The sequence below is a fragment of the Adelges cooleyi genome, unplaced genomic scaffold, assembly GCF_023614345.1.
Source record: "Adelges cooleyi isolate 19-005CV unplaced genomic scaffold, UGA_ACOO_1.1 ACOO_flye_CR_arks_rails_tigmint_CR_PRNA_21, whole genome shotgun sequence".
In the NCBI taxonomy this organism is placed as follows: domain Eukaryota; kingdom Metazoa; phylum Arthropoda; class Insecta; order Hemiptera; family Adelgidae; genus Adelges; species Adelges cooleyi.
Genome location: NW_026095871.1, coordinates 5,890,126 through 6,115,824, shown reverse-complemented (window position 1 = coordinate 6,115,824; position 225,699 = coordinate 5,890,126). Strand labels below are relative to the sequence as shown.

Below are 225,699 nucleotides of genomic sequence, written 5' to 3'. Positions count from 1 at the left end.
CAGCACAACCGCGGCAGCGACGGCGGTTCACCTCTCGACGGGTTCTCCTTCGCCGGAGCGGCGGGATAGCCCTGCTGTATATTATTATTACGGATGGGTACAAACGCACACACACACACAATATATTAACTCTTACTGTGTATATATATATATTGTACACACATCTCTCTCTCTCTCCCTCGACTGGGTGTACCTATACTATCATTCCTTCCACTCTCTCGCCGGTTCAGAGAGCGGCGTCTCGGCGTGTGTGTGTGTGGTGGAAGAGGCGACCGACCACGGGCAAACGGCGCGGCAGTTACTCGACGCCGACCGCGGTTGTCGCACACATCATCGACGACACAGTACCGACCGTTCCGTCTCGCTCGCACCACGTCCGTTTAAAAGCGTTATATTATTTTTTTACATATATACATACATACACACTTTAATTGTACATCACGTACACACTCGTATATATAGGTATATAAATTATTTATCGGTTAACCAGCCGACGGGTTCGCCGCCGCCGCCGCCGTCATCGTTCGAGTCGCAACCGCTCACTGTTATTTTGGGGACGGCATGAGTTCCGTTGCCCGGCCGCGTCGCCAACACGTTACTCACCGCCGGCCGCTCTAACAGACAGTCGGTCCGCGCCGCCGCCGCCGTCCGAAACAACAACACCCGCACAACCCGAGACCGTTTGGGCGCCCCAAGTGCAGTTTATTATTTTTTTTTTTGTATATTCGACAGCAGCCGCGAAAAGGAAAGCAGCCGAAAAGGAAATCTAATCTAAAAAAAAAATTTTAACAAAAATCGCTGTAGATATTGAAAAAAAATTCACCCTCCCCCCTCCGCCACCGCCCTCCGAGTGCGACTGGTTTTATTTAATTTTTTTTTATAAAATTTCTATTTTTTTATTTATTTAATTCTTCGCGAAAATCGTTCAATTTAGTTTTCGTTTTTTTTTTAAATTCAACTCTTTTTTTTTAAACGTTTTTAAAAATATAATCATAAATTATTATTATAACAATAATAATAACAAAATTTGCTGTGCGAGACTATCTACACACCGATAACCGACACGGCTGGTTTTTCGGTTCGATCTTGACAACGCACTTGGGTAAATATTTTTATTTTACTACTCCCTTATTTATTTATTTTTTGATAATCGCACAGAAATATGGAAAATAAAATTGAGGTATATTTATCATCCGTTAGGCGCACCCCTGATGTAGTAATAATAATAATTGACAATTATTTAGTTGGCAATATTGTTTCTAGTAGGATGCAACAAGTGTCAAACTGTCTCCACGTTAGAGTAGTCTAAATAGGGGTAGGTCGTGTACTGGACGTTTCACCGCGCGGGCGCACTTGCCAGAGTCTTATTATTATTATTTTTTTTTTTACAAATTCTTATCGTATAACTATAATGGTGCTTTTGGCAAGCTAGTCGTCGCCGTTAAACGGTATTGGGTAAAAAAAAAGCGTATAAAAAACGACAAATATATATATACCTATATTTTTTTAATAGCCCAACCGGATCCCGAAAAAATCCGTAACGAACGCAACACGTATTAGGTCATTTTTTGTATATATATTTTTTTTTTTTACATCCGTTGAAAATCATATTTTGTCTTGTCTAGTCTGTGTGTATTATAATAAAATCCATATACATATCAGCTATGACGACAAGCAGTTTTCCCGTGACTACACGTTGACCGCGTTTACAGCACCCTTTTGTCTTTTCCACTCTCTCTATCTCTCACACACACTCCTTGGCTGTGTATAGTATGATAATTGTTGGCTTTTTGACGTTTTTTTTAAACACCTGGCTAGTTTAATGTGGCGGTTGTTAAGCAAAAACCCTAAAAAAAAAATCGTTGCGCAGTGTAGCCGTGACAGATTTTTTTTTTTTTTTAAATATTCTTTCAAATTACCCGTCGCCTCCGACCACCGAACAGTCTATTGGTTTATTATTATTATTTTATTGATCGCAATTTTTTTTTAATTTCATTATAATATATGTATATTGTAGGGTTAGAGTGAGCGATAACGCCGGTTTATCTGTGTACTCAATAATAGTAATAATACCGCCGGGACGTTATCGTCGTCTCGTGTAAAACGTTCTTATTATAATAAATAATAATATTAAAATATATATGTATAATAGTGAAACGAATAATAATTAGTGTCAAAGGAATTCGTTCGGGTGACGACGACAACGACACACACACATTAAAAAAGTAGTGAAAAAAAAAATGGTAAAATTAAAAAAAAGAGTTGATGAATTTCGGGGCCGTTCTTCTCCGCACGACGTATACACCTATTTTACACACACACACACACACACTTTATTTATGCGGTTTTTTTTCGATTATTATTATTTGCTAAACAACAAAAGAACAGCCACACACGGTTCCGATATTGTCTAAACCCACAGCCACTGCTATACGGATCAGCAGTGGGTATCCTCCGGGTTTCCTGGCAATTTTTTTCACATATTATTTCTCGCCCAGTCCATTGTAATGTACGATTTTTTTTTATTCTCTCCGTTTGACTTTGACACGATACGCTTTCACTCGGGTCGTCACTTTGAGGTTCATTATGATCACATTATTATTTTATATTGTTATAAAATAACCTGCACCGGGCGCATATTATAGCTGTTTATTATACACACACCCCGGGTCGCTGTTAATGTGCGTCATTATCATTTATTGATTTCGCCAAAAACCCAGACGATTAACAGCTCTCTGTGTACTGCTGCTGCTGCTATATCGACACACCGGTCGTTCCACTTCACTTTCTGTAATTAACAAACGCATTGTGCCGGGTTTCCACACACACAAATACCTCGTCTGGAGTAGTGGCCTACATGTATTATTTTTAGGGGGGGAAGGGTTAGATAGTTAGTACTTGGCTTTGTACTTGGACGTAAGTACCCACACGTTTAAAATATTGGAGTTTGTGGTTTGTTCGTTTGGAAGGGTCGACGATGATCGATTGTGCACCCGTCTGAGACAGTGAGAGAGAAGAGACTTGAACGCTAGCCACATCAGAAGACTGGTACGGGTAACTTGAATTTGGCGCTTTTCAAAATACCCACGTTTGTTCTATGGTGAGAGAGTTTGAACTGAAAACAAAATATGCATTTGACATTTCTGTTGGAAACCTCGTTTTTGAGCAAAAGCCGATTTCTCCACACACGGCAGCAGCTTAATGTTGGTATATTATATACCAACTATGTGTGTGACATCTGGCTACACACCGGCTGATCAATAACAGCTATAGTAATAGGTATGATTTTGTGTTTTGCACACAACGGCCTCGTCATCGTGCATATTCATTAGGGTTAGGTATGTGTGTTGTGTATAGGCTCGGAATACGTTAACAGTCGCGTCGTTTGTTTGTCCTAGACGTGTCCAAGTCAAAAGGTCGAATGCTTTAAACGTCTTAATAATATACCCGCAATAGTAGGTACACCTAACCGTGTGTGTAATTGATCTGTTTAACTTTCTATGCATTGCTCGCTGTAAAACAACAAACCGGGAAGTTTTCCATACAGAAGCAAGCACCGATTGTTTGTTGGCTCGACAAGTGTATGATTATACTGTTATATAATTGTGTTTTTAGAAACGATTTCGTCTGAGAAACAAGTTACACGGGCCCTATTTAAGTTGTGTTGTGCCAAAGTTCACTACACTGTCTTCGGTTAGAGAACTACATTGCTATGGTGTGTAATTATAGAGAAATATGTGCCACGCGCTAAACCGCTGTCGGGATAGGTTAAACCTACATATTAATATTTTTTTAATTAATCAATTTGTTTACTATGTGGGTAACGTTCTTCGTTGGTGTCTCAATGTCGGAAAACATTTACCCGATAATTAGGTAAACACTAAGGTTCGACGGGTCAAAGGTGTTTGTAATCGATTCAATTAAAAAAAAAATGCATCCCGAACGAGCTTTGCACTTTAATCTCCGTTGCACCGAGATGAAAAATATGCAAAAATTAATTTTATTCCGAAATCGGTTACTTAAGCATAGCATTGAGAGTCTGTTTACACATAAAAACAAACATTATACAAATTCATTACCGCTTTCAAAGTCTATACTGTTATCATGGCCGTATCAGGAAATATGCATAACTCATATTATATATTCCTCGGTTGTCGCCGTTTATTAGTGAAAATATTAATTCGGTAAAAATTTAATACCTCTCTGCGGTAATCTTATCTTTGCAGTGGTCGGATCATAACAGCTATTACAAATTATAATATTATGGTTTATGTACAACAACAATAACTAACGAGGACATATTTGTTAAAAAAAAAAAATAAAAACTACAATAGATATCTGCGCACGATTAGAAGAATATAATATTATTATTATTATTATCGATAAAAGCCGAGCACTCTTCGCAAACGAGACAGTAATAATTTTTCTTATGCACATATTTTTTGCACATAATAATATTGCTAATGAGTGTATGGATAGTGTGTGCCTTCGGGCCGTCGTGGGTACAAAGGCAATTATAAACACCGTAACGCCGTTTTGTTGCGGAATTCTAGTAGGTATTACCTATATTATTATTATTATTATTATTATTACTGCGGTACCGATATTGGCATTCGACCAATATGAAAGACAAAAACCATAACACGACTAGAAGAAAAGCGGTTAGTAAACGCTAATGTAAACGAACTCGTTTGGGACGTCGCGAACCTCAGTCAACGTTGGCAGACCAGAATACTATATTATATTAGCCGTATAAACGATATCCTTGGAAACGTTGGCACTGATAATATTGTCACACAAAAACGTTTTGCCCGAGAATAAGCGATCAAAAAATAATTGGACCGTTTCGTTTTTTTTAATATTACTTTTATTGTATTTTGCAGTTAAAAAAAAAAAATAAAACGCTTGCCAAGTCGGGGCGGGGTCGGCAATATTTTGTTAATATTTTGTAATTAATTCAAATAGTATAAAAAATTGTATGTGTCTCATCTTCCAATCGGTGTTCATGATTTATCATACTTGCATAATGTATACATATAGGTACTAAATTGTTTTATATTGGCAGAGCGTGTTCACCTACGGAGAGACTTGTGCCGACGTTTCACAAACGGTATGGGTCACTATACTTTCAAAAAGCAAAAACGGTTAGCCAACCCGTCGTTGCTTATCGACGATGCGCGGTTAAGTATAATAATAATAATATAATGGTGTGCCTATATGCACGGGTACGTGTCCGGCAAACCGATTAATGTCCTCATAACAAAACCAATGGGGGTCACTGGGACGGTATTGAAACAAAAAAACAATTTCACTAGTATTAAATTAAGATTTAGAGCTATCGAGCATTGGAGCCTTGTAAAACTATATCACCTCCTGGCGCGAATCTTGGACGGGGGGGAAGGAGCTATTTTTTAAAAATCAAGGGAGGTTTCAAGCCCCTACTCGCCCGCCTTTGCCCGATATAAAAAAATCTTAAAGCGTAGGACCTAGTTTGGGAAATCGGGCGCTGACAACAGCTGGGGCTGGCCGGTTCAGACACACGAGTATTTTCGTCATTAATATTCATACAATATCATGTTGTTGTATGTATATTTTTTTTCTCGAATAATAAAGATGATACGTGACGTTTGGAATTGGTCGACGGGTTACACAATATTTGGACGGAGCTCGTTGTACCCAGGATGTCCAATGTAACGCGAATTAGCCTTTTAAATGACTGCTACGTGACAGCCTCGGCAGCGCTTTGTCATAGCAACTGTGTGTGTGTTTATTCATTCTATTTTTTTAGAAGATTATTCAAACGACAGCTCACACAGCCACGGCAAAGGATCGAGTGTATCAAGTTATAATATAAGTTTGCACGATGCGGTCTGGTTGACTTTCGGAGGAGTTTTGTATAGGCAATATTTAAGGGGGAAAAAGAGTTTTTTTGATCAATTTCACTACCGTGTCAATTAATTTCCGGAAGCTTCGAAGTATTGTTTTTAATTAAAATGATTTTTTCTACGAGTAAAATCCATTTCTGTTTGTTTTAGACCATAAATCAAAACAAACCGTTTGCAAAGATAAACTGCGTTCTGCTTATTTGATATTCCCACGAATCGTACACGGTTGACCCGGTCGCCATTCAAAGATGTATACTTACTGTTTTTTTTTCTCTTTCTTTTTTTGTTTTAGACATATATTATTATTGTCTTGCCAGCAAGCACGCGAACGGTGCCGTCGTCATCAAGGTCGACCCCGACGAGTACAAGCGTCGATTGAAGGAATTACTTTATTTAAATTGTGGGAGGGGGGGGACGTTGCTCATCTCCCGGTAAAATTCGGATGTTCAATGTCAATTTAAAGTAAAATTTTTCATAATAACTTCTACCAGCCTCGCTGACTAAATAACATAGCTGTTGTCCAAACAAAACCGAGCACCGCCTCCTTTGGATGATCGAATTTCGCACTCGCATGTGTATTATAATGTGGTCATAATCGACAAAGGTGGGCAACGCCGATGTGGTGTTAATTGAACAGAAATGACGGCAACACACATTAGCACACTGTATGTATTTAATTTAGGTATACTATTTGGAATCGTATGGCGTTTTTGGTTTTGCCAAAAATAACAATCGCGTTTGGTTTCTCGCAGGAAAATTCCTCGACGGTAGGCAATTGTGTAATATACCATCTAATCGTATGCATCATCATCATCAACATCATAGTCGGTACCTATTTAGTACTTGTTGTGGAGGTACTGTTATGAGAGTGGACGGCCCTGACATTAGCCTTTGACCATACACACCGAGTGTAAATACACATATTATGCCGGTTTGTCCTCGACAAGTCGAATTTTTCGGACACCTCCCCCTCTAGGCGGCCGTCTCTTTTGATGATGAATCAACAGTTCTTGTCCTTCGTCAGCCCATCTCGACGGCGCTATTGTCTTGGAAACAATTTTTTTTTTTTTTTTGTATGACTGTGTTTGTTGTTCAAATTTCGCTTTGGTACCGGAAAATATTCATAATGATTTAACGACTTTAGTATTTTTTTTTTTTAATGTATTTTTAACTTTTTATTGTTCTTAGCGTTCTGTCGCAAGTCATATTGTGTGCATATATACATATACAACCGTAATGAATGTGTAATCGCCGAATAGTAAATATGAACGATCTGTTGAGAATTTTTTTCTCTGTGAATGTTTTATTAGTCACGCCGGAAACGCGCGCGAATACAAAAGCTGTGATTTTTTCAGCAAGTTCAGCAGGGTTCAAGTGAACAAAAAATGCCTTGGTGTTTTTTCATCGATTGATTATAATATTAATATATTATATTGTATACCATACACAGTTCTTGTACTTCCACAATACATCTTGGATGTTTTTTTTATTTGTAGAAGATCGGCTAAAAAAAAAAAAAATGAATAAACGCCGTTTGAATAATAATCAACGGCTACAGTTTAAGAGTAACTAATTTCCTTTGAACACACAAAAAAGCAAAAAAAAAAATCTATGATTATGTGGTAAACGTGAATGGACAATATTGGTTTATTAAAGAAACCAAAATAGGTTTTTTCTTTTGTTTGGATAATTTTTTTGTGCATTTGTTAAAATATTGCTACATCATTTCTAGTGAATAATTGCAGTCACATTCGTCACACCTAATATTGAATGCACTGAGATGCAACTTTATGTAACCAACACATTTGAACACATTCTGAAAAAATTAGCTGTGCATTAATTATTTGATTTGTCAGAGAACAAACTATTCGTTTAGCGCCATTATTAACATTATGCAAATTAATAATCGGCCAGAATTAGTTAAACCAAATGGGTATTATAGCATTTTATTCATATTTATTATACAACATAAATTTAAAACAGAATATACCTACATCTTTACGTGCCGTTTAGATGGAAATTTGTTTCTAAGGTATTTTGTACCTTTAAGTGCGTTAATCACCAGCCTTGGAGACCAAAATCGGTTGTAGAGCGGTTTGTATTGATCACAATAATGTACAAAACAAGTTTATACGGTCGGATACCCGATACCGGATTACGGGCCAGTATTGTATTATGTACCATATTGTTGCATTATTATCCATGTCTATATTGTATAATATAATAATATAAAATAATACCCAATAATAATAGTTAACAGTTTTTTACCCGTCGTTTCGCACAGTGGAGTTTTCTAATGAAAAATGGTTTCTATGTGAAAATATTATACTATTATATTGCCGGGCTCGTTAGCATGATGGTAATTACAAAATATAATAATTGGTTCGTTATCGCATTCAGAGTGTATAATAATAATAATAGGTAGCTGTTATCGTTGTCGTAGAAGATTGTATTTAGTATAGCTGACATTAACATTAACAATGTGTGTTTCCAATCATAGTATGGAAAAGTTGAATTTTTTTTTTATGCTCGACCAAGATTGATGTGTTCATTAACCATGTGTGACGTGCAGTGGCGTTTTACTGATGGTTTTGTTTTTCAACAACGCAACGCTTATAAAGTGGGCAGGTCCGTTTTAGTAATAATAATCATCAAAACAGATTGATTATAAAACGCCAATGAGCAGCAGCAGCAGCTACTAACGCGCACGTATACGGTTTTAATGGCTCTCTCGATTATCATCACAACTATGTATTATTTTATTTTACATACTGCAAATCTGACCTTCGGATTTTAACGGTACACAATAAAAACATATAGTAAAAAAACAGCCACCCACGCACGGCCCAGTGTCGTCTCCGATCTGAACTAGATTGCTGACTGTACATACCAATTGAGATTACTGAAGTTCATCTTTGTGGCAATTACAACCTTATCACGTGAAAATATGTTCAAATACTTCAGGCTCTAAAAAAACGTCAGGGAGCTTGTAGAGTTTTTAAAAGGTCTGAATTGCACCTCAGCACCTCCTCTAGTTGCGCCAGCGAATGTGTTTATAACAATATTATAAGTCGAGTCGATAACGCAGAATCACAGATATATTTTATACACACACGTGAGTACCACGTCGGCTTCTATTCTTATCATTAGTTAGCAATCTAGATGTACATATATTATATCTGATCGTTTCGGATAATATTTTGTTTTTTTATCACAAAATCTACACGTTATTGTTGGCTTTTCATCGTCACACTGGCCTATTGATGTAATTCAGTCCGGTCGCTATTTGTTTCCATTGTACTAATCTCACGGTTATAAAATATTTTAAATAAAATAGGTACAAACAGTGCTGTGCACGGGTCCCAACCTAGTTTTCCTTTCTAGAGTCCTTTTTTCCCCTGCTGAACAAACGGACACTGATTTGTGTTTAATTGTACGTTTGTGTGTTTTCCTTCCGTTAGTATTATTATTATTTTTGTTTTCAATTTATGTTTCATATTATAGAGGCGTACTTACTTTCGAATAAACTTCTCGCGACAAACTTGCATAATACTCATTGCAAGCGCGCCATCGATGCTTGAAAATTAAGCTAATTACTGTTATTACTTGTCAGCAACGGTGGTCTGGCGCACTTTCTTCGGTCTTCGGTTCTTCTATAGTAACGATGTGCGTTAATTCGAAAAATGTTTCAACGATAAAAATATTAAAAACAAAAAAAACATACAAATAGGTATATTGATTTTGAGACGCCCTTGGAAGTTCGATTACCAAAAGAGCTTATATTATTGTTTTCACTTAATTACACGAGAGACCATATTATAATAGTATTATGCGCGTGTGTGGGTATGTTTTATGCAGCCGGTAAAGGTTAATTATTGACTACTTAATAGTATTTGAAGATTTAGTCACGAGCAATTGGATAGCAATATTATTATTGTCGTCACGCCAAAAAAAAAAAAAAATCCCAAAGTCGTTTTGAACATGTCTAGTGTATATCTGTGTGTGTTTTGAGCTGTTATACTATACTATAAGTGGGCCAATGACACTCCGCTGCACTGACCAGAGTAATAAACATGGATGGTAAAATAGTTAAACGGCCATAAGAGATTAATGGGATTTGGGCGTGAGTGATATGTGCGGCGAATAGGCGAAGAGATTTGTGGGAAGAAAGCGTTTTTCGGTGAGGTAAAATATTAAAATAAAGTTTAAAATTCCAAATAGTTCAATCCAAGAGACGAATTTGTTTACTTCTACTTACAATGTCTCTCGTCCGAAAATGGAATAAGTAAATATGGTACGGTATATTATTATCACATGGTTAAGTTTGACTCTGTTTGTGTCCCCTTAACGCGGACCCCTACACGACCGTGTAACAGCTATGGTAGAATTAAAAATGATTTATTGCTTTACTAGACTTGATTCGTCTCGTTGGGCGAATAAAATATAATATATATAATATATATTACTTCAACGATCACTGTAAACAAATTTGTATATTTATACAGCTTTAAGGCGTGGTTAAAGCAGAGCTATAATATTTGTGGGATATTTTTTTTGTACTAGTTTGTCGATAACGGTGGTCCAAGCGATACGAAATTTGTCAATTTACAAAAACCGGATTAATCGGATTCATTTTTTGTAGAACATCCAAAAATAACACTATAACCGAGTGTGGGCGATATTGCATGGGAAATAATAGTATCGCAATGAAAAGGGCACGCGAATAATGATTGATAATAATATTATATAAACGACGGGCACTCATCACGTTTAACTGTTCAAATTAAACGCTCGGTCGACGATTATTTTTACCACGCACAACTAGATACTGTAATTTGTAATAATAATAATATAATTGCCGTCGGGTTTGGTTCTTCCGTTTCGACTACAATGATTGCACAGTGTGAATATTATAATATTATCGCGCACTATTTTTTTTTTCTTTTCAATTTCGAGTATTTGTATATTTTTGGTTTTCCCCAAATTAATTAATTTGCACGGGTCGCGCGTTAAAATCTCTTTGACTCTATGTGCGAATTTCTATTGTTTCTATTGTCTCATGAATGGTTTCAATGTTATTATTTTTTATTCGCCTAATAGCCGCACAAGACGATGTAAATCTGTGGGCAATAATTATATTGACTATTATACCGACAATTTGGCACGCCTTTGTTTGTACACCGGAGTAGTTAAATTCATATTTTGTTCATTTTCCTCTAATAAAAAAGTACAAGTAACGCGTCGTAAAAATAAAACAATAATATTATGTAAATTTAATAGTTTATTTTTTTCAATAAAAGATATCAGTTTCAAGCAAAACGAAATGGCGTCGCATTCTCGATATACGTTTACTCGAATAATAGTTATAATTAGTAATATACAATAAAAATGATGATAATAATGAGAAGAAGAAGAATAAGATTAAAAAAATAATAACAATAATGTATTTCCCAATAAAACGGTTCCGCCTGTTACAGCGTTGATGACGGCGAAGGTAAAAACGACAAATAATAATTTTAATGGACCTTGACTCAGTGATTCTTCTTCATTGTATATCTGGTGTTGTTACTTTATGGCAATACCTGCATTCTAATGTATCAGCAAACGCCATACACAATTGTCGGTATCAAAGTAAAACCATTTACCCTTAAAAAAAACCCTTATGCTTCCTAAAGTTCCATGTGTGTGTTTGTTAAATGGAATAATTTTAAACGAGCATAATATAACACAACGACAACGAACTATAATATAAAAGAGTAGATTATTTTATATAATTAGAACTAAAACATATTAAGTTGGAATTCATGTATGATCAATGTTTTTCAGGTATAACTTTTTACGGTTGAAAAAAAAACAAGTGTAATAAAAACGTATAATACAATATCCGGATTAGTGATTTTATTGTTTTTAAAATTTACAACTTCCTTAAAAAAAAGTACTAGAGTTCAAAGTCAATAATATATTGGCCGCAAAATCTATAATTATTACAATATTAATTACTTACTCAATAAAAAAAAAAAAAAAATTATATACTTCCTCTAAACCAGTGGTCTCCCTGACCTTATGAAAATTTGTTATTTCAATTACAAAAACGATACATAATAATATTATATTATAATATTTCATTCTGTTTTCACTAAAACTATTAATATCAATTAAGTATGTTTATAACAAAATCATATCGCTATAAAAAAAAAAATAAAATAATTTACACCAGTGTTATAACTAGTGTGACATATTTTATAATTGACAATTTTTTTTTTTTATACGTTTCACAAATTATTGTTCGATTACAACACTACAATTATTATAATATATATTGTAATATGGTGATGGTGTGTGTAATTATCGTTATTATTATTTGGTATGATCGCAATATCGTCATAACTGGCGGATTTACGGTGTAAACAAGTGGGTAATAATTTCACCAGAAGCTGACAAAAAAAAAATGACCATAAGTGTGTATAAATATAATATTTAAATTATGTAATTTTCACACTTAAACCTATACCGCGCGTTTCATAACCTATCGCCCGACAGACTTGCCCGTGGAGCGTTATTTAATAATAATAATTATAATAATATATTATTATTATATTATCAGACATAATAATACCCACCTACTATTGTGGTCTATACTCGGCCACCACGCAAACAATGAGGAATAAGTAACATTAAAAAAATATATAAAATAGGTATCCTGTATAACGTTAGCATTTTTTTTTTTTTGCTCTGAAATTAATATTGCAAAAACAATCGACCGTGCGCCAGTGTCTATGAATAACTATGGAGAGATACGATAACAGTATATTCTATATTGTAATAATATGTATGTAATGTTGCACACGGCTTAGAGGAGTAAAAAAAAAATTAATAATAACGATAATGATAAATTCTACGCCGCCATTGTGTCGAGCCTAAGCTGTGCAGCACTGTGGTTGTGTGCAAAAAAAAAACGTGAACTTAATGTGTCGACCTAAAAATTATTAGTTGTTTAATATATTATAGTAGCTCAAACGATACGTTTTTGTTCTGTGAAACCGTTCTGCTGTCGAATGGAACCAAAAAACGTTTGTGAATAACCATTTTTGCACTGAGTTTTTTGAACTCATCTTGAACGTCTTGTCAACGGTTTAGTTGAGAAAACAAAATAACCTTTGGCCGTCCGTGTACAGTATATTTATTATTAATTCTGAAATCCAATAAAAGGTCATATACGCGTTTGAATTGGTTTGTAATTCTACATCTTGTAAGATATATATTTTTTTATAACTACTATTGTCCAGCCTTGGTAATTTTTGTTGTGTTACAGACCGGTTTCTGTTTGAATGGGATTGAACAAAAAATATATATATTATAAATTTGTCTTGTAGACTTTATTACATATTATTATTATTATTATTACGGAATAAACGATTCGGACCAGAAGTCTTTGCGGATACTTTCACCGACCGCGGTTCATATATGCGATACAACGATAGCAATATAATAATCATAACATAACAATGTTTTGTACGAGTAATAGTATAGATACCGGGTATAAGTGCACCCACCTGTAACTCTGTCGTCGGAGCACCTGTTGAGGTCGTCAGAGGAACACGAACATTAAAATATATATTATCACTTATCAGTCATACTACCGGGCTAAGGATAAAAACACCGTGTCGTCGGGAGTGACCTCAAAACCGTTGAGCTTTTTTATTCGCTCAAGAATAGTGTAGTCTATATATATATATTTAACAATATATTATTATGTTGTCTGCGTGCACTCGCGTGGGATACATTGTGTGTTGTAAAAATTCGTTTTGAATGGAATAACAGTTAGTGTATTTTTAATCGAATCGTGTACAAAAAACAGGTACACACACACACTTAATCCGATCGGACCGAAGTCTGCGCCAACAGGGTCATATTGAAAAAAAATAAATAGAGTATGTTAGTTGTACCTTTGTATGCTCACGATCCAGTTCAATATATAACATATTATTTTATTATTACCGTGCGAGCTCTTTGTTTTTTTTTAATTACTATTCACTCTGCTTCGTTTTTTAAGCACCCTTTTTTTTTTAGTAGTAGCGTTATATTAAACTACACATAGAGAATATTATAACGGTGATCTCTACCGTGCGCGTTTCCGCTTCAGAAACAGGTTAGACCGCGTCGGTATATCATACTACTTGTACACAGGACAGGGGTATAACGTAACGCTTCCATTTACAATACTTTACCATCGCACATCGCAGCTATTATGCTCTTGATTAACTCATGTTCACTGTTATAGTGCCGGTGCGATATTAGATAATATTACAAATTGTATGTAAAACTCATATTTTAAATGTCCCTGGCCGTACGGGTTTTTTTGTCTAAGTTAAAAAAAACATTGCTAATAACATAATAATATCTAACGACTGATATTTTGCCAACACGAATTTTGTTTAGAATTTATCACGTTTTCGATCAAACTCTGATCAATTAATGATTCATAAATTATAGCAAGTTAAAAAAAAATATACATTCAAAACGGCTATTACGGTGATAATGTTTTTTTACACATTTCCAAAACTAGAATTACTAGTACTACTAGCGTTGTGTGTGCGTTAATGATAACCTATAATTATTATTATTATTTTGTACCGTCTGTGTACAGTTGCAGACACCTGATGTGTGTGTCATAGCAAAATGGGTAAAAGAAACAGCAAAAAAAAAAAACCGTATCTGTTTTCCCTAAAAACATTATGTTGTAAACCGTTAAACGATTACCTGGCGGTTGCGGGTTGCAAACAATTAGTTGCCAACACAATGCACGGCGTCTCATCGTATCGTGGCGTACATCAAACCAACGAGGTTTGAATAACGATTTAACGCAAAAAAAAATGTAATATTACTAGAAGTAGAACGTTTTTTTACCGTACAAGAAGAAAATAATAATAATTGGAATACAGAAATGCAACATATGTATACATTTGAGTTCATGCGGTGCTTTGTAGTTTTTTTTTTTTAGGAAATATTGCTATTGACTTTTTTCAAATTGGCTTTTTGACTTGGTCGTGCTTTGTTGTGTCCGGCAAACATTGTCTGAAAGGTATCCACATAGCAACGTTTACATGCAAGCCGGTCGTTTTACACTTTTGATTTGCCTTTAACGAGAATACCGAAGGTTAACGGGTGACAAGCACAAAAAAAAAAATAGTTTTAACTAGAAGAAACGACCGTGGAAAATATGTTAGACACACGGCAGTGTAATCCCTACACTCGAATAAATTCATATAACTATCTATGTGTGGAAAATAAAATTGTGGAATATTATTTATTAGAACAATCCGTTGTTGTGTACAATAATTATTGATAATGATAATTATTACACATACTGTTGTTTCGTTGGAAACCGTTTAGGTGAGATTAAATTGGGTTACTTGGGCACTTGGCCCGGTATCAGCGGCACTTGACGTTCGGTTAAGTGGCGAACACATTTTTCCTAGTAAATTCGGTCAACGAGTCGACTGATAAAAAAACCGAGAACCGTTTTTTCAATAGGTAATCCGAATATTGGGCGAAAAACAGCCACCATAAAAAAAGCTGTTGACAAGCGAAAATATTTCACAAAAACAATGCTTACTATGTTCGACGACGTCGTCGCGTAAACAAGTTGCACAATATTGTGTTTGTTATTTGCCTAAACGTTACCCCTTAAAAACGTTGAGATACCAAACGGAGAGCAGAGTTTGTTGTGAACAGAAAGAAAAAACAAAAACGCTACACGCTAATAACGAGAAGAAGGATATTATTGTCGTAGCTTTATCTGATACAGTTTATTCAGTAAAGAGCTTTTGTGTATCATAAAAAACACATTTTTCCTCTTAAATGTTCATACTGTTTTAATTAATTACCAAATAATAAGGTATATATTTTAACTAATTGCTCAAAAATTACAAATCTAGGAAGTCTGCATAGTCGACCCCGTCTTGGCTAGCGTTTTTTTTTAAACTAGACTATTTTTATAAAATTTCAAATTAAAAAATGGGGTGTTCGATAATATGATGGTTTACAGCAGGTACACTACACGTGAGTGTATATTTTTAGGTTTTTTATTTGTGTTTACATATATTTTTTTAAACCGGTCGAGTTCGGACCTACGGGGTCTGTTGTGTGGCTGACGTAACACATGCACACTGCCCGAGAAAAGTCTCATATTGTTACATAATAATGCGGTAATTATCGGTCCGGTCTGAAGGAGACCATTTGGAAGGAAGGAAGGAAGGAAGGCTGTGTGTGTGTGTTGTTTATTCGGCTAGGAACTTGCTATAAGGTGGAATAGAATATGCGCACACACACAAGACATTTACTCCGGTAGTTTTTTGACTTTGGAAACGTCTGTTTTGGTATTCACCGACCGACCTTGACGGGGAACGGCCGTCCTCTCGAAGCGATTATTAACATGAATAATATAATAATATGACTAATATCCGAGCTGTAACAATATTAACATGTATCCGACTATGTGTTATCACGTGGACCTCTAACCGCGGCACACACGTCATGGCTTTTCTTCGATTTGACATATTTTATCAGCAGTCGAATTCGGAAAAGCACTCGAATCAAGCGCACTCCAATCCAATAATAGTATTAAATAGTATTTTACCTGAGATAGCCGTTTTTAATCGCTCCGTCAGTCGTTTGTCCGGAACGCCGCTGACATAATTCGATACGTTTTAATTTTTAAGTAAAAACCCTCTAAAAACAGTTCATCGTCGACGCTCACACAACAGGTAGACCGCAACAGTTATAATATATTGCTTAGCGGCATCGTTTAATAATATTTTACTATATTTAATTGTGTAATTATTATATTGTATATTATTATGTATTCCTTGTATTCACGACCAAATTCGCCTAGGTCAGGTCAGCGAAAAAAACATAAACCTTGTGTCGCAGACAAGGTTTATAAGGACAAAAAAAAAACCCGTATTTCGGAACGATGATCTAGCTATTTCATTGAATTTTGAGATATTAAACAAATTTTATTCAGTTTACTCTATACCTACTTTACATTTATACCATTATTATTATTATTACTATTACAACACACATACACACACACAGCTACTTCCATAGTAATTTATGATAAACACCAACTACGGAGATCCCCGTAGATCGTTGAACGGTCGAAAGCAACGTCCCCGAGTCGTATTATGTAAACCTACAACTGTGTGTTGTTATTTAACCGACAAACGGGTTCCACTTTTGTATAATATACCTATTATAATATCAGTTCCTAACGACCGCCGTTTTTGTGTTTTTCAGATTAACCTTTGAGTGATGTGGAAAGACTTGAAGAAGCTAAAACTTCTACTATGGAAGAACCTTTTGATCCAGCGGAGACACCCCATCCAATCGACCATCGAAGTGCTTTTGCCGGCCATCATGGCGTGCATACTTGTCATGATCAGGTCGTGGGTGCAGCCAGTGGAATTCGACCACATTACCAAATACCCTTCGTTTCCGATAACCGTGCCGCCAATGATTGTAGGATACACGCCGGGGTGAGTTTATCGGTCGAGTATAAAGTAAAAAACACATTTTGGTTCAAAAAAGCCCAAAGTCGAGTGTCGACCTTCTTGTGGGGAGTAATAGCGTATACCGTTTTTGGCAATAGCCAAAGGACATTTGGCCGGAACGACTTATTAGCATAATATTATTATCAGTTCTGAGCGACGAATACGTTTAATATATGATATATTATTATAATAATAAAATAATATAGAAAAAGAAACCCGCAATTTGTACCTTGAACGAACGAGACAAGGTAATAGTTTGCGGCTAAAACACGGTTTTTATTTATAGTGTATGTAAAAATGATTTCAGATGGACCTTAGCGTGGAGTCCGTATCACCCGAAGTTAGATGAAATAATGAAAACTGCGTTTGCTCGACACCGAATTTGTTTCGTAAGTTCAATGTGTACATTACAAAAATATGCAACAACCTATAAATAATATTGTTTGACTATTGTGTGCGTTAACAGTTAAAAGTTTCAAACACGTTAACTTAATGGAAAAAGATTTGAACAAAGACGAGGCGATGAAGAATTACCTGGCCGGAGTCCGGTTCGATAACGTTTGGCCTAACGCTACCGAGTTGCCGAAAAAAATATCCGTAAGACAATTATTATTATTATTGAACATTTAACTGTAAGTATATAACCTCAGATACTAAACGCTGTTTGTTGTGTAAAGATGAAAATCAGGTTTCCCTGTCACTTGAGAGTAACGAAAAAGAGCATGATGAGCTTCGACACGATCGAAGCCAACTGGAGGACTTATTTGATATTTCCTCTGTACCAAACGTTCGGTCCGAGACACAAAGAAGAATTGAACGGCGGCGAACCGGGTAAGTTAAAAATATTATGATATATTTTGGTTCGTATTAGTTTTATTTTTATTTATTTTTTCTCCACTTCGATTCCAGGTTACACGTCCGAGTCGTTTTTGTACTTGCAAAGTCAGATCTCCCGGACGATCGTCAACTACTGGGCCCCGAATCGGACGATTCCCGAAATCGAGATGCAAAGGTTCCCGTACCCGAAGTACATCGAAGACCCTCTCCTTCCGGCTCTTACCTCGTTCGTTTCCACAGTGGTACTGCTCAGCTACGTGTACACGGCCATCAACACCATCAAAGTGATAGCGGCGGAAAAAGAATCCAAGATGAAGGTCAGTGTATATTATTATTTGGCAAAAAATCTACGAATAATAACAACTACAACAACAATAATAATAATGTTCATTGTCCGATTGCTGCGTTGTATATAGGAAGCAATGATGCTGATGGGATTGGATAATTGGCTGCACGCAATGGCTTGGTATTTGAAGAGTTTCGTCGTTTGGATTATACCTCTTCTCATACTGGTGTTCTTTATCACGTTCGAATGGCCTACGGGTGCGGTATTCCAGTATTCGGATCCGGTGGTGCTCATGGCCATCATGACGCTTTACGTTACCTCCGGTATATCGTATTGTTTCTTGATAGCCACGCTTTTCAAAAAAGGTCAGTGTAATTATAGGTTGCGAAAAAAACAAAAACAATAACCTATCTTTGTTTTTTTCCTTTCATTAACATATTATTATCGTCAAAGCGCACTGCGCAGACGAGCATCTTTTAAACAATAAAAAAAAAAAATAGAACCTACGATTTAAGATGATATTACGGTCGCCCAATCGCTTGTGATTAAGTGATAAAGTTGATCTTAAATCGTGTTCTCGATTGAGTTGTTTATTCTACTACTATTGTTGTTGTTTTGTGTTTAGCCAACACCGCGGCCACTGTCGGAGGAGTCCTGTGGTTCGGCACGTACGCACCGTTCATGATCTTCCAACCGAAATATTCGTCGATGACCAACAGGGAAATTTTGACCTCCACCCTGTTGCCGAACACCGCGCTGGGTTACATATTCCAGAGTCTGATCATGTTCGAAGGGATCGGCAAAGGACTGACCTGGAACAACATCACGGTGACCGTGTCGCCCGACGACAAAATGTGCATAGCCGACATCATGTACATGCTGGCTTTCGACTCGGTACTGTATCTGGTCATAGCCGTGTACCTGGAAACGGCTTTCCCGAAAAACTGCGGGTTCCGCCCACCGTGGTATTTCCCGATAATGGTAAGAACGAACAATTATTGATATTTTTTTTGAAAGTTTTTTCGCAATATCGCATGAAAAAGCTAAACGAGACCAAACAACTCGGTTGTTGCAGTCGTCGTTTTGGTTCGGACAAAAGGAAACGATGAGCAAAGAAATCACCGAAAAGTCCGGCATACAAATCCAATCGCTGACCAAGTATTTTTTCTACGACAAACCCGTGGTCAACAACCTGACGGTGGACATGTACCCGAATCAGATTACCGTGCTGTTGGGACACAACGGCGCCGGCAAGTCGACGACCATGTCCATGTTGAGCGGTTTGATAAGGCCGTCCTCGGGTTCGGCATTAATCGAAGGATACGATATCAACACACAGATGAAGACCATACGCAACTCGTTGGGACTCTGCCCGCAGTACAATATACTCATTCCTGACTTGACCGTCAAGGAACATTTGAAATTCTTCGGAGTGGTGAGTACGAGGATATTTTTATTTTATGTACATTGATATACTTACAACGATAATTACAGTTGAAAGGCTTGAGTAACGGAGCGCTAAGCGATGAGATTGAAAAGTATGTAGTGAAATTCGAATTGGAATCCATGCTAAACACAAAATCCAAGCACCTCAGCGGGGGAATGAAAAGAAAACTATCCGTGGCCATCGCTCTGATCGGCAAGTCCAAAGTAAGTTTGTTGGGGTTTGCGAGAGAGTTTTTCTTCTCCTAAGTTTAGCCTTGACGCGTAATATTTATACTCGGAGGGTAGGTGGTATTGATGGACGAACCGACTTCGGGCATGGACCCTGCAGCAAGACGAACTTTGTGGAACATTTTACAATCGGAACGCGAAGGTAGGACGATGGTAATGACCACTCACTTGATGGATGAAGCCGACTTGTTGGGCGACCGAGTGGCCATAATGAAAGCCGGCACGCTTTGTTGCGTTGGAACGCCGTTCTCGTTGAAAAAAGAATACGGTAAGACGATAGGATTGACTTAGGGTTTTATTTCGTTTAGAATTGATAAGAGTTATTAATTTTTAGGTGGCGGTTACACGTTAACGTTGGTAAAAGATACGTTAAAATTTAACGTATCCAAATCGACCAATTTCATTCGAAAATACTACCCGCATTCCGTGCCCAGCAATATAACAATAATGGAGGTCACGTACAAGCTGGACGATTCGTCTTTGTTTCCGGAACTTTTAAACTCTCTGGAACAAAACAAGGCGTCTTTGGGAATCAAGGAATACGGTATCTCGTTGACTACGTTACAGGATGTTTTCATGAAGTAAGTACAACATCTACTTGTATTTATAACGGCTGAACGCAATGTCTACGTTTTTTACTAAAATGCCATATTCCATTTGTACAGGGTCGGACAAGACGATAACAAAAAGCTGGCGGATTATCAGATAAATTCGTTGAAGCAGAAATCCATTGATTCGAAAAGTCGGTTCGAAAGTTTTTTCTTTGATTCGGGAAGTGACGTTTCGGACATGAAATCAGAAAGTGAGTAAACCCTCCATAACTGGTATTGCATAGCTGTTGTTTTGAATATTATGGCATGAAGACATTGGGTTTTTTTTTAGGAGCCACCGGGTGGAAGTTGTTTATCATACAAATTGGAGCGATCATGGAGAAGAAATGTTTGCAGTCCTATCGTTCTTTGGTTTTGCATACGCTTCAAATAGCTTTGACTATATTTTTCATATGTCTCGCGTTATTGGTCGTCAACTCCTGGCAAGGCATGAAAGATCTTCCGGCGATGGTCATGGATTTTAAGGTAAGAATCGAAACCGTCGTCTCTATCTAGTTTACTTAACTGATTGTTAACCCATGATTTCTGTCGTAGACATATTGGGACCCAATCAGTACCGTCATGTTAGCTAGCCACAACGAGCTGGCCGTGAGCGTTTATGAATCGTACAAGAACGCTTGTGCGCCCAACCCCGTTCTCGATTTGAACTTCCACAAAAACTACGATTTCTTCGAGAACTTCTTGCTGAAAGTGGTAAGTGATCGGTTGAATTTTCTTTGTGTACGATTTTTTTATTTTTAAACTACTTACTAATCGGTATTCCTCGCAGGCTTCGAAAAACATAGCGCCGTTCACGCAAAAGTACATCATCGGAGCCGTTTTCGACGACAACAAAATCACAGCGCACTTCAACAACCAACCTTACCACGGACCTCCGTTGTCGCTGAACATGGTCTACAACGCCTTACTCAGATCTTTCATGGGCGAAAGTTACGGAATAGAAGTCATCAATCATCCTCTACCGTACCAGGGGGTAGACAAGGTCCGTACACGACATCATCTAAACAAAGGAGAAACTACTTTCTTACAATATTAAAAAACAATTTTTCTTTTGTTTTGTTCAGCTGTTGAAATTGTCCGGTGGCAGCAATCTGGGTTACCAAGTGGCGTTCAACTGTGGCATTTCACAGGCATTTGTGTGCGCCGTTTACGCGCTATTTGCAGTCAAGGAACGGCAAACCGGTGCCAAACACATGCAACAAATCGCCGGGATCAAACCGTTGGCCTATTGGGGAGCGTCTTTGCTGTGGGACTGGATCAGCTACTTGACGATCATATTCTCGATCATTTCACTTCTTTTCTTCTACGGCGATCCGGGCTATTCCAGCTCGAAACAAATGGGTATGTAAATGGGATGCCAAAGACCATCTCTACGATAATCTCTAGTCGATGAGTCAATATATTTAACTCGGTTTCAGGATTATTGTTAACTCTGTTGGTGGCTTTTTCGTGGGCGACGTTGCCGCTAATGGGTTTGTTTTCGTATATGTTCACCAACCCGTCGACGAGTTTCATTCGAATGTCCGTGTTCAGCGTCATCACCGGCGCCATGGTGTTCATGTTAGTTCTCATATTGGACATGCAACCCTTGTGTCTGAAGGACCATTCCCAAGCCATCGATTCCGTGATGATTTACTTTCCGCATTACGCTCTGAGCAGCGGTCTGAAAAATATTTACTCGGCGTACGAGTACAACGAGATCTGCGACTTCCGCAAAAATGGTAAAAAGCGTTTTTTTTTTTACATGACGAACGCATCGGATATTATTATATAGTTTACAATTTTTTTGTCTCTACAGCTTCCTGTTTCGGATGGGACGGTGACAATTTATCGTGGACCAGCCCGGGCATCGGTAGGAACATCATACATCTGTTTTGGTTGGGATTCGTGTGCGTTTCGCTGCTGCTGTCATGCGAGTACTTGACGTACTACGGTAACAAAATCCACTGCACTCTGCTGAAACTCTACAGTTACATTTGGAAAAAAGCGCTCAAGGAAGAGAAATTCGACTTGAACTACTACGAGTCGGACGTGGCTCACGAGAAGCAAGTGGTCAGCAATGCTGACCCCAGGAGTTTCTGTCTGTATCTCAAGTAATGATTGCCATCTTTATACGAGCTACGTTTGTTCGTCGTAACACGTGTCTTCTAACGATCCAATTATATCGCTTTGCAGAAACGTCTGGAAAAATTACGGTAGCAAGCAAGCGGTGAAAGGAATAAATTTGGCGCTTAAACCGAACGAATGCTTTGGCTTGCTGGGAGCGAACGGAGCCGGAAAAACGACCACTTTCCGAATGCTGACCGGAGACATCAAAAACACGTCGGGAGACATTTACGTGTGCGGAGTACACGTCAACAACAACAGAGAAAAAGTATATGCACCGTAATCTTACGGCGAAATCTTAAGGCATCACAGCTCATACTTGTAAATCTGTTATTCCATGTAGATCCACGAGGTAGGAGGCTACTGTCCTCAGTTCAACGGTCTCATCGAAGAGCTGACGGGCTTCGAAACGCTCCATTTCTTCTGCAGACTCAGAGGAATGTCCAACAAAGAAGCGACCACGCTACCGTTTTACCTAGCTTCCCGATTGGCGTTCATGCCCTATTTGAACGTACAAGCTAAAAACTATAGGTAAGTAGAGTAACCTAACAGCTACCGGAATTCATTTGTCACCGGTTGTCTTAACCTAATTTCCCCCTCGACCTAGTGGCGGCAACAAGAGAAAACTCAGCACGGCCATCGCTATGATCGGAGACCCTTCGGTGCTGTTCTTGGACGAACCCACATCTGGTTTGGATCCCGCTGCCCGGAAACACTTGTGGGACACCGTAAGCGAAGAAAGAGATCGCGGAAAATGTGTTTTCATCACTTCGCACAGGTATATCAGTTATAGTCAGCGAGAGACAACAATATAAATACAGAATAAAACTAAAACAACTCTAATCCCTGTTGTGTAGTCTCGAAGAATGCGAAGCCCTGTGCACGCGTTTAGCCGTAATGGTGGACGGCCGAATTTGTTGTATAGGATCTGTGCAGCATCTTAAAAATAAATTCTCAATCGGTTACCAACTGCACATAAAATTCCATCCAGACAATCACACCAAAGCCAAAGAATTTGTAATATCATCGTTCTCGGGTAATTATTGCAAAAAGGAAAAATGTACAAAACACTACCCTTTTGATAGTAACGTTTACTAAAATCAATGGTGTTTTTTACCTCTAGGCGCAACATTACGTGAAGAATTTGAAATAACAGCGTTGTTCCACATTCCCAAAAAATATCCGTGTTCGTATGCGTTTGGTCAGATGGAACAAGCTAAAAAAGAACTATTGATTGACGACTATTCCATACAACAAACCAGTTTAGAACAGGTAAGGCCAACCCGAACGACTTCAACTCACTTTTTTCGGTGTCGGTCATCTAATTTGTACATTATTTTCTACGTACATTTTCAAATTTTATTCCGACTAACTAATGAACAACCCAATAATAATATTATCAATAATATTATTTTCGATTTGTTTTTCAGGTATTTTTAAATTTTACCAGAAATCGAAACCAAATAGCGTAGCAAAATGGAATGTTCAACAAATTTTGATATCCTAATATTTTCGTCGTTTAAATATGAACCGTAAGTGCCATGTCAATTTTTTGAACGTTATCTTCACTTTGGAAACGTTCACAACATTATAATAATGTTGTTTTTTTATTTTTTTCTTGTACGAAGGCTGACTAATGTAAATTATTATTAAAAAAATAATAGTTTTGTAATATAAAATACTATATGTGATAATTTATAATAAAATGTGTAAGATGTAAGTAATTTACTTTGTCTTTATGCCGAATAATTATATGTATTAAACAAATGGAACCAAAGCTTATTTAAGGCTTTAGGTCTTTGTAAAACTGTTTTTATTATTATTATTATTGTTTACAAGCATATTGTATGCGTTGTAATTTTGATTCGAAGCGCTCAATGTACAGGTTATATATATTTTATGATACATAATATATATATATATATTATTTTCTATTCTCACTTAGTGATTTGAAATCCTGTGTTTACTTTAGTTACTATACTCTATATTTAATCTATGTAATTACCATTTATAGAGTAGGACCTATTTAATTTATTAAGATTTATTTTTGTTCAATACGTTTAAGACAAAAAATATACCAAAATGTACAGTAACGGCATTTTAGTTGATTTTGTATTCTATTTCCGGTCAAATCCTTTCAGGCGGTGCCAATTTGCGGATTGACAATTTTGGTAAGTTTAGATACATGTATTTATAAAAACAGCATGGCCCCTGCTTGACGGTGGGTGCCTATACCTAATGGTATTACAATAAGCACAATATCAAGTTTACAATGTATCGAATAGCTTTGTTTATTTACACAAAATTCGCATAAGTTTACATTATTATTATCGTTATTTCTATTCACCACATGACGCACTTATTGCTTGGATTCATTGGACTGTTGGCCGGACACTTCCAGACGTTTGCAAAGTCATAATTGTTTTTCAACGAACCGATTACTCGTATGTTGTTTGGACTGTGATCGTCGTTCGCTTGCAACTCGCTGAACTTGGCGTTGGTCTTGTGACACCAAACCTAAACGTTTGGAAAACATTCTCATGTCTAAATTCCATTTCCACCAACTTGGTTTTATTTCATACTTACATTGGCGTACGCCAAAAAGAACAGTTGGTCGTTGGTGAACCCTTTGAGTCCGGGCAGTCGCTCTTGGTGTTCCGACTGGTATATTTTATACGCCAACCACGCCTGTTTAAGTCCGATATTGTCGGCCATGTTTTCGGCCAACGTTTGTGTGCCGTTTAGCTGAATATCGAAATAACAGCACAATTAAAATCATTGAAACTTTATAGATAAAGGAATAGGAGACTCGTAATTAAGAAATGATTGGAATAATAAAGAAATAAAATAATAAAAATATTTCAATAAACCCTTAACTATGAAAATAATACTCAAATATGATCTACTATCATATCAACACACACAACAGACTTAGCAGACGTGGTTGAGGTTTTATTTAAATATTTCATTACTTTATTTCTTTACTAGTTTTTTCTAGATCTGGCTATCTAGACTAGGCTCCGATTGCTTTTGTCCTCACCCGAATGTTTTTAGTCAACGAAAACTGATCATATTCTTTGATGAAACACTGAGCTCGTTTCACATATTCCCGAATCGTCTGCTGTCCCCACCACATGGTCTTCTTGCCGTTAACGTCGTAGTTTTTCCCTGAAAACGAAATCAGGTCCAGCACGTTTAATCTAAACATGGATATGTTATTGGGACATTCAATTAGATTAGATTGGACTATATCAGACATAAGAAATAAGATAAAGAGTACCAGGTTTGTTCTTCGCAGCCCCACCTACCTTCTATATCGAATCCGTGTGTCATTTCGTGTCCCAAAATCGATCCTATGGCTCCGTAATTGATAACACTAATACATTGAAACAGGACAAACGGTTACCAGTGTTAAGATAAATGATCTCGAGTTCAACATATTTGGACGGGAAAACTCACTCGACTCCTTTGTAGAAAAACGGCATTTGTAAGATTCCCGCCGGAATGGCTGCGTGCAATTATAATACCGTACATAGTTAAACGTCATACCCAACGACAGACGGGTACGTTATAAAAAAAAAAAACGTTATATAAAATGTTATAAGAATATTGTAGTCTTACTGATTGAGTTGTGCGTTCTACTGTAGAACGCGTTGACTTCCAACGGATCCGTCAGAGTGCTGTTTGCATGGAACGCGACAAAAGCAGACACGTCAAATTCATATTTTCAAAGATGCAGACGTACATTAGATCTAGATACATATTTTTGTATATTCTAGTAAAACGTACGATTGTGGTGTATTTTTAGCAATGGGATTTCCGATTTCTTCGATCACCCTGGCCACTTCGAACGCTTTGATGTCCAACATGCTCTGAAGGAACTGGTCTTCATTGATGTCTACCTGGGAACGTTTAGACAAATTAAGTAGGTATTGTTCAAGCACGTTAGCTAGTGGTGTTCGTTTTGATGAAAATAACTGATTGGACGACAATTTGTCTACAGCGTGGACTACTTAAAACCGACAATAATGTGCCACCGATAGCAAGTGACAAGGCCGGTATGACCGAGAGAGTGATTGATTTCTCACGTGTTGGAAAAGTTTCTCGAGCTCCGAAGGGGAATCGAATATCTTCGGGTATCCTATTTCCGCTTGGATGGCATCGACCTTTTGAGAAGTCACCAGTTTGGTCGTTCTGTCCGTCCATGGGGATGCCATGATCATAGTCTTGAACGCTTTTTGCAGTTGACCGAGCATTTCGCGAACCTATCGTTAAAAAGAGAAAAAAACAAATCGGTTGGATAGTCTAGATGTGTTTCGGCTCTATGATCGACTAGCCTTCATCGAGGTGTCGTGCAGACCGTCTCGTCGATAAAAGGCATAAGCTATTGGCATGTTGAGGAACGTTTTGGTGATTTCCGTGCATACGGACGACCTTGGAGGAGGGGAACATGAACAGTTACAAACATTAAGACATAAATCATACCCGGTATAACCGTTCAATCACCTGGTGGGTTTTTTGTCTGTTTGGTATATCGATTCGATAAACGATGATTTTAGTTTTCTCATTTTAGTCGTCGTATGAGGTATAAGTATTTCGACGATTTTCCACCAAACAAGTTGTTCTGGAAAACGACAACAGACAAATACAAAATGTAGAATCTAAACATTTTTTCTAGCCGCCATTAGTTCGATTAGCTTGCACATGCGTACCTAACGACATTGTACTTAGCCTAGACTAATATTAGCAAAACCAATCGGGTTTAATATGTTATAATGATGTATTTTATTTCTATTAAGTAAACAGAAAATTTGTCATTCATGGTTTATACTATAGTCTAGTTATGACTTTACTAATATGTTTGTCTATCTTCATTACTAGTATAGAACTAGTATACACTAGTATAGAACTAACACGGCTTATGTGCCTCAATTACACATGTCCTTTGTTAGGTTAGGATAATTATTTAAAGTCTGAGCATTTGTTCAATTGAACAATTTAAGAGGCACCCTATAGGGTTTCACTTAGTCCTACGTCTTGGCTATATTTTTCATTTAGTCTCCATTCTCCGTTACCTGTTGTCTCTCTGCTTTATTTACATTAGCTACTAAGCTAAGGGTTGTTAAATTTACTACGACTGCAATATAATACATCAAATTATTTGATAACTAATCATTTTTTTTTCTCAGTTACCTATTCTAAAAACAAAAACAAATGTGTGTTACTCACGAAATTCTTCTATAGACGTGCTTGTCATTTGAGACTGAAGACCTAAAAAGTACTCCGGATCTCGAACGTACACCACGTCGTCCATTGTTAGCGTTTTGTTTGTACCTTCGGTCAACGCTTGAATATACGAAGACCAATCGAACTTTTTATTGTGAAAACGGAACATTTCAGTCATTAAATCGGCTAACAATGTGTAAACAAATTTATTTGTAAGACTACAATACCGTGTTTTCATCTAAAACGTCCGAAGAATTTGATGTCATGAATGAGCTTAGATCTGAAAATGTAAACTTAGTTGGTGCGCCCTGGTCAGTGTGCTCTCGCTGCAATATTATTCGAACCAATTAATTTGTTGCCATAATAAGCCATGCACAATTATTTTGATTGATTGCACAACAGTGTAAGGTTTTACCGCCTCAATTTCTCTGTCTATTCTATCTATATTCCATTCCTCTTCTTCTTCGGTTTACGTCCACCTCTAAATCTCTTCATAACCCATTTTACCATTTAGTTTCTCTACTGGTCTTCGACTTGTTCAAACCATCACTCATTTGTCCTGCTATTGCTGTAACACGCCTCTTTGAACACCTTCCTGAATTTTTCAAACTATTACTCACGATATACGCCTATCAATACTTTGATTTAAGTTCCTTTCCTTTAATCTACTGATTCCTCGACTAGCAAGTCTCCCGTAGCAAGTTCTCTATTTCCATCTCTAAACTACCGTTTCTCTTTCCAACCAAATGGCTGTTTTTCATCGCTCCTCCGATACTCTAACCCATGGACGCATAATGATCTGTTAGATATTTATTACCCACTGCCTATAAAACTAACTTTCAATTTCGATTCCAAAATGAGAATTTTCAGAGCTATTACGGCCATCGAAGTGACGTTGTTGTTATCGTCTTGGGTTAGTTCGGCTATAACGGATATCATGTAGCGGACCTTAAGCAAAAGGACCGCACGAGCTGTTGTCTGATCCGCTGTGGCCATGGCGAGCCGTCGTTGTTCACCGTAGTCCACCAGTACGTCGGGCAACGGAGCACTGGTGCCGGTGGCAGGTGCAAACTGTTTGGAATGAGAAAAAAAAAATGTAAGTTAGTAAAGTGGAATCAGGACACGGTGGGGACGTAGCGGATCTACAAGAGGTATAATAAGTGTAAATGATAAAAGCACATTACGTATAGGGCGGATATCTTGTCGAAAGGATCCGGTTCTAAGGACAACTGCACTAGGATATCGGCGCTGAGGTATCGCTGGGCCAGAGCCAAAGTCCTAGCCATGTTGAATGTAGTTCCGTTCGCGTAGGTAGCGGTGGTAAAGTCCGGAAACGTCCTGGGTAGTCCCAATTTTTCCAGTATCTTATACACCGGCTCGTACCCGACCTCGTCTAGTAAATCTGTAGGCAACAAGTAAGAAGTTCATATCGTACAATTTTTGAATTAGTCATTCGAGACACAACATAAGTCACGATTTTCTCCAAATGAGGTCATGGCGGGTTTTGATCATCTGAATGGGTGACGCGAGCCACAAACCTTCTTCCCTATAAACTACAATGATTAAAATATCGTTGAAAGCTCATAGTTGCAGATCACCCACAATTTTTTTACTTATTTCCCGAACTTTTTGTGTTAATGACTTATGTCCATTCTCGAATGACTAGCTTTAACGCGATCCAATCGTTTCATTTTATATACAGCACACATTTAATTATTACCTGTATTGAGACAAGTTCTGTACAGAAGTCTGGCTTGTTTAAGGGATCTTAAATCGTTTTTATGATCCCATTCCTCCAAAATTCCTGTTAAGAAAATGTTTTTTTTTAAATGTATTATATATTTTACCTAAACCAAAATAAGGAAACCGTTCTGACCACGTACACGTGGTGTCAAAATAGTGACGTTGCTAAACATATTGTCCATATAATTAATGCAAAATTCAATTGACACTCGTCAATTTTTTTCAATTTATTACTGAAGGCAATCGCGAATCGTTTGTAGCAAGTGTACAGCATAATATTATGTCGCTGGAAATTTCTTTTCGACGTTCTTTAACCGTGCACAGGACACAAAAGTTGGCGAACGATTTTGCTATGAAAAAATTATATTTTCTAAAACGTCAAAAACCAATTATTTTGCTTTGACATCGTTAGGAGGTCAATAACGCCGTGTTATTACACCGTTCCAATGCCATGACCGTGGTACTATTATTACTCCCCTCCTCCCACCCGGCAACTAAATGTGATTTAAGTGCTATTATTTCTCTTTAGTTTTCTACCTTATATATGTATTTTATCAGTTCGCCTTACTTGTAATTACCATTGAAATGTACCGAGTCCTTTCGATAAACCACGAGTTGACTTGTCCAGATCCGGGCAGATAACGGTCTTGCCAGTTGCCACACGCGAATTCGTAAAAATCGTCGCAAGGGTCAACAGCCGCGTTCATCGATTGCATAATGGTCGTGGCTGTATACCGTGGAGTGACAGTGAAAACAAAAAAATATATACAAATTATTAATATTGGCCCGACCGCGTCACAAAATAAGTTCAAAGCGTTTATACTAATACTGCCTGTCGGTCATAACCTGATATCAAACACTCGTCACTCTGACACGTTGTCCAGTTAGAGTTCATACCTGTCAAAAACGGTATCGCCATTATTATTCACACGATCAATGGTAAACACTAACGTCAAGCAAAAGTAGAATTTCTTGTTTTAATCGACGGTAGCAATATTATGTTAGTGTAGATGTATTTACCGTTCCAAAGTACCGCAGTGATGAGTAAAAAACATAAAAATGATAGTAGCCCAAGACCGAGGATGATTTTCTTTTCAAACTTGTTATTGCCCAACAATACTTGTTGTAGTTTCCTGAAAAGCATACAAACAACCGGATCAGAGCCAACCGGTTGGAAAGAGGAAGGATAGATTAGGAATGGGAATAGAGAAAGTTCTGTGAGAGGAATCAAAATGTTGGGTCGAGCGATTTAAGTAGCGAAATGGCAGCAGTTGCTGGGAATGGGGAATTTCTATAAAATAGCAGCAATACCATCAATGATGGTAAACACTTTTTTGAATAACAAATTAAAGCAAAGAATCTGAAAAGAGAAATTAAATGGTAAAATGGGTTAGAGAGATTTAGAGGTGGAAGTAAACCAATGAAGAGAGTGAACATAAAAGTGTGTTTAACAGAGAGAAATAGTGAAGAATAAGCCTTACTCGGTTTTTTTAATTTTTTAAGTGTTTGTTAATTATAACACTAATTTTTTAGGGATTTTCTAAAGTTCCTTTTTTACAGTTTTTTTTTATTAACATTTTTACTTTAATAATTGTACGATTTTATAAAATTACTAAATATTTACCTTTTTTAAGTATCTTTTGAAACTTAAACGGGAACGCATATATTTATTTGACTTAAAAAAAAAAGAATCATATGCTGAAAATTTTGACTTGTCAATAACTATTTTTAAATAATGATTTTTAATATAATTCAAGTTTAAAATTTATGACTGGAGATGGAGTGCGGTTGAGTAATGCGTGCAGATAAGAATAATACTACAATCATCCAATCCTGCCATCCTTATATTTTAAACTTAGAAAATAATTATTCAAAACTAGTCGTTAAAATTCCTAATTTAAAAAACCAATGAAATGTATTCAATAGTCGACAGATCTCTAGAATTTACCGAAAATTATAAACATTGGAATAATGTAAACTAACATAAGCTAAAACTCAACACTAAACGTTCTCCGACCACACTAACCTGTACTTCATGGAAGCCACAGAGACGTAGCCGTCTTGTTGCTGCTGTTGATGGTTGTAAGTCGAACCGGGCGGTGCCATACGAGACTCTTTGGCGGCAAACAGGAGATCTTCGACCGTTTGCACAGCAGCCGAACGAAGACGTTTGGTCTGATGGCCAGCAGCAGCTCCTTCGTTTTCCCCTTGGCCGTATCCGCTGCTGTCATGATAACGACAAACACTATAATCGTTGGAGGCTAAAATCGTCACCGCGCTATGCCGCGATTCGGTGTCGAGCGACATGTCCAATCATCCGACACGAATAGCATACAGCACAAAATACAACACATTGCATAACGCTTTCATGTTCATATACACTTGTAAAACTACTACAGAAAAAAAAACGCCCTCTGTGCGCTGTGTGGTGACGTTCGTGTGAATCAATCGGTCAACCCCGCATAGGTAATTACCAAAAAAAAAACACACCGATTACGACCCTCGGTCAAAGATAATAATCACTATTTGCAGCAGACGAATGTAAAAAAAAACCGACCTAATATTTTCAATTTTCTGCAAATTTTATCCAACACCAGTAATTTTATATATTGCATACGGTTATAATCGGATTAAAACAAATATATACCCCTATTGTAAAATTATTGTTAGTTTTGGAATAAACCCGTTTAGGACCTTCCTTTCATCCTTAAATTTAAAATAAAATTACCCTAAAAAGAATGATTTAAACCTTGTTATGGGCCGGTTAAAACTTTAAGTAAATTATTCTTATTTTACAAAAAAAAAACAATTTTAAATGTATATGTTACCATTTAAAAATCTTAAGTTTACAAGGTCTTAACTCATAAGGGATGATGTTATATTGTTGAATACTATATCAAATTTGTATTAGCTAATGTAATAATCTAATATATTATTGTATTAATCATGTGTGTTTAATAGACCATAATCAAAAGCTAGAGTTGAGACTAGATCAAAAACAAACGATTGAATGATTTGAAAACAAAAACATTATCATTTAAAAATGTATTTACCTGTAAATGTTCTTCCCGTAATGATGTTATTTTAATTGACTGATGTGACTTGATTGGTTTAAGCCAAATTAATAGAAATGTCTATTTAAAAATACATTTTTCCCGTTACAATTATTTTCACCCCTTTCCTATCTATCGTTTTCCGTTCTCTTACAATGAATCGAACGGTTATGACATATTTAGTGAGTATCCTTGAAATCAAATATAACTTTTTTCGAAGAATAACGATGACTATTAATACCAACTTTGTGTATCGCAGTAACGACCTAAATTTTGTTTTATACTAAGTATTTTATCAATGTATTATTTTTATACCAAATTCATATTATTTAAGCGTTTGTTAAGCTTGTAATTTAAAAGAATAACGTTGTTATAAATAACTAAAACTACAATTAGTATTACCATTAATAAAATGTTGAATTATTAATTGTCTGGACTTAGAACTCTCTAAAACTATCTATGATTTATGAATTTAGACAATCAAACTAAGCGTGCAATTGGTAAGCTATCGTTTGTACAACGGTGAAAGTTAATTCCTTTTTTTTTTAATATAACGTTACATTTCTATCAAATATACAATTACTGTAATGGAACGTCGTTGAAACCAGTTAGCAACTTCAAAACTTATAAAACATTTTTTTTTAATTTAAAAAAAGATTTTGAAAGCTGATACTTTTACTTTCGAAATTATTTACTAGACATTTGATCTTGTTTTTTTTTAGAATAAACGTCTCTATACATTGGATACAACGGTTTAAAGATACACTTTAATACATTTTTAGTCATAGTTTTTATAGTCGACTGTAACAAAACTGACTAACTTCATTGTCATTGTAACCAATTAAAAAACCACAAATGTATATACATATTTTAAAGATGCAATTAATGTCATAAAAGTAATAATTTCAAACGTCCCAAAATAACCAATTACTTTTTGTAGCTATTGTTTACACGTTGACTTAACTTTGTCAAACAGTTAGAACTTGTTTCATTGATTCAGTAAGCCTGAACCGGAGGCCAAAGTCGATTGTGTAGTGTTTGGAAAATATTTACCTACCCCGCACGACCAAGTATGTTCAATATATGTATAGGTAGAACAAAAGTATGCACAAAAAGTTAAACGCAGTGAGCCACTGCTGTGAAGTAATTTTCACAAAACCAGTAAAAATGAAAGAAGTGTCGTATTAAAAATATTTTAATATGATATTCAACATGACTATTATGGTATTTTTTTCATTAGGTAAATGGGTAGGTCATTCAATAGCTTTTATATATTATTTTTTTCTATTTTGTATTTTTCAATAGTTATCGTTGAATATACTGTACACCCCATGACGTATTGCCAGTTAGTGTATATGAGTACATAATTATGAAAATGACAAACTCAATGGTATGTAATAATAATATACAATTCGCATGCACGAATGCGTAATTATATGTGTTGACATGGCGACTAACTTCACCAAATCATAATATAGTAACTATAAGCTACACATAAAAAAAACCCTAAGTTAATTTATCCTGCACCAATTACATATACACCTAAACACGGTGTGACCAATGTGTGATTAACTGAAAATAATATTCTCAAAAAAAAAAAAAAAATTTTTTATGAAAATGTTACAGTTAATAATTTACAACAATTTTTTGGACAGTAATATAAATATAGTTCTGTTGTTGTACTTCTTGTACTCACCGCTAAAATTCGATTCAGAATTACTCGGCCAACGGTAGCCGACATCCCGACGGTGGTGTACTTGCATTTCGAAAGGGTTTATGGGTTTTCCCTACCGGTTTTGAGTGTAGCACTACTTTGGCGAAAATCCTAGTCCGGAAAATGTCCAGCAGCCGGATCATGACCGAAGGAGATGTCTCGGCAACAGCTCTATGCGATGACTGGCCCGGCAGCAGCAGCACTGGTGTTCAAACTTTGTCCTTATAATATTTATTTACCCACTATTAAGACACAGTACACGACTACGTGTGAATATCGACTGCGGAACCAGGTAACGGCGTAGCTATACACACACACGAGGGTAGGACAATTATTGCATTATAAATGATGGTGAATGGGTTCGCCTTACCTTGTAACATCGCAGAAGACTTCAATCAATTTTGTTCACACAACGACGGTATCGACATAACGCATTTAATAATAAATATAATGTATGTGTGTGTGGTAAAGAATAGAATATGTCTACAGGAGGGTGGTAATAGTGTCTACGTCACAATATTTTGCGTTGTATAAAAAAAAAAATACATCAGGGTCTAATAATTATGTTACTAATGGTTTGGCTTGCTTGGGTAATCACGACTCATACTAGTTAAAATGTGTTGTTCCGTAGATCCACAAGTTGGAAGACTACTGTCCTCGATTCAACGGCCTCGTCGGAGAGCTCATGGACGCTCCATTTATTATGCAGGAGTGTCCAATAAAGAAGCGACCACGCCACACTGTTATACCGATTGGCGTTCATGCCATATTTGAATGAACAAGCTAAAACTATAGGTAATCAGTAACAGTTACGGTAATTGATTTGTCATCAATCGTCTTGACTATTTCCCCTCGGCCTCGTGACAGGAAATCACACCAACGCCAAAGTATTTTCATATACATGAAGTTGGCCCCCCTACATTATCCTATCAATTCCAAATTAGTGTCAAACTTTTGTAAATTAATTGTAAATCTGGTTTCAGAGTTCGTAAATCATTTTTCCTACACGTTTTACCAAAATACTCTTTCGGGGGAGTCAAATTCACAGAGTCCTCCGAGTTTAACGCATCGACCCCAAACTGGTGTCAAAATTTTGTAAATTAATTGTAAATGTGGTTTCAGAATTTGTAAACCATTTTTTCGGCTTTATAACCAAAATATACTTTGGGGGAGCCAAACTCACGGAGCCCCCCGAGTTTAACGGTTCAATTAGTTTAATATTAAACAAATATATATTTGTATGTTATGCAATCAAATAAAAGATGATTTTCATACATAAATATAAATTTTTTTTTTCGTTTATATTCTATTCTTGATGGGAATTATGAAAACACATTTTGTTTTTTTCATATTACATCATCAGTTAGTTAAGGTGTAAGGTATACACGCTTTAAAGTAAAATATTCGGTTATTTTTTTATGTATAAGCTATATACGATTTTACTCATATACACAACAGTTAAAACACATTGTGCTTCAAATTGTGTATCAATATATTGTGTTCAAACACATGTAGTTAGAACCGTTAACTGATTCACCAAGGCTTGAGGATAACATAACATTAATAATGTACACCCATGGGGCATGTTTATATTTAAATTGGATCGATTGACCATAAAAGTATTTTTGACAGCGATTCAAAGAAAAAATGTCATCTAAACATAGCTACGCATATTATTCACTATTATAGGCTAAATAATAATAGTAGACACATTTTTTTTACATAATTAAAACAATGAGAACTTAATCTAGGTTCTTTCGTCGGTTTGTTTTATATTATCAACACAATTGTCATAATTAATATTTTAATTAAGACATTTTTTTTAACGCCTGTATTTAAAATAGAATTTATGTTTTCTCAAAAAATCCTACAAGCGAATCTAGATAAAGTTTCTTTCTTATTAACAATATCAAAATATGTTTTCTATGAACATTTTGCTTTGAACTACACTTTTTTCCATAAACACATCTTTACGATTAATCTTCCTCTTAAGCTAAAAAAAAATCGTATATTTCCTATAATTAATAATTTTCATTTTGCAATGTGGTTAGGTTAGGTTATGTTAATTTAAAAAAAAATACTCTTTTTTTTTGTTTGTAGTTGAAAGATTTATTAATTATTTGCACGGACACAGTTTTTGATTTTATTGTATTCTAATAAAAGTGTACATTTATTGCGTGAAGCGCTATTTTTAAAAGAACTAAGATTATGCTTTATACATAATCTGCCCGTTCGGCGATTGCGCGGCTGGTGTTGCTAATACTGTTGTCTTCTTAAAAGTTCTGCAATTAAAAAAAATATATACTTAGGTTCATTCGTGCCTTACTAATAGTTCGTTCAAAAATAATATTCTTTCAAATTACTCAGTGTATGCTTTGGAAAGATTTGTATGGGTTTTTTTTTACTAAAACAATAAAAAATAACTCACTTTATAGTAGATACGAAGCTGTAAAACAAAAGGGTAGTGGTTAGTATTCGAATTATAAATGGTTATATTTTGGTGGTTAATGTTTATGAACAATTTCAAAAATTATTGTAATTAATATACACCGGATTGCTAAAATTGTTAATTCATTAACACCGCGTAACATTTGTTAATAAATGAAAGTGATCTTAAGTATGCAAATAAAGAAAATCGACTTTGTGTTACCAGACTATTGTACACTTAAGGACAAGGCATTAATATTGTTCATATTATAATCGGTTATTTATGGTTAAAAAATATGTACCTAATTGATAATTCGTTCAAAAATAATATTCTATAAAATTACTCAAATGTATGCTTTGAAAATATTTGTATGATTTTTTTAGTAAAACAAAGAAAATAACTTACGTCTTTCGCTTGCCCAAAACCGAGTTCTCGCTGAAAAACAAAAGAATTTCGTTATATTATTTAGGTGGTTAATATTTATACAAAATTCTGGAACTATGAAATTCGAGTTATATTGTACACTTGTACAATATCGGATCAAAATTATGGTTCTAGTCTTACCGACCAATTATGGTGAGACCTTGTAAACTATAATGATGAGACATAACCTGTGCATATTATAAATGCTGTAAACTTTTTTTTTGGGCTTAAAAAATGAGTATTTTATTAATAGTTTGTTCAAAAATAATATACTTTCAAATTACTCAGTGTACGATTTGGAACGAAAACAACTTACGTATTCCTTCGGGGTAGATAATCTCAAGCTCAGGTTCAGACTTATTATCAGACTTATATTTAGACTCATATTCAGACTCATATTCAGGCTCATATTCAGACTCACATTCAGGCCCATTTTCAGACTGGCACTCAGACACGGGTGCCACTGAAAAACAAAATAATTTTGTTATATTTCGGTGGTTAATATTTATACGAAATTCCAAAAATTAAATTTATTTAAACACCTGAGAGCTGTATTAGAATTGCTACGAGCAGCATTACAATGTACGAAAAACGCATTTTTGACAATATATAAAAAATGACTGTCGTTTGCCTTTGGAAGTAACTGGAATACTAGTAGTTGGTACCTACTAGTACTATTTTTCTTCTCATATTAACTGCGTAGTGTTTTGTAAATCTAAAAAATACATGTTTTGTTTAGTTGGTTTTTGGTTGTAAAAATTCCTCAGAAAATATTCATCAAACATTTGAATACATAATCGAACTAGAAGTACGTCATTCGAAACACGGATTTACAAAAAAATATAGATGGTAAATGGTAACATGTTGGAGTATTGAAAAAACAACATACTAAGAAACAGATGTCTAAAAATAATCATGGTACAAAAACAATACTGAAAAATAAAGAACTATATTTTATTTACATTTTTAAACGGAGGAAGGGTATAGGTTTTCAATTAAGACTTTTAAAAAACAAAACACAAAAGTTTATTATATTATACGAGAAGACTCAAATCTTGATTTCTTTAAAATTATATGCATTATAATAGATTTTATTTTTAATAAATTTGCAGCACACATTTTTCAGTTAATGTAATATAAAACTATTGTACGATATTGAAAACCACATTTTATGGTTCGATCTGTAAACATTGCCGACCAACTGTTGTGTAAATATGTAAAATCATGTTTTTCAAATCACATTATAACATTTATAAAACCTATGGTATTATTGTTTTATATATAAAATATTACTATGTAACAAAATTAATATAGATTTTGTCAGAAAAAACCAATTCTCCAGTTATATAACGATACTAAGAATGCTTCTATACATTCTTACTTCAGTTCTTAGGAGTTTTTAATGAACATTATTAAGGTTTTATAAAAATAAACTGGTTTTATACAATTTTAATGTAATTTTATATGCCTTGGAACGCATATTCTAGGAAGTAAGCGCCCCTCAATCAATCTTTGAATAATACTTATTATTATGTGTATGTTGAATGTTGGGTAAAATAATTATGTTTGATAATTTTTTAATTAACTATAATTTTTAATTATAGTACTAGTTAAACTATTTTGAATTTATTATTTAGTTCTAGTTTGATCGTTGTAAATACAACACATCATTTTAAATAACAGCGTAATGCTTTTTTTGGTAACACTTTTTTCGGTTAGGTGTGCCAGAGCTAATTCCCACCCCCTACCCCATTTTCACCCTATTCCAGCCCCAATCCCTCATCACCAATCTCTTACTCTTATGTATAATCTCTTATCTCTTTTCTCTCATCAGATAACAGCGTAACAAGTTTTTGGTGACAAGTTTTTCGGTTATGTGTTAACTAGCCACCTTAGATACTAGCTTAATCTATAACACAACTCTAAATTAATCGGTACTTCAACAAGACATGAAAATGCTCTTTCGAGGTTGCAGACTCGACTAAAAAACTTTTTTCTATTAATTGAATACCAAGTTTTTTCTGACATGGATATGTCTTATGTCAAGGGGTCATTCTAAAAATTTGTCCGTCACGTTTTGTGTCACAGTGCTGACATCATTATGGATTATAGAGGAGGAATATGGAGGAATTATGAAGAAGTATGGAGGGAGTATAGAGGGATTATGAAGGTGAATTATTAGAGATAGTGGACTAGAGATAAGATATTAGAGATACTATATTACTAGAGATATTAGATTGCAGGGTAATGCACCCCCCAGCCATAACACATATACATACCAATGAACTTATACATATTATAGAATTTAGTTGTATTTTTTTTTTAATTTAAATGTTATTCACAAGAAAAAAAATCACTGATTTTATCAGTATGTCCTTCAGATCAATATCCAGGTATCGTAATTTAAAATGCCATGGAACTATGTCATGTGAAAATAAAAAAGAAAGAAATTATTTTAATTTATAAGTAATAATATTTATAAGAAAAATGATTAACACTTATGTATGAAAATCATCTTTTTGTTTGATTGCATAACATAAAAATATATATTTTTTTAATAATAAACTAGTTGATCTGTTAAATTCGGGGGATCCGTGAATTTGGTCCCCCAAAAGAGTATTTTTGTTATAACACCGAAAAAATTATTTACAAATGTCGAAACTAGATTTACAATTATTTTCAATTAATTTACAAAATGTTGACACCACTTTGGAGTCGATCCGTTAAACTCGGTTAACGGCGGGTGTCTTCTTAATCTTATAACAATAAACATAATATCGAGTTTAAATTGTATGGAATAGCTTTATTTATTTATACAAAATCACAAAGGTTTATAATATTATTATTATTTCTGTTCACCACATGACGCATTTATTGCTTGGATTCATTGGACTCTTGGCCGGACACTTCCAGACGTTTGCAAAGTCATAATTGTTTTTCAACGAACCGATCACTCGTATGTTATGTTGGGGCTGTAATCGTCGTTCACTTGCAAATCGCTGAACTTGAAGTTGGTGTTATGACACAAAACCTATATAAGAGATAATAAACGATTGACACTCTTTAGATAAAAAATTATCTCGACTAATTATAAGTAGCTTTTTTATTTTTAAGCAAAAAACTCGGTTCGTCGTCCGCACGCGCTCTACAAGTGAAACTTCAAAGATAAAGGAATATGAGACTCGTAAATAAGAATCGATTGGAATAATAAATAAATAAAAAACAATAATTGATAATATACAAAATAAAACCACAGCTTATTACGTATACGGCGGATGTCTTGTCGAAAGGATCCGGTTCTAAGGACAACTGCACTAGGAAATCGGCGCTGAGGTATCGATGGACCAGAGCCAAAGTCTTAGCCATTTTGAATGTAGTTCCGTTCGTGTCTGTGACGGTGGTAAAGTCCGAAAACTTCCTTCTTGTACACCGGCTCGAGTCCGTGTTCGTCCAGTGAATCTGTAGGCAACAAGTAAGAAGTTCATATCGTACAATTTTTGAATTAGTCATTCGAGACACAACATAAGTCACGATTTCCTCCAAATGAGGTCATGGAGACCATGGCCATTAAGACCCACAGATGATAGAAATGTCGTTAAAAGCTCATAGCCGCAGATCACCCATATAATTTTTACTCATCTCCCAAACGTTTTGTATTCATGACTTATGCCCTTTCTCGAATGACTGGCTCGTTTGTGATACATTTTATACAGTACCCATCAAAATTCAATTATTAACTGTGTTTTGTCATGTTTCGTATTCTCGACGCATTCCATAAACGGACATCATTCATACCTGTCAAAAACGGAATCACCATTATTGTTTACACGACCAATGTAAACTATGGACCATGGTAAACTAACATCAAACATAAATATAATATCAACCGAAAATAAAATGTATTTTTTCAATCGACAATATGATAGTGTAGATTACTTACTGTCCCAAAGCATCACAGTGATATAAATAAAACACAGAAATGACATTAATCCAAGAAAAGACAGTAGCGCTAGACAGCAGATGAGTTTTTTTTTTAATTTACTACTGCCCAACCATGCTTGTTGTAGTTTCCTGAAAAGCATACAACAAATCGAATCAATAAACGGATTCGAGTAAGCTCTAAATGTTTGGACCTAACCGGACCTATGTGTGCAGAATAAATATAGATATGTTGACGCATAGGAGACAGCCGGTTGGTGGGAAAGATAAAGAATAGATTCGTGAAAGAAACGGAGAACTTGCTAGTGGAGGACTCAAAAAACCTAATAAATTATATCGGGTATAGGGTGTTGATTGCAGTGGAATATTGTTTAATACTGTATAATAACATAAACTAAAACGTCTCCAAACGTTTTAAAATCTCACTAACCTGTACTTATTGGAAGTAACAGATACATAGTCATCTTGTTGCTGCTGTTCATGGTTGTTAGTAAAATCGGACGGTGCCATACGACACTCTTTGGTGGCAAACAGGAGATCTTCAACCGTTTACAGAGAAGCTGAACGAAGACGGTTGGTCTGCTGGCCAGCAACTCTGCTCTGTGACCTTACTAAATGATAAAAAACGCATTTGTAAAAATATGGTATAGATGCTCATTTGATCTCCTTTGTAACAATATATATTATGTTCTATCATTGCATAGACTAATTTGTGTTGGTACTAATCCACAATCAGAACCTGGAATTGAGACTAGATCTATAACAAAATATGTTTAATGAATCAACATTATCATTTAAAAAATCGATTTACTTCAAAATGTTCGTCTCGAATGATAAAAATGTACAAACATGTAATTTATAAGTGTTAGAAGACTGAAACATACAAGTAAGATATAGTTACCTACTCCAAGTAATTTATAGAGAACATAATTCTACATTTTAATTAATTATTATCATATGATAAGTGGTATTATTTTTAATTTAAATAACTATATTGTGTTATAGAGTATAATGTGACTTAAATAATTTTACTAGATAAGTGTTGTGCTAACCATTTAGTTTTAAATCCTTAAAAAATGTTCTCAAATAATATTTCAGCATACACTTTCTGATACAAATATAACTATAAATCACTCCATTAAAGTTTGAGAAATAACCAACAGAAATGTCAATTAAAAAATACATTTTTAGTGAGTATCCTTAAAATCAAAAATAATTTTATTTTAAGAATAACAATGACTATTAATACCCACTTTGTGTATCGCATTGATGACCTATATTTTAGTATTTTACTAAGTATTTTATCATTGTATTATTTTTATACTGTATTCATATATAAGCGTTTATTTAGCTTGTAATTTAAAAGAATAACGCAGTTAACACATTCATTTTATCACAGATTTGAGTGAAGTTTATTGGTGTCTGGATAAATATGTGGGGGCAGATTAGGTGGTCAATTTGAGGTGCGGTGGTTATCAGTATTTTTTTTGATTTTGGAGAATTAGGATTTGGGGATCTTAAGCGTTTCTTATCAATTTTTTGCCATTCCTCATCATCTTCGGATATTTCTGGCAACGACGAATTTTTAGCTTGGCGGCTCATAAAAGTACTGTTTGCTGATGATAATATCGGTGAAACCGTTTTAACAATAGAGCTTTGCTATAGTAGCTATATATCTGTGGTATTGCTATTAGGCATAGCGGAGAGGAAGAGCGGCGAGACGGGTTCGAGAGGCAACCTTGACCAGTTGTCAACCGCGTTGAACGGTTTTTGTTGTGCACAATATTTTAGCTGCACTTATATGCGTAGTCAAATTTAAAATTGTTATAAATTAGCATAACATGCTCATAGAATACATAAACTCATTTTATGATTGAATAAAAAAAAAATGTTATAAAATATAAGGTTCACGGGTTCATAAAACATTTTAGGTAACTAATTTTCATTTATTTTGGCGGAAAACAGTGACGCCCGCTGTACTATTGTTACCTAACCTAGCGGCAGAGAAACAAAAAACTAAAACTACAATAATTAGTATTACCATTAATAACATTATGAATTAATTGCCTGGATTTAGAACTCTTTAAATCTGTCTATGAGTTATGAATTTAGACAGTTAAACTGAGCATACAATTTGTAAGTTATCGTTTGTACAGCGGTGATAATTTCATACTTCAACACTTTTTTTTTGTTATAATAACGTTAGGTTAGATCAAAAATACTATTATTAAAGTAATGGAACATCATACAAACCTGTAACTAAATTCAAACCTTATAAATATTTTTAAAACTTTGAAAAAGATTCTCACAGCTGACACTTTTACATATAAAATTCTGTATTAGACATTCATCATCAAGTATTTTAACGATACAAGTGTCAGCTTCCGGATTTGTTTTTTTTATATTTAAATATAATATTTATAAGTTTTGAAGTAATGAGGTTAATATAATGGGTTAATGAAAATAGATTTTTTACAGTAAATTCAACGGGGAAAATATGGCTTTATAGGAGCCAATTGTAATGCTGAAAATGTATACATTTCATCTTTCCGCCAAATAAAAAAAACAATTCATAAGGTAACAAAGACGTTTTTTTGAGACAGTAATATATACATATATATATAAATCATAATGTATGTTTTTTTTGTTCTTTTTGTACTCACCGCTTAAAATTGATTCACAATTACAGCAGCCGGATCACGAACGAAAGGGGAATCGTTTGTTTCGGCAACAGTTCTATCCGTCGACTGGCCAAGCAGCAGCACTGGTGTTGGCAAATTTTTTTTTATGTACATATGTTTTTTACCCACGTAAGGCCCACTCGTGAATATCGACTGCGGTAACGCGCAAGGTAACGTGGTATGTACACATAAAAACACACAAAAAGGGCAGGCAAAATGTACTGCATTATAAATGATATTCAATATGTTCGTCTTACTTTGTAATATCGCATAGGACTTCAATCAATTGGCACATACGCGACGACAGCGCAGGCATAACCCTTTTCATTTTTAATGCGTGTGGTTAAAAAACAGAATAATGAATGAGGGGCGGTCTTGAAGGAGGTGTAAAAAATGTATGCGTCATACTTTTTTGAGTTGTATATATATATATATATATATATATAAAAAAACTACGATAGAGTCTAACTATATCGTTACGTTTGGCGATTAGTTTAATATTAACATTTCACTTTTATAACCGTCCGAAATCAAAGACAATTTATCATCGCCATCTTGAGCTCAACGGATTTGTCCATCTTCTTCGCCTTGTCCCAAACAACTTTGGCCTTGACCAGAGAAATTGTCTTTCTACACAAATACATAATATTTGATTCACTGTTTTTTTTTTGTTGTAAAAATCATTGAAAGAAGAGGACTTGGCAATTATATGGCTTATCAAACGTTCAATGTACGTTTAATGACACACCATTTTGAACACTTAAGACGGCGTAAATAGTTAACGCGTATTACTTAAATGTTTAATAATATTTTATTTTTTATTTAAAACGTAGAAAACATCTATCCAACTACTTCAAGACGAATGGTTATCTTTTTAGTAATATATAAAGTACAATAATAGTTATTTAATAGTTACTGAAACGGTTATTTCATACCGTTTCTTATTCAAGGACAGTTTATAAAAACCGTAGTCGGTACTTAAAGCTAATTAAAATCACAGAAATATGTGCCTAAAATGCAATGCAAACACAACCGATCGCTTTGAGTTATTACCAATTATCGCGATAAAATGATTAAAATTAAAATATAATTTTTTAATTTATAGGATTTCCTTCTCGTTTTTTCAAGTACCAGCGCTGACTAATGTAGAGCAAACATTGATACACTCCACATCGCTTATCTACTACTTTGGGCAACTCGACGTGGTTCATATTTAACTTTTGTTATTTTAAAATGTTTTCGATTTTCCATTCTTACATAATGTTGCTCACTAGGTAATTTTCATTTCATTAAGCAGTAAACACAATTACTATTCGCATTAGTTTACTAGTAAATCTGTTAGTTGTACAATCAGCGTTGTACCAAACTTACTATTGACTGAATTTTTTTAATTATTTAATAACAATAAACGAACGCCTGGAGGAACATTTAAGTGGATCAATCACACAAGATCTTAGGTAAGGCACTTAACGTTTAATTCTACACACTCCAACAGTTTAATACCAAAACAATATTCTAGGCTTTTACATGAATTTACTGCTTCTCTGTTTTTTGTTTTAACTTAACTTCTTTTATTTTACTTCTGTAATAACAACTGTTAAATTATTATTAACAACTTTTTAGATCACTTAATTCAGCAATGCCAAATAATTTCAATAAGCTAAAACTTTTGTTATGGAAAAACTTGATGATCCAAAGGAGAAGGTCTTTGCAATCGGCTTTTGAAATGTTTTTACCTGCCGTTATAGCATTTGTAATGATTTTCTTAAGAACGTGGGTAAGACCAGTAGAATTTAATGAGCCTACAAGATACCCTGCATTTTCAATAACGGCGCCTCCGATAATTACAAATTATACAGACAGGTATTAACAGTTCATTCGAATGACTCTTTTATGATGTTACTGCTTACACTCCCTCATTGTTATTATTTTCAGGTGGACTATTGCATGGAGTCCATATAATCCAGCGTTAGAACTAATAATGATCGCGGCTTTTGCAAAGATCTCAATGTTGAAACGTAAGTTGACGGTTAAATATGATTAAAAGAACCTTGAAAAAAACCCGTGTTGACTTTTGTGCAGTGAGAAGTTTCAACGACTGTGCCGAAATGGAAAACAATCTAAATCGAGATAGAAAAATGAAAACTTATTTATCCGGCGTCTGCTTCGACAACGTCCTACCCAATTCGACTTCAGTGCCGAAAAATATAGTCGTAAGTCCAAACAAACATGAGTCCAAATCGACATTAAATTGAAAAAAATAACAAAATATATTTTACTTTAAGATAAAACTCAGGTATCCGTGTCAGCTAAGAGTGACCAAAAAGAGCTTAATGAGTTTTGACACCGTCGAAGCAAACTGGAAAACGTACTTGTCGTTTCCTTTGTACCAAACGTTGGGACCTCGTCACAAAGAAGAAATCAGCGGTGGCGAACCTGGCAAGTTAAAACAAACGGTTTAGAAATTAGAAGAACTAAGAAAATTCGAGATAAAATATTGCAAATAAAATATCAAAATGTATTACTGCGATTGTAAATTTCCAACTCGTGTCATCAGGTTACGTTGCCGAATCGTTTTTGTACGTTCAAAGTTTGATCTCCGAGGCCTTTGTCACGTATTGGTCTCCGGACAAGTGTATTCCGAAAATTCAAATGCAACGTTTTTCGTATCCAAACTACAAGTTCGACCCTTTACTCACGGCACTGTCTTCGTTCGTGTCGATTCTAGTGATGTTTAGCTACGTGTACACGGCTATTAGTACAATAAAAATGATTGTATCCGAAAAGGAATCAAAATTAAAGGTACACGCGGTTGATTGAATGTCGGTTCAAGACTTCATCCGCATCGATAATATTTATAACGCTTTTTCAGGAGACCATGATGCTGATGGGATTGGACAATTGGTTGATAGCCACAGCTTGGTATTTGAAGAGTTTTGTGGTGTGGATGATACCACTATTTGTAATTGTGCTGTTCGTCACGTACAATTGGCCGGCCACAGAAGGAAATCGATGTTCCGAAATGTTTATGCTCCTGATCGTCCTCACTCCATTCGTCACCTCCAGTATTTCTTACTGCTTTCTGGTTGCAGCTTGCTTTAAAAAAGGTAACCATGTGGCAAATCAATAAATTCCTTATTCCGTAGCCATGATTAAATGCCTTCAATGATACCGTGTGTTCGTTTAGCCAACACTGCAGCAGCCGTCGGTGGAGTCCTGTGGTTCGTCACATTCACTCCGTACATGATCTCCCAACCTAAATACACAGCAATCTCGTCGCGCTACATTCTATTGTCCACTGTTTTACCGAATACCGCTTTGGGGTATATATTTCAAAGTTTCATCATGCTCAAAGGTATCGGAAAAGATCTATCTTGGACGACCATCGCATCGCCCATCACCCCGGACGACAAATGCAGTATAGCTAATGTCATGACAATGCTGGTTGTGGATACGGTATTGTATTTAACGATAGCTTTATACACGGAAATTGCTTTTCCGGCACATGGTGGCTATCGACCTCCGTGGTACTATCCTATCCAGGTAAATAGATGCATACCATTTTGCTTACAGTAATTTTAATATTATTTTTTGGCGCATTTATAATATTTAGCTCTCGTATTGGTTTGGCCAAAAGCAATCGAACACCGATGTAGGCCCAGGAAAATCGGGAATTCAAATTCAATCGCTGACCAAGTACTACGGTAATTGCGACCAACCAGTGGTCGACAGTCTAACCGTGGACATGTATCCGAATCAAATCACCGTTCTATTGGGACACAACGGTGCCGGCAAGTCGACTACCATGTCGATGCTAAGCGGTTTGATAAGGCCATCATCCGGTTCGGCTTTAATAGAAGGACGTGACATTAACACTCAGATGAAAACGATTCGCAGCTCATTGGGGCTCTGTCCACAATACAATTTACTCTTTCCGGACCTAACAGTCATTGAACATTTAAAGTTTTTCGGGGTGGTGAGTACGACAGTAAACAAAATAAAATAGGTAAACGTGTTAATTGATGCAATATCAGAAATAACAATTTAAATTTCAGTTGAAAGACTTGAGTAACGAAGCGCTAAATGATGAGATACAAAAATATATAGTGAAATTCAAATTGGAGTCCATGCTCAATACCAAAGCCGAACACCTCAGCGGAGGAATGAAAAGAAAGCTATCCGTCGCCATCGCTTTGATCGGAAAGTCTAAAGTATGTTATAGCAAAAGTGATGTATTTAAAAAATAACTTTACATGTTTTGTAACAGGTAGTGTTGATGGACGAACCGACTTCGGGCATGGACCCAATAGCCAGACGAACCTTATGGAATATTTTACAGTCGGAACGTGAAGGAAGGACAATAGTGATGACTACTCATTTGATGGATGAAGCCGACTTGTTGGGTGACCGAGTAGTTATAATGAAAACTGGAAAACTTTGTTGCGTTGGAACGCCGTTCTCGTTAAAAAAGAAGTATGGTAAGAAATCATTAATTTTACCATTAATAACATGTTAAATTCTCATGTTGATTAGCAGAAGCTTATACTTTTAGGCGGTGGTTATAATCTCACATTGATAATGGACAAAGCGACATTCGATGTCAACGGAACGACAATGTTTATCCAAAATCATTTCCCTAACGTTATACCTGGCAGAATCACTCCCGTGGAAGTGACCTACAAATTGCCAGAGTCGGGTTTAATTCCAGAGCTTCTGAACACCTTGGAGAAAAATAAATCATGTTTAGGAATCAAAGAATACGGTATTACATTCATCAGGTTGGATGATGTTTATGAAAAGTTGGTGTGATTGAATCTTGTACACGCCTAATCGATGGGGTATTAAAATAAATTATGATTTTTTTTGTTAACCAGATTCAGCAACCACGATGGTCAGTTACCTTATCAAAACTCATCCCACATTAAGTTTACTTCCGACAGTTGTGTATACGAAAAAAACCGTTTACATTTAAAAGCTAATAGTGAGTACCTTTTCTCTAAACGCAATCGTCGAAATAGGAATTGACATATTATTTTAATCGCACAGGAGCTACGGGATGGAAACTATTCGCCATTCAATTGCAGGCGTTGATGGTGAAAAAATACTTACAGTCTTCTCGTGCATTAGTTTTGCACTCGCTTCAAATAGCACTGACGGTTGTGTTCATATTCGCGTCATTCGCTGTCGTATTCGCGTGGAAAAGCATAACGGACCTTCCGGCTCTGGCTGTCAGCTTAGACGTATGTTATCCCGAGTACATGTCGACCATAGTAATTTATTTTTTACAAATTCGTATCCTTTAACTAGAATTTTTGGAAGCCAGTTAGCACAATAATGTTGGCATCTCATGAAAGAGACGTCATAGACATGTATAATTCATACAAAAATGCTTGTGCGCCGTATCCTGTGCTCGAGGTGGGAGGCTATAACAAATCACTGGAATATTTCGAAAACTTTTTGCTAAAAATAGTAAGTCTTGCGCTATATTTGTTAATAAAAATAATCACCCTTCGAATGTCTTACAACAGGCAGCCAAGAACGTACCGTTGTACACGCAGACGTACATAGTCGGCGCTGTGTTCAATAGAAGCACCGCAGTGGCATACTTCAACAATAAGCCTTATCACGGTCCGCCTTTGTCTTTGAATATGGTCTACAACGCTATTCTGAAATCCCAATGCGGCGAGGATTGTGGAATTGAAATCGTCAACCATCCGCTACCGTACCAAGGGATGGACAGGGTTAGTGTATATAATTGGTGTGGCCACCGTAAAAAGGACTAACTTACCGACTTATCTACTCGAATAAACTTCAATCAACTCGTTACACTTCACACATACGCCATAATTTTTTTATTTCAGCAACTGACGTTGGTGGGTGGCAGCAATTTGGGTTTTCAAGTGGCGTTCAGCTGTGCCGTTTCCCAAGCCCTGGTATGCGCGCTGTACGTGCTCTATGCGGTCAAAGAACGGCAGAGCGGTGTTAAGCTAATGCAAAACATTGCTGGGGTTAAGCCCACAGCGTATTGGATAGCGTCTTTACTGTGGGATTGGATCAGCTATTCGTTGATCATATTCACCATCGTGGTCGCGTTGTACGTGTACGGCGATCCGGGCTATTCTGACTTGAAGCAAACGAGTAAACGAAAATCGTGTACAATGCCGGGATACACAATAATTACCGTTTTTTATTTATTTACAGACTCCATGCTCGTCCTTTTGGCCGCTTTCTCGTGGGCAGACCTGCCTTTGATGAGTCTGTTTTCGTACCTGTTCACCGAACCTTCTTCGAGTTTCTCCGGCGTAGCGATATTCAACGTTATTACCGGCGCTTTTGGTCTTATGCTCGTCATGATCCTTCAAGTGGAACCGCTGTGCCTGAAAGACCAATCTCGGTTCATTCACTCGGTGTTGATTTATTTCCCGCATTACGCGTTGAGCAACGGTTTGAAAAATATTTACGCCCACCACGAGTACAGTGAAATATGCCAGTCCTACGAAAACGGTTAGTCGAATTGTGACTGTTTCCACCATCGTGGCCACGCTTTTTTAGTAAAATATTATCGTTATTTAATCGTAGCCACGTTGTGTCCTGTGAGGGGGAAAATTAACAAAGGCGAGAACAGCTGTTTACGCGGGATCGTAAGTCCGGAGATCGACAGAAATGTTGCGCATTTGTTTTGGTTTGGTCTGGTAAACGTTTTGCTGCTATTGTCGTGTGAATATCTCATGCGTGCCACGAGCAAAACAAGAGATGTTCTTTGGAATACTTTGAAAGATTCTATTGAAAAAGCTGTCAACGCAGACACAAACGATAGTAATAATATGAGCTCTTCCGAATCGGACGTGCAGCGTGAGAAGCAAACGGTTCACGACTCCTCTTATCCGCAGAGTTTCTCTGTTTACCTCAAGTATAAAACAAACGCTAAATACATCAATGATCACGATTGATTCATTTTAGACGATTTTTTTAAATTTATATATATACAGAAACGTAGGGAAAAACTACGGTAAAAAACAAGCGGTCATGGGAATGGATTTGGCTTTAAGACCCAACGAGTGCTTTGGACTGTTGGGAACAAACGGAGCTGGCAAAACGACCACGTTCCAAATGGTTACCGGAGATATTAAAAACTCTTCGGGAGACATCTATGTGTGCGGCATACACGTTAACAACAACAGCCAAAAGGCAAGCGTGACGTTGTGCGAAATTATTTGTGAATATTTTATACTATAACTTGAAACTTGTGGGTTTTTTTAGATTCACGAAGTGGCTGGCTACTGTCCACAGTTTAACGGTATTATCGAAGAGCTCACCGGCTACGAATCGCTTTATTTCTTCTCTCGCCTAAGAGGAATGTCGAAAAAAGAGGCTACCGACGTTTCGTTCCATCTTGCCTCGAGGCTAGCGTTAATCCCTTATTTGAACGTACAAGCGAAGAACTACAGGTATCGCTATTCCTATTGCGTTGTTGATCTATAGAAGTGTCAACTGCATTAAAATGTAAAAACCACATTCGTTTACACAGCGGAGGAAACAAAAGAAAACTAAGCGCAGCCATGGCGATGATCGGCGATCCTCCTGTATTGTTTTTGGACGAACCAACGTCCGGCATGGATCCCGCCGCCCGGAAAAACTTGTGGGACTTCATTAGCGAAGAAAGAGATAAGGGAAAATGCATATTCATCACGACACACGGGTAATACGACAAAATTACAAGCGTTGTCTATTATTATTATTTTGAATAAAACCATGTTTTATCGTCCTCGCCGTGAACGTTTGCAGTCTTGAAGAATGCGAAGCCGTGTGTACCCGTTTAGCCATAATGGTGGACGGTCGAATCAGCTGTATAGGATCTATACAACATCTCAAGAACAAATACTCGGATGGCTACCAGTTGCACGTGAAATTTCACCCAAACAACCGGAAACCCGCCAAAGAGTTCATAGAAGTTTTGTTCGAAAGTAATACAACTATTTTGTCATCGAGAAAAAAAAACATAATATTATTATAGCTAATCGGTTCGCTGTAACGTGTGCAATTATTATTGTTAATTATATATGTATACATTTTTTTTCACCAGACTATTCGATAAGTGAACAATTCGAATCAATGTCGGTGTTTCATATTCCTGAAAAATATTCTTGTTCGTTTGTATTCACACAGATGGAACAAGCAAAACGAGACATGTCGATTGTAGACTATTCAATTCAACAAACCACTCTGGAACAGGTAATTACCATTGAAACACCGTTATTTTTTGATAAAAATAAAAAACCACCTTTAACTAAATTAATATTATACACTAATGTTTTTAAGGTGTTTTTGAATATCATCAAAAATAAAAATCAAGCCCTATAGCACAATTTTTGGATGTTGTATTTGTTAACGCCACGATGAAAAAATTAAGACTGTTTTCAACTATCAAAACTAGATGGATTTATGGTGTTCATATTAATTGTTTAACGTTCAAACAACGAATCAATAATTATAATTTATATTTATTATTTATTTTAATTTTTTTTTACAATAATAATTATAATTAGAAAAATAATTATAAGTATATAAGGCACTTTTAGAATAATAATAAATAAAATAAATTGGGTCTTTGGCATATAAACGTAAACTAATGTAATTATAAAAATATATAGTTATCATTATAATATTATCTAAGTATACTCAAAACAAAATAATTGATATTTAAGTCTTTCAAATAGGTACATTCTTATTATAATAACATTTATAGGATATCGACTAATATACAAACAGAAAAAAAAACAGAAAATCAAGCACATTTTAATGGGCGTGTAGTATGTAAGAAATTATTTTTTAAGAAAAAAAGGTAATTACTAACTTGTTTGCTAACGAAACACAGTAACTATCGTTGTAAATCTAATATTTTGCCGAAAAAATGATACATACTTAAGATAAAAATTGACTTTATAAAAATAAATTATTCGTTATGACCATTTATGAACACATACAAGTGACTTATTAGTATTAAACGTAATATTAACAATAGTAAATGGTAAAACACAATGTTGTAGTCCCCAGAGGGCGTAGTCAATATTCTTAACGCAATTCCAAGTGAGGTCTCTTAAAGCAACCCACTGGCAGTGCTTTTCTTATTGCGTCGATGTTGTCGACGTCGCTGGCAAGAGCCGCAATCTCTTCTTCGTAGTTCTTGATCAGCTGGGCCTGCACGATATTAAGAGTAATTTGAAAACCACCTTATTACAGTTTCTATTATGATTTACACAAACAAATTATGTAGGAGTTTAACGTACCTGAGATATCCTCGCCTCGTTGATGGCGACCAGTTTTTCGTCCAACTTGGCGTTGGTCAACTCCTGTTCGGCGGCTTCCAACCGGGAGCTCAGTTGGTTCAACTTTTCACTGTCTGATAAATAAAAATAAGAAATTCATCTTAATTTGTTAATTACATTATATGGATGACAACAAATAGTCATAACCAATCAATCCTAATCGTAGCCACCCTACTACTAGAAGTACAATTTAAAGTACATTACTGTCATTACAATGCAGTTATAATAATTTCTATGGTCCTGTGACCTCCCCCTGCCCCAATATGCTCCATACTCGCATTATGCTTCTACCCCACTTTGCTGGCTTTTAAATAATATAAAAATAACGGTTTGGTATGAACGAGTTTGTTAAACGTGCACTGACCGACATCCACTAAATCCTTGAGTTCTTTCAAAATTGCATCGACGTCTTCCCGAGCTTTGTTCACCGTCTTCTTGGCATCGGACGCCGATGTTTTCGCTTGGCCGATTTTTTTCTTCGCCTAAATTTCGTGTTGAATTTTTAAATAAAAGAAACATGTTTAAGTAACTTTCACACCAAATACTCACGTCGTTGATACTCTCTTGGTCTTGTTCGAATTGACTTTCCACTTCTCTCAACCGGCCTCCGGTGTGTCCAACGCGTTTCGATAGCCCGTCGCTCTCGTCCAACAGATTGCGCACCTCGGCGACGGTTTCCGTAGCGGATTTTTTAATTTTCTCGGCTTCCTAAAAAAAAATAGAAACAACCAATTCAATCGAGAGTCTGATAAGTCTGTCTTAAAGACAATGCCAAACCATTGACGCTTGCTCGGCGAATGTCGTTTGCGCTTGTTGCGCCAGGTTTCTCGCATTAATGGCACTATTCTCTGCCCCGGTCAGAGCCCGCTGGGCACGCGTTGTCTTGTCGTTGGCTTCTTCGATCAACTTTTTTATTTCCGGAACTTGCTCCAAAGCTTCGGTCGCGCTCGTCTTGCTATCCTGCACTTGTTTGTCAAAAGCTGAAACAAAAACACACACAGACAATTGACGATGAGCAATTGCAACAACAACAGCTGTACAAAATAAATACCCTGTAGAGTGTACAACGTTTGTTGAGCTTCCTCCAGAGTCTTGGCTCCCAACTTCACTGCTTGGGTGGCTTTCTCGTAGGACGCGTTCGCCTGTGCCAAATAGTTTTCTCTGGTCTTTTTTTGCATTTCTCCTTGTTGCAAAGTCACGTCCGACTGCTGCAGTTCTTCGGCTACCTCCATCAAAAGGTTAGAGTTGCTCTCCTGCAGCCTTTTGATTTCGTCTTTAATTTGTTGTATCTATCCAACGACAATGCGGATTGTGATAAATCAGTAATGACCCACAAGATAATGGTGATCTATTATGCTATAATTTCCAAAGGAAAAATTCGTTACCTCTAAATTCAAAGCCGAAGCGTTCTGCTTCATCGCCGTAGCGTTGATATCGGGCAAGTTGATTGCGTATATATCACTATAAATTGCCAACGAGTCGTTATTGATCATCGCGACTAAATCTTTGGTCTCGTTAGCTTGTTCTACAATAGCGTTCAATTTGTCTTTGACGAAATTCATTTCGGTGTCTAACGTCTTCAATTCATCGCTTTAAATATACAAAAACATATTATATACTTCAGACTTCAGAATGTTTACATTGTGTTAAAACGAAGTTTTTACCTTATATTTTTTTGTTGATTCACAGCATCTTTGGTGATTTCAAACGCTAATGCTGAAACGTTAATGGCCTTTTCAGCAGTATCTCTCATTTTTCTGGCTTCGTCTTCTTTCCTAAATAAATGAAACAAAATATTGTATAATGAAAATTTGTTTTGATAGGTAAAAATGTATTGGTTTTATCACGCATACAATTGCACGAATGTCCTGGCTTCTCTGGCGATTTCAGACATTTGATCGCTCTGCTGACCGAGTTCGTCGCTTTTAACTATCGCTTTAGCAAGCGCAGTGGCTCCTTCAGTCTGTATGTAGTCCATTGCTCTTTTCAACGTGTCGGTAGTTTCCTCGTTTATTCGCTCGACTTCGGTTACATTTTTTTCGGCTTCCATCGCGTTTCTTTCCGCGATAGACGTCCAATTACTAGTCTGAGCCATAAGTTCCTTGATTTCTTTGATTTGACCTTGCAAGGATTGTATCTTGTCACTGGTAGAGATGTTTCCTAAAATATTATATGTAAGTAATTAGTTGCATATATATCAATATATATTAGTAAATCATTAGATATCACTCACCGCCACCAGACGATTTGGCATTCTTTTCCAATTCGTCTACTTGTGACTGTACTTCTCTTAACTTTTGTTCGAATTCCGAATCGTTGATGACAGTCGGGCTGTTGTTGATGTCTTTCAATACTTTTTCTAATTTTTTTAAATTGTTGCGATGTTCTTCGACGGCGTCTTGCACCAAGTTATAGCACGCCGGGCAGTCTACGCAACCTCTTTGTCTGTCGTACTTGTTTTCCTTACATTGATCACAACGTCTGCCTTCTACGTTTTCCAAACACTGCCGACACACAAGAAAATTAGTTTTTTTGTACCAAAAAAAAAAAAAAACAACAAAAATTGAATAGTACTGGATTTCAATATATTCTATAAACATACCGGACACTGTCCACTAGCGTCACATTGAAGCGAAACTGAACCTATCGAGTCACAAGCACAGGGCTTACACCCTTCAGTGGAGTATCCATAGTGGAAAGGTTCACATCCGTCACACTTCTTGCCGGTTATACCCGGGCGGCAAACACATTGACCGGTGATAGCGTCACATGTGTTGTTCAGAGAACCGATTGGATCACATTCGCAAGATTGACAACCCTAAAACAACGAGGTGCATATTAGATGCGTTGTGTTCCTGATTGTTGTTCAGTGATATATTTTTAGTATTGAACTTACGTCTCCGCTAATAATGTTAAAATGACCGACTTCGCATTGGTCGCAATTCACACCTACTACGTGTGGCTTACACTGACATTGTCCGGTCAACTGATCACACGCCAAAGGTCCAAAACCAGTTTCAGTAGTTCCCAGATGGTAGCAATCACAGGGCTTACAATCTCCTTTAGTCGGAGCAAGGGCATCTCCAAAGAAACCTAAAAGCATAATAATTGTATTTAACCCCAATTTATTCATTCAGTTGTTAATATATTATGTTAATATATTTTATGGACGTACCTGGTAAACATTGGTCGCACTGCTGTCCTCCAGTGTTGTAAATACATTTCAGACATTCTCCCGTTGTCCTGTTGCAGTTTCCAATACCATTTGGATCGACGTTTGAGTTGCAATCGCATGGCTTACAAATGCTGACTAGACCATTTTTACCGGTTGGATCGCCGAAATATCCGTCGCTACAAATATCACATCTCGGGCCTAAAGGAATTATTTAACGGTTAAAAATGTTGCTTTCTATTGAAACATGAGTGTATTGTGTTTGCTACCGACCTCCGTATCCTTTTGGACATTCCAAGCAAATAACCGTATCTTCTCCAATCAGGACACAACTTCCTTGGTTAGGACACGGACACAGTTTGCAGTCGTAAGCGGTTCCTTGCAACGCATTGCCGTAGTATCCCTTTGCACATCGATCACAATTCTCACCTGCAGTGTTGTGCTGGCAAATACACCGACCTGACCACGTAAAGGTGTTAGGTAACAAATTTGTTTGTTTGCTAATAAAAATAATTATTTCACCCCTGCTGGGATGGTAATAACCAGAAAATATCAGGTACCTGTATCGGCGTCGCAAATCGAGGCATGTCCGTGGCAGTTACAAGGAACACAAGGAGAGAAAGGTCCGCCGCTCGTGGGTTCGTGTCTTGAACCCGGCGCACAAGATTCGCAGAACTGTCCAATATATCCTTCGGGACAAGTGCACATTTCCACCCAGTGAGCTGGCAATCCCGGTGCGCCTCTGCGTGCGGTTTGGAGTGAAAAATCATCCAAAAATCCAACACCTAAGACGACAGAACATATTATAGACAATGTCATTTGATCATGGGCTTTACCATATTATAATATCATACCTCTTTCTGTGAACGTTCCACGAACTTTTACTGCCGTCAAGTTGGACAAGACGTTGAAGAATTCGCGAGTCGATAATCTTGGCTGCCAACCATAGTCCGGGCTTTCGTGCAAGCGGAATTTGAACATTTTTGGCTATTGACAAATCAATAGTTATATTAGCCGATGCGTACCTTTACCACGCGTTGACGGTTAGATAATAATACAATTACCGTATCAGAAGGCAGTGGATTTCCTTGTCCGAAAATCGTTTGGGTAATGCGAATACCGGAACCTCCTTCCAAAACGACATCGTTTACCGTCGGTTCGGGACTATTTTCGCCTATGCTCAGCTTAAAAGTCAAATCGTGATTGTAACTCGATCGTTGGTCTCCGAGGAATTTATCTATTTTATACATACCATCGTGTTAATCTTCAAAATTACAATAACACCATATTAGTTAGTATACTGACCAGGAGCTAAGAAGTACACGGGTTCTCTGGACGGGGACGAAATTTCCAAAGACTGTTTGAACGGACTATGGACTGGCAGTATTGTTCTTCCATAGACATCTGATCCGTTCCAACGTTCGCTTCCCCGAGCAAACACGCTTTCGACCGACACTAAAACGGTTCGTTTGATCAAATAAAAAAGTTTTCAAATATAATTTATTGGAAAGTACCTTTCGAGTAACCCGAAGCCGACTGACACACTGACGAATGCCCGTAACAGAAGCAAGGCGTGCATCCAAATTCGTTGTCCTCGTCTAAGTTAAAGAAGCTGGGTTTGCATCTACAGAAAACAATACGAGGTTGGTGAAATAGAACTTTTCTATTATACTTCGTATCAACAGAGCTCTTTGATCCCTTTGCTAGCCCTAACTGTTGCGAGTGATACTTAACGAAAAAAAAACGTATTTACCTGTTACACTGAATGCCCTCGACGTTTTCTTTGCAAATACAGTGGCCGGTCTCGGGATTACACCGCGGTTGATTGTCTAAACTCCCGGCAACGTTACACCCACAAGCTTTGCATCCTGTTGGTCCGAAATCGAAATAATTTTCTTCGCATCTGTCGCACTTGTCACCGGTAACACCGGGACGGCACTGACATTTGCCTTCGGAGTTACACTGCAAACTCCAAGACCCTGGTAACGTCCAAAATCACTAATTATTATATTTTACTTTGGACAATTGTCATGAACAAGTCTTTTAGCTGGGGATAATGCTAAGAGACGTGCTCCTGATCCATCGTCTTCTCCAGTAGGAAGATTCAATTTTTGTTTTACTTACCAATTTCGTTACACTCGCAAGCCGTACAGTATATTTCTCCTTTTCTCTGGAAGTAGTTCTCACGGCATCTCTCGCAGTTAGACCCGTCTCGGTTGCCGGCACAATCCAGACAGTGTCCGCCGTGCCCGGTCCGGTCGTACAGGTCTTTGTCGAAGAAACATCTGTGCGAAAATCCGTTGCAGTTGCACTCTAAAACAGAGAGTCGTCGTCAATATCTCACGTTGAACGTTTCGGAGAAAAATCCAAACTAAAGCAAAATTAAAGCAACCGACCGGCATGGTCGTCGGCATTTTTACACCAGCAATAAGACAACCGTACGGAGTGAGCCGTAAATACATAAACCAGTTCTGGGTGGTAACGTCAAGCCGGGAATCGCAAAACTATTTAACCGTGTTCTGAATACCAAATCCGGCATAAAATCATACGTATATTATTGTCTTATAATATTTATGTGGGAACTACAATAAACGACTGTTTACTAATTCAGAACAACGAGATTTGTAAAAAAAAAAAAATTCCCCCTAATGGATTTTTGTTTTGTTTCCCAAACGACAACGGATATAAACGAACACACAAATGCAAAAACTAGTTTTTCGTGTTTAGTCCAGACGCTAATTGGAATTTATCATTTCCAAAATTATAAAACCTAATTAAAATTTGCACACAACCATAATGTACATATTAACGGTACCTACATAATTTAAAGGAAAACATTGTATGTATAGAATTTCTTATAACGGTTTTGTCTGTAAAGGAAAAATGACATTCCAAACACCTAATACGGAAGAAGTTTATTGCAACAGACATGTCACAATGTGCCAAAACACGATGTGGTTTTTTTGAGGGGGGTCAGAGATAATATTGGCTATTCAATCACTCTTCCCGCTTTTAGATGTACAATTTTCCCAGTCGCTTTGATAGATCAGAATATAGTTCGGGTCACGTTCGAATCCAATGGTCGAGGGTGTTCGTTCGGCGCGACAAAGTTTCATTAGCTATTGCAACTGGCACTGATAGCGCGGAGTTAAAAAATTCCAACGTGATTACCGTCGGTCTGCTGCCAATTAGTATCCTAATAGGTGTGGAAAGAACAATATTCCGTTTACTAATGGTCTAATGGAACACGTCCTTAGACCTTTCACACGGTCGGCCGTCGCGACTGTGCACTATGAATGCATACGGTCTGAAGAGCCGGAAGAAGTTCTTTTGTACGGTTCCACCGTATTATAATACAATATAAATATATATATTATGTCGTTATTACGAAAACACACAAAAAGACTACCATATAATAACAACGATAAATACAATAAAGGAGTCCTCTTTTGTTTAAACAACAGACCGCCTAGTCCAGGCTCGCGCACAATGCTACGCCATCGAAGCGGTCCGATCACGTAACACTTGAACTTGGGCGGCTCCTCGTCAGAATCCCATAGCACTGCAAGTACCGTGGACTTCATTCAAATCCAAGTACAACCGCCAAACAAAATATACCAAGTAAGCGAGCAAGGTAGAAAAACGAACGCATCAATACCTGCTTCTCAGCCAGACTTCCAAGCTAAAAGGTCAATGACGTTTTTACGTTTAAGTATTCCTAGCAGTATTCTTAACATATCTTAAATACTTGTACATGATTGTTGTGGACGTTGTTCTCAAATCAAGAGACACTGACCAAAACATAAGTAAATGATTTTGGCAAATGCCAATTGTCAATTCCTTATTGCTCTCCCAGACGGCTCTCCGGCAACACTCTATAGAGCGTGGTGACCCAGATATTTTGACATTGAAAATCCAACCGTTAATTACTTTACCAGATGCATAAATTTCCTCGTATTTTTTTTTTTCAATTTGTTTCCCCGCAAAGGCATAAGCGAACACGGTTAGACAACCTCTGTGCCCGTACAACACAAGGTACCTGACCTATCCGTATATTATCATTGTACACACACATACTGCCAATGTACTTAGCCGATAATGATTTACGACCACACGACGATCATGCGCCACTCGAACCCTTGCGCTGCCGGTATAGTCGCCGCACGCCGTCAAATACCTCATTAGCGACCCCATCGAGTACGGCTGGGTTTTACAGAAGAAGAATAAGAAGAAGACGTTGAAAAAAATAGCTGGTCCAGCGTAGCTACCGTTTTACAGACACGTTAGTCTTGCGAACCGAATGCGCGTCTGAAGATGGTAGCAAAATTGAATATCGACAAAACCGCTGAAAAGGTAAAATTCCTCTAAAGATTTCATTTCTACAACATTTCGTTTTGTTCCCAGATACCTGTTGACTGTTGATTACGCTACGCTTAGCAACTAACCTAACCTGATCTAATTAAGAAATGTAATAAGACACCACCGGTTATTTTCACCTCCAAAATATTTTCCATGCCGTTCGACCTGGGCAATTGTATTTCTGACAAAAATCAGGTGCCAATCGACATATGTGGCTATAGTGGAAATAATATACAAAGATCCCAATGACGGCGAAGGAGGTGAAGACGTTTATACATATATACCTATATTTTTTTTTTAACCCGCGGCTTAGAGTAGACATTCCTGTATTCAAACGTCATTTCCGAATAAGGAACCGACCGGCACAACGGCATATTTCTCCTATAATCGGTTAACAGCGCTGGATCACACATTTTTTTCATTTTCTCATCTTATCTAAAAACGACAGTATTGACTACCGTGCAGGCTGTACGTGGGGTGAATTCTGTTTACATAATACAATATTATTAATCTCCGTAAACTTGGACAAGTAGTACTTAAACGGTAAATTCGTTATCGTCAAACAAATATTATATCAAGCACAAAAAAATTAATTTTTCCCTCAAAGTACCGACGTTAGATAAGATTATGTCTTATGATCAGCTGATAGGTATAATTTGCCAAGTCGTATAAACTATGTCGTTTGAGAGATTTCTAGACACGTGTATTTTAAATAAATACATGTACATAATATCGTATTAGACGGACACGACAACGTTGTAAATTAAAGTGTTGATATTATCGTTAAACCAAGTGGCATAATCGTTTTGCTCATAAAACGATATTGTAATTTATGAGCCGAGCTACGTTACACTGTAGCTGCCCACCGTATATACTTAAGTGATTTTCACGACTATACATATTATTATACTTATGAAATATCGCACACACCGTCGATTCGCCCAGTATCGCTTTGGCCATCACAATGTGTTTTCTGACCCGGTCGGACTGAGAATTTTAACTCTATTTTTCACAACCACTTGTGTGTGTGCGTACTGTACAATCATTTACATGACATCAACCCGAGTGGTTATTATAGAGTATTCTTATTATTATTATTGTGGACAAAATTCCTCGAAGAAATGTTAACCTAACCGCGGACTACCTCCGGAAATCTGAAATTATTACCATAAGTCGTGGTCTAACGTTAAGAAGTTACAGCAAGTCTAAACGACGTTCAAATCAAACACACGTCTTACGCCAGGTCATAACATCGTGTTTAGGTGTAATAAAAAAAAAGTTAAAAAAAAAAAATCATAATATTACTAATGTACGTTCATAAAAATATATCATCCGAGTGTATTATCTGTGTTTGGGCAACGGCGGTGGATTCCACATACAACACACGGCGAGGTCGAGGGATAGAGAGAGGAGAGTGGTTATTATTGCCCGAACTCTATTAACACCACCGAACACGGCAAGTCGGAAACGGTTGTAATATTGTATTGCTGCTCATGTCATTTTGGGTGGTCCGAAAATAATATTTATATTCAAAACCAGATCACACCGAGAAGAAGAAACGTACACTTACTAAAGTCCAATACACTTACCATTAACCGTGTATAAAATTAAAAAAAAAAAATAGAAATAATTAGTGGTCGAGAGCCAAAAGCTGATGTGTGAAAAAAATACAATTTTTGGGGCGGTTTATCCGTTATGTGTACTTAAGCTGGTGTATAATGTATATTTCCTTTTACCAAAATATGGTGTTCAAAATCGCATAACACCATTGGGGCGTGTGGATTTGTGGGAAATGGAACAAAAAGAAAAGAGATGGTGTCGGACAACCCTAACCTAACCGCAGAAGAAGAACCGTTGTAGGTCTTTTAAACTGTCATTTAACTGTACATTTTTATATCCAAAGAGAACCCGTTCGGGTAGGTTAAGTCCGAGTTGCAGGACATTATTTACACTTTGCCCGAGGGCCAAATAATATACTCTTTGTTTACACAGTTGCCCGTAGGTACGGTAATTATTATTACCGAGGTTAATAAAAATATTAATATGTTACATTATACACGAAGATAATGTAGTGCGATGGAAGGTAATTTTTATAATATTATAACGCCACAAGCTGGACGTGCACCAAGTTATTGATAATAATAATATTATTTACATTGTTCGAAAACTACAAAAACACACACCGCGTTCGAACGCGGATAGGAAAACCATATTATGATTAATTTTAAAAATTTTTTTATTATTATTATTTAATTCCAACGTTGAGAGTCAGCGGCGTACTCGGTATAATATATTATGTGCATTATGTATAATAATATTATATTTCTATACATAATTTAATACAAAGATACCTCTATAATATTATATTAGTCGATAACTCTAGCTATATGTATGATCACGCGAGTGTATTGATTTGTTATCTCGCGTGATCTATAGAATTTACATACACATAAACATTATACGAGTACGCCGAGCAAGTTGTATGAAATGTGAATTCGAAATTAGTATTGCTCCGACATAATAATAAAGTAGGTGCTTTAAATGTATATATTATTGTGACTGTGTGTGTAGGTTATATCCATCTCGTGGTGGATCCAATAAGGGGTCGTGTGGCAACGACTACCTCGTGTTTTATTGCCTTTAAACTCCATCGCCTTACAATGAGTTTTTCAGGAAGGTATAATTCAAAATATAAAGGTACAATAGTTGTGCCCGTGTGACATGACTAATGGTCTAATAAAGAGAACATATTTTAAACTATAATGATCAAGTACAAACCCATTAAAAACGACTGATAATTATTATGTTCATCGATTAACCTTATAATGTACGATAAACACCAATTATAATAAAGCTATTAAATAAAAGATTATTTTTTTAATTTTATTTAGAAAATAAAAAGTCTTGCGACCAAAGAAGAGTTTCTGTAAAAATAATGTCAAAACATTGTAAAATGATAAAGAACATTACATTGTTTAACAATACATTTTTTAAATTTAAAGCTGAATTATGACACCTTAAAACCACTCTTCTTTTTTTATAAGTTACAACCAGCTGAAACTGATAACTAAATAACTTGCTAAAAAAAATATATCAAAAAATATCAAAAGAAGTATATTCAAATTTCATTATTTAGAATTAATATATTTTTTTCAAAATGTAAAAATTTTAGTTAAGTTGGTATTTTTTTAATGGAAAATTCCATTTAAACAAATGTAATAAGAAAACAATTCACGAGGAAGTACTTAAAGTTGTTCTATGAATCTGAAATTTAAGACAAGTTCCAAATTTATCTCACTACCAGTATAATATAATCTGATGCAACACTAAATGATAACATTTATATACTTGTCGAATTTGTTTATTCAACAGTAGACTTGTGTGTGTGTGATTTCAATAAATATTTGACAAAAATGCTAATCGCCTTGTCAACGCAACTATCCCAGTACGCGAATTCGAAGTACATCCGCTCCTTAAATTATGAATGAAAACCTGATGTGCACAAACCGGCTGACTAGGGAAATGAAATAAAAATCTAAACATATTTGGGAAATATTTGTTCAACGTCCGCAACGCCAGAGACTATATTATTATAGAATATTCGTTTGAATAACAAATTCCGTTTGCAATATGAGTATATATTGCTTGTATAATATGTGTGTGTATATATCTCGGGGCACCTTGTACCTATGTGATATTATATTGTAAAGGGTCGCTCTCGTCGTGAGAACCGGTAAAGTTGGCGCTGGTCCCGAAGTTGTGGTATTCGTTTTCCCAGCGCGTGCCTCGAACCGACCACTCTCTCTCTCTCTTAAGGGGAAAAACAGTATTTTTTTTTTTAAGAAAACCCGCAACCGTCGCGTGGATCGTGAGAAACGTTTAAAACGGTCAACGGTTATAACATATAAAATATATTTTTTTTCGCGACAGAAAATAAACTAAAAAAATTAAACGAGCACGACACCTATCCCGGACAGATAGATAGCCGGCCACGAACGCGGACCAGTTTTAACGGTGTTCACCTCCCCTCCCCCGCAACCGAACCTAGCATTATACATATAATATACTTAGCAACTTATATATGTAGTGTTGATAGTAATAATAATAATATATATATATATATACATATACAAAACGACCGGCCTATGGTAATCGTGTGACTTGTATATCTAGTGGATGGTCTACTTGTCACGCGTCAACGATTCTCATGCGGGGGACCGTGGGGGTTCCTCGGCCGTACATTAGACCGTATAAGAAAAGTAGGTACTTCTATCTTGGTTATCTAAATACGCACAATAGATTAACCGCAAGCATAATCGCAGTCGACCGCACAATTAACACCCGGCGAAGACGTTGTTCCTGTCAACAGCTAGCCCACTTAAGATTGTATTATGTGAAGTAGAAGGGCAAGCCGCGCAAGGGTTACTCGTTCAGTTACAAATGGTAATGTGGAAGCTGATACAAAAAAAAGGCACTCGTGAAGTCACTGATTGGAAGAAGGTTAGGTTCCCGTTCTGTTGTTCTAGTTCTGAACCATTAAGACGTCCACTACATATTTTTTTCTGTTACTAAATAATAAATAATGGGAACCCGCCTTCGTCAGTTGGGATGTCAGCAATGGGGGTGGGGGGGGATATCTTTAAAGACAATATTATTATCTCTTGCAGCTGTAGAGGTATGAATGTACATTAACTGATTTCGGGGCGTACCCAAAGCGAATTACTGAAAATCGACCGCGGTGTTACGAAGAGAGAAGGCGTTCTTGAAAAGGTCTTGTATAGCACTTAGGTATAGGTGGTAATAATAATTGACGGCCGGTGATGACTGTGTTTTCATATTAGCGTTTAGAAGACTTTAATGCGCCGCTATGGACATATTGTTAACACACAACGGGCTTCTAAGGCAAATTTTTTTTAAAATCAAACCTTTTTCAAACGCTTTCGAAGGCGTACCGATATTTAACAACAATAATAATAATACCTATACATATTTAAATTATTATTGGTCGTATAGGACCGTTTTGTCCGAATGGCAAAGATCTATCGCCGACGGGGACTCGTTACAGGACCGTATGCGTGCAAGTATATTAATATATTGTTTAATAGCCGTTCCATTAAACTAAACTGTATAATAACACTTTTATAAGTGTGTATCGATATAGCCACCGGCACATGGCCGGTAGCAGAAAATAAAATCGCTTGTGTGCCGGTCATAACAATCAACCGGGCTAATCAACGTTGCTAGTAAAACTCATGTATACTATTACATATTATATTAAATTCCTTTTTGCGATTGAGATCGGTATCCAGACGGCGGGCGAGAATTTTTTTAATAGGTCTTGGCTGACGATTAAATTTTAAATAAAAAAAAACCGACTGGATTTTTAATTGTTTAATAATAAAAAAATTGTTTTATCGTGTATTTTTATGATTACACCTATAATATTGAACGGCGAGTAAATGGCAAAAATACCGACATGACGTTTTGGGCAATCTCGTCGAAAATGTATTTTCGGGTTTTTATGTATTTTTTTTTTTTTCAATAAGTAATACAACAACAAACGCGTCGGCGTACGTTTTTCTCAAGACCGGCCGTCGTACTTGTAAGGGGCGTTGCGATTATGATTTCTAATGTTTTTTTTTTGAGTATATTTCAATATTATTATGTCCTATTATGGACCGCCGCAGGTGCTGATGTGATAAGCGTTTAACAATAGAGAGCTGTACACCGCCGTAATAAAGGAAAAAAACACACGGCCAAGAGGGTCGGTCATTAAAATGTGCACGGGGGGAGGACACAGTTTAGCGTCGGTTTATGTATTTTTTATCCCTATTTATAATTTTTTTTATCCATTTGTTGGCAGTGAAGGTAACAATCGAACGTGTGTGGCGCCACTGCCCGCTGGGCTGGTCGGCATTTTCAGTGAAACGAGAGAGAGAGAGCTACTTTGATTTACATAACGATTTTTGTCTCCTTTTCAGATCTAAGTCCTAACCGACTGCGGGCTACGACGACCAAATACCTAATTAACGCGACAATAATAATCGTTGGTTATTGTTGGATGTGTGTGTGCGCGGATGTCTTGTATACGGATCACAGCTCGGATGATTGTAGTACCAAAGGCAGCAACCCTTTAGACGTAGGTAGAGGTATATCTATATACTTTAAGATTGATTTACGATCGACGACGGTCACGTGCGTTTGACCCCCAGACACCGGGGGCAGACAATAGTAATGACCGAATATAAATGTGTAATTTTTTTTTTCCGTCTTATTATTCTCTTCCCCTCTTTAAGGAGTTTAATGAGATCCCGGGGCTGACCGCACGCGGATTATGAGGATTTTAACACGTTCAATTGCTGCACAAGCGTGCCAGAGCCTCAAGACGATAAATCACTGTGCTCCGTCTCGTTGTCTTAGCCCGTGTGATGTGCGTTAAAATCGGATTTGTATCATTCGAAAACGGTTCCCGGACAATCATTGGACCGTCGGGGCGATGACGTTACTGATTACGGTTAATTTGTAACACTGTAGGTGTGATGATACTCGGATACGGTATTGTACAACACTATTGTATTATTATTATTACCAACTCGACGATTACTCGCGTTTTTTCTCCTTTTTAATAATAATTATCGTCCCATTCAACCGGAGAACGCATTAATCTCTTTACACCACCACGAAAATGTAGGATGCAATCAACACTCGGATGTGTTACCGAGTCTATGTCACGGAGTCAAAGACCCAAAAGATAAAAACCCAGGAGGCGGCTAGTAAAACGGCAAAATAAGTAAGTACAGTCGATGAAATACACTGGGAAAAAAAACCAACTCAAAGACACGAAACATCATCTTCTTTTTATCGCTCACACTCCTTGTCTTTGCATTTTATAACGTCCATTTCTACTCGGAGGCTGGTTTATAACTACTGTATTCAATTATTTTCCTTTCACCCATAAAGAATTTTTTTTTGCCTTGGGTCGAGTGAGTTTGGCTGACATCTTCTAAGAACTTTTCCATTCTATGGCAAAGCAAATACTTACTCCGTGTGGTTTACAACATGCAAACCAGATTCTCAATTTCCATCGCTAATCCCCTCGTATATAGCTTTTGATTTGAACCTATTTATTATTTTACTCATTTCTTCCCTTGGATGCATTCGTTTATTATTTAAGTTTTACCCCTAATATACTCCTATGTATTTAGCTTTGACTCGCTACAACAACTTTGTCAATACATAGCTAGTAAGCTAACTACCAAGTATCTCGTTCTGAACTCCTAATTTAAATATGTATTTTTCAATTTCACCTCAGACACTCGAGTATATATTGGAGAGAAACAGATTTAGGTGCCGACAAGACAAACACGAGTAAACCCGGCTGGAGTGTACCTCGAGAAGAAGACATAGGTGCGGTCCTTTATGGGCTTTTATGCGTTTGTCAAACAATCGGCACCATCCAGCACTCAGCGGCTGTGTTGGAACAAACACCGAGGAGATGTAAAAATAATAATTATGGTTTTTTTTTAAGTTTCGAACAGCACCCGCTTAAGGGCAATTGTAATTTATGTGTGGCACCGCGATGAGTCGGTGCGGTCTGAGACAATAAAAATAAAAAACCGTCGACACGTCATGATGGACAGATTTTTTTTCTCCAAGCAAGCTAATCAACCGTCTACTACTTAGGGGAAATCAAGTGACCGTACGCCGTCGGTGACGTCTAGTGCACGATGACAATTCGTTATGAATATAATTATTACTGTCCTTCGACTTCGAGGCGAAGCACGTTATGAAATAGATAAAAAAAAAATATGTAAAATTGTAACGGCTCAAGTCCATCAGGCTGGAAATAAAATAACTCAACAACAACAGTATGATATTTACCAGAACCGGTGAACCAAGGTGTAAATCCGTCCCAGTCCGTGGATTTGCAGAGAGGGATGATAACGAAAAATAACCAACAAAGTGTAGCCGCTTCCATAGCGTTCGTCATCCGGTTAGTCTGTCACATGTTATCTTTGTAATTAATTTTGAAAAAATAGAAAACACTACACCGATTATGGCAAATGGATTATTTTCACGTGCCGTCACACATAGTAATATGTCTTGGAAAACGATATATAAAAATTATATTTTTAACCGATGGGGTGATTTGTTAAAAAAAATGGACACTGGATTGAATTTTTGAAATTTAAAACTTGAAATTCATTTCGAAGAACGTTAGATACAATTTACTGCACGCGGTTAACGCAAGTGCTAACGCTGACGGACGGCCGAGAAGACTGGTTATTATCTCTATATAAGTGATGCCCCGGCACAGGTAGTGTGAGCTGCTGAGGTATATAATATACCTACTGAATACCTCTTCTGGGGGATATTGTTCTTCTTAGACCCGGTCGACTACGCAGACCCTTCGGATTCCCATCTCCGACATCACACGTTTTCGGCGATAATAATAATTGTTTTATATTTTGCAACAAAAAAAAAAACCCCCACATCTTCATACGGGACACCCTGTATTATGTAACTACAAATCACAACCGCAATACTAACGAAACACCGGATTATTTAAATAGGTAGTGGATCAGTTTTTTTTTTAAAATAACTATTCATATTTAATGGAAATTACTTTACCGCACGATTTCGGTAATGAACCTAGCTAATCGTCTGCTTCAGAGTCAAACGAACCGTACTGTGTACTTTAATTCTAACAGTTTTGTCTACAGATGTTTCACGCTCGGTTATGGCGTGACAACGACTTATGTCGATATTCTTCAGTTTATTTTTTATCATATTATATAACACTGGAACACTTCCTATTTAAAGCATAGAATCCACGAAATTCAACAAACGTTGTTGTTGCTTTGATGTGAGATAACAGCTTTGGGATTAAACGCGTTCTTTATGTAATTATTATGTTTTCATGTCTAATCCTTGTCGGTTTTATCCGTGCTACCAAAATCAATTACCCGTAGTTGTTAAACACAAAAACTAGTTTTCGACAGCTACCGAAAAATATAATAATTCATTTCAATATTCAATTATTACCAGAAGTTATACTGTAGTAAGTCTAACAAATCAAATAATATTTATAAACCCATTCAAGCATAATATACATCATCACTGTGGGCATTATTTAATAAAATATTTATATTTTATCCAACTGACAGGATCGACCCAATTGTTAATCGAAAACTATCGGTTAAAATTATTTATTGTAATTATTTAACAGTGTAAAAACAATAAACGTTGGCAATATTATGTATACCAACATACTGATGGTAAGGCGGTACTCGAAAATCTGTGTCACAAGTGCTACACCGTCCAATATGGTTAAACCTACTAAATTTTATTTTTTTTTTTTTTTAAGAGAGAGTGAAAGAAATTGACGAAGTGTAAAAGGATGTGCCAAACATACATTTTATAATGTTCGATTAAAGTATTGGTATTATTGTTACAGCGACGTGCCTCTTGTTTAACAAAACAGAAAAAAATCTGGCTACCGCTAGAGAGGGTAATATTAAAATGAAATCTTACTTCACGTTGACCGTACAATATTATCGTCGAGAAAGCATTGCGCATTTCTGTATAAGTTATTTTTCTTCAAAATACCAAAACGCTAGAGTATCGACAACAGCACTTTGCTGACAAGCGGTTTTTTCCAAATATGGACAATGTATACACACAACACACACACACAGAGAGAGAGAATGGAGTCTACTGCCACTGAAAGGCACAATGCATTTTAAAAAATAAATCTCTAGACATTCGATTGTACGCCAAGCTCGTTACCTACGTTAGGTACATTATAACCGTACGCGTTAAGGTAGGCAAGCAAACGGTGGCGTTTCCATACGTTTCGGAAGCTTAACATAACTTACTATCATAGACGTGTACACTGGAAGTATCCCACCAGGTAAGTAATCGAACAACGCACATACAAAGCCACAACAACGATGGGGATGTATAGCAGTTTGTAAGGTCAATGATTTTTCTCATGGATTCAAATATCCAATAAAAAAATTCGGTTCTTAATATCCGCCAATCACAATCACCGTCTAAAAGCACTTTAAATCTTTTTTTTAAAAATGAAAAAATAGTAGATCACTTTTAATAGGTAGTTATTGAGTCGGTGTCGGACAGCCAATAAAGAATAATGTTTTACCGCACTACATGGGGTGAGAGGTAAGTTATTATAAAATATAGGCGAATGTGCATATTCTGTTCCTATACCGGGGTCCATAATATAGCATAATAACAATATATATTATTATTGTGGTCTACGCCGGGAGAATGACCTCTCGTCCGTCATTCGCCACACCGAATGGCCGAGTGTTTCGATTACCTAGACCCAATAAAGCAGTTTCAACCGGTAAGGGTGCTCTTCATAAACTGGAACAAAATATCATATTTTATTGCGGTGGTGGAAATTCGGTTACAAAACGTTTGTACGTGAACATCAGCTGTGCATCACATTGACTCCGTCGTGATGACCAGAGGCCGCGTAATCGATACCCAATAATATTGTAAGCAGGCACTTCCATAAGTAGTGTGCAGGAACAATGTAGACGGTAAAAACGGATACCTATTGCTTGAGTTACACTTGAACGTATAATTTCTTAAGTACGACACAAGCGGTGGTAATAGCTTGTCATGTACCGGAGTCGAGGCTGTTTGGAGAAACCCTTTCGGGGCTTTTACGAGCAGCGACCTTTTTTTTTTTTTTTCCAAGAAACCGGAAACATCGCGAGTCATTGCAAAAATAAAAGGACTTAACGGCTCGAGTTGGCTTAAGATAGTAAAATTCGATACCTAGCGCACAACCACATAAACGTTGCTATAAATTGTAATATATCATCCGGAGTGCACGGAGTTAAATCATAACCCGCGTGTACCCAATAATAAACGTTCTCTTATATATGTAATGTACATGTGTATGGATACAGCTTCTTATGTAGACCGTTTACAGCTTGTTTACGTGTAGATCCAATCGACTTTTACCGGATCTTACCGGACGAATATAGGACATCCAAGACATCCCGGATTAAACACAAATGTAATGTGTTGTGGAGACGGCAGGATTGAGGGTTAGAAGTTTGTCTTATAACTACCTACTGTAGTGGGACACTGGATTCCCGTGATCAGATAAAAACCGAACGACACGATGAGCTTACAATGAGCAGACACAGTTCGCATGATAACCTGTTTAAGGTTATTGCAGATCACTCTCGATTGCACGGATTAAGCATCTTTTCGACCATTCCAGTTCAAGTAAATATCGTGTCAATAAAGTATTTCCGTCTCATTCGAAAATGCTCTTCTTATGTCTCAAAGTCTTCATTTGGCTTTTTTGTGTGTATACCCTAAAGGTTGGCTTCCAAACCAAGTCGGACCAAAGTCTCGAGCTTCTTATTTCACTTACACGTGACCATTGGTCGGTTCATTGTTCGAATACACGTGTTTAACCCATCGAGAGCTCCAACTGGATACCTCGTGGGAGACTTGAACGCTGTGGCAGCAAATATCGCACAAGACCTTGGGTATATCCAATCAGGTCCCGTTGACGATGGCATGTCCTCATGTTGACATGACAAACGCGTACTTACACACACACACACATAATATAAGCTAAGCTGCAGGCTAGCTTCTGAGAAGCCATTGCGCCATATTCGGCAACCAGTCTCGCGTTTAAATCCGCCACCGTTTCTGTTTTCGTTTAGACCTGTTTGCCATTTCTTATTATTATCATTATTATTGCTTGCTTTTTTTTTTTATAAATATATTTTCTATATCGCGCTAATTTTTTTCCCCCTCTTCTTCACAACCTTATTATCTGACACTCCTCGGTGAGTGCGGCGCACATAACATAACGGGGTTGCCGGAGAGACAACATTGACCAAGGACATAGAGTGACAGTGTGACCACAGCATTACCTTTTCTCGTAGGTCGGGGGTTAAACACTGCGCCAATACATATTGCTCTCGGTACCAGTTATACAGTCATTGGGGTAAAACAAAATCGTACAAACTTCGAACCATCACATCGACATTCATCACGTTCTATTGGCCTGCAGGTTTCGGCCGTTGGAATGCGTTTGTAAATACAAATAATAGCAGCGTATAATAGCGCAATAATTGAACGACCGACTCGCCTATACCATATAGAGTGCAAATTATCGGTTATGATGTTGTTATTACACATGGTAGGTAGGTAGTAGATACTTAATAATAATAATAATAATATATAAGCTCGGAACGACAAGCGTACCATACCCATATGCGTGCGACAAGACGGCAACGAAAATTAATGTCCGTCTACCATAAGCTTCTTTTTAAGGCACGAACGAACTGTCCAAAAAAAAAAATAAAACAGTTTGTTATTCTTTGTGTGCACATGTCACCGGTAAGACCGCAATCTTTGTCACGCCTCCGTCACACGAACCCCACGAATGTGTCCATCCACTTTTTATTGTTTGCACTGTGATACATATGTATTATTACGCTGTTCATTTGCGCGCACGTTTAAAACAAAAAACTAAAAAAAAAAAATTTAAAAAAAATATTCGGTAACCGGTTCTTATTGTGTTGTCTTAACTGTCGCCGACAGATTTTTCTCTTTAAACTTTCCTTACCGTAGAAATTATTTTTGCGGTTCCTTGTCGACAAAGTGAATTGCGTTTACAAGAAAAACCGATTAAGCAAAACATTAAACGTATGCGATAAATTGTCAACCTAACCTCCGCCAACGACCTTTGATTAAATTATTCGTCGTCTCGTGATTATGTCACTGTTTTTAATTAAGATATACAACTTAAGGTGTACAATAGTGATAAATATGATTATTTCAGACATTTTTGTAGAAAATACAGTTAATGAATAATAAAATATTAATTTAAAAAAAAACAATTAGGAATTGTTGCATATACAATTGAAGTTTATGTTAAACAATTTTTTTTAAATTAAAATTCTTGAATTGTAACTAAAAATATATAGATATTCTTATGGTAATTAATCGGTTACTTTTCCTAGCTAACTCGCCGACCAATCGCCACCATTTTTTTACAAATTACACACACTTCAATGTCTATGTTGCCTTGTATTATTTGTAAGCACAGTAATAACCCTTCTATGGTTTGTCCGGGTTCCACTGTGTACTTGGTAGTTTTTTTCGAATTTCAAGTCAAAAGAAAACGACAATAATTTTGTAAATTGAACAGAGTTTAAAAATATGCACTTAGTCAAGTTATACAGACTGCGAACCGACAAGATCTGTACACAACAGTATATTTATGTAGTCGCCAAGACACGAGGAACAAATGTACCTATTTATAGACAAGACGTGACTTCTACACAATGGCGATAATATTATAATAGTTATACCGTGTTAGGGCGAACCAGGGACGAGATCTAGCGGTGGTGGTCTGTTGCGTTGTCAGTTCAAGCATTCAGATTCGACAGGCGAAGTTAGGCAATTACCTTTACACTCGTGTGCGTTCGATGCGGTTGCTCGACTCCACGGGGCATCGTTGTAGAACGGAAGACATTCGTTGCAATCCGGTCCGGCCGTGTTGTGCTCGCACCGGCACACCCTTCTGGAAGACCCGTCGATCCCGGTGCTGTTGACACACTCGCTGGCATGACCGTTGCACTTGCATCTGTAACGTATCAATTATTTGAAAGTTTATAAACAGCTAATAACAGTAGCAAGCAAGACAAGTAAACAAGTAGCAAACAAGTAAACAAGAAGCAAACAAGTAAAGTAGCAGCACAACAGTTGCTTCTCTCAAAGGGATCACTTGATTATAGTTATTATAACGCTGTGGTTTACACCCTGTAAGCTCTGGAGGCGCCTGGTTTAGTAAAAAAAAGTCTTAATAATTCGAAAGAGAACCCTTTTGAGATTATGTCCAATTTACTACCAATTTCTATTATCAAATTGGTTGTATTGCAAACTTTAAAAGCAATTTTCTTAAAAATCCCTTTTTCCAAAATGGAAATATAAAAGAACGAAAAAATATTAAATTTATTGATATTTTTAGACATTTTATTTTGTAAAAAAAAAAATAACTATTTGAATTCCCAAAGTTATTTATTCAATGAAATAAAAAGGTTTTTTTTAGATGCCATTAACGACAATACACATTTTGGCGACAACAATATTACTTAGGTTTAAGTTGATATTTTTTTTAGCAAACAACTTTATAATTAAACGAGCGTAATGTGACACTTGCCTGGCTCCAACTGCAAAATCGGCAATAGCGTAGAAGTACGATTTTAATACTTGAGGATCTCCAAAGACTTCATCGCCGAAAGTGTTCAGACGATCTAACGTTATCCGAATATCAGTGGCGGTTACCCAGTCCTGGAACACATTGCAATAAATTAGAAAAATTTATGAATTATATAGATGGGGGGGAAGAGGGGCATTATACTTAGGTAAAACAATTTTACATTACAGTCAAACTGTACTCAGAAATAATATTATTTTAGCGAAACAAATTTTTAATTTAATCTTTATCATATATGTATATTTAACGATTAAAATGTATTAGTTTTTGGTGTTAAAAACATTAAGTATTTTATAAGAAGCATTTCACTAACATATTCATGATGACTAGAAATACCTCATATAATATATATATATATATATATATATATATATATATATATATATATATATATACAGTTATTGTTAAAAAATGAATAAAAATACAATTTGCAGTCCATCCCTCAACGCCTTAAACGCTAATATGTAAATAATCTTAATAAGTAATAATTTAAAAGTGGTTAATAAAAGAAATTTTTGTTACGTACATTAGCTTTTAATCAGTAAATAAAATATATTATAGTTTTTTAATCAAACCTTAAGAGTTACCCTCTAAAACTAGGTACCCTTTAATGTTATATTTTCAACTTAAACACTAAAAACTAAGCTATATAATTTAAGATTGTAAACATTTATTTTGAAATGTTTTAACTATAACAGTTATTTCATAACGAATATTGTTGCATGTCAAATTTTAATCACTCCGTTATATTATTGACAGGGAGTAGTAATATCATTTTTTATAATAATTTTTTTGTCCCACAGTTTGAGCGGTAATGTTATATATGTTTTTTTTTAAATACCCATTTGTTATCATTTCTAAATAAGTATTAATTTTAATAAATCAATAAAAACAAAAAAATCTCGTAAAATAACAATTATTTAAATTGTTTTATTAAAACTAATTTTGGAAAAAAAGTACCTTACTATTTTTTTTTTAATTACATAACATATCTTGTCGATAAAGAATTGGTTTTTAATGATAACAAAGAGGTGATTTTTTAAATGCATAAACATTTCAAATAGCAAAACAAATTTAATAGAATTTCATTGGAAAATCTCTAACAAGTAATTAAAAACCCTTTTCCACTACAACTACCGTGGAAAATGTCTTATACCTGTTTTGATCCTACATGGAACACAACGTAAATAAGTATATTATTCCCAGCTAGATAATATTACATACAGTCGTATATATTGGGTTGCCTACTTGGTAAAAAAAAAGGATTTCTAAATACCATCCGTATTTTTAACTGTTTTATCGTTGTACTAGAATCTAGATCAATAAAAATGTATTATTTGTGTACAAATATTTAAAGCTTGTGAACAAATAAACAATAATAAAGTTTTGATATATCTGGTCTGACTATCATATGGTATTATAAAATAGCTTTAGTTGGTACGGTAATTACAATTTAGTGTATTCCATGTCCGATTAAAAATTAATATCTAAATAACGACTTATGTGTGTATTTACCCAAAATTCTGATTTCGAATCGTAAAACTTGGCCGACGGTCTACCTTCTAGAGTGGAAAACGGCACGCTGCCTCCGGTCAATGGAGATATATCAGAAAACTCTGAAGTACAGAAAGCTCTGGTCTCCTGTTCGCCTAGTCTAATGTAGTTCAAGTCCGGAAGTCCGTACGTGTCTCTGCAACTTCCACTGTAAATAAAACAAATAATAAAAATTAATAATTGTGATATTAAAATAAAGCGCAACAGTTATTTTTATCTGCGGGCATTACCCTATCGCACTCCAACTGCCATCCTAAACTTTTTACTTGCATAACTTTAAAAGTAACTATCCAAAATTTCGGTTATCGTCCAGTCAAAATTCCAGTATAAATAAATTTGAAAACAAAAATAAACTTAAAAGTATTCACTAGAACAAAAGTCATTTCGTTTGTAAAATCTTTGTGGCACATCCTTTACACGCTCTTATCAGCTGATTTTCTTATCAATCATCTTTTATCAGTCCATTCTCTTATCAGTTATTTAGGTCATTAACCTATTTTCCCTTCCACTTTCCTATTTAACAGCGGACGATATTTTAACAATTTTAAAACTATTGTATATTATATAAAATTATACATTTGATGTGCGTTTACTATAATTTTGCTGTTTTATTGTTAGTTTGCATCAAATAAAAATCGGTAGACGATAAGTTTAATATCGGTCGTGTATGTTTAACATTTAAAGGACAGTGTTTTTAACGTTTTTTTATTAACCAATGAAACTTATATTTTTATGTTAGGGACATGTTTAGTGTAATATATTTAATATCAATTTATTGCCAGGCAGTAAAATACATAACACTATTAATCTCTACACATTGTATTAATTGTAAACTATATTTGAGAAATCCAGTTGTACTAATATCAGCTGTTTTACGGTCAATGTAATTTAATACAAAACACTGTAGCGTTATATGTTAGTTTTACATTAGTAATTAATTACTTGTATTCAAATAAAACGGCTTCGGGTGGATCGTAGATTATATTTTATAGACTTTGCGTTATTTGTGTGCTTATTGTTCTGATAATTTAATTAAATATCGTTGAATAATATACGTTTCAAACTCATAAATCATATTGCCTATTATTATGCGATATGTTCATTCTGATAGATGTGCACCAATTTTGTCTGATTAGCATTAATATTAAATCAATGTTACAAGTAAGTTTATAAATATAATATAACACCACGTGGTTTTCAATTAACAGTTTTGCAATGGACTCAAGTCTCATTATTGAACAAATTGCTTTTAGTTTAACATTAATATTTCCCATTAAAACTTTTTTTTATGCTTTATTTTATTTAAAAACTGAACTATTTTACGTGAAATGTATCTTATAAGGACTTTCTCGCCATTAGCAACTTTACTAGATATATTTATAAAAAAAAAAAAAATTGCTTAAAACTATGTATTTATATTTTTTAACACGGTTAAGTCCAAATTTGAGTTACACTTTTAGGTAAGATCAAAATCTGTTCTATTAAAACACATTGTTTTGTTATTCGATTTTCGCTAATATACAAGTATTGTTGATAATCCCTAAACTTGTTCTTTTGAGTTTTTATGATTATAGAGTTGAGTACGATTAATTTGATCACCGAAATAACGTCCAATCGACGGGGCGAGGCAAGGCATAACCGTTCTTTCTATACACAAAGTCTGGCATCACTTCAAAATGTGCACCTCGTCTGGCCAATATGAATAGTTGTACTCGGGCGATCAATCGATCCACGGTCGCCCGCACACGATCGTCTTATACTTTGGAATGGTACTATATGTAGTAAATACTATGAATTTTTTGAAGAAAAAAAAAATACAAGAATCCGCATCATCACGATGAATAATCAGCCTAAGATTAATTTTACGAGCCCCATTGTTCTCGGATCCATATTCTTATTATTATTATTGTGTATACGAGACAATAAACCGATCCGCGACGGGTATGTCTGTATACACCTAATGTTATAATATATAATATTATGGTTCACCTGTAGAACTGATACGGGATCCACGGGCCGTCTTCTGTGCTCTTTTTGTAAACAGCAAAACTTTCCGGTCTCGGCGAATAGAACAACAGCCGAATGTACGTTATGTCGAACGCCTTGCCTGAGAAAAAAAAACACACATTTACATTAATTTCAAGTAAAAAAAATATATGTCACAGTTTTTGCAAAAATTCACATTTTCAATACATTTTTGTAGAGAGCGTTTTGTAATTAGTAGAAAACAGTATTGTTTGGATTTATTTTTTACTTATCCCCTTTGTCGAATAGGCGATGAAGATAGACGTTTAAGATTTTTTTTAAATATTTTTAATATTATCGCGTCCACCCTCGAGCAACGACGAACCGTCAAGTGTAATAATATAGAAACCATAACGTTATAATTATTAACATACAGGCGTTCCTTGTGTATAATGATATTTTAATTTGAGGTTTTTTTTTTCTTAGGTAGCCGGAATGAATTAATTAGGCCGCTTTTCCGTCTGCGGTGTTGGCCACTATTAATAGATATATAATCATTTTTAGATAGGTAAATTATTACATAAGATTTTGTACATCAGTAGTATCTATTACTTTTACTATTATTATGAATACGGTTAACATTTCACGCGGTCGGCTCGTGATTAAAAAAAAAACTGGTTCCATCCACACCGACGCGGGTATTCGAAAACTGTATCAAGTATATACATATACAGGGTGCTCAAACTGTTTTGACATATTTACATATAGAATTTGCACGTAAATGCATGTAGGTAACCCTGTATACGGTAAAAAACTATAAAACTGAGAACACAAAGTATACATTCGAGTTTGATGCGACGGCCTATAAAAAGTCCAATTGCAATAAAAAAAAAAAATTTAAAAAACATTTCATCTGAGTACCTACAATCAAATAATAATCTCTAATGCTGGTTTTGTTATAAATTCTTAATATATCTTTTCGAGTTTTTTTTTTATTAATATTATAATTATTAGTATTTATTTTTATAAGACCAACTGGGCAAAGGTTCTTACTTAAACCAAAACGGCTTAACATTTATATGATAATAATTGTTAATTCGATGTAAATAATAAATTATTTTACTTGTTCGAATATATTTATTGCACTAACAATTACATAGGACCGTCTACGTTTGCTGTTATACTGTACCTATTGAGATTGTTAAGAAATTTCCACTAATTTAAGCGTTAGCAATTTTTTTTTAACTTACACATTTAATAAAAAAAATTCAATTAGTTTAATATGTATTATAATTTCCATTAAAAATAACAATTTTCAAAAAAAAAAAAAATGTTTGTTTGTTTATTTTAAATAAAGGCGAGAATTTTTGAAATATTATTCATTGTGGTAACTATAAACAAGATTCAATATTTTAATTAATATTGCAAGTTGAGGTTTTACTACGCCCTATTTAGGCTTAAACAGTTTGAATTTTTTTGACATTTTCATGTCTTAGCTCTGGCACATAACCGAAAATATTATAACGCAAATATTATAACGAAAAATGCGTTACCAAAAAATAAATGGGGATAAAGATGAGGTGGGGGTAGGAATGAGGTTGAGGGTGGGAATTAGCTGTGGAAAATAACCGAAAAAAGCATAACGAAAAAAGTGTTATGCTGTTATCTGATATGATATAGGGGTGGGATATAGGGGTAGGGGATAGGGAGTTAGTGATAAGGGTTAGATATAAGAGATAAGAGATATGTTGTATGCTCAACGTTCAAATTAGAACTAAATAATACATTCAAAACAGTTTAAGGGCCCAATTTCTCTATGAATTGTTTTAAGCCAGACAATAAACACTACAATTTTAGCCAGAAACTTGACGTTTTATTATACTAGCTTGTTACCGCTCGTTAATATACTATATCATTATCTATAATTCCACCACTACTCTAAATTTATTCGGTACTTCAACGAGACATGAAAATGCTCTTTCGTGGTTGCAGACTCTGCTGAAAAACTTTTTTTTTTTCAACTGGTGGCACAACCTCGACAGATTGAATGATTAAGATAGGCAGTAATTACAGTAGTTTATTCAATGAAATAATTATTTTAGCTGAAAAGGCAAAACCCATATAATATATTTTAATATTAAATTTATAATTATTAAATGTTATTATTATTTAAATATTATTAAATTTTCAGGTTGCTATGTGTGAACAAATCAACGGGTATTCGAAAAGTATTTTGGTTGCCTATTGGTTACACCGGCCATGAATTATCAAGAAAGATAGACCCTAATCAACCATAATTGAATCCACCATGTTACTGAAAATAATATTCAGTCTATTTCTTAAGTATAATGTAATGTTGTCGTACGATAAACTAGTGAAATAATTATTTCACAGTGTCCGGTCTAAGGGTAACTGACACGGTGCAGTATAGTGAATAATAATAATTATTATTTCACCGACGGGTCGACAAAGAAATTTGTCGGCCGCTTGCACAAAAAACAACTGAGATTATTTTCTTTTTACACATTTTCTTTTTTTACCCGTTAAACGTTGTCGTGGTCGGCCTAAACTACAGGGTGCACTGTTATCCTGATCGTTTTCGACTGTTTACACAATAATATAATAAATTATTACAATGATTTGTACGAATGTCTGAAAATCATTCTAAAACACTAAAAATATAAAGCGGTATGTAACTTTTAATGGCTTTATTGTTTTTGTCGTTTCGCCTTGCAAAAACCGCTGTACTTGTGTGTGTGTGTAAAACAGCAATCGCATTGTTCGGACGATCCGGCTCACCCTGTAGTCGAGTAACGCAATGTATGTAAATGCATTTCGGTTGTATCGGATATATTATATTATAATATTGTCGTGAGGTCGATTGTATACTGTGTTCAGACCGTATCCGAACGGCAACTTTACGGACACGACTCAGATAAAAAAAAAATAAACAAACAAATAAAAAACCATGTACGTGTTTAGGTATGTAAAAATATTAAAAAAAAAAAAACGTAAAACCCGATGTTAACGGGGTTATCACGAATAATACATTTTGAGAAAAAAAAATTGTCTAAAAAATAAATACATTTGCAAATGTTTAACACAACAAATAATGTTTTAAAGGGCAGTTTTAGAGTGGAAACTCATCAACCGACTCAATTAGCAATATTATGCTTTTTCTAAATCAGAATAAAGTATTGGTAATGAAAACTGGTCGATTGCCGGTTTTCAATACATACTTATTGAGTTAATAGTTTTAATAAAAAAAAATGACTGAAATAACATATATTTAACAGTATGATTCCCATCATTATCTATTATAACTTTAAGTGCTAAAACATAAGTCAACAGATTAGGTAGATAGATAGTTTCGCAGAATGCTTAAAAACATTGACCCGTGAGAAAACCGATTTTAATTTATTTATTCAGAACTATCGCTTAACTATTTACATGACCTTTAAGTGGCTTAAATAGCGTTTTTTGTGAAAATCCGGATTTTCGGATTCCCATCACTAGTACAAATACATGTCCCCTTTGGGTGATAATAATATTATTCTACTAATTATTACTGTAATGCAATTTTTAAACCGTCGTCGTTGGACCGCGATCGAAGGGAAGTTTACATTCAAATGGCACGTGGGCGATGGAAAATAAAATAAGAAGGCATTATGACCGTCCTACGGTTTAAATGACAAAACGACCGGTAGTAATTTATGCGTCTGACCACTACGGTACCGAACTTAATTTTACCTTCCGTCCATCCATTTACTTAAGGTAGTCGCTGCTTTAACATTATGTATATAATTATTTGTCATTAAACAACCCAAACGACAAACAACGCCACGACATAACCGTGTAAACGTTTTGCCTTTGATTGACCAAAACCAACCGGTAACTGTTGTAGAGCTACCAAAAAAAAAAAATGTATATATATATTATTATTTTTATCGTAGCAACTACTGATTGTGAATTCGTTTAGTGAAAAAAAATATATACAATGTCGATTCGTTAAAATAAAAAAGATTATGTTAAAAAATGCTTGTTGTTTATGGTTGCACGCGCATATTTTGGCTACGTTCAAGTAGGCGTCGATAAAATATTTAAAAAAATAATCTCAACTCATAATTTTGTTAACAATTTTTTTTCACACAGAGTTTGATGAATTTGATGAATATATTTTTTTTACAACACCATAAGGCATAATGTACCATGATATTAGTGACTAGTGTTAATACATACAATATTGAGTCTTTTTAATAGTTATATAATTCAAGTGGAATATTTTTTTAAATATATTATTATTAATAATTATGTGTGCGAGAATAAACTCAATACTCGAATGTACAACCGTTAGAGCGCTTTTTAAGAGTACACATTTTTAATTGTTGCGTTCGAAATGAATTTTCTATCAATGGAAGAGGTCCAGAGGTCGTTGTTTCGTCGTTTCCTGTTCGGAGTGTAATCTGTACACGAAACGACCATTTTATCGGTGTATAAAATGAAAAAAAAATTAATTTTACAATACTCCAAAAGAAGAAAAAAAAGAGTTTAATCACATCCGACCACAATACACACGCGTAGGGCAGACAGTTCATTGAACATATTTTACAAATTCCAATAAACTAAACTCAATAATTCATTAACATAATCGGTCGAGGTTGAATCTAACATATAGTTTATTGGAATTTGCCATTATTCGAATGTAGCTGTTACTAATATTACCATGTTCAAAGGAGGCTGCGTGAAATGCATATTTTGATGATCATTTCCGTTTTTCCACAGCGAGCGGAAGTGTCGGCTGCAGAGACTTTTAGAGTAGGTACTCGGTGGATGTGTTCTTAAAGAATAACACACTATACGCGGTTGGGGTACCTAATTAAATATTGTTGTTTTTTCAACGGCGGCTGACCAAACATGGACCGGAACTGTCGGACGTGGAAATCGGTTTCCCCTTACAGTTAAATAAACATATATTATTATTATTATAATATACAGGTATTGTGTGTGCATTTAAACTGCAGCTTAAAACCGTACCGAGAAGCCCAAACGATTGTCGGTCGTGACAGCTTCATATCCGACCAACGCGGGTTTATCCAATTAACGTTTTTTTTTTTTACACCGGCGTTACATTAATATCCGTCTGTCAGTAGTAGAAACTTATACGCCTAATATTAGTGGACATCGTACCGCAATAGAAGCCCATACACTAGACCGCTTCGGTGCGCTTGTGTGTTAAATAATATAATATATTACGTGAAACCCGTGTAATATTCAGCGGAAAAAGGTCGGCCCACGTATTGAACGCGATAGTATTTGTTTAATTTTTTTTTTTAAATAATAATTAAAACCTATACAGCGTGTTTGGAAGAAAAAACGGAACATGGTTTTTTGAATTCACAGCCGACCAAGTCGAAGCTGTAGCGCATCTTTTTAGTTAAACAATATCGTACGCCACGTGGCTTAAATATACTAGGTTATTGCATACCCCCGTCCCCTTAACTATAGCATTAATTCACAAAATGGCAGCGTGAGGGGATATCATAGATAAGTTTATAAAATAAATATTTGTCTGGATGAACCCGCCATGGTATAGCACGTGGTCTTATTCGTTTCCAATGGCCTATGCTTATTTTATAGTGTTAATATTATACACCCTGTGCGTTTAGTCGGTGGTTTGTAATACAAACACTAATCCGGTCTTGAAAGCTGACCGCCCGACAGTAAAAATAACTATCGGTATTAAGGCCCAACAAAGTGACGTATAATTACTATATTTTTTTCTTGCGAAACTTGTCACGACCAATAACCACATGCTTGGGTACATTTTTAGAATAATTATAAACGAACAAAATATATTTTAACATAACATGAAATATCGAATGGTCGTACTAATAACGAAAGGGAAAATAATTGTGTTTTAAAAAAGTCAATAGACGAAAAAAAAAAATTATCCTAGAAATACATGAGAGTGCCAAAGCTATTAATTAAATAAGGCGTGTACGGTTATTGATTTTATATGTAAATTGCGTTTTAAGAGACACGTTTTATGATGAAGATTAATTTGTAAATTATTAGTTCTATGGTTGATGAATTTATGTTTATTAATATATGTGACATATAAAGTGGCATCTACAGTAAAATATTTTTACTAGGTTTTTATTAACCAATAAATTATGTAAATTGATCGGTTTTGTGTTTATCCATGTATCCATGAAATCCATTGTTAATATTCTCACAAACATCATGCTTTGTATGCACCGTTATTACTTATTACCTCAGTTAACTAAATACAATACATAATAGCCCATTTATAATAAAGATAATAGATTTCTTTCAAGCAAGCAAGCAGCTACCAGACTTAACACTCGGTTGAATTTTGAACAAACTTGGGTAAACCGGATTTTGTCAAAAAGCTAGGTAAGTCATTACACCGTTAACGCTCCAGTCGGTGTGTAATAGCCGAATAAGTAAATGTAAATAATATGTCGTTTTCCATTTGGGCACAACAAATACTGCCGGACGGACCATAAGATTTTATTCCCATAATCCATTACAATATAACGGATACTAGTCGCCAACGGTATCGGTTTTCTAAACGGATGTCCTCAAACTGGTGAGTTCACTCTATCCCAATATTATAGATAGCGCGCTGATTTAAGGCGCAAAACAAATACTGTATACTCAATAATATGTTATACTATTAAGTACACAGTATTTGGGAAACTATCGAGACAAGGATCCGATAGAATAGTTGCCAAATTTTGAATTGAGGCGCTCAGATGCCAAACTGATTAACTGCACTTTTTTTCAAATTGCGAATAATAGCATGGTTGGATTAAAAAAGTGTATAATTTTCAGTGGCCAAGATAAATAACTCCATAGTAGAATTTTTCCCCACTAGAGTGTGCGCTAAGAAAATTGGCAATTGTACTTACATACATTGTTTCAAATAACTTTAACTGCCTGTCCTGAAAATGTTCATCTTATGGAGTTAATCGGTTTGGCATCTGAGCGCCTCAATGTGTCCCACGTTCTTATGATTGCAAGAGTAAATTCGATTGGTTCACTTACCAAAGTGCAAGGTGAGGTTGACCTGGTTGGGGTATTGGACGCTCTCGTACATGGTCTCCGACTGCCACCACGTTCGGTTGGCGTAACTGCTGAAGTCAGTCATGTAATAGGGCGAATGCGACGATGGGGTGCACACGTCACAGGTCTTCTTGGTCACTTGACTGCCGGACTGCACGCAAAACTCTGTGGGACCGTTTTGGCCGCACGTGTTGGTCGCCTCCACTCTTAGACCGAAAGCGGCATTTTCAAACCCCGGAATACATCTCTGCAAACAAAAAGCGAGTATTGCGTTAGTTAAGAACTTAAAACTCTCATACAAACACGGCAAAGAGATATCTATTTTGATATTATTACACTTTTGGTATTCAACTTGTAGAACGCATACAGCAGGCCCTATTTGTGTACAAAAACATACCTATGTTTCTACTTCGAACAGTACTTTTTGTTTATCGTTTGTTTGTGTTGTGATCACACTTTAGAATGATACTAAAAAATTTGATAAGAATTACCACTTTCTGGCTTCACTATTATTATGTTTCAAGAACAAACTTATGTCTAAAACAAATGTATACTTACACAATATTCATAAACAACCTTCAAATTGTATAGATTTTGAGTCACTCCATTATAGCATATTTACCATATAATCTAACATTGTTTGTTTATAGTAATTATAATTTAGTTGTATTAATACTAGTTGTATGATTTTTTTTTTAAAATATTTTACCATTACAACATTTACATTACAACTTGTACAATCGTTAAGAGGAGCCAAAAATAAAATAAACTTTACACTATTTACATGATTTGAGGTTAATCCCTGAAGATGGAACGTGCAAGTGTTCCGAAACGGATGCGAACTAGTCAAGACATGTAAATATAATACCCCACTCAAGTTTCAATAATTTTTTTTATATAAACTTAATTTGATTGCTAGAGTCAAATCATCGGTAGTACTGACCTGAATTTTTACTAATTTTCAATAACGTTAATGAGTGAATATTATCAATGTTAATATAATAATTTATTGTTAACAAGTAACGTACAAGACTGTTTTGAAAAAGCGCTTAACCAACAATGAAAGTAACTTGGCTTTTATCTGAATTACACGTTCAATTATTACCAACGTTAAGGGGCAAGTAATCAAATACGATTGAAATAATTTTACAATTATTTTACAAAACGTGATATTACAATCGAGTATTTCTGTAATCAAGTTGTTTTTTGTTTAAATCCAATCTCAAAACAACCGAGAGTACCTGCGCATTTTGTTTTCAACCACTCTAACTCCGACCCTATCAAAGCAATCACGTTCTACAACAACATAATTACAACCCATATTAAATTACACAAAGTGCACGTCTAACGTTGCACATCGCCTGCATTTTGCCATTATTTTACCGATCAAAGGCGGTACACGGTCGACGATATTGCGATTGACATAATCGATAAGCCTGTAAGTCCGAACGATTATTACACCAAGTTCGGATTGACATAATTTACATTAATCGTTTCTTCGGCTTTGCAAAAAAAAAAAAAGTAGTTCCCTTCGTCTCCGACCGATCTTAGCCTAAGCTATATATTGGCGCCATCGGATGTATGTTGTAGATACTAAATTATAATTTGTGTTTTAAGATTTAAAGAAAACGAATATTCAAACAAAAACGTTAAACCTTTTATTTACAATCCATTAGCCTACTATTTATATTATTGGGGGGAGTGAGGGGGTCACACGCGTTTATTATACATTAATGTAGTTGTTGTACACACACACACTAAATTATGGTAGAGTCTTAGAGATACAAAAGAGATTGAAAAATAATAGATAATAAACGGCGGAATGTAAAATGTACGTGAGGCATTATCCAACTATACATAACGTCTGATGTTTTTATCATCAGGTATGTGCGTGTGTGTATAAGAATTGAATAAATATTTCCAGAATCTGGTACAGGGTGATTTATAACCACCGAGGCTACTGGAATTGACCGTGTATTATTTTTTTTTCGGGGTCAACGTCGCGACACCTTCTATTCACTATTGTACGCGAACGCACATTGTTATACCTACCCCTCTCATTGCACTTGTATTTTTACTATACATAAATTCAAGTAGTATGTGGATACACAAGAACAATAATTACCACGCGTTTCGCATTGGTGGTCAATATCCTTACTTCTCTCAGAATAAAAAATCCAAGTAGCCAAAAAAAAAAGGTGACAAATTTAATTGATAAAACACTGGTTACTAAATGATTTTGACGTTTATACAGTCCGGATAATAGATTTATTATGATTAATTATTCTTAAAAATATTAATAAATACAAATTTATGTACAATATGTTTGTTCGTTTTTTTTTCTTCTAGATAATTGACTTAAACTAGTTTGAGTTTTTTTAAGAATTACATTTCAGTTTAACGACGGATCAAAAGTATTTAATTTTTAGAAATAAATAATTCAATTAAGTGCGGTAAGTATTTAAAGTTAAATAAATACAGTAGACTGTCCATGGTACATCCAATGGTTGAACCTAATCTAACCGTCCTAAAATATCCTCTCCTAATTATTTAAAAGCATTATATTGAAAAAAATTAAAAATATGTTTATAAGTAAAGTGCAATCGTTCTAGCTTAAGCTTAATCAATCAGCAAGCTACTCTAGCAAGGCTCCCCCTCCTCTTCTCTGGCTTTCTACATAAAATATCAAATGGATAAAATATATACAAAAAATAACAGAAATCGTTAATTTTATTTTATATAGTTTTGATAATTTGTCAACATAATTTGATTAATTACCAAATATGATTTTTTTGAAAGAAAGCACTAATAATTAATTGAATGTCGACTCGTTTGGTATTTTCCTCAAAAATAAATGTCCGATATAAAGAATATTAATTATTATTAATGGAGTTATTTGGTCATCAACGGTTTGTACACTAATATAACTTGTAATTTATGATTACAAGTCTGTTAAAATTATTTGTTATAATATATAATTTTTCTTTTCGACGCGCGTTCAATCAAGGCAATTTAACTGGTTAGATGAAAGATTAATCATATATATGTGTTATAATGATGAGTAAACATAAATTAACCGTACACACATATTAAATGAATGTAAAAATTAAAAACGTAGTTTAACTAAATTTTAGTGCACTAATAATAACTGTTTATACGGTTTCTATTATAAATCAAACGAATCATTAAACTTGCCTATAATTTTTGTCGAAACTAATTTCAATTTTTTACTTCCAATTTGAATTTTTAATATTTAACCTTTAGGCTTTTATGAATGCCTTCGGTCTGTTGTCGTCCATGATGGAGCACCTAGCCAGGAAACTGTCAAAAACTGTCGTCGATAAAATATATGTTTATAAAAAAAAAAATTGTTAAATACCAAAATATTGGCAGTTTTGGAGAAGTAAAAAATGATATTGTAAACCAGTGTAGATAAATAAAAGAAATATGATTCCTCTATCGTTTGGACGGAAAACTGTCACGGTCGTCCGTTTAAATTACATCAAATCTTTTGTAATGGAGTTTTCAATATTAATATTAAAACAATTTTTTTTTTTTAACTATCCGCCGTCCAGTCTCTTTTCACGGTTCGACTACCGCGGTTATAATAATATTATTATCTTCTTATGCGATACATCTTTTTCCTTTTCATCCTCTTCCAACACATCCAGCGACCGTCGACCGTACCCCGTGTGTGTGGTGTAAACAGGACAATATAATATTATTATATGTTGTACCGAATACGGCTCGGCAAGTACACTATACCGACTATGCCCAGATGGCTTTTGTATTTTATCATTCCTACACGTTACACCAGAAAGAAAAAGGGTCCCTTCGGCAGGGTTAGCACCAGCGACGGCCATACTGCAATGTAAAATTAGATCATCAGACCAAAACAGATGTCACGAAATCCATGTGTACAGCAGCGTTAGATGTATTTTAATTTTACACCATCCTCGTTTATATCAGAGAGCATGCGTTAAAAATGTTTTGTACACAACCGACAAGCAACAGCAGCAGCAATCCTCACACTGAGAATAAAATTATTACAATATCCGAGTTGACTTGGAGTCGATTTTCAACAGTAATATTAACAAGCTACCTCTATTCCATTCATATTATAATAAACAGAGGCCCATTGATTGCACTGGGAAAAGTTCTATATCGAATGTCAACATTTTCGTTTTCGGTTTACCGACGCCGCCGCCGAGAAAAGTAACTGATTAAACCTGTTTAGAAAACGGAGCATCTTAAATAACAATAATAATAATAGTACAGCGTGTGGGCAGCCTTACGCAAAGTATACAAATGTTAGATAATACCTACACCTAAACGTACCTATTACTGTTCTTTATGTTAATAAATATTATCTTTGAGACAATCTATATTTAATCATGTCGGACGGGACCGAGAGGAGAGCTGCAGTTGTAAGTGAATGGAAAAAATTGTATTCACAAAGCTTGCATCCAGATGGGTGACCACTAATCGAGGCAATAATTATTAGCCGTCGAGATTAAATAATGTTATGTTGAAATTTCATTAAAAATATATATAGTCTTAAAATCCTGAATCATAAAAACCTTTATTTAAATGGAGGGAAAAAAATAGTAAGTTAATTTGTCAAATGTTTTAAATGCTAAACCCTGAAAATTCGATTTAATTCCAGTTTTCAGTTCAATTTAATTAAGTTAAACATTTACTAATTAACTAGTTAGACAAGTCAAATGCTAATAACATTTGTATGGATAAACAGTATGTCGATTCAAGGAAAAATAACGTTCCTTACCGTTGTGGTTGATTTTAGATTAATTAAATTATAATATTTAATAGAACATATAATTAAAATTGCCAGTTAAACCTATTCTTCAAAAACCGACCCTAAGTTACATGTTTTTAAAATGTTATCCAGCTTAACCTTAACTGTACAATTAAAAGGATTCGCGCAAACAGGATAGACTTGGCAAAAGTCCTCTCAAAATTTCAATACAATTGAGACACTTAGATAGGACAAGGGCCCGATTCGGCTTTTTTTGCAAAATTTAATTTTTTCTTATAAAGATTTCTTTTTTATTTATTTGATATTGTGTTAGAACATTGGCTCAGTAGGAAAGTACTGTAATAAGAAAACATACTTTTATTTAACTAGAAAAAGGGCCTAATCAATGAAGCGACTTTGTTAGTACAACTGTGATTAAAAAGTCTTACAAAGTAAAATTTTGTGATACAACTACTTTTAAGTGTTGTAATATTCTCAAAGTTAATATTGTTTTCTATATGACACTTTTACGGTTTTTTAAGCATGTTAATATTGAATAAAAAATATGTTTCAATTTTAAAAGTTTTGATAGAACAAAGACCAAATTTTACAACTTTTAAAAAATCCCTTAGGCTAAAACAAAATGTCAAAATTATTTTTTATAAATTAAATCGACCCATTAAATGATGGGTAATAAATTAGACAAAATTTAATGGACACTAATATTATGTTTCCTAGTCAACGATGAACGTCCGTCGTCGAGAGGTTATTAAAACAAGTGAGAGTCGGATAAAATATTATGTTATCAAGTGTTATCTCTTAAATTGGGCCAATGGAGATTTTCGATAAGAAAGTGTGTGGCAATTAAGCGCGTTGTCTTCGTGTGGTTTTTTTTCGAAGGTAAACGAACTATGTACGAGACAGCTAAACCGATTTTATTGCAACTTGCGCACTTAAAAAACTCCATTTCGATTCGCGTGTGTACGCGGCCGATTGGATTCCTAGAAAATATTATAATATCGTATTTAATTTATATATTAGTATATAAAATATATTACCCATATCGTTTTTATGTTACAGTATTATTACCGTGTGTGTGTGTGTGTATGATAATATGTGCTAACGGCCCCGTTCGATAACGAGTGGACTACTCTATGGCAATGGTCGAACACGAGCCGCCCGCGATAAGGTCATTCACAACTTCCTACCCGTGCCGCCGGTACTTATAATACCTAATAAATTTAAATAATATCTTAAAAATGTCTTATTAAACACAAACGCCGCCGTTTTTCGGTTACGATTTCCATAAAAAAAAAGTGATTTTAGGCCGTTTAAATTTGTATACATAACACAAACGTCGTATCGACTAAACGTGGACAATTTTGATCGACATTTGTGCCCCTCCAATCAACCCCTAAGAACGATACTCAAGTCTGGCAAGTTCAAAGACATTCCAATAGTTTTAGCACAGAATAGATGAAAGCAGAAGGGTCACTTTCTATTTAGTATCATATATTGTTATATCTGTGCACGACAAATAATAATAATGTATAGATATAACATTATAGAGGGGTAGCCTTAAGAAGATGGCGTAAGTATCTTCCACTGTGTTAATTTTTATCAGTGTCCGGGGCCTGCTTACAAGGGATAAAGACGATTTTCACGTCTAAAAAAAATGTCTTTAAACCTATGTAGACAATACACAAGCCGTTCACCCCGGGCCCACGGTTTGTCCTCTTTGAAATTCCTCCAGAAGAAAAGGTCCTCTGTACAAAAGATTTTTTTTTTCCAAAAAGAATAAACCCATAGAAACGTTTATCGTCCATGCGAACACTTCCTATAGACAGCATACCAAAACGGCTCAATCGGTTTTTAGGACCAATAGGGGCAAGTGGGGCATTCTTCGATTAATGTACAAAATACAATACTAGACTAAACACCGAACGACAACAGCAAGAACATGTTTTACAAAATGTACGGATCAGACATTTTACTTATATCTATTAATTCTAAGCCGAGTGAAATACTCGGATATTGCATCGACTACATTTACAACTTAAGTATAGTTTAACTAAATATAAGCTGTCAGACTACCGGTAAATTTTAAGTAGAGTTACCACATATAGGCAAATTAATTAATTTAAATTTACAATTTGTTTAACCCGAGTTTATATAAAATGTTAATAAAATCGGAGCTGGGCTCAAAAAGCATTAGGTAATACGTTTATTGGCCGTTTAGTATAGTTTACAGTTTAACAATAATATGATTTAATACTACATAAATAAAGCAAAACTGGTGAGAGCGGCTTAAATAAGTATCTATAATGTTTATAATAATTTTTTCACCATAATTTATTTATACATAATATTATGGAGGTAATCTTTTATGTTCTAAATTAATTTTCCTATTAAATAACTTTAATTTTGAAGTTGAGACTTAAAAATTAAGACTTTTTTCTAATGAATTTGCATTTATTAACTTTTACTTGTAACACAATAATCTATAACGTAAAATTAAACTTGGGCAGCGTTAGATTTACAATTAAACGAAACATAATATTCGTGTTTTGTGTTTTACTGAAAAAAAGTAGTTAATATTTTGTGCAGCACAGCGAGAGCTCGCTAGTTTTGGTAATTTATTTTTTTTTTGAAGAAGGTTTTTTTTTTCATCCTTAATCTACAACGTACATCTTTCATGAAATTATATACCTACACACACGCGACGGTTGAATCCAATAGGGGTATTTATTTTAATATGGTAGTACGTACAACACAATGTACAGGGTAGTCGTTATGGATTCCAGATTTTAGAAAAAAAAATAAAAGAAGAAAATGCACCCTACCAAATTTTCCAAACTTGCCCCCAAAGGGGGGGAGGGGAAAACCAAAGGCCCCGGTAGTTACCTGTGGGTTGTTGCGCTCGTCGTAGCAGTGATTGCGGCCGGTGTTGTCGATGGGTTCGGCCTTTGCCGGCGGAATTTCGGGCTCGGCGACCGCGGCCGACAGTAGCAAAAGCACGGGCAGCAGAAGCGGCGATCCACGGTACGTCTTCATCTCGACGGGGTGCGGTAAAAACAGATTAAAAAAAAATTACTTAATTAAAACACCCAAAACTTTTTACACACACACTACACGGTCACCGCGAAAACCGCATCGTTTCGTTTCGTCGTTGGTCGCGCACCGACCGACGAAAAAAAAATATTATTTTTCTCAGTCGTAAGGACACACACACAACTGAGAGAAGATAGATAAATATAATAATTATAACAGTATAAGGCGACGGTGTTTTCGAGGGTCTCGCGTACCGGGCAACCGCGGCGCATGTGGCCGCCAAATGTGTGGAAGGAAGACTGCGGCGACGGCGACCGGACGGACGGGAGAAGAGACGGAGGCAACGACACGTGAACTGCACCAACGGACCGTCGAACGAGCACTATGCGAGCACCACGTTCCCGTCTATAGTCTATAGGATAACACCACCACTATACGGGATGCTGTCGGTGTAACACCACGGTGCTGTTGCGGCGCTCCTCTACATCAGCCAGACCCTATGGTCGTCACGAAAATACCTATTACTACACCACCCCGTGCCTATCTATACACAAAAAAAAAAATACATAGTTCAGCCGACTAATTTTTAGTTAAAGCTACGCAACTGCTGTACATTTAGTTACTATTTATTTGGTTAAGGTCAATTTCGATTAGAGTAACTCGTGGTTTTACTCGATATGATCAACCCTATCCACAATAAACTATAAGTCTTATAAACTAACACCCGTATATCGGCGACCATGCCTTAACCGCACAGTGCAATATAAAGGCAATAATGTGCTTAAAATTATACCACAAGTATATTAGAGAGGGTGCGGTTATGGTTATTTGTTGCCCCCATATATTGTGATCAACAATAAAAAAAGAAAATATTTTTAAACACCCGTTGACTGTTGTTACACTCATACGTGGCAGCCGAGCAATTTTCGGAACGGTCAGTGTAATTTTCCTATTTTTTATTTTCCTTAATAAAACCGTATAATGTTATAGCCCCACTCTAGCCGTACCTTTTAATTAAGTTATTAATTTTATGATCTAATTTTCAGACCATAGGTATTAAAATCTCGCTCGAAATAAAGCAAAAGTTTGCTCCCCTTCATGGGGAAAGGGTTTATGATATTTTTGGGGGTTTTCAACGTGTATTCAAGTAATAAACTGCAATAATATAATATAGTCTTACTACAAATATTCAAAAAGTACAAAGAGAAAAAATGTCCGGAGAACTACTAGTCCGGACATGACTAATGTCGTAAAAAAGACTATGAAATATTGGACTCGGGGACATTTTTTTTTTTTTAATGACTTTATTGAATAACACAGAAACATTAAACATTCAATAAATCATGTGTAAAAAAACAAACCGAGCCAGCCATCGTAAAAAACCCTAGACATCGTAACTATAAGGATAAATACCTTAAAAAAAAAACCTTTATCGACTGTGCTTAAGGACATTTTGGAAAAAAAAACGTTATTCCCTAAACCAAAACAGAGCCTTCAACTGATGCAAATTGTTGTACTCAAGTGATTACCGTTGTTTTTAATTTTTAATTTTAATAAAACCAAAATGTTGAAAAACCCTAGGCTTAGGCTGAGTTGTTTCTAAATAAACTGTGGTCGGATAGGTTGGATTGGATTAGGTAGGATGATTTTTTAGGAACAACGGGGTGTGCTTTCCAAATGTATGCTTTGTATACTTGGAAGATTTTCAAGCGTGCTACGCAGATTTAAAACCAATTGTTTGGAAGGGTCGTGCGCAAAACCATTACCCGCCGAGGTCAGAAAATGTATGGTGGGTGGAGGTAAAAAAAAAAAAAATTGTGACCAGCACTGTTCTTTTGTTGAAGGCAGTAATAACAATAATAATAATAGTAATAGGTTGGGTTAAGTACCATCCATAGGTACTGTAATAACGCAATAATATTATGAGGGTTTAATGGATATCCGTAATAACAGTGTAACAGCCACTATGAATTTATATGTAGGTACACGTGCATAGTTACTGCCGAGATAGCTTTCTTTTTATACCTTAAGGTTACTTTTTTTCAATTAAAAAACTTTAGGTGTGTGCACCGTGAATATAATACATATTATTATTATATTTTATAGGCATAAAGTAATATCATTGAGTATATATTGTCAATATATACTCAATGGTAATATGTATTTATTAATATGCTATTTTTTTTTTAAGAATGTGTTGTAATTAGATTTAGATTTACATAAAAAATAATAGGCAATAATAATTCCCATCTTGAGAATATAGAAAAATGAACTTGTGCCCTTGTGTAATTTAGTTCTAGTTAAAATATGTAATTTTATTATAATTTTTAACTCATTAACGCGTTTGACTAAGTCCGTGTATAATAAAAATATTTGAATTTGAATATTTAAATTTTAATGTTATTTCGTCAACAACAACAAAAATAATCGTATTTACATTTCATATTTCACATAGCGGAATCTCATAACATGTGTGTGTGTGTGTGTGTGTTTATTCAGATGTAATTATGACTGATTTACATTAATAGCCTAAACCTATGTGTGATACATTATCATTATTATTATTATGGTGAAGCGATAGCAACGTGACAGTAATATATATTTTTGCTATAAAACTACAAACAAAAAAAATGTGTATATTTTACAAAAAGTAATGCTGCGAATGAATAAATTATTATTGCACCGTGTGTGTGTTTTTTTTTCAAGCATTTCTGAAATTCGCCAAGAAACCCGGAGCGGTGGAAGGGAAGCGGTTTTGGCTGTTATAGCTATAAAGTGATCAATGGCACCGGCCTACGCGTACACCTGACCGCACAATACCGTACTGCTGGTATAGGTAGGTATATCACATACAATATAACATGTTATACTACACTATATTATTACTATACAACATATTATGTACATGACAGAGAGCACCTTGCCCGTTTGTGTTCCATTCATGCGCGAGATCAGCAGGACCTTCATTCATGGATCGCGTGGGTCTAACGTTAATCGGCGGATTAAGAAAATACGTCGATTTTGCACATAGTCTCTGTGTGACACCTTTCCCTTTTCCTCCATACCAGACAATTGGTCGATTTCATTTTCCACCAAAAGTACACACAACGTCAATTCAAATAAGTTGATAAATTGTCTACTAAGATAATATAGGAATTCGTTTTCAAACAAAGTAAATAAACGCAGGTAAGTGCTATTAAACGGTGATACACTTTGGAAACAGTTACGATTTTGTAGATTTTATTTTTTTTGGAAACATTTTAATTTATGTTGTTTAAAAATATTAGGCAAGATTAGTTTTAAAAACAGGCATTATTTACTGGTTGATAATAATCAGTTTTGAGTATAATTACTTTTAAAGTTATTAGAGTTTGAAATTTAGACAGATATAATTTACACAGATAAAAATAATACTTCACCTTACACCTTACACCTTACACCTGTAAAAAAGATAAATAATTTGTAATTTATTTATGACATGATATTGTACAATAAAATAAAAAATGTTTCCAAAAAAAATAAACTACAAACTTGTATTTATTTTTCGAGCAAATTAGTGTCTCGCGTTGAATGGATATAATACCATGATATGTTATTTAAACAATATGTGAAGTTTTTTTAGTATCATAAGTCCATGCATTGAAATTATGTTTAGAACACAAGTGAGGGGAAAAATGAATAGTATAAACTAGGCTCAGTGTAAGTTCTAAGCTTTGATTGTAACAGTTCTAAACTTGTTCAAAAGTTTAGACGATTAAGTTTTTGCAGTCAAATTTGTTAACTAAAAATATTGAAGTTGGAACAACAGAAGGTTTTTTAGTAGTCATAAACCGCGTCATCTACTTGTCGCGACTGAACGGTTATTTGGTTTATTGAACTTGTTGTGTTTGCCTATGAAAAACTTTTATGATGTGATGATTGTTTAAGGCTGACGAAATTTTTTGTATCAAAACCGAAATGTTCCTATTGGCTGTCCATTTTTATTCGACAATTGACTTAACTTAACTATTTAGTAATTGTTGTACATTGCTCTGAACAGTTAACACAACAGCCATGCTGTACTATTAACTAAACATTGTTGAAAAATATGTTATCACATCAGAAAACAATGCGCGCCCAACCATCAACAGTGGGTACACAATAAACATATAATAATATATCAGTCAGTTATGATATACATACAGGGTTATCTAAATATCACTGTACAGCATTTATTTTTTCATAAAATAATTATATAAGCAAAAAAAAAAAGTTTCAAACGAGATACTTTTCATGTATTATAACGATATAAAAATATGTTTAATGTTTAGTAAAAATAAAAGTTGTATTTTAAAATACTAATATTGTTAAAAGTCGAATGGCAACATGTTGTGTTCAATATTGCGGTCAATTAGTCGATTAGTGTAAAAATATATAAATATAATACTTACACAATATTTTGTTCTCGATAATAGTGTTTTTGAGAACGCACTTTAATAATAGGATTTTATTGATTTCTAATAAAACTAAGGCACCCCCTCCCCCCTCTTAATTTTCACTTTCGGGCGCCGGATTTGATTCGAAACCATTTTTTTTCGGTTTTAGCTAAAACAATATAATGAGAACGCAAAGGAGAGATGATTGGAATTTGGATAACCCTGTATATCATGTAATATCACAGCAGCTGATAGTGTCTTTCTCCCACTTGCTCTCTCGGTGGTCACCCGACAAACCTTTACCCCGGCTTTAATTATTAGTATATATTGTTGGCTGTTGTGTGCATATTGTGCGCTCATCGTTATCAGTCCACGACGGTATTTTCTACAGGTAACACACACACACAAACGACAGCAGCTGTTGATACACATAATATTAATATATTATTTTAATAACCACCGTGTACACACCCGCAGCTGTAGGTAAGCCGAGCTCGGCAGTAGTGTCGTGTAGCCGTCACGCGCGTGCAGTACTTAGACTTGATTGTTATTATTTTTAAATAATCTACCCAAAGACGATCGCACGGGTGTCGGGATGGATTAAAAAAAACGCTTTGGCCAAGCGACAAGTGAGTGCCTTTTTTTTTATTATTCTATTTGTATACATACACACACGAGGTGTGCCGAAAACGACCGACCGATTTGCCTAAGTAGAAACTGTCCTGAAACCCATAAAACGCACACAAAAGTTGTTGATTTTTTCCAAAAAAAAAATATCCCAGTTTTCCACAACGACTAAACGGTTTTAAATCAAACGTCTTAGACCATTATTGTAATTTTTTTTTTGGACTACAACGCCTCTGGATTGTGTGGACTTGTGTCGTGCAGGGTTCATGCGGGGCTTTATGGTTAACTAAATAAATCAGCTATGATTGTCTTAATCGAGGACAATGGCGAGATAAAAATTATAATTTGTAAACATTTAACTGTTTACTTTCCACGATAAATGGCGATATTATTATGATTTTACACACAATATATTTTACCATAAAAAACACACCGACCGTGTTTCCCTTTATAAACATAATATTGTACGTCATATATATAATATATTATATTTCAACAAGATAATCGGCTTATTTGTGATAAGCTGTCGAATTGGACTTGGCTAGACTTTTGACGTCCAACCGAATTAATGAGTTTTGAGCTGATACGGTTTACAGCTGTTTTACATGCCTACTGCTGATTATGAATTGGATACAAAGTCGAATGTACATAATATATTAAACATGCTAATATTTTACACAATCGTTTTCATATCCATAATATTATTATACTAATTTGTTGTTGTTGTTGTTGTAAGGCACTTAAGTCGGTCTAAGGTGATTTAAAACTGATAATTAGGAAAATTATCGTTTAAAAGCGTTTAAGCTTTATTTACTACTTTATACGTCGAAATAGAAACCCCTTTCGTTGTAGACTTTTTAGACTTGTCGATTTAAAATTTTTTAACTTGAGCTGATTTTGTTTTTTTTAATTAAACTTCGATTTTTTACATTAATTAAAAGTATAAAAAAATCATTTTATTAAAAATAGACATCATTATAAAACGCGGAATAAATTTTAAGGCTAAAACTTAAATTTACAGTAGAGTAGTGAAACATTTCAAAATAATATTGGACTGGTAGCGAGTGACATGATTATACAAAATTAGTTAAAAAATGTATTAATTATCAAAACATGATTACATTATCTCTTTATTACCACAATAGGTAATAAAAAAGATAATTTTTTTAGAATCTTCATCACAGACAATTTTTTGTACGCTTTAAAAGTACATAATATAAACTTAATAGTAATATTATTATTATTTGACTTCAGAGTCGGGTACAATTATTATAGTTAAGCTTACAAATAGGTTTAAAGCTCAAAAGTGTTATATTTGTTTAAAATAAAACAATCATTTCATTTCACTACAACGCGTCAAGTCAAAATACATTTAACATTTTATTTTATTCTAATAATTTAATAGATAACAGAAGGTATTTTTTTCATTAACATAATCTACTGTTTATTTCTTCATCACTAAACTATACATAACTTTTATTTTCAATTCTAATTCTATCAAACCTAATCACTGCATTCATATTTTTCATATAAGTCTTTTTCTACTTTGCCTTTCTCATATATTTCAAATATTCGTTTTGTATTCACCCTAATACACAAAATAGAGTAATTATTATTACTTTTACAATGCTTTTGTCCATAGGTAATACATATTTATTTTGTTACCTATATACTCTTGATGTTAACACCAAACAGACCCTTTGACTACACCAAACAAAACACTTCATCCGACTGTATATTTTCGAATATACCTGACCCGTCTACAGCCCCGTGAAAAAATTCCAACGTGATCTTAATATATTGTTTTAATCTTTTTTCCTGACAAAATATTTTGATAGGGTTGAATATCGACGGCTCTTAACTCTCAGACCGCGAAAGGAGGGTATGCCACGGCCGCTTGTCTTGGGGGAGGAGGACCGTCGATCGGCCAACGCGATAAACCCAAACGAGTTGGAAAAAAAATCATCCGATAATATTATAATTTTTTTTATTTCCATTAAAAATCATATTATAATCACACACGCACACACAAAAAATAAAATAACGACCGACTAAAAATGAAAAACCTGTTTAACGCTACGTTTTTCTTCTCTTAGGGATATCCGTCCGGTAGTGTTGTTATAATCACAAACACATCATTAGCATTATAATTAGGTGTGAAGGTAGTAAAATATTTTGTCATCCGGTTTTTTTTTTAATTCACCGAAAACCGCTAATGATAGACTTGTATTAACTTTAACCGATAACGCTCCACGGTCTCCCATCTAGATCTAGTGGTTCACTATAAAACGATCACTCTGTACATGCCATCCCGGTGTGTCTTCTTGTGGTTGATATCAGTCCGAGGCAAGGTGGGGTTTACACTGTAGTTATTGTGTTTTTTATCTGCCGTTTGTGTAAATACCGTCGCGGTTAAAATAACAATAATAATTGTTACCGTTTTTTTATTGTAGGTACGTTCACGGTAAATAAAATATTGTTCCCACCGTCAGCCGTTGTGATGAGTGTATAAAATTCCATCCATAACCCGCAGAGTAGCATCTTATTGCTACTTTAACCGAAATCCGAAATTATTGGACACATTTTTTTTTCTAATTTAATTTTTAATAAAAAAACATCTCAACCAAACAGAAATTATCATGTAAAATTTAGCTATATGCAGTTTACTGCAATTTTCTCTATAGTCGCGGTAAGAATACACTTTAAAATGTCAATCAACCGATAACGCATTGGCGCTATGATTTAAATTTTTTCAACCGACAACCTAAGCCCGTTAATCCAGGCGATAAGACCAACCTAACCTAACTTGTGACGGGTGTGTGTGAGCATGCAGTTCAGATATTCAACAGCATTCATACTAATAATTGAACCGATCATCGTACATTGCTACGATAAATTAATTAACTAACATAACATTTTTTTTTTTAATGATAGCATTAAAAATAACCGACGTTTTCAGCGGCCAAAAAGGTGAGTGCTGATATTTTTAACCCTTATTTAACTCCATTCGAAACTGGGGGACTGAACTGTCCATAATCCACATATAATTCATTGTTGATTCACATTCAAAATTATTTAATTATATCATTGCATAGGACGCGCAATCGATGGTGTTTTCGCGTGTATATCGTGTGTTTTATAATTGAACAGACTATTCTGTAAAACATTTATTACTATAATATTATATTATGTTCTTTCGGACAACCGGTCGTGTTTCGAGTCTCTTCGGAGCGAATATAATAATTATTAAAACAATAGTAAAATATATATATATATATATATATATATATATTGAAACAACAATAACTATGGTAAAACAATAGTCGTAAAAACCAATACACTACTAATAAGATTTACAGTCTGTTGCGTTATAGTAAGTAAACATAATAATGTTATACTGAGGCGCCATCGGTTGGGACTTACAAAAACGCGTTAATAATAAGATAATAATAATAATAATGTGTTGTTTATTTTACATTAGGCAAATTCAATGTCATCATCGACCGGTCGCAATCTTTTCTTAACACTTTGACATTTTGCATCAGTTAGAGGTGCTCAACACGTTTTTAAGAGATTAACCAAGACGTTTGCTTAAAAAATTAATCGGATAAGTGCTTACGAGTGGTTTTTACATTGGTAATGAGTCGCCACGACATTTTTTTTGACCGTCAATCGGTAATCTTAAAAACGGAACGAATTATATGCACTAGAAGATTAAGTTCAACGTTTTACGGTTGTAGAGACATCGTTAAAGTACACAAGTCGTCGACAATAATTATTAATATTCATTTCAAGTAACTTCGCTATGAAAAAAATCTCAAAAAATAGGATTTATTAAAAAACTATACGCAGTTTTCGCAACAGTAAACTTATCGAGTATAACAATTATTATAGAAATTATTTGGTGTGGTGTCTTAGTAACTTGTTCCAAATAGGGGTGAATAATTAAGTAGTACATGAGTAACCTTTCACCCCCTCCCCTCAATTACAGCAATGACAATAGTGCTATACATATTATAATGTGAAGATGACCAATTTTGTTTGTCTTGTCCATAGGTATCGGCCGCGTGCCGGTGTTGATGGACTGCAGTGACGACGACAAGGACGACACTTGTTCGACCAGCAGTACCGCCGAAGTGTTCGACGACGACCGCCGGGGGAACGAGCCGACGGATTTGCTGGACCTACTGGACCCGCGGTGTCTGCCCGACTTGTTGGATCCGTCCCGTCTGGTGTCCGTGCTGGACAGTTGCCTCGGGACCGATTACCTGCGCGGCTGCGTGGTCGAGACTTGGGACGGCGGGCTCAGCGAACACCTGGACGCCATCGCGCACCTGGTTCTGTACCAGGCGTCCGAGCACGTCGTCAGCCAGACGGTGTACGATCAGCTGACCGAACTGTCCGCGGCCCTGCGGCCCGCCGGCGACGGCCACGGTGACAGACAGCCGTGCGCCCGCGTGGACGCCGGCCGCGTGTACGGCACGTTGAGGTCGGCGGCCGGGTCGCTGTTGACCGCCCAGGTGGACCCGTGCTGCCGGCAGAGCATGTGCCGGGCGGTAGGCCTGGCCGTGATGGCGCTCCAGTCCAACACCAGGCCGGTGTTCTCGGTGGAAAACTTCCTGGAGGAGATCAACGGCGCGGCCAACTTCGCCAACCTGTACTGCACCGTGTACGCCAAGCGCATATGCGCCGTGCTCAAGGAAATTTACGACACAGTCATGGCCGGCGACTACCATCCCACCAACGTGGTGGTGCAAATGTCGGTGATGGAGAAGAGCATCAGGGCGGCGCTGGACACGCTGGCCGATCACCGGACGACGGCCGCGCAGAGGACGGCGGCGCAACGGTCGCTACTCGACGAGCTGGACGACATTTGCGCGACGGTGCGCATGAAGAACCACGGGTGCCTGGACTCGGCGTCATTGACGAGCGGATACGCCGACCTCGCTCGCCGACCGCCCAGCAGGCTGATGCACCTGACGCTGAGCCCGTGGCGGGCGCCCATCACCATGTATCACCAACAGTCCACGGCCAGCGTCGACCAGCTGTTCAAGAGCACCGTCCGGCTGGTCGAGACGCTGGTGACCGAAATTTTCAAACCTTGTCTGCCCAGACGAAACCGCCGGCGGAGCAAACAGCACTGACAGGCCGGACGGCCTTGCGCAAGACTTGGGACCAACATCAATGTTATATTAACACAATATGTATTTTGTCTTCATCTGTACATTTAATATGTGTATATTTTTTAAAGAATATCATTATTATTTTATAGTCTTCTATAAAAACGTGTAAATTATTATTATTAAGTTACTATTAGTGTGTGTGTGTTTTTTTAATTTTATAGATATTACTTATTACATTGTCATTATTTTCGGTTAAATTTTACCAAAATTTTATTGTTGCCAAACCATAATATCGTCGCGAGATAGTATATTGTGTTATTACATTTATTTATATTTATATTTTTTTTTTCATATTTTATATGAGCTTATTGTAAGACTACCTCGTAGGATGTTTTTATCGATTAAACGTAGATGAATTTCGTAAAATAATTATCATATATTTTATTATTGCGGGGCTCGGATTTCGTTTAATATTTAATGTTTTTCAGTTAAATTTAATATTATATCGGTTTAGTCGATAGAAATACTATGGTGCCTTGTAGAATTTGAAAGCACCATGAAATCCGAGCCCTGTTTGTATAAGTCGTCCCAATTGTAACATAATAAATTGAGCTTAATTGAGTCTCAACAAAAGGATACTAGGAAAAGTGGAAAAGTAGGTCAAGGGCCAAAACGAGTGATAAAATTATGAATATTTTATATTTGTTATACATAAATCAATATGGTAGTACACGCGATAGTATATAAACATAAAAAAAAAATCCCTATATAATAATCTAATATCGTTTGAGCTAAACAATGCACAGCACTTGGACGTACGATTCATAATCGAAAAACGTCAAAAAAAAAACCATAGTAATCGGTTAAAAATAATCGGTTACACAAAATATACTTAAAAAATAAAATATCATAACAAAAACAAATACATAATAATATTATTATATTTTATACGTCGACTAAATATTATAAATTAATGTACAAGTTGTTTTTTTTTTGTCTGTGTAAAACGACCGTTATGACTAAATATAACGTTTTACCAAAAAAAAAACTCAACGAATTGGTTTTATTTAATTAGCATTTTTTTTTTTTTCAACAAGATCGGAAAATATATAATAACACATTAAACTAACACGGTAATAATAATAAACGATACGGGGACAGGTTACATATTATATTAATATATTATCTAAAGTTTACAGTCAAAGAAGATGTACATAATAATAATGTTGTACTCTGTCTCGCGAGAGAACGGCACTGCGCAGTAATCCAAAACGCGTGGACTGCGCAGACAGCGGCGAGACACGCGCGTTCAACAGACGAACGCCGACTTGAGCCATTCGGCCAGGTTGAGCTTGATGTTACCGTTGAGCAGCGGGTCCTTGGACTCGAACAAGTTGAACGCTATGCTCAGGTGCAGTATGGCCGACACGAAGTCGCCGAACCTGAGCGTGCCGTCCTTGCGCATGTACCGCAGCACCAGCACGGACAGCACCTCCGAGTTGATCTGGAAGCCCACCTCGAGCAGCGCGTCCTTGAGCCGCTCCGCCTTGAGGATGCCCGTCTTGTCCTTGGAATGGTTTTTGAACACCGTCTGCCAGTACTTGAGGCTGCACATGAGGTCTTTGAAGTCGTTGAACTTCAGCCGCCCGCTGCCGGTGCTCTGGTACGCACAAACAAAACCAATTGAGTCCATTAAAAATGACGAGAACCTTTTCAATTTCAGTACTTAAGGTGTATTTAGTAGTATAAGTTTAGGTTAGGTTAGGTTAGGTTGGGTTGGGTTTGGTTAGGTTAGGTTAGGTTAGGTTAGGTTTGGTTTGGTTAGGTTTCTGAAAGTGACTTCTCATTTTAGTCTGTACTTCTATAAAATTTGTCGCTTTCATAAAGAAACAATGTCAACCCCTCCTATGAGGAAATACGTAATACTGTATATTATACAGGTACAAAATTCGAAAATATGTACATTTTTTAGAGTGTTAATGTTCAAAACAAAATTTGTTAACAGCGGCTCAAAAAAAAAACACCATTCGAAGATGATATTACTCACGTCTAAGGTAATGACTACTTGGCGGCACACTTCCATACTTGCACAGCTCTTGATGTAATCTGTAACGCAATGTTGTTTGTTGAATAATTTATCATTGGATTATTATTTATTTATGACGAAAATGATTTGTCATTCGTTAATTTAGCGCAAGCCAAGTCGATTATTATTACCGTTCGGCAGACATGCGTCCAACAGCTCTTGTAGTTCAAAAGCGTTGACCGTCCTGTGCTCGTCGGCCAACTGTAGGAACACTGATTCGTATTGGACAAACGTCTTGCCGTCCAAGTTGACCGGGGCCTAAATAATTTATCGGGTTATTAGTTGGTAAGTAAAACAACAGAATACACACGGAAAACGCAGTCCACTCACCTTCATTATGGCCGATTTCAACAGCGAAGGCACCGTGTCGAGTAGTCTGAAAGAAACAATGACAAAAATAATGATAATAGTGTTTTTTTTTAGCTGTCAGATGGCGTTTATCTCACTTGAGTTTCAACGGTTTGCTCGAGTAGACCCTCAGGGTGAATCCCGACTCTTGGCCGGGTTCGAAAGTCGTGGGGATGATCAGATAACCTCCTTGGTCCAGAAAGCACCGATGACTCACCTGAAACGAACGGGGGGGTGGGGCGGGTTAAATGTCGATGGTCGCGCAAGCCCAGGGGTTTTGTATAGGCAAAACAAACGGCTCACCTGTCTGCTGTTGGTGTACTGCGAATTGACCAGGGACTTGTTCTTTTTGAAAAACTCTTTGCCCGTCGAGTCCATGCACGATTTGGGCAACGAGTACGACGTGAAACCGATGACTTTGGGTTCCATGATGCTGTGTTGGTTCAGCGATATCACCACCTCTTCCATTTCGCTCAAGATCAAGTGCAGTTGCGGATTCACGTGAAACGTTTCTGCGCAATCAATCAAACCGGACAATTTTATTAGGTATTTTACCTAATAATTGTTTCCTAGCCGTTTAACACCACCACCTGCCTTAACCCACCTGGATTGTTCCTGCACCCTCCGGCAGTGACTCCTTTCTGCCAAGTGCCCTGGTGAAGTCTCATTTGCCAAGTCCGCTTGTGGTGCAACGACGGTTCGTCCCGGCTCGTGTCGCTGTCCAAGTGCACCATTTCCACGTGGGTGAACGTTTTCACAAACTCGGTGTAGTTCATCCTGCGACACACACAGTGAAACCTTTTTTTTTTAGCTCAACTGGCGACCAAAAAAAAAAAAATGGTAATATGTGGCATTACCAAAATTCTCCTTCCAGTAAATGAAGAGCGTTGATTCTGTCCTTTTCCTTGTGCGGAACGTCGTCCCAATCTTCGGCATCTCTAGACCACGGGCCCGTGTACTCTGACCCGGTGCCGCCGGGCTGCCTCAACTTGAACAACTGTAGGGGTTCGTTTTTGTACGTTTCCAACTGAAAAAGAAGGGAAAAAATGGTTTAAAATTGGCTAATTTGTATAAATTAAACAGCTCCAAATTTGTACAAAGCTAGAGAAATACAATACCAAAAAGTACATTAAGGTGTAGTAAAAATAATGAAAATTTTTGAAAACGTTTTCGTAATACCTTACAAACCTAGCGTCTCGGTGTATATAAACCTAAAGTAAAAAAAAAATATTTAAAAAAAATATTTCCCCCGCCTCAAGTCGAAAAACCAAATATTCAGCAAAAGTATTTAGAATTTTCTATCATAACTCAAAAAGTTTCAATGCTAAAAAAATAAAAAATACTATTAATTCGCAGAGAACTATATTCTGCATATTATACGTGTGTAGAATTTTTTTTTTTTTAATCGCCAAAAATAAAATTTTAAATTTAAAAAAAATACAAAAACAATTTTTTTTTAACTTTGATTTAATCTTTAAAGTGAATAATAAAGTTTTTTTTGAAAAAATAGTTTTTCTACGCTATAGACTAGTTTGTTTCACATCAAAATTAGACTTGAAAAAAATATAAATTTATAAAAAAAAATTAAATTTCAATCGAGTTTTTGCACACGTCTTGTTCATAGTGAACATTAATTTACTGAAAATACTGGCTAAAAATATATATTCCTGTAATATGTATGCAAACATCAGTCATCAAAAAGAAAACAAGTAGTTATATTATTATAAACTACTATTTCGTGACTCTGAGAAATCATTATTTACAACTTTTCACATAATCCGGGTTTTTTTTTTTTTTTTTTTTTTACGTTTGTTTTACATATATAAATATTATATATATATATATATATATATTTTTTTTTTTTCAAATCTGATTTTGGTGTGAAATAAACTAGTCTAGAGCGTAGAAAAACTATTTTTTCAAAAAACTTTATTATTCACTTTAAAAATTAAATCAAAATTAAAAAGTAATTTTTTTTGCATGTTTTTAAATTTTATTTTTGGCGATTAACCTAACCTAACCGAGACGCTAATTTTGTAAGGTATTACGAAAACGTTTTCAAAAATTTCCTTTTTTCACTTCACTCTAATGTACACATGGTAACGAAATGTCGATGATTATTATTATTCTTACCCTTTCGACGGCGCACAGTCTATAGTTCAACCCGACTTGAATGCCATTGGATAGTTTTTCTGGTACGCTTTTGCTGGTCTGAAACAATCACACCACAAACGTTACCACTATACAAAAGAATTATGTTTGAACTAGACAAAGTTCGTTTTTTTATGGATTAAACTGTTGTGGAAAAAAGTTAAAGAACGGTTTAGTGCAGGTTTGGCGAGTAGAAAATCCTTTTTACAGTTGACAATAAAAATATTAGCATTTTTTTTATTTTTATTAAATATTCGAGCGGAATAACCCGTGTATTTTAAATATACTTGTAAATATTTGTCTGTTTTGTTTTCTCAACACTATAATTATCGTTAAGACGGTAATCGACCGGTTGGGTTATAGTGTCCGATCGGAACGGACGACATGCTGAATAAGGAACTGTCTATCGAACCGTATTTGGATTCGTCTGAAGGTTAAAAATGTAAATACATATAATCTTATAAAACCGGGTACTACTAGATAGAAGACTATCGTAGGAAAACCCATTAGACAGGTTGTTGCACCTCGACAAGAGTAGGTGGTGTACTTAAACAAATGCCAAATCCATTACAGCGTTTGACTATTAGGTGTTTTTCAAGTGTCTTGCCAATAATAATATTTCTATTGAAGGGAAAAAAACGGTTTCTAGGCGAGCGAAATTTCAGTTATTTTTGTGCAACGTGCAATTAAACAGAGGAAACCGGCCGGATTGTATGTGATTAAACCGACATACCGGTCCGAAAGAGAAACCGTATCGACGTGGTAGGAGACTCGAGTTCAATTTGGCACACAACAGACGGCGGTGTAGTGTAGACAAATTAAACGGTCCGGTAATAAGAAGTATAAAACGACCACCACAAGTCTAACCGCAATAACGACCACCAGTAACCGACATTGGATTAGGTAGGTTTACCGGTGGTTAACCGTTGTGGAAAAACCACAGATCAGTTCTGATTGGTTAGATTTGGTCCCTTCCCGAGCAAATCGACTTGGTCGGTCGATTTGGGTTGGGTTAGGTCTGGTGTAATGACGTGTCTTTGCAAATTGTAAATTGTAAAATATATCAGCTGTACAGCAATTTTATACCGCCGCCGGGTTTAGAGGAATTCAACAACGAAGGTAAGTACATACCTGAGGCGTCGTCGGCTGAACGGTACACGTGACGATGGAAGTCATGTCCAACATTTTGCCAATCATTCGGCCGCACGTGGTCTGGTCTTGTCTGATGTTAATGCTTTCGGTGATTCCGCCCGTCAGATCGGCCAGACCGTCCAACAGAGTGCCGTACTTGAGAGCCTCGTAAGACCCGTGTAACCTGAAAAAAAAAGTCCATAATATAGTCCAAAACTAGCCGACAATCAATGTCGGGGTTCAGATCATTTTGTTTTGTCAAAATAATGTAAACTGGCGCAGTCGGATTGGATTAGGACGCTACCATGTGTGTGTTGTTTAATTTAACAGACAAAACCACTTGATGATGTTTACTCGAAAACTCATTAAACGGGTAAATAAAATAAAAATACCAACCAAAAGTAGGTCCTAACAATTAAAATACACTTACGTCCGGAGTGTACCAAAACAGCGGTAATGCGACTACCATAACGAATGATGGACTTGCACGGATTATTCGGCGGTAAAGTGAAATCAACCCAATTGCCCCGACCGTGTAGTTTTTACATATTTTAATTATTGCAATAGCGAGTTGAAAACATGATTAAAAAACGTCCACTATTTCCCTCTTTGCTCTTTCCGGTAAAACATATTTTCACAAAAGCGGTTCCGGTTAAATAATAATAATAATATTATCCTCTCGTTTTTTTAATTATGTTCTTCTTTTTAAAACGACAACACCGTTCAGTAATAACAACAAGTTTATGGTATTTTTTTTTATAGTTTAATTTCCACTTTCACCGTCAAATAAAATATAGATTTATTTTTTGTTATTCCAAAAAAAAACCAGTCTCGTTATTATCGTTTTTACAACAAAACCGATGCGATGGTGTGAAATGTATATTTTTTGTGCACTTGCAATCGCCGCTGTGATCAAAACGTTTGAGGTCAAGGTTTAAACCACTGTGCTAATGTTCATACACACTCTAGGCCACTCTCTTTGTCCCCTTTCTTTGTCCGTCTAATTTTTCACCGTATTTATTTTTTCTTTCCATCGCAATTAATAGTTTTGCATATTGTTTTCGGTGTGGCTTTCTTTAACGTTGCGATCGAAGGTCGAATGATTTATGACAGGAGCCGAATTTGCCCTCGAGCGGCGGACGGAGACTTAAACGAACCCCGCGAGGGCCCCGCTTTCGTTAAAGTCTCCATCCGAAATTTTGAACAGTCTAGTAAAAATCAACGACGCTGATATTGTTTTCCAATTTGCATTGCCATATCGTTATTGTATATATATTTGTAATATAGTTTAGGCTATTGGCGGCGCATCGGACAGCGACAAAGAGCAAGTACAACAACCGTCGGACACACATTTTTAAACCTATAGGAATATACTTTCACATTTTTCAAACGGGTCAATATTCCAAACGGACAGACAAACACACACACACGGTACTGCTATAAGATGCCATTTATACAATGTTAAATTATTACTATTATTAGTGTAGTACCGCACGATTAGTGGATAAAGCACCGCGGCAACTAGACACATACACATACACGACTCGACCTTATAATAAAAAATATTACTTATACACTACAGTGGAACGACTTGACCGTTGTGGAATTCAAGTTCACTGGCAAACGCGTTTTCATTCGAAGGTTTCCATTCGAAAGTGATGAACATGTGTGTGATTGTGTGTTTCTGAGTACACACACACTAAATACCTAGTGTAAATTCCAAAGTACATATTATACCTATACATATATAAATCGTGGTCGATCCAAGCCCGGGAATTGTTTTTGCTTTAATACTTTACTTTCAGTTTTTTTTAAAATATTTTTTTATTAGTGTTTGGTTAAGTTTGTTAGCCTACAAATGTATTGCAGTAAAGTATTGTAGGTTTTTTATAGATCATCTTTAACTGTATGAAATCAAATGATGGCAATCTAACCGGTCTTGGTTTAATTTTCGTCTGTTGATATGATGTAAAAAAATCCAAAAAAAATCACGCTGTTACCTAATCGTCGGCGATTGTTTCGTTTTAATTAATTTCATTATGACTTTTGTAATAATTTCTAAATCAATGTCCATATTCGGCCTGGCCAAAGCCGTCGCGCTCACCTGATCGTCGCGCACGGTTAAACCGTCGAAACCGCGTTTTGGTTAAGCCCCGAAGATCGGACAAAACCTTTTTTTTTTTCCTTATAGAGTTTAACGACCTCCGCGTGTATTAAAATAATTTTGGCCCATTTCCCGGCCAAGCCGGTAGTGTTTCTGGGCGTATCCAATGCACGTTACTCGACGCCACACGTCCAAAATACAAAATTCCTACGCCGAGTTAGCATAGGTTGCCTAAGATTAATATATTATTCCAGAGCAGACCGCCCATCGATGAATCTATCATTTCATCACGACCGACGATGACCATCGGCAAAACGTTAATCGTTCTGCCCTGGTTTTCAATTCGAGTACGCGTTATCGTTGCTAAGATCAATAATATTACACGCTATTCTGCTAAGGCATGTAAATCATCGGGTCCGAGCAGTAAAATCCATTCAAATTCAAACGAGGTTTAATCAAACGTCCAAATCCCCGGTAGTAAGTTCTGATCTTCCAATAAAACTTACACACAGCAACCCTACGACACACTTCCTTTCTCCCTTTAGTCATCTCGTTTTTCGTTATCATAATGTAATTATCAATGCATCCTTCGTTATCAGGCCTCCATCTGTTATCAGCAGGCAACGGTAGTCAAAGACGTGATAAATTAATTTCCATGGTGAATATAAGTATTTAGATTTCAAACAAACCTGATTCCCTCCTAGCCAAATTCATTGGTCACATCTTTATGCAACTACCATCGTCTATTGATCATTCCTCATCAGCTGCCCGTCTCTTTTTAATATAATATAATATACTTTTTAAACAGCTTTTTTAACAACAATATAAAAAAAAAGTAGGCTTTATATGGAAGTCAATATGGATTGCTTTCTGATCTCAAATATACTCACAGCTAAAACAACCTTTTCATTCATTTCACTTTGTTGTGGAACAGCGAACACCAACTGATCTGAGTAAAAGCTAATTTAATTGTACCGATTTTGTACTCGTGTTCGATTTTTTATTATTTTTAGTATTTCTTAAAGATGGCGCAGAGTGAATCCAACGACCGTTAAGACAGCTAGACCGTTTCACACAGATTCAATGCTCTACTTACTCATTGGGCTCATCTGCCTCGTAGTGTGGCAAACGGTCGGTATACCACAAGAGAATGCCTGGGTCGAAGGCTTGTCAATGATAACGCTCATTGTGTTCCTATCCAAACAAACGTTGCCGGCGAAAGGGAACATTGTGTGTCATATAAAATCCAAGGACGGACGTTCTCGCACGTGAGAATCTCTTGGCCGTGATCGGAAAGACAAACATAATGAATTATTACCGAATAGCTGTTGATTGAACGGACCAAACCGCCGTAGTCCATGACCGTACGGCAACAACACTAATGTTACCATAACTTGACAGTGTAGTTCACCGACCACGTCTTGTACAGTGACTTGAAATTGAAATAAACTTAAAAATTAAAGAAAAAAAATCATCTGCAATTCTCCTCGTCATGACAGAACTAATGTGATCGCCACAGGCCACTGCCATTAGGAATATTTCTGATAGTAGAATTAAATCAGACGTCTTTCATTTAAGGGAGAATATGTTGATTTTGTGGTGAAAAACTTGTGACTTTGATCTGTTGGATTTATCTATTCTATTTATTCTCTTTTAAATTTACTCTGCTCACGAGCACACGGATGACTAAAAATGCGATCGCTTAAATCCACAAAATGACTTGTACAACATAAAACCTATCCTAATCGACATAATATTATTATGTTCAATGTCAATGACATATGTTTACCAACGGTCTTTGTGTTAACGACGATAGCAGCAGTCGACGGGTTAAGGTTCTAATAATAATAATAATAAAAAATAGAAATCTTCTTCTTTCAAAACGTCGAAGGTCATACCTCGAAAAACATCAGTGCACAACTGCGTTCGGTGTTGTAAGCGTAAGCATAGCGCACACGCATACAAAGTGGACAAACTAATACTTTTTTAAATATAATTTTCTGTTCAGTTGATATTTTTTTTTTTACAAGAAGATCTCACGACTGACTTTGTTTTCGGAGATAAGAAAAATGTCAAGCGGAAAATTATTCTGCCGTGCTTATTAGAAATGTCCTTTCTGCATTTTGCTCGGGACGGTCGGATAGGACACTTTTTCTCTCCTAGTTTACCTTAGAAAACTGTAGATAAAACGAATCTTTCATGAGCTCCAGAGAGCCAAACCGTTTGCCAATGACCGTCTAACCAGAGAGACGAGCAAATTGTCAGAGACAAACCCGATGGCGTTAACCGGATGTAATTTGCTCTTTTCTTAATTATTATTTTTTATGTCGTTCGATAAATTGCTCGAGTCGTATAGGTATATACTCACTTGGCGTACGCTTTTTCCAACAGCCCTGGCCAGAACTGGTCGGTATGCGACGACTGTAGAAACGCCAATCGGTTGTTAACTGTGGGCAACCGGTCGTCGACCAGCACTTCCATCCATTCGCCGCACCACCACAACCGAAACCGGAATACGCCACAATAGTCTTTGTCGGTGCACAGCGTCTGATCGGCAGGAACGACCCGGTAGAACAGACCTTTGCAAAGGTACAAGACGCCCAGGCAAGACACCAGCCACTTGTCACCTACAAACAGAGGGAAGGATAAAAATTTGAAAAAAAAATTATCTCGGACATAACAGGTTAAAATACAATTATTGGCTTTTTTCCTATACGTTAAATACAAATAGTCAGCAACTATCAAAGCTGAGTCGTTCACACGTTGCGCCTAGAAATTTACTACAAGTAGTACTTCTTTTTTTATGAAATATGAAAATCTGTTTTTGGGTGAAAACAAAAAAAATATTTTTTTGAGCTCAAACGATAAAAAACACCACCTGTTCTTTGGGAGGGGGGGTGATTTGTCAGTCTAGACTGAATAGGTAGATTTCTAATTTTCAAAATTAGACTACACACCGTCGATGCCCGTGGGTTTCCAATCCCCCCCTGCCTCTCCCCCACGACCGGTGTATAATATTATAATAGGACAATTATCGCGTAGAGTCTTATAGGAACGTCTTCCGGCGCATCGTCACGGCAGACCATATCAGAAACTACACAAACCGCAAGTGTCTGCCCAATTTGTTCCGGACTTGTGAACATGGTCGCGACGACATCGATACACATGGCATCATCTCACACGGGCTGACGTTTGTAAAATTAATAATATTACAAACAGAACAAAGAGCAATTTAATACTTAATTACGCGCACTCTCCTACTTCAGTCGAGTAATTAAACAGAAGGAGAGGCGTCAGACATAGACAATGTATAATTTCACCAAAAATACAAACTTTAAAAAAGAAAAAAAAATGTATAAAACCAACACAACTTGTTTCGCACATCAACCAAGCTAATAATTCCTATAAACGTCTGGTTAAGTCAATTATGAACTTTTAGCAGTAATAAACTTTCAGTAAATTAAATAATAACGTCGGCAATACTTTTATCGATTTAAATAGGTAACAGTTTTTTTTTATTTTAGTTTTTTCTGCAGTTTAATTTTGGTAGTTTGTATAACAAGTTTTTTTAAAAAAACCTAGTTAAAAAAAAACGTATTTATATATCTACTAATCATAGTTATGGGCGATGGGACAGTCATTAATTGGACATTAAAATAAATATTTACTTACACAACCGAATGGAATTTCAGCCACGGTAATAATACTGATAATATTATGATAATAATAATATATTAGGTATGATTTATGACTAATAATAATTTCACGGTTTATTTACTGCATAGTTTTATTTTTTTGGCCAGGAAATTAAATATTAATAACATTTATAAAAATATAAGTGTATCAATAATTTATTGTTTTTTTTTATATCTACATTGGATGAATATCTTAATATTGTACTCATCATTGCGAGCCCTCGGTTTTTAAAATATACGTCTAGCGAGGAAAACCTGAGGAAAAAAATTGCACATTTTATAATATTATTTCACAATGAGATCCGCACGTGCACTTGGCGCGATTCCGTTATGGCGCAACCAGCTTAAGATCGAATAATAATAATAATAATAATAACAATATCATTGCGTTGTTTCACTCGTCTAATAAAAAATAATAATGTTTATATAAAAAAAATATATATTATTGTAGAAATCTCTCAAACGTTTTCTCGCTGTTGATTAACGTTAATGCCCATCACGGCTACGGTTTAATCCGGTAGCCGGGCCTCATGAAAATACACTTCACACACTTTCATTTTGTAATTGAGAGTTTACACACACACCCGACCGTAGTACACTGTTTAATTATTATCGAGATGGCTATTATTACATATTAACACTTCTGCATTAAAGAAAAAAAAAAGTTAACACAACAATATAAACTATCATTTTTTTGATGGTTTGATAATGTCGTTTGAGAAAACGGCGATTTTACTACCGAGATTAGTGTAAAAATGTAATAATTGTTTTCAGAAGATTTGATTACATTTTTATGATCATTTTTTGTAAAACCCGTTAATTACACTAACAATTCTGATAACGCGGTTTTTAAAACAAGGATGTATTTTTTTTTACCAAGGTGTAAGGTCTCCGTTTAGTCGTATTGCCAGGGTGTTTTAAACGTTATCTAAGTTAAGAATAAATTCATAATAATTAGTCTAAAAACTATTGTAAATTTTAAGCCATTTTTTTTTTGTAAACTTGTAAGAAAGTAAGTTTTGTTCTTGGTGTTGCTTACAAATTTGAGTGCTAGAAAAGTACTAAGGCCAGAACCGAATTCAGCACAAAACAAATCCTAAACACATTGTATGTATTTGAAGATAAAATAATTTAAAACCAGCAGCTGCGGACGAAGCATCGGCGGCAATGTCTCACAGCACACTTTACCTATTATACCCTGGTGTACCCATATTTATAAATTGACCAAAATCCTAAGATGCGAAATGTCTATGCACAATTCTGAAATGATCCTCAGCTCTAAAGTATAATATCTATGTTAACATGTTTGGGGTTGGTTCCAAAATTATTATTAAATACAATAATATGGGTGTGTATGGAAAATATTTTCCATGTAATAATATTTTAATGAAATTGATGCTGGATTTTTTTTCAGTTAGTTAATATTTTATGTTTGGTAAAATATTATTATTTTTAAATTTGCATTACACTCATTCGTGAAAATTCCAATTAAGAAATATCATTTTAAATTCGCTTGAAACTAATTTGGAAACAATTTTACTCTGCTTAACATATATTTTTGCAAAATTGAACAATGGTAGTATAATATTAAAATCGTGATCAGAGTGGTCAGACAAAGATTTTTTTATTCATTAGTTTTTCTTCCAATCGTCATGCGTGTAAAACTTGTTTCTAAATTCCAATATATTAGTGGGTTGGTAAATATAAATTCAAAATCTCTTTGTTTAGTGTAATAATGTTAAGAAGTTTTTTTATGATTCTGTTACAAGTCCTTTTTCTCGGTTAAATATAACACACTGCGTTTGGGCACATGCCGTTTACTTCAAACGTTGCTGTATTAGCCCTAACGGTTTTCAATTCGCCTATATGTAAAAAAACTCACACGGCCTCTGTATTTAAATTTTTTTGTTTTTAGTAAGAGCGTGAGTTTTTTAAAATATTTTTATCACTGTTATTAACCGGTAATTTATAATTATTATAATACCGGATAATTTTTCAGATTATCATTTCGTGTTCGTAGCGGCCCTCATTGGAACATGATAATTTTTAAACGACTTAAAGTAACAGTTTGAAAAATATTAAGCCCACAAGAGTTAACGGGTTTTTTTTTTGGTAGATTTCACTCGACTTAAGAGATGTAATCACATGTCTTAAGTCTGACTCGATTTCCCACGCACCGATTAATAATATAATTGCTTTGCCAAATCTACCGAAAGCTGTTATTCCTTTTACTACGTTACACAACTCGCTTATACTGGAATTACATAAATACAATTAAAATTGTTAAATACAATTTAGCTACGCCGTTTAACAATATACATACCAGATAACTACCAGTTGTTCTGTTAAAAATATTTGTACACGGATGCGGAATGGAAAAAAAAATGTGTCCAACTGTGTATGTAACAAAATATCAGCAATACTTTTTCTTGGCCGTTTTTTTTTTTTTTGTCGATTTGATGAGTTCTGCTATTATTATTATTCTTATTATGATTGTTACATACCTAGTTGTCTCGAGAAATTCCATTTTATAGCACAAAGGGTAATATACAATGTATTTCTGGCATTCAATTTACACACTTGTATTACAATAAAATCGTCGAAAAGACTTTTGTTATTGTGATAGATATGTAAAAAAATTGTACACTCCAAGACTCAAAAATGTATTTTTTTCTTTTTAACAACATACAACTTCTTAGTTTTCACATTTAAATCTGCGCCCTTGAAAATCCAATCGACACACTAAAACGTCGTTCCTAACATCCAAAAATCGAATCGACCAGACTATTGTATATCTTTATGGAAATGTCCATAGCAAAAAAAAATTGAATTATCACTTTTTTTGCTTTCATAAGGTTGTGGCCGTCACGAGTTTGTTTTGATCTTATGATAAATATAGTTGTTCACGTACCAAATGGTCGAGCACAAAATATTATTATTGATAAAAAAAAACTATTCTAAACAAGGCGATGATCGTTATGTCATTTGAAATAACAACTGCACTGCTGTAAATATTATACACAGCAAAATATATATATACACCGCATATGGTTGGATTAAAATCAGCTGCTGTGAATTGACCATTAATATAATAATTTATCACTTTTTTTTTACTGGCCTGACCAACGCCTCTTAAGGTAACAAAGTATACATACTGTATTATGTACCTACGTCCTACAGAAAATACTATTAAAGAGTTTCAATAATGTGCGTTCAACTGAATTTGAACTAAATATTATGCGACTCGGAGCAATGCCTAATATGACGACTTATGTCATAGATAGAAAAATAACTTTAAAGTTAAGTTGAGATCAGTTTGTGCAACCTTTCCCCTTTTTAAAATAGAAAAAATCACACACAAAACTTACATATTTTTGTTAAAAAAAGAGCGCTATAGTTTTTTTTTTTTATTGTCTTAATACATCCAACCTTTAGATTGCATAAATAAGAAGTTGTGGTAAACACTTTAAGATTATGCTTTATAAAGATAGATGTTACTCTACTGTCCAACTTTATAATGATGATTTTGATGTTTTCTAATATAAATGGACTTTATTTTAAAACCATAAAGCCTAATCACAATACTAGACTCAAACAATTATCCAATTAAAATTCAATTCAGTTTAAAACTGTCTTTGATCAGAAAAGTGTATTTTTTGTTGAAACTGCACTATGCAGAAAATTAACTATCAATTTAGTAGTCATCATAAAATATTAAGCAAAAAAACGATTAATCAGTAACTACCACTAGATCACAATAATATTACCGTTTAGCACGCTTGAAGTCTTTTGTTTTTTTTTTCTCTTTTTTTTATAATTGTATTATTTTTTAGTAAATTAGATACGTTTATTTATGTTTTTTGTTTTGTTTTCTCTCTTCTTAAAGTTTTTAATTAAATGTTAACGTTTGTTTGCTTATATATTATACTCTAATTTGTATTTTGTTATAATCTATAATCATCATTTAACTAATGTACTATTAATGTTATATCATAGCTATTTAACTCACCTTATTTCCCACAAGCTTTGCTTATTGGGGAGGTGTCAATTTTTGGTCACATTAATATGTTTTTGTAAAATTCATATTTGTATTGTTGTTGCTAATAACGAATAAGAAATTATGATTGTATCATTACCCTTTTTCACAGAAGGGGTGGAAATGTTTTATTTGTTTGGTTTTAGGTGTAGTTTTACGGACTTGAGGTCTGGAAATCAGACTCAAGGTGAGTTTATTTTTTATGTTTTTTTAATATTATCAAAGTTATTATCAATTATTGCGCCGTTTCGACGAGCACGTGACGAATTGGACAAGGCACACTGCGAGGGAAAGTGTACTACATGATATACATAATAAGTGACACCGCCGGCATCAGCTGATGCGGAAGGAAATGCATTTGTACCGTACCGATGATAACAATGTGTGATTAAAAAACGAAACGAAACAAAAAAGATAAATCTCTGATGAATAATGCCTATTTTCACGCACACTGTCGACGAAATTAGGTACGGACACTCTCTCCGCCGATTGGGTTTTCCCGTACCCCCCCCCCCCCCTATAAAAGACAATAACCGCCTACTATGTATATTTTTTTTTTCAAATCCTAGTGAAAGTCAAAATGCAATGATTTTTCATAAAAAACCAACGCAAACGGGATGACAAAAAAAAAATGCCTGAGAACGGCACGAGACAATTTTTTTTCCAATTTAACAGTGTAAAATATGATGTTTTTTTCTCCACTTACAAATTTTACATTTCAAAATAAGCCAAAAAAAAAAATGTAGGTACTCACCCATTTTGCCGGGAGTGATGTCGAACTGAGACGAGGAATCGCTAACAAAAACTGGTTTGTTACAAATTTCCTGAAAAAAAAACAACATAAATTTTGTAATAAATACCGTAATTTTATTAAATGTAATAATTATACATAAAAAAAATAGTAAACTGTCCTTTTAAAAAGAATTAACAGTGATTAGTAAAATTTAATGAGTAGGTAGTAATAATTTATAAAATAACACTGTACTAGATGTTATGTTAACTCATTACGGTTCTATGTTGTAACAATTACACTATTATAAATTATTACTTATACTTCATTGTGTATTTTATTGTGTAAATTAAACCATTCCTTGATAATCAACCCAAGTTGTTTATTGAAATGTACGGAAAATATTAATTATTAACTAAGTTTAGTTTTTTTTTTACCTTTTCTTGTATAGTTCAAATACTTAAAGCATTACCTAGCACTTAATACAAAACAAATTTTAAGAGTTGTAGGTTTTAGTAAGGTTATTGTAAACGAACTAGGGAAAATATGTAAAATGCAATGTTTTGTACACAAAGCACGAACAATGTTTGTCATTTGGTTACTTATGTAGTATATTATCATATTATAGTTAAAAGTATCGAGTAACAACAAATTGACTATAGTTTTTAAATTTTTTATTTAAAAATAGTCATCTTATTATAACACAAAAAAACTGTTGAATCATTATATATTCCATGTTTTCAACGCTTCTGTGACTATTAACACCTTATCTCGACTTCTAAAACCACATGCTTATTCCTAATATTTTTTAAATAGTAACTAGTTATTAGACGATTTCGGAAAATAAATGATAAAGCTCTGAAAAAAAGGTAAAAATTTGAATATTGTCTAATATTGTAAAACAACATAGTACTAGAATAAAGTGTTTACAAAAAGAAAAACTAGAAAATTTTCTCAAAAAAAAACGATAAGTGTCTTCCGTTTTATTGATCACTGTGCGCATAAGATTAATATTGTGTTACTAAAAAGTGCCTACTTTTTCTTGCCTTATTTTATTGAACATAATATTATGCGACTTTTAGTAGTCCTTTTGGTAGTCCCAAGTTAATTTGTTCACTTCCCACAAGTGATTATATAGATATTATAGAATATATAGATTATGTTTTACTACACGACAGCAACGGTAAATGAATAATAATTTTTTTTTATATATTGTGACAAAGCATTTTTTGTACAGCAGCAAAAAACATTTTGCAGTAATATTATTATCGGGTCGTTTTCACAGAAGTCTCAACTCGCAGACACGTCCAACATACCGAAACTATATCTGATGATTGATCAATCTATCAATGATAAACCGTATGGAAATCTTACGAGAACAAATCCGTTCTGAATCAATTGACCGGTAACGAAAAAAACCGAACAAATAAATCCATCCCGTCTGACGGGTTTAACGAATCGGTTAACTTCTGGCATTCTAACGGGTGAACGAGTTAACGCATGCATTTATTATTATATTATATTTTATTGTGTATACCGTGCAAGGCGGCTAGCCGAGATTAATGATCAAAACTCGGATTTCCATATGATAAAACGATGGGAAAAAAAAATCGTCCTACAAATAATAATCAACCGATAAAATAGATACTGGTTTTTTACAAATTTTTGTTTGCACTGTCCATCTTAAGGCAATCTTATTTTCTAATTTTCGAGCACTCTACTTTGTACATAAGTCTCATTGGACAGCTGATGAGTTTAGCTTGAAAGCTACTAAAGTGGGGCAAAGCGGATCTCTGCGGCAAAACGGACCCTCCTTAATTTTTTCACTGGTGTAGCGAAAAGTATACACAGTAAATAACCCTTGTCTAAAAATTGAGATAGTTTTTAGGTGGTACGCTTTACCTCACCCTCTCTGTATGATAAAATAACTTTTAATCACATGTGTGTTGTTTATTCAGCACACAATAGTATCATTTAACAAAAAGAGTCTATTTTTAGAAAATAATTTCATAGTATAAAATGTTTATTAAGATGTTAAAATGGTTTCATCGAATGTGTGCCGGGGAATTGTCGGTTTGAAAAACAACCAAACAACAATAATTTTTTCTGCTTTTATTTTTCTACATCACAACATTTGTAGGCTTTAAACCGGTCAAATGCTATTGAAAATATTATATGATTCGGACGTTTATAGATGGACATAATATTTTCAATGCTTTTTTTTTAAATAAAAAAAAGGTATGGAAAGTAACAATTTTAATGGACGCAATTTTTATTTATTATTTTTTTTCAAAAGTCACAAAAAGTGAAACCATGTGCTGTATTGTCTACTACTACAGATACAATGTATACGATAATTGCTCTTAAGTAACCTACTGACAATAACTGGGCGACTGTAACGCGTAAAAAAACAGCTGTTGGAAAAAAAAAATTGTTTTTCACAGCCTCAAATCATTAAAATAACAACAACAATAATAGTAGCAATGCTGTCGGCCACAGGTTCTCCGGCTCATCGGTTCATATATTTTTCTAATACTCCCAAACGGACACGGTTTGCAATTTTCGCATTGTCCAAAACATTGACAACGGTACACTATTATAATATTCATAATAGCCGGATAGAACTATATTGCTGCGATATTTTCGATATTATTATCGAACGGCTTATGAATGAAAATCGTACCACAAACAAACGTTATCGTTTTGTCAGATGCCAAACGCGTTTTTCTTAGGTCTAGGCAGACGTTACCGTGGTGGTTTAAAAAAAAAAAAGTATTCACAGCCGGTCAATTTCACCGTCTATGCATCAAGCACACACACACACACATAACCTACTTACAAATGGTCAGTGGCTCTTCGAGTGAGCGCACGTTATAATTTATACAGAATACCTACGGTACTCGTTTCCTATCTTCGTGGAGCGTTTCCGAATATTATTGACTTTTTAAAATAATTACTTTTTTTTTAATCGCATTAAAACCAGCAAAACCAACAATGACCACACTGGGAACACAATGTTGTGCGGGTACTAAGTGTAACAAATAAAACCCATTTAGCCTGGAGAACTGGTTTTCATCGAAAGTGAGCTGATTAGCTTCAGACAACATGGTGTTATCTTGAATTTGTCAAGTCATAACTGCATAATATGAAAAGCTACAACATATAACAACACACATACACACAACGTTATGGGTTTTGTGAATGTTATTGAAAAAAATAAAATAGTGTTCTTGAGGAATTTTCGTAGAAAGTGCGCGCAAGAAAGCCAGCCGAGTGATTTAAAAACGGAGTAACGTTATATTCGAAATAGAGCTTGTAAATTTAATACGGAGAGGAGAGATCTGATATAAGTGATAATAATAATAAATATTATAAGCCGTGTAATAGCCGGCCAGTGTTGATGAAATGGAAAGTTTGCTTTTCCGTTTTCAATGTTCCAACGGTCATTTGTTTTTTTTCCTACGACAAACTGGTTGCAGTCGTTAAACGTGCACCTTAAACTCCAGAAAAAGATCCAGAAAAACGTTAGGCCTACTTTGTATTAATAAACCTCACCGGTGTGCATGGTAATTAATTAAACGCACATTCCTAACTCGGATATACAGTTGACAAGTGATTGATTTAATATGATTAATAGACTGCTAATCAGATTGTACGGGATAATAAATGACCGTCTACTCGTTGAACCGAAAATAATATGTTATATTGTTGAGTAAAAACACACATATGTGTGTATTCACTCACAGCCAGTACAATATTTTGCGATGGCAACAACCTGAAATAATAATATGAGTTGTGCATCGATTACTATTTGATGTATACCGACTTGTATGCTAATAATGCTTACACGGTACATCAAAAGTAATTAACATATCAGGACAAAACAATGAAACAAACTCAATGTTCTTCGTCTCGGACGATGCATATATTATTATGCAATATAATAATATTCTATAAACCTATTTTGTATTATCTAACCTGCGCAGAAGTGCGCATGTATAATTATTATTTTATGATATTATAGTTTGATTAACTACGAAACTATCTCATGTAGACAGATCGTTTATACCTAACCTAGTCACTCTACACTCATTTTTGCTTTCCACAAATGAAACGTGTACAATTGTGTTGGCTTAGACTTGAAATTGTTTTTGTTTAATCTTTTTTGTCTAAAGGTCATTGTCTTCTTCAGTTTTACATATTATAGCCCTTGTTTCGTGGCGTAGGCGACGGAACAACCCACTCTGGTTAATACCAACATATTGCAATCGTATGAATATGGTCAACATGTAATCGATCCTACCTTAGGTCGTTTCCATACGAATTGAAACGGCGGTTTTTGATGGTAAAAAACCGACGACTGGGTCGCAGGGAAGTCCGGATCTTCCCACAGTTCGCCGCGTTTTTGACACATCCTCCGGATCCTGTCGTAATCGCCCATTATGTAGCAAATCCTGAAAATAAAAATAATATTATTTTTAAAAAAATACAAGTACAACCGCCGAAAGGTATACAGTATACACCAACTATAAGTCGAGCAAGAACGCTGCTATAAATCTCATAGCAAAGTATTCACAAAATCGGTCATAAGTTATCCGAACTGTCACATTATAAAAAAAAAACTCTTGTCGTTTGGCGAGTAATTTGAGACACACATAAATCATATTTTCTTTTTTTTTTTTATACATCAACATCTAAAATGTGTTAAAAAAAAAACTGTTCAAGGAATAACTTTACATGCAAAAACAACAAATACCTTCACAACTTGGCATCGGAGCTAAAGTAATTGTCAGATCGCACACAAATGCCGGATTGCAAATTTAAGAGTCAAATGACTTTTTATCCTTTATTTAAGCGTTTACCAGTACCGCAGTGACAATAGAAATTTGCTCATATTTGTTGTCTATGATTGATGCGTTAAACGGCAAAAGAATTTATGCTAAATCTCGCGAGAAATATTGTTGAATTGAGTGATTCATTAAAATCGAATAGACCAAAGGTGTATGGACAAAATTGTCCAAACCTGACCTTACTGGTTCTTAATAACAGGCATGTTTGCGATAAAAACAATTCTAGTACGTTTGACACGCATACAAAATTAGGTTCTAATGCTTTGTAGGTTCTTAGTTCAATCAATCATGAGGTTCTTGGCTCTAATATCATTTTTCATAGTACAACAATATGCAATAATTCGCATACTGTTGCGGTCACAGGTCGAATGATGAAGATATTGCATTTATTTTTTTGTGTGCATTTTTTTAATCATTAGTGTATAGTCCCTCTTGTTGTCACGACTAGCCAGTTTAAATCAGGTTAGGCGTTTGTTAAAGGATTTCCTGGTCCGGGGCTCGGAGGGTATTGCAAGTGGAATGCGGTCCAAGATGTGTGTGTTGTCTGAATATTGCCCATTGCTTTTTAGCCCCCAGCGGACATCCGGCCGAGTAAAAGTCGATTTTTGCAGGGAAAGGTGGTCCATAATTGATCGTTGAGGCTTCATTAGTGTATTTTTTATATTTGCTCCTAACACGGCCGATGACGCACACCCTGGTCTGTTGTTACTTCGTTTTAAAGCTGGTTTTTTTTTTAAATTCGCAGCACACTATTATTCACATGCTACGGCGGTCTTCCAGCTTGACATCATCGACCGGAGCCTAAGGTCAACGTATCCGTCCTCTCCTCCCACGACAACCCGAAAGACCACATACACACAGACGTGGCCATCGTTTTTACCGTGCACGTTTGCCGACCGTGTTGTTTAATTCTCCATTCGACAATCTCCAATTGGCGCCAAAAATTAAGCGCCATTTAATTTTGGCATCAAGTTAAAACATAGCCGTTGTTTCGTTTTTGGCGTAGACAAAATTATTGTAATAATATGTATAATCGATGCGATAGTTTCCAAACATGTTTACTTAAAATCTGAGTAGCATCGTTTGAGTGAATTATAGTTTTCGAAATCATACTAACAGTTCATATGGATAACTGATAACATCCTGGCGAGAGGGTTTGTTTATCATGTCCACTTACACAGCAGATTAAATAAAACCAGATTGTGCACTTCATAGTAAAACAATATATTTCTTAGACTACACTGTATAACAGAAGAAGAATTTTTTCTATTCATTTTTTTGGTCATACTGACTGATATCGCCGTTGGACAGTATAAAAGAAAAGGCAAAATATTATTTCGCCCGTGAGTATTGTGTTTAATGAATAGCCAAGGAACGTTTCTCGATAACAATAATATGACAATTATTTGGGTCGACGTCGTGAGATTTTTTATCTACGGGGAAGAATCGTGCCCGAGCAAAATTTATGGTATTACAACAAGAAAAACCTAACCTGACCTAAGTAGTACACGCCGATTCTCACAAACATTCAGATGTGATTCCGATACACCTGAACGGCATCTAAAACGACACTTATACCTAGTTAGTAGTTACCCATATTTAAACAAATTAAAATAACAAAAAACTTAACTGAGCAAAATCAAGAAAAAAAAATGTCATGTTAAAAATAAAAAAACCAACAAATGCGTTACACAACTTTTTAACATTCTGTACATAATATGTATTTTGTATTGCCACTCATGAAAACAATACCGTGAAGGAATATCAATATTATTTTGTCGATTGTTTGAAATTTTACATTAACGTGTTAAGTAATATTTATTTGAAAGGTTTTTTTTTAATAGGTTGGATATAAAGTCGTTTGACCTGTACTAAATTGGATATTTAATTTTTGTAAAATCAATTTGTATTAGCTTAGCTTAGGCTTTTCAAGAAATAAAACTATTGGAAATTGGAATTAAGGTAAATGATAGGCAATATTGATTTAAAGCTAAAAACTATTAAGTTTTTTAGTTATAAATAAAGTTACTTTTCTTCGAGTTATGACAAAAGTTTGACAAAAATTAACTTTTGTAGAAGTCATTGTCTGGCATATCTATTGGGTGGATTTCAATTTTTTCTTTCCCATGAAGCTTACAATTTTCTGTGTGAGGGCTTAAAGGCCGACTTTTTTTAACTAATTAAAAAATGAGTTAGGTTTCTTAGAAAAACTATAAAATAGGAAAAATATAATCGTTTATAATAAAAATTTTAAAAACAAAAATTAAAAATCGGCCTTGTAACTGCCATAGAAAAGATAGTAAGCTTAATAACAAACAATTTTTTCAGTAGATACTTCAAAAAGTGACTTTGCGTTTTAGTCTTTATTTGTTCAAAAGTGGCTCTTTTCGTTTATCTTAAAGATTTGAAAACTAAAAAAAAAAACAATTTTCAACCATTTTCTTAGTAACTGAGGTTTAGTAAATAATAAAAAGTTAAAGTTTTAAATTTCATAAACAACTGTTTTCCTCTCATAAGAATTTTGAAAACAATAATAATCTCTTCCTCTTAAACAACATAATCTTTCATTCTTGTATTTTTTTTTCTAGTGCCTTTTTTTTGGTATAAATATCGTTTGCTTAACATTTTTTTTATTCCAATTGGAACATTTCACCGCGACGGTTGTCGTCGAATAACACTAATAAATTTTCTTTGACGGTTTTTTAAAAAATAATATATTCAAAATTATAACGATCCAACAACGGTATTACAGGTTTTTTTTTTCTTTTTCTCGCAGTCGAGAAGTAATACCTATACTTAATAGTATCGGTAGTAATTTTGTCGTGTTTTTTTACAGTTTTTCTCGCCTAACGACCGCATTGTCCGCAATACCGTACGACAACGGTGGTGAGGTCTTCTATATTTTAATACGGGCACGCAAAACACCACAATTTAGACACAATATACACATAATAATAATATTGTGTTATTATCATAATAAAATCCAATTGAATAATAATAATAATAATACAAATTTCGCGCGGTGAATAATGGTCGTAACGATACGATAAAAATCCACACGGGTTCAACGGCCCAAGTATAATCACAAAACGGGACGGCGCAACAGGTGATGCTCGCCATAGGCAACATGTAGGTGTACACAACAAGACGTATCTTCTATACATATATGATGTCACCGCGGTCCGGCACGGTCTTAAGTACACTGCACAAGCCAATACTGGCATCACGGTTTTTTTTTTTTTAATTTTTTTCCGTGAAAAAATATAGTAATACATCCTCTTCGTTGCACACATAACATTATACATTATTATTATTACTGTCGTGTACAAGCCCCCCGATGCTGTCGGCAGTCCGTCTTGTATATATACCTCTATACGTGCCACGAATATACATACGGCTTATGGAATTCCCCCCAAGTCAAAGAGACGTTTAACGTCACTCCCGGCGATAGTCGCACGGATTACATTATTATTATTTTTGTCATAATATGACGAATTCTCGGTCGTGCCCGGACGATAAACGTTTCAAAAGATCACGAAGCAAACAGCTATTCGGATAAATTCACAAAATATAGCATAATATTACTTTTTTAGGATCCTATACCGTTTACCATTCTCTTTTTACCAAAAACTTTAAGAACTTGAATGCAAAGATGTTACCGCCTGAGTCCAAATTTGAAGTTCATACACAGCTCCTGTGTTAAAATTAAGTCCCCATTACCAAACTTTTACCGGATGTTCTAAATACACATAAGTAATAGTGCTGTACAAATTTCAGAATTTTTAATTTAAGCCTTAAAAAGATATAGAAAATGCCAAACTTTAGAGTTGCTTATAAATCATAAAAACAAAAAAAAATATGAATCAAAAGAGTATAGCTTTATGTGTCAGAATACAAATGAAAATGTTGAAACTTTACCTTGAGTTGGTATAAAATGTACTGAAATTTATAAAAATTTTCAATTTTTACCTATTTAAAAAATTTGAAAAATTTGTTTTAAGGATATTATGAAAAAGAACACTAATTGTATTACAATTATTGTTCAGTAAAAATTCCATTTCGATATCACACTTAAGGTGTTTTTACAACAAATTAACCGAATGTAGCATCACTCAAGTCCAAAAAAGTATTTATGAAACTAACTGCATTGAATGTACAAGTTTGAAACATTTAGAAAATCCACACACACATCAGGTGATTTGGCACGGAATGACCCTGATGTGTTTATAATTATTTTTACTATTTTTTTGCCCGGCCAAACGATATTTCCTCAACTGCTAAACCTATTTCTTCGTCCAGCATTCCCGTTATCAGAAATCTTACCTGAAAGCTTCTTTACTGTATCAAATTTTTTTAAATAATCACTTCTTCCTCTTAAAAAATCTAGGATAATTCCACATTTTTCAACTTCAAGGTACCTTTTTAAAAATAATCAAAAATGTTTATGAAATATTCTTTAGATACATTTGGGGACAGTTATCAACGTACGTTGACAATCCCAAAAAATGTATTACCCTTTCTCCTGGAAAATATCAGCAGTTTTGGTAGTTGAGGGCTGAAAATTAGAATACAATTTCCTGTAAAATCTGTACCCGCTCAAAAAACTACAACACATTGCGCCTATATATCTCATTAACATTGTTTCTGTAATGTTTTTAGCTATCATATTCAAGGCTTTAAAAACATTGATTTTTACACTGCTCAAACCCTTGTGTGTGTGTACTTGAACGCTCACAGTTTGAAATCAAAACGTCAAATGATAATAGTAACATATTTTCTACATCCGTTTGGAAACTTAACCAAGGACTCTTGGTGTTGAAACTCATTAGATAGACGGTGTGATAGCATCGATTATATTATTATACTTATACATTGAGACAATATTTATACGAGTATAAGCAGCCAACCTACAGAATAGATTTCATAGAGTCTAAAAGTACTTGACAAAAACACAGAGAAGGTTATTGATTATTATGTGATATCAACAAACATAATTTATTGCGAAACACAGTAAACGTGTTTTGAACATATTTTTAATTAAAAATAAAGTCGGATGTTCTAAAAAAAAACCGAAATTTCAGTTGAAACAAACTAATGGCTCGATTAATAGGCCAATATAACACTGGGAAAATATAACGTTCAGTGTTATAATATTAGCGATACAAAGTAGAAAAATATTTCGGTTAAAATACAATAGAAGAATCGTATTTTTTTTTTGAATTTTTTTTTATACAATAAAATCGATTGATTTCGATGCGAACAGAGTAAACGTAATGACCTGGAAAAGCAGTGGCCTAGTAGTTTAAAAAAAAAAAAACGTTTCCACGGGTCATCTATAGCTGGTATAGGTTGGCTATGTTTTGCGGAAACGAACCGTTTGTGTCGTTTCCTTTAGATTTTCAAAAACACAATTACATAATATTATTATATTATAGTTAAATTGATTACCTTGGAAAAGCCCAAACCACCGACGGACGGCTAAATAAACGTTTGTGCCCAACAAGAACAGCAAACTGTGAATGCAAGTGCAACCAAAAAAATAACAGATAAACGATTTTAAATAGTATTTTTTGTAATTTTTTTTATCGCTGAATTCAATATGTCTACTGATAATTTGAGAATTAAATTGATTATGGAAAAAAACAAAGCTCACCGTCGATTATAAATCATTAGTGATGGTTCCAAGGCACTATATCTATATAATTGCGTTTAGTTTACAAAGAACGATCATATATTGGACGAGTATAGATCAATTAACTCGTCAAGAAAATCTAGTTCAATCGAGTGGTAAACGATTGACAAATTACAAAATACACCAACTAAAACCCATTACAATATTACTATTATTATCATTATTGCTAACACCCAATACGACAATGTTCTCCTATTGGATATTTTTGAAAGCAGCAAAATTTCAAGAAAATTATCATTTTCAGCTTACATATATATCGTTTCAATGATTCTTGGAATCAATTCTATTTTCACTCGCCTATTGTAATAATACTTCAACCTTATATTGTCTTATAAAGACCCTTCGAAGAAATAATTCCAGAAGTAACTGCCAGCATTGTATTGTCGGCTAATTAAAACAATATAATATAAAACCCAACCGCATTCTTCGAATCCGTTCGTTTCTTTGGAATAGACACGTTGACATTTGCATCACAGAACTTGCAGGCAATGACTGCGCATAAAGTACAACACAGCAAGACCATTCTTTGACTCGTTTTTTGCTTAGTTTAATATCATTTTTATACCGTTGCCATGGGTAAACCAGAGGGAGTGGGCAAGGGATCTTGGGGGTTATTTGCACCCCGAAATTATTTGTATTTCATATCATAAGTGCTATACAAAGAAGACATTTATGTAGTACGGAAATATCGATAAAAAAACTGTAATAATGCGTTTAAAATTGTATTTAGAATAATAGAGTGGCTACGATTAGGATTGATATAATAACTTGTTGCCGCTGTTTTTCCAATGTCTGTGACTATCAATTCATTCTTACATAGCAACCTGGAAATTGCACAGAAAAACATTTCCCCTTTTTTTGAGTTTTCCTAAATAAAAATATAAGTTTAAGAACAGATTTTTGGGGAAAATGTATAGGTATGTTATAGCCCCATTCTAGGTCCACCTTCAATCTAATGTTCAGACCTAAAGTCCTAAGGCAATGTTAAAAAAATTGGAAGAAAGAGAAAGTTTCCACCCATTCGAGAGGAAAGGGCTTTTGATATATTTATGGGTTGTCGACGTTTCTGGATAGTATTTTCTTCCAAACAAATTTGGAAAATTCCACTATTTTTGAAAAAGTTATTTCTAGTTGAAAATTATATGCATTTTTGGGTGTTTTTTCGATTTTAAAGGGTTGTGTAAACTTTTTAAATTTTAGCCCTGTCAAAGATAATCTTCTAGGTACGATTTCTGTAGATCTATAGACTTGCCACATAAAGACATCGGTTCAGGAGATGTGGGTCCAGACACGGAAATAACCCAACCTTCTCGCCGAAGCTTAAAAAAATTGACTACAATTTTGAAAGAAACTTCGATCATAACAATTGGGTGCGCTCACCGTTTCAAATTGTGGTCCACCGTCGTATAACCGTGCGGAATGCGACAATCATCCGCCGATATTTGTATTTTATCACTCGAGCACTATTCCGAAAAGCGACGAACAATATTGATATAATATTATTGTTGTATGATAACGACACGCACACGAACCGACGAGCGACCGCACCGCAGGACGAACGCCTGATGACTAACGTTGGGGCGCGCGCATAAGCTAATACCTGGGTCACGGTTGATGGAAGCCAGAGCTTGTTGGTTAGCAACAAGAATTCCATCGATGGTCCGCCGCCGGAGATTTGAACGCACGCAACTGTACGTCCTCGTTTGTGCATAGTTTGTTCTAACCTAAGAGTTCACGGCTATTGTTGGCACGATCAATGTTGTACAACTAAAAACTGGACACTCGTGGAGTTCGCCCCTGTCCCTTCACAAATTTCCCAACACCAAAATCGAGCCGGACGGCATACCTGATTCCCGTGACTTAAACGTTATTAAGGGTCATAACGTTTAATAAGTTTAGAAAAGGCAATTTGTTTGAAAATCTAAATTTAAACTAGAAAAACTTAGGCAACTCTTGTGGTTATACAGAATGATCCACTCGTTATTAAGTGTGATCCTATTATGACATTGTTGACTCTCTGCATCACGTCCGTGCGCTTAGGCACCTTCAGGCGTACTCTCCACATGCACAACTCTCAATGAATATTGTTTAAGCAGTTGACCCAGTCGCCTTGAGTCCTGGCCTCGTCCCCGAGTATCCGTTCGACCGACCCAGCAGGTACGATAACTCGGCGCGTTCTTTGGAGTGTGTGTCCAAAGTCATAGTCACCTTTAGCATCTGTTGCTGAATGCAAAAGACATGTACCGGATGAACAATGTCGGAGTGTCGGTGCCAAGCTAGGAATTTGATGATAAAAACAATTCCTAGTTTCGTTATGCTGCCGTTGACTTATGTTATCGTTTAAATAAAAACCCGAATAAAGCCAGACAAACAAAATATGTTAGTTATCAACTTTGCAAACGATTAATAGGTATATTATTATCAGGGCTCGGAACTTAAAGCATTTGCTTATTTTTTTTAATTACCATAATATGTAGCAGAGTGCTACATAATGTGATGCCACGTTACAACGATTTTATGTGTAAAATTTGAAAGTGCTTTTTTTTGCTCTTTTGGAGGATTTTTTAAAATAACTCCTTTTTTTATAGTTTTTTTGATATTTTGCTTATTTTTTACATTATTTCATATTTGTATCAATGCCACTGATAAAAAAACGAAACCAGAATTTTTTTTTCATATTGTTTATTTGCAATAGAACTAAAACTAAAAATAATTTCATGTCGCAGCATCAGTAATAAAAATATCCCATCGCTGTATTAACACTGCAATCAAACTATAACTAATTCCTGGTATTTCGGTGGAATAAATAAATTATGTATATATATATATATATATATATATATATATTATCAGACCGCTGTAATGTGAACACGAAGGTAAAGAAAAACCGGTAACGTAATATCAGTCGATATCGGTCACCGGTCGCGGGTTTGTTTTTATCGTCGTTCGTGTCCGTGTATTATAATGGGGAAAGAAAAGATATCAACTAGTGTGCTTTTAAAAAAATACGTTGTAGCATTTGGGTCTGAAATTTTGTCCACAGATGGGCATGTTTTATACTGTAAAATGTGCGAGATAAAAATAAAGTTTGAAAAAAAGTATAATGTATCTCAACATTTAAAAACTGATAAACACCTAAAAAGTGTATCTTTTGAAATATTTTTAATTCCTTTTTTCAAAAAACTCATAAATTTAAGTAAATTTAAGAAACCAAAGGTAAGGTCTTGTATTAAATAAAATAATATCTGATTTAATTTTCTTATTTTGTTTTTAATTAAACTCATTATACTTAATATGTTTTATTTTTTTGTTAATTGTTTTATTGTATAAGAGAACATTTAAACGGGATATAATTTTTTATTTTTTTTAGAGTTAGGAGGAAAGTAACTATTTTTGAGATTGCTTTTTTTTGCTTTTTTTAATGTTTTTTGATGCTTTTTTGAGTGCTTAAAATGGAGTTTTTTAGCGCTTTTTTTGATGATTTTAAAAGCTTTAAGTCCCGAGCCTTGATTATTATCAATGTTTTTACACAACCTTAGATAGACTTATTGGAATAGATGTGTTATGAATGTGTATTAAAAATTAAAAAAAATAATACAAAAAACTACTTGGTCTGCTCGAATACCTATCGATTACATCATGAATACTTTATATAGACCGTGCCGATTAGTCTATTGGAGTAGTGTGAACATATGTAATTAAAATACTATTTTGTTCCAATTAATTTAAATAGGTATATTTATTAAACAGGTTTCTGGCGTTTTTTTAGCGAATTCACAGGCGGTTTTTATGTATAATATAATATTTTTATTGGCTGATTTATAATAAACTGTAAACACACAAAATAAAAACAAACACTAGTATCATTGGTCCATCTATTCAAAATCTTAAGTCAAAATTAAAAAAAAAACCGATTATGAGCGATTGTGATAAAAAAAATTCGGTAAGATTTTGTTAACCGGTGGTACTGTACTGCATACATAAGTATATTATGTGCTGTTTTTTGTTTCTTTGAATTTAACTAGGTATGTTTTATTTTTTTCAAGTGCCCCGTTGACTGTGAATCGAACGACGACAGTTGTCCAATAGACTATTGCGATGACGGTCCTGGCGTTTGCGAAGGAGTAAAAGCGTTTCTAGAGCGAAAAAAACTCAAATGTACGGTAACGAAATTAGAAGCTCGTTTAGAATCGATAGAAGCGGAATACCGTTGCAAGATGCAAGCGTTGAACGCAACCAGTGAACAAAAATTGAATAAAATCAAACAAGAATACGAGCTCAAGATGAACGAAAGCGACAAGAAATACCGAGATTTGGAATTGGAGTTGATTTACATGGAAAAATATTTGGACGATTCCAAAGACAAAGGTTAATAATCCTCAGTAGCTTTAATTGAAAAAACTAATGTATAATATATCGCTAGAGCGTCAACTGAACAAGGCGTCGGAGAAACATAGGAAGAAAATTGAAGACTTAGAGAAGCAAATGGAATATGAACAGGATCGGTACAGCCAGTTATACCAGCAAAAATCTAAGTTGGAATCCGAATTAAAAGCGAAGGATTGTCAAACGAATAGTAACACTCAACGTGTTTGCGATTTGGAAACGCGGTTACAACAGTATAAGTAAGTTCCACGTCCGCAAACCATGTTACACGTTATAATAATTTATTTGGATAATATTTTTATTTTTTGTCAATTGTGAACAAACGAGACTAGTTGAAACGCAATCCCTTTTGTATCAACTAAAATAGTCGACAATTTTTAATTTGTGTTCAAGACTTTTAATCATAGGCCAAAAATTGGGGATGCGATGGTGATAAGGGGAAATCGAGTAGTTCTCGGTTATTTGATTAGAGAATCGGCCGATAAGATACAATTTGATAACCAAAAGGGGAACTTTAACAAAAATTACATAGGTTCTTATGAGTCAAACTATGATAGATGAACTATATAGATAGTTCCAAGAAAAAACATTATGATTGCAAGTGATGCGCCAAAACAAAATGGCGGACACTTATCCGTCCGGCCTAGATTTCCTCTCCGGTTATTTTGCGGATAAGATATTAATGATAAGAAATTCGACTGATAAGAGGCAGAAAATCATAAAGACACTTGGGCATTTTAGTCGTTTCAATTAATATAATAATACAGCTAACGTTAAAACTTAAATTGTTATCGTTTGTTAACAGAGATCTGCTAGCGGAAGAACAAAAAACCGTGCGCGTTTTGAAAAAACAATTACAAATGTCGATGAAAAGTTGCCAAAAACTTCAATCGGCAGTCGGCCAAGTTAACACACCTTGTGGAGCGCACAATCATAATAGTGGCAATCAAAATGGCGATAAAAAGAACTCGTGCAGGCCCGAAACTCCACCACCGCCACCTTGTAAATTCAGAGTCTTAACTGAGGTAAATTGATCTGTAAACAGCTTTTCTATCATTTTATTAACATACTAAAATATTAGTAAACAGAACGATAATGTCGATACTACAAAACACGAATGAGACGATGAGGAATTCAATATTTCAAAAATTATTTTATTAAAATTAAGCAAATAATTGTAATTTTTAGTATTCAATAAAAAAAAAATAGTGTTGTGTATGTTTCAGTAAAATCATTCAAGCAGTTTTGGAGGCCTACACGCGACACTGCAAGGCGAAAATATAATTTTTTTTTATTAACAGATAATATTATAATTACAAAGAGTACCACTTATGATATTATGTTATCATAACTTAATTGCAAATAAAATTATTTTTCAGTAAAATAGATCATTTAAGGATAATTGTTAGTAGACAAGTATAGGCCAGCAACACCTAACAGCACTTCACATAATTTTTATTAACACAAATGAACTTTAACTTTTTCTTTTGTGTGTGTGTTGAAATAGTTGCCTATGTCAACTGTTAATGGGGATCGTTGATCTACTTGGGACAACATAAATGCATAATGATATAATATTGTATAAATTGGTATTTCCCTTACAAGTTTAGTTCTCTACTTAAACAGTGTCATATTAAGCAAATTACAATTTTTGTAGACATCTGAAAATTAATTGGACAACTTATAAAAATCACCAATAAAAGGGTTTTAACGAAAAAAAAGTATACTGTTTACGCGTTTAACTTGAAAAACAAATAACTTGACTGTTTAACTTGTACCTAATATGTACTTATAAGTTATATAATGTCATATTGAAGTTAATATATACATTTTTTTGTATGATTATTACTAGTGTCTGAGAAATCAAATCGAAACGCTGGAAGAAAAGAAAAAGCCGTGTGGAAATGCCGGCAAAGATGGGTGCCCGTGTGTGATGAAAGAAGTTCAGTGTCTCAAGAAGAAAATGGCCAATTTATCAGATTCGAGTATAAAATGATAACAAGAAAAGAGATGATAATAAATATATGTTTTTAAAAAAATTCGATTTACCAATCCAAATTTTGATTGACAACAAAATATGTGTTTATATCTTAATTTTTTTTATGTCAAGTCGAAAAGAATTTACCCAAAGTGTTTAGATCTGACTTTTTACACCGAGGAATTCATTTTATGTGTAAAAATATAATTTGAAATAAAAAAAACTAACAAATTGATTAGATTCTAGATCTTAATATTTAGTCTAATTTTCAAAGTACAAACCTTAAATAAACCAAAACTACACTTGAAAAAAAAATCAATAAAAAGTTTCCATCCCTTCTGAATGGGGAAAAAGGCTACAAATAGGGGTGACATTTTTAATTAGGTTGCCCTATCAAAGTGCCTTACCGGTACGATTTCTGATCTATGGATTGTGTAAGTAAAAAACTCCAATAACTGGTTTGTCAAATATTTTTTTGTATTTATTTAAAAGAGAGTTTTGAGATATAATGTGTACCCTCATTACAATGTACAATACAATATTATTGCCCAAAGCCAATATTTACATAACAAGCCTGCCAACAATATCTTAGCCGTGTCTTACTCGTTCATCATGGCTTTGTTTTATATAATAATTATACAATTGATTTTAATCTACATAGCAGGCCGGTGAATATATACATATATGCAGAGCTCGTGAATAGTACAATAGTTATTATGTCACCTTATTGAATTTGTAATCAATTAATTATTAAAACAAACATAAAAAAACACACTTCTATGTGTATGCAAATCCGAGTTCAATAAATAAGTTCAGGGTTATATCGGTTATATTGGCTTAAGCCGCATGGGTTCGTTAAGTATTATTCGTTACACTGTAAAACGAAATTTGAAATTTTTTTTCTGAACAAGGACCAAAAAACATCAAATTTTCTTCTTCAGAATTTCAGCTTTTTTCTAGGCCGTTAAGTAACATTTTTTTTTTTTTATGGCTTTATTGTCAAACCTGAAATGGCTTTTAAAAAAAAATCACATATGTCAAACTCGCCAAGGGCAACTCACCAATAGTTGTTCACTCGGTGGGAACTAAAAAATATATCAATACATTTTAATATAATCCAAATAAAAAAAAAAAAAAATTCATTTGTCAAAGTTGTTTTTTTTTTTTTTTTACATGAAAGTAGTTTTTTTGGCGTTATCATTAAGGACAAAGTAGGTATTGGTGGAAAAAAAAATTGCCTAAAAAACTGCCCGGTTCAAGTGTGACGTCGGTTATACTTGTTAATAAATAATTAATTTGTGTTTTAAAATATAAGGCCAATGGTTATTAGTAGGTAATAATTATAATACCTACTATTACATAAACATACTACATAGTGTTTATTATTAGCAATGATAATTTGACATAGGTACTTATAAAATATGATCAACTACAAAATATCTGTAGATAGGCCTATTTAGAAATCATTTATAAACCGGTTGATTACAAAATTATTGATTATCATAAACGTTCCGTCTTAGACTTGGGCATATTTTAACCTACAATTATATTGTATTGCAATGACTTTGACATTGGTTTCAGACGTTATGATATGTAAAAAAGCGGTAAGATGTTGTATTGATCAAACACCATTTAATTTATAACTGGAATATTGGTTTTTTATCTGAGTCATTATCGACTATTATAATTATTATAATAACATGCGTCACAACAGTTAATTACAATACTACATTTTTAATATCATGTTAATAGGTTGTAACGTTTTAGCTTTGGAGTTCAATTGTATTAATATATATATATATATATTAATAGCTTTTAAATTTCAGCTGAATGTTTAAATATATAGCCTGCAGATCAGAAATAATTCTATATTTTGTGAGTTTTAACATAAATTATGATAAGATCAATATTTGTATTTGGACACCTTTTTGGAATGCATTTATTAAGTTCCTATATACGAATCTGTGGACACTGAACTCTAATTTGATGATTGTAACTGTACTTGGTTCAGACTGTGCTTGTCTAGGCTTTACTTGTTTAAACAGCTATACTCACACAACTTATATATTTAAAAAACTTCCGAATAAACCAATAATATTATTATTTTATTTTACCATCTTTTAATTTGTACACACAAAATGTATAAAACGCATTATGATAATTTATCGTTTGATTTTTACTGGCCGTTTTATGTATTATAACGTATCATTAATACTCGTGTTATAATATATATATATAAATACAATTTTGTTTTTATTGCAATGCATACACTTATGTATACTATAAGTGATATGATTATAATATTCATACAAATGAGAATACACTGCGCAGATAATATAATACCACTCGCATCGCATATTAATATTTATGAAGGCTAGTTTGTGTTTGGTTGAAGATAATGTAAAAAAATGTATACATTAACCTCAACTGAAAATATTTCAGGGTAATAACCCGAACTGTAGAAACAAGAAGAAAAAAAAACTACCGGCAGATGTTCATTTCTGTTCGTATTCGTCATAGGTACAGCAATGACATTAAAATAGGTATATTTTGTGAAATCAAAAGTAATAAAACAACCGTCAACGCATTCCTCTTGTTCAAGTCTGTCAGTCTTTCCCGACTGGTATTGCCTTTCTGCCGCTCTTATCTTGTCTTCTGTTTGCCCTTTTTCAATATCTATATTATAATATTTTAAAGTCCCAGTTCCTTACATGTGTGTGCAGTGTGTGCTATAAAGGTTGTCCAAGGACTACCCGTGTGTCTCATCTTGCCTCAGAGTGTGGCAATCTATCATTGTGTCCATTTTTCATTTTTACTTGAAGTACACTAAGTTTACTCGATTACTGGCTTTTTGGTTGGTGGTGGATTAGATTTTCTATCAAACGACGAACGCATTAAGCAAATTAAAATCTAAGATTAAATTCGGATTGTCTTGGGAAAAAAATGTACTTCATAATAATATAATATACACTCCCATATTGTGAATTTGTCGAAGAATCTCCACTATAGGCCGTCGTTTCGGAAACCGGTTTCAATAATATAATATAATATAAAATAAAACAAGCAGTCCTTGGATTGGTTATTTTTTGCCAGAACGATGATGATACTACCATGATATAATATTGTGTTCCGGCAGATGAAATGTTGTATTTTATTTTTTTTTTTAAATTTCCTACATTTTTTTTTTGTTTGGGTATCTAGTATCTACCAGTTCTTTTTGAACTCTAAGCAAAACTTAGACGGAACTTACATACAAGCTATTAGAACAAAATATCCTGTGAATAAATTATATGAGATAACAGGGTTCAAAACGCTGGGCCCAACCCTTTGGAACCCACTGGGCAAAAAAATGAGCAAATTTTAAGCTTTACACTTTAAGTAACAAATAAAATAACAATATTGACAACATATTTTATGATAAAACGCATGTTGTTTTACTTTTTTTTAAATATTTTCTATAAAACCGTACTTTTTCATTTAACATATTATTATGATATTAATTTAAATTAATGAAAAAACTATGATTTCGCGTTAATAAATGTAAACAACCAAATCGTTTAGAAACCATCATATCATGGTGGCAGCGTTGAACCTTCAAGGTCTGTTAAGATTGCACGATGATGATACAATTTTTAAAAAATATAATACAAGCAAAATCATTAAACAATTTAATTTTAACATTACCTAAATATAATAGATCCAAAACATAATATCAAAAAGTATGCGTTGAATGAAAAAAAATCAGTAAAACACAATTTCACATTTGAAATGCCGGGCTGGGTTTCTATTGAACACTGTGAGATAAACCTCTAAAACTCTTCACTAGACTTTTACATGCCAAGGTGATTCGAATAAGATCCTAAATAACAAAATCCGTTGATCGGTTTCAGAGATCTGCTAAAGAAACATTTAACTAAAATTGACAATTTTTTTTTTTCATTGTAAGAAACAAATTATTTAAAATTTTTTTAACTCCTATTTTGTATCTTCTCGGCGAGCTCATTCTACTGAACCCGGAATAGACCTTTTTTCTCTTATTATTTTTTTTTAATTGCCTAAAAGCATTTTGTTTAAACGATTAAAAATCTTTATAAATATAAATCAATAGGAGTAAGAGGGCGTCAAAGCAAAAGTGAAATGAAACCAACGCTCAAGAGATGGCGTTATTTTCCATATCGGCGCGGCGGCGGCGGCATATAGCCACGCCCATACGAGTGCTGCGACGCTGCGCGTTGCAGCCAGTGCGGAGTAGCACATCATTCTTTTACGGACAGCCGTTCTAGTAAAAACTAATATTATGCGCGCGCAACGTATGCTCTATCACGTTGGACATTGGCGCGGCACTATAATATAACACTCGTTATTGCGCTCGCCCGCTTGTTACAAACTAGAGTATTATTTTTAATACTGTTCATTAAAATGTAAGTAACATCGAACAAAATAGAAAATACAATAGCTATCATAGTTTGAATAACTTTGATAGCTTTATTACTTTTGTTGTTATGACAATATAACCTATGAATAATTTTCTTAGAAATCAGAATAAACGTATTGATACCTCGTACTTGCTTATTAGTTATTACTTATTATATGCGAATACACGTCGACCAGTTTCAAAAAGAACTTAATTATTATCTACTTTAAATCTCTACATATTATAAAACAAATTTGTTTACTGTGTCTGTGCACGATTTTTTCAGTAAATACTGAACGAATTGTATTCTAGTATTCACTGATAAAAGGAGTGTTTCACGAGGATAGTTTAAATATAATTTGTGAGTACTTTGTGGCAGTTGTATGTATAATTCCGGGCGAAACCGGATACATGGGAAGTTGTTAGTAATGTAAAACGTCAACTTATGTTGAGTTGTATAGTTACTCGTATAAATACTCAAACATAGAAACATATAATAATAATTTAATTTGATTTAAATGATAATAAGTATAATATATATAGTTATGAAATATTTAGTATTAGTAATTATAATATAAAATATAATATTGTACCTATAAAAAACTAAAAAAAGTATAATACATATACTACTAAGTAGAAGGCTACAAAATGAACATGTAGTTATTTTATGTATGTTATTTACATGTATGTTATTTTTATAACTATGTGTTACCTCCCTTTTTTTTCTTTTATACAATCCATTATGAGTTTTGAATCTTTTATATCGTTTGTTTGCAGCCTTTTCCCGTATTGTGGATTAATAATTTCTGGGAGTAAACACTCTTTGTAGAACCTTATAATTAATAAATACAAAACTTAGTCATAATTTTATTGTTTATATTTTTTTTTATAACTTACTAATTATTAATTGAAATTAACAACATTTTACAGTATATCCCTAAAGATTTGGAAATTCCTGTAAATATAAAGAATTTTCATGATATTTTAAATATATTAGGAGTACAATGTTTCATCATCAACGATAGATTAATATTTGAAATTAAATTACCCTTATGTAATAGCGAAAATTACACCATGTACCATATTTTACCACTATATATTCCTATCAATAAGAACAACCAATTTGTCCATCTAGTTCAGCATAACAAATATTTAATTACCGATATAAAAGTAGATACGTATGTAGAAATTAATGATATAAAAAGCGTTTGTAAAATAATAGATATTTTTTTTATTTGCGAAACAGACAACATAGAGTACAATAGACAGAATAAACCAAATTGTGAAATTGACCTACTTAATAATTATTATAAAATACCGTCGACTTGTAATATGTATGTTACAGAATTTACATCGGAGACGTGGTATACATCATATTTTAATAACCACTGGTATTTCGTTTGTAGTCAGCCTACTCTACTGACAATTATTTGCAAAAAATATAGTTTTATTAAAAAAATAATTATAAAAAATTCTGGCAAGTTGTGGTTAGAAAAAAACTGCATGGCCTCTACACCCAGTAGTAGTTTAAAACCCATTAGTTCGTATACCTCTAATTACAAGTCCTTACCTATAATGATTTCGCTGATAGAGGATAAATGTTGTTCAGAAATAAAAAATAAAACAATTCCTAAACCCGTTCACTTAGAAGTTCTAAAAAATATAAAAATTAATGAACAGTCTTTACACAAATTAAATTTAGAGTTAGATGAGGAAGGAAAATTAGCTACAAAATTATATGATAATATATATAAATATTTAATTGATAAGGCCTTAGATTTTTCTTTTGTGACTATTTTTTTTATAATTATAATCCTTGTTTTAATATGTATAATAATATACTATAAATATTTTGTAAATAAAAAGCCAGTTTCAAATGTTCAGGTCATAGAATTAGGTAGACGCGATCCTTTGGATACCATTAATAACCCTTTAAATTATGCACCTGATAATTTTATGCGCGAAAAATAAGTCATGATGTACAACGTAAAATTAATTGTATTTTATTTTATATTTATATATCAATATATATTATTATATACCTACTATAAATGTAAAAAAAGTTTTGATTATTTTGTGTGTCAATTATAATTGAAACTATTTTATATTTTACACAATAATATATATGTATAAATGTACTTAAATTATACTTTTTTATTAAAGTTGTAAATTAAATATTTTTGATCTTTTAATGTATCGTTATTTACTATCATAATACATATAAAATTACCACACTAGATTTGAGTCGATTTCACTATTTTTAGCTAAATTACAGCAAGTCTGTGTAAAAAACAAAATAATCAAAAAGAGGTACCAATACGTTTATCCAACAATGATACATTATTATAACAAAAGTAATAAAGCTATCAAAATGATTCAAACTATGTTGGATATTGTATTTTCTATTCTGTTTGTTGTTTCATACATTTGAATAAACAGTAGCTATTTTAAATACTATTCCGAGACATGCGCGCGAGCTTGCGCAATAGCGAGTGTTATAACGCAGTGCCGCAGTCAACACCTACCCGGTCTTTTTTTTTTTGTGTTTTAACATTTTTGGGGGAAAAGGAGTAGATTCTTCCAAATCTTACCCCTCTATGTACCAACTATATCTAATTACTGATCGATTGATGTGCCACTCGATTAAATCGGTATATCGGGTTAAAAGTTACAGTAGTTCAAAGTTAGGTACAGCGTACGGATAGCACAGCACAGCTCACCTAACCCGGTCCGGGCTAAAAATCAGTATTTTAGAATATTATAAAGTAACAGAAATAATATCGGATATCGATAAATGCAATATAAATAATAAAAAAACTATTGTAGATAAGAGGAAATATGTAATATTATTACCTGCCGCCTAAAACCGGTTTTGGTCGTGGTCGGCGGCCGCCGCCTTCGTGTTCACGTGAATTGCAACCCGCTAGGAGCTGCCCCCACCACCACTGCCGCCGCCGCGTCACACTGCATGTGTTTTAAAGTCGCCGCTAGGATCGCCACAAACTGGTACTAATAACTACTAAAATTTGACTAAAACATGTCTCAGGATATGCAATTTTCTGAGAAACTGAGTGGTTTTAGCGCATACTTGCTTATTAACAAAATTAAAGATGAAGAGTTTATCTACATATTAACAGAGGTTTTTTTCGATAAAATGTTTTAAAACGAAGATATACGCTATTGAAAAATGAAAACTTCAAAGATCTATAACTCGGTTCCTAGTAACATAATCGAAAAAAACCTATGTTAATATGTAGATAAACTTCTAATCTTTAATTTTGTTCATTAGCAAGTATACGCTAAACCTACTCGGTTTCCCAGAAAGTTGCATATCCTGAGACATGTTTTACGCGCCGAAAAAAAGTGGTGTGACGCCCTCTTAATACATACATTCGAGTAATATAATATATATATATATATATATATATATATACAAAACTTGTGTGGGGTTTTACTTCCAATTAAGTAGCCCCATTTAAAATTTATCAAGCGTTTATATGTGTAACACAGACCTTATTTTTAATTCAAGTAATTAGGTTTACCCCACAGCTATCTATACCATATACTGTCTTACATTAAAGCTATGACAAATATCTATCGTCTCACTATTAGAGTGTAGCGTTATATTGTTTATTCCTGTTCACAGCAAGATCTTAAGCTTGGTTCATTTCATACTACCGTATTACTTGATTTTTAAATATAATACTAATTTAATTCCAACGCAGCTTGGCTCAGCCAAAAAATTACACATTTTCATTTAGAACCATTTGGATCAAAGACCTCGCAATTACACCAATGGACAACAGTATATTATGGTTGCTATATTATTATTATTATTAGACTGGTGGTCAGTCTGTAGGTATAGCGTTTCCTTCACACGCGGGTTGATCCGACCTCGCGTGGCGGTGTTACGGTGAATCGGAACACCCATTAAAACAATATTATATTATTTTCTTCCGGTAAAATATAAGAATAATAATATATTATACATTTTAACACAACAATCGGTTACGACAAAGAATTAAAAAAAAAACATGTTATCCTTTGGTTAACAAGACCTTGTGCTCAGACACGATGTAGGTATGTGATATATTAGGCGAAACACTTATTATGCACGTGCGGCACACGAAACGTCTGTCTGTTGTTTATATAGTGCGATTAAAAAACGTTTTCCAAAACGTCCCTTTTTTGGACAAAGGTAGTCGAAAATGTAAATTACTCGTTTTTTTTTCAAAAACGTACTTACCGCTTGTACGGCTGCGATTGTAATCTGACATCACCTAAGACGTCGAAGCGCACTTTATCCCAAGTCTTCGAGTTATAAAAAAAAACAAACTAAATCGACGGTTCCATGCAAACACACTAAGCAGTAGAAAAACGCTTATATATATATATATATATATATATATATATATATATACATGTATGAGTTATATGCTGTTGTCCAAGAAAATAATTGCTTTAAAAAATATGATTAGTAATAAAAAAATGTACACCGACAATATATTCCATGAAAAAATTATCATGTTAAACCCCTCCCCCCCAAAAAAAAAAACCCATTTTCTATCTAAACTACAAACTAAATGTCTAATATAAGAGTAAAAAAAATATCTAAAAAATTGTCATGTTATTGAAGTTGAAATGATAAAAGGAAATACATATAAAAAAAAAGCAGATGTATATTGATTATTTATAAAACTTAAAATACAATATTAATATAAATTATAAATTCACTATACTACTTTGGATTATACTTGGTTTCAAATTTATGGGGGGGGGGGGGAATTCGCAATATTTGTTTTTCTGTCAATTTAATTTCACAAATTCTGTGGAGGATTCATAACGTAGGCCTAGCCCCTCTTTGCCACCCTCCCTTAATTTCGCCATTTAATACCAAATCTCAAAAAAACTAATTAAAAATAGCAATGGCATAAAATTGTATACATTGTAATACATCTCATTGTAATTGTAACATCGTATACTTATTGTTCCAATTTACTTGTACAAATTGGTACAATCTTTCTAATAAAAAAAAAAAAAGATTTAACCTTGCTGTGTGGAAAGAGAATAATTAACATTTGTGATGGAATCATTATGTAACTATTAAAATTTTTGTATAAATGTGTTGTACTACTTTTCCACGTAGGATTTGTTTACTAAACAATTTTTATTAGTTATATCTATTAATCCGGTTCTATCAATTAGTCCTATTAAGTATAAGTCATACATTTATAATATACAAATAATTTGCATAAAAATTTTTGCTGAGCAAGTAATTAAAAAATCTAAACCTAATTAGAAAATGTTCGAATAATATCAATTTTTCTAGATTTTCTCTTCTAGTGTTGTTTTTAAGACATTTGCTTAAAGCTTTATTTCTATTTAGAAACTATTTGATTACTATTGTATTCGATCTGTTTATCTAATTTTTTTATTTTTTAAAACACATTTTAAACTAATGTATGGTAGATGTGTGGAGTAGGAAATTTCAATGACCGGATTTAATAATAACGCGAATACAAGAAAAAAAGTATGTACTTGTGTAAAAAATAACATTGTTCGGTAAACAAATTGTTGCTATATTTTACTAAAACGTTGCAAGCTGTGTAGTATATAATTGAAGAATTTTTCTACTGAGACGCTCACACTACAAGATATTAGAATTTTCTTCTTCTTCTCTGTCGTATCATTGGTGTGCTGTGTCAAATTTCAATTTTTTTTAGCCAATTTGAACCATTTTGTTTAACTGTTTCATTATCTCTACCCTCTTCATTTGGCCTCTTCGTTGTACATATTAACTCATTGGAATAATAACGAACATTTTTGCGGATTTCAACGTTTACCCGAAACGTATCATCACGGAGGAGATTTAACCATACGTGACGATGAACAAAAAATCCGATACTAATAATAATAATAATAAGAAGAAGAAGAAGAAGGAAAAAGCAAATACTTAAACAGGTTCCGCGGTCTGTGACGTTGGTGTACAGGGGCCGGCAGAGCAAACCCGTGTGTGGCCAGTACAAGTGCGGTTGGCGTAGTGCAATATCATCATTGCTTTTGGCGGCATCGCCAATTAAATGTAGACTATACCGCTAAGTCTACAGTTTTAACTTTTTTCATATTTAATTATTATTTCATAATCGTTTGAATGTGTTGTTGTTTTTAAATGGTCGTTAGTTTAGACGAGCTGTCTGTCCGTCGTCGTCAAAACCAACAATCCGAGTCGACTACCTCGACTAGTTCACTGTTCTTGCACACATACTTTGACTAGGTGCATTGGAAACTCGAGAAAAACAAAAGTAAGTGCGAAACGTCAAGAAGTTAAACACCTGTAATGTGGTGTTCTAATAATTAGGAATCATTTTTGGCAGCGCTTTTAATTATGTTTTCTGTGGTTTTAAAGCAAAAACGCCCATTAAGAAATTGAAAAATTAAAAAAAATTTAACAACTAAGACTTGTTTTTTTTTTAATATGCTCAATATTTAGCTTGATACTTTAAGTAAAAAAAAAAAAGTATTTTTTTTACAGCGATAACTATTTTCTAAGAATAAAATATATATATCACTGTCTCTTTTATTTTCATTGTGGATGATTTTGCTCTAAAACCTCCATTGGCCGAGTAAAACCCATTCTGCATATTCAGGTTTTATGCTAGAAATTGGGTGGTAAATGCAAAATATACTTAGAATATTCTCCGCTTCCACGAGGAGGTATATTGTTTTTCTATTGTCTGTTTTGATATCTAAACCCGGGATATATCTACTAAGCCGCTGAACCGATTCCTTCAAGTAGCAAGTCTATACAAATCAGAAATTGTATAATAATATGTAAGATACTTTATTTGGGCGAAAATTAAAAAAAATTCACCCCTTTAAAATCGAGAAAACCCTTAAAAAATGTGCATATAATTAAAAAAATCGAATTTGCATGGAACATTTTTTTTAAAGGGTATAAACTGACAAACCTATCATTAACCCTTTCTTCCATAACAACTTAGTTTTGACTATCAGATTTTGATTGAGGTTTGAAACTAATGATTTGTTGAAAACAAAAAAAAAAGGAAGGGATTTCAAGATTTGAGTTGCTCAACTCTGATTTTATTACACTATCAACACGCCTTGCGTAAATATAATACCCCATTCAAATTTTAATAATCTAATTTTATTTCCAACATCGCCCAAAGCTGTTGTTTACGCGGACAATGAAAAACAAGTGTTGAAACAACGACCTAAGCTGCATAAAGAAAATCCGAATTAACAACATTTAAACGCTAAACATAATTAACAGGCTTCGAGCAAAACCGCATTTCAACCATTCGAACTTGACTAAAGTTTAAAAAAAAAAAAACAACCTCCGTTTTATCCTTAATAATAATTAAACATCATTAATATAAATAGGTAATTAATTATTGTAATTTATAAAAAAATAATCAGATTTTTGACGTTAATATAATCAATCTACATATTTTAATTAATCTCAACCTTCTTGCATAATTAAAAAGTACAACGTTTGCGCTACCCAATCGAATATTAGTAAAATTCTGAGTTAACAAACAAAATTTCCGGATTTGTATTTCAGCAAAAATGTAAAAAAATTGTATTTTAAATACATGTTACAACGTTATACTAAAAATTTGTGCTACCAAGTCCAAACTGAACGAGGAAATCTACCAAATGTCATTTATTTTCCGTTTTAGTATTGTTCAAAAAGTACAATATTCCTATGTCAGTTTATTAAAATAGTTGCAAGACTTGAAAAAAATAGGATCAGAGATTTTTTTGATAATCAAATTCATGTTTATTTCAAAACTATATTCTAAGCACACTAATGGAATACACAAATACTTTAAAAGTTTCCAGTAACATTTGTTAAGTCATATTTAGCATATTAAAATATATATATCTCAAGTCTTATAATAAAATTTTTTTTTTCTTTGGTACAAAAACGTGTAATTTGTATACATACCAAATAATTACAGTGTACCATTACTGAACGTTATAATTTAGAATGAGTTAGGTATATTAGGTGTACAGGATAATAAAAAACTGATGTTGCCTGGTCCTTGAACCTAACCGCTATTGGCCATACAGTTTCTCACTCTTGTAAGCAGTATCCTCGTATCCGCCTAATTGATTAGACGTTTCCACCGGAAATATCAAAAAAAAAAAACACCCAAAAGTCGCTATTTCATACTTACGCTGTATGTGTGCAATTATAAGGTAAGATTTCGTTTTTATTAACCTCCTCATGTTTAACTTTTATTTATCAGCGTTAAGGATTCTTCGAGGGGGGGGGGAATGTTAATTTTCAAAAAACGTATTAATTTCCATTCCAAAACGCACCGGGGGGTCTATTTTAAGTAATAAATCTTAGCACGTCCTTGATCAACAGTGATGTCAAAGATTTTTCTGGTTATAGTTTCGTAAAATACTTTGACCTCTGACAAAAAAAAATGAAGAATGTAGTTTTTTATGGGATGTCAACTCTGAAAGTATAGTTGAAAAATTATATATTTTGCGACAACGCGAAAACAATTTTTTTTTTTTTTAAAGCCACTCAGTCAAGTTAAAAAAAAAAAATTAAGACGAGTTTTGAATCGAGTGATCAAGTAGTTTTGTTCTAAAACCTAATGTATCATTTTGAAAATAAAACTGTTTGTTGCCTTGTAACAATGTTGTGTCGTTTTGAGACTTTTTGAGAACTGGGCGACTCATTTTTATGTTTTTTTTTTTTAAACAAAAGCCTGTTATGGAAAACATTTTTAATAGTTTTATATATTTTAAGAAAAACGTTTCGTTGAATTTTTCAATCAATCAGTCAATTCAAATCGACGGCCAAACCTCCGAGTCTCGTTTTTGACATTTAGAGATAGGACAAACATAGTCTGAATGGTAGTGGTTTTTTTTTAAGTTTTAACAGAACAGAAAGCTTAAAAATTCCACTTGAACAAATAAACAATTATTTACAAATTACAAGTTAGTATTATTAATTTTCTCTCAACGTTGTATCCGTTTTCTCGTTTTACCCTTCGAGGGTGTAATACAATTAAATTTAAAAAAATTATTGCAAATATTCACAAAAATCCTTTACATTTATGATAACTCATTAACTAAATAACTATAGCAAATTACTCGGTTACTTCCCACGAGAGACTTTAACGCGTGTTGTGATTATAGCTACTGAGTAATTTTATAAAATTGTTGTAAAACTATAACGTATTGTTTTTGTTTATTATTATAATTTACTAAATAGGTTAGATTACTATACTAGTCAGTGTCATTAAAAAATTACTATTATACACACAAGTCATGAGCGCTGTAAGGTGCGTTAGCGCCTATCCAAGGTTGAAACGTGGAGTCCATTATTGCCTGCTTTTGGACCTGTCACTTATTAAAAAATCAATTTCTCACAATAATTGTCACTGTATTCTAGTTAATTCTTTAATTAAAAATATATAACCAGAGTGTTAAGTGAATAGACAATGCAAATGATAGGTAACTACCATACAAAAAATTGCGATGTTAACATAAGATTGTGCAATGAATTAAGTGGTCTTTTAAAAAAACCAATTTATGCCGTCAATCCGGTATGCATCTAGCACTAGAATATGATTTTCATTCTTAATTTTTCTTGTACTTAGTAGAGTGAGAGTTCAACAAAGACTTGACAAATCAATAGTACACGTGTATCAGGATATCTCTTTATTCCTTTTCCTTTGACAATGTTTGTTTATTAAAAGTATTTTTATGTTTGTGGTTCATAAACCGTTAAACAGTTTATAGCTAATGGCAATTCATACTTTAGCTTGGACCAAAAGCTGAGTAGGTATTCATTTTTGAAAGAATTCCAAAAAAAGACAACCTGAGTCTTATATATTTTATACTTGGGAATGAATTATTTTAAATCGTTTACACTGATATATAGTAAAAGAAGCACAATATACATTTTAAGTTGATAATCATTTTTTAATACAATTCATGTACATAATGTTTTAAAGTAAGTAGTCAAACTGGGTTTTTTCCGAGATGATATTATTTTATTAATGTATAAAATTGTCTTTTAAAACTTGACACATGCCATAATAATTAATACTGTCTCGGTTTGTATAGGTACATACATGTTTGACTCGTTCTTAATCGCTATTGTCATCATCAGTCTTATCATTTATATCCTCTTTGGTAATCGAGAATAGCTTATAAAATATTATGTATAATATTTTCTTTACAAAACACATTTACTAAACGCGAATCCCACAAACCAAGGTCTGTATAATCCGTATAGGATTCGACCATAGGAGAATATGATCAATCCTACTTTTATTCAATATCTATAATAAAGATAATAATATTAAAGTGAATTATTCGCAGCACCACTGTAACCACAACGTTTCCCGAGTTTGGAAATCCCACTGTTATGACAGCACGTATGATAGCATATTCATCGACAGTGGTTCTCAAAATTATACAATGAGTCTTCCATGGAAAAATACATGGAATTGAATAAGAAATGTAATTTTTGTAGTACTTTCCCTAGCACATAAAGACACGCCTTTAATGTATTTATTATTAGCCACTGGGCAGAGTTTGTGATTTGTGAATTGGACAAACAATAAGACACAAAATGTAAAGAGCTAACTATTTACTATATAGACAAGAATAATATATTAAATGTAGATGAGAAATCATAGGCACTTGATAAGGGCAACATTTGGAGAAAAAAACAGTGGTCAAACAAGTTTTTTCTTTACTAAGCCAGCAAGACTTTTCTAGTTGTTATTTCTTTAAAAACTAAAAAAAAAATTAAAAATAAAACCCCCAAAATTTCCTTATGATATCGAACAGGGGCCATTACAATAGTCTGTATGCGTTGGCATAATATTCGGTCGCATAACGATTGTGAACTTGACCATTAGCTGACTGGACTAATGACGTGAACTGCAAAAAAAAGTAGTCGGTGACGTCAAGTAATTATTATAATAGTAGAAAATTATGCGGCGGCGGCGGTTAAAACGTTATTCAAATATTATATTCATGTTTGTATAAATTTAAGAATGGAAAACCTGTTGAAATGGATTTACCAGCTACCTAAACGTCCAGTTATATAAAACAAAAAAATACACAGCCAACAGACGGTACTGGATCTGATCAACATTTATTACAACAGACATCATTATTGTTATCAACATAAAAAAAATGCATTATAATATTTTCCTAAGGCGTGTCTGTACCGAGTACGGTATAATCCAACCGCATCATATAAACCAGTTTAGTAATAAGTTAGCACTCGAATAATAATTGCATTTGGTTGTGCATTGGTCAAACGTGCTGCTGGTAAATTGGTGCAACTAGAAGGGGGCTAAGGAATTTCAGACCTTCTAAAACTGAGAATGTCAGTTAAAATATTATAAACCTTACTGTGAGGGGGGGGGCTATGTCCGATTGCGGTTGCTGACATATCTTTAGAGCCTGAACAACGAGTTTAAAAAGATTTGAACTTCCTTAGACTTGCTAAACTTCCTTAAACAAATACAAATAGAATAACATATTATTATTATTTTACTCTTTTAAATAATATTGTATTACGATTACGAGCTACACTGACGTAGGTAGAGAAATATTTATCATAATCGACACACGCTCTAACACTAGTCTAATCCAAGTCCTGTAGCCTGTAGTCATTTAAATGCAATTACCATACCTCTATGGTCGATGCACAAGTATCACGGCTGTACACAAGTGTTTGTGCGGGTACCGGTAACGCATCTTGTCCAAGTCGCCCATGTTCTTTAATAGGTATTTAATTCTTATAATAGTAATAATAATAATAACATGTTCTGCTTTATTTGGCGTGAAAAAACTTTAAAATTATTACACTAGTGGTTATTTTTTAGCGCGCGGTTCTGTCAAAACGCGTAGGTATACTTAAATTCATATACATAATAATTTATAATATATTATCAAACACCTTAAGGCTATACCTAACTCCTTAAACGCATAAATCCCGTTGCCTTGAGATAACGAAAACGGTACGGATTATAATAATAATTACTAGGATATATATTTTGACGGTCAGCGCATTGGCCGGCATCCTAGGTTTTACTATCCGGATTATTATCGATATACAATCAAATAGCTAGGATGTAAAACGAAAAATTAAAATTAAAAAATTAGACGTTTTTTACAATGTTAACTTGTGTGCGGACAAAACGCTAGTAATAATTATTTACACCTAAAAACTCGAAGGTTATCGCACAAGCGAAATGTGTACCGACTAAACAGCGTGGGATTCCGTTTTTTATTATCCAATAGTCAAGCCTTTATAGGTAATATAATATTTTAATATAATATAATAAACATACATACATTATAATATGTTATAATTTTTAAATTCTATTAAGGCGAACGCAGTATTTCATAATACTTTGTTTAAACATATTATACAGGCAATAACCAGCCAAACAATCTAGTCTAGACCCATTCATTTGTCATTGTCATTATTATTTTCTAACCGGTTGGACGAATTTAGTTAATCTACGATTTTATTTGTTTAAGAAAAATACATTATAATCTATTATTAAACGGTATTGGATAGTACATAGGTTTTGATATTTAAAATCAGAATAGTGTACAGTTTGAGTGGACAGTTTCTTTTAAACACTTAAACGTCATTCTTAGAACGTATCGCAACAAGTCTGAATCTAATTTATTTGAATTTTTTCTTATTAAAATATTTTTTCATTAAATCAATACAAATAATAAGAAACAATGTATACATTGTCTGTATTTCCATATTATAATACTTACTACACTGGTTCGCCTGGTAGCTTTTATATATTATATAACTATTTGCTCTTGTGAGAAAATTTACATAGTTGACCAACTCGAAAGTCAATACCAAAATATATCACCAATATATGTTAATATTTTTAATCCTGAATTATATTTTAGGCCAAAAAAAATGTTGTTAGTTTGGTTCGTTTTTTTTTACTTTTAGGAGTTAAGTTAGAAGTTATGCAATTGAAATGGCATTCGGACGTTGAATGGTGTAACTAACGTACGTCGCATTATAATAGCACTTGGGTGTTTAGGGTAGTGTTTAGACCTCTTTGTGGCCAAAGGGAGAACGGATAAAAACAATTCAACCGCAATAAAATAATATTATTTTAAAAAAAACCATTTTCAAACCGCTTATTTTTCATAAAAAAAAGTATAAATTAAAAATACAATACAAATAAACCTGGCTTTATCATTATTTTTTATCGAAATCTACATAATTTTGTTTATTATAATGAGCTAACATCAAAATTAATATTTTTTAAAAATAATTATTCAAAATAATTATTATTACATAATATAATACGTACCTAACGAGTAACACATCTAAAACACGTGTTCAACTAACAATAAAATATAACTTGCTACTTATTTATTTATTTTTTTCATTAGGCTAAGCCTGGGACAGAGTTTTCAATGCAAATATTATGTCCCAAGGTGATACATATTAAACGTAGTAGGAACTTGGTTTTTTTTTTTGTACAAACTACTGCTGGGGTAATTATTACAATTAATAATTTGTATACATTTAGACTGTCGACACAATTTTACATTAAACATTGTCCAGTGGTCGACCTTTAAATGCCCATTTGAATGAGGTCAGCAAGGTAAATATAGTGTCTAGTAATTACGACTTTTGCTAACTTAAAAATATAGTTATTAAAAAATATAATAGCTAATGCGGGGGCAAATTATATTTATACATCAAACCGTCAAGGGAAACTATTTTAAATAATTTTTAATAAAACCAGTTTTGGTTGTTCGACTAACGCGTTTTAGCATAGTCAAAAACAGGATGACAAATGCGTCTTTTCCAAATTACCTAAGACTTAAGACCATTACTGCTAAAAAAAAAACAAAGCCAGTATTATAAGGGATGACTGTTGAAAGTTATTAAAAAGTTATTTTTGATAGTTATTAACATTATAAGGATTAAACTGGTGTTGATGTAGACTACAATGTTATTAACACAACTCACAAGCACTTCCTTCTTCGCTGAAAACTGCCACTCAAAAAGTATATTTTAATCAAAGTTGGTTTGCTTTCAATAGGTAAATATATATGTTGCAATTTTACTTTAAACGGTCAGCCTTTAAGATAACACTCTTTCACTGAACAATTAATTTTGTAATTTTTAGCTTCGAAACGGAGCTGAGAACTTATTGATTTATTTTATAGAAAAACAAAATGGTAATTTTTTTCTTTAGAAACGACTACAGTAGTGGCCTGACAAAAAAAAATGTCTAATGAAGAATCCTCATTGCTGTATTAAGTATAAGTACCATATAAACTAAAGTTGAACTCTAAATTGCCTAAACCTTACTCCTTAATAAACGGACGGGTTAAGATAATACTTTTTTTTACATGGAATTTTTCGTTATCAAAAAATATATTAAGATTTTTTTCGGAAACATTTTAAGCCCAAATAATATTGTTTTATTTAATAAAAAAATTACTGTGACGTGAAACAAGCCAGGGAATCGGTTGTTAACGGTTTGGGCAAATAAGAAATTAACTAATGGGTAGTATTTTAGTCTTAATCAGATTGTAAATCGTCTCGTTATTGTTATTTGTTTTTGTTACAACAAAAAAACCCATTACAGTTCTACAATTAAAAATTAACATAGCGACAAAACGTACATATTAAGCAACAGTAATGGTGTGAAATTACATTTTTTATCGTTTAGTTGTTATATAGTTATTAACAACGTTAATTCATTCTAAAGTGGTTTCTGATTTAACACAACTAACAAGACTAGAAAATTCATTTTTTTTTTTAAACATATAATTAACGAGAGAGGAAATAATTGTTATTGTAAACAGCAATGAGCTTATTATTTCGATTCCATTTTGAGTTTAACTATTGGGTTTTGGCGGGGAAAAAATATACAATGTTGCACAACACAACACAATTTATTAAAACCATCATACAAGGTTGTCGCGCGATTAAGTAGTGATATTTGCGTTGTTAATTAATTATTATGTAAATTACATTTTTTCCCAACACTAGCAGACGATGTTCGTTACAATATAATAATATTATTATTATTATTATTATGGTTGTGACTCACTTGCAATAAATTATTATTACAATTTAATAGATCCGTGAATTGATATATCAACACAATCGCTTAATTAAATCACATCAAGTCGACAGACGGGATGAACACTTATAAAATATATATATATCGATTAATAGAATGGTAAAACCCCGTTGGAAAATAATACACTAGACTAATATTATTATTCGTCTTGACCGTCGTGTATTGAATAATTATTATGTTTGTTTATTATTTTTTAAATATTTTTATTTTTCCATTTATTGTTGTGGTACAGTTTATTATTATTTGTTTTGTATTTATTTACAATGTGTGCCTTCAGCGTTGTAACTGTACTTTTTATAGGCTTTTTTATATTGTCTAATAGCTGTATCGGTAAAAAAGAACCTCATAAATTGTATACTATTTAAATTTGTTGAACTCGGTCAAAACGAAAACAGTCCAGTTCGCATAATATGATTTTAAATATATATATGGGCAGAACACGTACCCTCATATTTTATGAATACTTAGAGCTGTCAACAGTATTGTGAATATTAAATATATATATATATATATATATATATATATATATATATATATACATACACGTGACACTTTTTACATTAAGACGGTCGTACGACAAATGAATAAAATTGCATATAATATTTTACAAAAAAAAAAAACAGGTTGTTCCACAAAGATGGGACAAGTAAAATAACTTTGTTTAAAAGATTTTTTCTTAAATCTTTGTGGATACTTTATATATTATACCAGAAATTAATTTTTTTATTACGTTTTGATTAAATAAAATAATAGTACACAAATTTAGACATAATTATTCACCAACAAGTTAAGTAAATATGGTAATAAATCCTAATCGACTCTTACGATGTTCACTAGCCAATCAAATTTTGTATTTGGACCTACCGGTATTGTGTTAAAATTGATTAAGCTCAGAGAGTTAGTTACATAATGGTAGATTTCCTTCTCTATACTTAAATAATTCAACAATAACTATAAAATGTCCACTGATACTTCCGGACTTGGTATAATGAATTAACAATGTAAATAAAAATAAAATATGTTATATTATTCATGTTATAAGACAAATCTAATTAAAACAAACGAGGTCTAGTCGACCATTGTCAAGGGCTGGGCCATTAGTGAAAACAACTATGTTAAAATTGAATTTGGGTCGAAATGAGTATTTTTCAGCATCGTTGCATAACTTCAAAGGGTACCTAATGTTTTTACATGATATGTGTGTGTGTGTGTGTGAGTTATTTTTTAACAGAATAAGTGCTGATCACTTTTTTGAAAAAGTATAAGCACTTTGGTGTGTCGGTTTTGTTCATCATTGAATTTTTAATAAAAACGTTTAACTATGACGCACAGAATGTTTATTTTTTTTTTGTTATTGTTGCTCAACTAAAAAATATGTTTTATTTTCGTCTTCGACACTATTCGCCTTGCAGCGTAGCTAATAAATCGAATTTACATTATTCGTACAGAGTTGAGCAGGAAACTGTGCAAGCACAATGTATATTGTGTTGGCGTAGATCACAGGCCTTCAGGAATAAATTATTGTAACTGAATGTGAAAAAATCACTTTCGATGCGAATCTTAAGATTGTAAAATTATTATTAGAAAAACGTTTAATCGTGGATATGTTATCTGTTATCATTTATCTCTTATCACTGATATTTTGTCTCTTATCTCTAACTGAATGTGTAACGCTGAAATGGTGACATGAATATTCTCAGCCCAATAACATATCCGTGTTAATAATACTTAGAATACTTTTTTAAGGGATTTTATTTCAACACCGCACTGTTCCCTTCCGGGAGAAACTAACTCGACACTGATGTAGTAATTAATGTTTTGTCCAGACACGTGTAATTTAGTTGCTCTTGAACGATTTTCCAATTTTTTTTTCTTCTTATGCATAGCGATCTGAATCAATTGCATTGCCCCCAGGCCGCCGACTATAATGGGTATGATTTATTTTTAATAGGTGTAATTAGCGGTCGTTCGACATGGAGGAAATAAACCTGGACTCTACCACAGGGCAACCCACGACCGCGGACAATGACAACACGATGGTCAGGATAACCAACGCGTACAAAGCGTATGACGCATCGTCCATGGTGCTGAACGGATTCAACATGACCGTATCAACAGGAACCATGTGTGTGACGATTGTTATTATTATTATTATAATTTTACACGACGTTAACGTGACGTCGAAAACGAGAAATAAATGTTATTTGAAAATAATTATCGGTCGGACCTGTTGAAAATCTATTTATTTTTCCACTCTTTTGCGCAGATACGGTTTGCTGGGACCCAGCGGATGCGGGAAAACCACGTTGCTGTCGTGCATCATCGGCCGCACTCGGTTGAACTCGGGACGGATACAGCTGGCCGTAAGAAAAAAGAAACAGATAGGCTATATGCCGCAGGTAATTTTCCGTACATTAATAACACTACAGTACCAATACTATAATATGGTCCGGCGAACAAAACAAATTATATTTTTTGAAAAATTAACACAAAAAAAAAAATAAATGATTAAAAACCAGTACGGCGGTCGCGGAAACCCAAGGTCAACACGATAGCATCGTACCTAGTTAAAAAAATATCATAAACATTATAATATTATTGGTACTAGCAGCTAGCGGTGCAAATTGTGAAGCGACTATAAAACAAATTAACCGACACGATTATTATGTTAATGCGTCAAAATAAAATTAAATTAAAAAAAAAAAAACACAAAATTCACTGTACCGTGGTTTATTGGTCATCATTTTTTTGACAGGTTAGCAATATAATGTTAAAGACTTGTCTGAAATGTCACTAGCACTCACGGCTAACAACTCATCAACAATAACACTATGCCTTTAGTAAATTTACATAGGATTATAACAGCATCTATACTTCTTGCCTGCAAACCCACTGTACTATGTTAATGTTAGCATCTCTAAACAAGTTTAAGCTCCCTATTCGTACAACAAATCCAACTGACAATTTTCTACTGTACTGTTATTTATACTATGCTTGGTTCAGACTGCGCGCGCTGGTCAGACCATGGTTGGTTTGGACTAGGTTTAGATTCGCACTATTTCCATATTCGAATCGAAGCATTTTGATTGTGATGATGACTTTGCTGACTTTGTTTTTAAAATTTAGGATTTAGCCCTCTACGAAGAATTCAGCATGGCGGAGACCCTTCACTATTTTGGATCTTTGTACGAAATGCCCTACGAGCAAATTATAACCAGAGGAGAAAAACTATTGAGCCTCATGGATATGCCACCGACTAAAACCAAATTCGGTGCTATGAGGTAAGCCACTGGAAACCATTTACGAGTAAAGTTTTAATTGTTTTTCGTTTTGTTTTTTCGTAGCGGAGGACAACAGAGAAGATTTTCGCTATGCGTTGCTCTCATACACGACCCGAGTCTGTTGATACTAGACGAACCCACCGTTGGAGTAGATCTAATCATCAGTGCAAGGTAGTACCTAGTATATCTAATATTTCGAATTGTACAGAATCTGTTAAATTTTTTTTTTCTACAAGTATTTGGACCTACTTGCACGAATTAACGACTCGCGGAAAAACCATAATCATAACTACGCATTACATCGAAGAAGCACGGCGAGCCAACATGGTGTGTATTTTATTAGTAATGTGAAACAACCATCGTTGATATGTATGATTTTTATGAAATTATCTCGCTGGTTTCAGATAGGCCTGATGAGAAAAGGCGTTCTGTTAGCTGAAGCGGCTCCTTTGGAAATCATGGCTTCGTGTAACGCGGATTCGCTAGAAAGTGCATTTTTAACTCTCAGTCAAAAACACACGGCTAACATGGTATGAACCGAATTAAACAAGAGTGACCGTTTAATGAAACGTAATAGACAGTACTTTTATTACCTGATTATTTACATATTCGTTAGCCACATTATCCGCAGTTACAGTTAACACCGTGTTAAATGTAGCCGAAATTGCAGAAAAGAGAGTATCTTAATTATTTAGAATTGAAAAACAACGCTATTACTATGAACATTATCGCCACATTCGATTTCATAACCTTGTAGTATAAAAAAAAAATTGTTATTATCAGATAGTAAGCTCGGTCCTTTATTTAAATTCAATCTTTCACTTGGAGGAAAGACATTGGATCCAGAACATGTCTTATGATCGGCTAATTATCTTATCAAATATCCAGGAATTATCGATTTCCTTTATCACCATTTCATCCAAACTATCCCATCCCTTCTGTATCAACTATTATGTCAAAATGACTGATGACACCAGAGAAATGATAAAAAAACCAATTTGTCGAACCTGAGATATTATTATTGCAAGAAAAAAGTTGGGGGGATAAGTATAGGATTTAATAGCAAGAACACCGGATTGGGAACAAACCTGGTCATTATTTAAATAAAAAAGTTAATGGGAAAAAAAAAAAATTTTAAATTTGAATTTTATTTATTGAATTATTATTCAAATTTAATTGTTTAGTTATTCAAAATATTAATTAATTTAAATAAAAATGTGAATAATAAGTAATTTTTTTTTTTTTAACAAAGATCCTAATCTTGGTTTCAAATGCATTTTTATTTGGGCGAGCAAAAAATTATTTAAATCATTCAAACAGTATGTTATCATCCAAAAGTATATTATTTAAATAAAATACTACCTGAAGTTCTAAATAACTCAAGTAAACTATTATTTTAATTGGATCAACAACAGGATCAAATAGGAAAGTGATGAAAATGGGGAGGGCGGGGATGTGGAGATAACTGATAAGAAATTATTGATAAGAGCATCAGTTGATAAGAGATAAACGATAGTAGAATCGGTTGATAATAATAGATGATTAATAAAAAATAAGCTGATCATAAGACATGTTCATGATCCAATCAGGGTCATCAGTGTTTTCATCGAGGGAAACATTGTACCGATTTTTGCTGGAATAAACTGTACCTAATCAAACAATGAGAATAAAAACCATTTAATTGTATTGTTATGGTCGGTGTAGGAGGTGACCAGGGAAAATTCGAAAATGCCAACTTCTCCGTCGTCGACCACGTTGGAAAAATCGTCATTTTTTTCTCCAACGCGGTTTAAAGCTCAACTACTGAAACATTGGTATTGGAGTGTCAGAAACTGGAAGTTCGTATGTTTATAAATGTTAAACACACTAGACGTTGTATGGTACTAAAATACATGTTGTTGTTTCTGATGTACGTTTAACAGAATCATATTCTTCGTTTGTCTGCTGCCCATATTCACCTTGCTACTTTTCGACACAATCGTCGGCCGGACGCCGGATTTGCTATACATGGGTGTGATCAACAAAGAAATCGTCGAAACCCCATGCAGCCCAATCCAGCCAAATGCCTTCTGCGACGACCAAATACCTTTTAGCTGCAAATACCTGCACCACCTTGAACTCAATGGCGTATCTTTGGTAAGCGTGCATAATTGTTTTTAAGCCTGATAAACAGCTGTTTTCTTCTTCGTCTTCGCCTTACACTTCCAACTACATGGGGTCGGCCACCTCCAAAGTCCTACACCTCCAAAGAGCTTCTACATCTCGTTCATATAAGACGAATGGACAGAAAAGAGAGTGCTCTTTTCTGTCCATTCGTCTTTTCTTCGGCCCCATTCTTCCTCTCTTTCACTCTACATTCATCTTCTTAACAACTCTCACTGCCTCTGTACCAAACTTACTTAACACCCGTTATGTATGCATTTGTTATTCTATTCTCCCTGGTCACTCCACTCATCCATTTTATCAATCTCATCTCGGCTACACTCATTCTCTTTTCAGTTTTCTTGTCTGCTGTCTATTCACTACCGTTTTATATGCATCCTCCTAACACACAAAACACCTGACGCTCCCCTACACTTCATCCATCCACAATTTATTCTTTTTTTCCCGTCCCCCTCAGGCACATTCTCCAAGTAAGGTTTATAGTTTTCAATGACACATTCCAAATACCTGATTCTGTTTTTTTTACACATTTCTTTTGTTTTACAGATATACTATGACGACGTGGAAGAAGCGAAAACGGCTGGACTGCACAACAAAATATGGGGTTACTTGGAGTTCAAGAGTAACTTTACTGAACTGGTAAAAAAACGATATGACGATCCGATGAATATGGCCAGCGAAGATTTAGAAGAAATGGAATTGTGGGCATCCATGGACATGTCCAGTAACTTTATTATTTTTATATAGTTAAACAAAATCAAGCGTACCTACCTAGTATAATAGTAGCCGTTGTAATAATATTGTTGTATTGTGTTTGTAATTTTAGATTTCATAATCAGTAAATTAATCCAAACCAGAATCCTAAAAAGTTTAAAAGACCTAAGCAAGAGTCACGGTTTTTGCAACGAGACGTCTATTCGTTATGTCGACAGCCGTCCTTTTACAGTGAGTAACCGTATTGTATTGCTATATTATTATTATACATAACATAATGTGTGGTATTTTACAAAGACTTGAAAAAAAAACATAATTTTTGTATTCATTTCCTATAGATAATGGAACCTGTATTCGGTCAATTGGAAGTTAATATGTCACACTACGGAGCGCCCGCGGTATTGTCAATGTAAGTATATAAAAATGATTTTCTTATTTTTTTTAAACAAAAATTTGTCGCTTTCACAAATCTATACAACGACAAACGTAATATGTTTTCAAACTATTCAAACGACTAATTAATTACAACCGATGTGCCAAATATTTTAGACTGGAATTTTACCTAACATTTCTCTTCACGGCGTTGGCCATAGGAATGGAAAAAAGTCGCGGACTGCTGGAAAGGAGTCTGTCGTCAGGTGATTTGATTGAAAAAATTAATTTTTTTTTTTTGATTTTGGAATAACTGAAAATGTATTATGATTTTTTTCCCCCTCAAGGCCTGACCGAATCCGAGGTCATACTGTCACAACTGGTCGTGCAGATTATCATGCTGATCTTTCAAACTTGCACAGTGTTCATTCTGCAATTCGTAATATTCAGCTATCCCTTAATGGGCCATTGGATGTGGCCAATGATAATTGTATTCTTACAAGGAATATGTGGAACATTCCTCGGTGAGTGGTAGATAAAGGGTTCGACACGTTAAACGCATAAACACTACGATTTTATCTAGACTGCTAAGAAGAAATTAAAACAGTGCTATCAGTATAACAATGTATATTACAATGAATATAATATGGTTTGTGTGTTTTTAGGTTTTGCTGCGAGCATATCTTTCGACGATGAAAGAATAACCACATTTTTGGGAATAGGAATCGTGTTGACGCAAGTTTTTCTAAGTGGTAGGTGTTAATAAAAGAAATACTCAAACAGGATGTATCTTAAATGTTGCTATGCTAATGCTGGAATGTGATCCCGTCTGAGAGAGAGAGTGAAATATACGTCAGAGATACATCCTGGCGTTGTTGGAAATTTTCTAAACTAAAAAAAATTTTGCAATATATTTCAGGTATAATGTGGCCGTTCGAAGGCATGCAATCGGTGCTCAAAGAAATCAGTAAGTTTCTACCTCTGACATTATCCATCGACGCCTTCAGGTCGATGACTGCGAGAAATTGGGGTATATTCCACCCTGTTGTTGCCAAGGGTTTCGCTTCGATATTGATTTGGATATTTTTGGCGGTCGGCATTTCGATACTGAGTCTGAAATTCAAGCAGGGCCTTAAATCGAAAAAATAACTCCACTATAAGTATTTATTTAACCGTCGATCATAGCATATTAGGTCTGCGTTTAGATTACAACTATTTGTTTCTACGAGAAAACCATTTTCTTTTATTAGACATTTACAAAGGAGTGATCGGTTTTGAAAATCTTGTAAACTATTAATCGTGTAAATAAATGCATTATAACTTAGGTACCTATTGTTACTTTTATAATTATTGAGTATTTCGTTTTAATTACTTGTATACAATTATATATGTTTTTTTTTACTAGAAAAATGATTAAATAGACAGTGCGACGTCTATTAACAGTAGATATAAGTTAGTTAATGATTAAGCAATAAACTATTAATAATCTTGTAAACTAGTTACTACACATTTCATAAACCTTGCCCATAGTTTTAAGTGTTAAATTTGTACTGTTCTCCTATTGCCGAGGTAATAATTATACAGTATATCAGCTGTTTGACTTAATAATAAAGCCATTTTTTTTTGTCGAACTACGCAGCTTGTATTTTAAAAATTCTTAAATCCTAATACTTATTGTTAGTTAAACACTTGATAAGTATACTTATCTGGATTTGGGATTGATTAATGTTGACATAAATATGAAGATCAAAACCTACACAATGTTCCCTTGTGGGTTTTTTAAAAAAATATTTTTTTAACCAATTATATTGTTTCAAAAAACAAACCCATTTAACAGGAAACGGTAATAGTCTATTCAAAAATGTAAAAAAATATTTTCTAACTAAACTTTTGGGAAAGATATACTGGAAAGGCCAAAAGTCGTTGTTTAACAAAGCGTTGCTAATAAAGGCTTTCGCAATCTTATAAAAAATGTATCTAATACTAGTAACGTATCCTCGATATTTAAGTCATGTATATTATAGGTAAAAGTATGTATAATAGTCACATAGCCCAAACACTTTTAAAAGTGGATTACTATAGCTTGATATTGTACGATTAAGTATTTAATTTGAGTGAATGGATCAAGTGGGGTAGTTTTAAGCAAATAGAGCTAATGTAAATGCATTTTTTCTTCCAAAATTAAAAAAATTATAATTAATTTGAATTAATATCATATAAATATACCTACAACGATTTGTTTTTGAAAAATCGATCAGCGCATAAAAAAAAACACAACGTCGTCGTGTCGGCGATGATAGCGTATAATTCTCTAAACCATATTTCCTTATAATAATATTACTATGACGTACCTATCTTAAGATCATGGGCCGTCGCGTACTACCGCACAGCTGAAAGAATATTGTGACACACACTGCAAAAGCAATTACTCTGGGTAAACAACGATTTGAGAAGTTGTAGTAACAAATCTAGTTTCGTTTGCTTAGAGTTGTTTTCTACTCAAATCTTTAATATAAACAGGACAACATGTTTTTTAATGTACGGTTTTAATACTAACCTAACCGCCACCACGTGGTACAGGTAGGGTTAAGCGGAACGAATGTAAAAGCGTTTGCTTTCAAATGTCAGTAAAAGTATTGAGTTAAAGTAAAAAGTAATTGTCGACAGTATCTAAAAATAGCTTCACTACATATGTTCTGTTGTATAACGGTATTATTAAAAACGATCCGATAACATGCGATATTACTAAAAAATATATTTGCATAAAAAAACAAACCAGTAAACTTGTGAAGTACAAAATCATTTTATTTTACAATATTTATAATAGTTTGTGTTCCAAGTTGTATAAGACCATGGCTGTGGTGTACAGCTGCTTGGAGTATATACAATAATAATATAAGTTATGCGAAAATTGTTAATGTATGATAACATTATATTATATGTGAAAGTTTCAAATGAATAACGATATAAATTACAATGACACTGACGATTATCCACACTAGAAACAGCGGCAGAAATACCATGATAGTCAGTAGTTTCAGCAACAGTGCATAAGAAGTCAATATAAGTAGCCAAGGTGCAATAGCCGTGAGTAAGAGAACCAGTATTACAGTACTAGCAAAAATCAGCACAATAGCTACTGCACTGACCACAACTGCGTAACGCACCTTTGCGAATAGGCCATTGCCTATTTCTCGGATGCCAGTCAGAATGGTCGTTCTAACAACCTGTTAAATACATTTGAAGAATACAGCGATAGAGTTAAATTTCAAAAACTGTTAAAAACAAAATAATATGTAAATTTCTATGAGAAGTTTATTACTTGGGTGTCGACCTGCAGGTTCGACGAATCCGGTTTTCCGCATTCAATAAGTGAAGTTCTGTCAAGGCTTTTGACTTCGGGCAACACCGTGCAAAAACCCGGGTAGGAAATCATATCTACACTGCAGTGCAAATGGCGGCTGTCCGTCGTCAAATTCCAAATGACTTCATGTAGTGCTTCGTGGCGCGTTGTTCCAATCAACACAACGACCATCAACACAAAAACCGTAGAATATAGTTTATACATGTTGTATTAGCTGTAAGAAATCCTTTGAAACAGGAAAAATTAGCAAAAACTGTTTGGAGAAATATGTTGTTTTACACTGAAATGGTGCGGTGAAACAAATGTAATACTAACATCAATAATAACAGTTACGATATAAACAAGCCGTTTTACTACATATGTACCTATATTAAGAGTATTTGCCAGCATATAAATAAGTATATAATATGTTTTTTAAATAACATATGTGTTACTTTTTCTTTTTTGAGTGCCGTATTGGTATATGTTAGACCTATCTTCTAAGACTAATTTCCAACTCATAAATTCTAAAATTGCGCATAAAAAGAAAAAAACATAAATTTTATGAAAAAAATTGTGTTTATTTTATAAAATATTATTTTACACCAATTCCTTATAACTATATAGGTATATTGTAGGAAAATGTGTTTATTATTTTATCGGGTGAGCCCTGCATTAGTTCACTCTCAAAATAGTTGTAATTTTTTAGTTTTTATTTTTAAAAACATTTTTTATTACAATATTGAACAATATTTAAATTTTTATTTTTTTTTTTTTTAATTTTCTGGAGCTTTATCAACCTTTAAAACTATATATTTATTTAGTTAACTATATAAGTATTTAATTAAAATTTTAAATTAAGAATAATTTACTAAAAACATTATTCGATAATCAATTTTGAATAATCATTTTAAAGTTCTTAAGTTTTTAAGATTAATCAACTCTTATCCTAAATTTGTAGTACATTATTCTCAATTTAAAAAGTTAATGAAATGTTTCTGTTGCCATTTAAGTTTCGAATGTCGATAAAGCTTTAAAAAAATACTGCAAATATAAAAATTGTAATATTAAAAAGTTGTTTTAAAAATAAAAACTTAACTAAATTTCAAAAATTTTAAGAGAAAACTGGTGTAAAGAATCGGCCGGAATCCTAGAAGTTCTCAAGTCTTTTATTATCATAAAAAAAAACCGAGTGAGCCGTGGAAATTACTCACAATAGTTATGTGCAAACATTTTTAGTTTTTAAGTGTGGCATAATAAGTACTACATACAAGAGATGATTCGATGTTAATACCAGGAAATTCACATAAAAGAATATCTTTTGAACAATGTGGATCAGTGGAGGTTTTTTTAAAACGTTATCATACCACAATCTATCACATACACTACATACAGCAACAAAGTTATTGTTTAAGAACCTTGATTTAAATTGATCGTGGAATGTATATAATATTCATTATATGAGGCGACACTGATATATTCTGAAGTTTCAATAGTAGTTCTATCTTCTAATGATTGTTTAAGTTCTGATGAAGTTGATAACATTTATTAAGGCGAATGGGATATATCTGGTGGATACATTATTGACAATGTAGTGGAAGTACTAGTAGATGCTACTTGAGAAGTTCTGAAAATAGATTTTTGGCGCTCTTTGAATTCTTTTTGTCTCTCCGCGTTTGTCTTAGGCGTAGCTAAAATTTTACAAAAGTTGTTTTTTTTTGTGAAACGGGATCGAAGTCCAAGTTATTTATTATCTATTGGTCATTTATGTAACGATCTAGTTTTCCAATGGTTGGTTTTCTAATCAACTTATTTACTTATTGTATAAAATATGAAATGTATACTAGATAATTAAAAATTTTTTTTTCTTACTACTCTCTTGGGAATCATGTTGTGTGAACACTGCACTCGTAGATGGTACTTGGTACAAGATGGTATTAGTTGGTTCCAGTGGCGTAATTAGGAATTTGTCTTAGGGGGGGATAGACATTTTTGTACACACATAAACACAAACTACTTAATTTTCAAGTACATTTATTTTGTTTGTAATATAATATAATATAATGTACATAGCTCTTTTTTTGTAATAAACATAACAGTATGTAACTAACAATAATGTACATAACTCATTGATAGTATCTAGTGCGAGATCAATGGCTTCTTTTAAGTCAATTTTGGTTTTTTGTAATTATTTACATAACGGTAAGCCAAATGAAAACATTAGCTGAAAAATACATCAGGTAATTGCAATAGACTTAAGATACCTTCTTTTTAATTAAAAATTTTGTTTTTACCTGAACAATATTAACTGAAATTAGGAATTCAGAGTCCATTGATTTTAGAATTATTGATGCATCCGTAGCAGACGAATCCTTCCAATCTGATATTCATTCTAAAGCTTCTACTACAAACTTAAAAAGCTCAATGAAATCATGAATCACATCGTATCTTTGCACCCATCGAGTTGCAAATAGCCTTTTTAATGTTTTTATTTTTTGATCAACATTACTGTTTTCGATAGTAGATAATAACACATGATTTCGTTTGGGAGTATTGAAAAAATTGTATAATTTTTCAACAATACCTAAACAATTTCGTATTGCTTTTATATTGCTTGTTTTACAAAATAAACCAAATTACCAAAAATTGGAGTGATGAAACAACATATAAAACGATAAAGATACTTACCTCATTACAATCTTCTTTATTTTCAATAGAACGATTTTTTTTGAAAAATATAAAAAAAGTGTATTTCTAGTATTTTTACATTTTTTTCTTTTTCCTTCCATTTTTAGACTTATAAAAAAAATTGTCTTCTCTATGACACAACTAAATAATAAAATAACTTAAGTCTAAACTCGTGTACCTAGTTGACTTACTATGATTCACGTATCACAATTCACAACTATATTTTAATACACTATACAGTATACGTAATATAGTGAAAACTGTTGTCAACTATTATCCAGTTGCTCACACTGCTGATTGTAATTTGTTACCACTGACCACATGCTTAATCTTAATGCCCACATACCGTTTATCGAATGAGACAAAAAGTTGTTAAGAAAATTCCGATAACGTGTATAAATCCATCAGTTATTTTCAGAGCATTTACACAAGTATAATATTGTTTGATTATTGACGTACATTATACGACGACATTGTTGATGTGCATCGTCGCTCCGCAATAAAAAAAACTCAATCGACTGCTATTATTTTAGTTATATTTATAAACTATATAGGTACATAGGAGATTCGGGGTTTTACTATAATAATGTTAAATAAGTACATAAATATTTTGTTGAGCCTATGGCCAGTAAAAAGAAAAGGTCATGGGGGGGGGATACGACACCCTCATCCCCCCCCGTAACTACGCCACTGGTTGGTTCTAGTCTTATTTTTTTGGCCTTATGGCGCTCTTCGTATTTGTTTTGTTGTTTCGCGTATGTGTTAGGCATAGCTTAAGTGTTACAAAAATATGTTTAATGTGAATCGGAATCGAACCCAGTTTATTTATTTTACGTTACGGCCTAAACATATAAATATACCTATTTTTTTTTTTTTTTTTTTAATAGCAATGATATGTAGTTGTTAATTATTTAAATTTAACCACACAAAGAAATTACATGAAAGTAAAGAGAGAAAAAACTAAAAAAAAGTTTTCGGATTAAACGGATTGGAACTCCGGTTCGTGAGCGTCTCTTACTGTACTGCGTTACGCACTTGTCGATGCATCTAATTTAGTTAAATGGATACAATTTTATTTCTCAAGCACAATATATCAATTGAAATCAACGAAAACGATTTTTTTTGGTTTTGTTCTTATTTTTTTATCTATTTATATCATCACTGATTATTCAAATTTCATTTATAATTTTGTATTAAATAATTACCTAATCATTGGGGATCATTGTCACATGAACGATTGTCCGTTTTTAGAAAACATATAAAGGTATTATTTTATTTTAGAATACATTTTTTTTTGTCAATTTTCCAAGATTTTTAAAACTAGAATCGGTCAAAAACGTGACATATTTTTACAGAACTTTTACAAACAATATTATTTTGTGAGAGGTTGTTGTAAAAAATAAAATATAGTAAGCAATAATAATAATAGTACATACCTAATTTAGTTGTCTGTAAAAAAAGTAGGTATCTAAAGAATATAATATTATAAAAAAACACTCGAACTCGACTAATCCAAGTTGCAACTTAAAATTTCTGTTTTTCCAAAAAGTATATGTGGTAACTATGGTTAGTGTGATCAAAGGTTACCGCACATACCACACACAGTATGTGGTTAAGGGCATTGGCAGTTATCATATAAAACGTTATCACTTATCAGTTTTCAAACAGAAATAATTGTTGTCTAGTGTAAAAAATAATTTTATACAGAATACAAGTTACAATATGTTTTTTTCTAAAACTTTCTTCAAACCTACAGTACATATGAATTGTACGTAAATCATTTATTCGAGTTAAGACATATTTCCTACGTAGTAAGTGCATACTTCCAAGTTTTTTAAAGTTACTCGACTGATTGTTGAAATTTTTATCGAATATTTGTGAATTTGTCAATCGAGATAATTGTTTTCAAATAATTACAATAAAGTTTAATTGTTGGAAAATTATTTTTACAGAAACTATTCTACTGTGGTTTGAAACCAATGACTTAGTGTTCGGAATACATACGGAATTGAATGGGCTGAACAATTGATAAATATCGGTACATAATAATATTATTGTAAGGAAGAATATTGCTAAGACAAAATCTACACTCTAAAGCCAAAAGTAAGTACAGATTTTAATTAATAATATACCTCCGAGTGAACTCGATTTGATTTTGAATATTTTTGCCTAGGGATAATTTTTCGTTACCAAAAGTCTTACACGAAACCGACGTCATGTACGAAGCTCACATTCTGTTCGACGGTTATTGTCGGCCCACCAAAGGAGGCGTGTTCGCCAATTGTACTTGTACGCTGCTGAGAGGGCCGAACAATATAATTGTCGACACGTTAACGCCTTGGGACAAAAAGGACTTGGTGAAAGCCATTGAGCAGCGCGGCGTCACCTGCGAAGACATCAACTACGTAGTAAGTACGCACGGCCACTCGGACCATGTGGGTAACAATAATTTGTTTTTAAAAGCACAACACATCGTCGGTCGGTGTGTCAGCTACGAACAGCTGTACTATGACGACAGCGCGTTTTTCAACGCCGACGGAGTGTACGAAATCGACGAAAACGTCAGGATCGTCTCGACCCCCGGCCACACGGAATCGGACGTCTCCGTCATAGTACGCACCGTCGACGGTCTGATCGGCGTGGTTGGCGATCTGTTCGAGCGGGAAGAGGACATTGAGGACGAGTCCATATGGCTAAATGCGGGCAGTGAGAATTCGGATTTACAACGAAAAAACCGAAACACTATACTGTCGCAAGTCGATTGGATCGTGCCCGGACACGGTCCTATGTTTTCGACTAAAAATTATAAATTGTAAATTTTTTTCTCTCGTTTTGTTATTACTCATATTGTGTTAATGAAACGTCACGTTATGAAATGTCAACGTGACTTCAAAGACACTTTTTGTTATCACGTTGTTGTGAAAAAATAAAAATAGTAATAAAAGTACACCACCGGCCTCTGTTAATACTATTACAAATATTTATAGTTTATTTTATTAACGATTTTAATATATATATATATATATATATATTTATATATTATTATATTATATTCTTATTGACGGGCGAAACATTTTGTGTTTCAGCGGACTTTGCGTGTTGGCTTGTACATTTTGTGACCTTTTTTCAGCGTATCCCTTGTCGTACACTGTGGACAACACTTTGGATATTGTTTTTGCGGCTTCAGCGCTACGCATTCTTGGCTGGCTTGACAATTTTTGCACGGCTCGCACCTGGAAACACATGACCGACGATAATATTGTTTCGAAATCTCAACTCTGGTAAAATAATAACTAATAGTAATAATATTAATAGCTGTTTATTCACTCCATAGTCTTGATTGACGGCGTTTTCGAACCCTTTTGCCTCGTACACGTATACTTCTCGCATTTGTTCTCCGGATACCACACCGAATCGATTTTATAAGAACTCTTCGTGTTTATGTCGTAGCATTTGTTTTCTGCAAACGTTAAAAAACATATATGTATATAATTTATGTAAAAATATAAATACACAATAACATAATATTGTTTGTGATTTAATCGGCCTTTGAACTTTTGAGATTGTCATAATTTAAATAATTCATTCTGACCCGTACAACGTGTGCTATTGTGTTTGTTAACAATTGAAACGGTTCTTTCGTAATCACAAATCCAACAATAATAACACCTTGACCGCAATGTTTACGGTTTCAAATTCAAATTCATATTAACGTTGCCGCTTTGTTTTTATTTATTATTATTATATTTGTTTTTTTCTAAACATAAACAATATTATAGTGGATTTGACGATTATTACTTAAAAAATTATCGTTAAAAGCTCATCGAAATTTAGTTATAAAATTTAATACAAAAAAAAATGTAGCATAATACCTTTTGTAAAAAAAAAAATAGCTTAATAAAAGGACAAGCAGCAAAAAAAATGTTAAAAGAAGTATTTGAGGGATATTTGTAGGATTAAAGTTTGAGCACAGTTTTTTTTTAATGATAATTTATTGCCTTTTTATACAATAATCATTAGTAGATAATCATTACAAATATTATCATAAGTATTAATATTGGCAGCAACGAGAATTAATATCTCATTGAAGACATTTTCGCATTCACAGCGTTTTTTTCTGTTTATAGACAATTAAGAAAACGTCTAATCGACGATTTTCAATGGTAAAAACATGTTTAGACAAAACCGATAAAAAAAAGTACCTTTTAGATAAATATTTTCGAGATAAAACAAATATAATAATAAAAAAAAAAAAAGATTATTCAAGAGAGGACAACATTTCCAAATATAAAAAACTAAAAAAAAATTCCAGAAATTACCTAAGTAAAATTAATTAATTTTTACATTCTTCATAATATTGAACTATGCATTGTAGTAAAACACTTTGTCTTTTAGTTTTTTATCTCTAAAATAACCTCGTAGAAGGAGGGTACGTTTTTCTGTATCTTTACATGGACCAAAAAAATAACTTCCAAAAAGAAAAAAGATTACTAATTACTGAACAAATATTTTGTATAATGTAATCATGTAACCGAACTGCACATCACAGTGTTTAGTCTTTAAATTAAGATTTTGCAAAAAAAAAAAATGCCTGCGTCCACCAACTCATTATAATAAATCAGAGATATTTTTAATAACACAATTACTTTTTTTTGTTTAAATAAAGGTGAAAAAAAAAGGAAAATTTTCTAAGCGCTCGTTTTGATTTTAATAATCAAGTCATTATAAAAAAAAACACGACACGGATAAAGTTTTTGACTTTCAGATGATATATATCATGAGACAATTTTTGGAAGATCTATTTTTCCTAAATCTCTGTCAAGGATTATGTAATAGTCATATATATATATATACACTAAACTAATAATTACACATCACACGGTTAAAACCTTTGAGTTAAAATTTTGTACCAAATTTCTTATACTTTTTTCGGTCTAAAACGGACCGCTTTCGACTCTTACCGAATTTTTTTTTTGGAATTTATTTTTTTACTTACTCAAGTTGGACTCTTTGACTTCGGCGGCGGCCAAGTGCTCGTCCACCACGACCGTGTTGGTGACTTTGAGCTGACCGTCTTGGGCGGAAAACGCCACCGAAACGACCGCCAAAAAGTACAAACAGCACAACAGCAATGTCGATTTGGCCATGTTTTTTTTTAAATTTGTTTTTCCACAAAAACGCTGAAAATTTAAACGGGAAAACGCACACAATAAAACAAAATAGGTAGGCAACAAGTATTAACAATACAGTGTTAACGTACGGCTACTGCGTGTTCGACTGATTGTGTTTTTTGTTGTATGTATATTTTTTTTTTACCGATTTTTCTTATTCAAAGTAAAAGAGCCTCTCGATAACCTCTTGGGTCGACCTTTGACTTCGGGCTCGCCCGATAAGGCACCACGACAATAGACAATGGACAATCTAATAATAATATTGTATTTTCGATTACAATACCTATACATAGATGTATACCACCTATATATGCGCATACATTCCTATTCCCATACCTGTTTTTAACAGAGACAAAATCATATATTAATATTATAGTAAGTACACACATTGGGATAACAGAGCTGTGTGTAGATTCTTTGTTTTCATTTTACTGTATTTTATATTTTAATAATAGTAATAATTAAAAAAAAACACAAGTCGGGACAGAAGCGATTTTTGTTCACTGTAATTTTGATTTTAATATTTATGTAAAATATTCAGAGACTGATTTGTTTCTATCTTTTTTTATAGAGTAAACGACATGACCGTCCCTTTTTAGTAACTTTCCAATCACCTCAATTTTTTTATGAGTACAATTAATATAATCAAAGTTACCTCTGTTGAAATTTTGTTTACACCGGATTTACGTTTACCTATACTTAAGTCGCTATTAAAATGTTATGCCTAAAAATCAAGGATGGGGGGGGAGCTAATTTCGAGTCGGCTGCGCCTATGATCTGTCCTACTCAAGTCATCCCTCGGAGAATACCTGAAAAATGTGTTTTACAATCTATACAATCAGTTAGGTTAAGTTACGTAATATACAATAAAAATATATTAAAATGTTGAGAACTTTTTATATGTATTTTTTTATTACCTACCTAATATATTATGTTTTTACTCACTCTTGTACAGGCAAAAACCGACAAACGAACGGATCTCTTCCAAGTTTACTCGACAGACAGTCTGTGTCTGTACCTTAGGTCTTGATGGAATGCAAAAATTCAAACCGTGACAAATGGATTATTTCATACCTAACCAGCTAAGTATAGTCGTTATGGTGCAATACACACAGTGTCTATCAGTCGAAACCAAACGACCAATAATCGTAGACCTGTCTCTGTCTATCTTACATATAAGTACAAGGTGATTAATTAAGTATATAAGACACATGTGTACAGGGTTAATTAAATTTCACGGTACGGTAAGGTTTGTATTCAACAACATACCTACCTAGGCGAGATGAAAAAACCTTTATTTTATATTTTAACATGCGAGTTTTAAATATTATAAGATTATTTTGGCTTAAGAAATCGTGTGCTGGTTAATGTAATGCACAAAACCTTTGTACTATATTATATCACAGCTGATATACAAAATATACAAACGGGTGTGCCACTTTTAATTGAGTTTGCAAACGACCCAGACGTTATAAATTGAACATAACAACGATATAATCATCATCATGTCGTTTTCCTACATTACCTGTGACCCGGCTGAGCGACGACAAATATGTTATTATCATTATGTATGTATATTTAATTTTTTTATAAACTTAGGTTTAACTTTTTTTTTTTGTCTTTTAGGCCGTCTCGGTCACCGCAAACAAACGTTGCGCGTCCAACCGACTTTTAAAAATACAAATATCATAATATAATATTATTATATCTGTTATTGACCATGAATATAATATAATAATATGGTCAAAGTTATCAAATGTGTACATACAGACACATCTACTACTCTGAATAGAATATTTTAACAAAAAGTGTTGTGGCATATTGATTATTGGGAAAAATACACAAATCACAAAGCTCAGTGTATACGTTAATTGTATGATGATATCGACAAGCGTTTTTTTTTGTTATCTATTATTATCTATATTGACTTGCAGACTGTTATGTAAAAAAAAAAAACGTTAGTCTCACATACCAGCTAATCTCGATAAATACAGTATGTAGAAAATACCGAACGATTTCGAAATAAATCCCATTGTATATGTATTTAAACAGCAGATTGACAAAATGAGAAAAAAATTGATTTATATATAGTTCTAAGCTAAACCCCCCCCATAAAATACTACAACTACAGACTATACTCACTATGTAGATTAGCTAACGCCATTTTATATATACATTAATTTCTATATTTTTTTTTTTTACCCAACTTAACGACCCTGACATTTAACACGGTGCACGTCTACAAAATAAATTTATATTACAACTATAATAGCTGTTATATTATATTTTACATATCCTATTAACTAAAACCGTTGAAACTTTTATGGTGTCTAACAATAGACCGAACAAGTCGAACAGTGATGGTTAACGACAAATGGATTAGTTTTGAAAAAGAAAAAAAAATCCTATCTTAATTGCATATGAAATTGGATCAGTTTAAAATTGGAATAATTTAAATAGAACCAAGACAGATTAGGGCCAAGTGTAGGCAATTTTTCTTACCAAACTATTCGTTAGGAACTTAAACTATAATATTAGTGTATACTTAATTAAAACAGTAATGAGAATTCTTATTGGTTGTTATTTGACAGACTTGAGTGAACCAATACCAATGTGTCTTGGAATTGTTGTAAAAAATCTCGTTGAAAACTTATTCAAGATCAAAATTGTAGATTTTTGCTATGCGAGTAAAAAAAAATGAAAGCAACAAGAGTCAAAACTGAACAAGTAAGTCGATAAAATCCAAATTTCTCACTATCTTTTACCTTTTAGTGTTGTTTATAAAAATTCTAAGACACATATGTATTGTTTTTTTTTGGTAAATCTAGATTTTCCCAAAGTCCCGTTCCTTATTTCATAAGTAAACGTTCAACATTCATCAACAAAAAAAAAATCATATTAAGTTAAATACATTTAACTTAAAGTTTAATTGGGTAGTTTTTCATTTTCACAGTAAGGTACCTAACCTGCATGAATAAAATCTATTTTTTAGTAATAATAATGTTAGCTAAACAGAGTGTACCTACTTATAAAAAGCAAAATTATGTACCAAATAATACTTTTTGTGTTTTATATTAGCACATATATAATTGAGTTTAGACTAAGAAATTAAAAAAAAAGCGCTGCAAAAAAATCTCTGAAATCACAAATTAACCCTTTCTTTGTTCAAACGGCGAACAAAATATTTGGCATACACGCATTTGGCGGTTAAACGTTTCTCTCTTTTTAATCTTTTTTATTAATCGCATCACGTGCAAGTAATATACAGCGCCATATAGAAGAACATATTATTTCGGAAGGGCCACCAGATGTTTTTTACATTATTTTTTTTTAAGAACTGGCTCGATGGCGATAATATTATGGCAAAAAAAAAATATATATATTAACATGCTCACACACAAACACACACTGGACATTTGAACATCTTATGTCACACAAGACGTCGTCGACGGTGGGCTATGTGCGAATTCGGCCAAGTCGTTGTTTTATTTTTAATTTTTTAAACCGGCCTAGTTTGTCGGTTTTCAGTTTGTTAAAAAATAAATACACAAATAAACACAGGTAATATGATCCCTTCGAACCTGGTGTGTTTTGTAGTGTCCGCATTAGCCATTTCTCAGGGTTTCATACACTCGAACGATAACCACAACAAGGTAAGACAACCTTTATGGTAATTATAAAAAAACAAATTTTCTAAAAACTGGTAGGTATTCGAAAATTTAAACGAGTATAGTGCGCGAGAATTAAAAATATTTTTTATCAGTACAAGTAAAGTCGTACGAGAAAAAACAGTGTTTTTTTTTATTTACCCAAAAATTTGACTTGAGTACTTTGTTCTACTACTACTTGTAACTACTTAGTTGTACTTGACTCTGTAGAGGAAACATAAAACACCTACATAGGTCTCCGTTTAAACTATTGTGAAAATGTATTATAAAAATTAAGCCAAAAAATGAATTTTTAAAACTAATATGGCATTCTGTCCAAAATATCATCATCTTTCCCTTTTTATATAGTAAAAGTTTTTCTTAAACAACTTTTGGGGGCTGGTCATATAAATATAGTATAAAATTAATTATCAATTTAGAATGCCAATTATTACGGTCGAATTCAATTTTTCAAAAATTGTAGTTGTAGTTAACTTCAGAATAATTTTTTCAGTATTAGTATCGTGTATACGTTGCTTTTAAGCACAAAGAAAAGTATTTGAAATCTATTTAAAACACAAGATAGAAAATAGCATTGAAAGTGGACAAATGTCAAGTACAATTTTCTATTTAAAATAAAAATGTACACCTTTTCTGTTTGATAATAATATAAATTATATTATAAAATGGGGGAATATTTATTTAAGGTTGTTTTTTATTAAAATAAACATACAAATTGTTTATGATTAAAAACAATATTATTATGCATTTTTTGTCGAAAAATCTATTAAATTCATTACATTCTCACAAAAAGGTTGTTCCACGAGTAAAAAACAAAAGATACTCAAATTTTTTGAAATTTTACTTTTAATCCATTGTGGGTAAAATTTAGTACCTGAAAGGTAGGTACTTTGGAGAATTAAAAAGCTACATTTTTTTTTAGTTTTTTAAATGAAGGTTTGTTTGTAAATAAATTCAAAGTAAGTTCGACCGACTAAATTGACATAAGAAAAAAACGTATTAATACAGAAAAAAAAACGCGAAAAAAATTATTTTTAAATTTAAATTCAGGGATTAATATTGTTAACAACATACGCATTAATATTTATGTTTAGAACGGATTAATAAAGCTATCGTCGTCGGATGTCAAAAACAGTAGCCGAACAAAATCTCAAGTCATTGAATTTAAATCCAATCAAAAGGTAAGTTCAATTGTAAAATATATATCATCTTCGGCCAAAAGTTTATGAATAATCTGAAATCTTAAACTAACACTATGCGTTTAGTTTCAATGTTCAGCTATTTAAATCTGTTCCTGTTTATGGTTAGTTAAATCTAATGAAGTCTGATGCATTTTTATAATAAAATATATACATATGACAATAAAACAATTGTGTTTGCGATTTCAGAGACTTGTAGCATATAAGAACGCCACGTCCAAAGAATGCAAAGTTCAATTCTTTGATCAAGATTCTTTGAACCTGTTAAATTTGAAAAGCAAGTTGCGAACGAAAACACCCTTGTCGGAAAACGAAGTAATTATTGCATTCGCTTATAATCAAAATTATGACAAAACTTTTACCGTCACGTCCAAGTGTTTATTATATTATATGTGTGCTCACAAAGGTGGCCAAAATCGTGGGTCAAAGCGTTATCGACTTTTGCGGGAACAATGCGATTGTCTTTGCGGACAACCGAGAAACAATCGCAAGATCGAAGAGATCAATCGACCGGAAACGTTACCGAGGCCAAACGCAGACTCAGTTTGTCAGTTTTGGACCGAACAACTTCAACGGCAAAGATGATGCCAAAAACGGAGTGGCCGAAGCTTTGTCCCAACCGGAGCTGTCAAGAGCAACAGTCAGTGAGTGGCCATTACAAGTTACTTGTTTTCAATCAATGTCTAACCCCTAATGCGATGGCAATTCGCCTTTCCTTCTTGATTCCACGCATCAGTCTCCAGTTCTTCGAAAATTCCATTTGTCTTAAATGCACGTCCCTATCTTTTCTTACCAAAAAAAACCCTAGTTGTCACATTTGTATTACACTCACCTCGTCTTCGTCAATCCCTCCATTCCTTTCAATCCCTAGTAGTCTTCTCAAATTGCTCAACGCCACTCTTGCCGCTTGCATTCGTCAGCATCGCTGATGGTGTAATTTGTTGCTATTTCCAGGCGGTACGAATGGAATGGGACAGGCTCAGAGTCAGTCCAGCGTGAGCGACTGCGAAGAATGCTATGGACAAAGCGTTCGAGGATCGCATGGCGGATACTCGCAAGAGAACCCAGCCCCTCAAACACTTCAGATTGCTTCAATGGATGGTCAGCACTCGAAACCGTTGCCGGGAACAAATAGGCAAGGCGGCAATACACAATTCCCTCCTTCGGGCGAACAATATCCCGGAGGAAAACTCAATGCGGACCAACCGACTCGAACCGATCCATATTATACCAATGAAAAACACCCTAGTTCGCCAGTAGGTCATTCCGGGGTAAATCCCAACTCGGGAATAGGGTTGCAAGCTAATACGCAGATTCCCTCAGGACAATCCGGCCCGGCAGCGTTCCCCAGTAACGAGCCCATCGATCGCTCTAGTGGGACCTCGAACCAAAGATTAGGATTGAACGCTTTTCCCTCCAACGGACAAATACCTTATGAGCAACGACCCGGCGCGATAAACCCTAGCGGTGTGTACTCAAACCCTAGGAACCCTTATGATAATTCACAGCAAGTCGGTCGGAATACTTACCCGTCTTCGGCCAACTCGCCTGGATTCACTTATCCTGTCAATGTCGTTCCGAATACTCAACAGGCATCATTTCCCAGTGGATCAGGATTTCCCGGGTTTCCGTCCGGTTCTAGTCACGGCATAATAGCCCCGCACGTGTCTACTATGGAAAACGTTAATTTTAAATATCCCCACAACAGTTATCAGCAAAATATCCCCAATGGAAATACCGTAGATCAGCCCCAATATCAACCCTGGAGTAACCAACAAACCGGACAGCCATTTATCGGCGACGGAAGTTATCCACCACAGAATCCACCGTCGAAAATAACATACCCAAGTTTTTTAAACTCTATGGTTGGTCAAAACACTAATCAATATAGCTTCTTACCGTCGTTGTGCAGTTTTGTTTACCAGACTTGTCTAAACGCTTTAGCTAACATTAAAGAATCGAATGGATATTTTACACCAAACAATTACCCACACACTTCTTCGTACACTGGTCTAGGAAAGTATTCGGGAACTTCTGACCACCGAAACCTAGCCGCTCCCAATAGAAGCCCTCAGGGAACACTTGATGGCGAAACAGCTGGAACTCCACAATTTGGTTTTGCCCAACCCAGAAATAATGCTCTATCTCCAGATTTATCGGGAAACGTAGGATCTGGTGGACAACAGCCTAATTTCATGCAAACTGCATTTAATCCTAATTTAGGGCAGACTGGCGGCATAAACATACCCTATCCAAGCTCGATCGGTAACTCAGGATACGGCAATCAACCACCTATTTATAATGGACCATCTCAAAATTCTATAGGAACCGTAGGGTCAGGAGTCCAGCAACCCGGTACAGGACTAAATCCTAATTCATGGCAAGGTGGAACTAACGTACGTTATCCGAGCTCGGGTTCAAGCGTTCAGCAACCGAATTTTCAACAACCCGGAAGCGGCCTGAATCCTAATTTAGGACCGATTGGAACAAACGTACAGTATCCAAATTCATATGGCAACATCGGAACACAAGAGCCTGGAGCTAACGCACTCTATCCGAATTCATTTGGTAACTTTGCAACTGGTAACCAACAACCAAATTATAACGTACCGTCTTCAAATTCTACAGGAAATGCAGGGCCCGGCATTCAACAACCCGGAAACGGACTAAATCCCAATTTAGGTCAACCTGGAGCCAACATACCCTATCCTGGTTCGTTTGGCAGCTTTGGGACTGGCAATCAACAGCCCGAAAGCGAACTAAATCCCAATTTAAGACAGCCTGGAACTAACGTAAACTATCCCAGTTCATATGGCAACTTTGCAACTGGCAACCAACAACCAAATTATAACGTACCGTCTTCAAGTTCTACAGGAAATGCAGGACCCGGCATTCAACAACCCGGAAGCGGACTAAATCCTAATTTAGGACAGCTTGGAACCAACATACCCTATCCTGGTTCGTTTGGCAGCTTTGGGACTGACAATCAACAGCCGAATTATAACGGACCCCCTTCAGGTGCAACTGGAAATGTAGGGCCCGGCATTCAACAACCTGGTAGCTTACTAAATACTAATTTAGGACAGCCTGGAGCCAACGCGCCTTATCCGAGTTCGTATGGTAATCGCCAGCCTTACTATAGCGGTCCTGGTTCTCCGGGGAACTTTGGGACTGCTGGTCAACAGCCAAATCAGAGACAGCCTACTTCCAGTGGATCGTTTCCGAGTTCGGTAAACGTCAATCCGGGAGACAGCGTTCTGAGTGTAGGTCAACAACAATACGGTGCGGGTACGCAGAAAGAACCCACCGGAAGTCATCCACCTCAAAACGGCGGTGCGGACGTGTCTTCCGGCGGAGGAGGTCAAGTCACGTCGGTGGACGCCGAAGGAGGAGAAGCTCAATCTCTGACCAGCGTAAACGTGGACGGCATTGAAACCAGCGCTGCGGCATCGTCTCAGGGTAAATCCAAAAGCGGCGGGATGACGCAGACCCAAGTCTCCGGGACGTATTCGGGAACGGGCACGTTCTCCGCGCAGGCGCAGACGAGCGATAGCGACAAAGGCGCGCAGAGCAACATCGCGAGCAACGCAAACGGCACGACGAGCGCGGCGCAAGGGAGAGCAGGCAAGGGTCGGGCGCAATCGCAAATACACTACGACCTGGAGAGCGGGGTGGCCCTGGGCGAAGCTCAGAGCGTGGGGGCCGATTACGCGACCAACACGCAACTGCAGGCCGGCATCAAAGGAGGCATAGCGGACGCCCAGTCTTCCGGTGCCGGCGGCACGTCCAGCCAGGCCCAGATAGGATTCTTGCCGCACGACTCCGACGGCACCGAACAGAAGTCGTTGTTCAAAGGCGGTGGCACGGCGTCCGCGCAAGGTGGCGCGCGCAAGGGCCAGTCTCAGAGTCAGCTGTCGGGCTCTTACAGGTACGGTATCTCGTACAACGGCGCGGCCCAAGCCAGTTCCGGCGACAAGGTTCAGGGATTGCCCAAATTGACCGTGGACGGCGCCAAAGCCAAGATCGACAGACTAGCGGGTACCACCGTACGGAACGAAATAGCGGCCACTTCAACGCCGCCGACTCCTGCGGCACCGCTGCCGGAAGTCGACGACGACACGGAAGAGTACGACGAGGAATACGAGGAGGACGACGACGAGAAAGAGGCCAAAGTCGGTACGACGTCGGCGCCGACTCCGGCGCAAACACAGAATGTATTTTTGAACCTGGAAGACGAACAACAGGCCCACGTCGTCCGGGACTCGGACGACCAGCAGGAGGCCGGACAGGTGTTGGACGCGGGCCAGCTGATACCCGGCACGGACGGCACGAGAGTGCCGAACGGCCTGCGGGCCAGGGTGGCGTCGGCGGCCGGCGACCGTACCGAGGCCAAAGCGACGCCCGGTGGACAAGCGCAGACCCAAACGGTGCTGTTGACGCCCGGCGGGGGAGGCCTTACCGTGGTGGACAAAAGCAAGCTGAGGGCCATGACGGCCAAGGAATCGTACGTGGCTGCCAAGGGTTTCCATACTGACCTGAACGGCGAGACGGGCCGCAAATACCGACCGGTCGACGACAACGTTCAATATTTCACCAAGTCGTCGACTTGCGGTTACTTTTCGTTCTCTTGCAATTACATTGACGGCGCAAAGGCCGGAGCGAAGATATGTAAACCGAATCCGCCGCCTTTGCCTTGCAAAAGAAACTAAAAAAACAATTCTCTTATTACATCATTATACTTATATGTACAAAAAAAATCATTTAATCACAATGTTTTTCAAACGTAAGTACAAAAAAATTACACATTATTAACCCTAATTTTGTACTGTAACATATAACTAATAATAACATTTGTCGTTTAAATATTACTAATTAATATTAATTACTTTTCACTAAACTCTATTACGTTAAGTAAAAAAAAAATTATGTTTAAGCATTTTGTTTTTTTTTAAATTATAGTACAAAAAAATGTTGAGCAAAATTCAAAGTTTACAAAAAAATTAATTATATATATATATACTAATATTACGGTAATATCAAGTATTGGTACAAGTCAATTGCAACGATAATAAATAAAATATACAAATGATTGATCGAAGAAAAAATGTCCCGTACATTTTCAGTCGGTGGATTAGTTTAAACAAAAAAAAAAAGGAAATCGTAAATCAGGTGCAGATGCAAAATCAAACGCCGATATAAAACTCAAATACAACACATCACAAAAAAAAAAAATAATAATAATAATAACATAAGTAGAAAACCAAGCGACAACGACCGATATGTATTGTCGTGGTCGAACATTGGGTAAGTAGAGGTAATTAGTAGTTGAAATTGTAATTGACAAACGTAAAAAGTAAAATATAGTGTACTCAGTCCTCTTCGCTGTGGCTGGTATCGTCCATCGACACGCGACTAGTTAATCTCGCCAACCTAAGAAAAAAAAACGAAACAAAATACAGTTGAAGCGGTCAAACGATATATATTTTGTTTTTACAATATAACACTCGGGTTTGGCTTACTCTAAAAATTTTCCCAAGATCAGCACGTTAAACACAAAACGAAAAATATTAACAACAAATCGATACAATACAATTATCCGCCGTTCTTACCTGATATTTTGGTGTTTTAATTCGGTTCGTAAGCCGTCCAACTGTTCCTGAAGGTCCTCGTTGTACCGCTGCAACTTCCTTAAAGGGGGAAAATATATTTTAGAAAACAACGACGGCTTTGTTTTGAAAATTAATTTTACTTTATCGTATTCGTGGCCACGTCGTAATCTTCTTGGGTCGTAGCCAATTCTCTTTTAAGCTCTTCGACTCGACTCCTCAAACGCTTGACTTCGCCTTCGTACTGCTCTGCGCGTCGCGTTGAGTGTGCCAGCTCATTGTTTTGATCGACAAACGTTTTCTTCTGTTTGGAAACGGCGTGTTTCAATGCGGCCAATTCCTGTTAACGTGCAAAACGATGACAACGTAATCTCATATCGTGAGCGTCCGTGCATCTACTTACAATATTTTTGTCGGCCAATTCTTGTTGGACAAGTCTGAATTTCATGTCGGACGACGTCTCGGGTTTGTTTTGCTTTTTCAACCGTTCCTGTGCGTCTTTCAGTTCGGTCCTCAGCTGTTTGTTCGTCCTCTCGACATTGATTATTTCGCTTTCCAATTGTTCTCTTTTGCTCCATTCGAGTTCGTTTTCCACCTGTAGTTGTTCCAACTAGAAATAAAAAAAATAATCACATTTTAATCGATTGTCCGGACGGCGATTCACCCAAACGCATACTTGTACTCTCAAGTCTTGCAAACGTCTGTCGGCGGTTTCCAGATCTTGTTGAGATTCACCGTGTTCGATTTGAACATCGACCGCACCCAACAATCGGTTATTCAAACTGTCCAAATCTTGTTGCGTGCTCTCCAACAAGTTTTCCAAGTTCTTTTCCAATTTGTCGGCCTCTTCGTCGGTCAACTCTTTGGATGGCGGCACCGGTGACTTGACGGGCGACGTCGTATGATGGTGGAACATTTCGACGGCGTGTTTGGGAACGGCTTCTTGCAAAACGTACTCCTCGATGCCGGAATCGGTAACGACCGACGGTTGCGGTCTCGATATCGAACTACAACATGTGTCCGATTCGGAAACGCCGTTTTCTAACGCGTCGACGATTTGAGAATCCCATTGTCCTGTTAAGAACAAAAAAAAAAATGTTTTCATTAACTATTAAATTATACAAACAGCTCAACGTACCAGCGTGCTTCAACAAAATAAGATTGACTTTTTCCAGTTCTTTGCGTAAACACTCGTTTTGTAGCTCCAGGTTTTGTTTTTCTCGCTTGACATTGCCGTTTTCCTTGAGGACATGATCCAAATTGTCTTTGAGCATCTTGGCCTCTTCCCGTGCTTTGTTCCGTTCGTTTCTCACCTAAGTGAAAAACCATAATTGCTAGGATCAAATGGGTTCTGAAGAAAGAAAATCAATCTAATCGCTCTGCCGTATTACTTTACTCCACTTTTCCCGCCAGTTGGCCGTACAGTCGGACCACCAACGCATGGTCTTCTCCATTTGCGTCGCTCTCGCTCTAGCCTCGTCAAGCTCACGCTGGCGCATCGACTCTCTGGTGTCCCAGTCAGAGGCCGTGGTCGCAGCAGCCACCACACTGCCAGCCTCTCCGGCGGCCATTTTAACGGCCTGCAAAAGACATTAGAAATTAACTTTTGAAATCATACTCAAAATGTGTATTCATTTTCTTATTTGTTTTCAAAATTGAATACTTAATTATTTATTGCTAATATCGATTCAAAACCAGAATTGACACATAAGTTATTACAAATTATCTGTATAATATTATGAAAAGTAGTAGAAATTGTTCTTGGCATATTGTGATTAAATTACAAAAAAAAAAGGTGATGCATTACTTTTTTAACGTTACCACCCGAGCCTGAAAATTAAATAACATACCATTTTTTGTTTGTCGCTTCCAAGTATTGAAACGACAGTATTATCGATGCGGTCCGTGTTCAAAAATCACAAAGCCGAGCGGTTCATTCACAAATTAACACTAATAATTCCGAAGCCAAAAAAAACAAACAGATTTCCAAAAAATATTTAATAGTGTAATAAATAATAACAACTAATCGAGCTATAAGTCCAACCATCAGCAGCGGCCCGTCGCAGTATTCGAGAGTCGAGTGGCCAAGCCAACTCGCACCGTTATCACTCTTATCAGCATAATAACAACTGATAGCGTTCCGTTATCAGCAAACGTTATTGGAAACCAATTAGGTTGACATTTTCGGCACAAGGTATGTCCGGCGACCTACGATAACCGCAAAATGGCCGTCGGTCCGTACAGGCGGAACGCCGGCGGCCATTTTGCATCAGATGATAACACGAGTTGCCGACACACCTGTCAAGGTGCTGTCACGATTCACCGTCCGCGTCAAAGCTCAACCCCTAAAACGTGTCCGTTCGCCAATACCACTCAAAGGTTAATATACTTGTTCGTTCAAGTTCGGACTTTAAACTTACACACACACAAGTTTTAGCTATGGCCGGTTCTGCTCTGAGGCGTCTGATGGCCGAATACAAACGTGAGTAAACCAATGTCGGGTCGTCAAGTTTTCAACAGCTAAAATAATGTTTATTCTAAAAAAAACAAATAATAATATAATAATATAATATGCTATAAATTGAATAAACCGTCTTTGCTTAGAATTGACGTTGAACCCGCCGGAAGGTATCATCGCCGGTCCAATCAACGAAGACAACTACTTCGAATGGGAAGCTCTCATTACGTGAGTAACGTTGAGCGATTTATCAGTTGCCAATATAACACTACTTTAACAGCATTAGAAATACATTAAAAAAACAAACACTTTTACAGCGGACCTGAAGGAACTTGTTTCGAAGGCGGCGTGTTCCCGGCAAAATTGGTTTTCCCGTCAGACTATCCTTTGAGTCCGCCAAAGATGACGTTCACGTGCGAAATGTTTCATCCAAACAGTAATTATTATTATACTCTAATATTATATACTCAGTCAGAACTTAAAAAATATAAATAAAACATTTTGTTTAACATTATGGCTTACTTTGATTTTGTAATATTTGTCGTTTGTTTATTTGTCCAGTTTATTCCGACGGACGAGTGTGCATATCGATTCTTCACGCGCCCGGAGACGATCCGATGGGCTACGAGTCCAGTTCGGAAAGATGGAGTCCGGTGCAGAGCGTTGAAAAAATTCTTCTGTCTGTAATAAGCATGTTGGCCGGTAAATTCATACGATCCGTTATTGTTATGTTAAAGTTAAAACACTATTTATATGTACCTCATCGGTTAAAAATCGTTTACAGAGCCGAACGACGAGAGCGGAGCAAATGTGGACGCGGCCAAGATGTGGCGTGAAAATCGCACCGAGTTCAACAGTATCGCCGAGAAATTGGTGAGGAAAACTTTGGGATTACCTACGAATCTGTAACAAAATGTGTCGATAAACAAAACAAAAAATTGGTATTGCGGCTCAGAACGATCAACGATAATTCACAAAATGTTGTGTACATAATAATATGTTAACTAATAATATATCTAATTGTAAACCAATAAGTTACTTGTTTTATATTTTATAAATATTACATATATATATATTTTATCATTTTAAATCTATTGTATGAATTTTCACAGGAATTTTGTTCAAATTTTTATTATTATTGTTATAAGGGCAACAAAATAAATGTACAAAAAAATACCTCACTTTACCTCAATATTCGTTTTTTGGTTGTATTCCAGTCGATGATTTTTTACCACGGTTTTTTCAGAACAGAGAGTTTAAATAAACGATCAAAACATCCGTTTGAATGTTGAATTTATGTTAAATTTTAGTTGTGTCTTACAAAACTTCACTTTGAATTTAAATTTTAACTAATTAGTGCCAAGCTTAGAACTTTATATATTCTAATAAAAAAATATGCGTTTTAAACATTATATTTCATACCGAGCAATAATTTTTGCGTTATTTACTTATAATGTTTATTTTGCACGATAAATTGTTTTTTTTATTAAAAAAGAAACCGATCAAAATATTAATTGGGTGATTATACAAAAATTAAAAATTAAAAAATATTCTTACATTTTTGGTTTTATTAATAATAATAAAAAACACTAAACGCACATACTTTTTAGTAATAATATAACTCGTTAACTTTGTCGCTTATAAAATATTGACTTATATTTGCCACAAATCTCTAAAAAAAAAAAAATACATTACATATTTTAATCTAAAGGTATTTTTTTTTCTTCAAATAATAACATTTATGTACATATACATTTATATATATACCTATAAATAATATTAAGTTTAATTCTAAAATCACAATTAGTTACTTAAAAATAGGTAACGAAACAAAAAAAAAAATACATATAATTATTTAAAACTATCGAAACGGTTCACTCTTTTTTTTTTGTTTCGAGTAATTAGTTTTTCTAGTTTCTCAATAACGTCGCTAAATAAAATAGTTAAAACACGTGTTAAATTCTTTTGTATTGATGTACTCAAATTTGCTGTCGTTTTTAATTATATTTAAACGACATACAAACTACGTGTACGTTTAAACACCGAATTGTCAACATTTTAAATACAAATTATTACTACTGTAAGAACACAAATATTAAATGCACATTAAATACAGTTTAGAACTTAGAACAACTAATAGTTTTTTATAATACGACTAAATAAAAACACTAACGTCAATCGAGGTTGGACCATTTTAAGTACAGCCGAGAGATTATTCGGACTAACACAAATTAAGCAATGCAAAAAGTAAAATTGTTACGGACTTATAACTATATTTAAATGGTTTATTAAAATTTCTGATGTAAAAGAGATTTTTTAGTTTAAATTGTAATATGTATTTGCGTTTTTAAAGCGAAAAGGAAATATTATCGAAAATAATAACACAATATCGAATGGAAAGAAAAATAAGGTTCTTATAGATAGAAACTTAATAAAAAAAAAAAAGGATAGTCTTGGATTTCTCCTACATGTATTCTCTGAAAAGTGGCAACTATGAGAGCCACCAAAAGTATTATAATATGTAACTCTAAGACGTCGTAAACGATATTAAGTGTACGGCCGGTGTACGATTCAGGGTGTTGGCGTTTTCTTTTACGCCGAGTTGTTCACAGTAATAATGCGGAGTGTTCAAGTAATCGACTAGACGACGTGGCAATGGCAACTCGATGATCAAATCTCGTCTGATCGTCTTCAATATGACGAATCTAAGGACAAGTCGGTATATACACATTATCGTTATTAATATTATATGAATTCATTATTTTGAAATTACATATTTTACATGCTATGCCATCAGTGCTAATAATTATTATTCGACCCGTTTACCTGCACATGTGTTGTAAGCTTTGGACTTGTTTGAAACGAGACACCGGATGAAGAAGCTGAACTCTCATCGGTCCCAGTACCGGCCGTCTGTGCAAAAAAAATAAATACCGTCCGCTGCGCGAATGTTCCACGGCGTTTTCGACAAACTCGACGATTGTGTGGCTTTTGAATTTCGTACAGCTGCCAAAACTAAAATTACCTGAAATAAACAAAAATTTTTTTTAAAAATGTTTATCTAACGGTCACGGGCGATAAAACGGTTCCGTGTTGTTACCGTGGTCGTGATCGATCCGGACGTGTCGAACGAAACCGTTCAACTTGAAAGTCAACGAGAATATATAATGATCGTCGCTGCTGTCGCGCACAATGAACGAGCCGTCCGGTTCACAAGACAGGATTTTCTCTGCTGCTTCGCCCGATATCGGTCCCCAATACCAGCCGTACTAAAATTGTTTATTTACGTTAAATTAACAAACACACATATAGACCTAACCGATAAATGAAACACACTAACGTCTTTGACTTTTTCTATGCTAGTGGCAAAGTCCATGCTGGCCTCACGCACGTACGTGTCCTTGGGCCCATCGTTGGGCACTGGCGGCAGAGCCCGTTTCTCGATCGACGTTCCTTTTGTCACGTCCAAAAGGACAACAGTGTCTGCGAGATTGGAACCGGGGTCAGAGTCCGATGTGGCGTTCTTGCGTGATCGAAATATATTACAAAACGTTTGTTTTAGGCTAAACGAAAAGTTTGATTTCGAAGACGGTACAAATGACGACGAACAAAATATCTTCCTCGGCGTGTTGCTGGCGCCGCAACCGTTGGTATCGTCTGATGCGTCGTCTTTGGTCTTTTTATACTTGGTGTTCACCGGAAACGTGTGTTTTCTGAGTTTACATTTCGACGCCGACACTTTGCCGACGCAATTTTCTTTGTTATGAACGTCATTGTCTGTACACTTTGATACGTTTATGTGTTCGACAGGTTTACTACATTCTGCCGAATTGGTAAAATAATTGTGAAGTATAGTCCTCACGTCTTTAAGGGTCATATGAATAGGTTCTTCTTTTTCCTCTTCTTCAACGTTGATACATTTTTCATTTTGCCTGAATAACACATAAAACATAATGATATGTAGAATACTCTGAGTATGTAGCTTAAAACGTTACATAAATTGTATTTTCATCCCCCAATTAATTTTAGCATAAAATTTAAAAAAGTTATTGGCTTAAGAAACGAAAAAGCTGAAACGGTAAATAACGGTTAGGGTTTACAAACCTTCACCAAAACCTTTACAATCGGACGCAAATATTTTTTTTTCAAGAATACAACATAGAGCAATTATCTTGAGAAAATAGTACTCACTTTTTACTGGGAGACACAGAACGACTTTGGCGACGTAATTTTCGTTTCTTTCGCAGAGGCCGTCGAAAGGCGATGTTAAAAGCCGAACTGTCAATCGGCAATGTACATGTATTGCTGTTCAGAGCTTCGTGTGAAACGGCCGAAGAGATAAAATTTGAATCGTCCGAGGAGCCGACATTCAATAGAGAATTGTGAGACGACGATATCGTCGACATCAAGGAATTGTGTGATCCATTCGAAAGCGGGCGATGATAATTCGTTTTCCAATAAACTCCCAAATCACGATACAGTCTTGGTTGTTTTAAATAGCTAAAAACAATGAAGATTAAACAAATTAAATGAAAATATATAATTTTTAAAAACCTGCTCACCCGCTATCGTTCACTGGACACAGGTTTTTCAATGAATCGTTGATTAACGATCTCACAAAACCCTCAGCATATCTCTCGACGCGGACAACACAGTCGTTGGTGTACACGGGTGATTTACTGTAGCTACATTCATTGTCTTTGAAGGCCAATGGTGGCGAGTAAAGGTCAACGAAACTGCACGGCAAGTCTTGAAATTCCACTGGAGGCTTGATCGCATTTGTGGGCTTTTGGACAATCGGACATTTTTTCAAAGTACCGAAATGTTGATTGAGCGACGACGAACCAGAGTCATCGACAAGAGATTCGTCTTTACATAACGATAAATCATCGTCGTCGTCACCACCGCCTTTGTCCTAAAAATAAAACATATATTATACATTGTTTCACTCGACTAAAAAGGTCCTTTAATGTATATGATTTGACGTTATCAAATTTTTAATTTCCATTAAAAAACATAAAATATTAACATATTGGAAAATCTTTAATAATATATTGTAAAACATATTTCATTACTCGTTCGTTTATTTCAATAATTATCATAAAATAACAAGTACCTACTTGTATGCTCCACATATCTTATTAAGCACCATTATTCTTTTAACAAAAAAAATATATATATTTTATGCAAACAACAAGTCAAAAGAATAGATTCCAATTAAAGATAATTAACCTTTGTTTAGTTAACCAAGGCATTTTTTGCCCCAGGTACAAACGCTTACAGAATATTAAGTGGGCCATTGTACGCCGCAGCATAAATAATACCTTATGAATACTCAACGAACGAATTTCGCAGCTGGTACAGCTGCCCGAGCTGTTTAAGTACGAGCAATTAACCAGCAAGCCGCTGTCGTCTTCGCTCAGCAACAACACTTCAGACGTTGCCGTATCCATTCCATATTCAATCTTCGACGGCAAATTCATACGCCTCCGTCAGTCTAACAGCAACCGAGAAAACGAACACAACGTCGTGTGTTAACAGTGCAATCTCAATTTACAAAGGAAAAAAGGTTATTCTCATATGAGTACTTTTTTTTTGTATTACCTACTTGTAATGGCCAACTAAACTGCAACACATAGTTTTCGCGAAACGGCCCTTTCGAAGGCAAAAGATTTTATTCGAAACAAACGCGTGTAACAAACACACTTAAACCCTTTTGTTTGAAATTAAAATGTAAAAAAAAAACGCTCGACTCTTATATCTTTGCGCAGACTAAGCGATTTTCTGTGTATTTATTTTATTTTTTTTATTAAAAGCTTATCAAATACTATAACACGGAACTTTAAGCAACCAAACAGGGTGTCTCAAAATGTATCGCTTCCGGTCACCGTTATCACCAATCAACTGTGATAACGCAGATACAGATAGATAACAATATCTTGTTATTGTTATCTATATCTGTAGGTAGGATACCCATCGGACACGGTGTGTTTACTGCTTTATAATATAATATAAAATTATATTGTGCTCGATTAGGTTCAATAAACTTTAGGTTTTTATTTTTATTTTAACTTAGTTTACTTGAAAAAAAAAAAAACTCAAGTATACATACAGTTTTTTTTAAGTATAACCGAAAATTTTAAAGCAAAAAACAAGAAACAATGGTATTTACTATTTTGTCGTCTTTTACGGAAAGAGTCTTCGACAACACCGTTTAATAAACACACCTACAAAACTGTTCAAATCCTATTTGTTATTAGATAGAATAAAATACGATGGCCGAAAGTAACGGAGATGCAAACAACAGGAAAATAGCGTTGATCACGGGCATCACCGGACAGGTACGTGTCGAAGGCGTAACGCAAACAAAACATGCTCATATATTTTCACTTGGGCTATTTTCACAGGACGGGTCGTATTTGGCCGAGCTGTTGCTGGACAAAGGCTACGAGGTACACGGGATCATACGACGCTCGAGTACTTTCAACACAAGTCGCATAGAACATTTGTATCTCGATCCGCAATCGCACAGAGAAGGCAAAATGAAACTGCACTACGGAGACATGACCGACAGTAGTTGCCTAGTGAAAATAATCGGATCGGTAAAACCTACGGAAATCTATAATTTAGCAGCTCAGAGTCACGTTAAGGTAAGTTTAAAACGAGTTTGTAACAACATTAGAATAAAACTACCTATAGTCTTGTTATTATCCAATAATCTTCTACTTAGATAATATTAATTTTGAGTTTTGTTCTTGATTTAAGAGCCGTTACTTTTGCTAATTTGTTTAAGAAGTATTTCAAACCTTTAGCGTCACTGCCCAAGAATGAATATTTTTCTTTCATGCAATTAGTGTAGAGCTACAAAAAAAAGTTATTGTTTTTCAAAAAATTGTTTAGTTTTCAACTTAATACTCATAGTTTTAAACGGAACAAGATAAACACTAATGCCTAAAAAAGTTACTAATTATACATTTATTAATTTAAAATAAAAAAAATAATGTAAATAAACTATTTGTAATTTTATTCTAAAACAATGTATCTTTACTATTTTTAAATAACTCATTTTAGTTTATTGCTCTTCAGATTTCGTTCGAGCTGAGTGAATATACCGCCGAAGTAGACGCCGTCGGTACACTCAGACTGTTGGACGCCATAAGAACTTGTGAACTTCAGTCTCACGTTCGTTTTTACCAGGCTTCCACGTCAGAATTGTATGGAAAAGTCGTGGAAATACCTCAAAAAGAGACGACTCCTTTTTATCCGAGATCGCCGTACGGTAAATATTAGTCAAATTGTATTTTCAAGTAGCAATTTGCCGCTAAACGATAGTATATTTTATTATCACATCTGATTACAAACGTATTTGTGTACATTTTTTTTATAGCTTGTGCAAAATTGTACGCGTATTGGATCGTAACAAACTACAAGGAAGCTTATAATATGTATGCGTGTAACGGCATTTTGTTCAACCACGAAAGTCCAAGGAGAGGCGAAAACTTTGTCACAAGAAAAATCACCAGGTCCGTCGCCAAAATAGCTCTGGGTCTATTGGACTGCATTCAGTTGGGAAATTTAGATTCAAAACGCGACTGGGGACACGCCAGAGATTATGTCGAGGTGAATACATTGCTAGCGGCGCAGTGAGAATATAGGGAGAACGCTTCAATGCAAAACTTTAAATGGAAAAAAAAAACTATTAGACAAAAGTATAGGTATTCCAGTTTTTGCCTTATCAAGTATCTTTCTGGCACGATTACTGATTTATAGACTTGCTACGAAAAGAAATCGGTCCAGACTTAAAAACAAAATACACATGGTTGTCAGAAACAATACATTCTCAGCTATACACCCAAGTTGAAATACATTAAAATTGTATAATTCTTTTTATCATTTTTATTCATTAGGCCATGTGGTTGATGTTACAACAAGACACGCCACAAGATTTTGTCATAGCCACTGGAAAAACGCACAGTATTAGAGAATTCGTCGAAAAGGCGTTCCAACACATCGGCAAAACAATCGTTTGGGAAGGTAAGGGTACCGATGAAGTCGGTAAAGAAGAGTCGACTGACATCGTTCGCGTCAGGGTGAATCCGAAGTATTTTCGACCGACCGAAGTTGTAAGTACTGTTTTTATCTCGAAATATGTTTCTTGACTATAAAACAAACGTTGTGTGATTGTCGTCGTACTTAACACTTTGAGTATTTATATTTAAGGTCTGTTTATTAGTAGTAATTGAGATCACATTGTATAAAATCACATGAAAAAAAATAAATGTAATTTCTTATTAAACCCTATGAGATATTGAGTAGCCTGTGATAAAAGAATCACCCTGTATAAAAAGTAATACCAATTTAAAACCCTATCGACGAATTCTAAGTTGCCTGTAAAATCCTGTCTAGAAAAAAATGAGTACTAAAAATCTCTTCGAAGGGGATGCAGTTTTTCCAAAAAGCTAAGAAAATATTTTCTATCTAAAGTTTTTTTTTTTGGTAAAGTAGTACTAAAAGACTCGAGGCTGTTTTTTTAGAATCATTATTGATGGGATAGTATGGTTAAAAAAAATATATTCACTACCAATAAAGTATCCTCAATACTGTGCTAGTATTATGATACACAATATAGTTTAGGCTGTAAATTGAATTTTTGCTCAAGTAAATCCTATCAAATAAGAGTCGATTGAATACTAAAAAAAAAAATGACAGGTCAGAAAATTATTTTTCGTTTAACTTGTGTGTTTTTTTTAATATATTAATATATCATCGATTGGAATAATATTAATTGCTGTATATTTTTTTTTACCCTACAAGTCGTTAATAAATTATTAATTTCTACCTTGGACAATCGACTTGAAACCCATTTTTTTATTTTTCAATTATTATTATTACCTACTCATTTCAGTAGGTATCATTGTTTTGTTGTTTTGTCGACAATCGAGAATTGCACACAATATCCGTTTAATATGGTTATTGATTTATTTTTAATAATTAATTTGGTTTCGATTAATATAATTAAACGAGAAAAAAAGTACTTCAATGTTTGTCAAGGCGGTTTATCTCGTGTTGATTGTCTATGTTGAGTGCATATTACATTATTATTACTGTGATGGAGGGATAGGGTACATATTGTATTTGTTGTGTTTGATCTGTGTTTATTCGACCAAAAACAAACTAATATTGAATTATATTATTTTATTATGCGCACACAGTATATGTATGATATTGTTTATACACTATAATAAAAGAACATTTTTTTTTATATTAGTTTTGTTTACAAATTGTGCGCCGGCTGGCCCCAGTTTATTATTGTAGATATTATTATTATTATTGTGTTGTTGTTATAAAAAAAAAATAATAATAAAATACATCCGGCGGGCGTAAAACAACAAAGACAATCGTTTCGACCGTTTATTGATTAAGAAAACATTAAAAAAAAAAAAAAAAATAGTGAAGACAAAGCAAATTATTGTAATGGGGGACGACATCAGATCAACAGTGTATTATATACAGAAAATAATTATGACCAACACACACATTTTGATAATATATTTCATTAGAGATCTAACATTATTTTTTATGTTGTAACTTGTGGCCGGTGAGAACAACAACCAGTTGATGTTGACTGTATAAATATTAATGTAAAAAATGCACAAACTTGTCTAGCTCTGTTCAAAAATATAATTATTGTAATTTATTGTTGTGCTAATTTGTTTTAATTTTTGGTTCTTTCAGGATCTTTTGCTGGGCGACGCCACCAAAGCCAAAAACTTATTGGGATGGACGCCTAAAGTGAATTTCGAAGTGAGCATAAACGCCAAGACATGATGAAAAGTGTTTTGTCCAAACAGTGAAATTTTTATAGGAATGGTTTAGCTTTCTGATTGGTTCTTTTTTTAGTCCACATTCATATTTATCTTAGAACTTTTAAATACAGATTCAAACTTTTTTTTTTTATCTCCAAGAGTGGACTTATTCCAAAAATTGTACTTTAAAATATATCTTACTTTTTTTAAAAAGAAATTTCACCCATTTTTAAATAATTGTTTGCCATTTCTAATAAGAGTTTTTGTTTAACAAACTGAAACTGTTTTTGAGAAAATATATTTAATAAACTAAATTTAAAACGATAATAATACATTGGAAGCCATTTAAATGTAGTCATAATTTAATAAATTTGTATACTTAACACTCTAAGTAACAATTTTTTTGGACTAATAAAAAGTGTAGTTAAAAAAAATTAACAAGTAGTATTCGTATGTGGTTTAAAATTGTTATTTTTAAAAATGTTTAACTTGTTTCTTTTCCCTCAGGAACTCGTATACGACATGATGGAAGCCGATCTAGCACTAATGAAGAAAAACCCATCGGCTTGATCTCAATTTAAATTTTTTTATATTTTTATAAGATATATAAATTTATTTGATTTTGTATTATTTTTTTTTTCGGCTTTTGAATTTTCTTTAAGTATGTTAAAAGCAAACAAACGCGTTATAAAATTAAATTCGATAAAATATATTATCGATGTACGACGAGCACACGGTATCGGCAGCACTACATAGGAGAGACTGTCGGCGTGACAGTAAATGTTTATTTTTTTTTTATAACAACAGACATTTTATTATCATATCGAAATTTACCTACAATTTTTATTCGACACAAGTGGTTTTTTTTTTGTGTTCATATTATTTATTATTATTGTCTTTTTTTTTTTTTATAGTCAACCGTTTAATTTTGCCCTCCCCTTACTTATATATATATATCTTTACATTATATCTTTTATAATATTTAAACGATATGCCCATCGACTGAAAACGCAGTATTATTTTCAATGTGTTTAAATTTTAAACATTTATGTATACGTGTCTCGTCTGTTCAAGGATATTCTTGCACAAGTTGTTACTATTATTATTATTGTATTTTTTTTTCTTATTAAATTTGTATATTAGACTGCACATTTTTTTGTTATCGATAGATATTTAAACATTAATAACATTTATCGTCGCGGAACGATGAAACGTTTTTCGAACAACCCAAAACATACGAATATACCACCTATACTTACCAAACAAATAGTTGGTTTTTTTTTTTTTTTGTAGGCATTGATTGAGCTTGATTTATGACAAATCAAAGTATGACTTATTATCTTTTTTTTTTTAATTTATCGTATAAATTGTAAGTTTTCTGACAAAGTGAACGGAGAGGATATTGTGAACTGACAGGTTAAGAATTGAAAGGCTACTTATAAGTACACTGGACCAATCCATGGGACACTCACGAGTCCCCCCCCCCTCCATATGAGCCTCGGCCCATAGATTAATGGATATCTTAAATTTTTAAAAAAGCTAAATTATTTACAGTTAAAATTTTATTTAAAATAATTTGTCTAAAAACGACATGTTTTAATGTTTTGACTGGCTTGTTTTGCATTTTCACACAATTGTTCAGTAAATTATTAATTATATTTATAATTATAAGAAAGTAATACAAACAAAAATACTACCCTTTTCTAAAAGAAATTTAAATCTTTTGCAAACGATTGCAATAGATAAAATTTTAAAATAGGAAAAAAATTGTATGGTATTGTTGAGCAACTTATATTGGAATACAAAATAACAAAGAAAATGTATAAAAATAATTTTTTACATTATAAATAATGTTAAACATCTTTTATTTTTGACTAAAAGGAAAAGCGTGGGCCCTATTCAACAAAGTCCCTAATACATTTATTAAATAATGTTTTATTGTAAGTTCTTTTGTAATTTAAACTTACAATATAAAACATTATATAATAAATGTATTAGGAACTTTGTTGAATAGGGCCCACGCTTTTCTTTTTAGTCAAAAATAAAAGATGTTTAACATTATTTTAAATTGTAGTTAATATTCGGTTGTTTTCAAAGTAATTGACATTTTAAATAAAATATGCTACAATTTATTGGTAAATTGTTCTTGTTATAAAATTATTTTTTACTTTTTTTTTTTTTTAGAGAAGCATGTTTTTAAAATAGTTTTTTTAAATAAATAAATTTTTTGTAATACATAAAAATAATGTGGTCTCATAACTAATAGTATTATGAAATTATAATACATAAAATGTTTAGGCGTCCAATTATGAGATCGGATGATAAATTATTGGATTGACTTTTAGACTTTCTCTTTTGTTAGTAATAGAGATAGCAAGTTAAAATTTAACTTTAAATGATTTAACTAATCTACCACAAAAATATTCATCCTTTTTTAAAAATATATATTCTAAACGAATGGCAAATATATGATATTATAGTAATTTTATAAAAAAATAAGATTTAAAAATACTTCAGTCTACTAGAATAATGTTAAATTTTTCAAAATAACTTTGATAGTTATAACAGCTTGATACTTTTTCAATTATATTCATTTTAATCATTATTCAAAATTATATTACATGCTGGTATAAAAAAATAATTTGTACAGATAAAAAGTAATATTAGTATCCGTTACTATATAAATACAGGCTTTGTTTACGTAGTCAATTATTACTTTTGTTGGTCAATTATTATAATTGTCAGATTATTTTTTTGTGATTTTTCTATTAATACAAATCCATTAAAAATGTCGAACAGTGTAAGTGGTACATTTAACCAACTGAAGTTTGAAAACCAACTCATTCAAGTCTCGCCGGATGACCCAGGCAGTCCACTGTGGGACATCACAGAAAAGGTCATCAACTTCTATTTGAGAGACAGGTGTTATAAGGTTAGTCTTCTTGATGATCAGAAACCATATTTTGCCAACAGTGCCGTCTAATGAAAGTTACGGGCTGTTATAGATTAATTTCATATTGTCAATTAATTTCTATCGGTAATACAATTTGTAATAAGTATTTGTTATTGCAGAGATGCGCTCAGGTGTTATTAGAAAACACGGGATTTTGGCAAAAATTCGGCGACGACGCATTTATCGTTGTCATCATTATGATTGCATTCGGTCGTGACAAGTACACCCGTACACGAGTTGGTACACTGTTGGGTGAATTGGTCCAGGCCAAAGTTCTGGACAAATCAACAGTGGTCAATGGGTATTTTTGACGTTTGAACACTTAATGAGTGTCGGTAAAATCACGAATTATTGCTACACATCAATTTTTATAGGGTCTATAAAACGTTAAGAAACGTAAAAGCTGAAAAAATGTTCCCGGACGCTGACGAATTCGTCGAAGAGATAAAGTGTGCATTTAAAGCCGTTCGTCAAGTTCGTCAAGTTCGTTTTGCAAAACTTAATGCCGTGCATTACTTTAGCAGGTACGACGCTGTTAACTCTCTTATGGCGTCATCTATATCAACTTATTAATTTCACGGTGAATATCCGATACTGATAAACCATTTAGTCTAGTGTCTGCTAGACTTTCAGAGTTTCTCTGAGATATGTTTTGATTCTTTTTAAAGTTGAAAATTACCTCTCACGGCGATAACGTTAAAAGAATTGTCAGCAGTAATAATTAATCTTATAATATTCATGTAAATTGTTGAAAAACAAAATACGTAAAAAATATATTATTATTTTGTAAAATTTCATATTATCGTGTAAAAATATATTACCTATTGTGTAAAATGTATATTGAGTGTACTTATTTATAATATTTGTAAATGAAATAGAATATATAATTATTATATGTATTTGTAATTATATTTTTTTCTTTTTCTGAAATCATTAATTTTTAATAAACAAACCAACGGGGTGTATATTTAATATTACTATTAACATTTAACAACAATATAAATCCGCATGGTCAGTTAGATATTATTACCTACTGTATGCATCATCGTATAGTTGAGGTCTTAAAGTATAACACTATTGTTAAAGCTGCTAGACCGTGTGGTTGTAGACCAATGGACATTGACTTTATCACTAAATGTAGTTGGTTCGAAACGGCAGCGAAAAATTGAACTCGTGAGTATAATATATATTTTATTATACGTGAATATTGAAAATAAACAATGTGAAATATATTGTAAATACCTAATTTAAAAATTAATAATACATTTTAACAAACTTCAATAATCTTATGTTAGTATGGCCAAAAAAATGAAAAACATAATCCTTCTGTTTAACAGTGTGGTCAAAGAAATTTGATCACTCATCTCACATCTATAATGTTATGACCACCGACCATTGTCAATCAACTACTTATTATCAGTATTTCTCATCAGTTTATGTTATTATTGTAAATAGCGTGTACAATATTTTCGGCGTTGTAATTTGCATTAAGTTTAAAATGAATGAATAAAAATATTAAAAATGAATAAACATTTTTATAGTAAAGTTATTCAAATAATATTATTTGATTATTGGCGAATAAAAATGCAATAGGAACAATGGGAATCGTTGAATAATTAATTACTACTTTCATTGATCAATGATCGACTCATATTTTTATTAAATGTAATTTATCAATAGCTGTTATCAAATAAAGTTTATTGAACTATTAGAAAAAATGTATTAAATTGAAAAAAATCAGGTAAAATCATTGAATAAAGAACAAATCGTTTTTACTTTAAAAATAAAAAAATGTCTACTCTATTCCAGTACCAAATAGATGACTATTAAAGAATATATTATATTATTCTCCCCAAAATGTCTTCAAGAATCAAACCCATCCCTCCCTAGAATATATTTGAGCGAGTATAGTACAGATATTTTTTTATTACTACAACAAAATTTGACCTTTTTCTATGTTTTTTTTTTTTTTTAATTCAATCGGGTCTTAAATTTTCTCTTGCATATCTTATTATTATTGTTTAAATTACTTACAAATTTGGGCTACTGTCAGACAACAAGCCGCAGTATTATCGATACATCGGTTAGGTTAGGTTATTTTTATTTATAAAAGCAAATACAAGAACAGTGATCGATATTTTCTTCTCAGTAGTATAGGATAAACGCTAATGCTTGTGCAATGCCAGATTATGTTATTATATTGGTCGTTGAATATTGTTTTTGAAGACTATATTATAACAAACATGACAACACGTAGATTTTAGATTTGTAACAAGATTGTAAACATTTAAAATGGACCAATGCCTGCCTTCCTCGGCTAGGTTTGTGTTTATTTTACAACAAAATTATCGTACATAATTATTGCATAATTACATTATTGTATCATTAGTATTTACTAATGGAGAACGGACATTGGTCATTACAATAATCTAGGACCGATATAAGTTACCATTAACTAGAAACGAAGCGGTTCGATTTACTGTCATCCATAAAAATAACTAATAATATATTAGCATTAAGAATATTTAAATATTTCAACATACAAAAAAAAAAAAGTGGATAGGTATCTAATTATTTAATGTTATTATACATTTTGAGTAATAACACAATACTACTTCACAACCAAACCGACCAACAACCCCTTTCCTCCCACTAAATAGTTCATTTAAAAAAAAAAATGTCTTAAACGAAAGTACATATTAAAACGAACGGTAATAACGCCTTTTTTTGTTTAACTGTTACTTCATTTTCAGTAAGTTATATTCAATTAAAACAAAAAAATGGACTATCCAAATTTTCAATAATTCTTCTCTTTTTTATGGAAACTATGCGAATGCATGTTAAAAAATTTGTTACAAGACGGGCTTCAGCATCTCTTCTCCTGAAATTATTTCTTATTTGCACTGTGCACACTTAATGACATATTATTGTCGTTGAAGATTATTAATTTCATTGCAAAACTACCAAGACCGTTTTACCCCGGGAAGCTCTCTCGGTAATATAATATTATATATTTATCAATATTCACACAAGTACCACTATATTATATTATATACATACATACTGTTCGGTCGTTTGTGTGTGTGCTTAGAAACAAAACACACAATAACCTAACTACGAAAATAAAATAATTATGTGTTTTTGTGTGTTTACCAACTTAGGTATGGCACGCGAGTATACACACTCCACAATATTTTAATGTACCTATATATATATAGGTGTACATATACACACATTATTTTATAGTCACATGAAATGTACGTTGGAACGCGTACAAACCGTTTTATTTGGTAGGTGCGATACCGAGAATTTACCGCAATTTTCCCAGTTAATACCTATAATATTAAATATTATTATTTTTTGATAAAATAATTTGAAAAATTGATGTGTATCGCAGCTGTTTGTAACGACCGACGTCGTTTTATAATGGAAAACTGCGCCAAGGACTGTGACGTTCTGGCCGTAAACTAATAATAAGTATATACCTATAGTATGTTTCAAATGCTACCTATTTATTTGTCATTTGTATGTAAACCTATACATATAATAAAATATGTATACGGCTTACCAAAATAAATAGTATACCGCATTGAGAATAATATAGTAAAATACGCAATTATTTTAACATGCCCACACTTTGAAAAAATAAACAACTTTATAGGTTTACCCAGAGACAAGGGTTTAGAAAAGACTTTAGAACCAAATTAACTCGAAAGTGTATTACTATAACAATATGATTTCACTAATTATTAAAATATTAAGTATAATTGCATCCTCTCGAGAAAAAAGAAATGCAAGTATACCACAACGGCGGTAGAATAACCGTAACCGTTATGGTAACCTAAACAATGTTAACAAACACCGTGCACGATAAAAGTTTTTATACAGCAGAAGACTTATGGAGGGAAAATGTATTGGTTTATACATAGTATTTTTGACATTTCACAAGAAAGAGTCCTCAGACAATTTTGTTATAACTTCAACTTAACCATTTTGATGTTCAAACGTAAGAACAAGTAAAAAAAAGTAAAGCTCTGATATTGACTATGTAATAATTTTACAAAGCTCGACATTAACGACTTAAAAAATGAAAAATGACTCTATTTGACAACTTTTAACTTTATGAGTTATTATTCAAATCAAACAATTGATATTACCTGTGGGATGAAGCGAGTTAACTTAAACTACAAGTCACTGTGACAAAATTACTTTTCAAGTTATTTGATTGTAATTTAGTTGCATTTTGTTGGAAATAAATAAAACAATTTTTTGCAACAGCTATTTTTTTTATTCACCACTTTGGTTCTAAATATTACCATAACAGTTATATAACCTCTAGTAATATTTTCAAAACGAGTACAATAAAATTACAGTTTTAACTATATAGAATATAACTTTCGAAATAATTACCTTGAGAAAATTTAATTACAATCTTATAATTAGTAGTGTACATTAATTATAGGAAAAAAGGTTATTTCCTCAAAACCAAAACAAAATTATTATCAGCGCGTTAGCTTTTTGATACTCATTTTTGTACTTATGAAATTATTTTTTATTTTATTTTATTTAGTGAGTTATGATCTGTGTGGGTATATGCCCGAAACTAGTTACTAAGTTATAATATACTTATTTTGAAGAATGAATATTACAATTAAATGGTTTCTTAAACTTGTTATTTATTAATATTTCATGATATTAATTATTATTATTGGTAAGAAATTACAAATTTTATGATAAAAATTGGGAATTTTCATAAAAGAATTTTTAAAATAAACTTTAAACTGTTAAGTTATTTTTTTAAATTTAACTTTAACAAGTTTAAAAAAGTACATATATAAAAATAATATTATTGTGTTGATTTGTTGCTTTATTGGTGTGTTATATGTTGTGATATGTTGTGTTATTGGTTTTGTACTTAAAAAGTTCAAAGTAGTGCCTTTTTCTGTGAATAAAAACAATGCATTTCAGCTATAGTTAATAGAATAGTCAGTTTAAGAGCATTCTGTCGAAAAAAAAACCAATTGTTCAGTACAGACAAATAATATAATGTTTTTTAAAAAAGGACTTAATTTTGAAAAAATTAAAATATTCATTAAAACTATATTAATAATTTGTTTACGAGTCTTACTAATAGCTGATGTTATACTAAAATTAACCTATTTAGGGCTGGAAGAATGTTTTCCTTTTCTATACTAATGTGGTCACCTATGAAACTGACCTTTTACTTATTAATTATTGACACGTTAAAGGTAAAGATAGACTAACCACTCTGGCAACTACCCTCGTTTAGGTTACCAGTGCACATGTGTTAATTATGCATAACGGTAACCTCAGACACACCACTGACCCAAGAATGTATGATTTTAACTCTAACCTATGCTTTTCTTGGTTTTGTATATAAATAATTTGTAAAGAAAACACGAAAACCCTTAAATATTTATAAATATATTTAGCGAACTTGTAATTCCAAAACTGAACTTGCTATTTACAGAAATGGACTCGCAAACTCATAAACTGAATTTAATGCATATTAACATTATCTAGGGTTTAGTCGGTGCACTTGCAAATTCCAAAACAAAACTTGCTAATTTAAGGGACAATTAGTGTAGTACATGTTACCATTTTTTTTTAATATTTCATTAAAAAAATATTTTATTTTTTAACTGGAGGCGGTTTTCTATATTTTCTGGTTACGTCGTTTAAAGGAACTATTTTTGTTTGATTAGTTTAGACGGAAATAGATCATGCGATTGATAATATTATAATGATAAATTAACCTATATATTCGACAGTATGTAAATCAATGAAAATGTCAGATTGTACTAAAAAAATAGAATTATTTAAGCTAATATACATAAAAAAAAAAAAAAATGTGATGATTTATATTTTATACATAGATTTATGTTCACTTATTAAATATTTGACGATTGCAAATACAGAATTAAAAATTATTTTACACATACTGGAGTTATTATATTTTTATTTAGCTAAATGCTACATTCCGAGTAATTATTATAACATATAGTACCTTATTTTGCTTAAGTTTTATCAGAATTAAAATTTTTTTTTTTCAAATACTCTGACAAAGCCAACGAGGAAGGTACATCATAATACACAGTAATTTATAGAAATTCTTAATGCTTGTAATAGTTTCAGTAGAATAATTTTTTTTAACTAAGTTTATTTAATTCATAAACGGCTTACTGTACACGTATGTTGATTTTTATGAAAATTATTATTTTATTCGCAATTATTTTTTTTTCTGTCAAGGTAAGAACATTTTTTTTGAAAACTCATTCTTAATGTCCGTGTTAATGTTTTTGAATTACGTTTGTTCGTTTGCCACATTTTATAATAAAAAAAAAAAGAGTAATTAACCTTCAAAAAATATTTAAATATTGCGTCAAACCACATGTGTGCGATTTATCATTGAAATTTCGATTTAATAAAACATAATAAACGATACGACCTCAAAATGTAAAAAAAAATGTCTTAAAAATAGTGCAAAATACTGATTTAGAAAAATATATTTTACTAAAAAAAAAATCAAAGCCTATACGTGGTAATATCACAAAAATGTAATGAAAAAACATTATACATTTATAAAAAGAAAAAAAAATCAGAATTTCAACAATAATTAACACTTTTTATGTGAAAATAGGAGTTTTACTTACCCGAAGGCTAACTAAGTAAAATATACTTTATTTAAGAACGTTACACATGCAATTCGATAAATTGTACATAGATAACAATAATATTATACTTACTTATTGCACGTATTATCATTATTCATTTATTATTATCATAATAAAATAATATGTCAATCAAAAAGAAACAATGAAGCGTTCGGTGCAAACAAAATGGACAACAACAAAATCGACCTTATAAAAATTCACCGTATATTAATTATCGCAATTTGTGCAATATGCGCCTTTAATGTATACACATTTTTTATTTAATGTAATAATAATAATAATGAGTAATAACATATAGTAATAGTATAGTTACCCAATATGTATGCAGAGATGTGCAAGTTCTTATTCGAATAATTATTTTGCAAATTATTCACATCATTTTTTTTTTACAATTTATTCGAATAAAAAACAGTCTTTATATATACTAGTTTTATATATTTTATACATGCTCTATATATTAAATGTATACAATAGTAATGATTTAAAATATAGTTACTTGAAAAAAGCACTTACAAACTATTTAAATAATTTGTTTACAATTTATTCGAATAAAAAATTGTCTTTCTACATATGTATACTAGTTTTATATACCTATTGTATAAATGAATCGGTCATTTCAAAAACGACATAAGTCACCGATTTTTCAAAACTGACTTTTGTCAAATTTGATAATTATACGTATTCTGTGTAAAAACTACATTAATTTTATTTTATTTTAAAAAATAATAGCATTTGTGCAATAATATTAATAACGTTCATTTATTTTTTTTTATTTCTTGTCCTAATTTTTAAAATATAAATTTCTATTCCATGCAAAAACAACGCATGTCAAGTATGTTTTATCTCAATTTAATGAATTATGGTCAAAATTGGACTATTTAAAACTACGGATTATGAATATCAGAATTTCTAAAAATAAATTAGTAAATAGGTGCGAGTGCAAAATAAGTTGAATTTTTGGAGTAATGAAGTTTTATGTGGTTAGTGTAAAATTTCAATTTTATGCCTTGTGTCATTGTTTTTGAAATGACCTATTATTATTATTATTGTTAATTATTATAATCGACTGTTTGGAATACTTGGCAAAATGCAGTCGAGGTTAGCCGTTAAGGTTAAATTAGTGAGAAAGAAGAGAAAAATCACACAGGTACGACTCGGCATGTGTAAATATGTGTACCTATACATAATAATAGCAAAAATTATAATATTATGCAAAAACTATTTACTACCAGCTGCTGGTGTACCCTGTAATAAATTGTTAATTATGTTATATTATAATTGTTATTGTTCCATGACATAGTATTTGAACCGATGTAAACAGTCGGTTAACTACTAAGCACACAAAACTATGCCTAGTTTGTAGTTGACCGCTGATAAGATGGCAGCCGTGAGAAAATAATTTTCAAAAGTGGATGGTGTTTATGTCTATTTCTATTTTAACGCATTACGTTTTTGTTTTTTTGGCTGTGAAGTCTGTTTTTCACCTTTAAGCGTTATCGTCGTTTTCGAAGGCACGGCCAGTAAGTACGTACACCGTATAATAATTACTGTATTTGTAGATTTTAAATCTTTAGTTTTCTTAGACTCTTTAGAATATTTAAAAACCGTTATCATTTTTCGGTATTACATATATATATAAATATATATATTATCTATATAATAAATGTCTATAATGTCAGGATAGGAAACGAGTTTATGCAAGGAAAAGGGACGAGAAACAAATTTTAAATAGTAAATGAGTTTAGTAATTTGTTTTATATATATTATTAATTATATTAATTAATTATTATATATATTATTAATTCTTTCAATGATACGTATTTGTATTTTTTACATTGTTACCCTCTTGTACTGCAGACATTTTTTTTCTACTTCTTATATACACTCAATAGACTTTGGAAGTCATTCAAATGCATGTGCCAAAGGCGAAAATTGAAAAAAAAATTATCAATCCAGTCCATAGCACTGAAAGGGTCAATTTTAAATTATTACTGTTGACCGGCAATAATATTTTATTATTATTAGGGCCTTAAGTTTATGCTTTAAAAACGACCGAAATATGCGAAGAAAAAAACTAAAAGTATAAAACAACTTTTACAACAAAATATAACTGTTAACTTGTTTTTCTTCTTATGTTTAATCCAATAGTATAATTAATTATTTATGTTATAAGTACTGGTTTTTTTTTTGTCATTATTTTATTGGTGTTTATAGATACTTATTAATGAAAAATACAAAATATTCAAAGTTACAAAAAAACATACACAAAATATTTTAAATAAAAATGATTTAGATGGATTCTTTTGAGTGTGATTTTAATTTGTAGCTCAACTAGCTATTTTTAGTACCATTCAGTAAAAACGTGCAAAATATGTGGAAGTTCATGACCTTATTTTTTTTTTGCAGTTTATTATCATAATATAATATAAACCAATCATTTTTCAATATTGGATTACAATACACGATAGGGACAATAGACAAATGTAATGAAAATAAACAGCTAAACTATAGTCATGATGCGCATTAAAAAAAACGCTTGCACAATAAATTGATAAAAAAAAAAAAAAAACATTTATTTTACTTAATAAATATAATATAATACGCTGTTGGTCGTCTTAATTTTTAGCAATTTTTTCTATTGAATATAATCTTACATAATAGATATCGATTATAATGATACAATCATTGATCGATTTGCAACACAAAAGTCACATAGAAAATTATTATATTTTTTTTTTGTATGTCTCTAATGTTACAATAGCCACTACTTATTACTGTATATTTTTATTATAATGAATTATATAATAATCTAAAATTTTGTAAACACTACACTTTATAAAATTAAACAGATTTATTTGCTTTTATAAAATATATTAAAATTTACATAGATCAGCATTACACGTGTCTCATGTATTAATTATTATTGTTGATATAATTGAATACTAAAAGAAAAACAACAATAATGTAAGTACATTATTGGAGAACAATATAGGAGAACAAGCAAATTTACTCAATGTATATTTGATTTTGAATGAGAAATTAAACAAACTGATTTCAAACATGTTTTTATTAATCGTGATTATTTCATATTACAATAATATATCATATTATATAAATAGTTAGCCAGACCATAATGAATATTATCGCTAAATTGTGAACATGATAGGTATAAATGATACACTTAGCATTTGAAATATTCATGTGATTATAATATGTATATTTATAAAAAGAACAATGAGTTAGTACTATATGGTATATTATGTATACTTTTTTTTTTTTTTTTTGCAGAAGTCATACTGGCCGAGGCAAAAATATTTTCTTATTATTATTCTAATATAACAATATAAGATACAATAATAATTATCTTGCTATAAAAATTAAAAATAATAAAAAAATATTTGCGCTACCAGCCAGGTAAAAGCAATCCATCTACAAGTTAATAATAATATAGCAACTACCTACTTAAAGCATAAATATAAATTTTTTCTATTACATACTATGTCGGTAAACCGATTTGTAATAATTCATAAAGTTCACAAGTATTGTTTTTTAAATGTCTGACAACACAATTAAGAAGGATTTTATTAAGTCCAATGGAGAAATATATGGGTTAATACAACAAGTCTAGTCATTCAAGTCTAGACTAGGATAGATAAATTTACAAAGTCATAAGAGTTTTGATTGTTGTAGCTTTGGTAAATGGGCTTAGGTATAGACGTCAAAATTAGAACTTCCAACTAAACCCTACTGTGATTGCGTTTAGTTTGAATATAATAATATTATATAACCTTACCAAGCCTAATTGAAGCTATTACCGTCTGAGCAAACATAGTAAAACCCTTTTATATTTTTTTTATACATTTTGCACCGTCTGTTGAGTTAAATGCAAATGTGTACACAAAACTTTAATCAGACGGAAGTTTTCTGTCAAAAAAAAAAAAAATGAAGTCCAAGTTTTTCTTTAGCAACGTAAGTTTACTGTTTAGTCCGTTTCGTTTGTGCACCATTGGGTTCACTTTTACCGGTTACCAGGTTCTATTGTGTTTACATCGGTGGTAACTGGTAAGTGACATTATATTGGATGTTCACGATTTGTGGTTACCTAATGGTAACCTTCCCGTAACCGAACATCAAGTAAAATGAATCTATTTGGCGCGTAAACTAGACTTAGTAAAATAATACATTTAAAAAAAAAAAAAAATCAACCCGCTAAAAACTTCTACGTCTTATCTATTGTCAAACGAAAATAAAATGTTGGCTTCTTATAGAAAACCATAATAGATTATTAATAAAATTACCTATATTTTATATCATAAATTAAAATATGTTTATTCTTTGTTATATAAAAATTTTAACAAAAAAAAAAAAGTAATTTCTCACGGTAATGAATTCTAACAATTTTAACAAAAGAATTAGGAAAATAAATAAGGGAAATTGTGTAATACATGTTTAAATATTGAGAAAAAATAATTTGTAATTAAAAATAAAATTTATTGTTTGTATTTCTGACTTGATAATTGCTACACCAGTTTGACCACTTTTGATTCATATTTGAAGGACTCTTTCGTCATACTTATAAAATAACCAACAAAATGAAATGCATTTTCAAAAACCTTTCTTTGGTACCACATGAGAATGTATTTGCTATTTTCTATTTTAGTCTTCAGTATAAATATTGTTCAAAACAGGGTTCATAATTTGTTCATGTTTTACCAGTTATTCTTTTAACCGTGCACAGTGGACATATTTATTTTCCAAAAATACATATTGTACGCGCAAAGCATAATACTATTATTTTTCTTGTTTTCATTTTTTTTTTCGAGCCATTAACTTTATACCCTTTTAATGGTGTTTTTAATTTGAAGAAATAATAAACGAGCATACAACCAGTACACAGTCTTAGTCATAAAGGTAAGAAAAAAACCTCTTGGTATACAATCGATAAATTTGTATTTAAAAAAAAAAAAAATACATATCATAACTTATAAGTATATTAACGTTAATGTAGGTTATCCGATCCTATAAAAAGTTATACACTTGGACTTCGGTTGTCGATAAGGTTTTTTTTTAAATTTTTTTATTGAACGGCTGTTCGGTATAAACAATGCATGTTTTTTTTCCAACTGAAAATACACATAATATAATATACTATACTACTAGTACTACTACTACTACTACTACTACCTTCACCCACCACCGTGTAATAATAATATAAATTATAATATTTTGAAATAATAGCCACGTTGTTTTCTTTTATCGTCGTTTGCCTGTATGCTGGTATTTGCACACTGTATTGAAAATCGGTTCAATAAAAAAACCAATGAGAATGGTTATGACAAATATATTATGTGTGTATTATATTATTATATTATGTACAAGTACATATATTATACAGTTGTATAAAATATATTAAAACATAATATAATGCAATCCATTAGAGAGAGTGAGAGACCAAAAAAAGATGCATTTTTAATGTGTTTGTCAGTTATTATCATATCCGTACCTATATATATTGTACACCTAATCGGTTTGGCTTTTTATTTTTTCGATTAACTTTTTTTTTTTTTTTTAAATGAATAATTGAATTTCCTATTACACGCACTTAACAGAGTAGTGCTTATGGCTGTCTCGGCTACCAATCGATTCCTATATTGTTATTATTATCACTGTTATAGTGTGTATTGTATATACAAAAGATGACGTTTATTTATACGCTCACCGAAGCTTTGAAATTATTTTCATTCGTTGACATACGCTCTACACGGTTTATACAAAAATAAAAAAGCAACATCCGACGAGATCAAAATTTGAATTTAAAAAAATATATATAAATAAATATTATAATAAATATACGCCATGGATTGTTTAGGTTTTACAGCATTCGGGGCGTGAAAAACCATCTTAAGGAATTCTGTAGCAGTATAAACATTCGTGGGTTTTCTATAATTAGTCCTCAGTACAGTCTGGATATAAATCCAACGCACACGGAATACAGTGTTAACGTTAATAATAATATTAAAAAATATTGTAGGTTATCGTTTTAGAGCAAAACGGCAAAAGAATGAGTGCATTTGAAAAAAAAACTTTGGAAAAAAGTTGTTACTGTTTAAAAAAAGAAAAAGAAAATACTTTTAACCACATTAATTAATAACAATTCAGGCATGCTAATTATTAAGACAACTCATTTGTTTTTAAACCATAGCGTTGATAGATGTGGATGCTGGATACTTTCTTGGCAATGGTAATATTTTTATCAGACAGTAACTACGACTTTGCAACAATTCTGACTGAAAATATTATTTGCTTTTTAAAATTAAAATAATTATTTAAAACAAAACGGATATTATAAGTCTATCTGTCTATGACATCTCTTCAAAAACGTTATCATGATCAGATTTAGCGAACTGAGTAAAACGCATTGGGAGTATATTTAAAATTTTAAAAATTACAGTTAACGGACACCGTGATGGCCTGAGCAATAGAGAATCTAAAATACTATATTAATAAATTAACACAATAGTTTTGAGTATAAATTAAAATTCTAAGCAAAATTGACCTCATTAAGTACATGCAATGAAGTAGGAACACAATAATAGTTTATACACACTACTCAACACATTAAATCTAGTTAACTGTTTTTAGCTTATAACTTTGTCCTCGACCAAATCAAAAGTTATATTATAAGTGGTCAAATGGCGGTAATGCGGTTCTTTCAATGTTCTGATTTCAATTATTATTAGTTTTGGCCTCAGAATGTCAAGTGTTATTGGGGGAGAAGGCTTTTGAATGGTCTTCACGTGAGCTGGGCTCAGTGTTATAACACATTTAAAATTAATTTTGGCCAGTCGTTACAATATGTTTTAATATAATATTATTGCATTAGTCATTCGACTCACTCGATGATTGTATAACTATTTTCCTATAATCTGGCCAACCAATTTTAAAGTAGTTATGATATTTTAAATACATTGGATGAATAGTTATTATATTAAGTTTAACAAACACACGGTTATAATAGAAAATCATTGGTAAATAGAAAACCTTATATGTTTGTATAATGTATTTGTAGTTATGTATATGTAAATAGTTGTGACCACATAAAAAATTGCACGTGTATAATACATTGAGTATTATGTTTTCCTAACAAATGGACAATCGACGTCACAAATGGGTGTTATTCTTTCTTATGTGCAAATAACATTAGGTATGCGGTAGCATAAGCCCTATAATTTCTTTTATAACCTGTAAGGGCTGGGTTCCATGCAGGTGTTCGATTATATTTATATTGCTTGGTCCTTTGCAAATGTAAAATTCTTGAACACAAGTATAAAACTTAGTGGACTGAATAAAACGCAATCGAAATATGTTTTAAATTAAAAAAAAAATATTTAAAAAATTACAGTTAACGGATGTCGTGACGGCCTGAACAATAGAGGATCTACAATACTCTATTAATAAATGTACATAATAGTTTTGGGTATAAATTAAAATTTTAAACAAAATTGACCTCATTCATTGACCTCATAAAAAATGGATGATCGAAATCACAAATGGGCGTTCTTTTTTATGAGCAAACAACATTAAATATCATCAGATTTTTAACGGAAATAGGTAAACTTTTCATCTTCCAAAAGTAATCAGCTTGAGATATATGAAAATCTATTTTTACACTATTGAAACACCACATTATAATATGTTCTGTTTGCCTGTATTTTTGGATATTAAAAATTGCTGTAATTATAGCTTCGACAGGAAGAATACAATAATTTGTTTTTATTTTTCTATTTACAAAGACACAAGCCTAGACTTGCAACAAATCCTAAACCGATTTCTTCATGTAGTAAAATCTATAGATCAGAATTCGTACATAATTAATTTTTCATACTTAAATTATATGTTTATTTTTAAAACATTTTTTTAATTCTTATCTTCAAACCATTAGATATGAAACAAAATATTTAACAACAAAAATATTCTAAAATAAAAAATTTAAACAGATTATGTACATTATAAAAATTGTATTGGGGTTTTCCATTTTTGGGGGTGCTTATTTTGAGTGGGGGTGCTGAAGTCCTTCTAACACCCCCCTAGATGCGCCTATGAGGTTTGTATTTTATCAAGACCATCCAAACGGTTTACAATCAACACGTTTTTACCGTCTACAGTTTGGCACAGCTAATATATATTATAAGTTTTGTTTTCTCACGGTCTAGTTTAGTATATTACAATATTACACTATATACATCTGTGTGTTATAATACAACGCAGGAAAAAAATATAACAATAATAATCAATAGGAAATCGATTTGCCAGCACAACAATTGTGTGAGTGTATATTGTATAATATTTAATGTTTTTTATTATTATGCGACGGTTGCATATTATTAAACGATTCTCGACGACGGTCAACGATTGTGGCGTTGGCCAAAAACATTATTGGTCGGTTTACACGATAATCGAGTCCAATATAAATACAAATAAAAAGAAAAAAAACGACGGTAATAATATTAAAAAATAAAAACCTTTTTTGTACATATACATATTATTATCGAAGATTCTAAAGGGGGTGGAGGAGGATTTTTTTTTTTTAATTTTTTTTTTTTTTGTATTTCTGTAAAAAGCCTCGAGCTACGACGCCGCACGAGTAGTATATGTATATATATATGTATACTAATAGAAAATATATACTCTCCTCTTGTGTTTGTTTAGGGTCTATGGCCCCATCCATCAGCCAAACGTAGGCGCGGCTCCGCTGTGTGTGTTATGTTTACATTCTGTTTAATATTTGTTTTATAAACAAACATTTTTATTTACTTTTCCAGCGACAAATAATAATTGCTGGCACTCCGGTCGGCCACGGTTCGTATAGAGAGAGGTCCTCTCTTCTCTCTTCGCCCTTCGTTCGCTCGCTCGCTTCGCCCGTTAATACAAATATACAATATATGTATAACACACTATACTTACACACATACACACACTTATATACAATTATTCTTCTTGCAAGCTAAACATTTACACACACATACCGAAAACACCACCCGGTCCTTTGCCCAAAAACCAAACACCGACACGGGTGCAACGAACTCTAAGGCTTTTTTTTTTTTTCTTTAAAGAAATTATCAATTATTATTGTCGAGTAAGTGCACGCTTACTAGGTACTGGCCGATTATGGTTAGGTTATTTATAAAAGCAAGTACAGTGAAGGGTCGCAGGGCATAGTGGGGACGGCGAGGTCACAGGACACGGGTCTACAGGAATTATTAAAAACTGAATGAAAGTGATAAAAAAATATCTGGATGCGAATCTTGAGATTCCAACCCAGTTGTAGTCAAAGCGAAAGAAGTCTATCGCGTCGAAGCTAATAGACTTAAATCAGTGTTTGTTTGTTCACAAATTTCACAATTGAAACTGATTCAATTCGAAAAACACAGTTCAACTTTTAGTCAGTTGACTAAACGGCATCTGAAGCAGTTGTGCGTTAAGTTGTAAATAGGTACAATCGCAATGTTTTTTTTTTAAAGAAAATAAATTTAAAACATTGATGATTGGCAACATCTGACACTTTGCTAAAGGAACATTATTACCATTATAAGATAAAGAAGGATTTAGAAAGAATGTCCGAAGTGATGCTACGATACAGTCATCACACTTTCAGACTACTTCTGAGAGGCTGGGTTTTTTAGTTTAATCCTATAATATTATATTATTACTTTTATAAAATAATTAAAAATATAACCACGAGTGTTGCTCGAGTGTTTTCTAGGTTATTACTTGTATCCTTGATTAATAATAATTTTAAAATTATAGATACAAATTATTATTATAAGTAATTTGCGAAAATAATTAAATCACTATAGCTATAATTTTTTATGTATTGTTATCATATTTTGTTTTTTAAGAGTTACCTCACGATAATAAGTGTAATAGCGATTACAAAAAAATACAATAAATATTTAACAATTTCAATGTTAAATCTCAAATGCCTAGTGGTCGCAGTCGGATCCGAGGTCATAAGTCAAGACTTTATCACTAAAATGGATTTGACATGTGATAAAAATGTGCTGGAATTTATTTTTTGGTCAGATGTTGCCTATATTTTGCCCCCCAACGAATAGCCACGACCTGGATCCGTGTAAGTGTTAACTGAAAATTGTAATATTCAGTTTTAGCTTGTAACTCGATCAATTATATTACATTAAATATTAATGACCCATTGTGTACTTTTTTGTTTTTATAAATGTATTATACATAATATACTGTCATTATTATTGTTTCCTATGTATGTTTAGACGTGTTTTCGTTGGCTTTACTTTATTATTATTGTTATTGTTGTTTTCGTAGCGTTGTTTATTAACCGTATCGATATTTGTTCTAGTTATTTGTTTTGGTTATATTTTTATAGGATTTACCCATTAATCGTATGTGTATGTATGTATGTATATAGAAAATATACCAAAGCGGAAACAGTCGATTGAAGTTTATTATCAAATAGACAATTAAAGCAATATTGGGAAACACATATTAATATTATATGATTATAATGATAAGACTCGCAGTCTAGTGTTTGTGTAAATTTATGTAAATTCATATTTTTCTTTGGTTAGTTTTGCCAAAAGAAAGTCAGCCCCCCACCCCTTTGGCTTCAGATTTTTCGTTTTTTGTTTTCCCAATAAAAACACAAAACCGCGTTTGTGTAGGTATTTATCGCACATTATTATCCGATTTCAGTTTAAAGCCCAAAACAAAATAATGATTAACCAAACGACAACAATACCGTGTAATCGCCTCAGCCGTGACAACTAAACACCAGAAATGCATAATAAATAGCTGATGCAACGAGGCTTATCAACATATAAATATGCATTTTCTGCATACAAGTACAAGTATTATCTATTACAAACAACCTCCGACCGAACGGACAGTATCGTTTTTGTTTGGAATAATAATATCTGTGTATGTTTTTTTTTTTAAATAATCTACATCCCAAGTTATTTGAACTCGATACAAATGAAAAAAACTACAGTAATTTATTCAACTAGATTGCAATGCTCGATAGCGAAATTACACCGGGATTCACGATAAAAAAATCGCATAATTATGTTACAATATGTATAAAACAAAATTCAAAGCCGAACGACATTAAATCTAAAATCTACGCGGTAATTATAACAGTATCAGAAATAAAATAAAAAAATAAAAAAGTGTAGATACAGGGAAATTATAATTTGTAAACAAATTTTTACAGAAGGAAAAACAAACTGTTTGAGTATAGAATAATAATAATTGACTATTCGTCATTGTGCTTTGTGTTCGGTGTGGAGAGAATGTACAAATATGATAAAAATAAAAAACTGTGCAAAAGTTTTGGACCAAAACGCACCATATTGTCACAACATAAAGCAACTTACTGTTCGAATCACCGCATTCAAGTAAGTGGAATACAATAATAGTTTACACTCATTATGCAAGCACAATCGATCAAGTTAACCGTTAACCAACAGCCACATTGTATGGTTTGTACATAGAATTTGTACTTGGGATTTAAACTTAGTATTATTCAGTATTAGGCACAGCTAGTGAAAAATCACATCAGTTCGGCTGTTAAAAATTTGTTATGTTTTTAATCAGTTAATTTCGAATCTGAAAATTGGCCAAATGGTGGTGACGGCTTTTTCAGAATGTTCTGTGATTTCAATTATTATTAGTTTTGGACTCAGAATGTCTAGTATTATTGGGGGAGAAGGCTTGTGAATGGTCTTCAATAGTTTTGAGTATAAATTAAAATTCTAAGCAAAATTGACCTCATTAAGTACATGCAATGAAGTAGGAACACAATAATAGTTTATACACACTACTCAACACATTAAATCTAGTTAACTGTTTTTAGCTTATAACTTTGTCCTCGACCAAATCAAAAGTTATATTATAAGTGGTCAAATGGCGGTAATGCGGTTCTTTCAATGTTCTGATTTCAATTATTATTAGTTTTGGCCTCAGAATGTCAAGTGTTATTGGGGGAGAAGGCTTTTGAATGGTCTTCACGTGAGCTGGGCTCAGTGTTATAACACATTTAAAATTAATTTTGGCCAGTCGTTACAATATGTTTTAATATAATATTATTGCATTAGTCATTCGACTCACTCGATGATTGTATAACTATTTTCCTATAATCTGGCCAACCAATTTTAAAGTAGTTATGATATTTTAAATACATTGGATGAATAGTTATTATATTAAGTTTAACAAACACACGGTTATAATAGAAAATCATTGGTAAATAGAAAACCTTATATGTTTGTATAATGTATTTGTAGTTATGTATATGTAAATAGTTGTGACCACATAAAAAATTGCACGTGTATAATACATTGAGTATTATGTTTTCCTAACAAATGGACAATCGACGTCACAAATGGGTGTTATTCTTTCTTATGTGCAAATAACATTAGGTATGCGGTAGCATAAGCCCTATAATTTCTTTTATAACCTGTAAGGGCTGGGTTCCATGCAGGTGTTCGATTATATTTATATTGCTTGGTCCTTTGCAAATGTGAAATTCTTGAACCTAAATATCAAATTTAGTGGACTGAGTAAATCGCAATGGGATTATGTTTTAAATTTTAAAAAATATTTAAACAATGACATTTAACGTACATCGTGATGGCCTGATCAATACATGATCTAAAATACTATACTAATAAATGTGACAACAGTTTTGGGTATAAATTACAATTCTGAGCAAAATTGACCTAATTAAATACATGTATTGAAGTAAGAATACAATGGTAATAGTTTGTACACACTACTCAACACGTTATAAATCAAGTTAAATGTTAAGTTTGCGATGAGAACTTGTTAGCTTATAACAGCATAGTCCTCAACAGCTATGGACTAAAATGTTAATCAAACAAATAAAATCGGATTATTGTTTGGTTTATACATAGAACTTGTCGTTATTTAAAATTGACAATCTTAAGTTTTATGCTAGACTAGTGATAAAACTAATATAATTATCATAATATATGTAATAAATAAGTTGTCGTGTGTTCCAATTTGTTGAAAAAACACACATCCAAACGTTAATGGTTGTTCGTTAAAGCTTTAAATCAGTTGTTTTTTAGTGTTGGGCTCTTACAAAAAATAAAAATATTAAAGGCTATAAATTATTGGCTAAAAGTTGGTGTCAGTCTTTCAAGTTTTAGAATTATTTATACGATTTTACTTATTATTAGTTTGGGCTAAGTATGTCATTTTTACCTATAATTTTTTTTGTAATCTAAAATAATGAATTACATAGGGACACAACAAAATAATATGTATAGTTGAAATAACTAGATAAACAGAGTTGCTTTAACTAAACATTTAGATGGCCGAACTATTTATTCAGTTACACCGCATCTATAAATGTTTTCCATGTATGTTTGTTTATATTTCTACTATTGCTCGGTCCTTTGCATATGTGAAATGATTTATGCTCGAGCCCACCAAATGAATGCGATATCATCGGTTATTGTACACAAATATAGTTTATTGGTCGTGTGTCTAACAATAAGTGAGCTTGTTGACGAGAGACCAGACTATTTTCATGTACATAAAACAACACTGTACAGCTTATTTTACATATTATATTATTATATGGTAATACGGTCGTTTATAATATGCACTAAGATAAATGTAGATGCTCTCACAAGCAATAGGTACAACTATTAAAATATTATGTGTTCATTAAATATTTTAGTTAAACGCTTTAAGATAGTACCCCGTTGTTAGATCTGGCAAAATTGTTTTATTGTCTATTAATTATAATAATATACATTTTTTTAAATCTACTTGTTTGGATATAACTTAGCCAGGAAACTACTTGGCGGTATTTCGGACAACTCGGCAAAACCGAAAAGATGATAGTGATATATTTTTGGCGCTTAATGGTTGTCATATATAGCCTATATTGTAGTTGTCTAGTTATTTATTAACGATGGCTAAAAGCAAAGACAACAAACAATATTTACACGCATTCGGCACCAGTTTACCCAAATAGCGTTTTTAATTATTATTATTTCTAGCCCGTTGCTGTTGTGGCAGTGCTGATATATTTTTATAGATCACTACTATGATCACACTGTGGGTTATGATATAAAAATTTTTTTTTTAAAAATTCCACGTCAATAATTCAACCATATTTTGATACACATATCGTCAACAAACAAATATGGCCTGTATTAATTTTTATTTGGTTTTCTGTCATACCTAGGGCCGACTAGGTTTTTTTTTTTTTACATACAGGGTGTTCCATTTTAAAATACTAATCCATTTTTCTCCAAAAATACTAATCCAATCAAAAAGTTGTTTATTAGAGACTTTAGAGTACAAAGGGGCACGTTAAAAAAATATATGGTTTAAAATTCAAAATAGCCGACTTAAGGTCAAAAAAATGTTTTTTTTTAAATGGAAACAATGTATTTTTTGTTAATTAAACAAATGTTCTTATCAAAACTAATAACTTTCGTGGGAAAATTTTTTCGGTAAAACCCATATTCTAAATGGTAAAACCATAATTTGTAATTAAGTTTCTAGCTATTTATAGTTATGTTATTTTTTTTTAGATGCATATGGTAACCGTGGTATGTGTGGTAACTGTGTCATGTGTGATAACTTGGTATGTGTGGTAACCTTGGTATGTTTATCATTACCAAACCTAACCTTACCATTACATTATCATTATCTTTATTGTTAACGTTATCCTCTTTTCTGTGTATCACAAAGACAAAAACCATATTTACCACACATACCAAGGTTACTCCACATGACGAGGTTACCAAAAATATCAAAATGAAATAACAAAACTAAAAATAGCTAAAGAGCCTTAATTTACAAATTATGGGTTCTACCGATACAAATTTCCTACAAAAGTTGTTAGTTTTTATAAGAACATTTGTTTGGTTAACAAAAAATACATGGTTTCCATTTAAAAAAAAATATGTTTTTAACCGTAAGACGGCCATTTTGAATTTTGGACCAAATTTTTTTTTTTAGACGTCCCCCTTTGTACTCTAAAAGTCTTTAATAAACAACTTTTTGATTGGATTATTATTTTTGGAGAAAAATCGATTAGTATTTTAAAATGGGACACCCTGTATAATTATTATTATAGGTACACGCATGTTGTATTATACACATATATCACTCCATGTGAAATGGTTATTAATATTTTTTATTAGACGAATTGATTTATATATACATATATATATATATACATAATAGTAATACGCGCGAGCAAAATCAAATAATAAAAAAATGGTAAAAAAAAAAAAGTGATGATGTTAAATTTAGATCTAATGTGTGCATGTACGTTATAATTATTACTATACTATTCGTGCGTGCACCGTTTGTTAATTCCATTGGATTTTGGTGCAAAAAAAACAGAATACACAAGTTTGTGGTACATTTTTTTTAATTTTTTTTTTTTTGTAAAATTATCAAAAGTATTTTTTTGGACGTTTTTGTGTTGGAAATTTGTATGTAAAACTACATATTATAATTAAACGGGTTTATTCCAAAACAACAATCTGGACTCGCCAAGTAAGTTTAACGTGATCCGAACTTCGTTCATACTTGGCAGAGTTTTATTGGACTTCTAAACATTTTTAAGGTCTATGCCTTTTTGCCATAATCGAAAACATTCCATTACTGTTTTTTTTTAATTTTTAGAGATTAATACAACACATTTTGTTGCATACCATTACAGTTTGTTTAATAATGATAATATGAAATATCGGTATTATTATATTTCAATAAAAATCCTATATTACTGGGCTTACAACTCCTAATATTACATATTATACAGATACGTGACAAGTAATAATTGTTATAATTGTTATTGTTTATTATTAAGTATTAGGTACACTACTACTACTATTATTATTATTGTCTACTTTAGGGGGGAACGACATTGTTTACCATAAGCTGTTTATTTGTGTTTCGTTTTACATAACAACAAAACTAATTTATAAAAAAATATATATATAAATGGCGCTGACATCATAACCGTATTACGGTATTGTTCTCAATAATTTTAAAATACATTTCTCAGCAACGTCGTTTAATGTCGCACAGATCAATGGATAAAAATTACATATGTAGATGCTCACAAAGCATAATACAACAGCTAATATATTATTATAATATGCGTTGGTTGGATTTAAAAAAGTACACTTTCAAGGAATCGACATGGCCAAGAGAGAGAGAGATTAACGTTCATACATAACCCAATTAGATATCCAATTTAATATGTAAAGGAATAGTCGACAAAACTGATATTATGCGTACCAGAAATAGATAGAATAATATAGCAATCATAATTTTGAGACACTACGACAACGCCAAACATTAGATAACTCACAGCTGCAGTGGATATCGGTTTGTATTACACGGTTTACTATGTTACACAGTGGATATGTGATGATAAGAAAACAACTAAACATTGGTAAAAAAATTCATTTCAAAACGAGGCCAATGGCGATAGGAGGTAGAGACTCCTATTTTGGATTTGCCATAATTTTGGGTTATTAAAACAGCTGGGTTGTTCCAAAATGGAATTTTGGATATTTTTGCCAACTCTGAACTGTTTGGTACAAAAAGAGTTTTACTTTTTTGAACAAAAATATAGTTTATCTGCTTAAGGCAAAGACCTCGTCTATTTTTTTAATTTGTAAGTATGGTATTTTTCATTATTCAATTTAAAATGCATCGTCTTATTCAGCTTAACTGACCTCGAAGGCCTCTAATGCTGTCATCACAATAATCGTCCACCTATCTCTCTCACATATGTTATATTCAACTGAGCTCATTCCTGCAACTTTACACCATCTTTCACCGCAGAATCGTCCGTCTAGTTAAGTGTCTGCCAAGGATATCATTTGTCCCTTATCTGTGCTAATAATTTGTCCATCAGCTCTTCTTACATGACCATTTGAGTGTGTTTCCTTCTAATGTATCTGCGTATTTCGGTGTTGTGTCTTCTTTCGCACCGTTTCGTTACTAGATTATACTCTATACAAGAAGATTTAAACATGACACTGTAATGTGAAATGTTACATGCAATTTGAATAACCCATCGGTTTCCATAATATGACTCTATGACTAGACTATGGTGGTGCCCCTTTATAGTTGCCCAAGTTTCATCACAACCCTGTTTTAGGATCCGTCGTTGTTAACTTACGTAGACTGTCAATTAACACTTGCCAATCTGTCTATTATTTTGTACCTTTTATGATTATTCCGAGGTACTTTTACTAAACGTCATAAACTAGCTAATCTGATCATTCTGTTTTTGTTGGCATATAGGTTCATTTGGCTCATTATCTCAATCGATTCCAATAGCTCGAGAAGGTAATCGTTTCCGAAATTAGATGACCGTAGACGTGAAAATAATGTTTCTAAGGTTTGGACAGATTTGACCCCCTATTCGTACAAATGGGACCAAGTACTGTGGGACATTGAATGTGCTAAAAGCTATTGTCAAAAGCTAATTTTCTTAGTGGTGCAACACTTGAGACCTACATGCTACGTGGGAAAAGCAGGCTTGTCGAGAGTGTCTATGTGCGTGTATTTAATGAATAGTAGACATGCTGAACACAGATAGGCAGATGAGGTGTATTTGATGATAATGGTGCGATCATCGTGTGATAAGTATGCCGGTGTGTAAGATATTATTTCGAAGAGACCTTGGGAAAAGGCTTTAGCCCCGGGGGCGAATGTGTCGATGAAATTATTTGTGTAACGCTAAGCAAGAGATGAGCTGTTTAATATAACATATAAGGGTTGAACAGAGGCACAGAGCCGCGGTGGTTGTTGTATACACGGTTCGGATAAACAACAAGCGCGCGGAAGCGCCGTTTGGGAGATAGGAAGGGCAGCAGCAGAGACGAGGTGGGTACATATACCGTATCTGTGTGTATGTATATACTGCTCCTCCGAAGGGGAGGTTTTGTGGGGAGAACCCGAGGACGAGGACGAGGCGGCCATAAACAAATAAGACGGAACGAATAATTCATAATTCCTAAATAAACACGTATAAAAACAAAAACAATATGGCCGCCCCCGGGTCGGATCGGCGGGCTGACGATGACGACGACGACGGTACTCCTCGGTTATTTTTGTTTTAATATTTGAGCTGCAGACGTACACAAACATAAACACGACACGTACGCCACCGAGAGATCGTCGCAACGCATATAACGAACCGCCTCGGTCCCGGTTGTACGCTTCATCACAGCATAAGTGCACGTTTAACAAGGCGCGTTTCTAAAAAAAAAATTTTTAATTTAAAAGAAAAACGTAAGAAGACGAGACGCGATAAGGGAAAATCTATAATTGATAACTGATAAGAGAATCGGCTGATAAGGAGATCTGTTAACGCGGCTGTAGACGCCTATACTGGTTAGGCAAGCCGTCGGAGATTCCCAACTGCGCCCCCCCCCCCATGTACAATATTATCACAGAATAAACAGAAAGGAATCCGCAGACATTGAATAGAATAATAAACTAGATTGCCAACTATAGTGATAAGAATATTAAAGTCGACGTTCGCCATTTTTGTGGGGTTTATGTGTATAAAATAATAAATACATATATATATATATAATATGTGATTCTGTGTTATCAACTTAACTTATAATTATCGTTATGAACATATTTTCATGTGATAAGATACTCTAATTCTCACAAAGATAAATCAATTTTGGATACTTACATACTTACAGTCACTTGTAACTTGTAAATAAATTTATTTATACTATCCTCCCCCCCTCTCACCCCAAAACAGGTGTGACAACTATTGGGGTATAATTATGTATGCGAATTACAATCGAATCGTTGAATATTTATTATTTTCATATTAGAATCCGTTATCGTTATACTTAGGTATATATATTTTATAA

General features: G+C 33.7%; 14 protein-coding genes and 2 long non-coding RNA genes across 34 annotated transcripts; 8 read left to right on the top strand and 8 right to left on the bottom strand.

Annotated features, from left to right (window-relative positions):
* Positions 1 to 299: 299 nt before the first annotated feature.
* On the top strand, positions 300 to 24,678 carry LOC126834648 (phospholipid-transporting ATPase ABCA1-like). The gene is given in 26 exon segments (XM_050566735.1): positions 300 to 1,102; positions 17,187 to 17,425; positions 17,748 to 17,809; positions 17,812 to 17,829; positions 17,907 to 18,037; positions 18,118 to 18,271; positions 18,350 to 18,594; positions 18,694 to 18,928; positions 19,189 to 19,544; positions 19,639 to 19,998; positions 20,058 to 20,213; positions 20,295 to 20,505; positions 20,572 to 20,818; positions 20,903 to 21,039; positions 21,120 to 21,313; positions 21,383 to 21,541; positions 21,618 to 21,830; positions 21,913 to 22,189; positions 22,267 to 22,569; positions 22,647 to 22,941; positions 23,024 to 23,222; positions 23,298 to 23,485; positions 23,562 to 23,732; positions 23,812 to 23,990; positions 24,078 to 24,226; positions 24,385 to 24,678. Coding segments are annotated over 25 exon segments (4,905 nt in total). The 5' UTR covers positions 300 to 1,102; positions 17,187 to 17,201; the 3' UTR covers positions 24,427 to 24,678.
* Positions 24,679 to 25,249: 571 nt separating this feature from the next.
* LOC126834651 (neprilysin-11-like) lies at positions 25,250 to 34,914 on the bottom strand. Of its 6 annotated transcripts, none has more exons than XM_050566741.1 (20): positions 34,673 to 34,914; positions 31,950 to 32,147; positions 30,944 to 31,056; positions 30,770 to 30,820; positions 30,492 to 30,650; positions 29,901 to 29,984; positions 29,365 to 29,582; positions 29,018 to 29,251; positions 28,408 to 28,506; positions 28,184 to 28,325; positions 27,461 to 27,578; positions 27,292 to 27,388; positions 27,043 to 27,219; positions 26,744 to 26,856; positions 26,576 to 26,634; positions 26,414 to 26,462; positions 26,263 to 26,330; positions 25,995 to 26,122; positions 25,541 to 25,699; positions 25,250 to 25,471 (listed from the first exon to the last, which is right to left on the bottom strand). In XM_050566741.1, the coding sequence occupies exons 2-20, from the start codon at positions 32,027 to 32,029 to the stop codon at positions 25,298 to 25,300; spliced, it is 2,322 nt and encodes a 773-aa protein (XP_050422698.1). In that variant the 5' UTR covers positions 32,030 to 32,147; positions 34,673 to 34,914; the 3' UTR covers positions 25,250 to 25,297. The 6 variants fall into 6 exon arrangements, with proteins under 6 accessions (XP_050422698.1, XP_050422697.1, XP_050422695.1 ...); XM_050566740.1 differs by having other exon boundaries at positions 31,950 to 32,144; XM_050566738.1 differs by lacking the exon at positions 34,673 to 34,914 and having other exon boundaries at positions 31,950 to 32,249.
* A 5,433-nt stretch (positions 34,915 to 40,347) lies between these two features.
* On the bottom strand, positions 40,348 to 44,381 carry LOC126834652 (uncharacterized). 2 transcript variants are annotated; one of them, XR_007685096.1, is made up of 6 exons: positions 44,144 to 44,381; positions 41,911 to 42,091; positions 41,482 to 41,612; positions 41,258 to 41,399; positions 40,806 to 41,000; positions 40,348 to 40,572 (listed from the first exon to the last, which is right to left on the bottom strand). It is a non-coding gene; the product is annotated as an uncharacterized LOC126834652 (long non-coding RNA). The 2 variants fall into 2 exon arrangements; XR_007685095.1 differs by having other exon boundaries at positions 41,258 to 41,336; positions 44,144 to 44,378.
* Positions 44,382 to 45,355: 974 nt separating this feature from the next.
* On the top strand, positions 45,356 to 53,122 carry LOC126834647 (phospholipid-transporting ATPase ABCA1-like). Of its 4 annotated transcripts, none has more exons than XM_050566733.1 (25): positions 45,356 to 45,618; positions 45,785 to 46,024; positions 46,097 to 46,179; positions 46,244 to 46,374; positions 46,447 to 46,600; positions 46,719 to 46,963; positions 47,034 to 47,268; positions 47,349 to 47,704; positions 47,775 to 48,137; positions 48,217 to 48,372; positions 48,429 to 48,639; positions 48,714 to 48,939; positions 49,036 to 49,142; positions 49,208 to 49,401; positions 49,469 to 49,630; positions 49,690 to 49,902; positions 50,023 to 50,299; positions 50,363 to 50,665; positions 50,741 to 51,071; positions 51,151 to 51,349; positions 51,422 to 51,609; positions 51,690 to 51,860; positions 51,947 to 52,125; positions 52,245 to 52,393; positions 52,481 to 53,122. In XM_050566733.1, the coding sequence occupies exons 2-25, from the start codon at positions 45,801 to 45,803 to the stop codon at positions 52,520 to 52,522; spliced, it is 4,899 nt and encodes a 1,632-aa protein (XP_050422690.1). In that variant the 5' UTR covers positions 45,356 to 45,618; positions 45,785 to 45,800; the 3' UTR covers positions 52,523 to 53,122. The 4 variants fall into 4 exon arrangements, with proteins under 4 accessions (XP_050422690.1, XP_050422689.1, XP_050422688.1 ...); XM_050566732.1 differs by having other exon boundaries at positions 48,714 to 48,960; positions 49,469 to 49,634; positions 49,694 to 49,902; XM_050566731.1 differs by having other exon boundaries at positions 45,357 to 45,618; positions 48,714 to 48,960.
* LOC126834650 (laminin subunit gamma-1) lies at positions 52,729 to 94,088 on the bottom strand. Of its 2 annotated transcripts, XM_050566736.1 has the most exons (27): positions 93,571 to 94,088; positions 85,893 to 86,157; positions 78,846 to 78,963; positions 76,818 to 77,004; positions 75,246 to 75,376; positions 74,491 to 74,669; positions 58,784 to 58,972; positions 58,413 to 58,638; positions 58,174 to 58,283; positions 57,965 to 58,114; positions 57,724 to 57,896; positions 57,514 to 57,646; positions 57,220 to 57,444; positions 56,933 to 57,118; positions 56,663 to 56,860; positions 56,384 to 56,580; positions 56,090 to 56,305; positions 55,721 to 55,991; positions 55,341 to 55,647; positions 55,152 to 55,262; positions 54,873 to 55,077; positions 54,539 to 54,776; positions 54,265 to 54,467; positions 54,037 to 54,195; positions 53,852 to 53,969; positions 53,449 to 53,561; positions 52,729 to 53,359 (listed from the first exon to the last, which is right to left on the bottom strand). In XM_050566736.1, exons 1-27 carry the CDS (start codon positions 93,718 to 93,720, stop codon positions 53,234 to 53,236), a joined length of 4,884 nt encoding a protein of 1,627 aa, XP_050422693.1. In that variant the 5' UTR covers positions 93,721 to 94,088; the 3' UTR covers positions 52,729 to 53,233. The 2 variants fall into 2 exon arrangements, with proteins under 2 accessions (XP_050422693.1, XP_050422694.1); XM_050566737.1 differs by lacking the exons at positions 74,491 to 74,669; positions 75,246 to 75,376; positions 76,818 to 77,004; ... (1 more) ...; positions 85,893 to 86,157; positions 93,571 to 94,088 and adding an exon at positions 68,900 to 69,280 and having other exon boundaries at positions 52,731 to 53,359.
* Positions 94,089 to 98,467: 4,379 nt separating this feature from the next.
* LOC126834300 (uncharacterized) lies at positions 98,468 to 104,281 on the top strand. 3 transcript variants are annotated; one of them, XM_050566117.1, is made up of 3 exons: positions 98,476 to 98,523; positions 98,610 to 98,761; positions 102,816 to 104,279. In XM_050566117.1, exon 3 carries the CDS (start codon positions 102,839 to 102,841, stop codon positions 103,901 to 103,903), a length of 1,065 nt encoding a protein of 354 aa, XP_050422074.1. In that variant the 5' UTR covers positions 98,476 to 98,523; positions 98,610 to 98,761; positions 102,816 to 102,838; the 3' UTR covers positions 103,904 to 104,279. The 3 variants fall into 3 exon arrangements, with proteins under 3 accessions (XP_050422073.1, XP_050422074.1, XP_050422072.1); XM_050566116.1 differs by having other exon boundaries at positions 98,468 to 98,761; XM_050566115.1 differs by lacking the exons at positions 98,476 to 98,523; positions 98,610 to 98,761 and adding an exon at positions 100,303 to 101,729 and having other exon boundaries at positions 102,816 to 104,281.
* Positions 104,282 to 104,562: 281 nt separating this feature from the next.
* On the bottom strand, positions 104,563 to 132,262 carry LOC126834770 (calpain-C). The gene is made up of 14 exons (XM_050566934.1): positions 132,086 to 132,262; positions 124,467 to 124,617; positions 120,188 to 120,257; positions 114,071 to 114,329; positions 109,599 to 109,782; positions 108,450 to 108,527; positions 107,174 to 107,343; positions 106,921 to 107,093; positions 106,620 to 106,828; positions 106,415 to 106,533; positions 106,299 to 106,344; positions 106,100 to 106,226; positions 105,930 to 105,988; positions 104,563 to 105,542 (listed from the first exon to the last, which is right to left on the bottom strand). Exons 2-14 carry the CDS (start codon positions 124,602 to 124,604, stop codon positions 105,192 to 105,194), a joined length of 1,983 nt encoding a protein of 660 aa, XP_050422891.1. The 5' UTR covers positions 124,605 to 124,617; positions 132,086 to 132,262; the 3' UTR covers positions 104,563 to 105,191.
* A 15,235-nt stretch (positions 132,263 to 147,497) lies between these two features.
* LOC126834860 (ABC transporter G family member 23-like) lies at positions 147,498 to 164,805 on the top strand. The gene is made up of 16 exons (XM_050567063.1): positions 147,498 to 147,785; positions 158,596 to 158,769; positions 158,911 to 159,043; positions 159,771 to 159,925; positions 159,989 to 160,096; positions 160,162 to 160,252; positions 160,330 to 160,455; positions 161,630 to 161,763; positions 161,848 to 162,061; positions 162,635 to 162,812; positions 162,915 to 163,033; positions 163,141 to 163,211; positions 163,352 to 163,440; positions 163,522 to 163,698; positions 163,840 to 163,926; positions 164,094 to 164,805. The coding sequence occupies exons 2-16, from the start codon at positions 158,618 to 158,620 to the stop codon at positions 164,321 to 164,323; spliced, it is 2,064 nt and encodes a 687-aa protein (XP_050423020.1). The 5' UTR covers positions 147,498 to 147,785; positions 158,596 to 158,617; the 3' UTR covers positions 164,324 to 164,805.
* Positions 164,806 to 168,621: 3,816 nt separating this feature from the next.
* On the bottom strand, positions 168,622 to 169,331 carry LOC126834866 (uncharacterized). Its single transcript, XR_007685112.1, has 3 exons — positions 169,206 to 169,331; positions 168,812 to 169,101; positions 168,622 to 168,741 (listed from the first exon to the last, which is right to left on the bottom strand). It is a non-coding gene; the product is annotated as an uncharacterized LOC126834866 (long non-coding RNA).
* Positions 169,332 to 170,864: 1,533 nt separating this feature from the next.
* LOC126834862 (metallo-beta-lactamase domain-containing protein 1) lies at positions 170,865 to 172,152 on the top strand. The gene is made up of 3 exons (XM_050567065.1): positions 170,865 to 171,016; positions 171,158 to 171,308; positions 171,379 to 172,152. Exon 3 carries the CDS (start codon positions 171,422 to 171,424, stop codon positions 172,019 to 172,021), a length of 600 nt encoding a protein of 199 aa, XP_050423022.1. The 5' UTR covers positions 170,865 to 171,016; positions 171,158 to 171,308; positions 171,379 to 171,421; the 3' UTR covers positions 172,022 to 172,152.
* A 19-nt stretch (positions 172,153 to 172,171) lies between these two features.
* On the bottom strand, positions 172,172 to 174,503 carry LOC126834865 (uncharacterized). The gene is made up of 3 exons (XM_050567067.1): positions 174,202 to 174,503; positions 172,533 to 172,665; positions 172,172 to 172,438 (listed from the first exon to the last, which is right to left on the bottom strand). The coding sequence occupies exons 1-3, from the start codon at positions 174,350 to 174,352 to the stop codon at positions 172,288 to 172,290; spliced, it is 435 nt and encodes a 144-aa protein (XP_050423024.1). The 5' UTR covers positions 174,353 to 174,503; the 3' UTR covers positions 172,172 to 172,287.
* Positions 172,259 to 184,151, top strand: LOC126834859 (collagen alpha-1(I) chain-like). Of its 3 annotated transcripts, none has more exons than XM_050567060.1 (8): positions 172,260 to 172,486; positions 175,332 to 175,944; positions 176,003 to 177,103; positions 177,712 to 178,029; positions 179,139 to 179,225; positions 179,433 to 179,558; positions 179,650 to 179,887; positions 180,198 to 184,151. In XM_050567060.1, the coding sequence occupies exons 4-8, from the start codon at positions 177,943 to 177,945 to the stop codon at positions 183,950 to 183,952; spliced, it is 4,293 nt and encodes a 1,430-aa protein (XP_050423017.1). In that variant the 5' UTR covers positions 172,260 to 172,486; positions 175,332 to 175,944; positions 176,003 to 177,103; positions 177,712 to 177,942; the 3' UTR covers positions 183,953 to 184,151. The 3 variants fall into 3 exon arrangements, with proteins under 3 accessions (XP_050423019.1, XP_050423017.1, XP_050423018.1); XM_050567061.1 differs by lacking the exon at positions 172,260 to 172,486 and adding an exon at positions 174,883 to 175,217; XM_050567062.1 differs by lacking the exon at positions 177,712 to 178,029 and having other exon boundaries at positions 172,259 to 172,486.
* Positions 184,097 to 187,381, bottom strand: LOC126834861 (coiled-coil domain-containing protein 102A). Its single transcript, XM_050567064.1, has 8 exons — positions 186,700 to 187,381; positions 186,241 to 186,429; positions 185,988 to 186,162; positions 185,526 to 185,923; positions 185,253 to 185,459; positions 184,993 to 185,189; positions 184,853 to 184,930; positions 184,097 to 184,673 (listed from the first exon to the last, which is right to left on the bottom strand). The coding sequence occupies exons 1-8, from the start codon at positions 186,700 to 186,702 to the stop codon at positions 184,613 to 184,615; spliced, it is 1,308 nt and encodes a 435-aa protein (XP_050423021.1). The 5' UTR covers positions 186,703 to 187,381; the 3' UTR covers positions 184,097 to 184,612.
* On the top strand, positions 187,147 to 188,482 carry LOC126834864 (ubiquitin-conjugating enzyme E2 G2). The gene is made up of 5 exons (XM_050567066.1): positions 187,147 to 187,331; positions 187,454 to 187,535; positions 187,625 to 187,743; positions 187,869 to 188,009; positions 188,092 to 188,482. The coding sequence occupies exons 1-5, from the start codon at positions 187,289 to 187,291 to the stop codon at positions 188,214 to 188,216; spliced, it is 510 nt and encodes a 169-aa protein (XP_050423023.1). The 5' UTR covers positions 187,147 to 187,288; the 3' UTR covers positions 188,217 to 188,482.
* Positions 188,483 to 189,022: 540 nt separating this feature from the next.
* On the bottom strand, positions 189,023 to 193,134 carry LOC126834558 (uncharacterized). 3 transcript variants are annotated; one of them, XM_050566578.1, is made up of 8 exons: positions 192,916 to 193,134; positions 192,632 to 192,854; positions 191,870 to 192,222; positions 191,499 to 191,807; positions 190,648 to 191,239; positions 190,408 to 190,576; positions 190,134 to 190,332; positions 189,023 to 190,012 (listed from the first exon to the last, which is right to left on the bottom strand). In XM_050566578.1, the coding sequence occupies exons 2-8, from the start codon at positions 192,788 to 192,790 to the stop codon at positions 189,835 to 189,837; spliced, it is 1,959 nt and encodes a 652-aa protein (XP_050422535.1). In that variant the 5' UTR covers positions 192,791 to 192,854; positions 192,916 to 193,134; the 3' UTR covers positions 189,023 to 189,834. The 3 variants fall into 3 exon arrangements, with proteins under 3 accessions (XP_050422535.1, XP_050422533.1, XP_050422532.1); XM_050566576.1 differs by having other exon boundaries at positions 192,632 to 192,804; XM_050566575.1 differs by having other exon boundaries at positions 189,024 to 190,012; positions 192,632 to 192,804; positions 192,912 to 193,134.
* LOC126834559 (GDP-mannose 4,6 dehydratase) lies at positions 192,719 to 198,380 on the top strand. Of its 3 annotated transcripts, none has more exons than XM_050566580.1 (8): positions 192,719 to 192,876; positions 193,568 to 193,648; positions 193,715 to 193,957; positions 194,379 to 194,586; positions 194,695 to 194,927; positions 195,215 to 195,430; positions 197,043 to 197,111; positions 197,621 to 198,380. In XM_050566580.1, the coding sequence occupies exons 2-8, from the start codon at positions 193,583 to 193,585 to the stop codon at positions 197,681 to 197,683; spliced, it is 1,098 nt and encodes a 365-aa protein (XP_050422537.1). In that variant the 5' UTR covers positions 192,719 to 192,876; positions 193,568 to 193,582; the 3' UTR covers positions 197,684 to 198,380. The 3 variants fall into 3 exon arrangements, with proteins under 3 accessions (XP_050422537.1, XP_050422536.1, XP_050422538.1); XM_050566579.1 differs by lacking the exon at positions 192,719 to 192,876 and adding an exon at positions 193,258 to 193,471; XM_050566581.1 differs by lacking the exon at positions 192,719 to 192,876 and having other exon boundaries at positions 193,259 to 193,648; positions 194,394 to 194,586.
* The last annotated feature ends 27,319 nt before the right edge of the window (positions 198,381 to 225,699 follow it).

Bases quoted from the DNA above. Each gene is read 5' to 3' on its own strand.
- LOC126834651 (XM_050566738.1), bottom strand. From the start codon at position 32,230: ATGTCGCTCGACACCGAATCGCGGCATAGCGCGGTGACGATTTTAGCC. The intron at 26,857-27,042 runs GTGAGAAATCAA...AAACGTTCCCAG, and splicing joins TCGAGAAACTTTTCCAACAC to GTAGACATCAATGAAGACCA. The intron at 25,472-25,540 runs GTAAGTATGAAA...CCAAACGTTTAG, and splicing joins TCTTTTTGGCGTACGCCAAT to GTTTGGTGTCACAAGACCAA.
- LOC126834647 (XM_050566732.1), top strand. From the start codon at position 45,801: ATGCCAAATAATTTCAATAAGCTAAAACTTTTGTTATGGAAAAACTTG. The intron at 50,300-50,362 runs GTAAACGAAAAT...ATTTATTTACAG, and splicing joins TTCTGACTTGAAGCAAACGA to ACTCCATGCTCGTCCTTTTG. The intron at 52,126-52,244 runs GTAATACAACTA...TTTTTTCACCAG, and splicing joins CATAGAAGTTTTGTTCGAAA to ACTATTCGATAAGTGAACAA.
- LOC126834650 (XM_050566736.1), bottom strand. From the start codon at position 93,720: ATGAAGACGTACCGTGGATCGCCGCTTCTGCTGCCCGTGCTTTTGCTA. The intron at 57,647-57,723 runs GTAATTGTATTA...ATTTGTCAATAG, and splicing joins ATCCACTGCCTTCTGATACG to CCAAAAATGTTCAAATTCCG. The intron at 56,861-56,932 runs GTCGGTAGCAAA...TAATTCCTTTAG, and splicing joins ATGTCCAAAAGGATACGGAG to GCCCGAGATGTGATATTTGT.
- LOC126834300 (XM_050566115.1), top strand. From the start codon at position 101,687: ATGATAGCATTAAAAATAACCGACGTTTTCAGCGGCCAAAAAG. The intron at 101,730-102,815 runs GTGAGTGCTGAT...TCTTGTCCATAG, and splicing joins CGTTTTCAGCGGCCAAAAAG to GTATCGGCCGCGTGCCGGTG.
- LOC126834770 (XM_050566934.1), bottom strand. From the start codon at position 124,604: ATGGGCGATTACGACAGGATCCGGAGGATGTGTCAAAAACGCGGCGAA. The intron at 120,258-124,466 runs GTAGGATCGATT...TTTTTTTTTCAG, and splicing joins TCGTATGGAAACGACCTAAG to GAAATTTGTAACAAACCAGT. The intron at 114,330-120,187 runs GTGAGTACCTAC...CTCTGTTTGTAG, and splicing joins CATCACTCCCGGCAAAATGG to GTGACAAGTGGCTGGTGTCT.
- LOC126834860 (XM_050567063.1), top strand. From the start codon at position 158,618: ATGGAGGAAATAAACCTGGACTCTACCACAGGGCAACCCACGACCGCG. The intron at 159,044-159,770 runs GTAATTTTCCGT...TTTAAAATTTAG, and splicing joins AGATAGGCTATATGCCGCAG to GATTTAGCCCTCTACGAAGA. The intron at 163,927-164,093 runs GTAGGTGTTAAT...AATATATTTCAG, and splicing joins GACGCAAGTTTTTCTAAGTG to GTATAATGTGGCCGTTCGAA.
- LOC126834862 (XM_050567065.1), top strand. From the start codon at position 171,422: ATGTACGAAGCTCACATTCTGTTCGACGGTTATTGTCGGCCCACCAAA.
- LOC126834865 (XM_050567067.1), bottom strand. From the start codon at position 174,352: ATGGCCAAATCGACATTGCTGTTGTGCTGTTTGTACTTTTTGGCGGTC. The intron at 172,666-174,201 runs GTAAGTAAAAAA...TAACGTTTGCAG, and splicing joins AGTCAAAGAGTCCAACTTGA to AAAACAAATGCTACGACATA. The intron at 172,439-172,532 runs GTGAATAAACAG...ATGTGTTTCCAG, and splicing joins CCGTCAATCAAGACTATGGA to GTGCGAGCCGTGCAAAAATT.
- LOC126834859 (XM_050567060.1), top strand. From the start codon at position 177,943: ATGATCCCTTCGAACCTGGTGTGTTTTGTAGTGTCCGCATTAGCCATT. The intron at 179,226-179,432 runs GTAAGTTCAATT...TTGCGATTTCAG, and splicing joins AATTTAAATCCAATCAAAAG to AGACTTGTAGCATATAAGAA. The intron at 179,559-179,649 runs GTAATTATTGCA...GTGCTCACAAAG, and splicing joins CACCCTTGTCGGAAAACGAA to GTGGCCAAAATCGTGGGTCA.
- LOC126834861 (XM_050567064.1), bottom strand. The intron at 185,924-185,987 runs GTACGTTGAGCT...TGTTCTTAACAG, and splicing joins TATTTTGTTGAAGCACGCTG to GACAATGGGATTCTCAAATC. The intron at 185,460-185,525 runs GTATGCGTTTGG...TTTTATTTCTAG, and splicing joins TGCAAGACTTGAGAGTACAA to TTGGAACAACTACAGGTGGA.
- LOC126834864 (XM_050567066.1), top strand. From the start codon at position 187,289: ATGGCCGGTTCTGCTCTGAGGCGTCTGATGGCCGAATACAAAC. The intron at 187,536-187,624 runs GTGAGTAACGTT...ACACTTTTACAG, and splicing joins GAATGGGAAGCTCTCATTAC to CGGACCTGAAGGAACTTGTT. The intron at 188,010-188,091 runs GTAAATTCATAC...AATCGTTTACAG, and splicing joins TGTAATAAGCATGTTGGCCG to AGCCGAACGACGAGAGCGGA.
- LOC126834558 (XM_050566578.1), bottom strand. From the start codon at position 192,790: ATGAATTTGCCGTCGAAGATTGAATATGGAATGGATACGGCAACGTCT. The intron at 191,240-191,498 runs GTGAGTACTATT...TGTGTTATTCAG, and splicing joins TCTGTGTCTCCCAGTAAAAA to GCAAAATGAAAAATGTATCA. The intron at 190,333-190,407 runs GTAACAACACGG...TGTTTATTTCAG, and splicing joins CCGGATCGATCACGACCACG to GTAATTTTAGTTTTGGCAGC.
- LOC126834559 (XM_050566580.1), top strand. From the start codon at position 193,583: ATGGCCGAAAGTAACGGAGATGCAAACAACAGGAAAATAGCGTTGATC. The intron at 195,431-197,042 runs GTAAGTACTGTT...TGGTTCTTTCAG, and splicing joins ATTTTCGACCGACCGAAGTT to GATCTTTTGCTGGGCGACGC. The intron at 197,112-197,620 runs GTGAGCATAAAC...CTTTTCCCTCAG, and splicing joins CGCCTAAAGTGAATTTCGAA to GAACTCGTATACGACATGAT.